Source organism: Dama dama, chromosome 5 (assembly GCF_033118175.1).
Source record: "Dama dama isolate Ldn47 chromosome 5, ASM3311817v1, whole genome shotgun sequence".
Classification (NCBI taxonomy): Eukaryota; Metazoa; Chordata; class Mammalia; order Artiodactyla; family Cervidae; genus Dama; species Dama dama.
The window spans coordinates 123530429-123788326 of NC_083685.1; the positions used below are offsets into that span (position 1 = coordinate 123530429).

At 53.9% G+C, this 257898-nt stretch overlaps 2 protein-coding genes across 15 annotated transcripts; one reads left to right on the forward strand and one right to left on the reverse strand.

Annotated features, from left to right (window-relative positions):
- Positions 1–49091: 49091 nt before the first annotated feature.
- SEPTIN9 (septin 9) lies at positions 49092–227016 on the reverse strand. Of its 10 annotated transcripts, XM_061144707.1 has the most exons (12): positions 226917–227016; positions 208674–208730; positions 128784–129425; positions 61933–62124; positions 61156–61284; positions 60717–60798; positions 60269–60406; positions 57727–57844; positions 56831–56926; positions 56447–56543; positions 52009–52060; positions 49092–50931 (listed from the first exon to the last, which is right to left on the reverse strand). In XM_061144707.1, the coding sequence occupies exons 1-12, from the start codon at positions 226933–226935 to the stop codon at positions 50796–50798; spliced, it is 1758 nt and encodes a 585-aa protein (XP_061000690.1). In that variant the 5' UTR covers positions 226936–227016; the 3' UTR covers positions 49092–50795. The 10 variants fall into 10 exon arrangements, with proteins under 10 accessions (XP_061000690.1, XP_061000693.1, XP_061000692.1 ...); XM_061144710.1 differs by lacking the exon at positions 208674–208730 and having other exon boundaries at positions 226917–227014; XM_061144709.1 differs by lacking the exons at positions 208674–208730; positions 226917–227016 and adding an exon at positions 198271–198404.
- LOC133057768 (uncharacterized) lies at positions 198607–203494 on the forward strand. Of its 5 annotated transcripts, none has more exons than XM_061144718.1 (5): positions 198607–199173; positions 200698–200768; positions 201896–201971; positions 202636–202772; positions 202847–203494. In XM_061144718.1, exons 1-5 carry the CDS (start codon positions 199026–199028, stop codon positions 203015–203017), a joined length of 603 nt encoding a protein of 200 aa, XP_061000701.1. In that variant the 5' UTR covers positions 198607–199025; the 3' UTR covers positions 203018–203494. The 5 variants fall into 5 exon arrangements, 3 of the variants coding, with proteins under 3 accessions (XP_061000701.1, XP_061000702.1, XP_061000703.1); XM_061144719.1 differs by having other exon boundaries at positions 200701–200768; XR_009693087.1 differs by having other exon boundaries at positions 201896–202154; positions 202636–203494.
- Positions 227017–257898: the final 30882 nt, after the last annotated feature.

The following is a 257898-nucleotide window of genomic DNA, read 5'->3' on the forward strand; positions in this document are numbered from 1 at the left end:
GAAGAAGCAACAAAGAGGCAGCAAGCTTGAAATCCATCAGTTCTATGAAAGTGGACATAGCACGGGGGACTGTCCACTTGGGCTCAGATCTGGAGGGGACCAACCTCGCCGCCTTCTGGGTGTGGGGCTGCCCAGGCTATGTGAGTGGCTCAGCGCCCAGAGGGTGAGTCCCTCCACCAGGAAGTCTCCATTTTGGATAGAGAGGACAGGAGCAAGGCTTGCTCTCCAGCCTTTGTTTCTCGGGGCCTCTGGGCCCTGAGATGGAGATTCTGCCCAGCCCCAGCAGTGTCTCCGTGGCAGCCAGGTTGCCTGAGACTCATTGGAATTCAGGCGGCTGGAAAACACTTGCAGATTTTGAGATTTTGCTGAGGTTCAGAGCCTGGGGATTTTGCTTGGGGAGTTTATCAGAGTTAAGTCGGTGTAGGTAAAAAGGGAGGGCGGGGTGTGTGGTGGACGAGGCGGTGGCGGGGGAGCAGTGAAGATTAGTAAATTATTCACACATCTCTTTCTACCAGGACGAAAGCTCGCCTTCCACTCAAGAATGCTCAAACATTATCAACACCCTTAGATTTTTTTTTTCATCCATTTTTAAAGGAGGTAGAAAAAAATATACGGAAAAATGTTAATTAAGAAATTAAGCCACTCTCTTCCTAAAATACTGGGTTCTGTGTTAATTGCCTCCAGAAGGGGGGAAGGGAGAGTCCAAGCATCGCAGGAAAATGGTTTTCATCATCCACAAAATCCAATGCCCAAAATAGCCCCATTGTTGCCCTGGCAACTAGCATTCGCTCCCCCTTCTCCTCCGCCCGCCACCCCCCCCAACCCATCCTTTTGCATATTGCTGCATATTTCTATCATTCTTTCCAGGCACAGTTCATAAACAGGACGGCATAATAAAGAATGTTATCACCGATGACTTACAGCCCAGCTGCGCCCAGCGAGATAGGAAGTGGCAAGCAAATACAATTTCATGCAGCGAGGGTAACAGATTGATTGTGTGCCCTTCAAATGTGATGCCACTTCTTTAAGTCAGTCCAAATTCAGAAATAAAGTTGGTCTCGCCCTTTTCCTGGACGTGATAGACAATACACGCAGGGATAACGCCCGGGGGTCTCATTAGGACTGGAACGATCTTGCCCCAAGACAAGAGATTATTCCAGCAGACTCTCAGCCCCTCTCCCTGGCTTCCCCTCCTCTCTCTGTCAAAGGGCCAAGGCCCCGGGATGTGGGCCTTTCTTGAATTAATTATCCTCTCTTGCCGCAGATTACGCGGGCTCTGATGCCAGGGACAGAGGGGGAGGGGCAGGGACCACAGCAGATGAAGATAGAGTATGATTTTCCTGCGTGTCCGAACCTGGGTCCTCCAGCTCATGGGGTAACAGCATCGTCCATTGTAGCATCTCTCTCTGCTCTGGTTAATGCAGGGAGAGTGGGCTCTCAGCACGGCCCTCAAGAGCCACTTCTCTTCTGAGAGGCTTCTTTGCGGCCTGGGTTAGGGACCTGCCTCTCTCCCTGCCCCCCTCCCCCAGGCAGGGATGTAATGAAAGAAAGAAGGAGTCCCCAGGGTATAAGGAGCCACTCAAGAAGACTATAACAAGGGACAGGCAACCAAGATGGGGTTGATGATGGGAGCAGGGCGGGAGGGTGGGAGAAGTCAGTCATCCAGGGTGGGTCAGGGCCTGTGCACACCAGCAGTACAGTGACCTCTGCCTTCCGTACTCGCCCAGCCCCCACTGAGGGTCTGTGTTTCCCCTGGGCCCTCAGGGGGCGCTGGCTCAGAACTTCAGGCCATCCTGGGCCCTGGCTAGAAGGAGAGCACTGAGGAATGGTCCTAATGGGGGGTGAGCTGGGGGAAAAACATCCACTATTCCTCCAGGAGAGCTTAGGGGCTGCCCAGGACCAAGTACCATCAAGGCACCATTTATGGAGCCAGCCTGCAGGCTGGCCATGGACCTGCTCCAGGGAGGGAGCCAGGTAAAACAGGAGGCCCTCCTGGAACCCACAGATGGGAGGGGACAGGGCCCCGCAGTCCCTGGGGGGCACTGAACAGGCATCGCATATGCCCAACTTCCCGGGGTGGTGCCCCTCGGCCAGCTGCCAGCACCTTCACCTGTACTGGCTCTTGCTGATGGGACTGGCAGAAGGCTTTGGTGGTGTGGGCAGGTGTGCGCCTGGGGGTCGAGTGGGGTCTTCGCTGCAGGCGGAATGAGTAGTGCTGGGGGGTTGCCACTCTGTGTCCCCCTGGGTACTTGGCTCTGTCCAGACTGGATCCCAGGACTCTCTCAAGGAAGAGTTTACCTATTATCTGATGCCCTCCCCAAACCATCATGACTGAGATGCAGGAAGCAAGAAATTCTGGAGGACTCTTCACCCATCACCGCAGCTCCTCTTGAGTCAGCCTGACGCACTAAGGCTGCTTCCCAGGGTCCCATTGCACTTTTTTAGACACACCTTTTAACTGAGATGAATTGGTGGTGGTGGTGGTTTAGTCGTGAAGTCGTGTCCGACTCTGTCCCTGGGCTTCCCTAGGCAAGAATACTGGAGTGGGTTGCCACTTCCTTCTCCAGGGGACCTTCCCAACCCGGGAATCGAACCCGGGTCTCCTGCACTGCAGGCAGAGTCTTTACCAACTGAGCTACGAGATGAATTATGAAACGTGAAGTTAACTGTTTCAAAGTGAATAAGTAAATCAGAGGTTTTTAGTACATTCATCATGTTGTGCAACCACTCTAAGTAGTTACAGAACATTTTATCACTTGAAAGGAAACCCCCTCCCCATCCTGCCTCCCCCTAGTCACTGAAAACCACCAAGCTGTCTCTACAGATTTCCCTGTTCTGGATATTTCGTGTAAATGTGATCACACTGATTTCTTTGACTTAGGATAGATAACGTCTTTGAGCTTTGTCATGTAGCAGAACTTCTTTCCTTTTTTATGGCTGGATACTATTCCATGGGACCATTGATGCTTTTGAATTGTGGTGCTGGAGAAGACTCTTGAGAGTCCTTTGAACTGCAAGGAGATCAAACCAGTTAATCCTAAAGGAAATTAACCCTGAACATTCATTGAAAAGACTGATGCTGAAGCTCCAATACTTTGGCCACCTAATGCAAAAACCCAATTCATTGGAAAAGATCCCGATGCAGAAAAGGTTGGAGGCAGAAGGGGACGAGGGAAGCAGAGGGTGAGATGGTGAGGTAGCATCACAGACTCAATGGACGTGAATTTGAGCAAACTCCGGGAGATAGTGGAGGACAGGGGAGCCTGGCCTGCTGCAGCCCATGGGATAGCCAAGAGTCAGACAGGATTTAGAGACTGAACAAAAACAACACTATTCCGTTGTGTGGATGGGTCACATTTTGTTTATCCATTCACCTGTTGACAGACACTTGAGTTGTTTCCACCTTTTGGCTTTTGTGAATAGTGCTGCTGTGAACATGCATCTGTGTGACCACATTTCTTCAGTTCTCTTGGGTATGCGTCTAGGAGTGGAACTGCTGGGTTCTATGGTAATTCTGCCTTTAATTTTCTGAGAAACTGCCAAACTGTTTCCCAAAGCAGCTACGCCGTTTTACAGCCCCGACAGCAGCAGGCACAGGCTTCAGTTTCTCACCATTCTGATCAACACTTGTTATCATCTGTCTTGGCTCTGGCCATCCTAACGGGTGTGAGGTGGTTTTGACGTGCATTTCCCTGATGATCAATGGTGTTCAGCATCTTTTCATGTGCTCCCCGGCCCCTCCTTAGGTGTGATATTGGTTTCTCTTTTTACCCTCATTTCCAAAGAAGAGTGGTTTGTCAATGATTTTTACTCATAGTGTCAAGAACTACAAACTGGACTCTGGGAGCAGAGTCTGCCCCAGAGCCTGTCCCAGAATAGGATCTGTCCAAGTGAAACACTTGCTCAGTCATGTCCGACTCTTTGTGACCCCACGGAGTGTAGCCCACCAGGCTCCTCTGTCCGTGAAATTCTCCAGGCAAGAACACTGGAGTGGGAGCCTGGATGAGAGGGGGGTTTGGAGGAGAATGGATACATGTGTATGTATGGCCGAGTCCCTTCGCTGCTCACCTGAAACTACCACAACATGGTTAATCATCCCTACCCCCAATACAAAATAAAAAGTTTATAGTTAAAAAAAAAGAATACTGGAGTGGGTAGCCATTCGCTTCTCCAGGGGATCTTCCTGACCCAGGAATTGAACCCATGTCTCCTGAACTGCAGGCAGATTCTTCACCGTCTGAGCGACCAGGAAAGTCACAAACCTCTGGCTGAGGGGTGTAAGAAGATGCATCCCTGCTGTCTTTCAAGCTAAAAGGAAGTTTCTAGAGAGGAAGTTCCTTTCCATCTTTTTTACATGCAGAAGGAGGTTTGTATCCTATTTATCTTTCTCACCTTGAGTACATATCTAAAAAAAGAAAAACAAAATCAACTTGGTATTCTACTGACAATGGGGGTCTTTGTAGGACAGGAAGTTCGCAGTTAATTCTTTCCTCTCCTAAAACCTTACACCCTGACACCATAAAGCATCTCTATGGGCCACTGGATGATCAGGCCCTGTAATCTATGGGAACATTAAATGGAGGAAAATCATGCTGAAAAATGACGCTGGGTCTCTGTCCCCTCCCCTCCTTGGCAGGGGGTTGGGGGAAGGCTTCACTGCTCTGTGTTTCTGTCATTCCAGGTCAGACACCTGCCTCCTCTTTGTCATTCTCCAATGTGACAAACGCCCCTGCACCCTGACTCGGGGTGTCTTGCCGTCTGCCGGCTGATACAGCCTGGAGGCTGGGCTTTGTCTGGGGCAAGACAGAGCCTGGTGGGGCCAGCCTGCCCTCTACATCCTGTGTCCTATGAAGGTGCACCAGGCTGAGATTCACTGCACCCCAGTGTCAGACGGGGGCAGGGGCTCTGATGCCCATGAGGAGAAGCCTGGGGTGTTGGGCCAGGATGGAAGAGTTAAATTGAGTGGGTGGGCCACACAACTGCCTCCTGACCTTGAACCAGGTGGGCAATCTGAGACCTAGTCACAGCCCTAATGAGCCCCTTCACCCCCAGCACTCAGGGCACATTTCTCCTGACACCTCTCTTCTCTGCTACCCTGGCCCCCCAGGACACAGAGCTCACTTACGATGCTGCTTTGATGAGGGGAAGGGTCAGGGTACCGAGGAGCAGGCACAGGAGGAAGAGAGGGTGGCCAGGCTGAGCCCTCGGCTCCATCACGGAGGATCGACTCTGTGCCCGGCACTCTGCTAGGTACCAAACTCCTGGAAGGCAGCTGTGATTTATAAGGGGCCTACTATGTGCTGGACAAGGTGAGGCACCTCCCCGAGTGTCCTGATTGAATTTCAGTGAACAGTAATAAGACACACATGTCACAATCCTAGAGGAAAATGAGGTGGAGCAGACACGGGTGGGCAAAACCGCCACCACAGAGGCTGGGCTGCCCATAAAGATGGTCGTTATAAGGACAAGACTCACGGATAACACGCACGGTGCACTTGCGGTATGCCATGCGTGGCTCCGCGTGCTTCACGTGTGTTATCTCACTTTCGGCCCCCAGAAACTGATGAGTCGGAAAACACAGTTATACCAACTATAAAGATGACGCCACTGAGAACGATTTTGAGAATTTGTCTAAGGTCTTGGAGATTGCAAGGGAGTGAACTGGGATTTGAGTTCTAGAGCCTGCGGTTTTATCTATTAAATTACTGTCCTTCTGATGGATTGAGGATGGGGAGTAGGGAGGGAAGAGGGAAAAGAGCTCACAGTCCAAGGACCGACTGTCTCCAGGGTGACCTCAGAGGACGGGCATGGACAGGCGCTGCCAGTCGTGGGGTCCTTTCCAGCAGCCGGAGTGGGAGGGATGTTCCTGATTTTTGAAGAGAGACTGGTGGCTGACAGGGGCCATGGTCACCTCTACGTGGCCACAGCTGCTCCCAAAACAACCCACCCTTAGCCTGACATCAGCAGCTGATTTTTTTCTTAATATATGTATTTTATTAAAGTATAGTTGACTTACAATGTTTCAGGGACACAGCAAGGTGATTCAGTTAAGCATATGCACATGTCTTATTTTTGAAATTATTTTCCATTAGAGGTCATTACAAGATATAGTTCCCTGTGCTATACAATAAACCTTTGTTGCTTGTTGTATATTAGTTTTTTTTAATTAGAAATCTACCATTCTGTTCATACAAAGTCAAACAAGCAAAATCAAAATGCTGTAAAATTTTTAGTTAGGTAAAAATTCATAAGTTTTGTAAAATATATATTATACATATTATGTGTATGTATGTATACAAAAGCTTTTCCAATTTATCCATCTCTTCTCTTTTTAAAATGTTCTTTCTCAAAAAAAAATAAAAATAAAAAAAATAAAATGTTCTTTCTCAAGCCTTTATCAAGTGTAGCAGCAGCTGGTTTTGAACCTGCCTTGTGGAATGTCTCAGGAAAGCAGAGCTGGGGGAGTAGGTGAACCAGAGGCCTCTGGAGAAAGGCGGACACCGGCCGGAGCCTCGCATTGCAGCCGCCATCCATCATCCCTGGGAGGCCCGAAAGCTGGTCAGCAGGATGAGCTTCCTGGAGTAGCTACATGTAGGGGGTCATGAGGATTCACATAGGGCATGCCTGGCCCAACCAGCCACCCAGAACCTTAGGCGCTGCTAGTGGCAGCAAACTGTTTTGGGTCTTAGGGAGTAAAACTAAACCTTAGCAGGGTCCCAGGCTGAGGGGTGAGTGCTGTGATGGCCACGGAGATGGGCCAGCTGCCTGGCCGGGAGGCTTCAGCCAAATAAAGAGCTGCCTTGGATGTGCCTGGAAAGACCACATGATCATGCAGGGCAGATGTCATTGACACTGTTGGAAGGGCACACAGTGTCTTGGGGGCAGAGAAGGGAGATCTCCATGGCGGAAGGGGACGGGAAGGTCTCCAGGAGCAGTAATATTTGCTGAAGGCTGTGAGGCAAGCCCAGGACCTCCAGAGACCAAGAGACAGGGGGCAAGGGGATATTATGAGTGAAAGCCACAGCCTAAGCAAGGCCCAGGAGGTACGGGGGGTCTCGCTGGGCCCTGGCTCCTCACCAGGGTGTGGGGCAGGTGTAGGGAACCCGATGGAAGCCGGGTCTTGCTGGTTCATGAAAGTAATTGTTGTTTAGTTGCTAAGTCATGCCCGACTCTTTGCGACCCCACGGACTGCAGCATGCCAGGCTCCCCTGTCCTTCACTCTCCAGGAGTTTGTTCAAAGTTAAGTCCATTGAGCTGGTGATGCTTCCAACCATCTCATCCTCTGCCACCCTGCTTCTCCCTCTGCCTTCAATCTTTCCCAGCACCTGGGTCTTTTCCAATGAGTTGCTTCTCTGCATCAGGGGACCAAACTATTGGAGCTTCGGCTTCCACGTGAGTCCTTCCAATGAATATTCAGAGCTGATTTCCTTTAGGATTGACTGGTTTGAGCTCCTTGCTGTCTCAGGGACTCTTCAAGACTCTTCTCCAACACCACAGTTTGAAAGCATCAGTTCTCTGGTGCTCAGCCTTCTTCCTGATCCAACTCTCACATCCATACATGACTACTAGAAAAACCATAGCTTTGATTAAACAGACTCACATGTAAGGCTAGGGGCTAGCAGCTAGTTCTGATCTCTGCCCCATGGCCATGAAGGTGTCAGCCTGATCAAAAAGGAAGTGTGAGAGGCCCCCCAGCTGGGACCCGGTGACAAGCAGTCCTGAGGCTGAGGTCAGTCGGCAGGGCTGTCAGCCTCCTGTGCCCTGGGGAGCACTGAACTCTGAGCCCGTGCCACGTGGGGTGTCCTTGGTTTCCCTGGGACCCTGGGATGCTGGGCTACCTCCCTGGGCATATAGCTAACCCGACCTCCCAGATCTGATCCTGTGTCTGCGTGGTCTCCTCCTTCTCTGGCCTGATCTGTTTCTGCCTGCCTCCAGTTTGTTTCCTGGGATGTGAAGATGCAGTGTATGCTAGAGGAGATTCAGACCTAGTGAGTGGAATCTGTGGATGTCTTCCCAACTCCAGCCTCAGTGAAGGCCTGCAGCTAAGCTTGAAATGGGCTGTGGTGGGGGTATTTACACCAGAAGAATTGGCAAACATCAAGGTCCCCCCCACCCCCAAGAGCCGGTTGTTAGAGACTTAACATCACACCCCCAAACACACAGATGTTAGCAAGCTTCTTACCCTGCTGGACTCAGGATGAGCAGGGCAACTGATCTGGCAGGGCAAGGGAAAGACCTCTGGGCTGGGTCAGAGGCTCTTCCCAGAGAAAGAGCCTAGATCTTCATGGAAGAACTTCACAGGTTCTGATATTTGCAGGTTATACAAGAGTCTGAGTCCCTAGAAGGCAGAAGGTCCCAACTGTGCCGCTTCACTTCCCTGGACCTTCACTCCCTTGTCCACAAAAGGGAAGGCCGGCTGCTACACGAGTCTTTCTCAAATCTGACTGTGCATTTTACTAAATAAAAATGCAGATTCCCAGACCAGCCTCAACTAATAAAATCCAACTATTGAGAGGCAAGCCTGGGAATCAGCACTGAGTCTGGTGCAAGGGCTCTCAAAACCACTTCGAGGGGCTTCCCAGGTGGCACCAGTGGTAAAGAATCCTCTGGCCGAAAGAGGAGACATAAGAGACGCAGGTTCGATCCCTGGGTAGGGAAAACGCAGGTTCCCTCCCTGGAGGAGGGAAATGACAACCCACTCAAGTATTCTTGCCTAGAGAATCCTATGGACAGAGGAGCCTGGTGGGCTACAGCCCATGGGGTCGCAAAAGAGTCAGACATGATTAAGCGACTGAGCATGTATGCACGCACTGCGCAACTAAAGAAAGCCTGCTTGCTTGCAGCAAGGAAGACCCAACAAACGAATAAGTTTGTTTTTAAAAAACAAAGCCACTTTGAGGTACACCATGCAGTCAGGCCCACAACACCCCCCAGATTCCAGGGGAGTGATGACACAACCTGCTAGTCAGATATCCATATGAGAATTTGTTTTCTCCGCCCATAGACGCTAAAAGTGCAACAGCTGCCTGAGGGACTTGAGCGTCTTTGGCATTCAGAGGAGCCACGGCTTCTAAGATCCCCACCAGCCCGCCGCTCAAAGATGCCACGGCCAATCATCACCATGCCCTTAGGATGCACTGGCCCCTCGTGGGGGCTACATGAGGACTTGCTGGCCCATGCGCCATATGTAAAACACTTGGAAGGAACAAATAATTCCCACGCAAACAGCAAAAGGAGAGGCAATTTTCATCAGCTGAGACACCGTAAATCTTTATATGTTTTATGAATCTCACTTACATTTCTTGTCCGACTTGTGCATAAAACTTCTCCAGATTTATACAGCCAACTGTATAAGTCATTCCCTTCCCCAACGGGCTCTATATCTTGATGACCTTTTAGAAACCAATGACTGCTTTTCTGTTGTTATCCATAATTGGAAAAGCACTGGAGATAAGAAAATTTATGGCAATGAATGATCTACCTGAGCAAAGCTATAAAGAACACTGGATATCTAAAAGAGGGGCGGAGGGGACAGCCCACTCTCCCTGTTTATCAAGTGTTATCTCCACCAGCCAGGGTCCTCTGCAGGCACGGCACCACAGTGGACACTGGAAACTCGATGGGGCTCATGTAAGGCTGGTCAAGTCACTGCTGCTTGACACAGGGGTCCAGGAGCAGTTCTCCTTTCTGTAAGAGGGGATCAAAAGACACAGTCCCCCTTCCCCTGCCATCCAATTTCACTCCTGTTTCCATACTGATATAGACTGTGATTCAATGGCAGTACAAGATGGGCAAAAATGGGCAAAAGACCTAATCAGACCTTTCTCCAAAGAATACCTGCAGACTGTCTACAGGTACATGAAAAGATGCTCAATATCGCTAATTATGAGAAAAATCAAAACTGCAATAGGGTATCAAGTCCCAACAGTCAGAATGGCCATCATCAAAAAGCCTGTAAATAACAAGTGCTGGAGGAGATGTGGAGAAAAGGGAAGTCTCTTACATTGTTGGTGAGAATGTAAATTGCTGCAACCACTATGGAGAACAATACGGAGGTTCCTTAAAAAACTAAAAATCAAACTACCAGCAATCCCACTCCTGGGCATATATCCAGAAAAGATGAAAACTCAAATTCAAAAAGACTCATACACCCCAGTGTTCACTGCAGCATTATTTACAATAGTCAAAACATGGAAGCAACCCGTGTCCATTAAAAGATGAATGGATAAAGAAGATGTGGTATGTATTCATACAATGGACTATTAGTCATAAAAAAGAATGAAAAGTTGCCACTCGCAACAACTTGGATAGACCTAGAGATGATAATACTAAGTGAAATAGGAAAAAGATGAATACCATATGATATCATTTTATGTGGAATCTAAGAAATGATACAAATGACCTTCTTTACAAAACAGAAATGGACTCACAGACATAGAAAACGAACTTATGGTTACCAAAGGGAAAATGTCGTGCCAAGTCGCTTCAGTCCTGTCCGACTCCTTGTGATCCTATGGACCGTAGCCCGCCAGGCTCTTCGGTCCATGAGATTCTTCAGGCAGGAATACTGGAATGGGTTGCCATGCCCTTCTCCAGGGAATCTTCCCAACCCAAGGATCAAACCTGTGTCTCTTAAGTCTCCTGCACCAGCAGGTGAGTTCTTCTGTTGGGCGAGGGATAAGTTAGAAATATGAAATTAACAGATACACACAAGGATTTACTGTATAGCACAGGGAACTATATTCAGTATTTGTAATAACCTGTAAGGGCTTCCCTGGTTGCCTAGATGGGAAAAAAAATCTGCCTGCAATGCAGGAGACCCAGGTTCAATCCCTGGGTTGGGAAGATATTCTGGAGAAGGAAATGGCTACTCACTCCAGTATTCTTGCCTGGAGAATTCCATGGACAGAGTCAGGCAGGCTGGACTACAGTCCGTGCATGCTAAGTCTCTTTAGTCATGTCCAACTCTTTGTGCCCCTGTGGACTGTAGCCCGCCAGGCTCCTCTGTCCACAGCATCTACCATACAAACCCAGCTACCCTGCAGTGTTCACCCCCATCGCGGAGAAGACAGCCTCTTCCCAAATATTTCCTGCCATGGACGCTTTCTGCCTGAGATGTGCAGTGCAGTGAGGGGCTGCAGGAGTCAGGGGAGGACGTGGGGAGGGGGCAAGATAGCTGCGGAGCCCTCTCCAGTGTAGGTCTCACTGCCTGCCCCAGCCCCAGCAGACACGGCTCTGGACCAAAGCCCCCAGAAGAGCAGAGATGCTTCCAGACTCTGCGCTGTTTCATCTGCACACCAGCGGGAGCCATCTTTCCATCCAAGAGCCCGTAAACAACCTCCTCAATCTGCTACCTCGGCAGACACCAGCCTGGCTCATCTCCCTTCCTCGGGGTGGGGGTGGGGGGCATTTCTGACCCTCCCTTTTTTGGGGGTGGGGGTCTGCGCCTGGGGGCTCACAGGGGCTGTGGGGGCAGCACTGGGGGGGGGGGGGGACAATGACAGCTCCCTGTGTTACTCGATGTTCCAGTGGGGAGTGTGCATGCGTGTGTGTGTGTGTGTGTGTGTGTGTGTGTGTGTGCATGCGTGTGCCACTGCGGAATGCTGCCAGAGCAATTTGGTTTCCAAGGCAACAGTGTGAAGGTGCACAGGCTGCTACCCGTGCTCAGCGAGTGAGAAAGACATGTCATCGTCGCCCCGGCTCCCAGCTGGAGCCCGGCCAGTTACTGCCCACTTGGTGGAGCAGAACCCAGAGGGGCTGGGCTGCTGTGGAACTGAAGAGGGGCCCGGGGGCCCAGGAGCATCGAACCACCCCCAGAGAGGACCTGGTTGGGTCAGTGGGGCCGAAGGAAGGCTGGGTCGCAGAGTAAGGATGAATCCTGAATCCTCAGCCACCAATCCCCCCCAGTGAAAGCCAGTAGTGTCCCCACCCTCAGAGAGGGTCGGGGGAGCCGGGCAGGCAGGCAGCAGACCATCCTGGGCCCCATTCCACTGCTAATTATTTTCCATGATGAACACGTTATTATGTCTTACATTCGAAATAATCAATTTGGAATCACCACTCTGATGAGTTAATGGGCACTTGGTGGGTGTCATTTGAGAATCTCTCTGCAAAGTACAGTTCTATTTTTAACAGCGGCTGCACTGGGTACACAAGAGGACAGGAAAAGAGTGCTCAGGCTTCCAGCTCCCAGGCATTCTCTCTCTCTCTCTCTCTTTCTCCTCAGTCCTGCTTGTCCTGCTCCTCTGGGCTTCGGCCCCATGGACCGGCAGTAGCCAGTGACGTGGCCCCACTTCCTCTGTTCAATACATGGGCCCCTCCAGCTCCGCTAAGCCCTTGATGTGTGCTATATAATGAAATTTGGGTCCCACCTCCAAATTCATAGGTTGAAACATAACCCTCAATGTGATGGTAACAGGAAGTGGAGCCTTCAAGAGGTGAGTAGGTCATGAAGGTGCAGTCCTCATGAATGGAATTAGTGCCCTTATAAACGAGAGCCCAGAGAGCTTCCTTGTCCCTCCCACCATCCAAGGACACCGCAAGAAGATGCCTATGAAACAGAAAGTGGGGACTCATCAGATACTGAATCTGCCTGCACCTTTGTCTTGGACTTCTCAGTCCTCTGGAAACGTGAAAAATAGATGTCCGTGGTCTATGGTATTCTGTTCATTGGAAAAGACCCTGATGTTGGGAAAGATAGAAGGCAAGGGAGAAGGGGACAGCAGAGGATGCAATGGTTGGATGGCATCACTGACTCAATGGACATGAACTTGGGCGAACTCCGGGAGATGGTGAGGGACAGGGAGGCCTGGTGTGCTACAGTCCATGGGATCGAGAAGAATCGGACACAACTTAGTGACTGAACAACAACAGTAACATGCTGTTACAGCAGCCAAAACACGCAGAGACAACATGCCCGCTGAATCCTCCAAATGTCCCCAGGAGGAAGTTTGGACCAATACTTCCATTTCACAGGGAGAACACTGAGGTCCTAAAATTTGAAGCCAGAGAATCTGACCTCCTGCCGAGCAGATGTCTGAATTATCTGCCCCACTAGCATGACCTGATGTTGATGAAATAAGAAGCAGAGGAATGTCGGTAGGTAGTGTATTTTCATTGCAAAGACAGACCATGGAAGAATGAGATGGTAGCTGTCAAGCATCTAAATGAGCCTGGGCAGAAGTGGGTGGGCAGGCAGATGAAACCTTGTCATCCGCTGCCAAGCCTCAGATGTTTGAAGCTCAGCATCCAATTTGGAATCAGGAAGGGAAACACTGAAAAAGGAAATCTTGATGAGGGTGAGGGGAGAGGGGAGAGGGCTGTGTTCTCATCACAGGTTCTCCCTGCACTGGGATTCATTCCTATGCACAAGTATTGCTTTGACTAAGAGACTCTCTCAGCAGGGAGGGACAGGGCTGCTAGAAGTCACAGTGTCAGTGGACAGAACTATGGATCTGAGTGGCCGAGGAAAAGGACATCTTATCTTCCCCCAGGGCACTTTGGATGAGCTTTCTTGAGGCAAACACGGTTTCCATCTATGTGCTCTTCTTCACCTCACCTTTACAAGATCACTGGACCAAGGTCATCTTTATGAAGGTATTGAATGGATGATGCTCCAACAGCCCATGGGCTAGGGTACCACCCCCCTCTCATACCACAAACTCACCAATATCCACTCTTCTGAAACTACCCCAACTCCTGTGATCACAGGACTAGCCACCTTTGGTCTTCCTAACCTTAGTAAGACAGACACCTGTCGGTTGCTTCCCTAGCATTCACATACACCTAACCCAACAGACTTCACCTCTCAAGTGGTCTATGCAGGTCTATCCTGGGGTCTATGCAGGTCCCAGGAACCCAACTCCATTCCTGGGTCCAGGGAGAATGCACATGATGTAAAGCTAAGCCAATGAGTGTGTTTCCCATCACTTTGCCAAGTGAATGGTCCCAAGGTGGGCTCATTAACCAATCCAGCCTAATTAACGCAAACTCAGAAGCTTTGCTTGGAATGTTGGAATAAGAGCCTCTCTTTCTTCCTCAATGGGTGTGACCAAGGAAGCATGGAGCCCTGGGGAGCAGCCATCTGGGACCTGCCGGAGGCAGAACTGAGAGATGAAAACATACTTGCATGCACACATGCATGTTTGTGACCGTGGTTTTTTTGCATTGGAAGGTTCTGGTTGCAGAACATGCAGGCCCTCCCCAGGAAAATTGGCCTGCAGATGGCTCCAACTCAGCCTGCTCCTCCAAAGCTGGGCCGCTCCTAGATCCATTCTCTCTGTTCAAGGACAACAGGAGTCATCTAGAGAGGCCGGAGCAGACAGGTCTGCCGTTGCAGCCAAGCTCTTAGGAAGCCAGGCTACCGGTGCCCTGGCAAGCAGAGGCCAAGGGCTCCAAGGCAAATCCCAGCCCTCTCCAGAGGTGGAGAGCCAAGATGTCTTCATTCCCTGCTTCATTTCTGCGTCCTCTGGTCACATCCCACCCAGGAGGGAGGAGGGGCATGGACATTTCTGCAGAGCACCCCCACCCCTCTCCAGGGTGACTGAGCCCTTAAGCCTGCAGAGCTCATAAAAGTCCACACTCAAGTGCTTGCTGGGCACTGACAAGTTCACAGGCATTTGTGGAACTCATGGGAGCCAGAGTACCGCGAAATCCCCAGGGCACCTTTCCAAGAACTGAGGTTCTGTCCAAGAGAGGGAAGGATCTGGAGAAAAGCAAGTTTGCACTTGGTGTCGTGACGTGTAGTGGCTCCCACCCAAGGGCAGTGAGAAGATGCTGCAAAAGTTCACAAAGTCGCCTCATTCATCTCCAACTATTTGTGACCCTATGGACCATAGCCTGCCAGGCTCCTCTGTCCATGGGGATTCTCCAGGCAAGAATACTGGAGTGGGTTGCCATGCCCTCTTCCAGGGGACCTTCCCCACCCAGGGATCAAACCCGTGTCTTACATTTCCTGCATTCGCAGGTTCAGCACTACCTCCACCTGGAAAGCCTGCTATAAAAGTTTGCAAGTCTCTGCTTCAGGCCGTGACCTATGAGAAACCCAGGAGGGGATGGGGACGGATCATCCTGGTGCTTGTAGGTAGTCTCACTGAGGGGCTCTGTCCCTGCAGCCTGGACACCCAGGTGCAGAGGGTGTGGCTCGCAGTGCGGCTGTCCGCAGGGGCACCACCTGGAGTCCCCAGGGCTCCCCCTGCAGGACTGGTAGCTCTCCAGTGCTTGCCAGGTGAGAGAATGGACCTCTGTTGCCTGACGCATTTCACTTGGCCATCAAAGACAGCCTCATTCATGTTTCATAGGCGACTCTGGGGTCCCGCAAGGAGAAACAAGAGCCTCAGGAACACACAATCTCTCAAGGAAGGACCAGCAGAGAACCTGGAAGTCTCTGTCAAGAGCATCAGACTCCCAGTCTCCATATTTGGAGATTCAACCTCCTGTCAGTATTTAATGGGTTAGAAAAATAAAAAGGCTATGTGTTGAATGGAAAATTCAAATGCTCCAAGTGTGGAACAAGTCACACTTATAAAGAACATAGGTATCCCTGTTATTGATCAGTGCTTGGGTGTTAGCACCTTGCCTTATCCAGGAAGCCTCAGTAGAGTCAGGCTGGCATCATTATTACTAAAGCAATTCATCATCTGTGTAAAATATTTCTCATACCTTCATATATGACCCGGAAGTAATATCCTAACACATTTTTAAAAAATGTTTCCTGTGAAGGGTTTTGTGGGTTTTGAACTCTCTTATTAAAGATATGAAATGTATAACACTTTCCAAGATTGTAAGAGCGACTGATTGGCATAAGGAAAGACAGAAATTAAGCCACCAAATTTCAATCTTAAAAAACTTTATACAATTGTCAGATGGGATTGAAAATCGAGTGTCTTTGTTTATTAGCAGCAGCCATCAACTCACTTCCTCTAGTTGGATCTATAGGTCTTTGTGAGGTGTCATTTTCACCTATGATCACCATGAAAAAAGTGTTCAAATAAACAATTTAGAAGTGGACCTTCAAGTCACATTACCCATGAAGCCAAAAATTTCAAAAAACAGAGTATGGTCTACTTATTGTCCACAAAGTTACAAAGGTATTCCAGTAGAGAAAGGAGTCTTTTCGAGAAATGGTGCTGTAAAAAGAAAGAAAGAAATGCTGCTATAAAAACTGGATATCTATATGCAAAAAAGATGAATCTCAATTCATGACTTACACCATATTTAAAAAAAACTGACAATGGAACACAAACTGAAACTTCTAAAAGAAAACATAGGAGAAAATCTTGGATTGGGGAAGATATCTTAGATACAAATGAAATGCACAATTCACTAGGGGAAAAAAATGATGAATTGGACTTCTTCAGAACTAAAAACTTTTACTCTTTGAGAGACATTGTTAAGAAAACAAGAAGACAAACTTCAGACTGGGAGCAAATATTCACAAAACACATATCATATCTGCTTAAGGACTCATATCTGGAGTACTTAAAAAACTCTCAAAACTTAATAATACAAAGACAAAGAGCCCAATTCAAAAAAAGGCAAGAGATTTGAAAAGACACTTCACTGAAAAAGATTTACACTGGCAAGTAAACACACAAAAAGAGATGTTCAACATTATTAATTATTAGGGAAATGTAAATTAAGACCACAACATGCTATCACAACACAGATATTAGAATGGCTAGAATTTTTTCTATTCTGACAATAGCAGAATGTTGGTGAGAATGTGGAACTCTCCCACATGCTGGTGGAGACGCAAAATGGTACAGCCACGCTGAAAGACAGTGTGGAACTTGAGCACATGTATTTATTATACAATCCATACTGGCTACATGTGTTCCTACAAAAACTTGTATGTGAGTGTTTACTGCAGCTTTATTCATCATTGTCCAAAACTGGAAACATCTCAAATGTCCCTTCACTGAGCACAAAGAGAAGAAATCGTGGTACGTCCACAGATGGAATACTATTCAGCAATAAAAGGGAACAGCCCATAAATGCATACAACATAGATGACTGACTTTTATATGCATTACGGTAACTCAGGGAAGCCAGACTCAAAAGACTACATACCGTCTAATTTCATTCATAGAACATTCTGAAAGGCAAAATTATAGGGAAAGGTAACAGATTATTAGTTTCCAGAGACCAAGGGGAGGGGAGCACTTGACCACAAAGGAACATAAGGGAATGTTCGCAGCTAAGGGAATTCATGGCTACACATCTTAACTGGGGTGCTGGTTGCAACCCTGTACCCAGTTACCAAAGCTCCCAGGACCCTGTAAGAACAGGGGTAAATTTTATTGCATGCAAATTCTACCCTCAATTTTTTAAAAAAAGGATATAATCAGATTTAAAAAAAGGAAAAAGTCCATCAGAGTGACTGCATTAAAATATATATTTACAACAGGAATATAACCAATGTATTATCAATAAAGGTGGCATATGATCAGATCAGGGTGCTAATGCCAAGTCAAATTTTAGCAGTACCCGAGTTATTTTCAAAACAGTTTACCCTGCAGTTGTACTGTGTGATCTCCTCAGAGATTTTCTTCCTTCTAACAGGAGCAAATGTTGAAGGCAGGTGGGTTTTGCACTTGGAGGTGTTGGGCGGGGGCGGGGGGTGGTGGTGATGGCCCGGAGCATCACCTTCAGTGTGGTTCATGCCGTGGTTTGTCTGAGATGGGGCGAGCAGGAGAGAAGGGGGCGTCTTCACCTGCCAACATCCTGAAGGTTGTCCATGGGGCCAAGAGAGACTCACTGAGGTCCCAGGATTGGTGACACCTCGGGGGGTGGGGGTGTCAGGTGTGAAGGTGGGAGCAGAGGGAGCAGGCAGAAGGGATGGGAACCCTTACAGAGGAGAGAACATGGCTGAGGCATGTCGGGGGATGGATGGAGACCACCAGAGGGATGCCATTCAGCAGCCCACCCCAGGCTGTCTACGCCCTCCTTGGTATTCTGTGAGCAGAGCTGGTAAAGAGTTGAGATCTATCTACGAGCAGCTTGTTCCCCCCGACCAGGGAGCAGCCTGGCCCAGGAGCAAATAACCTCGTGACCCTGTCACTCCAACTAAGAGGGGTCACCAGGCCCTTTGACCTCCGTGTAGCTTGATCAAAGACAAACAAACTCTCCTGTTTGTTTAGGGAAAGGTCTGCAAAGCCCAGAGCCCTCGAAGAGACATCCCTCCTCCCATCCCAGATTCCCCTAGAATCTAGAGAAACAGATTCCCCTCCCACCTCAGTGCCCAAGTCGGGTGCAGGCGCTGGCAGAGCCTGCAGGAGGAAGCCCAGATCTCTCTTGGTCAGCGCTCTGGGCCCACCATCTCCAAACACAGGCGTCTTGCTTTTATTAAGTGGAGGCTGGAGCCAGGGAAGACATGTCTCTGGAACAACAGGCTTTTGTCTTAACCAAACACTTCTGACTCCAGGGAGGGTTGTAAAGACAGGATCCTGCTAACCTCTTTATGGGCAGATTCTCATCTCGGTGGGACCCTCGGGGGCAGGGTTGGGGGGATGCTCTGGAACATTCATAAAGTCTAATCAACCTATATATGAGGTTCGGACCACCAATAAGTGTCTCTACTGCAATGATGGCCCACCCTTTTGGGCTCTTGATTGGCTGATACAGTTGTCTGTCACCAACCCAAGGAGCCAATCGGGTGGCAGTCTGTGGTCCAGGTGTGACTGCTTTGGCTGATGGCTCCTGGAACAAATGCCCAGGACTCTGTTCACAGGACCGTGTGCAATGTAGTGTCCACACACGCTGTTGTGACTCTGATTCCTGGTGGAAGGAAAGTGCACATTCCCTGACCAATGCAGCAAGTGACGTGGTTCCTGTAAGGTCTTGAGATGCACAGGTGGTCTCACTGGCCCCAACCCTCAGGGAAGGATCCACTTCCTTCAAGGATAAGGTCTCCCTCCCCGCAGAGGGACTGGACGAGACACCTCCCATTTGCAGAGTGTTTGCATTCACAGTTGGGCAAAGAGGGACTGAACCAGCTCCTCCAACACAGCCTCCTCTCTGGGGGCCAAGGCCAGGGAAGTCCAAGCGGGAGAGCCCTCAAGCCGCCCTCATGGGTGTAGAGACATCGCTTCTACTTGCACAAGCAGCCTCAGCACCAGGAAAAACACAGCATTTCTGTTGCCCCGCCCTTCACAGCAGCATCTGTCCATTCCCGTCGCATTGACATCCTCTGCAGTTTGCCTTTCAAAACCCAGGGGAGGCACTCATGGAAACCCTACTGATCTGGGCTCCGTGGGCACCCTGACTCAGCCCCAGTGAGCCCGTGGCCTTGGGCATCCTCGCATCTCCCCGAGCCTTTTCCATGAGGAGAGTGGGGCTAGGCTAGATGGTTTCCATGGTGTCTTCCAGCTCTCCGTGCATCCATGTCTTAATATCTCTCTGTACATTCTCCCCGAGTCCACATCTGGGAGAGAACAGTACGCATGCTCGTGTTTTCCAAAGGGACTCTCTCTCCATCCATGGCATCCTTTTCGCTGCTGTTTCCTACTTGTATCTCCTGACTCCCGCTGGAGGAAGAACTGTTTAACCTCATTGTATAGCATGGTGATTATTAGCTACACTTTGGCCATAGAAGAAATTCCAGCCATAAATAATAATGATGATGATGGAAATAACAGATGCAATCCCCTCCCTGTGTCAAAGCGCTGGCTGTTGCTTTTTTTTCTTTTTTTTCTCACTCCACTCTGTGCCAAAGGCCTTCAGAAAAGGAGTTAATTAATATCCCTTGCTGTGGACTAATTCTCGTTTCAACATGTGGCTGTCATTTCCCTGTCATCATAGCTGATTTACAACAGGGTTTAATTAAATTCTCAGTACATTATTCAGCATTCTCCAAAGACAACACCAGAGAGGCCGGGGGTATTTAAAATGTCACCTGCTGAGACATATCACCTCTTCTTAAATAAATATGACAGTGATCAAACTTTGGCTAATTACAGTGACTTAGTTATTTGTTTGTATGTTTTAATATTTAATTGCTTTCATGTTCATCCAATTATCGAGCAATAGCAAACAGAAATTAACTTTTTATCAACGCGTTCCCAGCCCAGAATCAGCGCCCCAGAGCCTCAGTACAAGGGCAGCCACCCAGACTGAGAGGATGACGGTCTTGGTCTCAGCTCAGTGCACGAGTCGATTAAATTAAGGGACAACCCTGCCCGCTTCTGCCCCAGCTCCCAGCCTGCCTGCCTTCAGGAGCATCCAACTCAAGACCGCAGGTTATTTCCTGAACATAATCGGGGATTTGGTTCCACACTGCCACCCCATGGCCACTCAGCGCAATTGCCCCATCTCCTTCAGATGCTTCGATTCCCCGGAAGGAGGGGAAAGATAACCACTGGGGACATACACCTAAGCCGGTGTCCTCGACCTCTCACACGGGCAACCTGCGTTCTCCTCACCATGGGAGCGCTGTCTTCATGCTCCGCCAGCTTTGAGGGCCTTCTCCTCCTCGTTAGACATTCCAGCATCTTCTGCCGAGTTCCGGGGACAAAGGCAACACCCGACAACGTGTCAACTGTGCCCTTTATCCTGCAAATTCCAGCAACCAGATATACTGGCAGCTAAGAGACAGGGCCCAGGATGTGCTTATCACTAGCAAGGTTCTAGCAAACCCTTAGCCAGACCCCAATACGGCCCAGCCCCCCTGGCATTATCTCCAAAGTTCCCACCAGCTCCCTGCAGCACAGCATTTGACACTTCAACATTTACTTTTCTCCCAAGCCTAACCTCAGCATCTCAGAACCTCTGGATGGAAAATTAAGCCCTCTCTGGAACTCTTCAGTGATTCCAAATTGGATAAGTAAGCATGGTCTACCTCAGGCCTAACCCCACAGTCTCATGGGATGCTGGCTTAAAACGTTCACCCTACCAAAAATAAAAATAATCTTTCCAAGGACTTACATCTTATCTCCCCAGCTCAGCTGTAAGCTCCTTAAGGGGCGGGCCCAGAAACTAACAGAGAGACAAAATCACAGTAAGAGTGAAAGAAAGGACGAACTGGTCTTCTGCTGAATGGCCCAAGGGTGGCCTTTGCAGAGTGTCTAGCCCATGAGGGGGCAGACGGGTGTCATGTAAAGAAATGTGTGTGTTCATTGAGCAAATAATGCCTACTATGCACTGGGTGTTGGCTGTATAACGGTGACAACTAGATGCAAGTCCCTGTCCTTGGTGCTGGAGTCTGGAGTGAGCATGAATTATTATGAGTGATTGAGGTATTGTTGAGGGGAGGCCGCAGGAGTGTAGCCAAATGAGGTACCCAGTCTGAGGAGCCAACAAAAGCTTCCTAGGGATGCCACGTGTGAGCTGACAACTGGGGAGAGAAAAAGAATCTTTTTCATTTAGCAAAGAATAGGATATCTTCTGGAAATTTTTTCCTGGGGGCCCAGAGTTTATGCAAATGAACCCAGTCCAGAAGGAAGAATTCTAATTGGTCCCAGCAGGTGCTTCCCTGGTCGGGTCAGCACAACAGTGCGGCACCTGTGTGAGCATCTCCTTCAGGGTCCCTGAGGCCAGCACTCACTGTCACACCCACTCTCTTCAGATCCGGGGGACTTTTACATGCACATCCAGTCCTTATTCCCTTTCCCCACAAACTAATTCCCCTTGACAGGCAAGTCCTTGGAGAAAGTGACAAGGCTTTAAATCCCATGGCTTGGCCAAGAACCACTGAGAGGCCAGGACTGGGAGCGGACAGAGGATGCAGAGCAGTGGATGAAGCAAGGCTGGGCATCAGGGCAGGTGTGGGCCTCAGGTCTCCGCGACTGCACTTGTTTGTAAGCACCCAGTTACCGCTCAAGGTCAAATACAGGCTCCAGGAGTCTAAAAACTCTAGCTGGCCTTGTCCAGGCTCTGTATGGCCCAGATGATAATGTCCACTGGTCTGGGGTGCGTGACTTTTTTGGAAGGCAGCACAGTGTGGCAGAAGGGACCAGTTGTTCAAGGGGTTGGGCTTCAATCCCAGTTCTACCACTTCCCAGCTATGTTACCTTGGGCATGAACTTAAAATAGACCTCAGTTTCCCCATCTGTAAAATGGGAATAATTTGAGGAGTAAACATATAGGGCTGCAGGAGGATTAAAAGAGATAAACCATGTAGAGTACCATGTAGCGCCTAGGACCGGTACTAGTTCTTTTAATCACACCAACCATCTTGTGGGATGGCTATCATTCCCATTTCAAGGTGAGCAATCTGAGCACAGCTCAGGCAGCTAAGCAGTGCAGCTATGAACTTTCTCCAAACCCAGACATGACACAACCTCAGATGTGTCCACTTGCTATAGTGTACACCACTGGCTCTTAATTGTAGTTCTTCTATGGATCGCTTTGACTTCTGGTGAAGCCTACTGTTGTTGTTCAGTTGCTAAGTCATGTCTGACTCGTCGATACCCCATGGACTGCATCACACCAAGCTTCCCCATCCTTCACTATCTCCAGGAGCCTGTTCAAACTCACGCCCATGGAGTTGGTGGTGCTCTCCAACCATCTCATCCTCTGCCGCCCCCTCCTCATTTTGCCCTTGGTCTTTTCCAGCACCAGGGACACTTTTCCAATGTGTCACCTCCTTGCACCACGTGGCCAAAGTACTGGAGCTTCAGTTTCAGCATCAGTCCTTCCAGTGAATATTCAGGGTTGTTTTCCTGTAGGACTGACTGATTTGATCTACTTGCAGTCCAGGAGTCTTTTCCATCACCACAATTCAAAAGCATCAGTTCTTCGGCACTCATGAAGCCTACGGGTGTGTGCGTGCTAAGTCGCTTCAGTCATGTCTGACTCTTTGCAACCCCATAGACTGTAGCCTGCCAGGCTCCTCTGTCCATGGGATTCTCCAGGCAAGAATACTGGAGTGGGTTGCCATGCCCTCCTCCAGGGGAGATTCTCGACCCATGGTTTGAAACTGCACCTCCTATGACTCCTGCATTGCAGGCGGATTCTATATGGCTGAGACACCACGGGGGCCTAAGAATACTGGCGTGGGTAGACTCTCCCTTCTCCAAGGGAATCTTCTTGACCCAGGAATTGAACCAGGGTCTCCTGCGTTGCAAGTGGATTCTTTACCACCTGAGCTACCAGGGAAGACTCATGAAGCCTGTGGACCCATTTAAAAGTATATAATTAAATACACAGAATTAGAGACTTCCCTGGCAGTCTGTGGTTAGGACTCCAAGCTTCCACTGCCAGGGGATCAGGTTCCGATCTCTGGTCTGGGAATTAAGATCCTACATGTCATGTGGTGTAGTCAAAAAATTAAATAAATAAAAACATAGGATTATAATGGTAACCAATGATACTGAACACCAGTGCTTAAGATACGTTTTTCAAGAGCAAGTGATAATAATATGTACTTCTTTATTCATGCACTAAATAAAGCATAGTTGCTGATTTAAACCCACCATAATTTCTAAGTCATGATAAGTGTTAAGAGTATTTTTGAAGTATCTGCAACAATTTTAATGTAGTGGAGAAATAGCTGTGAACACCACGGGGCTGTGTTGATTCCATTAATTACTGGAGGAAACGCTCAATTTCAATAGAAGTTTCCTGAAACTAAAAGCTGTGAATTTGCCTCACTCAAGCTCCTGGACTTCCTGAATTTGCTCCGCAGACCCTAACAGGTCATGACCTCGGGTCTCTCTCACTTCTCAGGAAGTGCCAGCTACTGTTCTTTGGGACATGGATTCGCCTTGAACATCTGTGAAGACTGATGACTCACTTCCTCAGGGAGCACACATCCACGTATGCAGACATATTGTTGGCCAGACAATTGCAGGTGGTCCCCAGATGCTCACAAGTCCCCCTCGGATCCCAGAATTAAGAACCTTCCTTCCTAAACAGACATCAGAGTCCTCATCCATTCAGCAGTTTCCTTCAAGAGGAAAATTATCGTGCCATCCCCAAATGTAAACAGTCCTTTGGAAAAAAAGAAAAAGACAAAGCAATGAGGAAAATTGACCACGGGCTTCCCAGGTACTGTAGTGGTAACGAATCCACCTGCCAACGCAGGAGATGCAGGTGACGTGGATTTGACCCCTGGGTCAGGAAGATCCCCTGGAGTAGGAAATGGCAACGCACTCCAGCATTCTTCCCTGGAGAATCCCATGGAAAGAGGAGCCTGGTGAGCTGCAGTCCATGGAATCGCAAGGTGTCAGACACAACTGGGTGATTAACACTTTCTTTTTTTCTTTCACTTTGCATAGTGTTTTCAAGGTCTGTCCATGTTGTAGCATGTGTTGGTATTTTATTTCTTTTTAGGGCTGAATGACATTCCATTGCGTGTGTCTGCCACAATGTGTTGATCCGCTGACGGCTCCACGTCATCTTACAGGACAATCTAAGCCGTCCCTGACTTGTCTTCTGATACCCCTTACCCCTGACTTGAAGCTCCCATGTTTTGAAACATCCTGTTTGCTGTTCCACTCCTGTCTGCCTTTACACTGTTCCCTCAGCCTGCATCTGCCCAGCCAAGCCCCCTTGCCTAACTGAGCAACTAAGCACAGGCACACATAGAATTGACCATTCAGAAAGAAAACATTTTTCTTAGCCATCCGAGTCAGCAGGCAGCTTTGACCTATCACATCCCATTTCCAGGTCTGATTACTTCACAGAATCCAGTTCGGAACAAGACATGGGGGCGAGGCCAGCGGAGAGATGGAGGTGGGGCTGGGAGGGACACAGAATGGGGGTGCTATTTGATTACACTAATTACCAATAACGGCCCAAACCAGGAACCCGACCACAAGTCAATTCATTTTTAAAGCAGTATAATAATGTTTAGGATAAGGAATTAATTTTTATAGCCACTGGAGCAGTGGAATTTCCACTGCAATACAGATTTATTACAAATTACATTTTCCCCTTAAGTGGTTAACATAAAGACAAAGCAGAAAGGACTCCTTGGCCAGAGCCCCCTCGGGCTCGACTGGAAGCCAAGGGTGGTTGTTAGAGGGGCAGCCACCCCCACCCCAGACTGCCTTCCCTGAATGGCAGATGCCTCCCACCCAGCTCAGCACCTCTCATTCCAGGGGGATGTGAGTAGCATCCTCTAAGCTTCTTGTGGAGACCAGGGCACCGTGCGGACCCCCGGCTGCCTGGTTGACACCCTGGAAGGGGAACAGCAATGCAGAGTTGGGGAAGTGAGTGGTATGGTTCCTCAGGCTCCAATTTTCAGTCCCAGGAATTCTGCTTTCAGAGCATAATTTTTGGTTCCCTCTCTACCCGCAAACTCCCTGCCTTTTCAGACTAAGTGTTGTCAGGTGGGGCAACTATGGCGACCCTAAGGTCCTCGGGTGGGCAGACTTCCCTACCCTCCATCTGAGACAACCAAGCCACAAGTTTCCTGGGAGAATCCCAGGCAAGGTTTGGGGTCTGGGCCCCCTCCCGTCTGTCCAGTTCACCCTCCAGCCTCCCTGCTAATCGCGGCTGTGCGCCGTCAGCAGAGCAGCGTTGAGAGGCAGCGCCCCGGCAGCTCCTTGGTGCTCTTGTTGGGCTGGGGGCATGGAGCCTGGGGATCTGCGTGTTAAAGCACTTCTGGTTCTGATGATGAGCCTCTGTGTGAAGCCCTTCCCTGGGAAAGGCTCTCAGAGCAGCTTCCACATGCACCCCCCAGGGCCAGTTGAAATGATCCACTTTGAGCCCTGAATAAATCAGCTTTGACCATAAGGAACCATGAACTCCGACACAAGTGGAAACAGGCAGGGGGGTGCAGAGCAGACACCAGTGTGTCAGGGACTCCTGTGCTTCCGAAACATCAAGGTCACTTCCTTCCTCAAGCCACAGGTCTTTCAGGGCGGAGCTGCAGGACTCTGCTGCAGGGGTGGCTCTCATCCAGACTGACCAGGCAACAGGGAGTTACCGCAAACCCGGTACCTAAGCACAGAGGGTCTCAGCTGTTGGGTTCAGCCTTTCCAAACATCAAGGCCCCGGAACTCACTCTTTCCCATCCTCCTCCAGTCCAGCCATCCCTCCCAGACATCTCACGAGATAACTGACCTAGGGTTTCTTTTTTTCTTTCTTAAAAAGTTATGATAAAATACACATAACATAATATTCATCATGTAGTCACTCATAAGAGTGCAATTCGGGGCTTCCCTGGTAGCTCAGCTGGTAAAGAATCTGCCTGCAATGCCGGTGACACCGGTTTGATTCCTGGGTCGGGAAGTTCCCTTGGAGAAGGGATAGGCTCCCCACTCCAGTATTCTTGGGCTTTCCTGATGGCTCGGATGGTAATGAATCCACCTGCAATGCGGGAGACCTGGGTTCCACCCCTGGGTTGGGAAGATCCCCTGAAGGAGGGCATGGCAACCCACTCCAGTATTCTTGCCTGGAGATTCCCCATGGACAGAGGAGCCTGGCAGGCTACAGTCCACGGGGTTGCAAAGAGTTGGACATGATGCGAGCAACTAAGCAGATACACAAGAGTGCGATCAGGGAATTCCCGGGGGTCCAGGGGTTAGGACTCGGCGCTCCCAACGCAGGGGGCACAGGCTCCATCCCTGGTTGGGGAACTGAGATCCCACAAGGTGCAGGCAAAAAGCATAGAAAGTGCAATTCATCGGCATTAATTACATTCACGACGTTGTGTCACCTTCACCATTACCTGAAGTTTTCTCATTGTCTCAGCTGAAACTGTCCCTGTGAAGCACTAACTCCCCCATCCCCCACGCCAGCCCCTGGGAGGCTCTATTCTTTCCGTCTCTGTGAATTTAGCAGTGCAGCTTCCTCCTGTAAGTGAAATCATATGATATTTGTCCTTCTGTGTCTGGCTTATTTCACTTAATGTAATGTTTTCAAGGTCCATCCTTATTGTAAATATGCCAAAATTTCATATCCTTTTACAGTCGAATAGTAGTCCATTGTATGTTTATCCATTCATCCATTCATCTGTCGATAGACACTTGAGTTGTTTCCACCTTTTGGCTACAATGAATAAAGCTGCTGTGAACATGGGTGTACAAATATCTGTTCCAGTTCCTGCTTTCAATTCCTTGGGGTGTATACTTAGGAGTGAATTGCTGGATCATACGGTAATTCTATATTTTTGAGAAACCAGCAAACTGTTTTCCATGGCAGCTGCTTCATTTTTACATTCCCAACCTCCAAAGCACAAGGGTTCCAATTTCTCCACATCCTTTCCCACACGTGTCATTTTTCGTTCTGTAAATAATAAGCCACCTTAGTAAGTGTGAAACGGCATCAATTTTTCATTTTGATTTGGACTTCCCTAACAACTAATGGGGCTGCAGTCCATGGGGTCCCACAGAGTCAGACATGACTGAAGCGACTCAGCAGCAGCAATGACGGAGGGTGCTGAGTGACCCGGGTTTCACTGCGAGGAGTCGGACTTTGGGAATTTTTGAGACAGCCTCCAGAGGTCCTTGGGAGCACCTGGCTGATGTGATGGTTGGGGAAGGACTTGCTCCCCAGCCTCCGAGATGCTGTCGACTGAGCCCACCCGTGGGTGCTAGGCCAGCCACGCCCAGCCCAGCCTGCTGCCTGGCCACCTTTACCGGCCTGCTTGGGGCTGGGCCAGACACTTAGACACATTCTTCTCATTAGACTTCCCAGGAAGCCTTCAGTGAGAGTCCCTCAGTCTCCAAACTGGCTTGAATTTAGATTCCAACTGGAGCATTTTTCTCCTTTACCTGAAAAAGTCTAATTAAGCAGAAAAACTGGAGGGTTTTTTTTCCTGCCTGCTTTTGCCATAAGGAAAATTTCCCCTCCATTTCCTTTGACGTTAGCATTCCTGGTTCATATCACAATCAATTTGCCTGAGAAAGCCCAGGTAATAAGAACTAACAGCTCCTCACCTGTATTCCTCTCCCCTGCCCCCCACCAACCGCCCCCGCCCGCCCCCCCACCCACACACACACACACAAGCTCAGCTAGCCGGGTAGGAGGGCATTCCCTCCAGCAGGCTGGGTGTGACCTCAGCCATCGAAGTCCCATGAAGGAATTCATTCTCTCAAGGCATCTTAGATATATGCTTTCTTAATGAAAGCAGCCATCTCTGACCTACTTGGTAAGTAGATTCAGATTGGACATTTTCTTAAAGCTAAATATGTTGACACACACAGCACTAGTGCCTCCCAGATATATAATTCCATCGTCGAAGGGCTTGGTGTCCCCAAATTTCCCTTTTTCTTTAAAAGATTTTTCTTAATGTGGACCATTTTTGAAGTCTTTATTGAATTTGTCACAATATTACTTCTGTTTTATGTCTGGGTTTTTCACTGTGCGGCATGTGGGATCTTAGCTTCCTGAAGAGGGATTGAACCCTCACCGCCTGCATTGGAAGGTGCATTCTTCACCAGTGGGCCACCGGGAAAGTCCCTCTCCCAAAATTTCCAATGTGGAATCTTTTGGGAGAGCACCAGACAGTACAAAAGTCACAAACGCCTAACTGGAGCCATGTGACTGGAACTTCTCTGCGTCTCTCTCTCCCCATCTGTAAAATGGGTATGACATGACCTCTTTTGTTTCCTATGATAAGTGTGAATGAGGGACAAGTGTGCTGAATGGCCAGGGCTGTGGAGATAAGTGGACCCCAAGCCTTTCAATGGCGCCCAACTCCAGTACTCTTGCCTGGAAAATCCCATGGATGGGGGAGCCTGGTAGGCTGCAGTCCATGGGATCGTTAAGAGTTGGACATGACTGAGCGACTTCACTTTCACTTATCACTTTCATGCATTGGAGAAGGAAATGGCAACCCACTCCAGTGTTCTTGCCTGGAGAATCCCAGGGACGGGGGAGCCTGGTGGGCTGCCGTCTATGGGGTCGCACAGAGTCGGACATGACTGAAGCGACTTAGCAGCAGCAGCAGCAGCAGCAGCAAGCCTTTCAGAAACACACGGTCTCAATTGGTCCTCCTTACCCCCAGGTCTCAGGAGCTCTGGCATCTAGGGTAAGTGGTAAGGGCACAAGATCCCAAGGGGTTTGGAAGTTTGAAGGAAGGCAAAGGGCTCAGCAGGTAAAGCATCTGCCTGCAATGCAGGAGACATACGTTCAATCCCTGGGTCGGGAAAATCCCCTGGAGGAGGAAATGGCAAGCCACTCCAGTATTCTTGCCTGGAGAATCCCATGGACAGGGGAGCCTGGCGGGCTACAGTCCACGGGGTTGCAAAGGGTTGGGCAGGACTGAGCCACCGAGGACGGCAGCACGGGCGCCTCTGGATGTGGCACCATCACAGACTCCTCCGTGAGAAGAGGAGGGAGGCTGTGAGGACCAGCTGAGACCATAAGACTGGACCATGGCTTGGAGGCAGCACTCAGGGCCGGCTGCCCCGGGCCCCTGGTGCTGTCACGCTCAGCTTTGGCTCACAGACTCTGTTCCCTCTCCAGTGACCACACAGGTGGCAGGGCTACAATCTCTGATCCCCACCAGGAGGCCCATCTGGAAGTGGGTCACAGACCCGACAAGCTGCAGCAGGAAGGGCCCCTACAACTGCTAACATTCACAGCAGCTCCCTAGGTTTGGGGGAAGTCAGACTTGGCAGGATGGGAGACGGGTGGGTGGGGAGCAGGTCATTTCTCTATCAACTCATTCCCCTGTCTTTTGCTGGAATAACTTCATTCTCATTAGCAGCTAAAACTGAGAGCGATGTGACATTATCATAAAGGTAAATACATAATCACAGCAGGGGCAGGTTTCAAAGCTGATTATTTATCCAACCAACCGGAAACATGTGAGCGAAACCATCCTTCTCTGACAGGTGGGCAGAATCAGAATTGCGTTGTCAGTGTGTACTTAAATGTTGATCTGTTGGGTTGGTGGCTCAGACAGGAAAGAAGCTACCTGCATTGCAGGAGACCTGGGTTCCATCCCTGGGTCAGGAAGATCCCCTGGAGAAGCGAATGGCAGCCCACTCCAGTATTCTTGCCTGGAGAATCCCATGGACAGAGGAGCCTGGTGGGTTATAGTCCATGAGGTCACAAAGAGTTGGGCACAATTGAACATACTTGGGTCGATACCTTTTTAAAAGAGCACCTTTTAAGGAGCCGTCGTCAGGTGGGGGCATGTTGGTTGGGGCGTGGAGCATGGAAACCATTCCTGAGAGCTTCTTGGTGCCTCTCAGCCACACATTCGTGAAGGGCTTCCCCTGCAACCAGAACAAAGGTTTTTAGGGACCTGGAATGTGTCTTTAGAAATACATCTGGGGCTTCCCTGGTGGTCCAGTGGTTAAGAATCTGCCTTGCAATGCAAGGGACACAGGTTTGAGCCCTGGTCCGGGAAGATCACACTTGCCAAGGAGCAACTGACCTGGTGCTCCACAGCTGCTGAACCCACGAGCCGCAACTACTGAAGCCCAAGTGCCTAGAGCCGGAGCTCCCCAACAATAGAAGCCACTGCCACGAGAAGCCCGCACACCACACCTGGAGAGCAGCCCCCACTCACTGCAACTAGAGAAAGACAAAGACCCACCATGGCCAAAAAAATAAATCAATCTTTAAATAAAAAAAGAGATATGTTTTGGATTCATTTTTTGCCAACAGATTCTGCATGAGCTGGCTCAGCTGCCATGACAAAGCTCCACAGGCAGGGCAGTTCAAACAACAGAAATTTATTGTCTCACAGTCTGGAGGCTGGACCTAGGTGTCCTCAGCATCAGTTCCCTCGAGACCTCTCTCCTTGGCTTGTGGTCGACCACCTCCTCCTTGTACATGGTCATCCCTCTGAGTGTCTGTGTCCTAACTTTCCCTTTTTGTCAGGACAGCAGTCCTTATAGCCTTATAGCTGTTGCCTTATAGCCCACCTTGATGACCTTATTTAGCCTAATCCCCTCTTTAAAGAGCCCCTCTCCAAGTAAGGTCACACCACCTACAGAAAACCCTGCGGATTACTACGTGAATATGGGAATTTAGGGAACATCACCCAGACTGTAACGGAGTCCTGCAGACACACATTACCCAGGCTGGGGAGGGTTTCCTGAAAACAATGTTGGACATACTTCCGAGAGCTCTCCTGGTTCTAACCACTGGCTTTATTTATTTTTAAGGAGAAGCATGCCGGATGGTGATTTTTAAAATAATAAGAAGCTAAATAAATGCCTCAAAGGCAGAAGGAACATTCCAGAAAGTCCAGACTTGAAGGACGGTCCTGATAAGAGAGGAAGCAGATCGTTTCCAGGGGCAACCCTAGACGCCCCAGGAGGTGGCCAGGAGGGCAGGGGGAGGGGGCGGCCTGGCTGCAGGGCACAGGGGTGCCACTCCGACCCTCTCTCCTGTGCCCCCGTGGGCAGTCCCTCCGCAGCCTCATTAGCAGCCGTCCCCGGTCCGGGGACGGGGGGCGAGGCTCTCCTGCTCTGGCAGCCTCGGCGGCTCTTCCCTGGGGGGACGCAAGCAGGAGGCCAGTGCTGTCTGACATGTGTCAGGTCAAATCAGCAGCTTTCCTGAAGACATCTTCCTCGTCAGTCATCATCGCCTGCAGCCACCCCAGGCCAGCGGTGGACAGAGAGACAGACAGCCCCCCTAATGATGCCAGGCAGGCAGGCAGCCCCCACAGCGCTGTCCTCCCGGCTCTCCAAAGGCCAGTGGAACAGTCACCATGAAGGGCACGCGCCCTAGGGGCCGCACCCCGGCTTTAGAACAAAGCACCGCCGAAAGCCAGGAACCCGGGGTGGCCTGGCTGGGAATGGGGAGGACCCTCACTTTCCTGCCAACCCATCCCTTCCAGGCTGCAGAAAGAAAAGGAGGGACTTGCTTCCTCTGGGGGAATACATGCTTGTAGCATCTCTGAACCCCCAGTCCACAATAGCCTCTACGTGTGTGCAACCCATGGCCCTGTTTTCTATATTGTTGTCACCGAATTTATTTCATTTGTTACTCTCATTGCTGCCACTTTGGCATTTCAAACTCTGCACCAAGAGACGTATGCTCTAGCCCATGCCCCTGCCCAATCTTGAGTGTTCTCTGCTGTTATATGAAGCCTTCCAGAAGATTCCTCAGCCTGCCACACTGTAGTATCAGTCCTTCCAATGAATATACAGGACTGATTTCCTTTAGGTTTGACTGGTTGGTTCTCCTTGCAGTCCAAGGGACTCTCAAGAGTCTTCTCCAACATCACAGTACAGAAGCATCAATTCTTCGGTGCTCAGCTTTCTTTATAGTCCAACTCTTACATTCATACATGACTACTGAAAAAACCATAGCTTTGACTCGACAGACCTTTGTTGGAAAAGTAATGTCTCGGCTTTTTAATATGCTGTCTAGGTTGGTCATAGCTTTTCTTCCAAGGAGCAAGCGTCTTTTAATTTCATGGCTGCAGTCACTGTCTGCAGTGATTTTGGAGCCCAGAAAAATAAAGTCTGTCACTGGTTCCATTGTTTCCCCATCTATTTGCCATGAAGTGATGGGACTGGATGGAAGGACACACACAAAAGATGGCACCTGCGGGCAGTGGCCGTGGCTGGCCTGAGTGCCTTGAAAGTGAAAGTCACTCAGTCGTGTCCAACTCTTTGCAACCCCGTGGACTGTCCATGGAATTCTCCAGGCCAGGATACTGGAGTGGGTAGCCATTCCCTTCTCCAAGGTATCTTCCCAACCCAGGGATCAAACACAAGTCTCCTGCACGGCAGGCGGATTCTTCACCATCTGAGCCACCAGGGAAGCCTCAACTGGAAGGCAACTCAGAGGCCAGGGCGCTACTGCAAACAGCTTAGCAGAAAGGAAGACATTATAAAGCAGAGGGGCGGGACTTTCCTGGTGGTCCAGTGGTTGAGAATCCACCATCCGATGCAGAGGATGTGGGTTCGATCCCTGCTCAGGGAACTAGGATCCCACATGGCTCAGAGCAGCTCAGTCCGTGCCCCTCAACCAGAGAGAAGCCTGCACACTGCAACTAAGACCCAACACAGTTATAAATAAATAATTTATTTTTAGAGCAGAAGGGAGGGAAAGGTTTGGGAGGGTGGGAAGCAGGAAAAGAAGAAATCCTCTATGGCAACATCTGAATCCCAGAGAGGAGCAGAGGGACAAAGGCTGGGCCCTGGTGCGACCTCCCCCACCCGCAGGGCGCTTTGCCATCACCGGGCACACCTGCTCTTGGGTGACTGTGGGACACGCTTCCTGGCCACTGCCACTCAGAGCGCCCCCCAACCCTGATTTTTGTTCTTCTCTTCCCAAAATAGCCATGTTTTGTTCTAAATTAGGGACAAGGGCCCCAGAGGCCATGCACAGGACAGAGAGGTTTCTGCTTGGAGGACGTCAGGGAGAGGCTTGGTTGAAGCAAAAGCCCTTGACTGGCCCCTTGGGTTTCCGCCCGCCTCCCCACCCAAGACCGTGCATAAACACACCGGCATGGCTCAGGCTCCCAGCCAAGCAAGGAGCAAGCACACCAACGCTCCAGTTCCCGGACGGTGCCCCTGGGCACACAGATGCAACTCACTGTCCTAACGCCCTCCACAGCCCAGCCCCCACCAAACTGGTCTTCCGAGTTCTTTTGTCTCCAATTAAAAAGCAAAATCTACACCCTGCAGGGGCGGCTTCTCCTCTTCCCGTTATCCTGCAGGATGATCCGCACAGAGGACTCCTCAGGCTGCAGTAGAAAAATACCTGGCCCGGGGGAGGGGAGGAGCAGGGCGCATAACAGCCCAGATCTGTGGAACAGCCGCGTCCCTGCCATGCCAGGCTCTGTAGCATCCCGGGGCCCTTGGCTGGCGGCGACTGCCAACTACGTCCCCAGGAAGGGCACCAGCAGTGGCCTTGGCTTCAGGAGGGAGGCTGTGGTGCTTCTGGGCATGGGCGGGGCAGGGAGGGCACTTTCCGTGGTAAACAGTCCTGCCCCCTGAGATGGGTAGGCTTTGGGACAGGAAACAATATTATCACAGGGACTCATTAACCTGGCTCCCAGACAGAAAGCCGGAGCCGGTTACTGTTCTCTTGTAGGATGTTTTTTTTAATCCTCGCATATTACAAGAACATGAATTAAGCTCTGATGAAGGCAATATTAATTAATTACATGAAGATCCACGTGGGAGAGGGGATGGGGTATGGAGGGGGAAGTCTGCTCTGAAGATCCTGGGGAGGAAAGGTTGCCGTATAAATGCACTTCTCATTGTTTCTGCCTCTCTCCAGCTGCAGATGTGGCTCCGAAGGGTTTAAGCTATGGCTCTGAGACAGAGGAGAAAAGCAGGGGCGCTGGGTGGTGGCATCCATGAAGGCAGAGGGCGTGGGCGGACCCTAGCACAGGCTACCATCTCCTCACGCCACAAGCACAGGATGAAATCCATTTCATGTGTTCTAAATTGGCTGTTCCCAGCCCAGAGCCCTGCAAGGCTCAAGCAAGAAGAGACTTCACTGCTCTTTTTAGAGTCTTTAAGAACAATCTGGCTAAAGGCAGATTGGTCTCCAAAATATTTTGCAGGGGATTCTTTAACTTCCTTCTCCAACTCTGAGTCCCAGAGGTGTGGGCCACTGCCACAGAAGCCCACTCCCTTTCCCCAAAAAAGACCCTCCTAAGGAGAAATGTAAGACTGAACTTGACAATCGGGAGAGGGGCCCTGCAGCCTGAGCTTTAGACAGCTTGCATGTCAGCAGTCACTTCCCAGGTGGCTCTTAGATACCAGCACCTCACCCCCACACCCTTGAAGTGGGACAAGCCTGGGATTTCCAGCACCCCCACCTTCACTGGAAAAGACCCCAAAGCTGGGAAAGATTGAAGGCAAAAGGAGAAGGGGGCAGCAGAGGATGAAATGGTTACATAGCATCACGGACTCATGAATTTGAGCAAACTCCAGGAGATAGTGGAGGACCGGGGAGCCTGGCATGCTGCAGTCCATGGGGTTGCAAAGAGTCAGACCCAACAAGGTCCCTGGGGAACTGAGCAGACCCTCAGGGTAAGGGGGTCCACCAGCAGAATCTCGGTCAGCTGGGGAGAGATGCGGAAGCTGCAGAGAAGGGAGCCAGTAGTCGGTCCAGAGACACCCAGAGGCAGGAGCTGTGGATTAATCTGTCTGAATTAGGTCCTCCGCCTGGAAGGTGAGGGAACCAGGAGGCAGTCAGATTTGAGTTCAGTGGAGGGGAAAGCCTGTAGCAAGTACCACTTTTCATCTGGGACCACAGAGGCTCCCAGCAGGAAGGGGCTCTCTGCCTAGTGCTGTCACAACCATCTCTTTGGGGACAGGCCAGATTCTAGTCTAACATCAAGGTCTCCCCTTCATTTATTAGATATTCTGCTATAGACACAGAAGGGCTTTCCCAGGTGGCGCAGTGGTAAAGAATCACCTGCCAAAGCAAGGAGATGCAGGAGAGGCAGTTTCGATCCCTGGATCAGGAATCCCTTGGAGGAGGACATGGCAACCCACTCCAGTATTCTTGCCTGGAGAATCCCATGGACAGAGGAGCCTGGTGGGCTATGCTCTGTAGGGTCACAAAGAGACCCAACTGAAGTGACTTACCGGAGTGGGTAGCCTATCCCTTCTCCAGCGGATCTTCCCAATCCAGGAATCGAACTGGGGTCTCCTGCATTGCAGGCGGATTCTTTACCAACTGAGCTGTCAGGGAAGATGGAGCAACTTAGCATGCACACGTAGGTGGAGTATCTGTGCTCCCCTCAAATTCATTTGTTAAATTCCAGTGCCCAAGGCGATAGTATTAGAAGATGGGGCCTTGCGGAGCACGGTGGGGGGTTGGATGGTGGTGGGCGGGAAACCAGGTCACAAGATGATGGAATTATAAAAAGGACCCCCTGCACCCTTGCCCCTCCAGCCCTGTGGGAACGCAGCGAGAAGGCACCTTCTAGGAACCGGTAAACGGACTCTCACCAGGCACCAAATCTGTCGACATCTTGACCTTGGATGCCAGAACTGTGAGAAGTGTCTGCTGTCTATAAGCCACCTAGTCTATGGTATTTTTATTAAAGCAGCCCAAACAGACTAAGAGAGATGCTTTCTGCCAGATTGAACCAGGCTTAAACATTCTGAAGCAGCATCGGTAAAATGTCAGACACAGAGTGGATATTACAAGCCATTTCCCTTATCCACCTGGGCTGGGGGCCTGGGGAAATTCAAGACAGATTTGGAGCTAAAGCAGATCCTATTATTCTCTCCACAGACCAGAGGAGAATTTTTTTCTGCATTTGTGCGGGTATTCTCATTCAGCATCTGCTCCTATCACTTTGCATCAGGGGAGCTAGAACGCTAAAAGCCACATCTCCCAGAGGCTTGCCTTTTACAAGACATCAGATGTGATTTAGGGTCTGCCAACAGATGCACCTGTGTAATATCTGGACAGGGATGTCCTGACTCTTCTCTGCTGTGGTGGAGGATCATGCGTGAGTTTCCAGGCTCCTGACCCCGCCTTCCACTGCCTTGTCTTCAGCTCCACATGCATGAAGCAGTGGTGATGCCTGGACCTCTGGATCACAGCCGCAGTGCACGACCTTGTAATTAGTGATGGCCCCTCATTTTCCATTGTGTTAGCCTTCCGTTGACCCTGTGAGCACCTGCTTTCCCATACTCAGTCTCTTTTGGCTTAAAACACCCAGAGTGGTTTCCGACTTTAAAGACACAGCTTCTAACATTTCATCAGTAAGTACAATGCTTGCTGTCAGCTTTTGGTAGACACCCATTACTCTTAGATTAAGGCTTTTAAAATTATTTTCCAAGAGTGACCATTGAATTGTATCGGGTATCCTTTTCATATCTGTTGAGATTGTCCAGCCCTATAGTGTTTATACCTTAATCTGGTGGAGATACTTCTGGGCTAGTGTGGGGTTCAGGGTTTTAAATATTAAACTGAACAAAATTGTCAAAAAATCAACAGGGACTTCCCTAGTGGTCCAGTGGCTAAGAGTCCTTGCTCCTAATGCTGGGGGCGTGGGTTCAATCCCTAGTCAGGGAACTAGATCCCCCATACTGCAACTAAGATCCGGCACAGCCAAATAAATAAACACACAAGTATTTTTAAATATAAATAAATAAATAATCAACCTTTTGAGAGGCACTGGGAATTAACCAAAGGCAGACAATAAGCTGAGAAATTCTTGCTCTTAGAAAACTGCCAGAACTTCAGGTAAGAATAGCAAGGGCTGTGGTCTTCTTCTTACCTGGGGCTGCCCCCAGCCTCCCCATGTGAGGTCAGCAGTACAGGTGGATCAGGGGGTGGGGATTGATTAGGGACAAGGGGGGGCGGGGGAGAAACACAGTTTTATAAGCTCAAGGCTGTTTGCTGAGACAGCAGCAAACCAGTCAGAAATTTACCAGAGAGAGCCTGGAAAGGAGAGAGTGCATAGAAGCCCTGAAATCAGTTTTCAAAAATACCTGGCTGCCTGGGGAGCTACATGCAGTCAGGACACCCGAGGGAAAGTGGAAGGAGGCCGGCAGAAAGGACAAGCGAAGGGAGGCTGGGCTTTGAGTCTGCGCCACAGGGAGGAAGGTTAGGGCTCCAGCCGCTCGAGCACAAATTGTCAACATCCTTGGCCGTCCTCTGAGCAATGCAGACTCGGGGGTGACCCTGAGGAAGGCAAGCTGAAGAGTCAAATGTTCGAGCCCAGATATGAGCAGCCGTATACCACAGTGGGGATAGATCCTCCAGACAAGACACCAACAAAACACAAAACTCAAGACGGTCAATGTTTAGGATTCTGCATGGACCATGCAGAATCATGTCCATGGTCCATGAACATGCCATGGACCCATGTTCAATCTCTGGTTATAGAATTAAGATACTGCAAGCCTTGTAGTGTGGGCCACCACCCACGCCCCCCAAAAAAAAATAAGTAACACACACACAAATGAATATTTCTTGGAATTCCTTGATGGTCCCGTGGTTAGGACTCCACACCTGTGCTGCCGTGGCCAGGGTTCAATTCCTGGTCAGGGAACTAAGATCTCGCAAGCCAAGAAGTATGGGGGGAAAAAAAAGGAGGTGCTTCCCTGGTGGCCCAGTGGTTAAGAATCCACTCTGCAATGCAAGAGACGCCAGTTCGATCCCTGGTCCTGGAAGATCCTACACACTTCAGAGCAACGAGCCAGTGTGCTACAACTATTGAGGCAGTACTCTAGAGCCCGAGAGGTGCAACCACTGAGTCCAGACACTGCAACCACTGAAGCGCCAGCGCCTAGAGCCTGTGCTCCTCAACAAGAGAACCCACTGCAATGAGAAACCTGCACACTGCCGCGGAGAATAAGCCCTGCTTGCTGCAACTCGGGAAAGCCCACGCAGCAACACAGACCCACCACAGCCAAAAAATAGAATAAATAGATCAATCTTTTTAAAAAGAGAGAAAGGAAAGAAGAAAAAAAGAGAATACGGAGATACTGCAATATATTATTTTAAATGTCCACTTTCGACCAAAAATTATGAGACATTCAAATAAATAGGAGAGTGTGAGCCACACTCAGGAAAATACAGCCGTTGAAAGAGACTGACTCTGCCCTGATGCTGGAGTTCGTTTCCAGGCCCCAGTTAGAAATCTGTTCAAAGAACGGAAGGATGCAGACACTGTTAAAATGATAAATTGTGTGTTACGTACATGTTGCCACTATTTTTAAACTGAATACGAGAGGGGAAAAAAAGAACTAAAGGAAAGTATGACCACAGAATTAAGGAAAACATGATGACCACCCAACAAATAGTTTCAGTAGAGAAACAGGAATGATCATTCTAGAGATTAAAAGTAAAATAACTGAAATGAAAAATTCACAAGATGGGCTCAACAGCAGACTGAAGATTACAGAGGAATCCAATAACTACTTAGAAATGGAATTGCTGATTCACAGAGTAGGTGTAAGTTTAAACCCATAAGAAATTTTCAGGAAATTTTGCAGAGTTCTGCTTGTTCCTCCTCTTTGCAAATAATTTGATTATCAGAACTTTAATTGTGTTGACTATGAATCCATATCTCACTGTGGTTTTCACTTTCATTTCCCTGATGACTAATGAGGTTGAGCAGGTGTTGATGAGTCAACTGACCATTCCTGCCTCTTTTTTTGTGTAATACTTGTTTCAGTTGTTGTATCCACTTTTGAATGCTTTTTAATTTAATTTTAGTAATTCTGTATGGGGCTTCCCTGATGGCTCAGTGGTAAAGACTCCTCCTGCCAATGTAGGAGTTGCAAGCTCGATCCCTGGGTTGGGAAGATCCCCCCGGAGAAGGAAATTGCAACCCACTCCAGTATTCTTGCCTGGGAAATCCCATGGACAGAGGAGCCTGGCAGGCTGCAGTCCATGGGGTCACAGAGTCGGACACGACTGAGCGACTAAACAACAACATTTCTCTGTGGATTCTGGGTTCAAGCCTTTTGTCAGATGTGTGTTTTGCAGATATTCTCTCAGCCAGCAATTTGCTGTTTCGTTGTCTTAGTGATACAGCACGGACTGTGTAAAGCTAATATAATTAGACATTTTCAAAATTGACAAAGTCGTCATCACAGTGGGAAACTTCAACATGTATCTCAGGGATTGGCAGATCAAACAAACCAAGAATAAATAACTCCATAGAGAATTTCAGTAGCAGCTGTAACCAATGTGATGGTCCCAGGGCAGCCACTCTGATAGGCTTCGGGAATTCTCACTCTATGCAGAGGCTGCCCAGTCATCCAGGACCTAAAGGCTATTTACACTCGGCTACAGAGTAAATCTCAACATCAAAATACCATTTTATGCCCAGTTTGGCAAATTATTCTTTAAATGAAAACATCCAGGGCAAGAAGAATACCGAAAGATGGACTTTCCTGTCCATTTTTGGCATAAAAATTGGTCCAAGCCTTTGGAGAATAACTTGGCAATATATATCAAAATCACAAATGCATGCCCTTTGGCCCAGTTGCTCCACCGTCTCGAACCTATGCTCCTGAAACATTTGCATACCTGTGCAAATATATGTGGTTCAAGCATGCTTTTGCAGGTGACATTAGGTGTGGCGATGCAATGCAACTCGGTTCTGAGCAATTCATCTCTCATCCGTCTTTGGATCTCCCCTGGTGAGATCCCTGACATTTCCTTATGCCTGCCTTCCAGGGTTAGGGCAGCTCTGCTCTCTGAGACTGGATTGACTATTTTTAAACATGTTTTCTGAGTTGTTCGCAGTAGAATCACACGTACACTGCCCATAGCAAAGGTTCCTTCGCATCTGTCAGAAGCCCTCCAGGCACTTCACAATGTGATCCCTTCCTGTCTTCTACCCTTGTAAGTGTGTGGTAAGTGACTTCAGTCGTGTCCAACTCTTTGCGACCCCATGGACTGTAGCCCACCAGGCTCCTCTGTCCTTGGGATTCTCCAGGCAAGAATACTGGAGTGGGTTGCCCTGCCCTCCTCCAGGGGATCTTCCCGACCCAGGGATTGAACCCACATCTCTTATGTCTCCTGCATTGGCAGGCGAGTTCTCTACCACTAGTGTTAAATGGCAAGCCCCATGTGCTACCCCCTCACCTGCCAATTTCCAGCTGTGCCCTCCAGCTCCATGGACTTCTTCAACTGACCAACTTGTGCTGCTTCCCGCCTTCGGGTCCTAAGGGGAAGGGTCCCGTCCCCTTCCGCCGAGTGCTGCCCCTTCCTCTGCTTCATCTCCCTACCCCCCTCGTCCATCCCTCACATCCCTGCATCGCTGCCTGGCACAGCACAGCTCCATCTGATCTGGGCGCCATGCCCTCGGCTCTCCAGCCCTCTGTGCGTGCCGACTCCATCCGGAACTTTAGTTAGGAAACTGTCGTCTGTCTCCCTCGCCTTTTCTGACTTAGGTTCCCTGTAGGGAGCATGGTGTCTGGCACGTGGAGTTTCACTTCCCCCCGAAAAAAATGTCCTTTTTTTGACTTGCATTTTTAAAATTTTTTAATAATTATTTTTAAAAAATTTTTATCAGAGTGTAATTTCTTTAGAATGTTGCATTAGTTTCTGCTGTATGATAACATCAGTCAGCTATATGTACACATATATTCTCTTCCTCCTGGACCTCCCTCCCTCCCACCCCCATCCCACCCCTCGAGGTCATCACGGGGCACTGAACTGAGCCCCCACCGTGCTATACAGTTGCTTCCCACTATTTTACATATATTAGCATACATTAGCATACATACCCAATCTCCCAATCCATCCTGCCCTCCTTGTGTCCACAAGCCCATTCTCTACGCCTGCATCTCTATTCCTGGCCTGCAAATAGGTTCACCTGTACCATCTTTCTAGATTCCATATTGTGCATTAATATACAATATTTATTTTTCCCTTTCTGACTTCACTCTGTATGACAGACTCTAGTTTTATCCACCTCACTACAAATGTCAAAATATTTCTTAAATATAGAGCTAATCACACGAACGAAGAGAGGAGCAGGACTTCCCTGGCGGGCCAGTGGTTAGGACTCCTCCCTTTCGCTGCCAAGGACTCAGACTGGACCCTGACTGGGGGGAATTAAGAACTAAAATCCTGCCAGCATGGCCCCCCAAAAATGAGAGAGAGAGGACAGAGGAGCAAAAGTGGGGCACTCGTGCGTCAGGGAGCAGTAAAGAGACCGACGGAATAATAGCACCTGGGGAGGTGGGTAGATCACGCCTTTCAGCAGGCTTCTGTCCACACCGATGATCAAATTAGCTGAATTCAGAGCTTCAGAGGCGGGCACGGTTGCAAAGAGCAAGTTCGGTTTCCTTTGGGAGCTGCCGAACTTTCAATTAACCTTTTTAATCCCCGAAAAGCAGCACAGACCCCCATCCACACACTTTTGTGTGCTCTGCAGGCGACTGAGGGGTGAGGGCGGAAAAATACCAGCCTCCATTTGGAGCGTTAAAGAGAAAACTATTAAAGCAGCATTTTTTTTTTCTTCTTTTTTTAAGAGAGAGTACAAAGAAGAATTATGAGAAACCCCCGAAATTACAAGTGTGGGTTACAGTAATTGCTAAATTACAGAGCTCCAACTTCATTAGACACACACCCCCTCAGCTTGCACAGTTCTCCAGGGCTGTCTCGAGCTGACAAGCGCCAAAAAGCTCGGTGGGAAGTCTGGCAGGGAGTTGAGTGGGGCTCACAGGGGCCCCGGTCCTGGGCGAGGCTGGAATGCAGAGATGGGCCAGAACTAGTCAGTTTCTGTTCTCTAATCCTGAACTCCCGTGGGGGGACAATACAGCCTGCACAGGGGGCTGAAGGCAGAACTGGGATGTTAGCAGGGTTTTTTTTTAAATTCTGCGGAAGCAGCAATGGTCTGTGGCCAATTGATTTGGAAGCCCTGAGAATCTGCCTTCAAAGACCCTGGATTCAGGATGGTCTCCAGCATCATTTTCACCATTCCCAGCTGTGACATCTAAAGTTTCAAGGATAAATTCTCTCCTCCTCTGAGGATTACCACCCGTCTCTGCACAAACGTGGTCTCCTTTGAGCAGCATCCCCTTCCATGTTCATATCCCTGGCACCCCAGACACACCAGCTACATACATGCATGTTCCACTTACACCTTTCTCTTTTTTAATGAATGAATGAATTGGGGACTGGGCTGGGTCTTCGTTGTGAGGCACAGGCTTTCCCTAGTAGTGGTGCCCGGGCTTCTCACTGTGGTGGCTCCTTCTGTTGCAGAGCCCGGGCTCCAGAGCACAGGCTCAGCGGCTGTGGGCAGGCTGAGCTGCAGCACGGCATATGGGATATTCCCTGACTGGGGATCGAACCCGTGTCCCCTGCACTGGCAGACCACTTCTTAACCACTGAACCACCAGGGAAGCCCGCCTACATCTTTCACATAGACACATCTTATGCTTTTCACGTTGCCTCCAAGCACTTAAGGCCAAGACCTGAGTCCCACCTTCAGAATTTCTGAAATGAGCCAGGAGATGAATCTACGGCTTCATCAGAGCCCAGAGACGGCTCAGATGCGTATTAAACTGATAGCCCCCCTCCAACTAATAAAAAAAAAAAAAGATTTAAAAAAAATAAAAATAAAAATAAAAAATAAAAAGACTAGGAAAAAAAAAAAAAAAAAACTGATAGCCCCTCACAGTCGTGGCCTGAGGGAGAAAGGGGCAAATTCTTTTCCAGGGGAAATGTATCTGTTTTACATATGACTGGTTTTTTGTTTTTTTTTTTTACACACAAAATTTGGAGAAAATAAAAAATGACATGCAAGGAAGCAGGTCACATGCAGAAGGGTGGAGGAGAGGTTCAGGTCACAGCTTCCTCTGAGTGGCTGCCCTGTGGAACCTGGCCCCACCCACTGGGTCGCGGCCTGCTTCTCAAGACCTGTACCTGCAGGTCAGCTTCCTCTAAGCCATCCTAGCAGGGACTCCCCTGGCGGTCCACTGGGTAAGAATCCACCTTCCATGCAGGGGATGCAGGTTCGATCCCTGGTTGGGGAACTACGATCCCAAGTGCTGTGGGGAACAAAGCCCGTGCGCCCAAACTGAGACGTGAGGCAGTCAAAAGGACAAACCACCCTAGGCCCTACGGACATGGCCTTATTGACCAATTCAGTTAATTTCTGGACTTCCCTTCTGGTCCAATGGCTAAGACTCCACGCTCCCAACGCAGAGGGCTCGGGGTCGATCCCTGGTCAGGGAACTAGATTCCACGTGCTGCAACTAAGACCCAGTGCAGCCAAATAAATAACATACTTGAAAAAAATGAATCAATGAACTCATATGATATTTTTATGGGTCCAACAGGTTTCTGCCCTCATGAGGCTTCTGTTCTAGTGTAAGCGTCTTAGGGCCTCTGGTGAGTATGGTCAGCCAATGTCCCCAAAATTCACATCTGCTGGAATCTCAGAATGTGACCTTATTTGGAAATAGAGTTATTGCAGATATAATTCGTTAAGTCAAGAGCAGGTCCCACTGGATTAGGGGGCCCTAAATCTAGTGACAGGTGTTCTTATGAAACGAGGAGAGACACACAGGAGAGACTGCAGCAGCCACAAGCCACATGACGCCGGGAGCCACTGGAAACCGGAAGAAGGGAGGAAGGATCCTCCCCCTGAGGCTTCAGGGTGGGTGGGCCAGCAGACCCCAGATCTCCTCACCTCTCTTACCAGAGCTCTCAGCTGCCCCAGAAATTACACCCAAAACTTTCCAGACAAGACACAGGCCACCCGGTTAAAGTTGAACTTCACATACATAAGGGCTTCCCTGGTGGTTCAGATGGTAAAGATTCTGCCTGCAACACAGGAGAACTGGGTTCGATCCCTGGGTCAGGAAGATCCCCTGGAGAAGGGAACGGCAACCCACTCCAGTGTTCCTACCTGGAGAATTCCATGGACAGAGGAGCCTGGCTGGCTACCATCCATGGGGTCGAAAAGAGTTGGACTTGATTGACTAACAATTTCACTTCTCACATACATAATGAACAATACTGTAGTGAAAAAAAGTTCCATGCAATATTTGGGACATACTTACATTAAACAAAAAAATCATTTGTAACTTATCTGAAATTCAGATTTAACTGACCAACCTATGATTCTGTTTCCAGACTCTGGCAGCCCAAGGAATGCAGTTGGGAAGGACTCATTCCCCCACCCCACCCTGGTCACCCCTCTGCTCCCTCAATCTCTCTGTGCCTTGCAGGGACCCCGTGGCTTTGCCAGCTCTGTTCTCAGCAGCCTCTTCCATGGCCCCCACAGGCTTGGGCTTCTTCTTACTCTGGGATAGGCCCCGTTCCGCTCTCACCACATCCTGCCGAGGTGCAGGGGCCCCCTGCCTGCCCCCCATCACTCCAAGGCACACAGCTGGAGCCACATCCGCTGCTGTGAGACAGGCCAGGCCCAGAAGGGCTGAAACACAGACATTGCTTTAACACTTACTTTTAAGATTGCTTTAAAATGTACACGGGCTTTCCTGGTGGCTCAGGGGTAAAGAATCCACCTGCAATGCAGGACACGCATGCAGGAGACACGTGTTCAATGCCCAGGTCCAAAAGATCCCCCGGGAAAGGAAATGGCAACCCACTCCAGTATTCTTGCCTGGACAGAGGAACCTGGTGGGCTACATGGGGTGGCAAAAGAGTCGGATGTGACTGAGCAACTGAACAACAACAAATACATAATGAAGTTTACCATTTTAGCTATTTTTAAATGTACAGGACTTTCCTGGTGGTCCAGTAGTTAAAATTCCGCACTTCCAATGTAGGGGGAGTGGGTTCGAACCCTAGTCGGGGAACTAAATAAGATCCCACAAGCTACGTGGCATGGCTAAAAAAATATATACATCTCAGGGGCATTAAGTACATCATACACGTTGTTGTGCAACCATTACCACCATCTTCCTCCCGAACTATTTCTCTCCCCAGACTGAAGTTCTGTTCGCATGAAACATCCTTCCCCTTGCCCGCTCCCCCAGCCCCAGGCACCCACCACTCTAGCCAAGGATGTTCTAAGGGTGGTTCTCTTTTAGTTGCTCAGTGCTATCTGACTCTTTGCAACCCCATGGACTGCAGCAGGCCAGCCTTCCCTGTCCTTCACCATCTCCCAGAGCTTGTTCAAACTCATGTCTATTGAGTCAGTGATGCCATCCAACCATCTCATCCTCTGTCGTTCCCTCCTCTTCCCTTCAGTCTTTCCCAGCATCAGGGTCTTTTCCAATGAGTCGGCTCTTCGCATCAGGTGGCCAAAGTATTGGAGCTCCAGCTTCACCATCAGTCCCTCCAACAAATAATCAGGATTGATTTCCTTTAGGATGAACTGGTTGGATCTCGTTGCAGTCCAAGGGACTCTCAAGAGTCTTCTCCAGCATCACAATTTGAAAGCATCAATTCTTTGGCTAAGGGTAAGAAGTTCTATAGATGGTGGCCAGCACCAGGCTGAGAAAGATGTCATGTGGTATGTATCCCCAACCCCCTCACCGTGGGGCCCCTGAGGGGATGCAGGAGATGGGCAGAATCCTGATTCTAGTGGTACCCACCCTGGCTGGGCCAGTGAAGATGCCCCTGGGGCTTGCTTCCTGAGAGTCAAGGCCCCAGACTCAGCTCCACCTGGGCCGTGTCCTCAGTCCCCTTCCCACGGGGTCACTCCACCTGGCTGTTTCCTTCAAGGGACTTAATATTGCTTCACGGAACGGGCTCTGATGCCGTCACGAATCAGGGAGATGGAGAGGCCATGGCTGTTCTCCACATGTTGGGACTGCCTGATGCTGGTGCACCTGGTACCCAAGGGCGGGAGGGGGAGCAGAGAAGAGGGGAAAGAAGGAATGGGGGAAGGGGAGGAGCAGAACGCAGTGCTGTGGGCGGCGGGCAGCATCTCCCTGGCAGGGCCGACTCTCCCAGTAATTAAGTTTTTCAATCTGCTGGACGGTTCAAACCCCACTCTCTGGGCAGCTATAATCATTTCCACTCCCTTTTCATTCTCATTATTCACAGCCGTCCTCTCTGAACTGAAAGGAAGATGCTTTCTCTGCCGGGGGGTCTCGGCGTTCCCGCAGCTGTAGCTTCCCCAAGGTTCAGCGGAACCCCGTTTACCTGGGAAGTGGCGGCCTCACAGCTGGGCAGGGATGCCCGCGGGACCCTGGAGGGCTGGCCGGGGCCCTGGGCACGGAGGGCGGCCTGCAGCAGGCGTGTCCCTTGGGGCCAGTCCTGGGAACCCCGAGGCAGAGGCCCTAGAGGCGGCCGGGGCTCACACAGACCCGTGAGGGGACGGAACCCACCTCCAGGGGCGCGGGGAGGAGAGCTGGTGCACGGGGTGCTTACCGGTCCGCATCGCAGCCTGGCCTGCCCCCTGCCCCATCTCTGCCTGCCTTCTAGCCTCTCTGGCCTCCTGGTTCCTCCAGCTCCGAGCTCCCTCCTGGCTCAGAGCTTCGCACAAAGGAGGCACTTCCCGACACCGCCCCGGAATGTGTTGGGTCCCCATTATGTGACCCTGCAGCAGGCAAGTTCTCCGTCCAGCACTTACCCCCGTGGACAGCACATCACCGCTCGGCTCTCAGGGCCTCCCCCACTGGCATTTTCCACCTGGTTGTATGTTGTATGTGCTACTTTTACAGTCGGAAGGTGGTGTTTACAAACAGGAGAGGCACACCCATAAGCCGACCCAAAAGGAGAGCTCGGAGTCGGTTGATTTCCAGCTGGCTTCCTCCCAGGTGGAGCCCACCTGCCTTGGGTCCTCAACGGATGCACAAGGCAGGACAGGTCTGGGCAAGCCCACAGGCTGCCAGTTGATTCTATTTTCTGGCTTGTCCACACCCTGCAGCCCAGAGCAGGGGAGGGGCTGACCCAGGACACCTGGTCCTCCCAGTCCTATTGGGACACCTCCCCACCCCCAGCAGGAGGCTGTGGCCCATCCTTGGGGCCTCCTGCTCACCCTCTGGGATGACTTGGCAACAGCCCAGCCTGAGTCTTAAAGGTCTTCGAGAAGCTCTTGGGGCTGGCGAGTCTGAAGCCAGGGTTCTGAGAGGCAGGAGAAGGTGATGTGGGGGTCTATGTGGGGATCAACTCGTCCAGGCTTCCCAGGATTCCCTGGGTTTAGCATTGACATCCCAAGTCCCTGGAAACCCGTCATGCCCAGGCAAGCTGGGACATTCAGTCACATGGATCTACAGCAGGGGATTTGCTCGGTTGGGCAGGCCCCATCACCAGGCCGTTCCTCCTTGGATGGGAAGGGCAGATGAGCTAGGTGGAGAGGATGGCCTGGGCCCCTCTTGGTCCCAGAGTGAGGATGGCTGTCGTTGGAAGGGACAGCAGCCCAAGGATCAGGGAGCAGGCTGGACATGGTCAGTGGGCCCCTGGGGGGACGAGCAGGATTTCTGAGCTGAGAGCAGGGCTTGGAGAGGGTGTCGGCCCCAGAGGGTCAGGGCCAGAGAGAGACACTGCTAGACAGGCGTGGCCGGCAGGGGTGGCAGCGGGGACAGTTTTAGTCTGGAGGAGGGAGGGGCGTTTCAGGTTCAGGGTTTCAGGTTCAGGTTACAGGGATTGAGGGGCTGGGCGGAGCCGGGACGGCCTTGAGATGCCAGTCACCAGGGCTGCAGCCCTGCTGGTGGGCAACCCCCACACCCCCACCTGGACCCACAGCACACACGGGTGTCGATGACACACCTTGGATCCTGAAATAGATGGACTATGTCCACACGGAGCCATCTACTTCATCCGTGTGGTCACGGTTCATCCGTTCATTTGGAGACGAAAGTCCTCTTGCCTTCTCCCGAACGAGCCAACCTGCCCAACCAAAGGGGAAGGGAGGCCCCAAGGGGCAGAGATGGTCCTGAGGCCACCCCACCCGGCCTGTTGGTGGCAGAGGCTCAAGCCCAAGTCACCCAAGTCCCAGCTCAGGGCTTTTCTGCTCCCCCTGAGGCTGGATGGGGGCAGGAATGGGGTTGTCATGGGTTGAACAGTGATCCCCCCCCGACCCCCCAAGTCAACGTCCGCTCGGAACGTGGCCTCAGGTGGACACGTGGTCTTTGCAGTGTTAAGGTAAGAACCGAGATGAGGTCACCCTGGATGAGGGTGGGCCTGAGAGCCAATGAGAAACACCAGGAGAGGACCAAAGCAGAGACTGGAACTACCAGCCACCCAAGCTGGAAGAGGCAGGAAGGCTCCTCCCCAGGCCTTCAGAGGGAGCCTCGCCCTGCCGACACATGATCTTGGATGTCTGACCCCCAGACTGCAAGAAAATCCATTTCTGTTGCTTTAAGCTGTCCACTTTGGCATGGCTTGTGATGGCTGCCTCAGGCCACCCCACCAGGAGGGAGAAAGGGGCTGGTAAGGCCTGCACACAGCTAAGAAATACCCAGATCCCCCGTCTAGGTGCCCCACTCGGGATGCAGAAAACCCTCTCAGGGCAGCCTCTTTTATTCCAGTCTTTTGGTGACTGAGTTCTATTGGAATAAATTGGTATGAAATGATTGTCAAACACTGACCAGCTCATAGGATTCACTGCAACAGACTTCGATTTTAAGAAGAAAAACATTATTTCCAGGATACAGTCATAGAAGCAGCGCACAGCACCGCCCGGTGGAATGCCTTCAAAGCCTCCTTTTAATGAATAAATTAAGACTCTCTGTTCACTTTTCAATCATCCCCTTAAATCAGTGCTTCTAAGTCCCTGAAACCTTTCTTCCTCCCGAAAGGAGATGAAACAATTCCCCAGTGATCACTTCCACGCTATCTTCACACTCATCAAAGGAGCGCGGCGCTTTCGGGGTCAGAAAAGAGAAAAAAAAAAAAAAATCCCCACTCTAGAGTCTTCCGGGTTTGCATTTGGAACATTTATTTCAGGAAATACATTTTCAACACTTTGTTATTTATACAAAAAGAGACGAATTTCTCAGGAGGCACATAGCGAAAGGCCACTGTGGAACAGATCCCAGTGAAACTAACAAGTTTTCAAAATCTGGCTACAGAGAAGGAAGCGAAGGCATCCCAAGACGGGGCGGCTGGACCCGGACCGCAGAGGCTGCCCCACGGCCGGGACCCCGACACTGGCGACGGACGCATCCTTCAACATCTTGGTTTTGGCAAAAATGGCAAGTCGGCAAGTAAACTGTTTCCGCCAAGGGGTCCTTCCTCTCTTAGATGGGGAGGGAGTAAACACGTGAAGCAATGACCCACACACACACATGTGCACGCGCGCACACACACACACACCAGTCGGTCTGCACCCACCCCTCCCACCTCGTCATGGGCTGCAAGAAGCCAGCCTGGGGCCTGCAGACGGTCATGGATCATCGTCCCGTGTCTGAGCTCCCCAGCCCGGGGCCGTGAGGACGTGGAGCCCAACTGTGGGCTGTGGACACCTGACCCCTAATCAATCCCTCTCTGGGGGCCTTCACGATGGGCTCTGGGGGTGGGGGAGGTGCAGGGCCCCAGGCACATCAGGGCGACACACAGTCAGGCTTGCCTGGCCTCCCACCTCCCTGGTCGTGGTGTCAGTCAGGCCTCAGTCAGGAGGGCTGTGTGTCTGGGGCGGCCGACTGGGCATTCACTTAACCCAGAGCGTCTCGGGCCGAATGGATGTCTAAACAGACAGACAGACACGCTTCCCTGGTCACACGGGGTGGGGGCAGGGCCGGCACCACTCAGAGCACCCCCAGCCGTGGTTCACATCGCCCCCCACCCCCCCACTTCCTTCTGGTACCTGCCAGCACTTCACTTCCTCCTCATCTCCTCTACCAGATTCACTCACTTGGACCTTCCCAAAAATCAGGGTGGAATAGGCTGCATCTTTTGCTTCCTTTGAATCCTCAATCAAATTCCAGTTGGGGTGGGGGGGGAGGTGGCGAGGGGTGGGGTGGGGAAGGGGGCGGGACACAATGGGAGATGAAGATACATCTCTGTCTCTCCACCTTGTCCCAGTTCCCCGCCCAAGGGGACAGCTGGGGAGAGCTGGTGGCTCACGTGGACGGCTGAGATAAAGGCACTTTCTGCTCCAGGACAGGCTCGCGGGCAGGTTGGAGGGCGGGCAGCAGCCAATGGGCAACTTGGGTCTTGTGGAATGAACTGCTCTCCCCTAGGGGCGGGCTCGGGGGCTCCCCCCGCGGCGTGCAGGGAGGCGGGGGCAGGAAGGGGCCCCAAGTCCACCGGCAGGGTCCAATCCTCCCGCGGGCACCACCCTGCCATGCTCCAGGGGGGCTCTAAGAGCTGGGGGCCACTCCTGGCCCCGGGGAGCTGGGCCTGGAGTGGAGGCAGGGTCGGGATCTGAGTCAGTGGTCCTCCCACCCCTTCTGGACCTCAGGGACAGCCAGAGAGCCGCCCCCCGCCCTCCCCAGCCCTGGTCCCCGTAGTCAGTGGGCTAATGACAAACATTCTCAGAGGGCACTCGTCATCTTGTTACTTGGCAGGTGTAAAGGGGCGGAGATCGAGGACACACGGAGAAAATTATATAAAATAAAAATGGGGCGGGTGGCGGGGGCGGGAGATGGTAAAGACTCGGGGTAGGGTCCCGGGGCGGGCGGCGTCTACATCTCCTGGGCTTCGGGCGCCTTCTCCTCGACGCCGTTGGCCACGGCGCTGCTTCCCTCGTGCAGACGCTTCACGCGGTAGGCCTCGAAGTGGATGGTGCTGGTGATGTCTTTGATGTTCTGCATGTGTGTCCTGGGGGGCGGCATGGGGGAGGGGTCACAAGGGGGGGCAGGGGGTGGGGCAGGGGTCCTGCTCACTCAGCCTGCCCTCCCCACTCCCAATCCCCACTACACTGTTCCCAGGGGGCAGGGGTTCCCCAGTGCGGCACTTTAGCCCCACCAAGACAGACCAAGCCTGGACAGGAGTATGTGGGGGTGAGGAGGCGGATCTCCATGGTAACCCCAGCCACTTTCAGGACCACGTGTTCCAACACACCCCCCTTTCTCTGTGTCAACTCAATCGCCAGTTCGGGGACAGGCTGAGTGCAGAGGCCCCCGGTAGGGGGCAGGGCTGGAATGTCCTTGCTCTGGTTCAGAAGAGCAGGTGTGCGGGCAGCTAAGGGGCAGCGGCCTGCAGCAGACGGGTAAGGAGCCTGGAGGTGGCAGGTACTGGCACCCCTGCTGGTCACGTGTTCAAGCGTCCCTTCTCCAAGGACCATCAGGGCAGGTTTGGAAAGGGGGTGTCAGAAGGGCGTCCTTCCGCAGCCAGGCTCTCCAGCACAGGGTGGCTAGCTCCCGGAAGCCGTATCCTCCCCCAACTTGGAGGCCAAGATGGTCCCGTCCCTCCTACTGACTTCATCCCTAGCATCCATCCTGCTGGCTGAGGAGCTGGGAGCCCCGGCACCCCGGAGGGAGCCCCCATCTTCTCTGTTCACCTGCCCAGGCCCAGGCCTTACCACCTGGGCTGAGGACAGGCTCCTCCTTGCCTGGGCTCAAGGAAACTGAGGTGGGGCCTCCACCAGGTCAGAGGACAAGAGGTGGGGTCCCCGACACATGCCCAGCACCCAAGACCTCCTGGGGCTCAGGCTGTAGCGATGCAAACTCAATCCTCCCCCAAGTAAAAGTAAAAAAGATTTTCACTGCTTGCTTCATTTCCAAGAAGGCGTTTTAAGACAATGGGACCCCAAGTTGGAAGGCAGATGGGTGGGGCACGCTAGCGAGACCTCAGCCGGCTGGCCCATTGCCCTCACCCACTGCCCAAAGCCCTGGTGGAGGCCCCTCTGGGCTGTCAGCCCCTCCCCAGCCAAGCCCCGGACCGCCCGGCTCTCACCTGATAAGGAGGTCCCGCAGGTAAGCAAACTCACAGTGAGTGGTGTTCTCGACTGCAGAGGAGAGAGAAGGAGCTTTAAGATGAGGAAAGCACCCCCCCGGGCAATGCTGGGCAGGGAGATGGGCGGGGCAGGGGGCCACAGGGGAGCACTGGGCACCTCAGCTCCTGCACTCCGGGGAGATGTCACCCGCAAGGCAGCTGCGGGGGAGAGAGCGCTATGCTAAGCAGGAGGGGGCCCACTGCTCCTCCATGGGGTCCTGGGGGTGTCCCAGGGGAGACCTGAAGATGAGAGGGGCGCTGGGAACAGAACGAGGCAGGAACTGGGGCTGGGGTTTCTCCCCCACGTGCAAGGACACACGTGTACAGAGGTCGCGCACTGGGGATGACCACTTGCATTGAGCTCAAGAGCCAGCAAAACTGAGTCATAGGCTGCCTGGGAAGGCGCACACGAGGACACACTAAGGCCCCTCGGAGTGCTGAGCGCGAGCTGAAGACAGCAGCTGGTGCTGGGCATGCGGGAAGACAGGCAGGGAGGGGTCCCCACAGGCACCCCGGAGCAGGCTGGTGATGCCCAGGGCTGCATGGAAACTGTCTGCCTGCTTCCTGGTTATCAGCTGCCAGTCACCTTTTAAAGGGTGGTGAGTGGCATCACCTGGACTCAGGGAGGCTGTCCTCTGCGGTTCTGTAGGGATGTCCGGCCCACGGGAAGGAATCCCCAATCTCAACACACCCTACAGGAGAGTGACTAAGACTTCTCATTTGTGGTCGCAGGGAGGTGGGGCTCAGAGAGTGGAGGGAAAAAAAGCGGGTCTGCCCAGCTTCCACGGCCCGTGAAGCCTGGCTCCTAGATCCAGGTTTCCCCATCCCAGGGCAGCGGGGCCGTTCTCAAAGTTAGAGGGTCAATACAGCCATCAGAAAGATGGGGAAACAATGGAAACTGTGACACTTTATTTTCTTGGGCTCCAAAATCTCTGCAGATGATGACTGCAGCCATCAAATTAAAAGACGCTTGCTCCTTGGAAGAAAATTTATGACCAACCTAGACAGCGTATTAAAAAGCAGAGACATCACTTTGCTGACAAAGGTCTGTGGAGTCAAAGCTATGGTTTTTCCAGTAGTCATGTATAGATGTGAGAGTTGGACTGTAAAGCTGAGTGCCAAAGAATTGATTCTTTTGAACTCTGGTATTGGAGAAGACTCTTGAGAATCCCTTGGACTGCAAGGAGATCCAACCAGTCCATCCTAAAGGAAATCAGTCCTGAATATTCCTTGGAAGGACTGATGCTGAAGCTGAAACTCCAATACTTTAGCCACCCAATGCGATGAACTGACTCATTGGAAAAGACCCTGATGCTGGGAAAGATTGAAGGCAGGAGGAGAAGGGGATGACAGAGGATGAGATGGTTGGATGGCAACACCCACGTGATGGACGTGAGTCTAAGTAAGCTCCGGGAGTTGGTGATGGACAGGGAGGTCTGGCGTGCTGCAGTCCACAGGATCGCAAAGAGTCAGACACGAATGAGCGACTGAACTGACTGACTGACTGACAGCCGGCAGGGGGTCCAGGGTGGTAAAAGGCCGAGTGCCCCACCCCCCAACTCAGGCTTCCCAGGTGGCACTAGTGGTAAAGAACCCGCCTGCCAATGCAGGTAGACAGAAGAGATGCGGGTTCGACCCTTGGAATCAGGAAGATCCCCTTGAGGAGAGCATGGCAACCCATTCCAGTATTCTAGCCTGGAGAATCCCATGGACAGAGGAGCCTGGCAGGCTGCAGCCCATGGGGTCACACAGGGTCGGACACGACTCCAGGCAGGGACTGAGCACGCAAGCACACCCCCCACCCCTCCAGGGCTCTGATTGGACTTTACTTGCTTTGTGCAGGGCTCTGCCCTCCGCAGCCCTGCCCTCCTTCCTCTCCCATCCCCTACCCTGCAGAGCTGTACCCACAGGAGAATCGTCTGCTGGCTGACTCTTACGCAGCCTTTCCATCTAACTTGGAGAAGCACTGAGGGTAGATGGAAAAATGGGGCTCTGAACCTGAAGTGACTGTCTGACCACTGCATCCCATGTTGGGCCAAGTCATTCTGGCCTCTCTGAGCCTCCACTTCCTCATCTGTAAAATGGGCATAATAATGCCTCCCACCTCTCAGGATAAAATGAGTTGACTGTGTACTTAATCATACCCGCCCTCCTCTGAAAACATTCGGGCAACTTCCAAGGATGAGTAAAGTACCTCAGGATGGTGATGTGCAACCCAGGAGGAGGCAGAAGAGAGAACTGGGGCTGGAGAGGGTGGGGATGGGGAGAGGCACAGAGTGGCCTGCTGTTCGGTCAGCTCCCAATTCACAGGGTCCCAGAGATTAAAAAAAAAAAAAAAAAGCCAGTGTGTTGGGGAAGTTCAATTACTCTAATGGCAGAAACTCCTTCTGGGCCCTCATGAAAGCTGCTGGGATGTCAGAACCATCTTAACAGGTTCCATGGGGGCTATGTCTCATCACCACCCTGGAAGCACCACAGCAACGCACAGTTCATTCAAAGCGCAGGATCCAGGCCAGGCCAGGAGAGCAGGGACACAGAAAACCAGCCTTCCTAATTTCCCAACAATTTCCTGACAACGTTCTTTACTGGTTGCCAGCAGGGCCCAAGTTGGCCGCCAGAGGGCAGCAGAAGCCATCAGAGGCGGGGCTGCCCTTCCCCGCCCTTCCCCAGTGGCCCTTTCTTTTTCTTTTTCTCTTTTTCAAACGTACTCGGGCTGCGCCACGTGGCGTGTGGTGTCTCGGTTCTTCAGCCAGAGATCAAATCCGTGCCCCCTACAGTGGAAGTGTGGAGTCTTAACTACTGGACTGCCAGGGAAGAACCCCCACTGGCCCCTTCTTAACCCAAATCCTCCAACACACTTTACAAAAAGGTTGCTAAACAGCAAGATTTCAGAAGAGGAGAAATGGAAGAGGCGGGGCCAAGACGGGATGAGCCCAGGATGAAGCCTAATTGAGACATCTAGGCGGGACAGGGGGGTGAGGGAACTTAACAATAATCCAGGTAAAATGAGCCTGGGAGAGATCCACTAAATCAGTTTTCATTATATCACTCACTGCTGATAGTATGAAAGTATATGAAAAATGAAAGTATCTGCTGTCCTGAAAGCTCTGATGTTCTCTGATACATTCTCTGATTTCACTAAACTCACTAAAGTGGCACATGGCGCTCACTTTATGCATGGCAAAAACAGGACCCAAGGGATGATGGGACATGCCCAAGGTCATAGGGACATGCCCAGGGTCATGAGCTGGGTGTGGTATGGGGTGGTAGCAGTTGGAATTGAACGCAACTGCTGGATTTTCTGCTTCCTTCTCTATGCTGGGCCTTGCAGCCAAGTGAACAAGGAACAAAGTGGTCCATTTTAATCTGTTCTAAAGAGGGAAGGACAGAACAGAGACAGGGGTAAGGAAATGCCCAGGTCCACCCCACCTAGGGTCATGGCCACCTGTAGTGGGTTGGATGGTGTCCCCCAGATGTCCAGCTCCCAACCCTGGGCACCAGTGAATGGGATCCTATTTGGAAAAAGAGTCTGTGAAGGTGTCATTAAAGTAAGGATTTCAGGGACTTCCCCAGTAGTCCAGTGGTTAAGAATCCACCTTCCAATGCAGGGGATGCAGGTTTGATCCCTGGATGGGGACCTAAGATCCCACATGCCAGGGGGCTCCTGAGCGCCACAACTAAGACCCAATGCAGCAATAAATAAATAAATCTACCCCAAGAGGGGATCATCCTGGATTTGGGGGGGCCCTAGGTCAGTGACAAGTGTCCTCAGAAGAAAGACAGGAGCACAGAGGAAGACAGAGCAGAGACCGCAGGGATGAACCTACAAGCCAAGGCCAGCCAGCAGCCACTAGGAGGGCAGCAGGGAACAGAGTCTCCCTCGAGGCCTCCAGAACACTGAGGATGAACTTCTGTTTTAAGCCACCCAGTCTGTGCTGGTCTGTTGCAGAAGCTGCAGGACATGAAGACGTGGGGGTCTTGGAACTCCAAAGGGGCAGGGAGTGGGGAGGGCATCTGGCTCTCAGCTGGACAGAACTCCAGCCCAGCCCTTTCCCCAGGCCCAGAGAGGTGGGGTGACTTGTCCAGGGTCACACAGCATGCCTGGAAAACCCCAGCACCAGGACCCTGGCAGAGCCCGTCACACCTCCTTCCTGCCTGGATGTGGGGGATTGGGACGGAGGCATGACTCCGTCAGCTAATGGCTATGGGCCCCGGACAAGACACCTAGCCCCTCATTTCCTCCACCAAGCAGGAACCACAGGAGCCCTTCCTGTGGCCGAACGGGCAACAGACGAGGTCCCAAGAGCACCAGGTCAGGCCCAGGTGCACAGCTCTTGGGTAGCAGAAGCAGCTTTCCTCCTGACCTGTCTGGAAGCCCTGGCGTCCGCTCAGCCATTACCTTCGATGGTGCCCCACTTGGTTTTCCTTCCAAGGATCCTCTTCCCATTCACTTGGTACTCGTGGTCACTGCCCACCACAGCAAACGGGATCATCTCCTGGGTGAGGGGCAGGAGGCATCGGTCACTTGTGCGTGCAAAGGCCGGTCCACTCCCTGGGCCCCTGGCAGGAGCTGCCCTGAGTCGGGCCCCCAGCCCTGAGACCCTTTGGCCTGAGAGGGCTGCATGTGGACCCTCTGGCTCTGACCCCTCCAAGCCCAGATAACACTTCCTTATGGCTCAAGACCATCCCACCCATTTTCCTGGACCCCAGAAAGACCCCCACCCGTGTCCTCTAGCAGGAAGTGAGGGGCCTCTGGGAACAGCAGTCTGGTTGGTGCCCTCACCCGGAACTTCTCGTTCACCAGCCGGTCCTCAGAGTCCTCATCAAACTCCTTCTGGGGGTACACGTCAATGCCATTGGACAGCAGGTCCGCAGTGATCTGAGGTCCAGAGGGGAGAGATGTGGGCACCGTGCATGAAGCAAACTGGACAACCCACCAGGATCTGCCCATGCTGCGACCTCCACAAAGCAAGTGGCCCCAGGCTCAGAGTCAGGGGTGGGCTCTGGGGGGCTGGTAACCCTGATATTCTCCAGCTCTTGTGCCTCTGGAGTGGAGGAGGGGCAGTTGCAGACCTGCCTGCCAGGAGACTGCAGCCGCCCAAGGGACCCCGGGTTACCATCCCAGGCACGGGGCATCTCCCTGTCCTTGCCTTCCAGCTCATCACACCCCCAAGAAAATCACTCAGGATTGCCGAGTCCTCCCCGTCCTGAGCTCCAGCTGGAAACCCTCTCACTGCAGCGGCCCACACTGCAACAGCTGTCCATACGGATGGTGATCAGTGAAAACGCCCAAGAACAGCTGTCATCTCTGCCCTGAGCGCAGACAAATGCCCAGGTGCAGCTTTGGGGGGTTCCTTGTTCTTTTTCCCTCCAGACACATCCATTGCCAGGCCATTGTCCTCCCCTAAGCATGCTGGGAAAATCCCTGACACCTAAGGGATTGTGGGTGGAGCTTTGAGAATTAGAGTGAGGAGTCTCTCTGCTCAGAGGAGGAGGCTCTGCAGGGGCCCAGGGTTCGCCCTCTTGTTTGGACAGCAGTCCAAGTGGGACAGCGATTGGGAAGGAAGCGACCATCTGTCCCCTGATGAAAACCGTCTCTTCCATCTAACAAAAACTGGGGATTTTGTCTGATGGCCTTGCTCCCACCAAGGTGGGTGGCAGGCGGAGGCAGAGCCCTACCCGCTGTTTGAAGTAGACCCTCTCCTCCAGGGTCAGTGTGTCGGCCTTGGCGATGACTGGGACGATGTTGACCACTTTGCTCAGGCGCTTCATGAACTCGATGTCCAGGGGCCTGAGGCTGGAGCAGAGGGACACGGATGAGGGTGTGGGGGGAGGGACATGGAAGGGGAAAGAAACGCGGAAAGGGGGCCCACTCCTGCCTGGAGGGAGCTGAGGGGAGGCCCCCAGGATACCTGTGGGGCCTCCCAGGTGGGTGCACGCTGACAAGGTCAAGGCTGTGGGCTGAGCGCCAGCCAAGGCACCAGCGAGGGACAGAAAAAGGAAAAGAATTCTGGGCCACACTGAACCGGGGGAGGAGGGGGAGGGGGGCCAGACCAGCTCCGAGCAGCCTGGGCATGAGCTCCCAAAGCCCCCAGTGTGTCCACTCGGAGAAAGACTGCCACCGGCTCAGAGGGCCATCAGATTGTGGGGCGTCACTCAGCCCCATTTCCCGAGATGAGCTGGGGGGCTGCTGTCGGGGGTGTCCCCAGCCCCTTGCCCATTGGCTCCAGGTGCCCAAGGTCTGATGCGGGGAAAGGCTATCCCTCAGCCTCTCCTCACACCCCCTACCCCGACCCGAGACCTGTTCTCAGCAGCAACGGGGGCAGGGCTGCAGGACTGCTGAATGGCAGGCACCGCCTTCCCACCAGGAGCAGAGCTGTCCCGGCTGTCCCCAGACAAAGTCGGTCACAGACTCGGTGCGAGGGTGAAGCGGGCCCCAGGAGGATGTCCAAACGGGGATGGGGAGGAGCCGCCTGGATCCCAGGGCCCGGGGTCTGGGGGAGGGGACAGCGTGGCACCCCGCTGGGTCACAGCTCCCTGGTTTCAGCGTCGCCTTGGTGGAGCAAAGCCTGGACCAGCTGCGGTGGGACTCGTGGCTGAGTGCCCCGCCCCCGCGCAGACCCCGGCTAAGGGTGGCTCCAGACTTGCTTGGTTTCCCACAAAGGCCCCCCGGTGAGGCCCGCGGTTCCTGCTGGTTCCTTCCTGTAACCGTTGCCTGCGAGGCTGGTCCCCCAACCCCGGGCTTCCTGCTTCTAGTAGAACCGAGTGTAGAAGAGTCAGAGCCAGAGCCTCAGGCCACGGTGACCAGCCGGACCCCAGGCCCCAGCAGTCCCCCTCTGTCCAGCCTCGCTGCCTCCCCTCACTCACTCCCAGGGTCCACTGGGTGCTGGGCTCACCTCCTTCCCACGTCCTGATTCAGGATCAGCTGGAGGGTGCCCACCAGGGGGTGCAAAGACACCTAGGGGTATCAGGTGCAGACGGAGCCACAGGGAACCAAGGACAAGGGGTCTGTGAGGCCATCCAAGGCCCATCTGGGGCTTCCCCGGTGGTGCAGTGGATGAGAATCCGCCCACCAATGCAGGGGACACAGGTTCAATCCCTGGTCCTTGAAGATTCCACATGCTGCAGGGCAACTAAGCCCATGTGCCACAACTACTGAGCCCGCATGCTGCAAGTACTGAAGCCCTCGTGCCTTAGAGCCTGTGTTCCACCATGAGAAGCCGCAACGGGAAGCTGTGCACCACAACAGAGTAGCCCCCGCTTGCCGCAACTAGAGAAAGCCGAGCGGCAACAGACCCAGCACAGCCAAAAATAAATATATAAAATTTTAAAATGGGTGTGTTTTAAAAGGGGGCTTCCCAGGTGGTTCAGTGGGTAAAGAATCCACCTGCAATGCAGGAGACGCAGCTTCAACCCCTGGGTTGGGAAGATCCCCTGGAGGAGGGCATGGCAACCCACTCCAGTATTCTTGCCTGGAGAATCCCCATGGACAGAGAAGCCTGGAAGGCTACAGTCCACGGGGTCACAAAGAGTTGGACATGACTGAGGCGACTGAGCACGCATACACACACACACACGTTTAAAGAAAAAAATATAAAAAATAACACTGGCCTTACTCACAGGCACAATTAACATTCTAAACAATCAAAGAGCCCATCTGCCCTCATGAGGGAGACCACCCCAGCTCAAAGGAGGGGAGGAGACCCCCGACCTCTGCTCCAGGGCACCCACCCCACGCCAGCCTCACTGACTTGTACGTAATCTGTAGCTGCAGATGGAACTGGCAGGAGAAAGCAGCTCTCTCCAAGGTGGCCTCGACTAACAGCCCTTATCCAGCCCTGCCCGGGGCCAAGCCCGCTGCCCTCTGTGCTCTAAACCTTCCTGGGTGTGTGTGGCGGGGTCCCTGCCGGGGTCTGTTATCGCATCGTCAGCACTCCCCTTATGGATTAGCAACCCACACCGAGGGGCAGGTAAGTGCTAAAGACACACAGCTGGAGAGTCTCTGCCAGCCTGCCAGGCCCGCCAGAACGCCTGCCCTGAGAAGGCACAGCCCAGGCTCCGGACCACCCTGGGCCCAGCCAGCCAGTGGTCCTCTGCCCTCCCGGGCAAGCTGGATGGTGGACAGGTGGGTGGGACGCAGTGTGGGGGCCAGAGGGAGATCGGGGGCACTCAGGCTGCGGCCCGCGACCCACCCAGCCCCAGAGCGCGCCGGGGCACGTACGAGTGGCCGGTGGCGGGGATGAAGTACAGGCAGCAGTGGACGCGGGTGTCCGGGATGCGCTTCTTCCGGTTGATGTTGACCTCCTCTTGCAGGTACTTCTCGTACTGGTCATTGATGAACTTCATGATGGGCTGCCAGCTGCATGGAGGGGACCCAGTCAGCGAGCAGGGAACCCCCACAGCCCCAGCTGGGGGAGCAGCCTCCTGCCCCACCCCCATCCTCACCTGCAGGACCCCAATCCCCCAAGTCCCCGCCCAACACCGGGAAGCGGGGGGTGGGGGTGTGGTGGGTACCACCTGAGATCCTGAGCACAACAGAGGCCTGAAACAGCCTCCCAGGCTGACCTGTGATCCTTGGGGGCGGGGGGGGGGGGGGCGCGCGGTGCGGTTTGGCAAGATTCCTAGCAGCCCTGTGAGGGCTCTTCTGCCCGGGGCAGAGGTCACCTCACCAGTTCTCATTGTTGATGTGGTCCCCGAAGCCCGGCGTGTCGATGACCGTCAGCTTCATGCGGACGCCCTTCTCCTCAATATCTGTAGACATCACAGCCCCTACCAAGCTCAGGGGGGAGACTCGGGACCTGTGCACATAACCACCCCGCCCCCTCCAGCCGGGCTGCCCGACCCACCCTGCCCCAAAGCGGCCCCCCTGCAGCGCCCCCAGGATGATGCCAGGGAGATGTCAGTGTGCAGCAGTAAGGCCCCCTGCCCGTGCTTTTTGGTGGAAAACTCAGCTGTCTCCAGGGGGCTCGGGCCAGGGCCTGCAGGGATCCTGGAGCATCCCTGGCCCCTCGCCCTCCCTCACCCCACTCCAAGTCTCAACATGCCCAGAGGTGCTGCCCCGAGGGACCTGACTCGGTGCCCCTCCCCCAGCCCCCGCCCGGCTCTCACCATGTGTGATGGACTTGATCTCAATGGTCTTAGGGATGCGCTCCTCCGAGGTGGGCTGCACTGACTTCCGGCTGATCTTGGATTTGAAGAGGGTGTTGATCAAGGTGGACTTTCCCAAGCCGCTCTGCCCTGGGGAGAGAACACGGCTGGTCGGCAGGGTGCTCCAGAGATGGCAGTTCAAGGGCCTGGGGGGTGGCGAGGCCTGGGCGTCACCCCCCAGCTCTCCTTGGCGGGGCTCCGGGTCAGGGGCGGTCAGGAGGCAGGAAGGGCTGGGTGCCTGGGCAGTGGCCAAGCTCTCACTGTACTCTATGGCAGAGCAGGACATGGACCCCTTGCCTTCTGACCACAGGGTGGTCAAACTGCCCCACGCAAGGTCCCGGGGCTCCCGGCAGGAGCTGAGAGGCAGACAGCATTGGGGAGAGAAAGTGGGGGCTGGCCCCACCAGCGCAGTCCACCCTCAGCTGTGGCACATACCAGGATCCAGGTGAGGTTTGGTGGAAAAGCCCTACAGAGCCCCCCACCTTGGGACCCCGGCAGGGAGGGTCTGTATCCCTCACCGCGAGACCACCCACACCGCAGGGTTCCAGTCCAAAGCCCTGGGGGCCGGGCTCCCCGCTGCTGAGGATCACCTCGGTAGAAGAGTCCGCACGCTCGTCTGTCCTGCAGGCCAGGCCTATCACCCCATTTTACAAGAGCCTGTGTGGCCGGCCGGGGTGGGGCAGGGGGGCTTCCTTGCGTGGCTCTGGGCGGCTCATGGGATGGGAGCAGGGGACTCACCCACCACCATGATGTTGAACTCGAAGCCCTGCTTCATGGCCTTCCTGCGCATCTGCTCCAGGATGGAGTCGATCCCCACGTAGCCGAAGTCCACGGGGGCCTTCTCGTTCCGCGGCACGGGCGGCTGCTTGAGTGAGGCATCTCTGGGGGTGTCGGCCATTTCGCCAGCGCTGCTGGGAGCTGCTTCGGTGGCTGCAGGAAGAGGAGCGGGCGCGTTAGGGGGCGGCAGGGGACACACGGCAGGTGGGGGAAATTGAGGCTCAGCTGCCCAAGGGACCCCCGGAGGAACGCCCCAGAGCCAGACCCCTTGGCCTGGGCTGTCCTGCCACTGTCCGCCTGACCCACAGAGCCTCACCCCACAACTCAAGTCCTGAGCCAGGACAACGGAGAGGGCGGCCTTCTGAAGGGAGGACGGAGGGAACGAGCTATGGCCAGTCCCAAGCATCTGCCGGTGGCCCCGGGCTGGCGGGAGTGCTGAAGGAGGGGCGCTCTTTGGCAGCCAGGGGGCCGGGATGCAGAGCTAGCTCCTCCAGGCACAGTGGTTCCTGGGCGATGGCAGAAAGGGGAGGGCCCATGGGCGGCACCTGTGGGTACTGCCCCCTGCCTCCCACCCCGGACTGGATCCACGTGTCTTGTCTCTGGCTGCCCAGCACCTGCAGGGCCCCACACCCACAGCCTGGGAGGCAGTTTTGCTTTCAGGTCTGCAGACGGGCAGATGGGACCGAGCTGCTCAAAATAACTCAGGCTGCTTCGGTCTACAGGTCAGAGCCTTCCTCCTCTCCTCCTGGGCTGCCCTGAGAGTCCACGTGACCCAGCTGGAGGCCTGGGGGGTGGGGGAGATGCCCAGAAAGCTCCCAGTGGGGACCCAAGGGGCACCCGGCCTGTGGAGCTGGTCAGGGCCCTCAGGACCATGCGGGTTCCCCACCAGGGTCGGCCACATCCCAGTGAGCCCCCCCACCACGACATGCACACCCAGACCACACCCTTCCCCGACGGCCCTCCCCACCCCTCCCCTGCCCCCGCGGGTCCAAGCTCTTCCCACCCCCTCTGCCCGCTAAGAAGGATTTTCAGCTTCATCCTGCCTCCTAGGAAGGATCACAGTCTCTTCTCCCAGCACCCTGAGCTCATGGGAAACGACCACCCAGCGAGTCCAAACACTCCCCCTCTGCCCGTGAGCCCCTCCCACAGCCCTCAGGGAGGGAGTGCTGTTGGTTTCCAACACATCAGGTTCCCCCCCTCCAGGTGCCCACCTCTCCAGGGGGCATACCCCACTGCCAAGGTGGGCAAGCAGCCTTCCCAAACACACCCTCCCACCCATCCCCTCCTGACCCTGCCCCTGGAGGCAGCAGGACACAGGTCGCCAGGGCAGGAGGGTCACTGCCGAGCTTTCAGATAAACTGCATTTTGGTTTCCTGGGGAAATAACCGGACTCCACCCCACTCACCAGGCCACACCTCTGCAGCTACCTCAGGAGCCTCCGAGGGAGCTGAGATGGGGGCCAGCACCCTCTCCTTCCCGCATGCCCAGGCCAGTAAGAGTGGAAAGACGACTGGCCCTGTTAGCTTACAAATCGCAGAGATTGGCGTGTCGCTGGTTTATCCCCAAGTCAGTCCCTATCCTTTGCCAGAACAGGCAGAGACATTCCTAATTCAGAGAACAGGGGCGCTGAGCACGTAACATAATACATATAACAAGGCCTGCGGCTGCCCGGGGGTCCACACATCTCTCCTAACAACAGGCTGATGCTGGAGGCTTCAGTTCCACATCCCACCTCACCCCATCCCCGGGCTGGGGAAAGGCAAAGGGCCCGGGAGGCAGGGATCCCCCACATTCGACTGCCCCTGGGGGGGCCTCCTCCCTGCACGGCCCGGAAGGAATTGCCTCTGCTCAGAAACACTCTGCCCCGGGTTCCGGCATCGTTAAATAAACAAAGACCAGAGCTGCATCTGGCCCGAACGTGTGGCTCTGGGGCTGCTTCCTGGAGACAGACATGGGGCCCTGTCTTTTGGGACAGCAGTTCAGCCCTGCCCCACGTGACCGAAAATTGCTTCCATCTGTCTGCGGGTCTGGGAGCCATTCTGCCCTGGACTGGGCCAGCCCCCCGCCCCGCCCCCACATCTCCCTCCGTCCCTCACTGCCTCCCGAGCCGCACAGGGTGGGGGGGTTTGGGGGGTGGGGAGCGCCCCCTGAACCGCCCCCTACTTCTCTCCCCGGGCTCCAGGAGCAGCAGAGAGAGAGAGGCTCCAGCCGGCCCCTCCACAGGCACCAACACCCCCTGCAGAAACCAAAGCAAAACCCCCTGCCCACCAGGGCCCTGCTAGAGAAATAATCATAGAAACGTGACAAGCGCCATCCTTCCCACTGAGAGAAGGGCCTGGCCTTCCGCACAGGTGAGGGTCCATCCCCCACCCCCAGGCCCCTCCTCTGAGAGGCTCCCTGGTGGGCAAGCCCCACTCCGCCTGGCAGACGAGGAACCCTCCCGCTACGCCCGCCCACCCCAATAGGAGGCTTCGGGGTCTGCCTTCAGGACCCCATGGAGGCGTGTAGAGGCCCCCAGCCGGCCAACCAGCCCAGAGATGCTTTCTGTGAAACTCAGGATTTCTGTGACGCTAGCAGCCTCGAGGACTCTAGCCAGCTAGACGGGACGGTGGAGACGGCCGACTCCAGCACCGCCCAGCGAGGCAGCCATGAGTGCCACTTCTTAGAAACTGTGGTGAAATTTACAGAACACAAAATGATCCATCTAACCAATTTTAAGCATGCAGCTCGGCGGTGTTAAGTCCATTCACGTTGTTCTGCACCCAAGCTGAAACCGTTCCCGTTAAGCATGAACTCCCACTCCCTCATTCTGTTTTCTGTCTCCATGAATTTAGCTACTGTGCACCCCAGGTCAACAGAGTCACACAGTATTCATCCTTTCGTGACAGGCTTGTTTCACCAAGGAGAATGCCTTCAAGGTCAATCCACGCTCTAGCAGGTGTCAGGATGTCCTTCCTTTTGAAGGCTGAGTGATATTCCACTGTATGGATGGACCACATTTTTAATTCATTCATCAGTGGACACTTGGTTGCTTCTATATTTTAGCTAGTGAACAGAGCGCCTGGGAACATGGGTATACAACTATCTCAAGCCCCTGCTTTCAAAGCTTTCTGAAACATTTTTGACCCAGTGGGAATGCTGCGTCAAATGGTAGTCATATTTTTGATTTTTTTCAGAACCACCAACTGTTTTCACGAACATGACATTTGAGCACTTAAAATGCAGCTAGTCTAATGGAGGAACTGTTTTTTATTTTAATTTTAATTCATTTCAATTTAAAGAATGATACATGGCATGGGGACTTCCCTGGCAGCCCAGTAGTTAAGATTCTGCCCTTCAAATGCAAGGAGCAAGGGTCTGATCCCTGGTCAGAGAACTAAGATCCCATATGCCACAAAGCATGGACAAGAAATTTTTAAAAATTGTTTTAATTAAAAAAAAAAAGAATGACACATGGCAAGTGGCAACCATACTGACCAGCACAGGATTCTTGTCTAACCTACTCATTTTACAAATGGGGTGTGATTATTTTTTTTTTTTCTGAAATGCACTGGAAGCGGTCTGGCCAACCAGAGCCCATCAATGAACTTAGTCCTATAACTTCACATTCCCTCTCACGATATATGATTAACATACATGTCCACCCAACAGGCCATGAGCTCCAGTGAGGATGGCAGTGATGTGTGTGGATCCTCAATGAGCCTCCAGAGTCGTATAGGGAGGGGACACCCAACCAATACTGAGTGAATGGGGTCTTGGGGGAAGACCCTCAAGGCGGGGCACAGGGAGGGAGGGGTTCTGCTGTCCCAAGCTGCCCACAGCCCCTCCACGAAAACAGTCAGACCCACCTCCAGACCTGCCTTCTCCTGACCCATCCCCACCCCCAAGACCTCTGTCCAAGCCACCTCCTCCAATGGCTTCTGCCCAAGGCTCACTCTCTTCCCTGTTACCTCGGTTTTTCTTTCATACCCAAACTTTATCAAATGCTATTAATAGGAAAAAGGAAGTTCTTAACAGAAAAGAAGTTTCACATTTACATCCAAGATGACTTTCACTACAGCCTCTGCACGCAAACAGAGAAAGAGGAGCTGCCCTCTTCAAAAGCGGGAAACGCATGTTCAGAGAAGTTAAGTAACCTATCCAAGGTCACACAGCACTACCAGCTGCTGCTCTCCACTGCTCCTACTTGGGAATCCTTGGGAAAGGGGATGGAGGGGGCAGCATAGACTGCCACTGCCTCTCCTTCCCGGAGCCACACTCTGAGGGATGCCAGGTTTGCTGGGGTATGTGTGTGTGTGTGGGGGGGGGGGGGGGGGGGGCGGTGACCCCTGGGACAGCATCACTTCTGCTCCACTGGGTCAGCCACTCTCTCTCAGACCCAGGGCAACATCCCCGCCCACCACAGTGCCACCCTCCTCTGGGAAAAGACAGCCCAAGTGACCAACTGGGCGGGGCGACCTGACACGCTGGTTTACACCCTCCCTCCAGCCTGATCACTTTCTTTACTGCGGTAAAACAGACGCAAGTTACAACTGCAACCCCTTTGACCATGTTAAGTGTTCATGTTAGCATCATTACTTACATTAATGATGGCATGTAACCGTCACCACTATCTACCTCCAAACGCTTTTATCATCCTGGTCAGAAGCTCTGAGCCCATTTAACACTAACTCCCCTTCCCCCGATCCCGTAGGCTCTGTCCTATCTCTGTGAATCTGGCTCCACTAGGAACCTCATATAAGTGGAATCACTTCTAAGTATTTGTCCTTTTATGTCAGGCTTCCTTCACAAGCATCATGTCCTCGAGGCTCCCCCCTGCTCCAGTATGGGTCACAATTTCATTCCTTTTCACGTCTGAATAATATTCCATTGTTTATCCATTCATTCATCAGTGGACACTTAAGAGGTTTCCACCTTTTGATTATGATGAATAATGCTGCTATGAACATGGGTGGACATGTGTCTGTTACAGTCCTTGCTTTCAAGTTTTCCAGTATCCAGCCTAATTACCAATATTAATAGAACCCAGCTGGTGCTCAGAGAGGCCACAGTTTGGACAAGTAGGTGACACAGTCACCCTACCGTCAAAGCAAGGGGCAGTACCCCCTGCAGACTTTGCGGCTGGGAACCAGGGCCTTGGATTCTCATTCTGGCTCCACGTGGAGAGTCCTTCCACCCTGCTCTTCACTCCCTGATCTGACTTTGCAAGATCTTCAAACCCAAGGTCATATGTAGCTGAATCAGTGGTACCCCCAACTCCTAGGCCAGGGGGTGGCACAAGGCAGCTCTGAAAGGTCATCTACTCGAGGATGAAAGGGCAAAGACAATGCGGTAAATCTACACAGCGGACTATGGGCCATTCAAAGCACTTACGTCCTAGATGAATGGATACAAAGATGTTGTATATGTGTAGGATGGAATATTACCCAGTCATAAAAAACGAATGAAATAATACCACGTGCACCTACATGGGTGGACCTGGAGATTATCAAAGTCAGTAAAGTAAGGCAGCAGAGAACGACAAATATCATAGGATATCACTAACATGTGGAATCTAAAAAATAATACCTTGACCTTATTTACAAAACAGAAACAGACCCACAGACAAAGAAAACAAACTTATACCAAAGGCAGAAGAGGGGGAGGTAAATTAGGGATTTGGGATTGGCAGATAAAAATTACTTTAAATAAAACAGGTAACAAGGTCTTACTGTATAGCACAGGGAAATATGTCCAATATATTGTAATAAACTAAAATGGAAAATAATCTGAAAAATAATGTATAAATGTAAAGAATATGTATGCATGTATATATATATATATGTATGTGTGTGTGTGTGGAATTGAATCACTTTGTTGTACACCAGAAACTAACCCAACACTGTAAATCAACCGTGTGTGTATGCATGCTAAGTCTCTTTCAGTCATGTCTAACTCTTTGCAAACCTACAGACTGTAGCCCACCAGGTCCCTCTGTCCAGGGGATTCTCCAGGCAAGAATACTGGAGTGGGTTGCCATGCCCTCCTCCAGGGGAATCTTCCTGACCTGGGAATTGAACCTGGATGTCCTGCATTGCCAGTGGATTCTTTATCACTGACCTGTAAATCAACAGTACTCAAAAAAAAAAAAAAAATTAGCATCAACATATACATACTATCGTGAGGAAAAGAGCTAGTGGGAAGCTGCTATAAAGCTCGGGGAGCTCAGCTCAGAGCTCTGTGATGACCTAGAGGGGTGGGATGGGGGGAGGGGAGGGATGTTCAAGACGGGGGTCGGGGGGGGGGAATGTATGTATACATATGGCCGATTCACCGTGTTGTATAGCAGAAACTATCACAACACTGTTAATCAACCATACTCCAATTAAAAAAATTTTTAAAAAGCGCTGATGTCCCGACACGCTATAACAGATGAACCTTGAAAATACTATGCTCAGTGAAGAAGCCAGACGTGAAAGGCCACATATGGTATGAGTCCATTTAAATGAAATGTCCAGAAGAGGCAAATCCATTAAGACAGAGAGCAGATGGGGGCAGCCAGGGGCTGGACCCTCACGCCTATGGGACTTCCTTTTGGGGGATAAACAAGACTCTGATGCTGGGAAAGATTGACGGCAAAAGGAGAAGGGGGTGGCAGAGGATGAAATGGTTAGACAGCATCACCGACTTAATGGGCGTGACTTTGAGCAAATGCTGGGAGACAGTGGAGGACAGAGGAGCCTGGCATGCTGCAGTCCGTGGGGTCAGAGTCGAACACGACTTAGCGACTGAACAACAACATTTTCTGAAACTAGATACAACATTGAGAATAAGCCCCACTGATGCACACGCTAAATGGGTGAATTGTACAGGGTGGGGATTCTATCTCAATGAGCTGTTATATGAAGACAGAAAAGTCGCTGCTGGTGCAGATGGACTGAAAAGAACCCACTGTACCCAGGAGTGCCCACCAGCCAGCTACACAGCTTGTGGACAGCTGAGGCCAAGACGCCCCCACTCAGGCCTAAGGTTCCTGTGCCCCCCACCCCACCCCCCAGGCTGTCCAGCTGCACAAGCAGCCCCGTCATCTCCCAGCAAGGACGTTCAGACGAACCGGAGGAAACCTTGGCAGTGTCTCTCCGCAGGCCTCTGATTTGAGCCCAGGCCTGCAACCCTGGTGGGCGAGCCCCTGCCCCCTCCTTCGCCACAAGGGCCTGTAAGTCCGCCTTTTCTCAGGAACTGATGGGGAGGGGTGTGCTCTTAAATCGGGGAGGAAGGGGTTCCATCCTCTTCCATCCACATGCCTTCACAGGGGGCTCTAGGTTGCAGCCCCGAGCCAGTGCCGGCTTCAGGCTTCTGCTCCAAGGGACAAACTCTTTCCCCCTACCCTGGGGTCTGTGTATCGCTGTCTGTGGCTGGCTGGGATGCAGCCACCAGAGAGGAGCCCGCAGAGGGTTTACACTTCATTGCAGCTCCTGGGCGATCATGGGCGGGGGCCCAGCAGGCTTGCAACACCCAAGGGTCACTCTTCTCTGCCACCCCTCCCTGTCTGTCCTGCTGTCCTTCCTGCAGCCCAGAAACATCCCTGAAGATTCCACCCTCTCCGAGCATCAGCCTCCGCTGCTCGACATTGCTCCCAGCCGGAGGGGCACCCGTGTCATAGCCAGGGACACAGCCCAGGACCAGGCTCTCAGGCTAAAGCCGACTCGATGCTCCTTATCTTCCCCAGTCCTCCCCAGGTACACCGGCACCGTCACCCCCACAGGCCCTGCTCAGTCACTGCCCACAGTGGCTGAGCAGAAAGCAAGGCTGACCTGTCTACGGACACCCACGAGACCACCCAACAGGAGCCAGCGTCACCAGGCAGATCCATGCAGGAGCTTGATGTTGGGGGTCATAGGGACCTGTCCACCACATACTCTTCCCGCAGGAAAGGCCCCGCCCCCCGCCCTTGATGAAGCCTTCCTTCCCCTGTCCCACCCTCGTCCAGGTTCTTCTCCAAGTAACGGTCTCCTGCCTTCACCCTGCAACTATGCACACACGTGCACTGGCGGGTGGACCTTGGAGACGTAACTGTCCTAGAAAAGATGTCAAAGAAATGGCTATAAGAACAGTCCTGAGAAAGAAGAGCAGAGCTGGAACAATCACATTTTCTAACTTTAGATAATATTATTGATGCAAAGCTACGGTCATCAAAACAGTATAGTACTGGCTATAAAAACAGACATGCAGATGAATGGAACATATTATAAAGTCCAGATATAAATTTACACACTTATGATCAATTAATCTATGACAAAGAAGGCAAGAATATACAACAGGGTAAAGACAGTCTGTTCAATCAGTGGTGCTGGGAACACTGGACAGCTACATATAAAAGAATGAAATCAGAACAGTCTCTTATACCGTATACAAAAATAACTCAAAACAGATTAAAGGCTTAAAAGACCAGAAACCATAAAACTCCTAGAGGAAAACATGGGCAGAACACTCTTTGATATAAATCAAAGCAATATTTTTTTGGATTTGGCTCCTAAAGTAAAGGAAATAAAGCAAAGGTAAACAAATGAGACCTAATTAAACTTAAAAACCTTTTCACAGTAAAGGAAATCATCAATAAAATGAAATGATAATGCCCTGAGTATGAGAAAATATTTGCAAATGACATGACATACAAGGACAGGGAAGCCTAGCATGCTGCAGTCCATGGGGTTGCAAAGAGTCAGACATGACTGAGCAACTGAAGAACAAATGATGTATAAGGGATTCATATCCAACATACATAAACAGCTCATACCATTCAACAACCTGATTACAAAATGGGCACAAGAACTGAACAGAAACTTTTCCAAAGAGGAGATGCAGATGGCCAACAGGCAGAGGAAAAGATGCTCAACGTCACTAATTATCAGGGAAATGCAAATCAAAATCACGAGGACATATCACCTCACACGTGTCAGAATGGCTGTCATCAAAAAGAGTACCACAAATGCTGGTGAGGATGTGCAGAAAAGGGAATCCTCATACACTGTTCGTGGGAATGTAAACCGCGGTAGCCAGTGTAGAAAACAGTATGGAGGTTTCTTGAAAATTTTAAAATAGAACTATCCTACGACCCAGCAACTCCACTTCGGGATATATATCTGAAAAAGCCAAAAACACTAAGTTGAAAAGATACATATACCCTCATGTTCACAGCAGCATTCTTTACAATTGTCGAGATGTGAAAGCAACCTAAGTATCCATCAACAGATGAATGAATACAGAAGATGTGGTACACAGACACACACAAAAGATTACAGTATCATAAAAAATAATAATAATAATTCTGCCACTTGCAGCAACATATGTGGACTTGGAGGGCATTATGCTAAGTGAAATAAGTCAGACAGAGAAAGACAAACACTATACGAGATCACCAGTATGTGGAATCTAAAAAATACAGCAAACTAGCGAATATAACAAGAAAGAAGCAGACTCACAGATATAGAGAAGAAACCAGTAGTTACCAGTGGGGAGAGGGAAGTGGGCAGGGGCAATAAAGGGGTGGGGGATTAAGAGGTACAAACTATTATGTATAAAATAAGCCAGAAGAATATATTGCACAATATAGGTAATATGGTCAATAGTTTATAGTAACTATAAATGGAGTATAATCTTTAAAAAGTGTGAATCACTATATTGCACACCTACAACGCATAATATTGTCCATCACCTATATTTCAATTATAAAACATGGTTAATGAACAGTAGAAAAAGATCCTGGGGTCCCAGTGGACCAAGACCATCACAATGATACATTCAAGGAACATTTACTGAGCACCTATTACACAGTAACAAAAAGAAGATACTATATAGGCTTGAGGTCAGTCTGAATGAAAACAATGGTGGCACATAGGAACAAGTTCATTTATTCAAATGTTCATCAGCCAAAACTTCCAGGCAGATTCATAGTAATCCCTTACAAGCAAGGAATCCAATCTGGCACAGCATTTTCCTGTGACGTATCACAAACCTCTTTTAGAAGCTGTTAAAAGATAAGGAGTCTCTCCCTAAAATAAGTACACATGAAGACAGGCAATAAATTGCGAATAAATCTGGACAATTTGTGGGGTTCATCAAAGAACCCCGTAGCTTTCTTGATGAAACTAACTTGGTCTAACGAGAACTTAGAATTTAATCACTTTATTTCTGAATTGGAACTTCTCAACATACAAAGATATTGTGGGTTCCATGGTCAGAAAAGGGTGAGGAAGAGTTTTAAGAAAATGATTAGGGAATCCCATGGTGGTCCAGTGGTTAGGACTCAAGAGTTTCCACTGCAGGGACATCCCTGGTTGGGGAACTAGATCCCAAAAGCTACGAGGCACAGCCAAAAAATGAAAAAAAAAAAAAAAAAAAAGATGAAAAATAACAACAAAAAAAATCAGGGTGGGGGGACTTACCTGGTGGTACAGTGGATAAGAATTCGCCTGCCAATGCAGGGGACGCGGGTTCGATCCCTGGTGCGGGAAGATACCACATGCCGCAGAGCAACAAAGCCTGCACGTCTGCAGCTACTGAGCCTGTGCCCCGCCGCAAGAGAAGCCGCTGCACTGAGAAGCCCGTGCACCCACCGCAACTAGAAAACAGCCCCTGCTCGCCACAACTAAAGAGAGCCCGAGTGCGCAACCAAGATCCAGAGCAACCTCATGGGCTGCGACCTCATGGGCTGCAGCCCGCCAGGTTCCTGTCTGTGGGGATTCTCCAGGCAAGAACACTGGAGTGGGTAGCCTATCCCTTCTCCAGGGGATCTTCCCCAACCCAGGGGTCGAACCGGGGTCTTCTGCACTGCAGGCGGATTCTTTACCAGCTGAGCTACCAGGGAAGCCCAAAAGAAATAAATAAATTTAAAAAATTGTTTGATGATCAAAGGCAGGAAAAGAGGGAAAGGGCAGAGGTTATGAACAGCTGGTCTCCATCCCTGAGCCCAAGGAGAAAGCTGTGAGGGATGGGCAGGGAGATAAGGGCTGTCATTCCCTGCGGGGCTTTGAAACAGAATCTTTTCCCATTTACCAGATTCCGCTTTTCCTTGTGTCCCCATGAACCTACCCCAGCCACTACAAACTCCCCATAAATGTCACAGGGGAACTTCCTGTTCCCCTCTAAAGATGGAAACACTGAATACAAATGACTGAATTTTGCAAATCTGTGCAGGCCGGGAATCAAGGCATGCATTTTTAAAGCGTACACGGCTCATCTAATTCAATAAGTAGTTCCAAATCGAATTACACTTCACACTTTGTACAGGGCAGGAAGCGTCTCCCCGAAGCCCGAAGAGGAACCGGGAGGCCAGAAATCTGAGAGCCTGCCCTCTGGCCTGAAAGCCGCCTTAGAGATCCAGCACAAAGGCAAAGGCCTCTCCGAAGAAAGACGGGAGTTTGCAAACGCCAGGAGTTGCATCTCTTTCCCCATTGGAGCCCGTGATCTTTCCCAAGAGGAGACTCAAAACAAAATCGCAGCTTCAGGGTTTCTGTGCAGGGACAGATTGGGTGGAAAGACTTCCCATGACCCCGCGCCCTTTGCAAGACCCGAGAGGGGACAGGGTAGGAACAGCCCCTGCTCCCACCCAACTCCATTCATTCAGGAGCCCAGGGCGCCCCAAAGTCCAGCGGGGGGGTGATTCCCCACTTTTACTGCCCGCCCTTGTCTCTCGCCAAACCCTTTAAAGCAAACGTCTTCCCTTTTGTCTGGGAAAGAATCTCAAGAACCTCTTCACTTCTGCCAACACGGTTTCAATTGGCGTCGGTCGGTGGAGCCAGATTTGGACGGCATCCAACGCTCAGCCCGCACCCCCCACCCCCTTCTGGAAGAGGCCCCCTTCTGTTCTTTCATTTCCAGCCCGCCTCCCGCCCCCCTCCTCCAGCAGAGTTCCTCACCCGGGTTTAGCAGCCTATTGAGACATCAATCTTTGGTCAGAGCAGGCTCCAACCTGCACCGCGTCCTAGGCACCTTCCTAAAACTTGGTGTGCAGAACCAAGTGCCGCCGAATCCGAGAGGCGGAGGAGGCCAGGGATGAGGCCTCCGACTTCCTGTGTCAAGGGATTTATCTTTCATTCCGTGTTCCGCCGCCCACACTCGCCTCGAAGGCTCAGGGAATGTGCCCCCGAGCCGCCTCCCGCCCCAGGGAACCTTCCAGCAGGATAGACCCTGCCCCAAGGCAAACCCAGAATCCAGCCCGCCCACCACGTCCAAGCGGTCAGCCACAGAGATTCCGTTAGTTCTTGGCAAGTGCTCACAAAGTTAAAGAGAGAAAGAGAAGACCTTCCCCCACAGATGGGTGGAAAGTGGCCATTTGTCACGGGGTGGAGTCCCCCAGCCCCCTCTCCTATCAGCAGGACTGTCAGCAGACACACACCAGAGGTCCGTGCTGGGGAGGCTGGGGGCGCCCCCTCCCGCAACTGATGAGATCATGTAAAATAACAAAAACTAGACAGGGTCCTCTGGGGTGCAAGAGAGCGGCCCCCTGCCAGGATCTAAGTAGGAAAAGAGCTCCCCTCCCCAAAGATACCAAGCAATTCTCTTGTCAGATCATCTGCTCAGGCTCCGAGATGCTGCCTAATAAGTTCTCCTCCCCCACCCCCCCAAAGGGCCCCCTACCCACCCTAGTCCCTTCAGAGAGGCGGGGGTCTGAAGGCACGGCCAGGGAGGGGGCTGAGCAGGGAGGGGAGAGTTCTAGGCCAGGAGCGGAAGCCTGACCAATGACCCCGTAAGGAGGGAGGACACCTCATACCACTAGTTGCAGGGGCCGGGAAGGTTGTGGGGAAGGCGGGAAGGGTCAGCAGCTCTGGGCCCTTTTGAACCATGTCACCGTCCACCGGCAGCTCCAGCTCTGGGCTGATGTGAGTCGAGGCCGCTGAAGGCATGTCCCCCCTCTCCACCTCCAGCTTCTTCCTACTCAGGTCAGGGGGTCAGGAAGCAGAGCACTCAGAGCCTGGGAACCCGCGCGGCCCCTCAGACGGCTCGCTCCGTGTCCACTCTGCAGAAAGCCTGCCTAGATTGTGCCCACCTGCCCGCGGGGCTGCCCGGAGCCCTGCCTGCCGGAAAGGCCCCCCTGCTCCCCAACCCACGCAGTGCCTAGCCCCTGCTCTCCCAGGGGAGCACCTGGGCAGAGCAGATGTGCCAGGGCAGGTCTGTGACATCTTAGGACACACACTGAGCCACAAAGTCAAATGCTCCCTGAAGCGAGATGGGGATGGTGAGCTCAGGGATACACATGCACCCATCAACCGCAGGCTCACCCCACAAAAAAGCAGTGTGTGTGGACAGCATGCCTCACCCCCTCGGGACACATGTGCAACACCCCTGAAACACTGCCCATGGGAGATGCTGGCCACGGGCAGGGTGCACACACACTCCCGAGCCCCATGTGGGTTGGACACCAGGCAGAGTCCCGCTTCCTGCACCTCCTGCACGCTCACAATGTGCATGACACGAACCTTGGGTGCACCGCTGGACTTGGGGCTCTGACCAGACAGAGCTGCCGGCCCTTTGAAGGGGTCACCCCTCACCCCAACTTCTCCTCTGCTGCTCCTCCTCTGTCTCCGGGTTCTCCATTGCCTCGCTGGCTCCTCCTCTACCTATAGAACCAGTCTGGTCCCAGCTGGACACTCCCCCCGGTGATCCTGCCCATGCTCTAAGCGTCAAATGCCAACCTCTGACCAGATTCATATAACCAGAGCCAATCATGACTCAGCAGAGATGGCCCACTGTGCCAGGCCCCCTGCCCAGAGCTGGGTATCCTTGGCCCCTGCCCTAGTGAAGCCTGGATGCCTCCCACTGAACATGCCGCCAACTGAGCTCTGGGCCCATCCGTGCCACTCGCCCCCATGAGTAATGGCATCTCCACTGATCCAGTTACTACAGCTGGAAACCCAGGGGCCAGCCCTGGTTCCTCCTTCCATTGGCCCACATCCAGTCATCCACCCAAATCCTATCAATCTGAATCCAACACATCTGAAGGCAGTCACCTGGCCTCCCAACCTCCATGGCTCCCACAAGTCAAGCCATCCCCATTAAGCCCCCCACGCCCCACCCCACCGTAGGGTCTATCCATCTCAAGGCACCAGGAAGGCCTGTTTAAAACAAATTCATCACGTTGCTCCCCTGGCTTGAAAGCCTGACTGGGTCCCCCTGCACCTGGGATAACACAAGATCCCCAAGGCCCCAGAATCCTGCAGCTGGGACCCTGTTCCATCCCAGACTCCCCATGTGACCCTGAACAAGTAACTTAACCTCTCAATGCCTCAGGTTTCTGTTGGGTAATACGAGATAATATCTGCCTTGTAAGAGTTCTGTGAGGACCAAACGAGATACTTACAAAGCACAGAGACTAGAGCCTGGCACGGCCAATGCACAGAGCACGTGTTAATAAAATAGAAGCCCATGCCCAGCTCTCCAGTTTCGACGTGTGCACCATCTCCCTGGCTCCTCTCCTCAAACAAGGCTCCCCAGAGAGGGCCTCCCTTGGCGCTGCTCTGGGGGACTCCCGGTGTCCCTTGGTTCTCCACCCGAGTGCCCCTACGCACAGCCTGCAACTGCAAGGTCTGTCTCCTCTGCTGCTCACAAAACCTCACACATCCCACAGCCCAGTACGTAAGATGTCGAATGAGTGAATGAAAGGTCAGCTCGCTGCCTCCCGCCCTCCTCTCTTCCCAGAGCATTATGGGACCGCTGCTCCCAGGTCGGTGCAGGCGGCCTCTCTGCAGCCCTGGCCCCTCCGCGAGGCTCCCGCGGTGCTGGCCTGCATCCTTTCCCACGGGCTTCCCGGGCTTCCCTCCGCTCAGCCTTCCGCGTGTGCCAGCATGTGAATGAGATGTGAACGATTTCCGGTTTCCATCTCCCTTCTGGAACCACAAAGCATCTTGGCGGAAGGATGGATGCACTTCCTGGGACAGCTCTTGCCCATTCAGGAAATTCTGCTCAGGAAACCGTCAGTGGGGGCACGGGGGTGCCCACAGAGGGAGAGGAGACTGGGCGGCCCCTAATCCCTACCCCCTTCCTTGTGCTTGTGCCCTAAGCTGCTTCAGTTGTGTTCATGTTCGACTCTTTGCCACCCTATGGACTGGGGCCCGCCAGGCTCCTCTGTCCATGGGCTTCTCCGGGCAAGAATACTGGAGTGTGTTGCCATGCCTTCCTCCAGGGAATCTTCCTGACCCAGGGATCAAACCCATGTCTCTATGTCTCTTGCCTTAGCAGGAGGGCTCTTTACCACTAGCGTCACCTGGGAAGCCCACCAGCTTCCTCACCTGCCCCTAACTGGGGCCTCAGGGCATGTGAGGTCCCTCCCTGAAGCTTGGGCAGGGCAGGCAAGAGTGCTGGAGGGGCGGGCGTGGGCAGGGGGACCTCAGGTTCGAACACCTGGGCCCACCCGGGGCTCTGTCTCAACCCTGAAACCTCAGCCATGCCGCTCTGCACTGCAGCTGACCTGGCCAGTGCTACAGCGAGGACTGGGTCCCTGCGTGCAGTGGCCGGGCCACCAGGCGCTAGGCATCCATTAATTTGCTGTCCTGCAGTCAAAGGTGACATAGCAGCAGCCTAAACTTAACAGTGATTGGGTCAGCTGGCAAAGTATTAATCACGACCCAAGCAGGGCTCTGCAGAAGGCCCCTAGAGCACTCGGTCCTGGCCCCCAGGAGCTCGGCCAGGAACATAAGAGGAGGGCTGACTGCCATCCGGGCTGGCCTGCGCACAGCACTTTACAGTTTACAGAGCGCTCAGACTTGCTTTATCGTATCCGATCCTCGCCTTCACATCCTTCCTTAGACTCTACATTTCCTGCCATAATTAGCTGACACTTTTGAAATCAGACCAAAATAACAAGAGCTATAGTAACAACACGTTCTCCTACAAGTTGAGACAAAAGTTAAAGAAAGGGGCTCGCCGGTCCCCAGGGCCTCCCACGCTTCCTAGGACCCAGCAGGCCCACAGGCAGGCTCCCAACCGACCCCCTACACCCTCCACACCCGGTGGGGACCTACTGTGGACCGAGAATGTCCGGCGTCCTCCAACCGATCGATCTGTGCCTCTGAAGGAGCTTCGCCTCAGTCAGCACAGGACCTGGAGGCCCCCCCAGCCCCCGAGGGTGGGAGCCTGTCCCCTCCCAGGTCTCCCCAACCGGCGGCTCCGGGAAGGAGCCACATTCATATGGTAATTTCTGCCTGTGAACTGGCGAGGAGCACAGGCCTCCTCCAGCTGCCGGGAGGGCGGGGAGGGCCAGGAGGAGGCGGGAGGAAGCCGGACCGCCCCGCCGCCTTCCCGGGACTGCGCCAGTGGGCCCTCCCCTGGCGTAATGATGAGAGTGGACACAGCAGGCGCCCAGACGTGCACACGGGTGAGTCTTTGCTGGATGCACTTGTGCGGTGGCTTAAAAAGACAAGCAACACGCATTCGTTCTGCAGCTTAACTTTTCTGCCTGCGATGCACACAACAGTCCAGAAAGGGTGTAGCTTGTTGCTCCTGCAGATTCTGGGGGGAAGAGCAGTCACCCTCACACCCTCCCTGGACCCCAGAGGCCGACCTCCCCTGAGCCCTGCATTTCCACCCGCCCAGGAAGGATGCACCTCCCGCTCCCGCCAGGAATGGGGAGGGGGTTGCATCCTCGTCCCCACCTTCCCACTGGGGGAGGGGTCTGACCCCGCCCACTCCTCCCACCCACTTCCTCTTTCACTGCCAGTACCTCACTGTCACGAGCCCTGTCTCCCCTGGAGAGGACACACAAGCCTTCCTTCTCCCCTTCCTGCCTTGTCCTGGGCCCTGTGCAGGCCAAGGAAACCAGAAGTCAGTGGCAGGACCCAACAGGCTCCTCCGCTCCTTGATCTCATCCCCAACTCCTCCCTGCATTAATTCCTCATTGATTCATCCTGTTCCACGAAGCTTGGCCCTGGACTCACAGTGAAACCAAAGAACCCCCAGCCAATTGCACAGAGACACAGACTCCAGACTTGACATACAGTGCTCACAGCCACTGGGAGTGGGGCCCAAGGGACCAACAGTGCACCCCCACTGGGAGCTGGTGAGCCAAGTGTTCCCAACTGACTGTGCGGGTCCCCGAGAGAAATGAAAACACATGCTGCCAACCCAAACTTGGACCCCAGTGCTCACTGCAGCACAAGTCACGTGAGCTACCAAGTGGACACAGCCCACACAGATGCCCATCAACCCGTGAATGGACAAACACAACGTGGTGCAACTGTCAAAATGGAATACTATGCAGCCATAAACAGGAATAGAGCATGGACACATTACTGATGGATGAACCCTGAAAACATTACACTAAGTGAAAGACGCCAGATACAAACGGCCACCCGTTTAAAAAAAAGAAAAAGAAAGCCATTTACTACATGATTCTACTAATAGAAGATACCTATGATAGGCAAATTCACAGACAGAAGGCAGATTCGTGGTTGCCAGGCGCTAGAAGCAGGGAGTAGAATAGAAAATGACCACTAATGGACTTAAGACCTCTGAGGGGTGGTGACAAAAGTATTCTGGAATTGGTGATGATGGTAACTTTGTAAGTATACGGGAAACCACTGAATTGTACACAATAAAAGGGAGCATTTTCTGGAATGTGGATTATATCTCCATAAAGCTATTATCAACAACAAGAAAGCCGATGACTGTGCTCCCCAGGGAACCAGAACGACAACGCTGTCCTCTGGTCCACAGCTGCCCCCCACCACACCCCGCACCAATCCAGCCTGCACGCCCCTCCCTGCCTTTCCATTCAGCAGCCTGTGTGTGTGTGTGTGTGTGTGTGTGTGTTGGGGGGTGATTCTGGTGACTTCTCCACCTGTGCAGCCCACTCCTCACACCACCAGTGCTCGTAAGGACTCAACATGAATTTTTAACAAGGGGCCTGCCTCAGCGTCACGGGCTAGAACCTGTCAAGTCACAGAACGACCCGGAAGCAAGCCCTGTTTACAGAAGGAAGCCTCACCCTGAAAGGAGGGGGATGCCGCAGCAAAAGCAGCCAGTCAGCAATCTGGCTGAACGTGGCCCATCCCGGATCTCTGGGCAGGAGGGACAAGAAGTGAAAACCTTTGCTACCCAGGACACACACTCAGACCCCTTCATTGTGCCTGAACCAGCGGGGTGCAGCCGCCATGGGCCAGCACCCACCTGCACCCCACTACCGCCTGCCTGACCAGCCAGGTGCTGAGGCTGGTCAGAGTCCTGAGCGCTAGCTGCTGCTGCTGCTAAGCCGCTTCAGTCGCGTCCGACGCCGTGCGACCCCACAGACGGCAGCCCACCAGGCTCCGCCGTCCCTGGGATTCTCCAGGCGAGAGTACTGGAGTGGGGTGCCACTGCCTTCTCCGGAGCGCTAGCTAGTGCAGAGGAAATGATTGCAGAACTCCTAGGGGGCCACCGCCAGATTTCCTGGGCCCACCCCAAATCCGTTAGAGGCCCAAGCCCTCTCTACACCCCCTGTCCCAAACCCTCAGGATGCCAAACAAGCCACAACGAGAGAGAATCAAGTGAAGCCCCACTTTTACGAGGTGGTGCAGGCCTCGGGGGGAGGGGCCCCCAGGTTTCTCAAGGTTTAATTATAACTTTAGCACTCGGGTTTCGGGGTGCCCTGTGGTGTGAATCAGCTCTTTACTTCCAGCCGTCCTCAGGGAGCCACACGGTGAGCTGGAGGGGGGGAGCCCACACAGAGGCCTCTCACCTCAACTGTACCCACAAAACCCGAGGACCAACTCCCCGACCCAACTCACACATCTCCCCACAAGCCGGTGAACTGGCAGCAGGCTGAACGCAGAAACTGAGGTGCACAGAGGGGTCACCCGCCCAGCTCTCCATGGCCCATGAGGGGCCTGGCCCCCAGGCACAGTGGCACCTCTTCAGCAGATGTAGAGCAGATGGCTCCCCCCTCCCAAAGCGTTGCTAGATGAACACACGAAGGAGTGAAAGAGTGAAGGGGACAGAGGCGGCTGCTGGCAGACAGACGGGGTCCCCGGAGCCTCGGGGAGACAGGACCGGGCCGCCCGGTTCCACACTGGGCCCCGGAGGAAGCTGGGGAGGCAGCCAAGAGTTTCGAAAGATGGAAGAGGACAGCTGAGCAGCTCTGCTCCAGGCAGGCAGGAAGCAGGAAGTAGGCATCTGCGGAGGGGGTGCTGTGTGGGGGTGGCCCTCGCAGAGGTGAGCTGTGTGAGAAGCAGCTGCCACATGGACATGGGGCGCCCCCCCCAACCTCCTGAGCCCCGTCCTGTGTCTGACTGTGCTCCTCACCATTGCACTCCAGTCCCGGAGCGTGGCCGTGGAGCCCAAGAGGCACCAACAAGGCGCCTTCCTACCTGCCCTCAGCACCTCCCGGGGAAGCGCGTGACACATGGAGGACCTTCTGTTTCCCCACTTTTTCAACAACTGCACTTAAACCAATGGAAAACAGATGCCTCTTAAAAGGTGTTCTCCTTCCCATGAAGAACAGTCTGGGAGCATAGCATTTCGTCACGGACCCGTCCCAACCCACTGTTCCCCTCGCTTCGGTGCCCACCTCGGTCATGTGGGGAGGGAGGCAGGCGGCCCCCCCAGCTGGTGACGAAGGTCCCGTAAGTGACACTCCTGGACGTGGAGGCTGGGGGCCCCAGGCACCTGGCCCCGAGTAACCCGTGGTTGGGAGCCGGCGCCGGCTGTGGGGCTCCTGGGCTGGTGGGCTGACTGTAAAGCCACTGGGGTGACTCAAGAGACGTCAGCAGAGCATGCGGTTTGCAAAGTGGCCCCGGGCCCTCTGCTCTGAGCCCTCTGTCACTGTGGGGCCGAGGGAGGGCTCCTCTGCAGGGGGGTGTGCGGTGACACCCTCCACCACTCTCTGCACTCCCTGGCCCCCCCGCACCAGCCCCCACCAGCCCTCAAATGACAATCAACAAGGATTCTCACTCCAACTCAACGGGGCCGCTGTCCACCTGTCGTTCGTCTCCGGGGCCCACAACTGACCCCAGCAACTGGCAGCTCTTCCTTGGTCCCAGGCAGCCGAGGAACAAAAGACTGGGATCCTGTTCTCACTTCCCAATGGCTCCCACGGCACCAGAGCGTGGAGGCAGGCCCGGGGTCATCTGATCCAGTCCCCTGCCCCAGGAAAATGTATTCAAATCACCAAAGAAACGCTGCTCTTCAGTCCTTTCTCTTTAAAAAAAAAAAAAAGGCTCCAAGGACCGCCCGTGAAAAGAGAGCAAAACAAATGTCTGTTCTTACAAGGCTCTCTGAAGCTTGCCTGTCTCACAGGAACCACAGAGCATTTGAATAAAAGATGAAACACCGCGATCACACGGTATTGCTCGCGCCTCCACTGAGAGACAACAGGAGCGTCCAGGCCTCCATGAAGACCGCGAGGGCTCAGCCCAACACAGGGGCATGGTCCGGGGCAAGACACACACGCAGGACATAGACGTCCTCACCTGGAGTGGGGTGGCCTCCTGCAGGAGGCAGACTCACTTTCTTGCCCCGGGAAAGGGAAAACCTTATCTGTTGTCAGAGGCCTTGGCGACAGGCCTGGGAGATAAGATAAGAGATAAGGGTGTGGGAGGTGGGAGGAGGTGCGGGTGTGTGCATCCCACTGGGGACACCAGCAAGGACGCTCTCGTCAGAGTGACCGCCTCACTGGGTACTCGGTGCCTGGCACTCACAGGGCAGGATGGGGCCAGGGGTCCCCCTCCAAGGCACATGGCTCCAGAAGGCCCTGCGGCACCCGTGCCGGAAGCAAAGAAACAGAGGGTGGACCCCTCCTCCACGAAGGCTCCGTGGGGGTCAGTGTGGGTGACTGAACCCCAACCTGGAGCCTCTGAGAGCAGCCAGAATGCTCAGGAGTTGACATCTCACGGGCTGGGTGCTGTCCCACCGCCCCCGCGCCAGCTTCAGCAGAGCAATAAGAAATGGGGTGTTTCTGCTATGATCTGGCTACTAAACCCAGGTTAAAGGGTTTATTTACGCTGGAATGGCCGGGAAGGGAGAGGAAGCAAACTGGTTCATCTTCCCTCTTTCAGGCCCTTTGCTTTGCGCTGCCCTTCTCCTGCCATCAAGGGCCAGCCCCACAGCCCAGATGGGTGGGTGGGATGATGCAGCTCAGCTCCTGTGGGGGACAGGTGAGCCCAGGTGAGGCCAAGTGGCCACTCAGGCCCCTGCAGAGGTGGAATCAGAGCTCCCCAGGCCTCTCAGCAGTAAGCCCTTCGCCCGCTCTCGGTAGTGATAAAAGAGAGTGGCAAGTTAGATCTCCACCCACCCACCCACACCCCAGGGCCAGATGTTCCACCTACCGCTCTGCAAGCCCCAGAACAGGGCCCGCGGGGAGCCCGCTGGGAGGTGGGCAGACTGGAGGGCCCACCAGTTGGGGCAGGGCACCCTCCCGGCTGTGGATCAGACCGGCATCTTTGCTGGCCGCCTCCCCAGGCTGCACAGCCAACAGGTTCGGCTGCAGAGCTGGCTGCCTGGCCACCACCTCGGGGGCGCTCCTGGGAAGGCATCAGGAGGCTCCACCGAGCCGCTGAGAACAGGTCCCTACCTGTCCCGGGAACCAGGCTGGTACTCAACAAACAAATCTAAGCCTGGTGCTGGCAGGCAGAAGTCTGGGAGGGGAGTCCCGGCCAAGGGCTATGACTCCTGCTGGAAGCATCTTCCTCAAGACCCCGGCTGAGGGGAGCTGGGACCCCAGCTCCAATCCCTGAAGCATCTATGGCTAAGCCAAGGTTGGGGGCAGGCAAGAAGAGGGATGGGGCTGGCACAGCAGGTGTGGAAGGCTGACTGCCTTCCACTGCAGAGGACCCTAGCCAGGGACTCAGGGGTGGCAGTAAGCGTCTGTCCTCACCCTCACAGGCTGAAATAAAGTCCTGCTTCCTACACGCCAGGCCAGTGGGAGAGGCAGGGAGCCCAGAGCCATCAGCAGTCTGGGAAAGGCAGCCCAGGAGTGAGCCGTGCGGGGGGGGGGGGGGGTGACTGTGCAGGGGTGACCGGCGTCCTAAGAGACCTCTGACACCACAGGAAACCAGCGCCGTTCCACGCCGCTGGGGTGGGGGTGGGGGGGGGTCTCCTTCTGCCGAATGCAGCTCAGCCCCTAGGACGCCTCCTTCCTGCAAAGCTGCCCTATCTGACGAGAGCGGTTCAGGCTGGTGGTGACACGGCAGGAAGTGGGGAGAGCACAAGGCGGCCGCGGAAGCAGGCAGGGGGTGAGGCAGTAAGTCAGCCCCAGGATCCTGGTTGTCTTAAGGGGTTCAGGGCTTCTGGGGTGAAAACCCTGGTGAACCCTGTCCTGGAGGCCTGGGGCGATGGACCTGGCACTCAGGGAACAGCCCCATGGGCTCCCCCCAAGGCTTGGTGTTGGTGGGGACCAATGACACGATGAGCTCTTGTTCTGCCTCGTGGCAGCCCTCTTCCCAGAATGGGGCTCTGTCTCCTCCAGGACAGAATGCCCGGTGCCCCCCCACACACACACACAGTAGTTCCTCCCCAAATGCCAGTCATCCCTGTCACAGTGCCGGCCTCGAGGAGCAGAGCCTGGCGGAAATACAGACACAAACCAGTAGACCCAATAGTATTGCAGGTGTCACAACCCGGAAATGATGGGGGGCGGGCAGTAGGAATGCCCAGGAGGGGTGGGCGAGGGTCAGTGACCACACAGGTCCCCCAAGACGGGCATAAAAAGAGGTCAGCCACAGAAGAGGCCACGTCCTTTCCCAGCCACGTCCTAACCCAGTGAAGACCGGAGAGGAGTCAGGTGGGCATGCCCTCTCTCCAAAGAGACCTCACTTGGATACAAGCTTCCCACTCCCCAAATGGTCAGACAAACTTGTTCTTCTTTCTAGTTCCTGAAAAGGAGCCTCTGGGTTGCCAAAGAGAAATGACATGTATGTAAACACCCATGGAAGCCCTAAGTTTGAAGGCAAAACGACAATGAACAAAGGGCGGGAAGCACACCATTATGAAAAAAGGGGCCTTTCTCTCACTTCTCCCCAGCAGGACTTTCCAAGGCAGGATCCAAACAGAATTCCAACCAGGGCGCTGTCCCCACAGGTAGAAACCCTCTGCATGGACCAGAAACCCTCTGCATGGACCAGAACCCCACTGCATGGACCAGAAACCGCCGTATAGACTGCTGCCGGGCGGCACATTTTTCTCCAGGAAAGGAATCTCAAACTTCTCTTTGGTGAGCAGAGATGCTTCCCGAAACCTCATACAAAAATGCCAGCAGATTTCACGGTGGAGGAAAGAGAGGGAGATGAGAATGAAGATCAGCAATCTGGGAGCCGAGTCGACCCCCAGGGGACATTGGGGATGTAGTTTCAGAGCGGATGGCCCTGCCTGTCCAGCACCTGCCCTCCCTGCCCCCCGTTCTGGGGTGCCTGAGAAGACGTGCTGGCCTGGCTATGGGACTGGAGTCCGGGGGGCTACGGGACCAGAGTCCCAACTTTTCTCGGCTAGAAAAACCCTTTGCAAGACACGTCCTGGAGATGCTGCTCCCTCACCCCCGCTCCCTGGCAGGGCATGGCGAGGCAGACACCTTCCCATCCTCCAGCAAACACAAGCATGCCAGCAACCCATCCCACCACTCCCCACTGCCCCCTTCTCCAGTCCGCTCCCAGGAACATCGAGAACGTCCCAAACACCTCCCAGGAATCCAGATAAGCTGCAGCACAAACTCCCCCGGAACACAATTTTGTCCTCCAGGTCTCCAATTCCGGAATTTCTAAGCGTCTGTTGAAACTCATCTCCAGCCGGTCCTCCGCTAACCCGCCTACCCCTAACGGCTGACAATCTGGATGGGACAGTTTGAAGAGGCAGCGGTGGCCCACCAGCATCTCCTCCCGGCCCTCCAGGAATATCAGGGAAGACCCCTTGCGAAAGGGAAACGGGTTCCAAGAAACTGCTGGCCGAGGCGGACTTAACCACTCGGGTAGCCGGCCAAATATTTACAAAGCCTCGGCTGTGACACAAAGCCGTACTCTTCTGCTCCGCGGCGGAAAATCTGGGCCCGCGTGGAGGACCGAGCTCCCGCCGCCCCGCTCCTGGGGCCAGGGGGGCTGTCCCGCCGGCTGTGGCGGGCGGGGGGTGGCCGGGCCTGGCGGGGGCTCCAGGGAGGCGCCGTTCCCGCTCAGCCCTGGGGCGCGGGGGAGGGGGGCTGCCCGGCGGCTAGACCACCTGAGAGACCCCTGCGAGCGGAGCGAGGCTGGAGGGAACAAAGGGAGCGCGGACTCACCCAGCAGCTGAGTCGGGCTGCGCCGGCCGCCTGCGCGCGCGGCCCGCCCACCGGGTCACATGGCTCGGAGCCGAGCAGAGGATCAAAGGGGCTTTGTGGCCGAGGAACAAGGAGCCTCCCAGAGCGCGGGCAGAGGTAGGGAGGGACCGCGACGGCCTCCCCGCAGAGGGAGGCTCGGCGGGGCAGCAGCTCCGGAGGGGCAGGGCGAGGGCTGCGGCGGGAGTGGGTGGGGGGGGCGGCAGGCGGAGAGAAGGGGACCTCCCGGCAGCCACCCCCACCCCGGGTGCCTTAGCTGTGCCCGCGGAACGCCAAGAAGCCCACTGCCCAAGCCAGCCTGAGTCACCCCCCAAAAGGAAAAGTGACATGGTTCCCCAGAGCGGGAGAGAGGAGGCAAGAGGCTCACCTGGACAGACGGCCAGGCTGCCCTTCGGCCCAGCCCGTCCTGCTGGGGTGGAGGGACGGGTGATGCCAAGAACCTGCTGCTGCCCACGGGCACCCTCTCCCTGCCGCCCGGCCCTGGCTTCCTCTCTGCCAGGTGTACCCCCCACCTGGTCCTGAAGCCCCCTCCCCCACTCCAGCAGCTCAGATGACAGGCCACCCTCCCCAGGAGGTCCAGGCTTCCCGGCTGCTGGGGGTCGGAGCAGAGCCAGCCCGGCCGTGTGTGCACTGGTGGAAATGACCCGGGAGGGGAGCGGAGAGGAACCGGCGGCGGCCAGCTCACCCTGAGCTCCGTCTTCTTCCTGGAGCCTCCGAAGATTACTATCGGATCCCGCTCCTGATTCTCCAGCCCCTCAGGGCCTGGGGATGACTCACGGAGTCTCCTCCTCTCTCTCTCCCCTCCCTGCGGGCCCCTGGGAAGAGCTGAGACCCCCCCCCCCCTCAGGGGATGGGCTAGGTGGTCCCCTGAGGAGGGAACTTGGGAGCGTCCCTGTCGGGGCTGGGCCTGCCTGCTGGACACTGGGATCGGCCAGATCCATCCTGTGCCTCGAACTCTGACCCCTGAGGGAGTGAGTCACTCCCAGGCATGGGCGGGGCCAACTTGGCTCAGGCCCACTCCCACAGGAGGAGGCAGCTCCTGGGGGCTGGTTGCGGGGGTGGGGGGGGGGGGGGTGTCTTCCTAGGGCAGAGAGTGGTTAGTTCAAGTGCAAAATGCCAGTCCATCCTCCTGCCTCCAGGAGGAAGACCCCCAGCTCAGCCTTCAGGGGCCAGGCCACACCCAAGGTTTCCCAGATCCCCCACATGGTTAGTGGGCAAGGACCCAGCGGCCCCCACCCCACCGGCCAGGCTAGGGGTAGGCTGACCACATCCACCACCAGGTCCCTGAGCAGCCAGCCCTTCCCAGCAGCAGCCACTCCTACTCCTGACGGCCAGCTTGCCCCCCAGTGGCCTCTGAGGTTTGGGGGTTTTGCCACAAAGGCTTCAGGGGCCTGTGTTGCAAACCCCTCCCAACTCCGACATGGAGTGGCCATGCAGAGCTGCTGCCCCTGGTCTCTAGGCACTTGGTCAGAGCTGGGGGCGCGCCCAGGGGGAGGAAATGCATGTCTGGAGCCCTTCTTCGCATCTCACTGGGAGGGAGGCCGTGGTGGATCCCAGGATGGGCCTCAGAGTCAATATCAGATGGAGGCCCCTTCCCTCCAACCATCTTTGACCTATTTCTCAACATCTGCTGGCCTGGACCTTCCCCATCTGTAAAATGGGCATGATCAACTCCAGCTGCAAGAATTAAAGCGAGACACGTGTATGTCCAGAAACAGGAAAGGCAGCCGCTCCCCAAATACAAATCCTTGTCCTCCAAGAAGGTGATTTCCAGACAGTTGCAAGGGCCCAGCCCCTCCTGACAACCTGCCCACCTGTTCAGTTGCTCAGTGTCCAACTCTCTGCGACTCCACGGACTGCAGCACACCAGGCTTTCCTGTCCCTCACTATCTCCTGGAGTTTGCTCAAACTCATGTCCATTGAGTCAGTGATGCCATCCAACTGCCGCCCCCTTCTCCTCCTGCCCTCAATCTTTCCCAGCATCAGGGTCTTTTCCAATGAGTCGACTCTTCTGCCTACTTGGCTGGGCCCCAAAAAGCAGGTCCAGGAACCAGCCACAAGGGAGGCCAGGCCAGCGTCAGAGTTAATTAACATGGAGCCTGCACTCCACGCCTGCCCTGGCAGCCTCCTGGCCCCGCAGTGCTCCCCTCGGAGCCTCCTTCCAGCCTCTGACCTCACTGTGCCCCCCAGTTTTCTGGCCCCAGAGTCCACTCCCAGGGCCAGCTACCCTTCCTGGGCGCCCACCACTGCTCTCCAAGCTCATCCCTCACCCTGCCCGCCATCTACCCCCAACCCCCAGATCACGGGTCCAGGAGGCAGCCTGGGTACTTTGTACACATGCTAGGCTCCTCTTACAACTTCTCCTCACGTGTCACTGACCAGGGCCCCCAGAGCACAGAAGAGAGTATTCTTGTGCCCTCCAAGCCCCCCAGTCCAGGGGCTTTTCCAACACAGAACGTCTGCCCCCTGGCACTGTTCACAGTCCACTTCTGCTCAGGACACACTTGGCATCCAGGGGGAGTGGCCTGACGCCTGGGCAGCTGCCCGTCCCATCCTCCAGTGGAAACCGAAGGCCGGCCACAGACAGCCCAGCCACAGACGTGATTTTAAAGTTTCTAGTAGCCACAGTAAAAAATATAAGAAGAAACAGGTAACATTAATGTTTATGCATTTTATGAAAACTAACAGAGCCAAAATATTATCAACCCAACATGTGATCAGTATAAATACTTTTGAAATAGATACATGCTTTATTTTGGGTTTTTTTTTTTTGGCCACAAGGCATGTGGGATCTAGTTCCCAGACCAGGGATCGAACCCATGCCCCCTGCATTGGAAGCGTGGCGTCTCAACCACTGGACCACCAGGGAGGTCTCCAGTGTGTGTTTTATAACTACCTAACCTCTCAATTTGGACTGTTCACATTTCAAGTGGTCAATAGCCACAGGTGACCAAAGGCTACTGTCCTGGACAGCACAGCTCTCTATATTCTATTTCATCCTGAGATGACAGCAGACCCTTGGCGAGAGGTTTATCTGGATCATTTTTCACACCACATATGCAGCCACACTGGCAGTGCTACAGGACACACAACGGCATCTACTGTGAGATGCTGAGGCCTCTGTTGAGGCCACTGATCCCTATGTGACAGTGTCCCCTTTCTGAGGACATAAAGGGACGTGAGGGCTTCCCTGTAAAGAATCCACCTGCAACGCAGGGCACCTGGGTTCAGTCCCTGGGTAGGGAAGATCCCCTGGAGGAGGGCACGGCAACCCACTCCAGTGTTCTTGCCTGGAGAATCCCATGGACAGAGGAACCTGGCGGGCTGTGGTCCTGGGGGTCGCAGAGAGTCGGACACGACTGAGCACAGCACAAGGGGACATGATTCTCAGCCTCCACCATCAGATACAGCAGAGCTTCTCCTAAGAAACCGCCCTGCCAAATATGCGCTAACTACCCGTCAGACAGTCTTCTGTGACTGCCCACACATCCCTTTCTGGGCTTCCCTTGCCTACCTGGCTCACGGTTGCTCAGGCCGGGATGAACCCCTGACTCAAAGGCAGTGGCTTAAGAGTGAGCTGGGGACTTCCCTGATGGCCGGGTGGTAAAGAGCCCGCCTGCCAATGCATGAGACATGGGTTCGATCCCTGGTCCGGGAAGATCCCACATGCCGCGGAGCAACTAAGTCCATGTGCCACAGCTACTGAGCCTGTGCTCTAGAGCCCGTGTGCCCTGCAACAAAGAGAAGTCACTGCAATGAGAAGCCCAAGCAACGAAGAGTAGTCCCTGCTTGCCGCAGCTAAAGAAAGCCCGCTCGCAGCGATGAAGACCCATCACAGCCAAAAATAAATAAATAGACAATTTCTTTAAAAAAAAAAAAAGAATGAGTTCAGCTGTTGAAGCTTCCTCAGCAGCCTAGAGCCAGGAACCCTTCTGGACACCCAAACTACCTCCACTCCTGCTCCTCCCACTCAGACATCCAGGCACTGGCTTCCCTTGTATCCGATAAGTACCTCAACATGCTTCTGGTTACTAACTTCAAAGTCACACAGAACTGCACTGATTAAAAAATGATCTATAAAGACAGAAAGCGGTGGTCACCGAGGCGGGGGCAGCCATGGCTGGGGAGTGCCACTTCATGAATATGGAGTTTCCACTGAGGTGAGGAAATATGCTGGAAATAGATAACGGTGACGGTTACCCAACAAGCTGTATGTGTTCACAGTAAATTAAAGAGAAAAAGAATTTAATGTGTTCTTTCACTGGAGCCAGTTTGCTTTCCTGTTTTATACCTTAAAACCAGAGGGGCCCCAAGACAAATTGGGAGCCCTGGGAGAGACTATATCATGCCCCCTCTTCCCGGAACCTCTGAATGTGATCTTACCCGGCAGGACCGACTGTGCAGAGATGATGAAGGACTGTGAGATGCAGAGGCTCTCCCGATTATGTGGCTGGGCCCCTAAAGTAATCACGAGGGTCCTTAAGAGAGGGATGCAGAAGGGAACTTGAAGAATATAGGGAAGATGACCATGTGATGACGGAGGCAGACAGTGGAGTGACATGGCCACAAGCCAAGGGCGCAGGCAGCCACCGGAAGGTGGAGGAAAGATGGTGTCTCCCCCTGGAGCCTCCAGACAAAGCCAGCCCTGCCCAGCGCCCCAGATTTCAGACTTCTGACCACCAGAACTGGAAGAAGAATAAATTTCTGAAGCTTGAAGCCACTGAGCGTGCGGTAAGTTGGGACAGCAGCCACAAGAAACTTGAACGGCCCCGCAGTCTGCAACTCGACCCGTGTAAGTTAGGAGCTTCCTGGAGCGATGAAGACACAAACTCTCAGAGTGGGACGGGAACTTGTTCCAGGCCACGCACCTGTGAGCCGGACCCTTCCCAGACCAATTATTAATCGGGGTTTGGGGGAGGGAGTTGGACTCATCCACAGAAAGCTAAAGAAACCCCCTTCGCCGGGTTCCAGCTGATGTGCAGTGGTGGGTGGGGGGGTGCGGGCTGTCCCATGGTGTCCTTGACAAGTTGAAAGGGATGCTGTGGGCCATTTCCACCTGCCCATGAGCAGACTCCACCATCTTCCCTCAGGAATGCCGGCGGGGGTGGGGGGAGAAGGTCGCCAGGGGCAGTCGCACTGATCCGCTGTCCGGCGGGAAGGTCCCACTCTGGAAGTCACAGAGGGATACGTCAAGGCTTCCACCTCCAGCCCGGCCAACTGGGTGAAGAGCTCAGCATCCTGTGGGGGAGGCACCCGCCCTGCAGAGCGGGGCCACGCATGTGATGCCCAAGACGCTGGCTCCAGCGTGTAGCAGCAGCGGGGGAGAAGGAAGTGGTTACACAGTGCCCTCCCTCCCTGTCTCACGCACACTCACTCACACAGGCACCATCCCCACCCCAGTTCCCAGGTCCCGAACATTCCTCCTGCCAAGCCCAAAAGCCTGGTGGCGAGCACACAGCTCAGTGCTCCCGCCAACTCCCTTCTAACCCTCCCCAGGCAAACCCCCACGGGATACAGCAGATGCTTTCCATCAAACGCCAAGAAAAATACCCCTCCCCCTCCTCTGCGGGCAGGTCGCTGGGCTCCCCCCTCTGGCCCCTGCAGGACAGGGGAAGGGCTGGGTGGGTTTGAAGTGTGGGGCTGGGGGCTGAAGTGAACCAGGAGCATAAGTAGCCATGTGCCCCCAGGGGTGGGGGGCCCAGGTGCCCAGAGGCAGGCCGACCTCGGGAGGTGCTGCCCCACATGCAAGCCCCCCCCACCGTCATTCCTGCGGGGGGGGGGGGGCACAGCCCCAGGGCAAAGGCCAAGGCGTGCACAGAGGAGGGAGGGGACACTGACGCAGTTTCTCTCTGCAGTAGAGGAATGCTTGCAGGGGCTGGTTATCACCTTGGGTTGACATCTTTCTTTTGCCCAATTCCTTTTCAACTTGACCTAGGGAGAACATTCAGGCTGCCCCTCATCTCAAAAACAAGGCCACCCCCACTTCCTTTGGCCCCGCTCCCTCCTCTAACCGTAGGCTTGTTTTCTTCCTCTCCCAAAAACCCAACCTCGTACCAGTTGGTCTACACTTGTGGCTTCCACCTTCTCACCGCCCACTCACTCCTTAACCTTTGCTATCTGGCTTCTGCCCATTTCACCATTAAAACCGACCTTTTGAAACAATCCTCGTGGCCGACCTCCAGTTCCTCCACCCCACCTGACCTCGGGGGGGCAGCACGTGGCATGCATTAACCACCCCTCCTAGCAGGGAGCTTCTCCCGGCTACCTTCCTCGCCTCGTCCCCCAAGATACGGGAGTCTCCTCTCCCTGCATCTCAGGAGAGGCTGGCCTTACCTTTGTCACCAGCTTCAGCCACAACCCCCAGGCTGCCACCTCTGGTCCTGACTGGCTGTCTGGCTCAGCCACACCTCTAGGCATGCTTGTGTTCCAAGGCCCCTACGCTGTTCACCCAGGCCCCATAGTCTCCCCAACTGTACCTAAAATCCCCTGGTAGAAGTCACTACTTCCAGGAAGCCCTCCAGGTGTTCCATCAGCTATGACCACCCCTGCCCGCTTTCGTGTTTCCCACCTCACATCCTGACCTGGAGCACTTGCCTGGCTGACTCACTCACCTTTTTCCCTGGCTCCTGGGTAGCGGCCCCTGTCAATGTTTGTGGAACTCCACAGCCGGAAGGCCCCATTTCCTCCTTTCTAAGAAGCACTGCTCCCAGCCTCACGGTCAGGTTGCCTCTTCCCCAGGCAGGCACCTTTAATACACATTCCTTTTTCCTCTTGAAAAGCTATCATTACATCAACAATGTGTCAGAAATTATTTGATGATATCTTAACTCTCTCTGCAGCCAACTCTATTATTCTGGTTGGGGTGGATACTTTGTAGCTGAGCGGTAGCCCCAGGCACACTTCCAACCCCACTACTCCATCCTCCTTCCAAAATCCTGAACTCCCGGCAACAAAACAATCCTATCCTGCACAGATTTCGAACAGAAACCCAGCGTGTCAGGAGGGAGGACCTCCAGGTGGGGGCGCTCCAGGCCGACGTTATGAGTGACACTCTAGACCTCCTTACCCTCCACTGAAATTAGGACCAAAACAAAAGCTTAAGCAGCTAAGATGGTAAATTTTTTCAGTCCAGCAATACACGATTTGGTATTTAGAGGCGGGACTGAGGGTCTGGAACCGGGGAGTAAGAGGACAAGCAAGTAGAAAGAGCAGGATGTTTGTTTGGCTTCTGCTCAGAGGTTTTCAAACCCAAGGGGAGCATCTAGGAAATACAAATTCACAGGCCCCCTCCCCAGCGATTCTGATTTAATGTATCTAGGCGTTGGTTAATTTAAAAATTTCTCAGGGGATCCCAATGGACAGCCTGGGTTGAGAGTAGACGGTTAGGACTGACAGACACATATGATACCCTTGAGATTTGGCAAGATGCCGATAACATTTAAACTGAAGCTGGGTGTGTGCAAGAGACACACAGGGGGTGAGTGGGTGGGGGTAAAGTGTTAGTTGCTCAGTCGATTCTTTGTGGCCCCAGGGACCAAGCCCGCCAGGCTCCTCAGTTCACAGAATTCTCCAGGCAAGAACACTGGAGTGGGTAGCCATTCCCTTCTCCAGGGGATCTTTCCAACCCAGGGATCGAACCCAGTTCTCCTGCATTGCAGGAGGATTCTTTACCGTCTGGGTCGCCAGGAGAGCCAGGGGTGGAGTGGGAGTGTCAGTAGTTCCCACAGCGGGTGCAGGGCCAGAGGTGCTAAAGTGCTCAGTCGTGGCTGACTCTTTGTGACCCCATGGACTGTAGCCCTCCAAGTTCCTCTGTCTGTGGAATTTTCCAGGCATTGGGTTGGAGTGGGTTGCCATTTCTTTCTCCAGGAGGGCCAGAGGGACCCTTGGCAATTCCATGGGCAACACGGGGCCTTTTCATAAAGGGCCTCCACACTGCCCACTGTCTGGCTGGGAGTTGGAAGAGAACCAGAGAAGGATACTTGGAAAGGTGTCCAGGATACACTACTGTGGCACAGGGCTTGGGACAGACGGCATTTGAGTCCCTTAAGTCTCATCTGCCCAAGAACAGAACCTTCCGGGAGAACTCAGTTGTCAGCAGTCTCCTCCTCTGAGCAAGCCAGGAAGACTGACTATCACAGACAAGAAGTCTGCCCACCACACCTACTGATACCGCCACAAAACTATCCTAGCTCTCATCTCCCCTCCTAAGGGTCCATTTATCTTTCCGGAGTCCTTTGTTTTCCAGTAAGTGTCCTTCTCCGCCTTCCCTTCCCCTACTAAGAAGGTGTGTACATAAGCCCTAAATCCTAAAGACCCTTTGAGTAACATTTTTCTGTGAAATCCCTTACTTATGTGCTTACATCTATCTTTTCTCTTACTAGTGTGGCTCTTGGTTTAGTTTGCAGACGCCCAAAAGACTGAAGGAGAGACATTATTTTGCCAACAAAGGTCCATATAGTCAAAGCTATGGTTGTTCCAGTAGTCATGTATGGATGTGAGAGCTGGACCATAAAGGAGGCTGAGTGCTGAAGAATTGATGCTTTTGAACTGTGGTGTTGAAGAAGACTCTTGAGAGTCCCTTGGACTGTAAGGAGATCCAACCAGTCCATCATAAAGGAAATCAGTCCTGAATATTCATTGGAAAGACTGATAATGAAGCTGAAGCCCCAATACTTTGGCCACCTGATGCAAAGAGCTGATTCATTAAAGACCCTGATGCTAGAAAAGGTTGAAGGCAGGAGGCGAAGGGGACAAGAGGACGAGATGGTTGGATGGCATCACTGACTCAATGTACATGAGTTTGAGCAAGCTCCAGGAGATGGTGAAGGACAGGGAAGCCTGGTGTGCTGCGGTTCAAGGGGTTGTAAACAGTTCTCACAGCTGAGCAACTGAACAACAAAAAGACCGAAGCCAAGAGGGTAGAGGAAAAGATTTCCCTCCCCAATACCTGTGTGTGTGTTAAGTCACTTCAGTTGTGTCCGACTCTTTGCGACCCCATGGACCGTACCCTGCCAGGCTCCTCTGTCCATGGGGATTCTCCAGGCAAGAATACTGGAGCAGGTTGCCATGCCCTCCTCCAGGGGATCTTCCCGACCCAGGGATAGAGTCCACATCTCCTGCATCTGCACACCACACCTACAGATACTGCCACAAAACCATCCTAGCTCTCATCTCTCCTCTTAAGGGCCCATTTGTCTTTCCAGAGTCCTTTGTTTTCCAGTAAGTGCCTTTCTCCTCCTCCCCTACTAAGAAGGTGTGTATATAAGCCCTAAATCCTAAAGCCCCTTTGAGTCACATTTTTCTGTGAAATCCCTTACTTATGTACTTACATCTGTCTTTTCTTTTACTAATGTGGCTCCTGGTTTCATCTGCAGACCCTCAAAAGACAGAAGCTAAGAAGGTAGAGGAAAAGTGTTCCCTCCCCAATACCTGTGTGTCTGTTAGGTCACTTCAGTCATGTCTGATTCTTTGCGACCCTATGGACTGTAGCCTCCCAGGCTTTTCTTTCCTTCTCCAGGCAAGAATAGTGGAGTGGGCCACCATGCCCTCCTCCAGGGGATCTTCCCAACCCAGGGACCAAACCTGCAGATTCTTTACCACTGAGCCAGGAGGGAAGCCCCAGGCATTGGTGCAGGTCACCCCAACTCTCAAACAGAGGCTGCTTACACAGAACAAGCGGGTCATGCTGCTCTGCAACATGTAAAACAATAGCATGCAATACTGAGAGATACAGAGCTGCAAGGCAAAAGTTCTAAGTAAATGCGGGAACAATAATACATGAACACAGGTTGAGTCTGGTGAGAGGAGGCAAAGAGGGCTGGCAAACCTTTGCTTCTCAGGCTGCACGGAGGCCCTCAGGTGTGTTCACGGAGATGGTGCATGTTTTTTCTTTCCTTTTTAATAATTTTTAATTGTTTACAATTTATTCCCTTTTTCTTTTTTTAAACTTTTGGTTTCACCACTCAGTGTGTGGGATCCTAGCGGCCAGCCAGGGATCTCACCTGTTTCCCCCTGCATTGGAAGCTCAGAGTCTTAACCACTGGACTGCTAGGAAAGTCCCAGGGTGAGTGTTTTTTGTGGCTGTTGTTAAACGCAAGCAGTCTTCGCTGGCCCTGGAGAAGCAAAGGCCCCAGTCTTTGTGCGGCTAACTGGCCAAGTGGCCCCCGAGACGAGGCATCACCTCCAGAGCCTCCGTTCACCCACCTGAGTCCAAGGGTGGTGAACCCACCTGCTGTTTGGCTGCTCGAGAGGCGGTGCCTCAAACTTCCTGCCCTCCTTGCGGGGTTTTGGGGAGGGTGCTTTGAACTAACCATGTCAAAGTGCTCTGAAAACCACATAAAGCTTCTAACCAAGAGGAGCCGGCGACTCCGGGCCTGTTTTCATGACCTGGCAGAAAAGGCCCCAGCCCAAGAAGCCTTGTTTTCCCCTCTGGGGCGGAGGCCTTAGTCTCAGGTGTGAGGGTTGAAGGCTTTGGCAGCTGCTTAAGATGTCTGATGTGAGGTTTGTCAGCCCAGGCCCGCTTTAAATGGGGATGCCTGAAACCCCTCTTCCCTTTAGCAAAGACCAGGGGCAGGTAAAACTGCCACTCATGGGAAACTAAGTGGCTTGTTTAACTGGGAATTGGGCCCAAACCAGCCCAGCCCAGCTCTTTCCTCCTTTCTCTCCTCCCAGACCTGGAAGCTCAGGAAATTCAAGGCTGTGAAGTAGTGGGCACATGACCTCCGGCTATTTACTCAGATTGGGGTTGGGGAGGGGGGACACTGATCCTTCCCAGCTCACCCCACAAACCTGGGGAACCTCTGTGCCTGACCCTCCTGACCCAGGGACCAGTGGTCCAAGCCACCCAAGTTTTCATTTCATCCAGGAAACTCAGGCTTTGAGGTCAGAAGGATGGGCGTCCAAATCTGACACCACCACCTATCAGCTGAGCGACGGAGGTAAATTTCTTTATCTCTTGAGAGTGATTTTTCTCATCTGTCAAAAGTGGGGGAGGGGTTCACTGGAATTCAAGGAGAATGAAAAGGAAAGAGGCGGCATGTGTACAGGCTGGCAGTGAGCCTGGCACCCAGGCAGACGCTCCGTAGCGCTGCCCCCCGCCTCTCCTCGGGCGTGGGAGCGGGGAAGACAGCCCACAGGCGGGCAGCGTCTGCCAGCTCCCCAGCGGAAGGGCAGAGAAGAATCAGCAGAAACTGTTGATGGATGTGAAGAGTCTGGATTACCAATGACTTTCATGTATCTGTGCTTTTAAAACCTTAATGGTGGATTCAAAAGATCTTCTGGGAAATTTTGCTTTTAAAAGCATATAAAAAAAAAAAAGGAATAAATCCTGCAAACATCATATTCAGTGAAAGAAGCCAAAAATGAAAGTATACTACATGGTAACATGGTAATGACTCAATGGACATGAATTTGAGCAAACTCCAGGGACTGTGGACAGAAGAGCCTGGCAGGTTGCAGTCCTTGGGGTTGCAGAGTCGGATGCAACTTAGCAACTGAACAACAATTCAGATACAGTTCAAACCCAGGCGAAACCCTCACTGCTGATGCAACATTTCTGCTTCCTGATGATGGTGGTGACTGCATGAACCTATGTACGTGATAAGTCTCATTTCAAAGAACCATATGCCCCCAAAAGGGACATTTCACCTGTAAAACTGGCGAGAGCTGAGTCAAGTCTGTAGATGAGTTAACATCCTTGTACCCCCGTCAACTTCCTGGTTTTGATACGTACTGCGACAGGTTATTAGGGGAGAAGCTGGCAAAGGGTACACTGGCACTCTCTACTATGACTTTTGTGATCTCTGGTGAGTCAAAGATTATTTCAAAATAAAATAAAAATTTTAAGTACATTCAAGGGAGCTCCCTTCTAGTTGCTAAAGGAGATGTTGCCTATTCGTGAACTGTGTATCAAAGCCAATTTAATCTTTCACACACCAAAAAAGGCATATTCAAAATGTGAAATGCCACACATGATGTACCAGTTAGAAACGGGAACTGAATGATATCACGACGTGTCTGTTCATTCCTTCATCACCGGTAGACACATGGAGCATTGCAGGCACCTTGTCAGGTGCGGGGATGGGGCTGAGCCTCACCGACAGAGCCCTGCCCACCCAGGTCCTGGCCTCGGGACAAAGCTAAGGGATCCGGCACCATGTAGCAAGGGCCAGCGGACACGCCACTGAGGCCGTTCTTAGAGAAACCTAGAAGGGGTCCCAACCCCGTGGAGAAGCAGACCTTCCAGGCCCAGGGACTGGCAGGCAATGGGGCTGGCAGCAAGCCTGGGGTGAGCCTCAGTGAAGCCATTCAGTATGCCACGAGCGGTGTGAGCTGCGGAGGGGCAAGTTGATGAGGCAGGAAGACTATCACTTCGTGTCACCCAGGCTGTTTCTCCAGACCCCAGGATAGAATGATCACAGCGGTCAGCAGGCAGAGATTCACTCGCTTGGTCCTCACACAGCTCAGAAGATGACATTTCACAGTCAGAGGCAGGAGCTTAACTCTTGCGAGCTGCTGGCTCTGGGTGCTGATGGGGGAAAGCGTAGTTTGCGATCTGACCCACCAGGGTCTCTGAGAGCCCCGGGCAGGCTGGCAGCATCTGCAAAGGAGGTCTCCACCTAAGGCAGTGCACCTGGCACTTCCCTACCTCGTCTCAGGCCACAGTCCCCAGCCGGGGTGTCCTGTGGTCCCCAGGGCTTCTAGGGCTGTGAGGCAGCTGCTCCTCCAGCTCCCCAGAGCCCACCTCCCCGCCCAAATACACACAGCCAATCTGCTTTGCTCCCTGGCAGTCCACACCCACTAGCCTTCCACCCACCACCACCATCAGGCATGCCCTGGCCATGCAGGCTCACTTCTCTGGGCCTCAGCTTCCTTCTTCATTGCAAACCAAGCTGATGAACCTAGAGTCTCTTTCAGCTACAGAATTCTAAGTCTGGGGGCGGAAAGGTCACAAAAAGGAGACAGGAACATTAGCCCACAGCCTTGCCTTCACTTGTGAAAGTGGGAAAGAGTTTCGCAACTGGTTTCTTTCCTGCCCTGCCCAGGGCGGGAGTGTCCCATGGACTCCAGGACTGGGAGCGTCTAGGGGAGCCCAGAACCCCCAGGGTTCAGGATACAGATGGAATTCCTCCTGAATTCTTCCAGAAGAGGACCACCACTTCCTGCCTTCGCTTCCCGTTGCTGCCGTAAGAAATCACACAGCATGGGAACTGAGAACAGTGCAGGTCGTCCTCTTACAGTTCTGGAGTCAGAAGTCCAACACAAAGTTGCTGAGCTAAAACCAAAGGCTGCTGCCCTCCAGAGGCTCAGGGGAGAATCCCTTTGACCGCCTGTCCCAGCTTCCAGAGGCCACTGCATTCCTGGGCTCCTGGCCTCCCCACCCCCCAGCATCTTTACAGCCGGCGTGGCCGGAGGAATCTCCCCACATCCCATCACTGATGCTGACTCGCCTGCCTCCTTCTCCCACTTCTAAGGACCCTCGTGATTATACTGGCTCTGTGTGGATTATCCAGGATCATCCCTCTAGATTATCCAGGATAATCTCGCTACTTTAGGGCCAGCTGATCAGCAACCTCGATTCCCCTTTGCCTTGTGGGCTGACGTAGTCATACGTTCTGGGGATTAGGACACGGCTGTCTTTGGGAGTCATCTTTCTCCTGACCCGACTAACCCAGGTCCTGGAGGGAGACAAAGGGTGGAATCACAAGCCCAGGAGACTGCCTGCTTTGGTTCAAATCCTGGTCCCACCACTTAGTAGCTGAGGGAATCAGTTATCCACATCTGTAAAATGGGATAATGTGTCCCCAACCCCTGGGTGCCGGTCCATGGCCTGTTAGGAACCAGGCAGCACAGCAGGAGGTGAGTGGTGGCTGAAACCCAAAACATCCCCCAACCCCTGAGACCATGGGAAGATTGTCTTCCATGAAACTGGTTCGTGGCGCCAAAAAGGTTGGGGATGGCTGTCTAAGAAGGACCGGGGGTTAGGGGTGGGGCAGGCAACAGAAGGCCCTCCCCAGAAATTCCATCCTCAGCTCTTGAACAGTGATTCTTCCAGGACAACATTCGGGCTCATCTGGACTCTCCCAGCACGGCACTAGGCCCGCCCAGAAGGGGACAGACCAGGGCCACAGTGAGGGGTGCAGCCGGCTCATCCATGGCCTCCTCCCTCACCAGAGCAGAGCAGGCCAGTGCAGTCGGCCGCCCCTCCCCACCCCTGGCCAGCTCCCAGGGGGCCAAGCTCCTCCCACCTCACTGTGGGGCCCTCACGAGCACAGAGCACAGAGAGCCCCCTTTCCTCACCCGGGAGAACTGGTCACACGAAGGCAGTCTTGTGTGCAGAGAGACGAATGAATTTAGGATCCCCGAGCCCAGGTCAGTCCAGCTTTGTGGCAGAGAGGTCCCAGGGGTTTGGGGTGAAGGATGTGGGTGAGGCGTCAGTGTTCTGCCCCCCGGGAACCAGGCCACTAGTTCCTGACACCCCAAACCACAGGCCTCACTTCTCTCCCAGGCGTCTTGCTTCCCAACCACTTCAGCATCAGGCGTCTAAATCACAGTATGAAAGCAGCTGCCACATGGGGCGAGAGGCACAGAGAGGGCGTACTGGGCTGTGTGGCCTCGGGGAAGTCACTCTGCCTCTCGTTTCCTCCTCCAGAAACTGCGGGATCAGGGTCATGCAAATCCTAAGTGGACATCCTGCCTTCTGCATCCAGAGCAAGCAGCTCACCAACCCCAGACAAAGCTTCCAGAAGCCAGTGGCACCCCCAGCCTGAGAAACACTCGGGGACATTCTTTATGCCGTGTCCCACACAGTGGCCCCTGGCCTTTCCCCCGGCGTCCTCCCAATGCCAGGACAGGGGTGCCGGCGGCCTTCAGGGGCTCCCCAGGACCCAGCCTGCCTGCCAGGAAGTGGCTTTTGCCCACGCCCGGCCCAGCCTCCATGGAGAGAGGCCAGTGCAGCCAAACAGGAGGCCGTAGGTGGCAGGGGCCAAAGGGGCCAAACCATCCTCTCCGGGCAGGGCAGGGGCGGTGGGAGGGAAGTGGAGGGAAGCAGGCACGTGACTCCAGCCTGTGGTTCTCAGGGGAAGGGCGAGCCCCAGGCAAAGGGAAGCAGGGGCCCCCCTGGGGCTCAGCTGTGGGGGAAGGGAAGGGACTCTGGCCTCACACCCCCACCCTCTGGCTCCCGCCCAGGGCCTCCTCCTCCTCCTCCTCCTCCTCCTCGACTCCTGGAGGACCCTGCCCCCCTCCTATCTCAGGGGAGAAAGTGAGGCTCTGTGTGTTGCCAGATTCCTGTAATGAATCCCACATTCATTCCGTCCTCTGCACTTATTGGAAAGCCTCCCTCTGCCTTCTGGGTTCGCTCTGAACAGCTGGTCTGCAGAAGTCAGTGGAACTGAATGTGCAGGAGGTGACTCTGCAGAGGAACAAGCTCCCTTCGCGTCCCGCCCACCCCTTCCTCTGAAGAGGAGGCCGCTAGTTCCTGCCCTTTCCCTGGGAAAGCTGGGGAGGGAGCCAGGGACGTGGAATCCACCGTTAACTCTTTCACTTCCTGCTGGCATCCATCCTCCCAGCAAGGATGGACTCCACGGCTTCCTGAGGGTGGACAGCACAGGCCCCTGCCCTTCCCCGAGGCATGAAAGGACACAAGATCAAGGCCCAGAGAACACACACGCTCTGCTAGGAAAAGGCTTTTCTGCACCAGTTCCCAGCTCTAGCCTTGAAGGAGGTCCGCGGGGCACAGATTTTGCAGGTGGAAGCAGGGAAGCCCCAAGAGGTCGGCATCTCGTGATTACACAAAGGCAGGGCTCAGACACCCACAGCACTGCTTGCAAATTTGTGCTGCTCAAACAAATGCAAGAGTGAGGAGCTGGGAGATGCAAAGGCAGCCGCCTAACAGTGACGGTTCATTAGCCCAGAGGCGTCCTGTCTCCCCCAGCCGCCCCACCCTGGGCCGTGCAGACCAGCTGCCCCTGACACTTTCGGCCCCACCCCAAGGATGGGTGGGCCATTCCACCTCCAAACAGGCACCCGCTCAAGGAAAGACGTCAACACCAAGGCCTGGGAGAAGTGACTCCACCTCTGCCACTAACCCGCTGTGTGACCCTGGCCGAGTCACCAGCCCTCTCTAAGCCTCAGAGACAAGAGGGAGCAAAACGAGAAATTGGAGGAGGTTTGGGGGCTCTGGAGTCAGGCTTCCTAAATCCAAACTTTCTAGCTGCGTGGCCTTGGGCAGGTTGTTTAACCTGTCTGCACCCTGAGTCCCTCACCTGTGAAACGGGGACAGTGACAGAATTGAATGCACAGGTCTGTCGGGAGGACTAAATGAGGTCAAGAGCCCTGGGACAGTGCAGGTCCCCCAGGAAGCCCTGGTGGCTGGGGATGCCGCTACCATTGCTGGCACGGTCGCCAGGGATACTGTCTGGCCCCGGCAGCCTGAGGCTTGGGAGAATGGAGGGGGAGCATCCTTGGTCCTCTGCCGCCCTCCCATCCTCCGGTCCCTCTGCTGACGGCGGCCACAGCTGGAGTCTAGCCGTGGTTCCCAGTGACCCACCACCCTTCTGCATCAGCAGACACAGAGGTTTCGAGTCCAGATGGGAGAGGATCAAACCATCCCTCCTCGTCTTCATCAAACCCATGCCTTATATATACCCTTCTCCCATGAGTCTTTATGTGCAGCTGACGTGTGAGGTGAGGGGAGGCAGGGAGAGACCCAGAGAGGCCTCGGACTTGAGGCCGCAGGAGTAACCCAGGACACAAGGAGCCGCCTGCAGCCAGGGAGGGTCTCCAGGCAGGCGGAGGGGGCCCTGCCGCCCAGGCCTGCCACAACGCTCCCTTCAGTGGTGTGTCCTCTGCCCTCTTCTGCCCCACGCTCAGGGATGCTCCCTACAGCCCTGCCAGGAGGACAGGGAGAATGTGGCCCCGGGGGTGAAGGACACCAGGGCCCAGCCACATGGCCAATGGGTAACAGGGCCGGGGCCCATTGCCCGAGCTGGCCCTGCCCCCACCCTGTTCTAGGGAAGCTTCTATAGAAAGCAGGGGGCCGAAGAGGAACAGCCCGGATCCAGGGGGATGGGCCCCCTGCCTCTCCCATGAGCACAGAGAGCTCGGCCTGCAAACACCAAGCCAAGAGCCCTTCCCCAAGCGGGAGAAGTGAGAGGAACAGACAGGAGGGCTGCAGCTTGGCATTTCTCCTGTAACACACACATGCACGCACACACATGCGCAATCTGCTTTTTAAACCCAGGAGATGAGGACTCTGTGCTGGGGAACCCCCACCCCGCTGGTCGGGGAGGCCCCACACCAGCTTGCTCTGGCTCTGGCTGTCCTCGGAGCAGGGGGCGGAAGGCACTAATTGGTACCATACGCTGTGCTGGGGTCGGGGCGGGTGGGGGAAGGAAGCCCACAGGCGCACGAAGGGGCCCATGAAGGCAGGGCAGGGGCCGGGAAAGAGCGGGGTGCCTGCAGGCCACCCTGCAGGAAAGGGGGTGCAGAGGGACAGCCCACCCATTTCCTCCTCCAGTGTTTCAATAGCTACGGGTTGTCCCTGGGACAGCTGGATTCCGCTCAGAGGTCAGGCTGCAGCCCGCATCAACCCTCACCATCCCCCTAGCAGGCCAGCCGGTCCATGCCATGGGCACAACACTATCGCCGGTGTGGACAGCCGCCCCCATTTCAGCTGGGGGTGGGGACAGATGGCGCCCGGCTCATTGGTGCGAGGTGGCTGTCGCATGCCTGGTCAGAAAGGACTGGCCGTGTGGCCGCCGTCTCCCCTTGGACCCCAGTGGAGTCAAGGGGCCCCCTTGTTCCTCCCTGCTCCCTCTGCCAAGGGAGGGTGGCCAAAGTGGACCCCCAGGCTGCCCCACCCCGCCCAGCCGAGCCTAGCTTGGTTCAGGGCTTCACTCTCCTCCCTGTGCTGCTGGGAAACGCCATGTGCTTCAGGACAGGACCCCCCAGGTTGACAGCAGGGGGTGGAGTGAGGGCCAGCATGCCCCAGGGGCTTGGGGGAAAGGTTTCCTGGCTCATGGATGAGGCCCACGGGAAGGCGGCTCGCCGCCCCCCCCCCCCCCCGCCCCAATCCGAATGCTGCTGTGTCAGCGGATGCTACAGCATCTGTGACCCTGGGGACAGCTGGAAACACAGCCACACCGAGGATGGCGGAACCCAGGGTCTTCCATGGCACCCGTGAGCTGCGCAGGCTCCAGACCTCTCACTGTATGCAGCAGCAAATCCTCCGTGGAGCTCAGGCCATTCTGAGCCGAGGTTTCTACTGCTCGCCTGCGTGCTAAGTCGTTTTCGCCATATCCGACTCTTCACAACCCTATGGATGTAGCCCGCCAGGCTCCTCTGTCCATGAGGATTCTCCAGGCATGAATACTGGAGTGGGTTGCCATGCCCTCCCCCGGGGAATCGTCCCAACCCAGGGATATCGAATCTGCATCTCCAGCGGCTCCCGCACTGCAGGCAGATTCTTTACCGCAGTGCCACCGGGGAAGCCCCGGGTTTTCTATTACTCGAAGCCAAAGCCTCCTGTCAGAGCATCCGAGAGCACAGCGGGCCAGAGCAGGCAGGGAGGGAAGGCCCCGGAGAGCCAGAGCAGGAGCTGACCAGACCCCTGCAGAGGGCCGTCCAGACACACCCCCTCCGGCCCCTACTGCTCCCCGCTCAGCTGAGGACAGAGGTCCTGGGACATGGGACTTCAAGGGAGCCGGCCTCCCTCCTGAGAACAGTTGACTGCTCTGGGCCGTGCCTCCCAAGTCAGTAACTGTTCCTGCAGCTGCTGAGTCCCCCTCTTGATGGCTGTCAGAAACAGCATGCCACTCACAGTCCTCGGTGTCCTGGGATCCAAGGATACTCTCAGAACGGCCACCGCAAGCAAAGCACAACAGCCCTGTCCGGGCCTCCCTCTGGCGCCCCTCCTTGGGCAGATTTGGGAAGTCGCACAGAGGAGTTAGGCAAGTTGCCCCAGGTCACACGGCAAGAAGCGATAGAGCTGGCTGCCTCCCTGCTAGCCTTCCAGTGGCCCCCGTGAGGAGGGGGTGATGGGGCAGCCTGGTGGCCCAGTCTCCAAGGTCCTCACACTCCTCTCAGAAACCCTGGGGGTCCGGGAGCAGGGCGTCCTTCTCAGCTCCAGTCCTGGCACACAGGAGGTCTCAATAGGTGAACGAATGAATGAACAAGTGAGCGAGAGCCTGGCCACAGCGGACAGGAGAGAGAACACAGTGAAAGAACCACGTCCCATGATGGCAGTGGTGGCGCCAGGCTGGCCCTGGTCCCTTACTGTGGATGAGAAAGCTTGTTTCTCGCGTGGGCCTCTCTATGACCCCACTCTACAGAGGGGAACAAGTACCCCAGCCAAGGTCATGCTGCCAGGAAGGACCGTGGCCCAGGGTCGGGGGCCAGGCACTGTGGCCGTGCTCTCACTCACACCATCTCAGAGGTAACCCCACGGAATAATACAAGAAAGCATCCAAGGGTGCCCTCCCTGCCCACCACCCCTGGCCGGGATCTACCCTCTGCTGAAGCTCTCCAGCCACTTTCCAAGTTCCACCAGCCATGAGATGGTTCTCTAACTGCCCGTTCCCTCCTAGAGAAAATTATCCCGATCACTTTCCGAGGCAAGGCTCGGGTCACGAGTAGGGAAAATCTCCTGGGGTTGGGGGGCACCCTTGTCAGTGGCAGGGAGGTGTCAGATCCCATTTTTGGTTTTTTAATTCTTTGTGTTAAGTACATGTATAGAGAAAAGACTGGGAGAAAACACCAAAATGTGAACAGCGCTGATTTCTACAGAACACAATTACCATTGATCATCTCCTTTATAGCTTTCTAAGTAAATTATTTTTGTCATAAGTAGGCATCATTTTTAAAATTGCAGTAAGATTTTTTTTCAGTCAGGAAGATAGATGCTTCAGGTTTTAACCTGTCAGCTCTCCTAACACCTGCCCACTGCCTCACCTGGCCAGGTGGATGAAGCATTCCAAGGAGCTGTCAGCCAGGCACTGGGCGGGGGCGTCTTCCCCGGGCGCCTCTGGGGGCCAGGACCCTTCTCTTCCATGTGCGGAGCTGGGTCCTGGCTCCACCGGCTCTGCCACGAAGCCACTTCCCGCTGGGCTGCAGGGAGGACGTGGGTTCAACCGGAGTTTGTGTCAACAGAGCTCTGCTTCGTCCACATCCTGGAAGGCCCCCCGCTCCACCCGGCGTGACGATCCCAGGGAAAATGCTAGCAGGGTGTGACGGGAGAGACTTCCCCGGACCAGATCTGTAAAAACTCCGCTGTGCCCAGGTGGGGGACTTGAGGCCTCCACTGCCCCCTACTGACCAGCCGAGGCTCAGAGAGGAAGCCGGGGGTGGAGTGCGCCATGAGGCCACAGCTGAGGGGTCAGTGGGCACCATGGGGGCCCGCGGCACTGGGAGGGCAGCCTCCTTCCTAGGCCAGCTCTTGTCTCCAAAAAAAGTCACGTCCCTCTTTCTCTGGCCACAGAAAGGGGCAGTGCCAAAAGCTGTGCACCCCACGGTCAATCCCCCAAGAACAGGCTCCCGGGGTCCGCTGTTGCCACAAGGAAGAGGATGTGGGGCACCGACAGAACCTGGAAGCGCCCACATTCAAGCCTGCTCCTGGGAAAGGGTTTTGACAACTGAGAGAGGTGGGCAGGGGGTGGTGGTCACAGTTCTGCAGCAGGAGAGAAAGCAGGCAAAGAGCACTCTCGTCCACGGTCCCCTAGTGACCCTCACAGCTCCAGGCTGGTCTGGGACCACCCCTGATGGGCCAGCCCCATGAGAGGCATGTACAAGCCGCGAGCCTCCGTGGGAAAGAGGGCAGACTGCTCGGCCCTCCTTCAGACCTTCTATTCGCACAAGCAGACCCTCTATTCACCCTACACAGGGCGGTCAGGTGCAGAGAGAGCCTTGGGCAGGCGGCGTGATGTCTCAGCCTCACTGTCTCCCGCAGAATGAGAGGACGAACGGTATTCACGTCACAGATGAACCCGGCTCACAGGTGAGCGGTCCTGGCACCACCAGCCACCCACACACCGAGAGCACCCACAACTGCAGACGTGAATGCTGAAACGGCAGCATAGAGTGGGTATTAGAAGCCTGCCCCCCAGTCTGCCCTTGCCTGCTCTGTGGTAATTGCACCCCCTCCCCCTCTCTGGACTTGAGTCTCCATCAGCTCTCAGGGTCTCTGCCTTACTTTTGGCCTTACTGATTAGAATGTCAGCTTGAAAGCAAACCTTGACGATGCCTCCCTCGCCAGCTCCATCCCCAGCCTTTTATTCCTCCAACCCTTCCTCCTCCAGGAAGGAGACTGTCCCCAGACATCTCCCTAGAAGGGCCACCCCTTTCCGATCACAGAAAATTGGAATGCAGCTTCTAGCCTTCCAGGCCCCTTCAAGAGGACAGAAATCACCTGGGCGCCCGATGTCTAGAGCTGCCCGTCCACACCAAGAAGCCATGGCCTTCTCTGAGGTCTCCTCTGGTTCTCTGACCACCCCCACCACTCAGTCCTCCTGCAGCCCCTCCAGCAATGGGGCAACTGCAGCCCAGGCTTCCGGTAACTTCCCATCGCACAGTCTGCACTGATGCCAGCCCAGCACTCTGCCAGGCGGCTGCGGGAGCCAGCGGGCAGCCTGGGCAGGAGGTCTGTGGGTGCCGGCAGCAGCGGCAAAGACAGCGAGGCTTCTTCCCCACACATGGGCCCACTGGCCTGGCCGGGCCCCGGGTGGACACAGCTAACAGCCACCAACCCACACGCTCAGCCTTGGGAAGCAGGTGCTGGGAGCGGAAGCCTGCCTGATGCCCCCATGATACATGGCTGATGCTGTCAGTAGTAGCAGCCTCAGCATTTATTATACACTGACTGAATGCCCAGGCCTGCGCCATGTCCATCCCTTACATTATCCCATTAAATCCTCACGTTTGTTCCCCATCTACAATGAGATGAATTTGGAGTAGTTAAACAGCCAGTCTGGAAGAGTAAGTGGTGGAACCAGAATCTGAACTTGGGCCCGGCTCCAGCCTCCCTCCCTCTGCTTTCCTTGAGACTACCAGGGGCCGCAGGCTAAAGTCAGTGCTTCTTAAATATTCGATGCTTCTTAAATATTCGTGAACTGCCGAACACTCCCCAGCTGGGAAGCACTCCCTCCTCCACTGACACCGCGCCCTCACCCCCAGGCTTCCAGCATTTTCCCTTCCAGCACTGCCATCTGCAGCCCAGGCTCTTGCCCTATGACCGGGGTCAGTGCCCTAACCGAGATCTCTGGGCTGCCTCTTGAAAATGAGGACGCAGCCACACCAGACTACTTCAAAAGGTTGCTGGGGGAGCCCAGCTTTCTCCTAACCCAGTGTGTTCCCCTCGAGCCCCACGCTGGGGGATAGAGACCCTTAGTTCCTCTTTTCCTAGATAAGAAAGCTGAAAGCTTCTGGAAGGCACTCGGAGTCACCCAGTTTGCAAGTGGGTGCACAGAACTCAGAGCCCACGCTCTTGTTTGTCGGTGGGCCAGCCTGCTGCAGTCAGGGCATCTGCGGAACCTGCTGGGCCACCTTGCCTGCGCTCAGCAGGGGGGCCAGTCCTCACACCTCGCTTCCTCACCAGGGTCCCCCTGGGGCCCCGAAAAGGTCCTGAGGTCAGCGGTCCCGCTTGAATCCCGGTGCCGGCTGTGTGACTGCGGGCCTGTGACTCAGCCTCTCTGGGCTTCCTAAGTGGCTGTGAGAGCTACGGGAAACAGGGAGAGCGCTGAGCCCCACGGCCGCACCCTGGAAAGTCTGGACACGTGGCAGCCGCGGGGTAGGGATGGCAGTGATCAGATGGGTCAAACCAAAAAGGCAGCTGAGCCCGGGGAGAGAGGCCGATGAAGCAAAGCGGAGCTGACAGGGACCCTCCGACACGTCAAGCAGAGTGGCGGCAAACAGCAACCGGGACAGGGCCCAGGGTGGCAAGGCCCTGGCTACTGTCCAGGGGCCCCTCTCCCTACCGCCACCCACCTGGTCTCCTCATATCCTACAAATGGGACTCCCTCCGGGCACCCACAGTCCCCCCTTCACCCAAGGTGGACAGTGCCAAACAGCAAGTTTTCCTCCTGGTCTCAGAATCCTTAGCACAGTGCCGCAGGCAGCCACAGCCAGGGACGGCAGCCAGCCCTGCACTTGAAATGCATCCACCCAGCTGGGCTGAGACCCAGAGCTGGGCCGGCTGGGGGAGTAGGAAGCCCAATCCTCCTCTTCCCTCCAGGGGCTTCCGGAACGCACCCTGCCCTTTCGGTTCCTGGGGTTTGACCCTCACTCAGCCTCCCAGAGCCTTGGGCGAGACCGGCTTTGGGACCACTCCTGTCCCTGTCCTTCGGTTCTACCCTCCACCCACGCTGGGTTAGTTCCTCTGAAACACCGCCACTCATCACCCTTGAGGAGCCTCAGCTGGTTGGTTTGAGGGCTGCCCCTCATCTGATCAGGCTCCAGGCCCGCCCCACACTGGGCTGCAGTCCTTCCCACCTCCAGCCTTTGCTCAGCCAGGAGCTCAGCCTCTCTGGGGACACTGGCTCACAGTACTTCTCTCTCTGTCTCCTACTTGTGTCAGCCACCAGCAAGCCATGTACCAGCGGCCATCGCTGCTCAAGGCTGTCCACCGAGTCATGACAATGGCCCTCTACCCCCTGTCTTAATTTGGCACCAGAAAACCTTGTCACTTTCCAAGGCTCACCAGATGCCACTGCTTCCAGGAAGCCTTCCCTGATTGTTCCAGCTGGACAGAACCCAACCTTAGAGTCCTCTCACGCTAAATGCTCAACAGGCATGACCTGGGCACCGCCAACATGCCAGGGCCTGGGGACACAGCCAGCTTCCCCTGACCTCGTGGAGCTCCCACTCCATGTGAACAAATCAGTGCTAAGAGTCTAGGGATCGCACATAAGCAGGCATACAAGCATTTAAGCAGGGACCCAGGAAAAGATCTGGGGAATGACATCCCAGGAAGGAGCAGGCTCACGGGGGAAAAACCTCTGTGTCCCCAGGAGCAGCCAGGCCAGAGGGCTGCATACCCACAAGCAAGGAGCAGGCACCCACTGGGAGGTTTAAGCTGAGGAGCGGTTTGAACCAATTCTCCATTCAGAAAATCGCGGGGACTGCCAGACCCACTGTGTCCAGCCACTCACTGCACACCTCTAGGAGGTGCCCTTCACAAACATCACAGGTGTGGGTGCTTCTGGGGAAGCTGGGAGGGCCTTTGTGGGCCACTGTGGGGAGCAAACTGCAGGGGAAAGTTCGGGGGCGGGGGAACCATCTGTCCAGGCAAGGCCTGGGGCTGGAGCAGGGGCGGACAAGGAGCACGCAAATTCGGGTCTGTTTTGGAGGGGGCTGTGCCTGGCAGATGAGTCCCAAATTTCTGAGGCCCAGGCAATGTAGTGGGCGGATAGGGTGCTGTTTCCCCAATCAGGAGGCCTCGGGGGCGGACTCAGGAGAAAACGGCTGGGCTGGGAGGGATGGGAGGCACCCAGGGCAGCTCAGGGAGGGCTGGTGGGGCTGAGGAGGTAACTGGGGGCCTCCCCTCCCTCCCCACTCCCAGCAGAACCCTGGCTCATCCGGATACGTGGCTCTCTGCCACGCCCACATGGGCGATCACAGACCTTAACTTCCCAGAGGGAACACCTCTCCTCCCATCACACCTCATACCTCAGGACACACAGACCTGAGCCCGGCAGAGATGGGCGAATCCTACAATTACCAGCTCCAAGCTAGACAGAGGGCTGTGCCCCACACACAGACCCTCAGCACGATGCGTGTGTGCTGGCCGGGAGGACGGGGGGATGGCCAGGTAATTGGCAGACCATGTGCAGAGCTGGGGAGGGAGGTGGCTTGCTGGCCTATGGACGTCCAGTGTGCAGAGTGGACGCTCTGCCTGGAGTGACTTCTCCCTCCATTCCCGGGAAGTGTGACCCCAACCCCGCCCCCGCCCGGGCTGTTCCTGGCGCCCTGCCCTCCCCCTCCCAGAGCAGCGCTGACCCCGCACCACGTGAGCCGGGCCTGGGAAGATGGACCCGGCTGTGGGAGGTCGTGCCGCCTGAGGACTGAGTGTGCAGGAGGACCCAGCTGCACAGGAAGCCGGGCCACAGGCCTCCGGAAGCCTCTGGGTTTTACAGGCCAGGCTCCCAGGGTCTGTTGCTGTGGGGCCCTCTCCTCCGGCCGGGGAGCCCTTGACCCACACCTGCGGGTTCCATAGATCCAGGAGACGGAATGCAGCTGTGTCCCTGGGGTGACCACCCACCCGGAGAGTGACTCTGCCCATAGTCACCACCTCTCCTGGTCCCGTTTCAGCCGTGGGGACACCGTCCTGGAATTGCCTGCACACAGAAGGGGCCTCAGTCGAAGTGGCTGACCAGAGGCTACCAGAGTGGCACAGAAACCACACACCTAGTTTCAAACCAGCCCCGGCTCTGAAGTCAAACAGTCCCTGCCGCGTTCAAATCCAAAGCTGGATCAGCCGCTTCCAGCTGTGTGGCCGGGGGCAAGTTATTTAGCCTCTCTGGGCCTTGGTACCTTCCTTACAAATCATAACTGTGTTTCTAAGGCTGCTGGGCAGATACATCCCTTGAAGCATATAAAGCTGCCTCCAGGCCAGCACTGGAGCGTGTAAGTACGCAGTGAGCGGTCACTGTGATTAATGAAATATTAATAAAGGCTAGGAAGGGAATGACAGCCTCCCCACAGTGTCCCTAAAATGGAAACAAATCTGCGCAGCTCTCAAGAGCCGCAGAGCTCGAGCCAAGGGCAGGCTCCCAGGCCTCGCTTCCAGCCCCGTCGGGCAATTCCCCTGCAGAACGCTGGCTCCTGGTTGCAAGCTGGGCCCGGGGCAGGACGCCACCTTCGGATGATCTCATAGTTGGCACCTGCCTCCCAAGCACATGGCTGGACTTTCCAGATCTTTCCTCCCCTCTCTCTGACCTTCCCCGACTCTCTCACCCCCACACACTTTCTTAGTCACTCTCTCCTTTCATTCCTATTCAAAAACAAAAAACAGAAGCCAAATGTGACAGCTGGCTCCCTGGAAAAGCGTCCCTGTAGCATGACCGGGTAGCAGTTACGCGGTGGGGGACGTGGTGCTGGGAGGGGTCCTCACGGCAGAGCCTTAATCTGGTGGTGGAAGGGCACAGTGGGGGGTCACCAGGACCCCTGGCTCCCCCCCACATTAAGACCTGGCCTGGGGCCATGTGACTAAAGCCTCCTGGGCAGACTTCGCGCACGCACACACACACGCGCGCACACACACACACACACACACACACACACGGTCATATGGTCACAAACACTGCATCAAGTCCACCATCTTCGGCGGTGGGATGAGGGTTGACCTGGTGGGTTCCCAAGCAACCCGTACACAAAACTTTCAGGGGGACTGAAGTTTCTCATCTTCTACCCACGGCATGGCCATGAGGCAGATGTGACCTCGGAGCCTACGGGTCTCCCCGGTGCCTGCCGTGGAGCTCAGCCCTGACCACAGTCCCAGTGGGAGGAGGGGAAAGCCTTAGAAGGCATAGGGGAGGGGTCGGAGCCGGGTTAGTAACTTTCTTTGCAGAGTTGCTACCCCCATGCTTCCCGCACAGACCCTGGTCCTTAAAGGCTGGGTTTGGGCCCAGGAAGCTGCATTCAGATTCAGAGGTAACCACCTTGCTTTGGAAACACAGACCTGGAGAGTGAAACTCTGACCCAACAGGTAATAAAAGTGTCCTCTGCCACGGGGTCTTGGTCCATGGGTATCAGGGTCCCCAGGTCCATGAAGCCAGGAGGCTCGCTTCCTGGGACAGCCCCAAACAATCGTGGGGAAGGGAGGGCTGCAGGGGTATGCAGGGGTTGGGGAGATGGCTTTCCAGGGTCCCGTGGTTCCCCTAGGCCCCTGCTTTCTCTCTGGTTGCTCCCACCCTGAGCTCCCAGGCAGAAATCTGGGGGCCTGTTCCCGAGGCTCAGACAAGAAACGAGGGGAAGTGGAGACAGAAGCACCCCTCCTGGTCCCCTGGGCCGTGTTGATGGGCTGACCTCCCAGAAAGCCACGCTGTGGCCGCTACTGTCCTGGCCGCCCTGCCCAGCCCCGAGGCAGTGTTGACAAGAGTGAAGATGCTGTCTTTCCCACTGTTTCTCCACTTGACTCTCTGATGTCCTAAGGGCCCCACCCACAGTGTCCAGCAAGAAGGGACATTACCCTGGGCTGTCCAAGGTAATGGCCATCAAGACCCGAGCCAACCCCTGGGAATAAGACTCGTCCACTTCCTTCCTGGGCCCTAGTGCAGTTAGAAGCCCCCAGGGAGAGACGCCTGCTTTCACGCATCCCTCCTCCACCCATCTCAGTGCCTTGTTCAGCCCAAGCAGGCGGAACCACTCCAAGCTCCACAAAGATCAATGGCCCTGAAGGGCCTGTAGAGGCACTGCTGTATACAAAGACAGCTGCTCTGGGACCCCCGGGGATCCCCAGAGCCAAGGAGCAAACCCGGCAGGCAGGGACTAGAGTCTTCCCCCTCTTCCAGGGCCCACCAGGAGACTACAACTGGGGGTCTCACGTCAGCCCCTCTCCAACCAAGGAGGCACACCACTCCTGCTTCCCTCCTCCTCCTTCCCCAGCCCAGCCCAAACATCTCCCATTGGCTCTTTAGCAGCACTCAAGCTGGTCTTACAGGGAGGAGGAAGAGGAGGGAAGATGAGGAAGCCAGGGCTGGGCGGAGCTGGGCTGGGCTGGGCGGAGCTGGGCTGGGCTGGGCTGGGCTGGGCTGGGCTGGGCTGGGACGACGCCACGAGCCACAGCAAGCTCCCTGCAGCTGTGATCAGCGGGGAGAAACGGGACTTCCAATCTGTTCCCACTTTCCCAAACAAATTATTCCAAACTCCAGGACAGGTAGGGGGCTGCCAGAGGAGGGTCCCAGTCGGGGTTCCTCCACATCCCAGCCCAAGCTCCGGGGCAGGGACCTGGCTTCATGGGTCAGTCCTGATCCCCAGCCCCGGGGTGACCAGGGCTGGCAGAGAGCCTCTCCCAAGGTTCACATCCAGATTACTAACAACTGTAGGGCCTTAGGCAAGTGGCCGGCGCTACCTGTGCCTTGGTTTCCTAATCTGGAAAATGGGAGCGACGGGGGTACCCAGATGCCAGCCTTATCTTGCCAGAGTGGTTAGGCCGGTCGCTATTATCGACTGCTCAGTCTGCACCCCTGGCTAAGGTCAGGATTTCCCTAACTGTCACCACTGGGATCTGGACCTGGAAAGTCTTTGTGTCAAGCCCTGTCTGGAAGGTGCCTGTGCCAGCTGGCCTGCCGCAAGGGGAGAAGGAGAAAGCCAAGGGAGGAGCCGAGCATGCAATGAGGAAGGAACAGGCGACAGGGAGGACCCACCCAGGGCCCCACCACCCACACAACAGGAAGGTGGCTCAGAACAGTCCCCCAGCCCCACCAAGCCTCATCGGCACACTGGACCTTCTGGGTCCTAACAGAAGCACCCACCCCTGGAGCCAGAAGTCTCGCTGGCTTGAAGGCCCAGGTGGGGCCGATACAGGTGGGGCTGCCCAGGTGTCATGGGGACAAGCACCGAGGTCTGGGGACCCACGCCAGCCACAGAGCACAAATACCTGCCCGAAACAAGCATGCATGATAAGCAAGGAGGTGGGCAGGGTAAACTTGCTGCTAAATTCAATATCACGAAATGCCGCTTCCAATTCATTGACCTAGGCTTTCTCGGCGGAACAGAAAGTCCATTGATAGAGCCATTAAATAAATCACCTGCTTCCCTAAAAGCTGGGATGGGGGTTCAAGGTCTGCCCCATTCCTGCACCAGCTCTTCCACACGGCGGCCCTGCAGCCTGCCCACTGCCTGTCACCCTCCTTGGAGACACAGGAATGGCCAGGCGCACCCCCTCCCCCCGCCCCCAGCAGCCACAGAAAGAAGTGGGGACATGCCTACCCACTCACCCTCCTCCATCGCGGACTCCCAGCCCTGCCCCACGCTGGAAAACCAGGGCCCCCACGTCCTGGGGCGCCAGTCTGAACTTACCTGGTGGGAGGTGGGAGGTGGGGGTGCCTGAAACCCAGGCGGGCAGTGGAAGGCCACGGCTGCAGGGCCGTGTTTCGGGAGGTGCCCCAACCCTCTGTAACTCGAGCCCTGGGTGCCTCGCCCATCAGGCACTAGATAGGCATTACTCAGCAGGTAAATAAATGGGCAGGGAGCCACAGACCTCAGGAAAGCCGGCCTCAGGCCAGAAATAAGGAGCGAGGCTCAGCCTGGGGGTGAAAACAGAGCCCCCTTCTAGGCTGGGCTACTAGACTGTGCAGAGAAGCAGACTCCAAGGGAGCACACAGCGGTTACGGCATGACTCGGGCATGCCCTCGGGTCACCAGTGACAGCGATGACCATGGGTGTTACCCCTGCCCCAGCTGGGCTCCTCATCCCCACGCAGAGGAGAGAGAGCACAGGCCGAGTTGTGCCCGAGGCTGCGTTTGCAAGGGTGACCTGCCCGGGGAGGGGGCCAGGGCCCCACTGTTCACACAGCAGCCTCCTTGCCCACCTCGGGGGTCTCCCAGGGTCTCTGGATTCTGCTCTGCCAAGAGTAAGGCAAGGCGTGAAGTCTGGGCAGGGCCGGATGAGAGGAAGTGGGCCAGGAGACCCTGAGGAGAGCGGACTTTCTCGGGCTGGACTGTGCAGCCCAGGGACCAGGAGATTGGGGGTGGGGGGGTGGGGAGCTCAGAGATAGGCAGGCGGCTCCGGGGACGTGACAGCCAGCCCTCCCCACCTCTGAGCTGTGGACACCACAGTTAACAATTTCCAGCTCCTCCTGAGTCACAAGGGCCTCATCCCAGACCAGACACGCCCCTTGTGGCCGGTCCCACGGCCCCGGGAGTCAGTCCCACGGTCCCGCATGGAAGGCAGGACCCACAGGGCTCAGATGAAGGACAGGGCTCCTGCCAGTGCCTGGCCATGCAGAGGTCATCTGGAACAGAACCTGCTGTTCTGCTGGCTCAGGGAAACCCCAGGAGGAGGGAGCTTTGGGGGGAGCATCTGGAAACCTCACTGGGACAGACAGGAAAAGAGGAGGTCCTGTTGCATCCTCAGGGTCTCAGAGGGCAGAACAAGCAGAGCAGGAGGCCAGGGAGGCAGCCAAAGCCTGCCAGGACTGCCTTCCCGCCATCAGTAGCCTGGGACCCATGAGAGGCTGCCCTGCACAGGACTCCCAGTGGGGCAGGCTGCTCCGTCACCGCCCGTGGCCACACTGGGGCAAGGCCACCCGCTGCGGACAAGAGGCCACAAAGGGTGCCGCAGGGGCGCCCGACCTGAGAGTTGGAGACTCCAACATGGGTGATCTCAGGTGCCACCTCCCCCAGCAGGAAACAGAGGACCAAAAAGCAGCCCCTACCCACCGGGTCCCACAGGTGGGAGGTCACCTGAGTGCCCACCTCGTTTGACACAGGACAAACCCAGCTGGCTAAACCGCAACGGTCACAGCAGACTAACTTCTTCGACCTTCTTGGCCAACACCCGAAGCTCCCTGCAGGAGGCGTTCTGCTGGTGAGGGGAAATCACCCCAAACCCACCAGGAAGGCTGGTTCCTGGAACCCCAAGATTTGGGGCTGAGGAACATTCATATACTTGGAGTTAGGGAATAAAGCATGGGGGTATATCTAAGAAAACCCCCAAACGAACAAGATCATACACATGTATGTATATGTTACTTTTAAGATAGCAACCATTTATGAATAACACTAATGGCTTCGGTATAATTAATTTCCATTTGACATCCCCTGTCTGGTCCAAAGTCATCAGGAGTCCCCTAACAGTTTCAGTTAGAAATCCCCACCTTCTTCGGGCTCCATGAGACATTCTACATACACTAGGATACACTGTTTCCATAGCTGACTCCACACCAAGGTTCAGCCCCTTTCTGATTTCATGGCTTGGACTCTATTCCTGCCGCCTCTGTCCCAGAGCACAGGGAACTTGGGGGGAACTGATCCGTCTGTAGGAATAACTGCCCCACCCCAGGGCCCAGTTCTGAGAGCCCACCTGGGCCCTCCCATCTCCTCTATGTCCTGCAGCCACGTCCTCAGCCCCACACCCGCCTCCTCCCCGCTCCTCAAGGCTCAGGCAGCCTCTATTTACCTTCTGCAAATCATCAAAGGCCTTCCCCCCATCACCCCCTGACCCGGAGCAGGGCTGCTAGGACTGCACCAGGGACACAGAAGGCAATAATAACCACAACTAGCATTTATCAATAAGCACTTCCTGTGTGCCCAGCTCAAAAATAATAATAATTAAAAAAAAATAAAAACAGCAGCCCCCAGGGCGTAGTCATGATGCTCCAGGCCCACATCCATCCTCCCTACGGCTCCATGGGATTGTTCCGTAGGTGGGGAAACTGAGGCACAGAGGGGCGACCAGCCCGAGGCCACAACTACTGAAGCCTGCACACCCTAGGCTCACACCAATGAGCCCCGGTACCACAATTACTAATGCCCACGGGCACTGAGCCTGTGCTCTGCAACAAGAGGAGCCCCCGAGATGAGAAGCTTGCATACGGCAACTACAGAGTAGCCCCCACTCGCCCGTGAAGCAACAAAGACCCAGCGCAACCATAAATAAACAAGAAAATATTGACATCTATTCATCTAGGATTTTCTTGCATGACTGTGATTCTGAAAAACATTCCACGAAAATACTATTTTCCTTGATTCGTAAGTTTTCTGGGTGCCCCCTCCCCGACAAACTCTGTGGCCCCAGGTGAGTGCCTCTCTTGCCCCAATCTCCACCCTGCTCTTTTTGCTTCCCCCCACCGACCTCCAGGTCTCCACACCCATGACCACCAACCCAGGACCACCCTGGTTATAGTCACAGCCTCCTGGTGCCATGAGTAATTCCACAGCACCCTCGCCTGCGTCACTGGCCTCTTAAGCCCTCACCACGGCTAAAGTGCATTATGTCACTGTTTGCTTTGTTTATCCTCTGCTTCGTCCCCTGAGCACATCAACCCAGGAGGACAGGATTTTTATCTGTATGTACAGCATCCTTACATTCCTCAGTGCTGCAAACAGTGCCTGGCACATGTCATCTCTCAGCCTTTCTCAAATAAACAAACACTCCTGGCATGATAATCTCTAGGAAATCTAACCAGGCCCTGGCGAAACACTTTTGACGAATGGGCCCCACAAACACAGCATCCGGCCCCATCTCGGAGCTGGCCCTCCTTCAGCCAACCATCTAAGCCAGCATGTCCCAAACTTTGGGTCCTGAAAACTATTAGGTGGGTCATAACCAGCCATTTATTTTTTAATGTTTAAAAATAGCACATTCATAATAGGCAAAAGGTAGAAACAACTCAAACATCCTTCAACTGACAAACAGATAAACACAATGTACTCGGTCCATAAATGGAATATTACTCAGCTAGGAAAAGGGATGTGGTTGCACGCAGCAATTTTTGCAACACTTCGTGAAGGGAAGGAAGCCAGTCACGGGAGACCACAGATCATACGATCCCATCTCTAAGAAATGTTCAAATCTGCAGACAGAAAGGCGGTCACTGATTAGGCCTGGGAAAAACGAAGTGGGGAAGAGGAGGTGCCAGCTTGAAGGTACAGAGATTCTTTTTGCAGTGATGAAGACGGCCTAAAGTTGGATGTGGCAATGGTTGCACAATCCCGTAAATAACTAAAAACCATCGGATTGTACACTTTAAATGGAAGAACCGAATGGTATATGAACTGGATCTCAATAGCGCTGTTTTTAGAAAGTAAGTAAAGCTCCCCCATCCAACCCAAGAAGCACAGCAAGTATTGGGGTGCAGCAGGTGCACCCCTGAAAAATTACTCCATGGAAGTACTGTTTCATTTGTATACATACCCCCCACACACATCTACACACACATATGTCCTGGTCTGTGGTGTAAAACATACTTCTTACTGGGGACTATAAGTCCAAAATAAGCTTGAAAGCCACTCTCCGGGCAACATCAAACTCGGGATTCCAGCATGCCAATGGCCCTTCACCTGCCTGGACCACTCTGCCCTCTTCAAGACCAAGGTTCCCTAACCCCCACCCCCCTACCCACTGCCTTCAAGAGTCTCTGCTGGTGGGATTGGGGGGCTTCCTGCTCAAGGGTGCCACAAGCCTCTGGACTCGTTCGTCCTTCTCAGAACACAGGTCACGCTGCACTGTCCGTGTGTTTCAGGGGGAATGTCCCCAGGCCATGGGCCATGTCCTGGGCACCTATGCACGCTTTCCTCTGCAGACAATGCCAGGCCTGGGGCAGCAGCTCAGGGGCACAGACTGATAGTGGCAATTATGGGGGCCTGACCCCAGTCCCCCCTCCATGTCACTGCCCCTGAATGGATTTTTTTTTTTTTAATTTCTTGTTTATTTATTTATTCACGGCTGCACTGTCTTTGTCACTGCTTGAGCTTTTCTCGAGTTGCAGCGAGGCGGGGCTACTCTCTAGTTGCGGTGCACAGGCTTCTCACTGCAGGGGCTTCTCACTGCAGAGGCTTCTCTGGTTGCAGAGCACGGGCTCTAGGGTGCATGGGCCTCAGTAGTTGTGGCTCCCAGGCTTAGTTGCTCCTCAGCATGTGCGATCTTCCCAGATCAGGGATCGAACCTGTGACTCTTGCACTGGCAGGTGGATTCTTTACCACTGAGCCACCAGGGAAGCCCCTGAGGGATTTTACACAGCTTAAAGAATGACTTTCTAGAAAGAAAAAAGATACAAAACAGGAGAAGAAACCACCCCCCCCCAAACTCAAAGGAACCTTTGGAAAAAAAGACTTTTAAAAGGACAAGTCTCCCACAAAAGTATCTGGCTCAGATGGTTTCACTGTGAATTCTTTAAAAGTTTTAACACCGAGATGATTTTGTAGCTGCTTAAAATGTTCCAGAACACAGAGGGAGGGGGAAAGAAACGCATCCAAATTATTTTTGCTAAGCCAGCATGACACTGACACCAAAACTGATAAAAATAGCAGGCGCACAAATGCCTGCCCGCTGCAGCCCAAGCGCACACGTGTATCATCTGCGTAAGAACCGTGTACCTACCTCGCAGCTCAAACCCAAATAAGTTCCAATGGATTAAAGGTTTCAGTACACAAAAATGAAACCATAAAAGTACCAGAAGAAAACCTGAGTGAATTTTTTCCCCATGATTTGGAAATGCAGGCGGCCTCTAAGAAGGACATAAACCCTTGCAAGAGAAAAGAAAAAGAAAAAACCTCACAACCTAAGGGTTCAAAAATCTCTGTTTAGAAAAGCACACTAGAATTAGAAGTCAACAACTGGGAAAAACACGGGTAACAGCTACAACAAAGGTGGGCAGGAATGCCTTAAAAGAAAAGTCAACAAGAAAAGGACTGACCACCCAACTGGGGAAAAAATAAACCAAGGACAGGAACAAGCAGTTCACAGGGAACCGTGGGCCCCTCACCTATAAAGAGAGGAAAAGCTACCCCGCCGCTCACTTAATAAGAGATGCAGAGAATGAATAAAACACCCATCAGATAGCCTTCTGCCTCTCCACCCACAGTAAGGGGTATATAGTACCTCTCTACTGTCACCATGAAAAACTGATGTAGCCACTTTAGATGCCAATGCAGCAACAAGGATCAACATTTTCAATACACACATTCTTTGGTGCAGAAATTCTACTCCTAGAGGTCTATCCAAAAGTCACATGTGCACACATATAAGCATGAGAATGTTCACAAAGTCTCATTGATCGCAGATGAAGCCGGACAAGAAGGGCAGGACTGCGTGAAGGGCCGAGGATACAGCTATTAAGAGGAATGCACCAAACCCACAGCATCATTAAATGGGAAAAATACACAGGTGCCAAATCCAGAAGGACACAGAGCATGCCCCGCTGACCACACGGGCTCTCCTGGGGAAAGGGTGCATCTCCACACTTAATGTGACCCTGACTTCTTCTCTTCTCCCGACAGTCATGCACTGCTTTTAAGAATCGGAAGAGGAAAAGGCAACAGGGCAGATAGGGCAGAGGGGACCAGGAATACAGAGGGGACCAGGAATACACAAGCTCGGGGATAAAGGGGCAGCGGGCAAGGCCAAACCGTGCCTGTTCATTAAAGCTGCATTTGGTTTTCATTTATGAGCTTGTTTAACAAAACCTCCCGGGGGCTGGGCCCGCACTGGCCGTCCTCACATGTTAGCACTCTTGTTCTAACGACACTGCACAGGAGGAATGAGGCCCATTGCAACGAGGAAAAGGATTCAGGGAGCACAGGTCATCATCAGACCAGGGCAGGACAGGGGGCCCGAGGACCATTTCTCTCACAGACAAGTGGACAAGGCCTCCAAGATGGTTTCCTGCTCGAACATTCTGTGTTTTAGGAAGATGGAATAGGTGATGTCCGAGGACACTTCTGCTTCCCAACTCCTTGCTGGGGCCAGCACGGGTTTCTCTGAACGGCACTGGACAGACCAGGGGTTCTCAAATCAGGCTCCCTAGAACCCTGGGGTTCCAGAGTGGGGTGTGCCCAGTGGCAGCCCGGGAACAGGGAGGGGAGGTCCCCCTGCTCAGAGAACTGGATGCTCAGCCCTGGGCACGAGCTGCCTCTACTCATTAACTACAACCAGTAGTAGTCTGGGGGCCCCTGGAATCCCAGGGGGGCTCCTGTGACACCCACAGAAAGGCCCGGGGCAGGGAAAGCCAAATCGGATAAAACATGGAAAGGAAGTCACACCTAGACCAGAGAAGGGTCCCCTACCCCACTCCCCATCAGCTCTCGGACCCGCAGCCCTGGGTCCACACTTGACCACGTCGGGCCACTGGGAACTACGTGACACCATCCTTCAGGCTGCCTGTCAGAACCTGGGGTCGGGGCAGGGCCGCTCACACTGCGGGGCGCCGGGCAGGGGTCCCAGCTGCCCCCACCCGCGGGGCGCTGAATGCGTTCTCTGTCCACAGAGCGTGGCTGTCTGGAGCGAGCGCGTCCCCCGGACAGCAGCCCCATTGTGCAGACACTGGCTCCCAGCAGCTGTTGGGCCTGAGAGGCCGCGGCTACGGACTCAGCCCCTCTCCTGGCAGCTGCTCGGCTTCCCAGGACGGGCACCCGGGAGGCCTCGCCCAGCTCCATCCCGAGGCCGGGCTGGGTGGTCAGGGCCACAGCCTGCAAGCTGCACACTGCACAGGCCCGCCTGCAGTGTCTGCCTCCCTGCCCAGCCCGCGCCCGCAGCTGTGCCCAGCTCTATTTAAGGCATTCCGCAGCTGCTCGGCTGCATTCCCTGGATGCACCCTTGCTCCTACCCCTCACCACCGGGCTGGGCTTGGCAGACAGCTGGGAAGGCCAGCAAGGGAGGCGGGTTGCTTTCTCCTGGGCCCTGTGCTTGTAGCCCCCGTGGTTCTCTGCATGGGGGGAAACAGGTTCTTCCCTGCTCTGCAGCGAAGAGTCCCCAGCACAGGCACCCAGGTACCCCTGGAAGGCGGCAGGCTCACCTGGTCTGCCAAAAAGCCATATCCACCACCAGAGGCGTGGTGAGGTCTGATGTCCACCTTCCTCAAGGCTCTACACATGACCAGGGATATTCCAGAGGTTTTAAGTCGGAGGGAGACCCTACCAAGACTCTAGCTGCATCTGCCCCACCCCAAGGTCATGCCCACATCACAAGGGACCCCTGTCACCACACCTGGCTTGGCCGTTAGGGGCTGAGCAGGTGCGGCTGCACCTGGAGCGCTCAGACCATGACCACCCCCCATCTCCGCTACTCGGGCCAGCAGGGCCCACTCCTCTCTCATTTGACAGATCAAGAAATTGAGGCTGGGAAGTGGGGGGTAGGGGTGACGTGAAGGAGTGGCTCGGAACCAGTAGGCCCGTGGACTGGAGCCAGGACACGCCCAAGTACTCAGCAGGGCGCCAGTCTGGGGACACTCCACTCGTCACTCTGTCCGGTCACCCCGGCCTCTCTCACAGCCCCCAGTGAGCATCCAGAGACGGCAAAGAACCAGACCCACGAGTGAGCGGCCAGTGCCCGCCTTATAAGGCAGCCTCAGGGAAACTTGGCTCGTGGAGCCAGGGGGGTGGCTCCCGGGGGAGGCAGAGCCAGGAGCCCGCCAAGCAGACGTGGGGCCCAGCCCCACCCAGAGCCACCCAAGCAGGAGCAAGGGGGCAGAGCAGGGACCTGGGAGAGGAGGCAAGGCCACTCCCACCCAGAGCCCAAGAGAGGAGCAAGAATGGAGATGCCAGTCCACGGACAGGGGTCATCAATCTCAGAAACCAAGAACCCAGCACGCCAGAGTGAGTGGATCAGACGTGTAGGTTCTCAGTTGACCCATAAAGTATCTGCTTGGTCCTTGGGGAGGTCTCATGGGGTCCCTGAAAGTCCCTGCATGGGAGACCATGAAAGGACCAGAGCAGGAAGAGCTGGGAAGCAGAGAGGTGTGAGCTACACAAGAATCCACTTGAGGCCACCCCAGGCAAATGAAGACTCAGAGTGGACATAGATTTTATTAGCGCTGTACTTTAGGGAGGTCAATTTCCCTAAAGCAACTCAGCTGAAGTCCCAGGAGACCCTGCCCTGCAACCACGTCACAGTCTGGAAGGCTTCCTGGAGGGAGAGGCAGAGGGCTGAGTCTGATCAGAGGGCACAGAGCTCCCAATCTCCCTGATCCTCTGCCCGTGCAGCACCAGCTGCTCCCCCGCCCCGGAGGGCGGAGGGCGGGCAGTGATCACAGAGGGCAGTCAGAGCAGGGCCTGCAGGCTGGGGGGTTTCCAGGGGCTCCCAACCCAATCCCCCACCTCCCATGGCAGGGTGGTAGGGGATGGGAGTGCCAGATCTGCAGGACAGACGGACAGGAAGTGAAGCCAAGGTTCCTGGAGAGGCTGGACAGACCAAACCCAGAGGAGGGGAAGGATGGGAAAAACCGATGAAGCCTAAGAACAAGGACTAGGAGTAGGGGATTTCAGACCCAGGGTCCCCCAGAAGCCACGACAATAAATGCCGGGAACACCCCTCCATCAGGCCCTGACCTTCACCCGCACTTGCCCAGGACCTCAGGACTGGACGTCCAAGGCTGAGCAGGTGAAGGTCGAATCCCCCAGCCCCCAGCAGGCCTTGCTTCCTCCTCCCAGTCCACGTCTCACCCTGTGTTACTTCCAGGCTCACCCCACAGTGTCTTCTAAAGCTGTTTTAAATGGAAAGCATTCTCCCAGACTCATCTAAGCCCTCACCTCCTCCAAACCCAAGCATCCTTCCTCCATAGCATCTGTCCAACCCCCACCTGCTTCAAGTGCACCTAAGAGTTCTCAGCCTGTGAGCACAGGTCTCAGAGAGCTGCCTCCCCACCCAGCCTTAAGACACAGAGGAGCGGGTTCAGCACACACGTGAATTCACACTCAGGTACACACTCAACTGGCACATACGCCGACCCCCCAGGGCGGAGGACAGCCGCCCTGGCCCAGGAACTTCTCCACGCAGATCCTGACGCCCACCTGCACAGAGGAGCTGCGGGTCCGGGGCTCTGGGACCCCACTCAGACACTGAAATTCTTTCCCCTGAAAAGCCACACAGCCCCGGCCCCGACACTAGGCTCCCAGCACCTCTGGACTGTAGCCTCAGCCAGGAAGGCTCCTCCCCACCCCCCTTTTCCTGGTTAAATCCCAGCAGTGTCTGCCGCTAGAGGAAGACCTTCTTGGACATGCCTGAGGCCCCACCCTGCCTGCCCTGATGACCCAGGTCAATGCCACCCTGAGCGGACCCGCCCTGCCTGTCTCCCCCGCCCCCCGGAGCGGGACCACCTCCTCGGGTATCCAGGGCCAAGTCTCATCAACAGCTGGATGGTTGACGACCGTCTCCCCAGTCACATCCTGTTTGACTCAGCTGAGTGTGAATACCTCACCCCCAGGAGCGAGCTGCATCCGGCAGCAAAGGCCCTGGACCAACAGAAGAGCGGGAGGAAACGGCCTCCCGGCCACTCCCCAAACACAGGCCATGTGTCCTGACACGGCGCCTGGGGGGTGGGGTGGCTCTGCAGGGTCACGTCTGGGGAGACGCAGACTCACACAGTAGGGCTGGAAGGGACCTCTGGTCCCTGCTGCCAGACTGTCGCCCGGCGACCCGGGAGATTCAGAGTCAGGCCCTCGCCCCCGCCGACCCGCTTGGTCAAATGTGCACCTTGAGAAGAAGGCGGCTGCTCCACCAACACCCCTACCCTCACCCTATCACAAGCCCCCAGGTCCACCGACCACGGGAAAATTCTCATTTAAAAAGGAAAGTCAGGGACTTTCCTGGTGGTCCAGTAATACTCCCTGCTCCCAGTGCAGGGGCCTGGGTTCGATCCCTGGTCAAAGAACTAGATCCCACATGCTGCAACTAAGACCTGGAGCAGCCAAATAAATACACTGTGGGTTTTGTTGTTGTGGTTGTTTTTTAAAGTAAGAACTTAGAGCAGGAACTAGAGATATCTGTACACCCAAGTTCACAGCAGCTTTACTCTCAACAGCCAAGCAGCAGGACACAAGGTGTCCGTCAACAGTGGACGGATAATCAAACGACCAACGGCATTTCCCCCAGAACGAGAACAAACAATTTCACAACGCATATGGAAACACAAGACCCCGAATAGCCAAAGCAGTCCTGAGAAAGAAGAATGGAACTGGAGGAATCAATCTTCCTGACTTCAGATTATACTACAAAGCTACAGTCATCAAGACAGTCTAGTACTGGCACAAAAACAGAAATATAGATCAATGGAACAAGCCCAGAAATAAACCCCTGCACCCACGGGTACCTTATTTTTGACAAAGGAGGCAAGAATATACAATGGGGCACAGACAGCTTCTTCAATAAATGGTGCTGGGAAAACTGGACAGTTACTTGTAAAAGAATGAAATTAGAACACTTCCGAACATCCTACACAAAGATAAACTCAAAATGGATTAAAGACCTAAAGGTAAGACCAGAAACTATAAAACTCTTAGAGGAAAATACAGGCAGAACACTCGATGACATAAATCAAAGAGATCCTCTATGACTCACCTCCTAGAGTAACGGAAATAAAAACAAAAGTAAACAAGTAGGACCTGATTAAACTTAAAAGCTTTTTCACAGCAAAGGAAAATAAGCAAGGTGGAAAGACAACCCTCAGAAAGTGAGAAAATAACAGCAAATGAAACAACTGACAAAGGATTAATTTCCAAAATATACATACAAGCAGCTCATACAACTCAATCCTAGAAAAACAAACAACCCAATCAAAAAGTGGGAAAAAGACCTAAGCAGACATTTCTCCAAAGAAGACATACAGATGGCTAACAAACACATGAAAAGATGCTCAACATCGCTCATTATTAGAGAAATGCAAATCAAAACCACGAGATATCACCTCAGAATGGCCATCATCAAAAAGTCTACAAACAATAAATGCTGGAGAGGGTGTGGAGAAAAGGGAACACTCTTGCACTGTTTGTGGGAATGTAAATTGATACAACCACTATGGAAGACGGTATGGAGATTCCTTAAAAATCTAGGAATACAACCACCATATGACCCAGCAAACTCACTCCTAGACATATACCTGAGGAAATCAAAATTGAAAAAGACACTGTATCCCATTGTTCATTGCAACACTATTTAAAATAGCTAGAACATGGAAGCAACCTAGATGTCCATCAACAGGTGAATGGATAAAGAAGTTGTGGTACATATGCACAATGGAATATTACTTAGCAATAAAAAGGAACGCATTTGAGTCAGTTCTGACGAGGTAGATGAACCTAGAACCTATTATACAGAGTGAAGTGAGTCAGAAGGAGAAAGATAAATATCATATTCTAATGCACATATATGGAATCTAGAAAAATGGTATTGAAGAATTTATTTACAGGGCAGCAATGGAGAAACAGACATAGAGAATGGGCATGGGGAGAGGGGAGGAGAGGGTGAGATGTATGGAAACAGTAACATGGAAACTTACATTACCATGTGTAAAATAGACAGCCAACGGGAATTTGCTCTATGGCTCAGGAAACTCAAACAGGGGCTCTGTATCAACCAAGAGGGGTGGGATGGGAGGGAGATGGGGGGGAGGTTCAAAAGGGAGGGGATATATGTATACCTATGGCTGACTCATGTTGAGGTTCGATAGAAAACAACAAAATTCTGCAAAGCAATTATCCTTCAATAAAAAAATTTTTAAAGGAAAAATAAGAAATAGGCTTTCAAAGGAATTTTCAAAACAATAAATATGTATAGAGTACCTACAAAAAAAAAAAAAACAATGGATGGATAAGCAGTGTGGTCTATGCATACAACTGAATATTATTCAGCCTTAAAAAGGGAAGGAGATTCTGATACCTGCTGCAACATGGATGAACTCTGAAGATGTGCAAAGTGAAATAAACCAGACACAAGAGGACAAACATTTAGGATTCTACCTACATGAAGGACCCAGAGTAGTTAAAACTCATAGAGACAGAAAGTAGGAAGGTGGGCGCTAGGTGCTGGGGATTGGGGGAAGTTAATGTGTAAAGGGGCCAGAGTTTCAGCTGGGAAGATGAAAAAGTTGTGGAGATGGATGGTGGTGACAGGTGCACAATAGCGCAATGTATTTAATATGCATATAGAGCTGTACACTTAAAAACGGCTACAATGGTCAACATTATCTGTGTTTTACCACCATTAAAAGTAATTTTTAAAAGGTTAATCAAAAACCCAGAATGTTCTGCCTGTCCAACCCAAGGGACACTTACTGAATGAACATTTACTGAGCTCCGAGTCCCAGGATTACAACTGGACCCAGCTTTCACCAGGCTCACAGCTCAGCCGGCACCTTAACACAGCCTGTGGGGCCAAGACCCTCATTGTGGGGCAGGGGGCAGCAATGGTGTTTCATGGGACAGCATCACGCCCCCCGTGAGCTCCCCATGAGCACAAGTCTGGGTCTAGACCCTCCAAGGATGAGAGCCACAGCCTCAATCACCCCCCAGACAGCAGAAGAGCCCTGAACAGAGACTTGGGCAGGAATCACAGGGCTCCCTGGCCTGGGATCCCCCCTGGCAGCCCTGAAAATCCTAGCCTGCAGAGATGAGGGGCTGTCATGTTCCCTTTATGTCTGGGCACAACCCTCCCTCATTTGGGAGGAAGACCCTCCAGAGCAGGAACCACCCCCTCCCACCTCCCACAGCTTCTGCCCTGGAGGCACCTGCAGGGCACCTGTCACCCTTCTAGAACCCGAGCCTGCCTCTCCAAGGCCCAGGGACCACCAACCACCAGGACCGTGGAGCCTGTCCCAGTGTCCCCTGTCCCAGCCATCCCGCCCCAACACGAGCCTGTCCCGGTTCCTGCCCCCACATCCTGGGGTCGCAGCCACGGTTACACCATGACCCTGTTGACCAATTAAAGGGGGACCCTCACAACCCAGAGATTCTTTGCAGAGTATAACTGAAATCCAACTTGCTGCACTGTGGTCCACTGTGGGACAGAAAGAGCCCCCCAGTCCCCGCCCGAGATTTCAGTATAGACTACCCCCCAACTCAATATTCAGCTCTTTCTCCAAGATTCCAGGGCAAAGACAGCTCCCCACTCCCCAAGTCATCACAGCACAGGTGAATGGCGCCTTGCTACTCACCCTCGTGGCTCTTGGGTGGGATCTCGGCCGCGGGGGGCTGGGGCTTGGGCTCCAGCCTGCTCTGCAGCTGAGACATCGGGGCGAGTTCTGAATTCTCCAGGGTCTGGGGTGGGATGGGGGAGGCGGGCCCCTCGGCTGGCTTGGGCACCTGGATCTCGACCCTCTTGGGGGCTGCGTCAGCGGCGGGGGCAGCGGGCACCTCGGGCATCTTAGAGGCGGGGGTCTCCATCCTCCGGTGGGCTGACTCCTGGGGCTTGACTATGGTGATCTCCGTCCTCCGGGGGGCAGGCTCCGGCGTCTTGTGGCCCAGTGCCTCGGCCCGCTTGAGCCCGAACCTGGATGGCCCGGCGGTGCCGGCGTTCTCTACCTGCTTGGACGAGATGTCGATGGAGATCTCGGTGCGCCGAGACACAGGCTCAGCCTTGGGCCCGGAGAGCTCGACCCTCCGCAGGGCAGCCTTGGGGGATCGCTGGCTCAAGGAGTCGACATGGCGGGCTGCAGGCTCTGAGTTCTTCACACCCAGGTCCTGGAACTTCTGTGTGGAGCTGGCCACAGAGGACCGGAGCAGGGGCGTCTGGACCCTCCGGGGTGGGGTGGAGTTGGGCGTCTCGACCTCCTCGACCTCAAAAGATCTTTTCAAGGCTGGAAGACAAAGCGAGGAGAAGGTGATAAGCAGACGGCTGGGGAACGCCTGGAAGCATCCTGCTAGTGGTGAACGTCGGAAGGCAGCCGGTGGGGAGGCTGCAGTGAGGGCTTCGTTTCACGGCACAAGATGGGACAAGGGTGCAAGATGGAAGACTCTTGCGCCCTCTCAGGAACAAAAGGGGACAGTTCCATTCTACTAGGCGCTGAGGCACGAGCAGCCACATGTTCTGGGAGAGACAGAAAACACTGAAGCTTGGGGGACTCCTCTGTCCTGACGTGGCAGGGGGCCCGCCAGCTACATTCTCTATAAGGATGCTCCAGCTCAAGACAGCATTTTTCTTTCTTTCCTGTCATGACCGTCATTACCCTTCATCACCTCCACCCAACACAGACAGCATCAGCAAACACCACCACCACCAACAGAGGGGAGAGTGAAAGTGTTGCTCGCCTAGTCATGTCTAACTCTTTGTGACCCCATGTACCACAGCCCACCAGATTTCTTTGTCTGTGGAATTCTCCAGGCAAGGATACTAGAGTGGGTTGCCATTTCCTACTCCAGAGGATCTTCCCAACCCCCGGATTGAACACAGGTCTCCTGCATTGCACGCAAATTCTTTACCGTCTGAGCCACCAAGGAAGCCCATCAGATGAGAGATGCCCCTAATAACAAGAGCCCATAAGAATCTCAATGGGAATGACACCCTCATACCAATGTCAGCAGAACAGCCAACGCTGGGACTTTTAACAACAGGCAAGACACTGGGTTTACCATGCACAACCACATTTGCTCCCTACCCTAACCCCATGGTGTAAGTAATGCTACAATCCCCTGATATGGATGGGAAAACTGAGGCCTGGGTGCTTAAGTAATGCGCCTGGCAGCATGGAGTGAGCGGCAGAGCCAGAAGACGCATCTACCTCCCAGGCCCAGGGTCCTAACCACTTGGTTATCCACTTGGTGGAGTAATAGAGATCCCGGCGAAGCCCACTGCGAATTTCTCAGTCCTCGGCCCCGGCGGCATCTGCCTTCATCCTGTACTACTTGCCCCGGCCAGACCCAGGCCCATGCAGGATGCTGACCACCTAACTCCCACCCCCAACACACAGCCCGGCACTTCCACCTGGCCCCCCGCCATCTCCACAGGGTTCATCCGCTCCCTCCAAGGTGCTGGGGACGGTGCCCGAGAAGCTGCCAGCCCCACGGTCCCCACAGGCTCGCTGCAAATGAGAACCAGCTGCTCCTGGTTATAAAGACTGGAGCAGGAATGGGCCCACATGGCAGGAACACTCACCAGCTCCTTCTGGCCTGGGCCCTCAGCGACCCACAGGGTCTCTCCCACCACCTCCCCACCTCGCAGCCCCAGGAGCCCAGGATTACAGGGACTACCCACCCCCCCATGTCCCCCCCTAACTCTCAGGGCCATTCTGAGCAGCCCCTCCTGCCAGTCCTCCTTCCTCCAAATTCCCAAAGAACCCTCATCTCCTCTCTAGAGACAGAACCGCTTTCAGAAGACCAGGGCGTGACGGGTGGCTGAGCGGGTGGGTGGCCAGAGAAGTGTGTGCTCTGAAGTGCTGGGTGTAAGAGTAAGCCAAGGGGACCCCAGACTCTGACACCTGACCATGGCCACTACCAGTTCCCCAAACGTGGCACCCCTCCGGGGACCCTCTCTAAGCCCTGGGCACACCTCCTTCTCGGTGGACAGAGGACACAAAATCCCGGCTTGCGAAGCTCAACCCTCCCTGAGGCCCTGTAGGACGACCGGAGAGGGAACTGTGCAGATTCAGGGAGAAATCTGGATCCTTTTTTTTTTTTTAATATGTAATCTCTTGATTTTTAAATGCTGGCACAAACGAAGCCAAACAACCTCCTTAAAAACACTGTGCGGCTAAACAAAATCGCATCCATGGGCTGCAGTCAGTCAATGGGCCCAACCGTGACTTGACTTAACTTCCGGATTGATCAGTTTCACGGCCAAGGACAGCAGGGAAAGCCGGTGCAGGGACCCCAACCTGGCACAGCTCCGCCTCTCACCGGAGGCTGGCCAGCAAGATACCGCTGGGTGCAAAGCGCGCATCCAAAGAAGCCTGAAGTGCCGGAGAGAGAGGTCAAGTAGCTGCTAAACTGGCCAGAAAGTCCAGGGCCAAGTGCCCAGAACTGTGATCTCTAGTGGTTCCCAGGGCCTCCCGAGATATCTGGTCTACCTCCGCCCCAAGAACACTGTCCAAATTCTCCTCGATAGTGGCTCCTGTCTGTCTGTGAGCTCCCTGGAGGAGGGATCCACGCCCCACCCACCTCAGCACATGCATGTCCAGGAGTCCTTGGTGTTAACTCCTTGGGGCTGAGTTGGGAAGAACAGGAACTAGGCGGGGTGAGGGCTCTTTGCCAGGTTTGCCCACAGGAATGAGATGATCTGGGAGTCCCGGCGAGGTCTGTGCTCCTGTTTGAAAGAGCCCCCTCCCTGCCGAACCCATCTGAAACCCCCTCCAACTGTGACTCACAAAAATTAAGACCTTGCACCAAAGCAAAAACCTCTCAGACTCAACCATCCACAGTCCCGCTTTGGCAATGAGTTGGAACCAGACCAGTGTGTGCACAGATCACTGCTCCCCAGAACACAAAATCTCCACTAAAAGCACACGCCTAGCCCCTCCACCATCCTCTCCTTTCTCGGCTGCTCTTCCTGGCTTTGGTGTTTCTTCCTCACTCATGCCACTCCCTGGCCCCATGCTATCTGCATGCTTAGCATTTGGCTATATTACCCATCCAGACATTCACTACCCGGCACCGCCAGCCACCCTGGTTAGTCTAGTTCTCTCTGAGAAGACAGGGGCTGTTTCCACCATCAGGACAGTCACTGCTCAGCAAACCTCCAGGGCTGATGGCGTGTCCTTGATGGCTTACACCATCCCCACAAATGAGCACTCCTCCTCCCCCTCCTCCGAGGATTCCAAGTCACCCCAAAGCCAGGCTCACTCTTGCCTCCTCCCAGAGCCTGCCCAGGCCCCATGCAGTTCACAGCACTCTCTTCCGTGTCATCCTGGTCACCCCAGTCCGCTAGGACTGGGAAGAGAGTTGGGGTCCTCTCCTCCGTTACACGAGCCAGCTCTCTGTCCCTTCCTGGGCCTTGAGTGCATTCTCTTCACAACTCAGAAGCCAGACTGGATCACAGGTTTGTAACTGTGGGCCCAGGGAAGGCAGGCACCAGGACTTCAAGCCCCATCTCACCCTGAGAAGTTGCACTTTGAACAGTGCCCCCCCCCCCAAAGATTATGTCCCAGTCCCAACCCCTAGAACTGAGAATATGACCTCCTTTGAAAAGAAAAAGTCTTTGCAGATGTCACTAAGGTAAGGACTCAAGATGAGATTGTCCTGGATTTAGGATTGGCAGGTTGCATAATTCCTGGATGGATCAGTGGTAAAGAATTCGCCTGCAATGCAGGAGCTTCAGGAGATGAGAGTTCAATCCCTGGGTCAGGAAGATTCCCCTGGAGAGGGAAATGGCAACCCACTCCAGCATTTTTGCCTGGGAAATTCCATGGACAGAGGAGCCTGGTAGGCTACAGTCCATGGGGTCACAGAGAGTCGGACACAACTGAGCGACTTCAGCATGCACACACGCTAAGTCCTTCAAGTGTCTTTATCAGAGGAAGAAGAGGGAGGGCTGAGACATACAGAGGAGACGGTAATGTGATCACAGAGGCAGAGACTAAAGTGGCACAGTCAAAAGCCAACAATGCGTGAGCCACCAGAAGCTGGAAGAGGCCAGGAAGGATTCTTCCCCAAAGCTAGCCCTGCTGACACCTTGATTTCGATCTTCCGGTCTCCAGAACCATGAGAGTCAATTTCTGTGTAAGCCACACGGTTTGCTGTCATTTGTTACAGCAGTCACAGGAAGTTAACACAGGGACCATGAGATGGGTGAAACCTCTGGGCTACAAGGTTGTCAGGGGCCCTTCCTGCGGGTGCTGTCACCCCTACTCTGCACGCAGCCCCAATCCAGCCCCAACCACACTCAACAAACGTCCAACAGATGGACCGATGGAAGTGTGGCCGACCTCCAGAAAACTGCTGCATCAGGGGCCCAGGGGAGGAAGAGCAGCCTCCTTTTTCCTTTCCCAGAATCACACAAAACCCTGGCCGGTGGGAGAAGTCATCACAGAATAACATCGCTCGAGATCTGCCCCGAAATATTCGGTGATGAAACCAAAGATCATTTTTTTTTTTTTAAGGCAGGCTCTGCAAGGGACACCCCGGGAGCAGCTGTCTCTACACAGAAGATGTCGTGACGTGATGAGCACCCAGCTGGGAAAAATTAGGAGGCAGCTTGTCATGAAGCTGGCAGGACAGGGTCCTCTGGTATTCCGTCCCCCACGGGCATCCTAGAAACACTCTCCAGTCGTGCCCACCGATGCAACGCCACCTCTCCCTTCCCAGGGTCCAACTCTCCCTGCTAACACCCTCCATTTCCTCCTTGGAGAATGGGTATAACCCACCATGGCAGCAGGTATTTTTTTGACTTTACTCTTCTCCCTGCTCCCGGCGGAGAGGCAGGCAGCCCAGGGTGTCCACGTGTGGCCATGGAAGCCAACAAGAGTGTTTGGAGCTGGTCATTTTGCAGAATGGACGCCCCTAGGTGACCACATCTGATGACTGGCTCTCTGAGGGACTGATGGGCAGAAAGTGACCTTTCAATGAACCAGGCCAGTGGGGAGGGGCATGAGGCTGCTTCCTCTCTTGCCTGCCGGATGTTAATGCCCCCATTAGGCAGGTTAGTGGTGCCCAGCTGGACAGGATGAATGCACCATTGCAGGGCAACTGGCAAATATGGGGCCGGGCTGTCCTGGGAGGGTCCCCACACTGCCACTGGAAGGGGAAAGGACTGCCATCGCCCACAGGGCACGGGGGCCCACCCCTGCTCACACCATTCCCAAGTGAGCACGCCCCCTTCCTTCCTCTCGTGAATGCAAGACCTCCGCCCCCAAAACCAGGTTTGAACCTTCCTTGCTCCCAAAAGCTGTCCTTGGCCCCTACCCGCCCTCCCCCACATGCACAAGAGCCTGAAGACCTTCGACCCACTGCTGGGAATTCACCCCCCAGGAAATGATCAGATCTACGGAAAGATTTATGTATGAGACGTTTGCATCAGCATTAAAACAGCAAACGCTGGAAACACTTCGAGTTTATGGAGATTTTCTGAACCCATATGCCAGAGTCCTGCAAAGTCATCAAAATCATGGTTCTGAAGATGAGAAATGCTGAGAAGACTAAGTAAAAATAGCAGAACAACCCAAGATGCGTGCACGGGCCTGACGTCGTCTCTCTCACACATGCGCGCACGCACACACACACATGCGCCTGCATACTGGAGAAAAACAGCCATCTCTGGATGGAATTAAGGTGGCTGTTTAATTCATTACACTTTCCTGCCTTTTCCCAAGGTGCCTACGCTAATGCGGGTCACCTCATATTTTCAGGGGATAAAACCATCAACACTGTTCTTAAAAAACAAACCCTGCTAAGAAGAGGGGGAGGGTGTGGATCACCGCGCCTCAGGCTCAGCCTCTCCTGGTTCATCAAACACCTACAGTCTCGGCTGCCTGCCGCACAGGCCCAGCCGCCTGGCCAAATGCAAACCTCCCGGCATCGGCATCGTGCCGTGGGGGTCGGGGCGACAGCAGCTTGGATCTGGGCCTGTTTAAGGAGGAATGTGCTGCAGACAAGAGGCCATTGTGAGGGCGCAGCTGTGAGCAAACCTCTCCTCGCTCCGGAGAACTTCCCAGAGCACACCTCAGTCTGGGGAGGGCACGTGGGGCGAGCCCTACAGCCCTGCTCCAGGCTGGGACAAACATCATGCAAAGAACAGGTCTAAACCAATCAGCTCCCGTGGGAGGAGTATTGTGGCCACTGCCACAGCTCAGGGGGGTTCTAATCCCAGGCTCAGGCTCCAGAAGCAGCGGCCCTGGTCAGTGTGAGTCCTCCCTCTGGGCTGGAGGACCCAGCCGAGCCACTTCCACTGAGCCCTGAGGGGCCCTGCGGGGTGAGTCCAGTGCCCCTGAGAACTGTGGGTCCCCCATGCACTCTAGAAACCCAGGCAAAAAGCGTGAGGTCTACTTCTCAGCGTGTGCATGCTAAGTTATGTCCGACTCTTTGTGACCCCATGAACTGCAGCCCGCCAGGTTCCTCTGTCCACGGGATTCTCTAGGCAGCAAAGCAAGTTCTGTCCTGAGGAACAGTGGCCACGTGGGAGCCAGGGTCAGACACCCAGGGAACCCAGGGTGCCAGGTGGAGGGCACCTCCCCGCTCCCTGGCCTGAGGATGCAGAGGAAGAGCACAGAAAAACCCATCAGAGCAAGTCTGGGGCATGTGTGACCCCTGGGGTGGACTCAGTCGCCCTGGGTCCAGTCTCCCATGGAGACCAGGAGCTGGCGCTGCAGCTGGGTGGACAAGCTCCCTCCAGGGCGGCAGAGAAGATGGAAGAAGAATCAACAGGCCAACAGACCAGTCCCTGAAATAACACGCCTGCAAAGGAAAAGAACCCAAGACCACAAAAGCAAGACATGGTCCCAGCAAACGAACGAATTCACGGGGGGCAGGGGGGCTGGGTGGGGCCAGGGGGACGGTTCCAGGCAGAGGACAGGGCAGGACAATGGCCCTCCGTGCCTCGAATGAGTTGAGAGCTGGCCGGGTGTGGGGGCCTTGCAGCCCGGACGCACAGTGGACTCCTGCCTCGGGACCAAATGCAGAGGCCCGAACAGGGTGGCATGACCACCGTCACCTCTGGGCCTCCGCTTCTCCACGTGCCGTGTCAGCTGTGTCAGCGGCAGGTGGACACGGCGATGCCCAGGCAGCAATCACAGCTGTTGTTGGTATAATTACCATCTGTCTGTGCACCTCGGGGGTGGACGAGGCTGCACGAGCCTTCCTTCCCCTGAGTCCATCACACCCACGGCCGGTATCTGCCCCTGGTGCCCACCTAGCGCCCAACACCGGGAAGGCAGGAAGGGGTTAGCACTCTTCCCCAGGAAACAGCCTCGGGGCAGTAACTGACGGGTAAGCACTCCGGGGTCCCCCAGCACCCCCACTAGAGTCTCAATGGGAGGGGGTGTCCTCTGGAAGCGAAACAGTCCAAAAGGAAGTGCTTATAATAGACGCTGTGGCCCAGCAGAGCCCAGGACAGGGACATCGGTAAACAGCAACGGGTGGCCCTGGATTTCCCACCAAGAAACACATTTGTTTAACAACGACCCAGCCAAAGACAAAGTCCAAATAAAGGAAGAGACAGGCCCAGCACTGGCACCCACAGCTCTGGATCCTCCCCTGAGGCCTCTCCCCCGCCCTCCCCGAGCAGGCCTGGCCAGGCTGTGAGTTCCAACGCGGCCTAAGAACCTCGTCTGGCGCCAGCCCCCTGCCTCCCACTCCTGCTCAGGGTCCCGGGGCCCGGCATGGTGGCTGAGGACACTGTCTCCCTGGGCTTAGCCGCACAGGCGGCTGAGGGCAGCACACAGCCGCTGCTCCCTGACCAGACGCAGGCCTGCACCTCCGCACCCTGCACCGCTCCACATGGTGGCCTGCGCCCTCTGGGCTGGAGGACCCAGCCGAGCCACTTCAACTGAGCCATGAGGGGCCCTTCGGGGTGAGTCCAGTGCCCCTGAGAACTGTGGGTCCCCCATGCGCTCTAGAAACCCAGGCAAAAAGCGTGAGGTCTACTTCTCAGCGTGTGTATGCTAAGTCATGTCCGACTCTTTGTGACCCCATGAACTGCAGCCCGCCAGGTTCCTCTGTCCATGGGATTCTCTAGGCAAGAATACTGCAGGGGGTTGCCATGCCCTCCTCTAGGGGATCTTCCTGACCCAGGGATCAAACTTGTGTCTCCTATGTCTCTTGCACTGGGAGGAGGCTTTTTATCACTAGAGCCACCTGGAAAGCCCCCAGCCTCTCCACTCCTCTTAATTAAGATTTTTTTTAACGTGGACCCTTTTTAAAGTCTGTATTGAATCTGTTACAATATTGTTTCTGTCTTATGTTTTGGTATTTTGGCCTAGAGGTATGTGGGTTCTTAGCTCCCCAACCAGGGACTGAACCCACACACCCTGCACTGGAAGGCGAAGTCTTAACCACTGGACTGCCTGGAAGATCCTCCCCCAACAATTTGAGGACTGTCTTTTCCTTCGGCTGTTAGGACATGGGCACTTCGGGGTGCGTTCTTGCTCCTCACAGTCTCCCCCCGGGGAGGCCTGGCCCACCGCCCGCCCTGGAACAGCGACGTGCGAAGGAGGCCGGCTGTGCCCGCCAGCTGGGTTGCCTAGTTGGGCCAAGAGAAACGAGCAGGCCCCTCCTCCCCCCCTCCCCAGGCTGCCACTCACCACAGGGGCACCCTCCACAAAGCCCTTCCTGCCCACGACGCCTCCAGGTACCACAAAGAGTGCAAAGGTGACCCTGGCCCCCTCAACTCAGGACATGAACAAGAACCCACCCATGATGGGCAGGAAGCCCAGTGGCAGCTGTGGTCAGTAGCCAGCCCTCAGATTCCAGACCCTCTCTTAATCCCCAATTCATCACATTAATTTCTCCCTGGAAAAAGCTCTCTCCAGCATGTTGGCAAACGAGGACACAGGCAGAACCTGCCCTCCCCAGCTCAGCTACACGGTCTAATCCACCTAGAACGGGATGCCTGTACAAGGGCATCCAAATCTTAAGCTGTCTGCAGAAGACATTGGTCCCACAGTGGCCCCCAAGATGGTATGTCTGAGTCCTAACTCTGGGCACCTGTGAAAGTGATGTGGAAAAAGGGTCCCTGGGTTTCCCAGGCGGCACCAGTGGTAAAGAACCCACCTGCCAACACAGGAGATATAGGACACGAGGGTTTGATCCCTGGGAAGATCCCCTGGAGGAGGGCATGGCAGCCCACCCTAGTAATCTTGCCTGGAGAATCCCATGGACAGAGGAGCCTGGTGGGCTACAGTCCACAGGGTTGCAAAGAGTCGGACAGGACTGAAGTGACAGCATGCACGCTTAGCACGCAGATGGACTCAGGGTAGGCTCTCAAGGTGAGACCATCCTCGATGAGGGCGGGCCCAGAACCCAGACAGGTGTCCTCATAAGACACAGAAAAGGAGAAGATGACAGAGAAGCCGTGTGAAGATGGAAGGGTGCACCCACGAGCCAAGGACATTGAGGATTCTCATAGCTGGAGCCGGGAGAGGGGCCTGGATGAGACCTTCCCTCAGAGTCTCCAGAAGGAACCAGTACCGCCCACACCTGACTTCCGGCCTCTAGACCCGGGAGAGAGCACACTTCTATCACCTGAAGTGCTCCCTGATCCGGGGCGCTTGGCAGCCGCAGAAGGAAGACCCCGAACAGGTCTTTCGGCTGCCGCGGCCTCTCCACTCAGCCTCCTCAGTCTCTGATGATGCTGAAGCCACATCCCGCGGGGCCTCACCAGCTCTGGCGGGGCACATGGGTGCCCTGGAATTGGACAGACTGGTGTGAAGACCCTCTCCCCTCTCGGCCTGCATTAGCCGTCAGCTCACCCCGGCCCGTCGCAGCTGCCTATGCCTTGGCCCAGTGACCCATTCCTGGGCTGCCACCCCCACCCAGCCTCTGAGCCTCCCCATCCCCATCTTCCTGGGGCAGGGCCACCTGGGACGTCCAGCCCCCCGGGACATCCCCACCCGCACCTGTTGCTTCACTGTCCTCAGTCAGGGCACCCTGTTCATTCCCAACAGTGTTCCCATCGGGGCAACGAGTTCAACCAGCTAAGGTGGGTTCATAAACCCGTGTTCCCCTCCCGCCCCCGTTGCCAACAGAGAAGGGTCCTGGGTGACGGCACTCAGGGTCAAGGAGCCGCCTGACAGAAGAGACCCTGGTAGTTATTGTGGGACAGCCACGTAGCAACTTCTACTCAAGAAATTCCTCCCTACAGAGCAAAACCACAACAAATGTTACAAGGAAGCCACTTCTTAACTTGGGGCCTCTTCCCGCTCCGGCCATCTCCCGGTTCCCCCTGGCTCTGGCGACACCAGGGTCATTCCAGGCCGGCTCTAACAATCACCCTAAGACACTGCACTTCCTTCTTTCCGTGGTAAAATTAAAAGTTACGGGAACACGAGTGCATTGGGACCCATCTGTCCTCCCCTTAGGCCAGCTGTGAGCTCTATTCTGCAGAGCGAGGACAGACGGAATTGGGCCGAAGCTACACACGCAGAGATGCGAGCAGACAGGCAAAGAATATCCTGACCCGGATGGGGACGTGGGAGGAGGGCAGTGAACCCAGGCTTCCTGAAAGGCGAAGAAGAGGGCCTAGGTGCGGCCCTACCTGCAGGGGACCAGAGGGGACAGAGGACCTTTCTGGCCTCCGTGGGTCAAAGGTTCCCTGATAAATGGCAGCTGAGAAGGACAGGAGGCAGCCCCTGAGAGGAGACTAACTTCAAAACCTGAAGCCATGGGCTGCAGCTCCAAGGGCTCAAAGGATACAGGGCCCTTTAATGCACACACCCCTCCCCCTTAATCCACACACCGCTCTCCCGCTGCCCCAGACACCCCAGGGGGTCCTGTCCTGCAAGGAGAACTGAGGAGCTGCTTCCAGGTTGGAGCACAGCCCCTCCGCCGACCAGAGCATCCCATGGAGGGCTGTTCCCTGCATGCTCCCCCCGCCCCACCCCCGACCACAGAGCAAGAGTCATCCCGTCCACAAAAAGAGTCTACAGACAAGCCGGCCAGCTCACAGCTGTCTGTGACCATGCAGATTCTTCCCCATGACTGGGCAGGGGGCAGAGCAGGACCTGGAGACCCCCGGTCAGTCTCGGCTCCATGGCACCGGGCTGTCAGGCCGGTGGTCGGGGGGGACAGCCCCTCCTGGAGAAGCTCTGGTTCCCTTCTCTGTTCTCAGCCCAGAGGGGGTTGGTCGTTCCCCAACCAGCGGGCAGAGGAATCACCCCGCTGACTATAGCAGGAACTGGTAGAAACACTTAAAAAATGCAAAAGAAAAAAAAAAAGCCTAATACCAGGGGCTGCTGGGCCCAGGTGGAGCCTTCATTAATCACACCAGAGGGACAGATAGAGCTCTGTGAGTCTCTGGGCTGTGGCCCGGGGGCGGCAGGCGGCTGCTGCCCAGGCCCACATGAGCTCCAGTCTAATTACAGGGGACAGTGACCCGAGGAGCAGAGTTCAGGCCCCGCTCAGGGCAGCACCCAGGAGTCCAGCTGCTCCCCCAGGCCTCCTGAGGAATGGAGTGGGTCACAGCGCATGACCCCAAACTGGCCAAGCTGGGCTGGGGAAGCTTGGTGTCTCAGTGACCGCAAAACCCTATAGGCTCCAAGGCTGACTCGCGGGTTCAGGGGGACCTGGTCTCTACACTCAAGGATGGCGTGAGCTTGTTGGGGGGGGCGAGGGGGGGGTGGTTGGCAGAGAAGGAGGAGTCCAGAAAACCAGGAGGAAGTGGGTTTGTAGAGTGAGACAGGCCACAGCTGGACCCCGAGAAGATTCTGGAAGGGGCTCCCAGGAGCCACCCAGCTGTTCCAAAGATCCCCAGTGGGGCCGAGCGAGGCCACCTCCAGGACACCTCTCTGAAGGCCTTACTGGGCACTCGCCAGAGATGGCAAGCTCCTGGCTAAGGCCACACAACAGCCTGGAACCTGGAGAGGACCCGTGTGGCTCAGTGGTAACAAGTATGCGTGCGGTTCTGGGAGACCCAGATTCGATCTCTGGGTTGGGAAGATCCCCTGCAGGAGGAAATGGCAACCTACCCCAGTATTCTTGCCTGGAAAATCCATGGACAGAGGAGCCTGGTGGGCTACAGTCCATGGGGTCACACAGAGTCAGACACGACAGCAACTAACACTTCTCACTTTCACTGAAGACCTAAAGCTAGCAGGGCACAGCCTCCAGGCCGGGCTGTATCACCGGGCAAACGATCAGGAACGGGGTGACATCACCCTCTGGGGACACAGATGGGGAGGCTGAGACCCAGGGAGGCCTTCGATCAAAGTCATGCCATTAAGCCCATCTAAGCCTGGTCTCTGGATCCACATCCAGACACTCTGCTGCCCCTAAGGGCACTGCGGAAGGGCAAGATCGGTGGGTGTTCTAATTCCCAGAAGCTGTGTACATGCCCTTGTTTGGAAGGAGGGTCTTTGAAGATGTAATTAAGAGCCTCAAGATGAGATCACCCTGGATTTAGGGTGGAATCTGCCTGCCAATACAGGAGACACAAGAGATGTGGGTTCGAGCCCTGAGTCAGGAAGATCCCCTGGAGGAGGAAATGGCAACCTACTCCAGTATTCTTGCCTGGAGAATCCCATGGACAGAGGAGCCTGGCGGGCTACAGTCCATAAGGTCTCTAAGAATCGGATACGATTGAGCACGCAAAATCTGAGAGTGAGGGTCCCTCCTAAGAGCAGAGACAGACAGGAAGCAGACTGGAGGGATACTTTACCAGCCAGGGCACCAAGGTCGGCGGGACCCAACAGAATCTGGAGGAAAGGCTGAGCGGAAGGAACCAGCCCCGCCCACACCGTGAATTTGGACTTTCTGGGCTCAGAACCCTGCGTTAAGCCCCCAGCCCGCGGTCTCTACTGTGGCCATGGGATACCTACACGCTCCCTCTGACTCCCAGCCCCTTCCTGGGCTTTGCACCCCACCTCCCTGAGCTGACCACACAGCTCCTGTTCTGTTCTTCTGTGGCTCCTTCCAGGGGCCGCCCAGCCCAGGTTATCAGGCAAGCACCTGCTTATTCTTTTCTCTTTACATTTGTTCTTTGAGCCTCTGAGTGTTTTCTGGACGATACACATTTAGAGAAAACCTCCCTAAGGACCAAATGGACCTGTCTTCTGAGCAGCGCGGGCACTGTACCCTGGGCATCCTTGGAGGTGACCAGCCTTAAATGTGACCCTGTAAGGAGTCCTCCTGTCCCCGGCACTTTCTTCCCAAAACAGCCAGTGTGGAAGCCTTCAGCCATGGTTGCAGGTGGACAGATAAACTACCCCCCCACCCCTCCCTGTACAGAGCCGCACCCTCAAAACAGACAACTTCTCAAGTCTGCTTCTGGCCCGCGGGAGAGGGAAAAAATGAGAACTGTGTACAGTGAGCTCCAAGCCCTCCGCGCCACAGAGGGCTCTGGGAGACCCACCCCCGCCCCACCGCCTAGCACCACCACACCACCAGCTCCACCAGCTCAGCCCGATAACCTCTGACCTGCCTGCCGGCCATGCGAGGCCCAGGCTGCCAATCAGTACCTCCCTGATTCCCACCCTAAGAAGCCCCCAGAAAGCCAGGCCCTTCCAGCCACCAGCGGCGGGGACCATGCAGCAGGGAGAAGGAGAGGGCCCTCTCATACACACGCCAAGAAACTTCCCAGGTCCCTTACATCACCAGAGACACAACCTACCCAGCCTGAAAGGCCCTGAGTTGGGGGAGGTCTGGAGCGGCAGAGAGAAAGCACCTCCAGGAAACAGAGCTGCAGGCAGGAGTAATTCCTTTCTTAACTAAAAATGGAGAATTTCAGCCAAGTTGTCCTCAGCAGAACTGCTAGGTGTAGGAGGGTCTGGGGCGGAGGCGGGGGGGGGGGGGTGTCTGTGCAAATGACCCAGAGCTGGGGGCTGCCGGACGATGCATGGAGTTGTCACAAGTCACCTCTACACACTGCCTGAGCTAGGCAGCTGACCCCTCTGGCCTCAGCACGCTGGTCTCTTCCAGCTGGGACACCCAATGACCCCATGAGGGCCATCTTGGGGGCTGCCACCAGCTCCAAGTTTCTCTCATCACTCCTGCAACCACAGGCTCAGTGATTCCAAACACTCAGGAGAGCTGGAGGGGCCGGGTGAGGCCACCTCCCCTCCTGGGCCGAGGTTGAGGACCAAGGTTCCGGCCACAGTCCTCTGCAGCCGAACATGTAGCTGCTGGTGCTGCCTGCAGAACTGGCCCCATAGCCTGCACGTTTGGGCTTCACTCCACTCAGCACCCCAATCCACAGCTGGAAAGAGTCAGCAGGACCCAGGGGTCCTGGCTTGGCCACCATCAGCCAAAGGAATGGGCACTTTGAGTCTCTCAAACTGGGGTGGGAAGGTGCATTGGGTGAGTTTTCTTTTTGACAATGAACCTTAAAAAATAATATCTATTGCTCTTTTCCTGACTCTAAAAGCAATACAGAAAGTGTATGTGCAATGCAGAAAATCTGCAAAACACAGAGAAACAAAGGGAAAAATACCTATCAACCCACGACCAAGATAAGCACTATCAATAGTCTGGCAAACATCCTTCCAATCTTTTCACTGCGTGCATATCTGTAAAGCAGGCTCACGGAGAGACACAGCTTTGGGCCTTTCTTCCGCAGCATCAGGTAGCCTGCATCGCCATATATTCTTGCATTCGTTCTCCACATTCCTTTGCGGTTCTAAAGTTCTGGTTCCAGATCATTTTCAGCTCTAGCTGACAATCAGAATCATTTCCAGAGCTTGTTAGAAGATTACTGGTCCCCGCTTCCTAGAGGTCCTGTCAGGAGGGCTGAGTGGGCCTGGCACCCCGAGAGTGCCTGGGGAGAAAGTAAGCAAGGATCTCTGCCCTCCCATGGGCTCACAAGCCTCCTCTCCATCCCCCTCCTGGGAATCCCACAAGAAGGAAATCTAGGCATCCAACCCTCCTGGAGTCAGCTCCAGCCAGCGGCTCCACCCGCCCCACCGTCCCCCAAAGGCACCCAAGATCTCTGTCCAGCTTCAGTGGCCACCACTCAGCCCCTGAGCCGGTCACAAACCAAAGGACACACTGGGCACTGCTAAGGCAGAGGCCCATGGGATGAGGGGGCATCAGTCACAAGGCCCCCAGATCCGCCCAGGGCCCAGAGCAGCATCCCCTTAGAGAAGGTTGAGACGGACCTCCCTGGCGGTCCAGTGGTTAAGACTTTGCCTTCCAGTACAGGAGGTGTGGGTTCAATCCCTGGTCGGGGGGGCTAAGATCCCACATACCTCCCGGCCAAAAAATAACAAAACCATAAAACAGAAGCAATATTGTAACAAATTCGATAAAGACTTTAAAAATGGTCCAGATCAAAAAAAAGAGAGAGAGAGAAGTTCGAAGCCAGCCAGGGCCTGCATACCAACTCATCTGCTCCAGGAAACAGGCAGAGGAAGGCCCAGTGCTGGCGACCAGGGTCCCAGTCAGCCTCCCTTCTCCTCAACTCCCAGAATAGTCATCATGTTCCTCCCAAAAGACCGTCACCATGCTGGGGGTAGGAGCCAGGCTCATCTGTCCACGTTGGGCCCTGCTGCAGAGTGAATGTGTTCCCCCAAATTCACAGGTTGAATGCCATCCCTCAAGGTGATGGGGTCTTAGAGGGAGAGCCTTTGGGGGTGATGAGGTCTTGAGGGTGGAGCCCTTGTGATGGGATCAGCACTCTTATAAGAGACCCCAGAGCGCTCTCTCTCCCCTTTAGCCCCGTATCGGCACGGTGAGAATATGCCGTCTGTGAACCAGGAAGCCACCGCCAGACAATGAATCTGCCAGTCTTGACCTCGGACATCCAGCCTCCAGAACTGAGAGAAGTAAGCGTATGCTATGTAAGCCCCCCGGTCTGTGGTCTTCTTGTTACTAAATCGAGGGCCCAGGGCCAAGCCTCACGTGACTTGTGAGCCTCTAAGGAGTGCTTGTTGCCTTGAATCTTTAACTTAGCGTTTACCGGTGCTCATCACACACCAGGCGCAACTCTAAGGACTCATTCACCTCCCAAGACCTCCAGGAGATGAGCTATTTCCCTCTCGTCCCCATTTTACAGATGAGAAACTGAGGCACAGAGAGGCTAACGACCAGCCCAACATCCCAGCACGGGTGAGGGTGAAGTCAGGCTGAGCCAGCATGCTAAACCATCACCATCACACTGCGCTACCTCCACACCCCACCCCGCCCCCTAAAAGCCAGACTCTCGGTAACAGTACGGCACCCGCTACATGTCACCAGCATGGCACCTGTATCGTGCTGAGCCTTGGACGCACACCTGCACGGTGGGCCCTGTGATTCCAGCGTCACTAACGTGGTCACCGAGCCGGAAAGCAATGAGGCCAGGAAACGGGAACAGGCAGCCTCTGCCAGACCCCAAGCTCTGGCCGCCCACTGCTAGGCAGACTGCGACTTCCATTCAGGCCAGGCAGGGTCAGCCTGTGAGGTGGCCCAGGCGAGAACCGGGGCGCAGAGCACCGGGGTCTCCCTTCCAGTGTGGCCTCGGGCTACCCGTGACCTTCATGACTTGTCCATCTTGCTGGGTTCCGGGAGGACCAAGAGCCCTTGAATACAGTGTCCAGCCTCGGGCCTGGCATGTCATGGGTACTCAAGACAGGGATGGTTACGAAGAACAAGAACCAGCACCATCAGAGGAAGTGCCTGTGAGTGAAAGGGGAACAGCTGGAAGGGCAGGGACTTGGATCAGAGAACAAATAATTTGGGAGGGAGGCCGAAGCCCAACAGCTGGCTCCAGGGCAGCTGCTCGCAGGAGCCCAGCTCCATCACTTAAATATTAGGAGAGATGCAAATATCTGAGCGCCCCTCCCAGTCCAGCTTCAGGGGGAGACTGCAGCCAGGGCAGGGGCGAGGTTTCCTCCCTCACTCGTGTCCCCACCCCTTCCCCAGCTGCCCCCAAACTCCTCTACCAAGGCAGGAGCTGGGGTTGGGGCAGCCACCAAGAGGGAGGGGACACAGCCCCATCTGTCCTATCTCCTCTGCTCCGGGCCTGCAAAGGGGTGAATGAATGAGCGCCTTCCCTATCTCGCCCCCTCCCTATTGCTTCTTTTGTAGTTTGGCAGGAAAGAAGAGCAGCCCCTCCAGAGGTCTTTCTGATGGAATCCTGGAGGGAAAAGCTTGCCACTCCAGACCCACCACCCTCACTCCAGAAACACATCACGTGCCCCTCTTCCACCTGGACTATATGCACCACCCAAGTCTTTCCCGGCAATCTGACCAGGAGGAAAGCTGGAGCCTAGAGCCCCTCCACACCCCGACCTATGCCTGCAGGCACAGCCTGCACCACCCTCCGCCTCAGTGCCAAGGGTACTGTGCCAGATGTGGGCATAACACAGTCTTCCCAACCAACTACAAGCGGGCAGAAATCGCAACGGGAGCCAGCCAGCACCATCTGCCTGCAGACCCTGCCTGGTAAACACCTACCCAGCTTACCAAGGGACTCTGCTTGGTGTCCCTTCCTCCAGGAAGCCTTCCTGAACCTACCCCTCTCCTGGGCTCATGCCTGGAGCCCCAGAGCGGAAAACAGAGCTTGTACTTAGCTGGCGCCCATGGTTAACTGTTGAGTAAACAAACGAATGAGCTGGCTGCCTCCCCCACCCCGGCCATCCTCCCAGCCCACCAGACACAGAAAGATTCTAGCACTTACTTCATTTTTGAACTGAAGGCAAAAAAAAAAAACCCCAAACCCAGTTTCTTTACAGAGCACTCCTCCCCTGACTTGTGATGGGGGACAGGAGGCAGGGGACAGCAGAAAAGGCCGCCCCTCCAGGCCTGGGATGGAGCCAGGAAAACTTGTATGCTTTTACTATAGATGATATCGGTCTCCGGGGACTCAGGGCAGGGGCCTGGCCTGCCCCTCAGAGGGAAACTGCCCACCCACGTGGAACAGAGGGCCAGAGAGCCCTGCTGGGGGCTGGTTTTCTGCACCCAGGGAGGGGCCAGCCGGGCTCCAGGCTGAGGTCCTGCCTAGGAGAGTCTGGAGAACTGGCAGGCTGCTGGCCACCGACAGTCAGAACCAGAAATTCTTCCATCTCACCAAAGATGGGGGAAGGGAGAAGGTGAGGTGGCCGGAATCTGGGCCACTCTGCCTGGGACACCACTCCTTCTTCCCGCCACAAAAAAAAAAAAAAAAAAAGAGAGAGACCATTCCATCGGTGAACCTCCCGCAGGCAGAGAGGGGGTTGTCGGTGTTTCAGTGTCTCCCTTCCCGTTCCCACAGGGACCCTCAGCCACAGCCTCCCACATGGAGGTGCCTGGGACCCCCAGGCCTTGCCCCAGGGGAAAGCCAAAAGCCCACGGCCAGAGGAGCCATCAGCCTGCACTCCTTGAAAGGCAGAAGAGGGCTGTGGGTTTGACAACTAGAAAGCTGGACTAGAAACTCTGAGGAAGTGCCTGTGACTAGTCATAAAAGACCAGACATCGGCTGCAAAGAGCTCAGAGTTCCAACCCCTCCTTGTACAAGCGAGGGAAAAACCAGCCCCAGGAACTCCCAGCTCAGACTTGCTAAGGTCCAGGCAGCAAGACAAACTCAACTCCCTACCCCTGCCCCATCCCCCGAAAGATCCACATAAGGCCCAGGAAGACAATCATCAAACCCCTAGCCAGACAGTCCCTCAGAGGCTGCAGTAACCAGAGGACGTGTGGGGGGCTGGGGGGGTGTCGGGGTTGGGGATCAGTCACCTCTCCTACCTCCCCTCTCCCATCCCACCTGAAACCCACTGGAGGGGTTTGAAGGCAGGGCTCCTGGTCTTGGGCACAGAGACACAGCAAGCTCTAAGCCATGTGTGGGGAGGGCACACTAATGTGTTCAAGGCCAGGTCCCTCGATTTTCTGAATTTTGCAATTCTTGGGCTTCTCAGATGGCCCGGAGACTCTGGGAGCAGAAAAGGCTGGAGACTGCGGGGCTCAGCATTCCAGGAGGGACTGTCAGACTCAGGAATCTGAGAGAGAGAAACTACCCCCCCCACACCCCACACCCCCACCCCCGCCCCTGCAACACAAAAAAGAAAGAGGCAGGTGGCCCAGAATGGGAGAAAATAATTGCAAATGAAGCAACTGACAAAGAATTGATCTCCAAAACATACAAGCAACTCAGCAGCTCAATATCAGAAAAATAAACAACCCAATCAATAAAATGGGCAGAAGACCTAAACAGACATTTCTCCAAAGAAGACATACAGATGTCTAATAAACATGTGAAAAAAAAATGCTCAATGTCATTTATTGTTAGAGAAATGCACATCAAAATTATTAACACAATGATTTATTACCTTATACTAGTCAGAATGGACATTATAAAAAAAAAAACCTACAAACAATAAATTCTGGAGAGGATGTGGAGAAAAGGGAACCCTGTTGCACTGTAGATGGGAACATAAATGGATATGGCCACTATGGAGAACAGTAAGGAGATTTCTTTAAAAACTAGGACTAGAACTACCATATGACCCAGCAATCCCACTACTGGGTATATACCCTTAGAAAACCATAATGCTGTCAGGCGAGTGTATGCTCCTCGGTTCTCTGTCTCGTCACAACAAAAATTTGGAGTGACGGACATTAAAGCCACCTCGGCGGGTCACAGCTCTCGGGTCTTGGACAGACTGTGTTATAGCTCTCAGGTCTTGAACGGACCATGTTATAGCTCTTAAATAAATCAGTGTTACAGCTCTATTTTATTTAGATAATAACAGGAAAATCCATCTTCGAGGCATGAGGGCACGTCGATCCAAAGACGTGAAGAGAAGATCACCCCATCGCGCGGGAGAGAGAGAGAAGAGAGCTTTGGCTCTTCTTTTTATATGTTTCTCTGTCCCTGGGCCTGTCTTATGTAAATCGGGCCAGCCAGGAGTGTTGTTTGTTTTACCTGAGGTTCTCACTCCGGTCCCTGGACCTTCCTTTGTTCTATTTTCGCAGGCTTTTCCCTTCCTGGTCTTTTGGCCACCGCCATTCTGGACTCCTTTCCCTATTCTAACTACCTAACAATACTAAACGACACATGCATCCCGATGTTTATTGTAGCACTATTTACAATAGCCAGGACATAGAAGCAACCTAGATGTCCATCGACAGATGAATGGATAAAGAAGTTGTATATGTATTTCAGATATACAATGGAATATTACACAGCCATAAAAAGGAATGAATTTGAGTCAGTTCTAGTGAGGTAGATGAAACTAGAGCCTGTTACACAGAGTGAAATAAGTCGGGAAGAGAAAAACAAACATTGTCTATTAACATATAGATAATGGGATATAGAAAAACAGTACTGATGAACCTACTAGGATGGCAATAAGAGAGATGCAAACATAGAGAACAGATTTGTGGACACACAGAGGGAAGGCGAGGGTGGGACGAATTGAGAGAACAGCACTGGAACATGTACATCACCACATGCAAAGTGGATAGCTGATGGGAACCTGCTGTACCACACAGGGAGCTCAGCCTGGTGCTGTGACAACCTGGGGGGTGGGATGGGGAGGTTCAAGAGGGAGGGGACCTGTGCATACCTATGGCTGATTCACGCTGATGCATGGCAGAAGCCAGCACAACACTGCAGAGCAATTACCCTCCAATTAATAACTTTTTTAAAAAAGAGAGAGGCAAAATAAATAAATAAATAAATAAATAAATAAAAAGAGAGAGGCAGGTTAGAGCCTCATTCCCGGGCTCCTCACCTCCCTTGCAACCCCACTCTATGCTACGGGCCGGGGCGGGGGTGGGGGGGCAGGGAAGGGGAGCTCGCTGTGTATACTCTCCACTTGCACGGAGGACATCCTCTTGTCCCTCTGCCTAAATTTCGGGGTATTGGCAGCACTTTAAAAACTGACAACAAACTTGAAGTTTCCAGACCGTCTCCTGGTCTAGGCTGAACAGAGCCTTGGGGCTCTGTCCAGACCAAATTAAACAGCCGGAGCCCAGAAATGCCCCCAGCGCCGGGGGGTGACTAGGGGCCAACCGCTGGGTCTGTTTGGCCAGAGAAATTACAAATCCTCAGTCTTCTGGGACCGGGTTCCACAGACTTCCAGCCCATTTCATCTCATAAGCAACTCAGCCTCCAAATTTGGGAAAAACAGAGAGGAGGTTGGAAAGATAGCCACTGTTTGACCATGTTTCCTCAGTGGTGCCGTCAAGGGAGAGCAAACAAACTTGCTTCCTGGCTGGGTTTCTGGGATGAACCCAAGAAATGACGTCCCCCGGGGCCTTGACTTCTGATAACTCTCTCCTTAGAGCCCCCTGGCTTGCCCAGCACCCCTTACCCCCTACCCTAGCCCACCATTCTAAACACACCACCAGGCCTTTCAGAGTCTACACCATGACCCACTGTTACCTGCCCATGGGGGCTGCAAGCCCATCAGAAGCACCCGGTCTGGCCTGGCAGGTAGGTGGGACGCCTGGGTTTGGGGGCCACCACGGATCCCTTGAGCCTGGCTCCCAGGTCCTTGTTGTTGGCCTGCGGTCCTGTCTGTATCCGAAGGAGACTTCTATTATCAGCCAGCCCACCCCCAGCACAATGAGTAAGGGGCATTCAGCTGGTAAACACGCAGTGGTGGGGGGAGGATAATGGTGATGCCTGAACTATGATATTTCCCTGGCTGCCGGACAGTCAAGGAGAAAGAGAAGGCAAGGCCCCATTCTGCTCGGCCAGCACCAGGATGAGGGCTGTAGCACTCCCTCAGGGGCCTGCCAAGGCCGGGCCAAGGCCATGGTCACCAGGCCAAGTAGTCTCCAGCCCCTGCAGGGTGAGAGTGCCATCTGCCCTTGGCAACATCACGTCATGAACAGGCCGCAAGGCCAACTGCTTCCACCGGCAGGACAGTCTCACTCACAACCATGGCCTGAGCAAGTACACCCACTGTGAGTCCACCCACCATGTGTCGGGCCCAGGGATTTCCGTGGCTGCCGCTGAGCGTTGGGGCTCGAGCTCCAGGGATCTCCTTTCTCTAGGCATGGAGACCCCAGCCCAGGCCCACCCACTTCCCACATTGACACATGGGTGCAGGGCTAACCAGTCCCTGGGGGTGAGCTCAACAAACCCAGCTCTGGCCTCCAAGCCCTGGCTTCTCCACACTGGCCCCAGAGGGGCTGATGCGCCAAGTTCCGGATTTGCAACACAGTCAGGAGTGGCAAAGGGCTGCTGGTCAAGGAGGATGTCGCGGTCAGCACGCCCCGTCCCTGACACCAGCTCCCAGTTCCGACTCCCTTTTAGGAAGGCTGGCAGCCAGCAGAGGCATGGGCAGGCAGCCCGACCCCACTGTCTTCCAAGCCAGGCCGTCCAGCGTATGTCTGTGTCGTCGTCTGCAGGGCGGGTCCATAGTCCACCCATCTGGGGTGCTCCGGGGTTGGGGGAGACTGGGATGACCTCCTCAGTGAAGGAACCCTGCAGGCAGCCCACCTGACCCAAGTCTCCAAGTTCTGCCTGTGAGACAGCATGACACCTCCAAATGGAATGTCGACCAGGCCCGGGGAAGGGCTCCCACGCTGGCCAGTAGCACAAGTATCTGCTCTGAAGCTACCAACGGTATACAGTCTCACTCAACACCACTCCCCGCAATCACTTAGGGACCCAACAGACCCTTGCACTCCATCCCTTCCATCACCCAGATTCCTGCATTTAGGCACCCACACCCACCCGATCCTTGCAAATACCTGACCCCCACCTCGAGCCCCAACAGCAGCAGCACCCACCATACTCCCGCGAACAGGAACCAGGCTCAGGCTGTCGGCTATCTCCCCAAGACAATCCTCAGACAGAGGTGTTAACAACTCCACTCAACAGAAGGGGAAGCCGAGGCTCATGGGCCAAGACTCTTTCACCAGCCAGCTGCCCTACCCATCGCTTCTCTCCAAAGGTCCTCTCCTTCAGGATGCAAACTCTACCCACTTGTCCCTTTCAAACCTTCCTACATGGACTTTCCTGGTGGTACGGTGGGTAGGATTCCATGCTTCCACTGCCAAAGGCCCGGGTTCAATCCCTGGTCGGGAACTAAGAGCTCACAGGCTGTGCAGCACAGCACCCCCTCTCCCCCTCGTGCAGGAAAAAGACTTCCTGGAAAGATCTATGTCCTCCAGGAAGCCTTTCCAGATGGACACCCCACAGCACGGGATGTCCCTGCTCAACCCACCTCCCTGGCCCACGTCTAAACCTCAGGCCCACTGATGATGGGGACCCTTCTGCCACCTGACACTTCCTCACAAGCAAGACAGAGGGTGAGTCTAGCCGCAGGCCCTGGATCCAACAGCACCAGGCCAACGCAGCTGGTGGTGGTCAGACCCATCAGAGAGCCAGCCCCTCGTAGCCACAAGCAGGTATCAAGGGAGTCCCAGGAAGGCTGACTCCTTCCATCCAGAGAGTGATCTCACGCCACCACAGATCCTGTCTCCTACCACCAGGTGAGGACTGTGGGGATGCTGTATTCTCAAGAGGCCTCGAGTCTCACTGAAAAGCAGAACTCATAGCTCAAGAAGCTCAGTGGTGTTAATTAGGGGCAGATTCACACCCACCACCAAGCTAGGCCTTGTCCTCCTGGGAGGAGAGGGGCACCTGGACCCAGCCATCGAGGGAGCCCTGGTTCAGGAGGCGTCTGGGCTCCCAGTCGAGCAGGTGCAACTGCAGAGTCTCGTCTCCCCAGGAGACCCTCTCCCTGCCCACTGCCCGCTCCATGCTCTGGGCCCAGGGCTTGCTTGGGCTCCGGGACCCGGCCGGCAGGGTCCCATAAGGAGACGTCAGAGGACAGACGTCAGAGGTTCAGTAGGGCAGACACCTCCTCCAGGCAGGAGACGGCTCTGGGACTGGAACTCCTGGGTCCTGGGCCAGACTGCGTCTCAACCAACATCAAGGACTTTCAGGATTTTTTCAGCCCATGCAAATCCGGTTACAAACAACCCTGCTGGGAAAGTAGGCCAACAGCTGGCACTTGGAAGGGCTTTGTTACACAAAGACCCGAGTTGTAATAGCGTTTGCGATAACAGATTTGGCCTGCCTTCATTAGAGAACACGTCGTCCGATGGCCCTGTACTCCACCAGCCAGGAGCCAGATAGCAGATGGGGTCACCCTTCCAGCCACCCCATCACACGGGGAGTGACGGGTGCTGAGCCCACCTGCAGCCCATCTTCCAACAGGGGAAACGAAACTTTAAAAAAATCAGTTCAGCAAAACACAAAATGTTCTTCCTGCCCCTGCATGGGAGTCTCCACCGAGCCCTGAGATCCTCCTCGGAGGGAGGGCAGAGGCCATCATGTAGGAGGCCCACAGAGGACACTTCCCCCCCTCCACCCCAGCAATCCCCAAGAGAGACCTGAATCCACAGATGCTTCCAAAATAGGAGACAGGCTGAATCCCTGCACCACCTCAGTGATGGCGGTGAAACTTAACAACCTCACCCTCAATCCTCCAGGGTAGATAAGAGGATGAGCAGAAACAACAGGATGAAAAGAGAAGAGTGTTCCCCAGGGAAGGGAGAGGCATGTGCCTGGGATGTGGGGCGTCGGCAGAATTTAACTGGGGGTATTCATTCCACAACCCCCCCATACACACAGCTCCGCTGGGACAGCTTTCTGACTGCCCTGCAGGGCCTGCTACTTTGGCCTGGATACTGCCATCGCCCCAAACCTCCAGGGAACACCCCAACAGAGCCAGTGGGACCTAGCCGTGGGACTCCAGTCTGCTCCGGTTGAAAGTCACCCCCAGCAACCGCCATGGCTCAAAACTCTCCAGCCTCTGGTGGTGGCCCCTGGGGCCTCCATCTTTAGCCACCAACATATGCAGCTGTTGAGGAGCCAGCATTTCCTCCCACCCCTCTGACCCTACCTTGCAGAAACTGAGATACCAAGCGGGCAGCCCAGGCAGAGGCCCCCCACCGGCCCCACAGAAACAGACCAGCGCTCCTCTGGCTCCGATCTCAGCCACTCCGGCCACCGCCCCAGGACGGTCTGTGCTCCCGGCGGGCAGGCACACCTGGTCCTCCGTAACCTTGCTCGTCTGACTGTCACGAGCTGGCCCCTCTCATGCCCCAGCCCTAATGGACCAGCTCATTCCGGCCTCCCCTACCCAGCTCACTGTCCCTGGCCCGAGCGGGCTCCTCCTCCCGCCCGCCACCAGATTTCCGCCTCCTCCACCACCACGACCTTTCTCTGTCCTGGCTCTGCCAGCCAGTATCACCCGCAGTTGCTCTGGGTCAGACACCCTCCTCCTGCCCTGATCTCTCCTTCCCATGTCTGTCTGTCCAAGGCTGTCACTCTCAACACCCAACTCCACTCCGAGTTCTGGGGGTTACTGGGGAGGCTGCCTTTCTGGTCTCCAAGCTGGCCATGTGTACAGAGCGCACACACGTACACACACACACACACACAACCAATGTGTTAGAGGGGCTCTAACTCGCCTGCCTTCAGTGCATGAGTCTGCACGGTACACAGGGGGGAGGCTGCCGCCTCCAGGAACCAGAGGGTCCAGGCTCCGCTCCCTAAGTGAGAAATCCCCCCCTGAAAGCACAAGCGCGGGGCTGCCAACTGCCATACCAGGATGGTCTCAATGAGGCCATTGTCTCCACCAGATGAGAGGGTTGAGAAGCTGCCTGAGAAGCAGCCGCTGAGGCTGCTGGCATCTCCAGATGGGGTACTTCGGGTGAGGATGGAGTTGCACGCGGGCCCCGAGTCAGAGGCGCCAACAACCTCCAGGGCATGTACTGTGACAGAGCGCACGACCCCCAAACCGCCTCCTCCTCCGGCTGCCTCAGGGCTCCTGACCTCCTGCTTTCATGTCAGGGACCGCAAGCCGACCTAACTTGCATAGACCTCAGGAGAAAAGAACACAGTGCAGGACCTGAAGCAGGCAGCCATCTCTAGGTCGACCAGTTCTCCCACTCAGACTCTTAGGCATGAAAGGCCCTAGATGAGCTTCCTTTTTCCAACAGTGGCTGGGGGCAAGCTGAAGGCAAAACAGACTTGGGGAGACCTTGAGTATGAGCACGCACCCCCAAGAGGTCAGGACCGCGGGGTTCAAGCCATCACAGCTCTCTAGACCAGAGCTCCTCTTAGAGCTCAATGTCACAGTCAGAAAAGTGCTCCGACCAGAGAGCCAGCCCCCAGCAGGCACGTCCCTTGCACAAGGCAAGCCGGCGCTGGACCCCACCCCCTCCTGTCTCTCCACCCCCTGCTAAGCTAGTCCTGGCCCAGCCCAAAATTACAGCTGTTGAGGCTCTGCCTGGGGTCCAGCCAGGCTCTGGTCCCCAGAAGTGCCCCTGCAAACGGAGCTGACCCCAAGTGGGCCAAGTGCCCAGCTGGGCTCTGGGCCCCCAGACCCCAGCCTTGATTCTGCCCTGAGAACCAGACTGGCACCTGGACTTCGGTTCACTCCTTTCAACCCAGCCTCCCCCAGGTCGGGGCCCACTAGAAGGGTCTGCCCAAAGGCTGCCTGGGAGCCCCTCCGAGGGGCGGGGGCTCCAGATAGCAGAGACAGACCCGCCCCTCCGAAATCCGGCCCCGAAGTGCTGGAGACTATTGTGTGAGCTTCCCTTCCGACCGCTTTATTCACTCCCCGGGAGGCAGGACGCAGAGCCACCGGCAGGCAGGAGGGCGCACGAAAGCTACACACACACACACACACACACACACACACACACACACACACACACACACACACACACACACACACACACACACACACAAGCCCGGGAGCTGGACGTCCTACCGCATCCGGCAGGACGCAGAGCCACCGGCAGGCAGGAGGGCGCACGAAAGCTACACACACACACACACACACACACACACACACACACACACACACACACACACACACACACACACACACACACACAAGCCCGGGAGCTGGACGTCCTACCGCATCCGGCGGGAGAAACTCCCCACGTCCCTTCACACTTTTCTAAACCCCGGAGGGAGGAGGGGACCAACACGCGCTCCCTACCGGCAGGCAGGGCCCCCTCCCCGCTACGGCCGGAATCCGGGAGGCAGCTGACGACGTCCCCAGGCCCGGATGGGGGCAACGGGACTCGCCCCCCCTCCCTTCTAGACTCGCCGCGGCCTGGGCCGTGTCCACTTGGGTCCCTCCCCAGCCGGGATTCTCTGCTCAGCCCCGGCCCCGAAATTGATGTGGGCGGGGGGGTGGGAGGGGACCGTCCTGCGGGCGGGACGCCGGGGACGGGTAACTAACTCCCCCAACCCGCCCCAAGGACCAGGGCCCGCAGGCCGACGGGAGGAACGCAACGGAGAGGACTGAAGGACAAGCCGAGAGGGAAACTGCGCGCCCGGGTCCTTCGAGGACGAGCCCTCGAGGAGACTGTCGTCGCTCGACAAACACAAACAACAATAAAAGGAAGGAAACCCGGCGGCAGCGCGCAGGGCGACCGTGGGGGCCAGCAAGGGCGCGTGGTCCCCGCGTCCCCCTAACGGGGTCCACCTCGGAGGCGACGCGGGCGGGGGTGTGGGGAATCGCGTGGCGGGAGGGCGCCCCATCGGGGTCCCGCCTCCCAGTCTCGGGCGAGGGTCCTCCCCGAGGGGCCCCCTGCCGTTCGGTGGGCGGTCGGCACCCACCTTCGAAGTCCGAAATGATCCCGTCCAGCTGCGCGTTGACCGCGGGGTCGGACATGGTGGCTCTTGCGCGGCGCGGCGCGCGGAGGGCGGCGGCGAGGAGGTGCCCCGGGCCGGCCCCGGCCCTGCGCGCTGGCTGGGGGGGCCCCGCCCGCGCTCCCGCCGTGCAGAGCTGGCCGCCGGAGCCCCTCGGCCCCCGGGCTCCACTGAATGAATGGGGGAGGCAGGCGAGCGCCGTCGCTCCCCGCTCCCCGCGCCGCGCCCCGCCCCGCCCCCGCCTCCCGGGCGGATCAGGTTCCCCGCACCCGGGGCCCGGCCTCCCCGTCTCGCACTGGCTGCTCCGCCCGCCTGTCAAGGCCGGACCTGGGAGGGCGGGGGTGGCGGGGAGATGGGGCCCGAGCAGCGGCCGCGGGGATCGGCCGAGTCCTGGGCGCCCAACCCGAGGCCCCCCTCTTCTCCCCGCCTGGCCCTCGCCCAGGGGACGGCGACGGACGCGGCCCCGGCGCCCTCTCCACCCCCCCTGAGGCCCCGCTGTGGCCAGATGTGGGCGATGTGGAGGCCGGGCGGCGGCGCGGGGGCGGCGCCGGGGTTGGGGGGAAGAGATTCCTCCCCTTCCCTGGGGTGCAGGGAGCCTTCTGCGGGAGGTTTTATTTACGCAGCCAAACAAAGTTCGCCGCCGCCTTTCCGCGCTCAGCGCCCGCAAGGGTTAAGCGCTCGGGCCGGCTGCCGGCTGAATCCCGGCCTGTTGGCCTAGAGCCGAGGAGTGGGGGGGCGGGGGGGGGGGGCGATCACGAGTCACGTGACTCTGGGGGGAAAGGGGGCGCCGAATCCCACCCGCTCGGGGCACCCCTCCAGCTGCTCCCTGCCCTCCCCCAGCCCTCCATCCCCGAGGTCCCTGCTGTACCCTCGGGGGTTGGTGTCAAAAAAGGCGCTGGAGCAGCGGGGACGGAACACCCTGGTCAGAACCGCCAGGGACACGTGCCACCTCCACGCTCCACAACAAGGGGCTTCCGGAAGGCTGCGCGTAGACCCCGGTTCTCCGCGAGTAAGAAGCGAATTATTTCAAAGTATCTGAAGGCAGGAGTTGGTGGAGGGGACGGGGAGCCAGGGGCCTGAGGGTGAGGCTCCGCCTCATCTGGCCTTGCCCTCCAGGGTGAGTTAATTTCTACCCTTCTCCATCCATTCGACAAACACTGATTAAACCCTATCACCTACCAGGCAGGCAGGTCCCAGGGACTGGGGACAAAAGGATGGGCTGGGACTTGAGAAGCAACCGGGGAGGGCCCGAGGTCTGGAACCAACAGTGGGGGAGGGGGGGGGGTCTCTTCCAATCCCCCCAGCCAGTTAGGCACTCCTGCCTTTTCTCCTGCCCCACCCCATTTCCTTAAGCCCTGGGCCTCTGCCGCGAGTCAGGGGCCAGCGTGAGAATTTATAGCAGGGAAAGATGCTTCCTGAGCTGGTGGGCAACTGGGGCAATATGGTCCCCTCAGTGTGGCCTGTGAGTGCCCGAGAGCTGGTCCTGGTCTCAGGCTGGTCAGTGCTACCTGCCTCCCAGCCCCCCACCCCCTAGTTCTAAAATATCTCAAATGCAGTAGGGATGCTGAGCCCTGAGTGCCATCCTGGTTATTCGGGCCCTCTCACCGAGAATGTGCTAGGTTTGAGGAGCTTTTTTTAAGTTGATGAAATCGAGTCCTTCCTTTTTAAGAAAAGCAGTCTCTCCCTCCCTCATGCCTTGGATATTTTGAACTATTTTCAACCAAGTGAGTTTGTGGACAGGGAACTGCAAAACCACAGACATTTCAGATGCGCGCACACCCTCTGCCTGGGAGCGGGGATTTCAGAAATGGAGTCACCACTGTCATTAATAGCACCCTGATGGCTTCCACACCAGCCCACAGCACTACTTGTCTGAAAACCAGCACCTGGGCCTGCCTGGTTGTCCAATGCTCTAGCCACCTGCCGGCCCTGTATTTGGGAGTGTGGTGGTCCACTCCCTCTAAGAAACAGCTTTATGCCATAACCCCCTGGGAAGATGCTGGGTCCCAGACATAGGGCAGCGTCCAGCCTGGGCCAGAACATTATTCTCCAGTGTTTTTATAAAAAGCACCGGTGAGTGTAGACACACCCATGTGATTGTTCTCCCAGGGAGCTGGCTTGGAGTTCTACCAGATTCGCATAGGGTCAGCTTATAGTGTATTATTCGCTTCCATTCACAGTGGAGCTAAACATACTTATGCTTATCTCCTCGGGGAGGCCTGCCAGGGTCCACACCTCACCAAAATGCTCGCCTATGGGAACCCAAAGGACAATGGCAGGAGGGAGCAGACCTCCGAGGCCAGAATGTTGGCACGATTATGCTCCAGAGCCCAATGAGTGCATCCCTCTGCCTCTGGCCTTCCTCCACTTAACCACCGAGGCCACCGATACCAGGCCTCCAGGTAAGGAGATACCCCCACATTCCCTCAGGAAATCCAATGCGGCACTTGGCCACAATCCCAGCCAGGAAGTTCACCCTTGTATCTAACCAACTGCTCTAATTGTACATCATTTATTTCCTCTTTTTTTCCTGTCCTCAGAGGAGATGGGAAACAGCTGGGCACCACCCTTCAAGTAATAATTACCTTCTCCAAACTCGAAGACAATCCAGTTGCTCCTTGGCCTTCTCTTTCTCGGCTTAAATCATCCATCCCAGCCCTTTAATCATCCCCCATCCTTTGATCACTTCTGATGACTGTGTCCAGATTGGGGCCCCGGGACTTTAACAAGGCCTGATCCCAATCGGACAGGGGAGGGCTCCCCCCCACCCCCCCAATCCCCTTTCCTAGGGCATGAGCAGTCAGGGCTGGGGTCTGGATAGACGATCCTGGTTGGGGCTCTGAGCAGATAAAATGAGCAGCAGCAGCACAGAGAAGAAAATGAGCTTAAATTTGGTGAGAGCAAAAGAACCGCGAGGCCTCCGAATTCTGTGATGGTAATGCTCTCCCAAGGCCATGGGCGAGGGCAAGACTGTTTGTAGGCCTAGCCAAGGGGAAGGTATAATTTGGGGAACATCAGAGGGGCCACCTACCTCACAGGTCCACCATGAGACATGTAATGGTGAGCTCTCAAAAGATAAGTCCATTCCAAACCTCAGAACAAGAAGTGGCTTGGTGTAAGGATCTCTGCAGATGTAATGAAGCTGAAGGTCTTGAGCTAGTGGTAAAGAACCCTCATGCCAATACAGGAGACGTAAGAGGCGCAGGTTTGATCCCTGGGTGGGGAAGATACCCTGGAGGAGGACATGGCAACCCACTCCAGCATTCTTGCCTGGGAGATCTCTTGGACAGAAGAGCCTGGAGGGCTACATACAACCCATGGGTCACAAAGAGTCAGATACACCTGAAGCAACTTAGCATGCGTGCACACAAGGGCTTTGAGATAAAATCACCCTGGATTAAAGTGGGCCCAGAACCCAATGGCCGGTGTCTTAATAGAAATTAAAAAGGAGAAGACACAGAGGCCCAGAGAAAAGGCCCACATGAAGTCAGAGGCAGAGATAGGAGAGATGCAGCCACAAAGCAAGTAACAGTTGGGACCCTGGAAGCTGGAAGCCACAAGGTAAGACTCTTCCCCAGAGCCTTCAGAGAGAGCCTGCTCTGGGGCTTCCCTGCTGGTCCAGCAGTTAAGAATCTGCCTGCCAATGCAGGGGACACCAGTTCAATTCCCGGTCCGGGCAGATCCCACCTAACATGGGCTAGCTAAGCCCCTGCACCACAACTATCAAGCCCTCACCCTAGAGCTGAGAGCTGCAACTACCGAAGCCCACACGCCCTAGAGCCTGTGCTCCACAACAAGAGAAGCCACTGCAATGAGAAGCCTGTGCACGGCAACTAGAGAATAGCCCCCACTCACTGCAACTAGAGAAAGCCAGCGTGCAGCAACAAACACCCAGTGCGGCTAATACATAAATAAATATATATATTTTAAAAAGAAAAAAAAAAAAAAGAATGCTTGCTGTGCTGATACCTTGATTTCAGACTTATCTCCACTTGTGAGAGAATAATTTTTTGTTGTTTTAAGCTCCCTGATGTGTGGTTCTTTGTTATGGCAGCCCCAGGACACTCCCGTGGATCTTAAATCCCCATCGGAATCATCCCTTTAGGCCAAAACTGCCTCTCCCCAAGGACATCTCAGGAGCCACAAAATCCGCAGCTGGTAGTGCACGCTGGCCGGCAGGTGGCAGCCGGAGGGAACTGGGGGCAAGTTTTCGTAAGAAAAGCTGGAGGCCAGGGCTGGTGAGAAAGGTGTAGTGTGAAGCCCTTCTGGAGATGGAAGGAGCAAGCCTGAAGGGAAGGCCCGCAGGTCCAGCCCAGGTGGAATGGCCCTTGCGAAGCATGGGAAGAGCGGGAGGAGGAAATGGATGGGTGGAAACAGCACTCTGGCTCAGCCGGCAGTGTCCCTGACCCGCGCTCTGGAGGGGGCATGGGGACCGGAGGGAGGGCGGTGGCTGTGTGCCCAGCAAACCAGGCCTTTGGACCCCATGAATGGACCATCTGTCTCCTCTGGGGCGGGGGCCATATGGTCTCAGCTCTGCATGCACCTGGAGCCCCATATGGCCTCCCTGAGCCCTGGAGCCTCCGGTCCATCAGCTGCTGGGCCTTCCACAGTCCCCAAGCCCCTTCAGGCCATCATCTCAGTAAACAGCGCCACCGTTCACCCAACCGCTCAAGCCAGGCATCAAGGCATCACCCTCAAAGTCTTCCTTTCCCTCCCCTCCAAGCCATCAGAAAGTGTCTACCTCAAAAATACAAGTTTGTATCTCTTCTACTCTGGTGTCCCTACTCCAGCCCTCCCCCTCCACCAGAGACAGGCTGTTTAACGTTTAACAACCAGCAAATACAACTGTACCCAATATATAGCATTTGCCTGTTTCTGTGTTATAAATAGTCCCATCTTGGCCAATTTGGAGGCTACCAAATGCTTCCCTGGTGGCTCAGAAGGTAAAGAATCCACCTGCAATGCAGGAGACCTGGGTTTGATCCCTGGGTCAGGAAGATCCCCTGGAGAAGGGAATGGCTACCCACTCCAATATTCTTGCCTGGAGAAATCCAGTACTCAAGGACAAAGATGATGGTTAAATGTACTAAGATCCTTAGAATGTGGAGAACTTTGTATATTTATTATCTTCATTCTTAATATAATTATCTGTAGGTAATTTAATTTATACCATATACACCTCTGATTTAATTTTAACAGACTGATGCATTTTTATTGTGGTAAAATGTATATAATATAAAATTTACCGTTTCCACCATCTGGAAGTGCACAGTTCTTGGCACTAAGGACATTCACACTGCCGTACAACCATCTATTTCCAAAATTGCCTGCCATCCCAAACTGACCCTCTATTCCCATTACACAATAACTCCCCACTTTTCCCCCTTCCTCATCCAAAGCTCTGGCAACCACCACACTTCTTGCTGTCTCTACAAATTTGACTTCTTGAGGTACTTCAGGTAAAATGCAGTTGTAATACTTGCCCTTCTGTGTCTGGCTTATTTCATTTAGTATAATGTCTTCAAGATTCGTTATTCGAGGTGCACATGTTTCAGCATGTGTCAGTTTCCTGATTTTTACAGGCTGAATCATATTCCACTGTACGTATATACCAAATTTTGTTTATCCTTTCATCAACTGAAGGACTCTTGGATACTTCCACCTTTTGGCTATTGTGAATAACACTGCTACAAACATGGGTGTACAAACATTTCTTTGAGTTTCTGCATTTAATTCTTTTGGGTATAAACTCAGGAGTGGAATGACTGGATTGTGTGATGTGTGTGTGTGTGTGTGTGTGTGTGTGTGTGCACGTGCTTAGTTATGTCCAGCTCTTTGCAACCCCATGGACTGTAGCCCCACCTGGCTTCTCTGTCCCTGGAATTTTTCCAGGCAAGAATACTGGGGAGTTACCATTTTCTCCTCCAGGGGATCTTTCCAATGCAGGGATCAAACCTCTCTTGCATCTCCTGCATTGGCAAACGGACTCGATCCCTGGGTCAGGAAGAATTCCTGGAGAAGGGAAGGGCTTCTGCACCATCTGGGAAGCAGATTGTGTGATAATTCCACAGAATTTAATTTTAAATAATAATTTGTATATAGGGGATGAGCTGGTAAATAGCATCATTGACTTGAGTCAATGGACATGAGCTTGAGATAACTCCAGGAGATAGTGAAGGACAGGGAAGCCTGGCGTGTTGGAGTCCACGGGGTCACAAAGAGTCGGACATAACTTAGCCACTGAACAACATTTCCCAAAACGTTCATTGTATGCAATGGAAATCTCATATTTTATAACAAATAATTAAAATCTTAATGGCGACTGTGTTTAACAACCGACTCACACAATGTCTCAAAATTCAACAGCTGGCTCTTGTCCCACAGCTGTCCCCTCTCCCCGGCTTCCGGCAAAGCTCCCCGATGGGGCTGCTTGGCCTGCCTCTCGTTCCCCTTTGCCCCAGAACTCCCGGTGAGGCTTTCACAGTGAGGTTGGACGATGTGACCCCCACAGCCTCATCCACACTTAGAGTGGATGGACTGCAGACTCCTCGCCGAGGCTGCCGAGGTGCCTTGGCCTCTACCCACCGCTGCGGCCTCACCTATTCACTTGACCCCCGCCTCCATCTCCCCTCTGCCTCCTGCTGCTGGACACCCACCTCAGCTGTCCTCTCCACCTGGACGGCCTCCCCCAGGTCTTCCCCTGCTGGCTCCCTGTCTGTCATTTCCTTTCAAACATCAGAGCGACCACCCCAGGGTCCCCCAGGAGACACCTTAAGCCAGTTGCTCCTTCGCCTCCAGGCCTGCAACGGAGGCCTCCTGAGACTCCCCCTGAGACCCTGTTAGACCCTGTGGAATGACAGCTTTCATTCAGTTCCCTTTGTGGGGGGGGCAGGGTCACAGGGATCCCTAGCAGGGAACTGGCCTAGCGGGGCAGAAGGGCCCTTGGGCACACCGCCCAGACTTTGCGTTACTGCCAGCGCCACACAGACCAGCCCCTGCATTCAGGGTGACAGAAAGGACGCCGTCTGCCCTGGGCCAGGCCCCCAGGCCCCCATGGCCCTTTATCACCCCGAGACATCAGCAGCAGCCGTGCTTCTGACCACAAAGTCTCTCAGGCAGCTAGATTGTGAATCTTCCCGTGAAGCCCGTCTGTGGGTGCAGCTGACATTTGACTGGTGTGTAGGCTCCAAAACCCCCTTACGCCATCTGCCTGGCGGCTTAAATGCAACCAGAGGTTTCACTTCAAAGGGGAATGCCATTCCCTTAGCACATGATCAATCTGTTCCCCAAACTTCCCAGTTCTCACTCCGGCCTCCTTTGCTCGGAACACTTAGAGCAAACCCTGACCACAGCAGCCTGGCCCTTATCTCGGAGGCAGGGGGGCTTTTTAAACAAAAATCTTACTCTTCTAAATCATGCTGTCGAGCCACCGAAGGAAGCTCCTGGCCTTTGGGCTCCAAGCACACAGGGCTCCTCGTCCCTCTGTGAGCCCCGAGCCCTCCAATTCCAGGTGACAGCCCCCCCAATTCAAGGCCGAATCGACTGAAGTTCCCCCTGCCTCCCAGCTCTGACAATGTGACCGAGACGGCAGCATGGCCCGCCCCTCGCATCTTTCAGATTCACGGCACATTTCCCTGAAGTGATGTTAAACCCCGTGGGACACTGGGAGCCAGGGCAGACGGAGGCGGCTGCTAACATGGGGGCAGAAGAACCTGGGGGAAATTATGACCCTGCAAGATGACTCCCCACCAGCTGAACTCAGACTGTGGCTCTGGAGAGTCATTTGTTTATCCACGCGTCCAATGGGCTTTGGATGGGCACATTCAGCTGTCTGGGATGCTGGCGTGGTGAGCTATCACCCAGATACGATGGGGGAGGAAAAGTCTCTTCTTTTGAGGACTCACATTTTATTCTTGATTCTTCCCTCTCTGCACCGCCCCACGAACCTCTGCTCCTACCCCAAGCCCCCTGGATAGGGCTTTGGAATGGATTTGAGTCCCCAACTTCCTAGCCACCAGTTGAGGCTGGAGGTACAGAGAAGAAGTGGGGGACACAGCATCCCACATCCCCCAGCCGATGGGAAACTCCCTCGGGCCCTTCTGATAGCTCAGCAAAGTCACACAAGGGGCCTCAGAGGAGTGGCTGGCCAGGGACCAGCCCAGCCTTGAAGCAGCCAGTCACTGTGTCAGCCTGCAGACTCCCCACCCCCACTAGGGCAGCCAGGAGACCTGGCCAGGCCACATCCCCAGAGGGGACAGGCTGTCCCCAGGGGCCATCGTTGTCCTGGCCTCCTTGCCACTTTTCTCCAACAGGCGTCCTGTGCTGAGGGCTCAGAGGCTTGGAAGCAGCTCGCCACTGCTGCAGTGTGGGGACAAGGCTGAGTCACCCTAGTTCCACGTCAGCAGGAACAGCAAGAACAACGGCATCCAAACAGAAAAGAAGGGGCAACAGGGCCTCTGCGGCCACACTTATTTTAAAGTCACCGCAGTGACCTAGGCGACATTGTCCCTGGGGAGCTGCCAGCAAGCCTGGCCCTTTGGACGGTGGCCACCTGCCCTGACGATACCCCAGCCCACTGCCAGGAGTGGTGGTCGGTCAGCACAGGAAGGGCAGGGAAGCAAGCTCCCTGCCCCTGTCTTCTGCACCTTCTCGGAAGGTTCTTCAAGGCTTACCCTGCATCCACAAACCCTGCTGGAATCTCCTTCAATGCCTGCTCCCTAATAATCTCATCCACTCTACCTTTGCACACCTCCAGTGATGGGGAGAGCAGTACTTACCACGCTGTTCACTCTATCTTTAGCCAGTTGGGCTATTTTAAAGAGATGGGGGGTGTACTAGTTTGCATTCCCACCAACAGTGTAAGAGGGTTCCCTTTTCTCCACACCCTCTCCAGCATTTATTGCTTGTAGACTTTTGGATAGCAGCCATCCTGACTGGCGTGTAATGGTACCTCATTGTGGTTTTGACTTGCATTTCTCTGATAATGAGTGATGTGGAGCATCTTTTCATGTGTTTGTTAGCCATCTGTATGTCTTCTTTGGAGAAATGTCTGTTTAGTTCTTTAATGCAAACTAGTACAGCCGCTATGGAGAACAGTGTGGAGATTTCTTAAAAAACTGGAAATAGAACTGCCATATGACCCAGCAATCCCACTTCTGGGCATACACACCATGGAAACCAGATCTGAAAGAGACACATGCACCCCAATGTTCATCGCAGCACTGTTTATAATAGCCAGGACATGGAAGCAACCTAGATGCCCATCAGCAGACGAATGGATAAGGAAGCTGTGGTACATATACACCATGGAGTATTACTCAGCCATTAAAAAGAATTCATTTGAATCAGTTCTAATGAGATGGATGAAACTGGAGCCCATTATACAGAGTGAAGTAAGCCAGAAAGATAAAGACCAATACAGTATACTAACGCATATATATGGAATTTAGAAAGATGGTAACGATAACTCTATATGCAAAACAGAAAAAGAGACACAGATGTACAGAACAGACTTTTGGACTCTGTGGGAGAAGGCAAGGGTGGGATGTTTTGAGAGAACAGCATTGAAACATGTATATTATCAAGAGTGAAACAGATCACCAGCCCAGGTTGGATGCATGAGACAAGTGCTTGGGGCTGGTGCACTGGGAAGACCCAGAGGGATAGGGTGGGGAGGGAGGTGGGAGGGGGGATCGGGATGGGGAATACATGTAAATCCTTGGCTGATTCATGTCAATGTATGGCAAAAACCACTACAATATTGTAAAGTAATTAGCCTCCAACCAATAAAAATAAATGGAAAAAAAATAAAATAAAAAATAAAAATAAAGAGATGGGGGAACTTCTCAGGTGGTACAGTGGTTAAGACTCCATGTTCCCAATGCAGGGGGCCCCAGGGTTCAATCCCTGGTCAGGGAACAAGATCTCACATGCCACAACTAAAGAGCCCACATGCTAAAACCAAGAACTGGCGCAGCAAAATAAATAAAATATTTTAGAAATAAATAAATAAAAGTTTAAAAATAAAAAAGATGGTCAAGGGGGTGGGGGTAGGAAAAGGGAATGAATTAAAGCCTGCCTAACCGTAGCTTTTGCCCATGGAAGAGATAGCCACTGTACTTTCGTCCAGAATACAAAAGTGATAGGATGATGCAGAGACGTGGACTATAGTTTTACTACCAGATCTTTCTGGGGGCCTGCAATTAGGGGTATCCGCCCTCTCCATAGCCAAAATGTGTGTGGGGGGCTTCCTGTTGGGCTGGATCTTTTTTTTTCCTACCCCGTTCCCAGTCCACCATGAATGTGAGAGGATCTTTTGTGCCCCTGGACGTGCCCCTTCACCTGCCATGACCCCCACGGGAGAAGAGGGTACCTGAGATGCAGGCTCCCAATGCTGGGCCACAGCCCTGGGAACAGAAAGCCCCACGTGGGAGGGAGAGAGACAGGAAAAGCGGGCATGCCGGTGGGGCGAGGATGGGGGCGGCAGGGGGTGCCCCTCGCAGCAATCTGGTGTTGCTTTCCTGGATAATGAAATCTCCCCACCCCGGGTGCTGCTGGAGCCAGCCGGCAGCCAAATCAACCTCAATGGACCATTTGTCCCTCGTGTGAAGGGACTTCGGGATGTAATGGGTTTGCTATTAACTCACCCGTCCCCCGCTCTTCCCCTCCCCCCAGCATGAGTCATTCGCCCAGATGACTGCCTGGCAGGGCCCTTGCCAGGAGGTTGCCAACTCCGATTGGGCCTGTGTGAAGGGAGAGACCAACAGAGAGGACAGAGGGAGTCCAACTGGAGACCAGCGGCCTGGCGTCCACACCCCTTCCCTGGGACTGTCTATACCCCAGACCCTGAGGCAGGGGTAGGTCCCTCTGTGTCTCCCTGGCTCCTGGGGCTCTGGGCAGCCATGCCCTTACCCATCTGTGGACCAACAGTCTTCCAGCAGACCCTCACAGGTAGGGAGCCGAGAGGGTGAACTCGTGGAAACTGGCCCCAAGGTCCTTAGTAAAGGACCAATTACCAGTCTTCCCATCTCGGAGTAGGAGGTTTGGGGGTTTGTTGGCTTGCTTTTCATTAATACTAAATGCTCAGGTTTTCTCACCCACTCAGGCTTAGGCTCTGGGGAGGGGAGCTCCAAGCTGGCTTCCCTGCCCGGGGTCTTGGCTGCCCTCAAGCTGAAACCTTTCTAAAGACAAATGTGGACTTTCCTGGTGGTCCCATGGTTAAGAATCCACAGGGACGTGGGTTCGATCCCTGGTCTGGGAATGAAGATCCCACGTGCCATGCGGCAACTAAGTGCGTGTGCCGCAGCCACTGGGTCCACGCTCCACAACCAGAGAGTCTACATACCGCAACTAAGACCCAAGGCAGCCAGATAAATAGATATTAAAAAATAAATAAAGGCAAATGTGACTGGTCACCCCCCGGATACAGTGGCAGCCCAGCAGGGCCGACAACCAGGCCTTGGTCTGCTGCCAGCCACTCCTTCCCACTCCCTGTGCTTCTCCTCGCCCTCTGCTCAGACCCGGCTGCTCTCGGTTCCTGGACAAGCCAGGCGTCAGCTCTGTGCCTGTCTGACTCTATCCCCTCCACCCGGCAAGCCTTTCCCACCCTCGTTGGCCTAGCTCATTCTCAATCCTTCTGCAGGTGCCTCCCTGAGCCCCTGGGTGGGGCAGCTCTCTTCTGGGCCTCCCCATGGGTTTTCCCAGGGGCCAGGGCAGCCTCTAACCCAGACCATTCTGCAGCAGGGAATCGTAGGTGGGTTTCTCGAAGCAGAGCATCAGCACAGGGGAGTGACTGTGTTCTCCTGCTGTTGGTTAGAAAGTGAGACGGGGCACCCCAAGTCTGAGAAGGAAGGAAGTCATGAGCATCACCCCTCCCCCCACCATGCCCCAGTAATCCTGCCAACCAGATGGGCCACCTTCTCAGCACAGCTGTGCTTCAGCAGAGAGAAATTTCTCACCTTCGGGGACAGGGTGGGGACATTCCAGATGGGGCCTCGTCTACCCTGGTCACAGGGCCTGTGGAGTCTGGATCTCCACGTCTGTTTCATCCACATGGCAACAGACGTGAGCCTGCCATCTCTGCCCAAGCACACGTCTGGAGCTTCGTGGTGCGAAGGGCAGAGAGCCTGCCTTTAGCTGAAGCCGCCACACAAATGGAGGACAGACCTGCACACAGATGCACGCCGAGGCTTCGGGGGGCGTCACTTCCAAGGAGGTGAACGAGGACATTCTAGGTCAGTGAATCACCAAGTGCCCGAACATCTGGACAGGCCACAGGCCCATCCCCCCCACCACTGCAGAGAAGGAGTTTCACACAGCTTACATATGGTGCACGGGGCCTTCTGGGCCAGCAGGGTGTGCAACCCAGAGGCTGAGAGGTTTGACCACTTGCTAATGAATAATCTAGAACGTTTATCCAGGAAAAGGTCCAGCATTGTCCAAATCTCAACACACGTCCCCGTTCTGCAGAACTGTGTCACTTTCCTAGCTGCGCCCTCTCACCCCGTCTGCAAACCTCGGGTGTCCAGAACACAACACAACAACAACCACCGCTAATCCTACGGGTCTCCTGAATCTCCCTCAGTCAAGACTGCACCTCTAGTTCTCAGCAGGAGCTGACATTCAGTTCAAGACAGAGCAAGATCTTCCAAGGAGGGTGAGCTCTATTCTGTTTGAACCCCCTATAAAAACAGAAATCGGTACTTAAACTTTCAGCAAGATTCTTGTTGAGAAAGGATGAACGGGACTTCCTTGGCAGTCCAATGGCTAAGACTTTGCACTCCCAATGCAGGGGGCCTGGGTTCAATCCCTGGTCGGGTAACTAGACGCCACATGCCACATCTAAGACCAGGTGCAGCTAAGTAAATAAATAAAAATAAATACATATTTTAAAAAAAGAAAGGATGAAAGGCCAGGCTAAAACAGTGGCATGCTGGTAAATGTTTAACAAAGTGCTCCAGTGGACAAGGGAAAGAGTGATTTATAATGTTTGTCAATTGCTGTGATATCAGTACTCCCACCACCGCCGAGTTCAAGCTACCAACGTGACCGAACTGTACAAAGAATTGGCAGAAGACGTGCATACCACTGGCTGAAACTCTCAGATCACTACAGCTGATTCTTTCATCTTGGGAGAGTGGCAAGTCTATGAAGTTCTTTGCTGGGCAAAACAGCAAACCTAAATAGGGTTCAACCGGCAGGCTAATCCAATCAATGGCCCACCATCATGATGTGGGGCAGATTTCTGAGGCTGCCTCATAGATCAAGGAGAAAGACGGTGGTGGTAATCGACTAGAGATGTCTGCCCTAACCTCGGGATGGGAGATTATTGCACGGATTTGCCATTTGCCTTTCTCAACCTGAGACATTTCTCTTGCCCCTGAGGTTCAGAGCAAAGGTCACCTCCTTGGTGAACTCTTTCCCAATCTCACCTTTCCCCTGAGTAATCCCTGCCACAGAATTTACTACCATTCTGTACACACCAAGGGAGTTATCAGTGTGGGTGGCACAGACCCTAACTGCTCCCCCAAATTCTGCCCTCTCTTTCTTCTCTGGTAACAAAAGTTTCAGTTGGGCACATGGCTGCTCAGATAAAGATACATTTCCCAGCCACCTCTGCTGCTAGGAGTGGTCATATAATTAGGTTCTGGCTATCAGGAGGGAAGTTGAAATGTTTAACTTTTAGGACACTCCTGCCCCTTCCTCCCCGCCATGGCTGGAATGTGGACATGATGGATGGCAGGAGCTGAAGCAGTCATCTCATTTCATGAGGTGGAGGCTGCATATGAAGACGGCAGAGTCACAAAGGAGGAACAAATTGAGTCCCGGCGGCTCGGGGGGCCACCATGACTGCTTACACTTGGACTAGGAAGTGGAAGAAAAAGGAACTTCTCTCCTGCTTAAGCCTCTATTGTGTTAGTCTTTGTTATGCAGCCAGATGGCACTCCGACTGATACCATATGTGCCCATCACCCTGCTAGTCTGGGCAGGAGAGGGCAGGGCAGGGCTCCCAGCTTTATGCACTGAGCCCCTGGCAGAGTCTGTCTGACACCGTAAGTGTAGTTAAAGCAAAATGAACAGACTCGTTTGCCCAAGGTTTGTTTTGTGTGTTTTGATGTTTGAAACTGGAACAGAAAGACCTGCGCTTGATAGAGGATCAGTTCAGTTCAGTCGCTCAGTTGTGTCAGACTCTTTGCAACCCCACTGATAGAGGATATACACTAACAAACATAAAACAGAGAAGACAGCACCCAGCATAGGCTGGGACTGCTCCGGGGAGTGACGTGTTGGGATAGATTGTGAAAGTCACAAACACAGTCAGATGTGTGCTGGACGGAACAGAGCTGCCAAGGAACAATGGAACTGGCAGGAACACCAGGAACAAAGCGCATGCCCAGAATATCAGGAGGTGCTGAGCCTCTGGTCAGGCAGTGGGTACAGACCCAGGGCAGCCATTCACAGGCTATGAGACTGAGGGCAAGTTACTGCACCTCTCCAAGCTCCCGGCGACGATGTTAAGAACAATACCTAGATTGAAAGGATCAGTAAGTGGAAAGTATCTGGCATAAAACAAGAGCTTGCTCAATGGTAGCTCTTATCTACAATATACAGTTTAATCCCTTTGTTTTTCAGGTATGAAAACTGGACCTAGGGACTTCCCTGGTGGTCCAGTGGGTAAGACTCTGTGTTCTCAATGCAGGGACCCCAGATTCAACCCCTGGTCCAAGAACTAGATCCTTTATGCCACAACTAAGAGCTTGCTGCAATGAAGGTCGAAGATCCTGTGTGCTGCAGCTAAGACCCAGCGCAGCCAAACAAATAAATAATTTTCAAAAAAAACTAGACCTAGAGAGGTAGGATGGTTTGCCAAGGGTCACACAGCTGTTACTGACAGAACCAGGATGAGAACACTGGGTCCCTACTCCTCCTGCAGTTCCCTGGTGCGTAAGAAGTTGTCCTGGATGATTAAGGACTAGGTAATCGGGGAGAAATCTTGAAAGTAAGACTGGATTATTTGGCAATGATTGTGTATGTAATCAGGACAATCACAACTTTTTAAACTAAAAAATAAGATTGCAAGAAGGGTGCTTATTGAGCATGTGTGACTTAAAGGTCAAAGGCTCCCCTGCTTCTTCCTCCAGCCCATCCTCTGTGCCAGGACCTGGAGGATCCTGCAGCTAGTGTGGGCCAGCCCAGGTGCCCACTCTCCCTGCTGCCCTTTCTGGGCAAATGACAGATTCTGAGGGACTGTCAGCTCCTCCCCTGATGCCCATCTGCCTGCCTGAAGAGATGCCCCCAGCAGCCTGGTCTGGGCACCCAACTGATCCTTGTGGACATCTGGCCAGCAGCTTCTTCAGCTATGCTCTGGCCCTGCAAACATCCTAAATGCGTAAAGCCATGCGCGAAGGTGTCCTAGCCTCCTCTCCCGGCATTCAGTCCTGACCGAGGATGGTCCTCAAGCCCCGCCCCAGGGGTGTGGCCCCTGAGGCTGCCCCCCGCCCCCAGCAAGCACTGCCTTCAGACCCACTCAGGCTCTGGCTGCCACAGCCCCAACCTGTGCTGGAGTCCCCACTTAGAGAACCCGAGAGAGGAGAGGAGTGGAGGGCATCAACTCTGGTGGTCGTGCAAGGAGGGGGAGGAGGGGGAGAAAAAGATGGAGGAGGAATAAGAACCAGAGGAAAAACAAGAGGAGGCGCTTTCCAGAAAGCCACTCTCTTCTACATTCATCCTCTCCTTTCATTATATCATCACCTCCTTTATTCCGCACAAACCCCCAGGACGCAAGCTCTCCAGTACCTCCATTTCTGTATAGGAGATGAAGTGTGGGGAGGACAGGGGGCCTGCCCAGGTGGCCAGGTAACAGAGGTGCTGCTGGGATGCAGGCTCCACCTGTCTGACCCCCACATCCACTGGCCCGGACCTTAAAAGGCTCCAGCGCAGCAGGGGACTCGGCTTTGAGCCCCAACAAGAGGATTTAAAGGACAGGAGACTGGACTAGAGGCCAGGCCAGGTGCAGTCCCTGTGATGATGCTTGGGAGACACTGCGGAGGGGGCAGGTCATGGAGGGTGCTCACAGTATCCATGCAGCAGAGGGATAACCGAGACAGAGGCAGCATCAGTTCAGTTCACTTCAGTTCAGTCGCTCAGTCGTGTCCGACTCTTTGCGACCCCATGGACTGCAGGATGCCAGGCTTCCCTGTCCTTCACCAACACCCAGAGCTTGCTCAAGCTCATGTCCTTTGAGTCGGTGATGCCGTCCAACCATCTCATCCTCTGTCGTCCCCTTCTCCTCCTGCCTTCAGCATCAGGGTCTTTTCCAATGAGTCAGTTCTTCGCATCAGTTGGCCAAAGTATTGGAGTTTCAACGTCAGCATCAGTTCTACCAATGAATATTCAGGACTGATTTCCTTGAGGATTGACTGGTTGGATCTCCTTGCAGTCCAAGGGACTCTCAAGAGTCTTCTCCAATATCATAGTTCAAAAGCATCAATTCTTCAGCACTTAGCTTTCTTTATAGTCCAACTCTCACATCCATACATGACTCCTGGAAAAACCATAGCTTTGACTAGACAGACCTTTGTCAGCAAAGTAATGTCTCTGCTTTTTAATACGCTCTCTAGGTTGGTCATAACTTTTCTTCCCAGGAGCAAGCATCTTTTCATTTCATGGCTGCAGTCACCATCTGCAGTGATTTTGGAGCCCAAAAAAGTAAAGTCTCTCAATGTTTCCATTGCTTCCCCATCTATTAGCCATGAAGTGATGGGACCAGATGCCATGATCTTAGTTTTCTGAATGTTGAGTTTTAAGCCAACGTTTTCACTCTCCTCTTTCACTTTCATCAAGAGGCTCTTTAGTTCCTCTTCACTTTCTGCCATAAGGGTGGTATCACCTGCATATCTGAAGTTATTGATACTTCTCTAGGCAATCTTGACTCCAGCTTGTGCTTCAACCCAGCCCAGCATCTCGCATGGTGTGCTCTGCATAGAAGTTAAATAAGCAGGGTGACAAAAGGCAGCATAGCTTCCCCCAAATGAAGCTGGGCGGGCAGCCTGCACCCGGTCCTGGGGGATAGGAGTCCTTGTTGGTGGCAATACCTCTAGGTCTGGGAAGACCCTCCCAGCAAGCAGCGAGGACCGTACCGTGCGTTGTTCAAAGATTCAGATGCTGGTTTTCTCCTGAGGATGGAAACCCCAAACCTCAACACGTGCTTCTAAAGCCTCCATGGATTTTGCACGGATCCCATCGTGTCCCTCATTGTCAAGTCTTTTCAACCACTGCGGCCACCGTGGATGGGACGCGGGTCTCCACGCACCAGGCGGGAGCATGGGATGGGCACGTGACCTCGGAGCCACCGTCAGGCTCTCTGCACACAGCTGTGTGACACACATGAACGGGGCAGCCGGGACACAGACAAGACCCCTCAGTGGCCAGCGTTGCAGAGCAGAATCCTGGCAGCCACCCACAGGGCTGGGGGAGGGCGGGGGGGGTGCATTTGCACAAGCTTTTCGCACACGTGTGGCTGACAATCACCCCCACACCCGGGCCCGGGAATCTGGCCCAGAGCCTGCCAGCAACAGGGTGCTGGTAATCCCCAGCTGCTTCCCTGACGCCACTCGGAGACGCTGTCCAAGGCAGAAAGGCGAGAGTCACTGTTTTCAAGGTCACACACCCAAAAAGGGACATGGAACCAGAGGACAGAGGCATTTGGGCCAAAGCCATCAGCTCTCGGTTACATGGGTCAACGGGCGAGCACAGACCCATTCGTTCAGCACTTTTATTGAGCAACTACCAAGGGCCCAGCAGCTCAGAGCATCTGGGTAACCCAGCTTCTAGGAAATATCTCAATCCTTTCCTGGGCCTGATGTCCTAGGAAGAACTGGGCTTTGGGTACCACACGGACCTAAAAGAACTCTTGGCTTGGCTAAACTGTTGGCTGGAGGAGTCCAGGCAAGTTACTCAACATCTCTGAGCCTGTTTCCTCGTAACACAGTACCCGTGCCTGCTGCACGCAGTCTCAGCGAGATGATGCCGGCAGGCACCCAGCACTGGCCTGAGTCCCAGGACTAGATGGATCCATCGTTGAGGAAAGTGTGGCAAGCAGGCGGCAGGCCTTGCACGGCGCTCTGCTCCCAGTGGGAAATACTCAAGTGATGATCCATCCGGGCTCATCCGAAGGCACTGGGAGGTCGCAGCAGGAGGCAGGCTGGGCCCCTCCAGCTGCTTCTCCTGAAGTTTGCCCGAGAGGGGAAATTAGCACCTCGAGCGCCTTTTCCTCCCGGGACAGCTGCCTGGATCCCTGAGCAAGCCCGCTGGCCAGGCAGCCAGCTCCACAATGGCAGGAGGGGCTTGCGGGGGTGAGTTTGAACCTGACCAGTGGCCTCCAGGGAGGAGGGGGTCATTCAGCCCTCCCCTCCAGCTAAGAAGGGTCTAGGCTGGGCCGGGTCACTGGGGAAATCCACTTCCTGGGAGCGGGGCCAGACTGGAGGGACCAGGCTACAAGGAGGTCCCTCAGTGCCTGAAGCAGGACAGGGCCAAGGGAAGACCGAATCCTGACCAGGGCCCTGACTGGTGGGACACTGCTTCATATCAGAGGAGAAAAGAGCAACCAGGAGCGACCATCGAGCGTGTGAGTGTGTATGAACGGGGCAAGGGTATGGGTAAGGGAGAGACAGGAGTAAGTCCCTGACTCCTCTGTGCCTGTTTCCCCATCTATAAAATGGGGCAACACTACCTACTTCCAAGAGCTGTCATGACACAAAAATTATTAATATTTATTACACACTTAAAATGGGGCCTGGCACAAAACCACTACTCTAGGTTTCCTAAATAAGTAAAAATAAGACACATGTGGGACTTCCCTGCTGGTGCACTGGTTAAGACTCCACGCTTCCACTGCAGGGGGACACAGGTTCAAGAGGGACACCGGTTCAATCCCTGGTCGGGGGACTAAGATGCTGCATGCCTCAAGGCATGGCCAAAAAAGAACAAAGGCATGTTATCACGTGCTTAACAACACAGCTTGCATATCGTGGGCATCGGTAGCTAGTGGTCTTGAATCCTCCCATTAGAACCAAGATAGCCTCGAGTGCTGAGCCTTGTTCCAGGGACCCTGGAGCAGGAGGGTCTCTGACTAGAGGGACCTGTCTCTGAATAGAGCTGCTTCAAGCCCCTGGGTGCATGTGCATGCGTGTGTGCATGCGTGTGTGCATGCGTATGCATGAACATGTGCAAGGCACAGGCATGTGTTCATAAACAGACAGGACCCTCTGCACATGCTTACCCAGAACCCATCTGACACAGTTCTGAATTATGGAGCCCAGCGAGTGGGCCATGGGGCTGAGGCTCCGATTCCCTAGGAACCAGGCGAAGCGACCTTCTTCCACAGGAACCAGGAGAAGCGAGCTTTTGGTCGTCACAGGCAGCCATAGAGAAAGAGCAGGTGGTAAGATCAAGCCCAGCCTGACGCCCTGCCCTAGAGACAAAACAGAGTGTGCGGATATTTCCAACAATATTATACTTTGAAATTCAAGTTCTCACAAAATAATAGATGCCCAGTATTGGCAAGAACCTGAGGTCCCTTCTACAGCAATCCTCAACAATCTTTGCACAGTCCCTGATTGAATACTTCTCGGCACGGGGGAACTCACTACCTTGCAAAAGAGATCACTCCACTGTTAGAAAGTGAAACCTGTGAGAAAAATGCCACTTTCTGTTACCTTCCAAGTATCTGATTCTGGTTTTCTGTTTTAGAGGAACTCAAAATAAGCCCTCTGCGGGACTTCCCTGGGGGTCTAGTGGCTAAGACTCCAGGCTCTCCATGCAGGGGGCCTTGGATTCAATCCCTGGTCAGGGAAATAGACCCTGTGTGCCACCAGTAAGAACTCACATGATGCAACCAAGGCCTGGCAGAGCCAAATAAATAAATATTAAGAAAAACAAACTCTCTGCTTCTTCCACATGACAGCTCTTCCAATAGTTGGAGACAGTGACCATAGCTCTCCTCCTCTCTGCATCTCCTGTCCCGATAATCACCTTGACCTTCTCTGACCCATCTCAAATGGTCTCCTAGGATCCTCACTGTCCATCCACAGCCTCCTTCAGCACTGAGTCCTGGAGAGGCCCCTCTGTAGCCAGAGCCCACTGCAGATCGAACCATGCCCCCCCAAAACATGCTGAAACCCTCCTGCCCAGAATCTGTCCACAAGACCTCATTTGGAAATGAGGTTTTTGCAGATATGATCAAGATGAGTGCATCCTGACTTAGGGTGGGGCCCTACACCCCATCTCTGCTCTTGTTCTAAGAAAGGAGCAGGTGACTGGACTCAAACAGACCCTGGCGACACGGCCCTGTGGGGACAGAGGTAGAGCCTGCAGTGACCCGGCCCGGGGTCCAGGAGTACTGACAGCCACCAGGAGCTGGGAAGAGGCATGGAAGGGATCCCTGAGCCTCCAGGAGGAATCAACGCTGATTTCTGCTTTCAGAGCCCCTGGATTGTGGTCACTGTTATGGCAGCCATAGTATCAACCCAGGGCTTGAGCGAGGGTGGCCCAGCTGGCCCGGTGTCTCCCTGCCCCACTCCCCCAACACTGCAGCCAGTCTGCATCTGTTATCTTGTCTCATTGGCAAGATGAAGGGGCGGGTCACCCTGAGTCCTTGTCAGCAAGCATCCATGGATCTTCCCACGTCCCCAGTAAGGGCAGCCCTGCCACTCGAGCACCTGCTGTCGGGGGTCTCCTGCCGTCCTGGTTCCCTCAAATCTGGTTCACTCTGGGAACCCCAATGCCCTTCCTGCATCCCATCTGATCCTGGGGTCTCAGAACCAGCCCAGAACCTGCATCTTAGCAGGTCTCACAGGTGACTTCATCAGTCAGCCTGAGGGGCTCTGGGTCAGATAATCTTAGCCCAGGACTCCAGGACAAGGGCCAACCTGAAGTGTGACCCCTCCTGACCTCAAGAGACTCCCTGGGGCACAGGCGGGTCTCCTGAGCCCTCCAGAGCTGGGACATGCAACGCCAGGACAGGCCCTCAACTGCGCTGGACGCTTCTGGCAAAATCTACTCTTCTGAAAGTGAACTGTTCCCACCCACCTCCACTTTCTGTTCCTTTGAATGAACAGCAACAAAAAAACATGACTTTGTGCCAAAGGTGGGGCCGGAAGTTTCCCAGAGTCCAGTTTCCTGTCAGACCTAGGTACAACCCACAAGAGAGGTCTGTGTGTGTGTCTGAGTGCACATGCGTGCATGTGTGTGTATGTGCGTAAGCGTGTCCCGCCACGTGCAGCCTGGGGAAGGGTGGAGAAGCTCATGGAAATTCTTACTGGTGTCAGGAAGATAGAAAAATGGGAAATGAGACTGTGTGCACGCACACACACACACACACACACACACACACACACACACAGCCCAGAGGGAAGGTCTTAACTTTCTTTCACCTGGAAAGATCTCTGGGCTTGGGAAACAAGACTGGATGAAATAGAAAATAACACGAGTTGCAGAGGATGTGGAGAAATTGGAACTCTTGGGCGCTGCTGGTGGGAATGTCAAATGGTGCCACCTCAACCAAAAACAGTTCAGGGGTGCCTCAGAAAATCGAATGTAGAACGACCATTGTTGTTTGTGCTTATTCGCTCAGTGCAACAGGACGTGCCCGTGGAAGATGTGCCTTGAGTGTCTCCACCGTCCGTCCATCAGTCCCCACCAGGTGTGGAAGGCATTTCGACCAGTTTCCGCTGTGCTCCTAGTCTCACCCCCATCTCATTTCCTCCTCCAGGCTCCTGTAATCCCTCAGCTGCATGCTCCAACCCCCACCTTTGCACTTGGGTGTGAACCATTTCCTCTGCAGGCACGTGCACACATACACGGTGCGGGGGGTGCAGGGAGGGGCATCTTTCTGCAGAGCAGAAGGGGCTGCTCTTCCTGGTCGCCGGGGCCTCGTTCCTCCTGACACAGCTGCACCAAGCTAGCAGCCAGCAGGCCCCTTCCCGTGGACCAGCTCTAGCCCCCCAGCCCCCCAGCCCACACTGGGACACTGGAAGGCACATCCTCTGCACCAGCTCCATCCAACCTGCCCACACCCTCCAGAAGTTTCTCAGCCACCCAATAAGCTGCTGGGCAGACCAACTCCAGCTTTCCCAGATGGCGCACTGGTAAAGAATCTGTCTGCCAGGGCGGGAGATGCAAGAGACATGGGTTCAATCCCTGGGTCAGGAAGATCCCCTGGAGAAGCAAATGGCAACCCAGTCGAGTATTCTTGTCTGGAGAATCCCATGGGCAGAGGAGCCTGGTGGGCTACAGGGCTACCCACGGGGTCACAAGGAGTCAGGCATCACTGAAGCAGCTTCACACACATGCACGGTTGTTCTATAGTTCAGCGGGGAAACAACGTGCCTGCAATGCAAGAGACACAGGAGGCTGTGGGTTCAATCCCTGTGTTGGGAAGATCTCCGGGGGAGGAAAATGGCAACCCACTCAAGTATTTTTGCCTCAAAAATCCCATGGACAGAGGAGCTTGTAGGACTGCAGTCCAAAGGGTAGCAAAGAGTCGGACATGACTGAGTGGATAAGCACGAAAAACAGTGGTCATTCTATATTTAGTTTTCCGAGGAACTCCCAAACTGTTTTCCATCGAAGCTGCACCATTTGACATTCCCATCAGCAGCGCCCAAGGGTTGCTATTTCTTCTCATCCTCCCCAACACGTGTTATTTTCTGTTTTTTTGTTTTGTTTTATTAAAATGGCCTTTCTAATGAATGTGAGGTGGTATCTCATTGCAGAATTGATTTGTGTTACCCTCATGATAAGACTTCCCTTGTGGCTCAGACAGTAAAGCATCTGCTATATCTCCTATATTCAGGAGGCCCGGGTTCCAGCCCTGGGTGGGGGAAGATCTCCTGAAGAAAGAAATGGCAACCCACTCCAGTATTCTTGCCTGGAAAATCCCATGGATGGAGGAGCCGAGTAGGCTACAGTCCGTGGTGTTGCAAAGAGTCAGACACAACTGAGCGACTTCACTTTCTTTCTTTCACTTTCATGATTAGTGATGTTGAGCATCTTTCCATGCGCCTGTTGGCATCTGCATGTCTCCACTGGATAAACGTCTATTGAGGCCCTTGGCCAATGTTTTAATTGGATTGTTTTTTTGTGTGTGATTGAGTTGTAGAATTTTTAATATAGTCTGGATATGAAATCCTTATCAGCTATATGATTTGAAAAAAAAAAAAACCATTCTATGGATTACCTTTGTGTTCGGTTGATAACCATATTTGATTCACAGAAGTTTTTAATTTGATGAAGCTCAGTTTACCTATTCTTTCTTTTGTTGCCTATGCCTTTCAGTATCAAATACAAGAAATCATGGCCAAATGCAATGTGCCAAAGTTTTCCCCTACATTTTCTTCTACAGTAGTTATTTCTTGTCTTTGCTGTTTCTACGTTCTTCAGAGTCCTCTTTCAACCTTGCAATAGTTAACCACCTTTTACCAGTTAATAACTCTTTACTTTTCACTTTGCTGTTCAAATTACTGGTGTGGTTTCTGTTTCCTGCCTGGGCCCCAACCGATACACCAAGTAAGTAGAAGGAAGGAAGTAATGAAGATAAGAGCAGAAATCAAGGAAATGGAAAATCGAAACAAAATACAGCCAAAAGTTGGTTCTTTAAAAGATCTACAGATCAATAAACTCAGAGCTAGACTGATAAGAGAGAGAAAAAGAAATGAAGACCACAAACTTTCAATATTAGGAATGAAGGGTTATCCCTAAGATCCTATAGATATAAAAAGTATAATAAGGGAATATTATGAACAACTTTATATGAATAAATTCAATAACTTTCATGAAACAAATTCCTTCAAAATAAAATTGACCAAAACTGATATAAGAGGAAGCAAAAAATTTGAACAGTTCTCTTTATATGTTAATCATATATTTAAATAATATTTAATACCTAATTAAATATTTATTTAATATATTTAATACTTTTTTTTAGGTGCACTGTGTGGCTTACAGGATCTTAGTTCCCTGACCAGAGATGGAACACAGGCCCTCAGCAGTGGAGTCCTAACCACTGGACCACGAGGGAAATCCCTAATATACATTTTAAAATTAATTTTGTAATAAAAAAAAAAAAAACTTTCCAAAAAGAACACTATAGGGAAAGATGGTTTCCTTGGTGACCTCTATCAAACATTTAAGGAAGGAAATAACATCAATCTTATACAAACTTTTATAGAAAATAGAGAAGAGAGAACACTCTGAACTCATTTTATGAGGCCAAAATAATCCTGATCAAAACATCACCAAAACAAACTAACAGAAAATTCCACATCAGTATCCTTCATGAATCTACAAACACACACACACACACATCCCTAAAAATAAAAAGAAAAACTAGGCAAATCAAATCCACCAATACATAAATAAACAATTTATCAGTTGAGCGTCCTAGACTTACTCTAGGAAGGCAAACTTGGTTTAATATTCAAAACTCAATCACTGTGGGACTTCCTTGGCTGTTTGGTAGTTAAGACCTGATGCTTCCACTTCAGGGGGGATGGGTTCCATCTCTGGTGGGGGAATGAGGATCCCTTATGGGGCAGGATGCAGTCAAAAAAACCAATTCAATCACTGTAATGTATCTTCAATATGAATAAAGGAGAAAAGTGATCATTTCAACAGATACAGGAAAAGTATTTACTAAAGTCAACACCCATTCTTGTTCAAAACTCTGAAAAATTAGGGATAGAAAGAAATCTCCCCAGTCTGACAAAAAGCATATATGCAAAATCTATATTTAATATGATATGTTCCGACACAAAGCCAGGATGTCCATGTACCAGTTCTATTCAACACTGTACTTGTAGTTTCGGCTACTGCAATAAGGCATGAAAAATACAGTCATCGAGATCAGAAAGAAAGAAGTAAAACTGACTATTTTCAAATAACATCATTGTTTACTTAGAAAATCATGAAACATCTATAAAACAAGTACTAGAATAATAAATGATAAGATCACAGGATATAAGATTTATACATAAAAGTCCACTGCATTTTATATAATCTTTATATACTAGCGGCAAACAACTGCTGCTAGAAAATGGAATTTAAAATGTATATTCAATTTATAATAGCACCAAAAAGAAGTTAGAATAAATTAAACTTTTGACATGAAGAACTTTTCATTGAAAATGACAGAACAACATAATTCTGTAGAGATTAGAGATATATAAAAAGATCCTTAAAATGGAGATATTAATTAATTAAAATTTTTTTTAAATTAGAGGACTCAATGTTATTAAAACATCAGTTCTCCTTAAGTTGAACTACAGATTCAACGCAATCTCAATCAAAATTTTCAGTGTTTTGTAGAAGCTGACACTTTATGTCTAAAATTCATAAGGAAACTCAAAGCACCAAATATTCTTGGCCCAATGCAATGTTTTGGATATATTGTGAGATCCTATTTCAAGGCTTATTTTTCAGTCACATTAATCAAGATAGTGTAGTACTGGCAAGGAAAAAAAAGGACAAAATACCAACAAAACAGGAAAACTGAAATACAGCCACATATATAAAATTAATTGATTTTCAACAAGAGTGCCAAATAATTTAATGGGGTAAGAATGTCTTTTCAACAAATGGTTCTAGAACAAATGAACGTCCACAAAGAAAAGACAACAAAATGGACCTTAACCCCCTATGTCTTACCTTACAGAAAAATTAACTCAAGATGGCTGCTGAACACAACATAAAAGTTCTAACTATAAAGCTTCTAGAAGGGAACACTGAAAATACCTGCGCCACTTGGGGGTCAGCAAAGCTTTCTTAGAAAGAACACAGAAAGCAGTAACCACAAAGAAGTAACTTTGTTAAATTAAACTCAGCAGTGGCCACATGACCGGAAAAGGTCCGTTTTCATTCCAATCCCAAAGAAGGGCAATGCCAAAGAATGTTCGAACTACCACACAGCTGCACTCATCTCACATGCTAGCAAAGCAATGCTCAAACTCTCCAAGCCAGGCTTCAACAGTACATGAACCATGAACTTGCAGATTTAGAAAAGGCAGAGAAACCAGGAATCAAATTGCCAACATCCGTGGAATTACAGAAAAAGCAAGAGAGTTCCAGAAAAACACCTACTTCTGCTTTACTGACTATGCCAAAGTTTTTGACTGTGTGGATCACAAAATAATGTGGGAAATTCTTAAAGAGATGGCAACACCAGACCACCTTACCTGCCTCCTGAGAAATCTGTATGCACGTCAGGAAGCAACAGTTAGATCTGGATGTGGAACAGCAGACTGGTTCCAAATTGGGAAAGGAGTACATCAAGGCTGTATATTGTCACCCTGCTTATTTAACTTATATGCAGAGTACATCATGAGAAATGTCAGATTGGACGAAGCACAAGCTGGAATCAAGATTGCCAGAAGAAATATCAATAACCTCAGATATGCAGATGACACCACCCTTATGGCAGAAAGTGAAGAGGAACTAAGAGCCTCCTGATGAAAGTGAAAGAGGAGAGTGAAAATGTTGGCTTAAAACTCAACATTCAGAAAACTAAGATCATGGCATCCAGTCCCATCACTTCATGGCAAATAGATGGGGAAGCAATGGAAACAGTGAGAGACTTTATTTTGGGGGGCTCCAAAATCACTGCAGATGGTGACTGCAGCCATGAAATGAAAAGATGCTTGCTCCTTGGAAGAAAAGCTATGACCAACCCAGACAGCATATTAAAAAGCAGAGACATTACTTTGCCGACAAACATCTGTCTAGTCAAAGCTATGGTTTTTTCAATTAGTCATATATGGATGTGAGAGTTGGGCTGTAAAGAAAGCTAAGTGCTGAAGAATTGATGCTTTTGAACTGTGGTGTTGGGGGAGACTCTTGAGAGTCCCTTGGACTGCAAGGAGATCCAACCAGTCAATCCTCAAGGAAATCAGTCCTGAATCAGTCATTGCAAGGACTGATGCTGAAGTTGAAACTCCAATACTTTGGCTACGTGATGTGAAGAACTGACTCACTGGAAAAGACCCTGATGCTGGGAAAGATTGAAGGCAGGAAGAAAAGGGGATGACAGAGGATGAGATGGTTGGATGACATCACTGACTCGATGGACATGAGTTTGAGCAATCTCTGGGAGCTGGTGCTGGACAGGTAAGTCTGGTGTGTGGCAGTTCATGGGGTCACAAAGAGTCGGACATGACTGAGTGACTGAACTGAACTGAACTGAAATTAAACTTCAGCAAAATTAAAATTACAAACTTCTGCTTACCAAAAGCTGTATCATAAAGAAAGGAGTAGGGACTTTCCTGGTGGTCAAGTGGCTAAAGACTCTGTGCTCCCAATACAGGGGACCAGGGTCCAAATCCCTGGACAGGGACTAGATCCCACATGCTGCGACTAAAGCTCCTGCAAGCTGCAAGTAAGACTCCTGTGCAGCCAGTTAAACAAATATATTTTAAGAACAAAGGAGTAGGCAAGCCACGGAGTGAGAAAAAAATATTTGCAACTCATGTATCTAACAAAAGACCAGTATCCAGAAAGAATTTAAGAATAACCCAATTTTAAAATGGGCAACAGATTTGAAAAGACATTTCACAGAGGAAAGTATACGGAAGGCCAATAAGCACATGGAAATGTGCTCCACAGCCTGAGTCATCAGACAAATGGAAATTGAAGCCAGAATGAGATACCACCACACACCCACCAGAAAGACTACACCGTGAGCCAGACAGCACCAAACGTTGGCGAGGATGTGGAGCCTCCGGAATGCTCAGACGTGGCTGGTGGGCGTGCAAAAACACAACAGCTGCTTGGGGCAGAGAATGTGGCAGCTTCTTACAGATCGAACCACATTCCTATCCTCTGGCCCAGCACAATTCTACTCCCTGGTATTTACAGAAGAGACATGGAAGCATATGGCCACAAGAAACCTACCCAAGAATCTTTATTCATGAGCCCTCCAAAATGGAAATGGCAAGGGGCCCGTGAACAGAACGGCTAAATGTTCACGCAATGAACACTACGCAGCAGTCCTAGAGCAACTACTGTTACCTACAGCAACATGGGTGCATCTGAAAAATATATACATATTCAAACTGGCAAAATTAATCTACCGTGGCAAAAAAAAATCAGAAGTTAGGGAGGTGGAGGCAGAAATTAGCCAGGAGAGGGATTCATGCAGGGGTGATGGTGATGCTCTATATGCTGATAGGAACTGGGACACAGAGAATAGTGCTGTTACGACCTGAGCATTTCACGATACATCAGTTTTACCTCAAAGAAAGAAAAGGAACCACAAACAAACACTGGACTCTGGCTGCCGTTGTTGTTATTGTTGTTCAGTCGCCCAGTCCTGTCTGACTCTTTGTGACCCCGTGGAATGCAGCACACCAGGCCTCCCTGTCTCTCACCATCTCCCGAAGTTTGCCCAAGTTCATGTCCGTTGCATCGGTGATGCCATCCAGCCATCTCATCCTCTGAAGCCCTCTTTTCTTTCTGCCCTCAATCTTTCCGATGGCAGACAAGGACTCTGATGAGTGAGAGGCAAACTGAAGTGTTTGCAGGGTCACGTGAGCTGCTATCAACAACTGATTTTGAAACGCATCCAAAAAAAACCACACGGGCTGTTGGTGGAGGGAGGGATGGGTGTGTGACGAAGCCAGGAGCAGAATGAGCCCTGAGGAATCTAGGTGGTGGGTGTGGGGGTGTGTGCACTGTAATTCTTTGATCTTTCCTGCGTGTCTGAAATTTTTCATAGTAAAAAGTTGGAAAATTTTAAGAGACTGAAATATATCAACCAAAAATAGAAAAGCAAGAAGAGGTAGCAGGAGACCCCTCCCTGAAGCCCTGAGCTCTCAAACCTCCCTTGTCTGGTGAGGGTTGAGGACCACCTTCTGGGAGATCTGCAGTGTTCCAGCCCCAGTGCCAGGGTAGGGGCCAGCCTCACAGTACTTCTCACTTCCCCACCTGTCACTTCCCTCGTTGCAGCAGCCAAGTGAGTGGAAATAACACCAGGACAGTGTGCACGTGCCAAGTCACTTCAGTTGTCTCCGACTCTGCGACCCGTTGGGCTACAGGCTCCTCTGTCCATGGGATTCTCCAGGCAAGAACACTGGAGTGGGTTGCCATGCCCTCCTCCAAGGGTTCTTCCCAACCCAGGGATGGAACCTGTGTCTCTTAGGTCTCTTGCCTTGGTTCTTTACCACTAATGCCACCTCGGAAGCCCCACTAGGGCTGCCTCTTCCCACAAATTTCATGAAAATGAAAACCCAGCAGGAACTGGGCTCTTGAGAGCCTGCACCGCCACCTCCTGGAGGAAAGGCTACTTGCACCTGAATGCCTGCCCCTTTTTGGGTCTGGCTTCACAGCTGTCCCCTCGCTCACTCCCAGGGCTCAGCCAGGCCCTCGCTGTGGTAAATCTGGGGGTGAGATGCACGGAAGATGCATTCCTCCAGAACCTGGGCCCCGCGGTTCACAGCTTCTGAGGAGGTGTGCGCTCCCCTTCCCCTCCTAGCTGCTCTCTACAGGCTTGGGGGAGGCGGGTGCTACAGGGAGGTCCTGGAGGTATGCTCCCCCCACTTTCGAACACACGTCACAAAGGCACAGCCCAAGACCACTCTCTCAAGGTGATGAACAAGTCCCCAGCCTGCTATCAACCCCAGCCCCTTCCCTCTGTCTTGGACACGGGCCACATCAGGATTGATGGTGGTTTAGTCACTGCACTGTGTCCAACTCTCGTGACCCCATGGACTGTAGCCCACAAGGCTCGTCTGTCCATAGGATTTCCCAGGGAAGAATACTGGAGTAGGTTGCCATTTCCTTCTCCAAGTGTTCTTCCCGACCCAGGGGTCAAACCTGGGTCTCCTACATTGCAGGTGGTCTCCCGCATTGCAGGCAGTTTCCAAAAAAGAACCTGAAGCACAGAGAGCTGAAGTCATTTTCAAAGGATCGTACAAGTAAGGTGTAATGGGAGAGGGCTCTTCATCTCAGCCAGACCTTATGCTTTTTGTACGATAACACACTGCACCCCCATGAAGTCAAAGATGCGTGCGTGCGTGCGTACTCGGTCCTGCCCGACTCTTTGGGACCCCGTGGACTGTAGCCCACCAAGCTCAGGACTAGAACACTCTAAAGACCCTTGAAGTTGGAAAAACACTGAGAAGTCATTCTAAAGATGTAGTTCTTGGGACTTGCCTGGTGGCCCAGTGGCTAAGACTCTGCACTCCCAGTGCAGGGAGGCCAGATTTAATCCTTGGTCAGGGAACTAGATCCCACACGCCTCAACTAAGAGTTTGCATGTCTCAACTAAAGAGCTCACATGCAGCAATTAAAGGATTTTGCAAGCCACACCTAAGACCCAGAGCAGCCAAATATATATATCCCAGGTGGCGCTAGTTATAAAGAATCAACCTGCCAATGCAGGAGATGCAAGAGATGCGTGTTCGATCCCTGGATCAGGAAGATCCCTGGAGAAAGGCATGGCAACCCACTCCAGTTTTCTTGCCTGGAGAATCTCATGGACAGAGAAGCCTGGCGAGCTACAGTTCATGGGGTCGCAAGGAGCAGGACACGACTGAGCGACTAACACCTTCACTTTTCATATATTTTTAAAGATGTAGTTCTTTAGTTATTATCAGATAACAAGACGTTGACATCTCCCAGGGTGGGCATGCCTGAGTGCCCTGCATCCTTGGATGGAATAAGCCACCTGGAGAAGGCAGCTGAGCCCAGTGGAGGGACAAGCCAGCCAGGGCTGGGCTGGGCTGGGCTGGGCAGATGGTGAGGGGCAAAGTCCAGACTGAGGTGCACCAGGGGAAGAGGAGCAGAGAGAGACACGGGCCTGAGCAAAGCCACGGGAAGGGAGGCCTCGGGTTGTGCACTGAGCCCCGTGTGCCCGACGGTCACACTGTGCCACCCCCATCGGTGCCCTGGGGTGGTCAGGAGTCTTGCTGTCCTAGTAGCAAGCGAGGCTCTTGAGGGAAGCGGGGTATCCTATCAGAGGGACTCCTCTGTCCCCATGTGGCTCTCTCCAGGTGAGCAGCAATGGTGTCAGGAAAGGACAGAGGGAGAAGCCAGGACAGGCTGCCGCAGGGTCAACTCTGAGATGCCCCAGAAACAGAAGCCGGGGGAGCAGCAGCTCAGGCCACACCAGCAGGAGGGGGGGTCGGTGCCCTGACCCGTGAGCCGCATCACGGTCACACCTCCCCGGAACCACCTCCTCCCTGACCCACAAGCCCTGGGGGCCGCGGCCAGCAGTGCCGGCTGGGTGCCTGGGCTCCCCGGGTGCCTCCATTCTGCCGCACTAGCTCTGGATGCAGGATGCGGCGAGTTCTGTGAGGAGGAGCTCTGTGCGGGCTCGAGGGGGCGCCGGGAGCAGGAGAGGAGGGTGCTCGGCACACGCACAGTGCCAGCGCCCCGGGGTTCCCAGCACCGGCCTCTCTGGGTGACACGGGACACGGAGGGGACACCGTGGACCCTGGGGGAGCAGTGGAGGGTCTGAAGGAAAAGAAGCAGGAGGCTGGGAGAGTAGCCGGAGGCCCACTCTGGACCAGAGGAGAGGGTTGGCCTCGGAGGGGAGAGAAGGGATGCAGAGGTGGGTGAAGGGAGGTGGCACAAGGGGGTCCCGGTGGGACCAGCGGCTGCGACAGAGCAGGAGGGGAATGGGCCGCAGCCCAAGGTCACACTGGCTCCTCAGTCCCCCCCAACTCCGCCTAACTGGCCACCTCTCCTCTCCTGCCCGCCTCCCCCAGGGACCAAGCCAGATCCCCGGGGCCTCGGCTACCGTTCCATCACGGAAGGAGGCTCTGACTCACCCCAGCTCTGAAGGCCGGTGGAGAACATTCTGTATTCCTGAGCCTCCCCCAGAGTCAGGAGCCCAGAGCTGGGAGAAAGCTCAGAGGCTTCAAGGGGGCCGGTGGGATGGGACGGCATCCTCAGACACACTGGGCACACAGGGCCACGACCCCACTTTGGGGGCATGGGCAGGCATGGAGGCTCAGAACCCAGGCCTCAGGCCACCCCTGCCCCCTCAGCCAAGCATACAGCAAACCACAGACTCTGCGCTCAGAGACCGCAAGCACTCCATCCTAAAGGCAAGCAGTGGTGGGGCGGGGCTGGCCACCACGTCAGTGCGTCCAGCGGCCTCTCCAACCACCAGGGTCCACCCAGCAATCAGAGGCTCCCCCCCACCCCGCAGCTGCTAGAGAGATGATCACGGCCACCCCTCTGGGCTCCCTGGCTTCTCCTCCCTGCCTGGCAGCCACTGGGCACTCGGGTCCTGTCGCTTCCTCCACGTGGCACCCATCACACCACAGGAAAAAAAAACAAACCATCACCAGGGCCTCCGAGGCCTGGCCTGACCTGAGTCCATCTTGCTGGTCTCAGACTTGCCTGTCTCTTCCAAAAACACAGTCCAGCCACTGGCCCCTCCACAATGTTCTAACCTCAGGGCCTTTGCATCTGCTATTTCCTTTGCCTCAATGTCCTTCCTCAGGATCCTGGCCTGGTCAGGTCCTTCTGGACATGTACGTTTCAGCTCAGCGCCACCCTCTCAAGGAAGGTGTTCATCAATACACATAAATACACGCATACACACCCGTGCACCTAGTAACAATCACATCACCTGTTCTTTGCTTTTCCATCTCAAGTCAAAAATTGGTGTGTGTTTTGGTGAGCTGCCTGACAGCGATTTCAGATGACCAGTCCCAAAGAAGCAAGGGACTGGCTGTCCCCTGCCCCTTACTTTAGGCCAAGTGCCTAGGAGACGCCTGAACCTAGCAGGACCTCCGTAAATGTTTGCCGGCTAATTGGGACGACAGCTGTCAGTAGTCACCCTGCAAACAGGAATTTGGAGATGTCATGACCTGAGATGAACTCAAAGGTCATGACCTGAGATGGACAGAGGTCACTGATTGGTCACTCGCGCTGGCAGCAGGGAGACCGGGAACGTGGGTAGCAACAGGTGCTAGAGTACGGGCTGCTGCCATCCAGAGCCGGGCGGCTCTTCACACCGGCAGACAGGCCCAGCCCCAGAGCGTTTTCTTTACTGTCTGAGCCACGAGGGAAGCCCTCCAAAAGCATTTTCAAGTTTTCATAGTAAACTTTCAGAGCCGGTGCTTCTTTGCTAATTCCAAGGGGTGTGTTGCTTTGTTTATTCAGCTTGCTCAAGTCAGAGTTTCCTCGTTTGTTAAAAAAAAAGAAAGAAAGAAAAAAAGGAGAGAGTATCAGAAGGTCTAAGGCGGGTCCCAAGCCCAAAGGCAGTGGAGGGGTTCTCCAGGAGCTGAGACCTGCATTGCTAACTGTCCTGAGTTCCAGTGAGGCCACTGGTTAAAGGAAAACTCCCTAGTTTCTCCACTGCGTCCCACCCCCACCCCACGCCCAGCCCAAGGGAAGTGGAATCCACCACTGCAGAATCCATGTGAGACCGGTGGAGGCAGGACTGTGGTCTGCGGGACTTTGGGCAAAGAGCTTTTGGTGGTGGCTTCCATTAGGAGATTCGGGCCCAGATGGGAAGGGAGACCACGGGGATGACCAGCTCTGAGCAGACGGTCATCGCAGACGTGAGGCCAGGATCGCAGAAGCAGAGAGGAACAGGGCTGGAGGAGGCTTCTGAGACTAAGCATGGGGACAGAACATCACAGACACAGCCAGTCCCACATGCAAGCTGGGCGGTGAGGCTACCGAGAACAGAAGGCCCGCCTGACAGTGGGCAGAGCCCATGTCCAGCCAGGTTCTGGACCAGAGCGGAGGCTCCCTGGCTGGCCTGAGAGGGGATGGTCAAGGCCAGGTCCAACCCAGAATCTCCCCCACTTCCTGCCACCCAATGCAGTCAACTTGGGTGTGAGAGGGGGAAAAAAAAGTAGTGAGTCAAGAACCCAGGACGTGAACTTGGAGCCTTACCTCACACCATGTACAAAAAAAAACTCAAAATGGAGCATAGGCCTAAATACAAAAGCCAAAACTACAAAACTGTCAGAGAGAAACACAGGGAGAAAGCTTTGTGACATTGGGTATGACACCAAAAGCATGGACATTAAAAGAAAAAAATTAATAAATTGAGTTTCATCAAAATTAAAAATTTGGGGGAACTTCCCTGGTGGGCCAGTGATTAAGAATCCACCTGCCAATGCAGGGGACTCAGGTTCCATCCCTGGTCTGGGAACTAAGATCTCCCATGCCTCGGGACAACTAAGCCCGTGTGGAGAGGCCACCGCAATGAGAAGCCCGCACACCGCAATGGAGAGTAGCCCCCGCCGGCCACAACTAGAGAGAGCCTGTTGGCAGCAGTGAAGACCCAGTGCAGCCAAGAACAAACACATAAAATTTAAAACGTTTAAGCACCAGAGGAGACGATCAACAGAATGAAAAGACAACACACAGAATGGAAAAAAATATTTACAAATCTTAAGTCTGATGAGGAATTAATATCCAGAATATGTTTTTAAAAAAACACTAGGACTTTCTTATCAGTCCAGTGGTTAAGACTCTGGGCTTACAATGCAGGGGGCTCAGGTTTGATCCCTGGTGGGGAGGAGCGGGGATCCCACATGATACACAGCGAGGCCAGAGGGTGGGGGGCGGGGGTGGAATTCTACAACTCAATCACACACAAAAACAAACAACCCAATTAAAAAGTTGACAAAGGGCCTCAACAGACATTTCTCTGAAGACATACAGATGCCAACAGGTACATGGGAAGGTGCTCAACATCACTAATCATTAGGGAAACGCAAATCAAAACTGCAATGCAGTACCCCCTTACTGCTGTTAAAACAAATAACAGAAAATAACATGCGCTGGGGAGGATGTGGAGACACTGGAACCCATGTATGCTGTTGGTGGGAATATAGAATGGTACAGCTGTGGTAAAAAGCAGTATGGAAGTTCCTCCCAAAATTACACATGGAATTACCATGTGGTGGTTCGTATGGTAAAGAATCCACATGTAATGCAGGAGACCTGGGTTCAATCCCTGGGTTGGGAAGATCCCCTGGAGGAAGGCATGGCAACCCACTCCAGTATCTGCACCTAGAGAATCCCATGGACAGAGGAGCCTTGTGGGCTGCAGTCCACGGGAATGCAAAGACACGACTGAGCGACTAACACTTTCACTTACTTTCTCCACGCGATCCAGTTATTCTCCTTCTGGGTGTGTATCCAGAAAAATCTGAAAGCAAGGACCTGAGCAAATACCTATAAACCCAGATTTATGGCAGCACCTTTCATAAGAGCCAAAAGGTGATTCTTGATAGACCATGGTTAAACAAAATACAGTCTATCCATATAAAGGAATATTATTCTGCCTTAAACAGGAGGGGACTCTGACACCTGCTACAACATACAGGAACTTTGAAATCATAAAATGAAATAAGCCAGTCACAAAAAGACAACTATTGCATGGTTCCATTTATATGAGGAACCTGAAATAGTCAAATTCATGTAGACAGAAAGCAGAAGGCTGCTGGGCAGGGCCAGGGAGGACAGGGGAATGAGGAAGCAGTGTTTAATAGAGCTTCACTTGGAGAAGATAGGGGCTTCCCTGATAGCTCAGTTGGTAAAGAATACACCTGCAATGCAGGAAACCCCAGTTTGATTCGTGGATTGGGAAGATCCTCTGGAAAAGGGATACACTACCCACTCCAGTATTCTTGGGCTTCCCTTTGTGGCTCAGCTGGTAAAGAATCCACCTGCAATGCGAGACCTGGGTTCCATCCCTGGGTCAGGAAGATCTCCTGGAGAAGGGAATGGTTACCCACTCCAGTATTCTGGCCTGGAGAATTCCATGGACCGTATAGTCCATGGGGTTGCAAAGAGTCGGACACGACTGAGCAACTTTCACTTTCACTTCACTTTGAGATGATGGAAAAAGTTCTGGAGATGGATGGATGGCTGCACAACTACGTGAGAGCACTTAATGCCACTGGATTATACACCTAAAGATCATTTAAAAGGTACACTTTATATCACGTGATATCTCTTACATGTGGAGTCTTTAAAATGGGTTGTTGTTGTTTAGTCGCTAAGTCCTGTCTGACTCTTTGTGACCCCATGGACTGGAGCCCACCTGGCATTTCCCAGGCAAGAACACTGGAGTGGGTTGCCATTTCCTCTTCCAGGGAATCTTCCCGACCCAAGGATCAAACTCACATCTCCTGCATTGGTAGGCAAGATTCTTTGCCACTGAGCCACCAGGGAAGTCCTAAAAAAAAGGGTGCAAATGCCCTTAGGTACAAAACAGAAATAGAGTCACAGATATAGAAAACAAACTATGATTATCAGGGAATAAAGGTGGGGGTGGATAAACTGGGAGAATGGGGTTGACATACACACACACACACATATATAATAGATAATTAATAAGGACCAGGAACTTAGCACCCAGAACTCTACTCAATACTCTGTAATGGGATTTCAGGGGCTAAGGTTCCATACTTCCAATACAGGGGGCCCAGGTTCAACCCCTGGTCAGGGAGACCAGGTTAGACTGCCCATGTTTTAAGATCCCGAATGTCGCAATGAAGATGAAAGATCCCACATGCTGCAACTAAGACTTAGAGAAGTCAAATTAATTAATTAACTAAAATAAATATTATTTTAAAAACCACTCTGTCATGACCTATATGTATAACTGATTCACTTTGCCGTACACCGGAAATGAATACAACATTGTAAACCAACTATAATAAATCTTTTTTAAAAAGGTACATTTTATATTATGTACATTTTACCACAATTTGTTTTAAATGAGTCCAGAGCCCTGGGCACCCGAGATCCTTATTCTACAGAAAGACTACAGTGACCACAGAAGTGGTCAGTCCCAATCTCACGCTATATTGTTATTGAAGGCGGTTCTTTATTGTTTAACAATGTGATGGTCAAGCCATTCCTTACTAGGACTTGCATTGAAATAAATGCTCTAATCAAGAAAGGTTTTGGACAGACCTATTTGGGGCGCAAAGAAAAAGCATTACAAAGCACCATGTGAAGGTGACCTCACCCGGCAGGCTAACCCCGGTATCACACTGTCCCAGGTCCACTCTGTCCCCAGAGCCTGCCCCAGGCCTCACCCCACCAGCAGGGGACACGAGGCAGCTCCCAGCAGGAAGGTGCCTGGAAGTGAGGCAGGCAGGCTTCTGGAATTCTCATGGGGCTGGGCTTCCCACACCACACCAGGGGTAGGGGACCCAATGGCAAAGGCTTGCAGCCAGACTCAGGGACTTCAAGGGATCTTAGGATATGGAATTATCCTGTGCATCCAGGACGTATGATAACTGGAGTGGGTTGAATGGTGGCCTCCTCAAAACTCATGTTCACCTGGAATCTGTGGACATGGTCCTATTTGGAGAAAAGGGTCTTGCTGATGTCATTAGGATAAGGATCTGGAGTTTTGGTCATGCTGGATTATATGTGTGCTCAGTCCCTCAGTCCTGTCCGACTCTTTGCGACCCCACGGAGTATAGTTCGCCAGGCTCCTCTGCCCACAGGAGTTCCCAGCAAGAATACTGGAATGGGTTGCCATTTCCTCCTCCAGGAAGGAAATGACCTTTTCCCAGAGATCAAACCCACATCTCCTGCATCTCCAGCGCTGGCAGGCAGATTCTTTACCACTAAGCCATCTGGGAAGTCCCAATGGATTACTGTAATGGGCCCTAAATCCAGGAACGAGTGTCCTTCTAAGAGAGAAGCAGAGGGAGATCTGAGACACAGAAAGCTGTGTGACAACAGAGACAAAGACTGGAGTGAGCACCCAGCAGCCAAGGATGCCAAGGAGCACCAGTCACCACCAGAAGCCAGGAGACTCACGGAGAGGATGCTGTCTCAGGGCATCCTGAAGGAACCAACCCTCCAACACATCGACTTCGGACTTCTGGCCTCCAGGGCTGGGAGAGGATCCACTGCCATCACTGCAAGTTTCCCAGGTGGTGGTACTTGGTTACATCAGCCCTAGGAAACCAAGTGGTACTGGATACCCCTACTGGATACTGGAGTGGGTAGCCTTTCCTTTCTCCAAGGCATCTTCCCAACCCAGGGATTGAACCCAGGTCTCCCGCAAATTGCAGGCAGATTCTTTACCAGCTGAGTCACCAGGGAAGCCCAAGAATACTGGAGTGGGTAGCCTATCCCTTCTCTAGCGGATCTTTTCAATCTAGGAATTGAACTAGGGTAATCAAGCTCTGGCAACGTGGGTCCAGGACACTGATGACCGCAGCGAGTCAAGGGTATGAAGTGCCCAGGGACCCAGAGACAAGAGGGGCCATCAGAGCAAGGCCCAAAGCATGCTTCCCATGATGGGAGGCTGTCCAGACCCCTGCCCGCCCCACGGCCATGACATAGGACCGCCTGAGCCAGTCAGAGAACCAGCTCACTCCTCCTGGGTGAGCCAGGGACAGTCATCCAGTGACAATGCGACCCGGCCCTCCCCGCCCCCCAGACCAGCCTTCATGACCAAGCAGAGAAACGTCTACATTCTCTGCCGACAGCTCACCACGCAGCCATTCCCAGCCTCCCCGAGGCCCAGCTGAGCTAAGTCACTGCCCCCACCACCACCACCTCCCCGCCCCAGTGGAAAGTTCCCTTCCTGGAGATTCTCCCTGCTGAAACACAAGCGCTTGGAACAAGATAAAACTGCTTGATTTGTAAAAGCCACAAAGCCAGTCCAGAACAAGGAAAAAAACGCCGACCCTTGGCTGGAAGGAGCGGCCAGTGTCTCAGCGGCCAGTCACTGCTCGGTGACTCATCCCGGCCTGCTGACAAGCCCTCCGGCATCTTCCCAGGGCACGGCCGCAGTCTCAAGGGGGCTGGAGGCGGCGTGGCTGCCCCGGAGGACCCGGGGCCCCCGGGGCCCAAACCCGGCAGGAGTTGGTGCTCCCAGGAGACGGAGCATGGAGACCTGAGGTCTCCTGAGGCAGCCCCTACCTGCCCCAAGCCCCCTCCCCACCAACCCCTCCTGGACAGCTGCTGGGCAGTGGCCAAGAGTCAGCCAGACCCTCCTTAAATGCCAGCCCAGCGGGCCATGAGCAGGAACAGCCGCTTCAGGAAATTGGCGGGTGAGGCGTCCGGCCAAACAGGCCTCTGTCCACAAACGCTGGGCATCATGACTTGGTGTGCCCGTTGGGGAGGGAGGCAGCTACCTCAACTGCTTAATGGGGTCCCAGAGGGGCTGGGACCGTGAGCGGCAGCCCCGCAGGAGACGGAGACCCCTAGAATCAGCTCAGAGCCCACTGCTGGGGGAGCAAGGCCTCGGGGCCCTGCTGCTCCGTCTCCCCCACTTTATAGGTTACGAAATGGAGCCTAGGGCTGCAGAGCAACTTGCTCGAGGTCCCAGCAGGAACAGGGTAGAGCTAGCTTCCCCGGGGACGGCTGAAGCTCTGAGTTACAATTAAAGACCAAGGTCAAGGTCCGACCAGGCTTGAGGAGCTTAAGGGGACAGGTTGGGGACCTGCCTTTTCTGGAACAAGGTTTCTAACCCAAGGTTTGAAAGAAACAAGTGTCTTTGGATGAAAATGCATCTAAATGAGGATTTCATAGGAATTCCCAACTTTTCCTCAGGCGTAGCCCAGGGGAAGGCCCCTGTTCCACTTCTCATCATGAGGGCGTGGTGCTCAGCGAGGCTATAAAGGCACAGAGCTGACTGTTTATTCAGTTCCTGAAAAAGCTCCTGGAGTCTGCTCAGCCTGGGAGGTTCCAAGACGTTGCCACCACTTCAGACTCCCCAGAGACCCCTTTCTAGCCCTTGTGCTCTGGCTCACTGGTCGCCTGTCTGTCACCCAGCTGGGCCTTGGCTTGGTGATCCGTGAAAGTGAAGGCTGGGCGGCAGGCCCCGGCCAACCAGGCCAGCAGAGTGCCCATCGTCCCAAGTCCTGCACCCAGCGGCCCCTGCTGAGGCTGAGAGCAGGGAACCCTAGCCCGCGCCCCGTCCACCCCGGCCGGCCCACGCCACCGAGCTCAAACACACGTGAGGTGCGGTTCCACCAGCCATGCCTTCTGGCGGTCTGTGGGGCCGCCCCGGCCCCCGCGGTCGGTCACGGTGCCCGTCAGTGCCTGCCCGGCGGCACGGGTGCGCACGCACACCCACCGCCCGTCAGCAGCTCCCCTGCCCATGGGCGCCCCATCCGCCCTGACACCAACTGGGATCTGACCGGCCCCTGGAGCAGCAGGCAAGGGGCTGCCTTCAGAGGAGCCATGGAGACGTCTTCCTCCCCTGGGGCTTCTTGGGGAGTCCCCACCTCCCCCCCACACCGCACGCAATGACAAACAGCAGACCAGTCCAGTGACACCTGTGGAGACACCCAGGGGTCGGCTCGGAGCACCTGAAGCCAGGACGCTGATGCCCAGGATGTCTCAGCCTGCACCGTGTACCCCAGCACCTGGCTCGAGGGGTGCGCCGCAAGCAGCATGCTGGGGAATGAATGGGAATTACTCCTGATGACGTCAGATGCTGGCCCAGGACACATGCCTGGGAGAAGGATCTCAGGAGGGCCACCTGGGAAACAGGGGCTTCTAACCGGGGTGACTGAGGAGGGGCGGCCTCTTTTCTCTCCACTTGTCAGTTCTTGCCCAGTCCTGACGGGGCTGAGCCCACTCGGTGCAGGGCTACCAACGTGACCCCTTAACTCAAAAACACATGCTGTGTGGGGTACGGGGACCACTCCAGGGACCTGGAAGCCCCCTCCAACCCAAGAGCCAGCCGTCTGCCCTCACGCCTTGCCCCACCCCCGTGACATTCAGATGTTCTAATCAGTGATTCTACCCCAGAATCTGACCAAAGCCCACAGAGCCAGTCTTTCTGTTCTGAAACGTCCCATCCAAACAGGGATGCTCACTGCTACCCTCCCTGTTCATTGTGCCCAGGTGAGGACAGGACCCAGATGATGCCAACCTCCACAAGTGGGGGTCACCTCGGTCAACTCCCCCAAGCTTCCAGCAGAATAGGAGGAGTTCTGTCCGCTGTGTGCATACACACACACACACGCACACGCACATACACACACACGCATCTGCACATTTTGTCTGGGCACTGGGAGCTCCCAGCCCTGTAATCAACTCCCAGGAAGGCACCAAAATGCTATTTCAGGGAGGAGACCAAGGCGGCCTTGAAGACGGACTTTGGCGAGCAGTGGACAAACAAACCACATGGTGGACAAACCAACCACAAGCGGCGCCCCGGTGCCGCCGGACCGGACCCCAGCGCCAGAATTGGGTCCCCCCCACCCGACTCTTTCCCGGACTTCGGCGCCCACAGTCTCAGCATTCACAGCCATCTTCAGATGCAAAAGTGGCACGTTGGGAAATGAAAGAGAAATAGTGAGGGAAGGGAGAGCGGAGTTTAAATAAAAGCCAGACTTAGCGAAGCTTCGCTTTTGGAACATTATGGAACATTATGTCCCAGGATCTCAGAACAGAAGAGAGGAAAAGAAATATGCCCGGAAAAATGAGCCGAAGTGACCCCTGGTGCTTATGTCCCGAAGCATAAAGAAAGTTTCGAGTTAAGGGGAAGGGGCAACGCGGGGCGGGGAGGAGGGCCCCTTGCCTACCTGTGATCCGGTCTCTCTCCATCATTACGGATATATTTAGCAGCAGGCGGGAGTCCCAGCGTCCCCCTTTCCAGAGACGTCCTCCCCTTTCTCACCCCGTCGCCCTCCCTCTTTCTGCCTCCTCCTCCTCCTCCTCCAAAAACACTCTTTGTCTGGTCTAATTTCTTCAATCTGTTGCAATCACGAATGCATCCAAATTACCACATTTCCATGTGCTGATCATATGTTTGTGCTCCAAACTGAAGTAGCATTGTCTCTTGGAACCGGGAGGGGAAAGGGAGCGAAGGAGAGAAATAAAAAGAAGAGGCGGGAGTGCGGGCCGGACGTGGGCCTTGAAAGGCTCCCGCGGTCCCCGGGGTCCTCCGGGCCGAGGACCGGCCGGCGGGGGCTTTGTGCGGTGGCTCCCGAGGTGCGGCGGCGAGTGGCTTCCGGCGCCTTCTCTCCACCCCCTCCAGCCCCTCCGCCCGGGGCTTCTCGTCTGGCTGCTCCTTTTTAATATCCACTTGGAGAAGCTTAACTTAGCCTCTTGGAAACCAGCTCACAGAGTCAAATTCCTGGCGACTCGCAGAGTCTTTCATTCCGCCCCCCGGCCCGCGATGCTGCGATTTCCTCTGGTTTGAGCCTTTGCAAAGCCTGGTTCCTGCCTGCCTGCCCGCCTGGGCTCCCCTCCACCTCCGCCCCGGCCTGGCCGGAAGGAGGGGTGGTCGCGCCCCAGGCCCGCTGCCACAGGGAAGGTTCAGGAACACCTGCCGGGGATGAGCCGGAGAAGTGCCCCCCTGCAGACACCCGGGTGTCCCGTCAGCCTGCTGGGACAGAGGAGGGGACAGAGGAGCTGGCCGTCCCGCCCCGGCCGAGAGGGGAGCGCGGGAAGGAGACTTCCTGGAAGATTCCTACCCCTCGCTTGTGAGTCAGTGAGTCTCCAGCCGTCCCCTGGGAGGGCGCGCAGTTCCTCACCACATATTCCCCAGACTCAGCGCCTCTCTGGGAGGAGGGGACAGGGGCCTGGCCTGGCTGGGGGCTCAGCTGTTGCTCGGGTCTCGGGGGCGGGGGGGGGGCGGGCTGCTCACCTGGCAACTCAGGGGCGGTGGGGAAGGGCAGCACGTGGTCAGAGTGAGGGCTGGGGGTCGGGGGTTGGGGGGCGCTGGGGCTGGGGGCATCTCCTCTGCTCTTGAAGTTTCATTCACTTCAAGGGTTCAAACTGGCAGCCCTCCACCCAAGGAACACAGAAACAGGCTGTGTTTGCCTGCCTGACCCTGCCTAAAGAAATTGTTGTATCCGTGCCAATGTTGAACACTTGGGCAATTTCACTGAGAACTGCAGATTTTCCTCTTCTCTTGGAAAAGGGAGGGCATACAGTCACACCGAATGAGCCCTCCTATCTGGTCTCATGGGGCGGATTGAAGAGTGCTTCCCTCTTTAGATGAAACTGCCTGTTTTTGGTTTGCTGTGGTCCCCACAGCAAAATGATGTACTCAGTCTGATTATTTGCCGGCCCCTCCCCTAATGTGGCCTCTCAGCTTGAGGTCTCTGCCCCACGGCCACACGAGCGATGTGTCACCAGAAGAGGGCCACACACCATTCTCTGTCGGATAGCTCCCTCTGCCCAGGGCAGGATTCCAAATGCAGTTTCCAAGGTATCAAGGGAAGGAGAAGAGGACGACAGAGGATGAGACGGTTTGATGGCATCACCAACTCAATGGACATGAATTTGCGCAAACTCCGGGAGACAGTGAAGGACAGAGGAGCCTGGCGTGCTGCAGTCCATGGCTTTGCAAAGAGTCTAACAGCAAGAACAACAAAGTTGCAAGGGCATTTTCTTGGGCGTGGGAGTGGAGGCCAGCACCTTCTGGGAGACACCAAATCGCAACTCCCAGCAGAGTCTGGAGGACAGCTCCAAAGGCAGCCACCTGCACAGTGAGGAGAGGTGTTTCGGGCATCTCGGGGGCACCGTGTAGGCTGAATAATGCCCCCCAGCAAGATCTCATAACCTAATCCCCTGAACCTGTACATGGGAACTTGTTAACAGAAAGAGTCATTGCAGGTGCAATTAAGTGAAGGACCTTGAGATGGGAGACTATTCTGAATCACTGGTGGGAAGGGGGGTCCTAAATGCCATCATGTGTATTCAAGAAGGGGGCAGAGGGAGATCTCTCACACACCCACACACACAGAAGGGGATGCTCAGACAGAGCAGACAGAGATGCGAAGATGCTGGCCTTGAAAACCAGAGGGATGCAACCACAAGCCAAGAAAGGCCAGCAGCCCCAGCAGCTGAAAGAGACAAAAATAGCTTCTCCCTTGGAGTCTTTGGAGGGGACCCGGGCCTTGCTAAGACCTGGGTTTCAGGCTTCCGGCCTCCAGAACTGTGAGAGAAGACATTTCTGCTGGTTTCAGCCCCCCAAGTTACTGGTAATTTGTTATTTCCAGCAGCCACAGGAGACTCAAACAGGTACCATAGACGGACAATAGAGCCAGAGCTCCCTGCGCAATGCTTTCTGGTGAGTATATTTCATTCTAACGCATTAGAATAAACCAACCACCAACTCAGTTAGAACAATGGGAATCATGGAGAGTTTTTTGATGTGCTTACTTCACCTCTTTACCGATTTTGAAAAAAACTATTTTTGATTTTTTCTGATTATACATGTACTATATGCTCACTACACTTAGGAACTACAGAAAACAGATTTAAAAAGAAACCTCCCCAAAAAAAGAAACCCCTTTAATGCCACAGGGGGCTGTGTGACTCCAATCCCCACTGCAGCGAGCAGGGTCAGGAAGCCCCCACGAGGCGGCAGACCAGTCCTTGGAGTCTCCTCTGTCCTTCACTATCTCCCCGAGTTTGCCAGCTGGCAGGGGTGGCGGGCGGATGGCTGGGCCAGGACGAGGAGCGCAGTCACGGCCTCGGGTAACCTGGCCACTTCCTGCAGGCACCAGTTGCACACGCCGTGGATTTTGCTGCTGCGGTCGGTGCAGCTGCTGAACACAGCTTTTGACCCTCAGTTCCACCCCTCCCCCGGCATAGTCTGGCTCAACGTCCAGTCCCGAGTCATGCCTAAAACGCCAAGCATGCTGGCCCAAGCGGGGGGATAATTTGAAACTGAAAACCTGGCAACACCGATTGGCTCCGACAGGGCTGTGTTAGTTACGAGCCGAGCCGTGCAGAGGCCCGGCGCAGAGGCAGGGTGAGGCCAGGCAGGGGAGAAGGGGCAGCCGACCCCCACCGTTTACTGAGTCCTGGCCTCGTCCCCAGCATTGGCCACTCAGGGGGCGACTGGCCAGGTCAGGGCTCCCCAAGTGACTCCTCCCTCCAGCAGAACACGGAGGGAGCTCTGTGGTTATGAAAACCTTTGTCCTGAGATTCACCAAGCACATGAGCGCAGTAAACCAGCGAGCAGTCCCAGTGAGGGGGTCAGCGTTTGAAACCAGCACTTCTCCAAGTCTACCGACACCTGCTGTCCCAGGGAGGGCCTCCCCCCACCAGGCCACAGCTTTGGGGACCTCCCCTTATGCCAGTCAAAGAGTCCCAGCTCCCAGCCGCCTGAGCCCGCCCACATCCTGGGGTTGCCCAGCAGCCCCTTCCAGACAGTTCTTAAGGCAGTATCTCTACCCTTGACCTCTGCAGACCTGCCCATGTGACCTGCATACTCCCTGCCACCTTCTTTTTGACGTCACCATCACCAGAGAGGGGCCCAGGGCAGGTAAGGAGGAAGAGTGAGGCCTGCTTTATCTGTGAGGACAGTGCTAAGTCCCCTTCCAAGAAGCCCCTGCACCCAGCTGGAGGGGACAGAGGAGTAAGAGGCGATGCCAGCAGGCCCTGAACTTCCAACACAGTCCAGGAGGCCTGGGCTGACCCAGCCGTGGAAAGGGGGCAGGCGCTTCAGGTAACTCTGACACGTGAGCAGCAGAGGCTTTGGGAAGGGGGTCCACAAGAGGGACACAGCCTTGTTCCTGGGGCCCCTTCTGGGGAGTGGCCTGTGAAGAGGTGGGAGGAGAGGAATCTAGCTGAAAGGACACTCTCTGAGGCTCTGGGCTCAGATTTCCTGCCACCTCTCACCTCCCCACCCCTCAAGCAGGTACCTTCTTTGAGAATCCTCCATAATTACCTCCAACCTATGAGAGACAGGGCTTCCCTGCTGGCTCAGTGGCAAAGAATCGGCCTGCCAGGGCAAGAGACACGGGTTCTATCCCTGGGTCGGGAAATGCCCTAGGGAAGGAAATGGCAATCCACTCCAGTATTCTTGCCTGGGAGATCCACGGACAGAGGAGCCTGGTGGGCTGAGCAACTAAACAACAACAACGTGGGGGATACCAACCCCTCACTTTAAAAACAGACTTCTCCCTTCATTTCCTGCTCATCCTCAGACTCAACCACTGGAGTGCGCTTTCCTGAGTTAAAAATAAAGAAGCTCCATCCCTCCGACCCCCTCCCACTGACCGTCCTGCAGTCATGGCTACTGTACCTGCCAGCAGAGCGGGCAGCCGGCCGAGACCCTCCAGGGCCGGCCCCAGTCTGGCCGCCTGCAGCCTCCCAGAGCAAGACGAATTCCGGGCCTGGGGCCGGCCGCATTCCTCTCCGGAATCTTCTCTCCACTTTTTATGGTGCCTCAAGTTTCGGCAGTTCCTAAATAAATACGATCCAGCTACTCTCTGCCCTGGGGACTGCTGCAGGGTTTACTGGTGCAAACAGCCTGGGCCGGCCTGTTGCTTTGGGAGTTCTTCCAGGTCAGCGTGGAAGGAGATCTAGACAAGGGAGAGAGACGGCCCGGACGGGGCCAAATTCCACCAACGGCCCTCGCGCTCAGTCATCCGTCCCCGTCCTGCTGGAGCCGGGAGCTGGCTAAAGGCCCCCAGCTCCCTGTGCAGAGCAAGGGGGGATCCAAGAGTGTGGGGACTAGAGTCCTTGGGAGAGTCTGTCCCAAGGCCCCTGCATTTAAACTCTCCAGAACACACCAAAATCCCCCAAAGGCCTGGGGCCTCTCACTTCCTGCTGGAAATCCCAACATTCTGCCTGCTCAGTGGCACCCAATAAAGGCTCACAGGAGGAACAAGGGATCTGAGGATCTGCTGTGGAGATTAATCCAGACCAGCCCTTCCCCAGAGAACTTCTGTGCTGATGGAGATGCCACAGTCTCTGTCGTGTTCAGTATGGCAGCCACGTGTGGCTGACAAGGGCCTACAGCGTGGCCCATGCTACTGAGGAACTGAGCTTTTAATTTGTGCTAAATAAATGCTTTAAACGTAAATAGCTACTGTGCCTACTGGCCACCCTGTTGGGCTGGGTCTGCCCCTCCTCCGCCGCCCCTCTGGAGACCTGGCATTTTCCATAAGCCTCTCCCCCATAAAGCAAACAAAGAGAAAAGCTACTTCTCAGCCAAGGTAAAAGAAGACTGATGTTTCTATTTTAAATCTGTTTTTTTGGCCAATCACACTCCCCCGCGCCCCCACCCAGCTTCTCCTATCAAGTTCAGTTCAGCAATATTGACTGACTGACTGCCAAGCACCATAAGAGCACCCAGCCCTGCAGGATGGGAGGACAGAGCAATGCCCGCTGCCCACCTGCTAACGGGATTGACAGGCTGGGTCAAATTACCAAATTCCCCTGGAAAGAGAATAGCTTCCAGAGCTGTGACCCCTTGGAGCAGCGAGGAGAGAGGCTGGACAGAGGGGAGGCCGGCAGGGCTGGGAGGCATTAGGCTGGGTTTACCAGGTGGTGCTAGTGGTAAAGAACCTCCCTGCCAATGCTGGAGATGTGAGAGACTCGGGTTCGATCCCTGGGTCGGAAAGATCCCCTGGAGGAGGGCATGGCAACGCACTCCAGTATTCTTGCCTGAAGAATCATGTGGACAGAGGAACCTGGCGGGCCACAGTCCATGGGGTCACAAAGAGTCAGATAGGACTGAAGCAGCCCAGCACACACGCACCTTTGTTCTGTGGGGAGGAGGGAAGCAAGGGTTCTGTCAGTCAGAGGACCAGGCCCAGATCTGCTTTAACGAATCCCGTGCATGGAGCCCACTGCCCAAGCACAGGCACACAGGTGGGACTTAGTAAAGCCCCCCCCAGGATGCTGACTAGACAGGGAGGAGCCTCTGGTGGGGAGAAAGGGTGGGGATGGGGGAGACACGGAGGCCTGACCGAGACACGGAGAGAATCACGGGAGGCCCATCCAAGGGCCACAGTGGGTGAGCTGACAAGGTCTTGGCAGCCTGTTGATCTAGGGGTGCTGGGGGCATGGAGGTCAAGGACGACACCGAGTTGTTCGCTCGAGTGCCTAGGTGGATGGCGAGGCTGAGACATGAGAAATGAAGGAGAGGGTGTCAGCGGATAGGTCAGGGGATAGCAGCTGGGGATCTCTGTGGGGGCCCAGGCGTCAGGTGAAAAGTGGCCAAGACTCGGGTCAGGTCTCTTCGTGGACCAGCCCCACCCCCCACAAAGGACACTCCCCCCTCCCTTGGTGACAGGGAGCGGGGGGTCTTCTGTGCTGCCCTGGAGAAAGGGTGGGCAACAAGCCGTACAGCCCCACCCCGCTGCGGCGCTTACTGTCCACGGGTGGCGGGGGGATGACAGGCAGGCAGCGCAGCTGAGTGACAGGACACTGGGGCGGGCCCTTCCCCACGGGAACGGGTGTGTGAGCCGGGAGGGGAGGGGGCCGCAGGGACACCAGCCGGGGGTTCACGTTGGGCACCCCCTGTACGGACAGAGACACAGCCCAGACAGTGGCATTTTAGAGACTGCCTTGCGTGGATGGGTGTAGACGACTCTCGATCTTGGAGGGAAGGGGCGCTAGCTTCCTGCAGCTGCTTTAATGTATCACCACAAACCGGGTTGCTTAAAAATAACAGAAATTAATTCTCTCACAGTTCTAGAGACAGAAGGCCAAACTTAAGGTGTCAGCAGGGCCGTGGTCCCTCCAGAGGCTCTGGGAAAAAATTCTTCCCTCTTCCGTCTTCCTGTGGCCCCAGGCATCCCGTAGCGTGTGACTGCAAAGCTCCCATCTCTGCCTCCATCTTCACGTGGCCTCCTTCCTGTGTGTGCCTCTCTTCTTATAAGGAGCCCAGTCGTTGGATTTAGGGCCACCCTACTCCTCTATGACCCCATCTCTAAGCCCTGGACCTCTAAAAGCCCTATGTCCAAGTAAAGTCGCTTTCTGAGGTTCTGAGTGACTATGAATCGGGGGTGGTCGGCACTGTTGAACGCATGACAGAAGGGACGAGGGTGGGTTTTGGGACCAGGCCACCACCCCGGGCAGCATTTGAAGGAGGAAAAGCAGGACCCGGCCACACACCGGATGTCAGGGCGGAAGGAGAAGGCCCCAGGGATCCCAGCCCGGGGATAGACCAGCGTGAGCCGGGCAGCGGAGGTGAGGAAGCAGACAGAGGGGAAATGCCGTGGGTGCCGTGGGAACCGGGGCAAAGTTCGGCAGGTCTGGGAGGCGGTCGCTCAGAGTGGCTACTCAGGGCACAGAAAGGGAGAGCACAGTGGAAGCCACTTGGAAGGGCCCAGGGCAAGCGTCCCCAGAGCCCAGGCGATTTGCCCGGGGGAACACACACATGCGTGGGACCCAGGAGAATGTGCCCAGCAGTGTCTGCAACAGAAGAAACCTTCCATGGACCCCTAGTATCTGGCCAAGAGGTAGAAAACTCTGCCTCCCCACACGGGGGCACCCTACCCACCCGCAGTCAAATGAATAAACTTAAGAGCTACACTGGTAGCTCAGCTGGTAAAGAACCCACCTGTAATGCAGGAGACCCTGGTTTGATTCCTGGGTCGGGAAGATCCCCTGGAGAAGGGATAGGCTACCCACTCCGGTATTCTTGGGCTTCCATGGTGGCTCAAACGGTAAAGAATCTGCCCACAATGCAGCAGACCCGGGTTCGATCTCTGGATTGGGATGATTCCCTGAATCATGGCAACCCACTCCAGTGTTCTTGCCTGGAGAATCGCCATGGACAGAAGAGACTGGTGGGCTCCAGTCCATGGGGTCGCAAAGAGTCGGACACGACTGAGCGACTAAGCATAGCACAGCACAAGAGTTACACAGAGCTATGTGGTAAGTGGGCAAATCTCAAGGTCGTCCCATCTCATGAAAAAGCAAAAGGCAGCAGCCCCCTTGTGCACGTGATTCGACACTGCCGGTGTCAGGAGCAGACGGTGTGTTGGCTACAGACACACAGCAGACAGTGCAGACACACCCGGCAGCGAGCCGTCCTGAATTCAGATGGGCGCTCACCTCAGCGGGGACGAGGGCCAGGTCAGATGGGCGCTCACCTCAGCGGAGACGAAGGCTAGGTCAGATGGGTGCTCACCTAAGCAGGGACGAGGGCCAGTTCAGATGGGTGCTCACCTCAGCGGGGACGAGGGTCACCCAAGCGCTGGGGCTGCACCTGGAACACGTTATTTTCTATGCGGGATGCTGGGCATACAGGTGTCATTATATTCTTCATATTTTAAAAAATGTATTTATCACATATTTATTTATTTGGCTGTGCCAGGTCTGTGTCTCTGGCACATACTATGGCATGTGGGATCCAGTTCCCTGACCAGGGATCGAACCCAGGCCCCCCGAGTTGGGCGTATGGAGTCTTAAACGCTGGACCACGAGGGAAGTCCCCTTCACATTTTTTAATATGTCCAACAATTCTATATATTTTTTTTTACAAAAAGGACATAAAGTGAGTAAGCTGATGGGCTGTGGGGCTCGTGCCAGAAACAGCCATCCCTACCTGTCTCGTGAACCTGAAATAAAGGAAGGGGCATCACAAAGAGGACCCTTGGCCTTCTGGGGAGGAGACGGCGTGTGGGGTCCAGACACAGGGGATCAGGCAGGGGAGGGACAGAGGAGAGGAGGGGGTGGCAAGCTCCAAACGGGGGTCCTTGTGAGGTCAGAGGGTCCGGGAGAGAACCCCGCCCGGACCCAGGTCTTAGCCGCAGGGAGGCCGGGACTGGAGCCGAGAGCCGGGAAGATGAGGGAAGGGTGTCTGGGCTGGAGCCCGCAGAGGCCCCCAGAGACAGGATTCCGTGTGTCAGCAGGCGGCTCCATGTGAAACCCAGATCACGGCTTGCAGCTTCGGGCTTGGGCAAATTATGCCTTAGGCTTCCAAGCGGAGCTGTGGTCACGGCTGCCAAGTGCTGATGGCACAGAACTGTCCGCCTTGGGCACAGGGAAGTAAGGGCCAGAAGCAGACTGCGCCCACGCAGCCCAGGGAGCCGGCCTCCCAAGACCTCACTCCCGGAGTGCAGGGGCCTCCCCCAGCACCGAGACGGAGGGAGATGGAGAGGCAGACAGCAGCAGAGGCGAAGAGCTCCGAGAAAGGCTCCCAGGAACAGAGTGGCAGTTGGGCAGCCCAGTGGTTAGCGGCCCATGTCTGCAGTGGGGCGGAGCTTCCCCTTAACCGCGGACGTGATTCATTCCCCGACCAGAGGCCTCCGGCCTGCGTCACCCTTCCTGTCCCTCCCACACCCTCGTGTGGACGTCCAGCCTGCACGTCCCTCGGCACCTCAAGCCCCATCCCTGACCCCACTCCCTGCAAAGATCCACCCTCGACCACGGCTCAAGCCTAGGGGTGCCCAGCCCACTGGCAGGCATCACCTCCAGAGGACAGACCTGGGGAGAGGTTGGGCTAGCCCCTGAAGTGGGCCCAGGAACATCTGAGTTCAGAATTCTGGGGTCCCAGAGAGCCAGCCTGGTCTGGAACTGTCTAATTTCACAGCCACCAGCCACATGAAGATACGAAGTGGGAATTAATACAAAATAAAATTAGTTAAATTCTATGCAGATGAAAGAATAAAACAGACAACGTACAGTTCAGGTGCTCCACAGTCACATGTGGCCAGTGGCCACGGTCCTGGACGATGCAGATATAGAATATTTCCACCGACACAGAAAGTTCTGTGATCAAGAAGGTGTGGCATGGGCTCCAGGGGGCGTGGGCTTTGGTGGGACAACCCCTCCTTCTAAAACAACTGCTATGTCACCATGATGTCCTTCTGCCCATCCAACCTGGGGTCTGGCACCCAGCAGGTCCCCAGCACACCCCTGTCATCTCCGAGGGGGGTAAGTCCCTTCACCCCTGGGCCCCAATGTCCTCTGACAAGAGGCCATGGATGGAGCCCAGCCCCTGGGCCTGGCCACTGGATGTGACAACAAAGATGCAAGATCAGCTCCTATAATGATCACGCAGGGCTCAGGTCTGGGAGGCCAGAGACGACCAGAGGGGAAAAGTCACACAGACCCAGCGGGGGTACCAAGGTTGAGAGGTGGAGCCCCATGTCCCCTACACCCCCTCCATCCCCACCCCTTGGCCCAGGCCGGGTCATGGTTGGCAGAGTATCTTCAGAACCCATGAGCAGTAACTCCTGCCCCCAGACGAACCAAGCGGGCCAAGGCTGAACTAGCCACTTACCCGGGCCAGTTGGGTCACCAAGCTTCCGGAGACGGCCGCTGGAGGTCCGTGTGACTCCTAAAGACAGGGGCAGAGGGCAAAGGTCACCCAAGGCCACCAGAGGAAGGTTAACAGTGGGCGTATCCTCACCTCAGCTCCTGTCAGGGGTTTCAGAACTAGAAACTGGGGCCCTTGTGGGGCCAGAGGCCCTAATCCTCCCAGGTAACACCTGGCCCCAGCAGCCACCTGCAGGAATATCCACCACCATCTGGATGCGAACCAGGCACTGGGTCAAACCCTTTATACACATTTTCCCACCCGACCCTTATTACTCCATTTTGCAGATGAGCTAACGAAGTCTCAGTGGGGTTGCATCACTTGTTGGAAGCCACACAGCTATGAAGAGTTGAGCCCAGAACAAAGTGAAGTCCATCAAACTCCAAAACCTGGGCTGGGCTCCAGGGTGCCGGCCGCCAGGACTGTCTGCAGGATGGACAGGTGCTGGCACGGGTCAGCCGGCTCCCTGTCTACCTGCAACTAACCCTGTCTCCCTGGCAACCCGCGTCTACCCTGTGGGGAACTGGGGTTTCCCTGTCCTGGGTCTGTAACAGGGGTTAAGCTGGGCTGGACTGCGGACAGTGGGGGACAAACTGTTCTCCTCCCTCCCCGCCCCCCAGGAGGGAGCCAGAACAGAGCTCCGGATGAACTCGGCCTCCTGCCTCCCTGCACACGCCCCTCGGCCCAGCGCTTGATCCCTCGGGAGGCTCAGGGCAGGCAAGTCCCAACTCGAGCAGATTTGCTGAGGTGCTAAGCCGACCAAACTCGAGAGGTTTCTAAGAGGGAGAGGCAGGTGGCTGTCCTATTGCTGCCAAGGTCATGGTGCTCTGGGGTCTGCTGTCTGGGCGACCAGGGCAAGCTGCAGAAGGCAGTGGGGACACTCATGCGGGCCCAGCAGAAGCCTTCCCCGCGGATAACAACACACGCTGGAGAAGAACCTGCAGCCCAGGATGGGCCCCGGCTGGACCCGGACACCTGTCTGCAGCCTCCGCCGTCTGACACGCACCCAGATTGCTAGAGCCAGACATGCCAGCTCCTCCCCTGCAGTCTGCCAGAGAGACTCATTCATTCATTCATCACTTATTCCACAAGCCCACTCCTAAACTATGACCGACCAGGAGTGAATGCAGTCTGCTTTGTTTTGAAAGCTTCCAGAGTCCTGACCAGGGCAGCCTGCAGGCCTGGTCTTCCTATCCAGCCCCCGGGACGCAGACAGTCCTCACGTCTGCAGGATGACTCAACAGCTGACAAGATGGGAAGAGGGCTGTCCTTCAGGGCCTGGTGTTGGCAAATACCTGCCACTAAGCCCTGGCCTCCTTCCAGGCTGGGGAAGACCCCAAGACGGCCCCAGGTTGAGCTGAACTCACCTACCATATAAATGGGCGTCCCTGGTGGCTCAGATGGTAAAGAATCTGCCTGTAATGCGGGAGACTTGGGTTCAATCCCTGGGTTGGGAAGATCCCCTGGAGAAGGGAATGGCAACCCACTCCAGTATTCTTGTTTGAAGAACCCCATGGACGGTGGAGCCTGGCAGGCTACAGTCCATGAGGTCGCAAAGAGTCAGACACGACTGAGCGACTCACACACACACACACACCATGTAAACAACACTGCAAGAGATGGACGTGACATGCGGTTCCCAAGGGCGGTGAGCACTGGGAGCTGGGGTGACTGGTAAGGCTTTGAGGAGATGAGGACTGGAGGGTCCTTGAAGGAGGACCAGGTGGACACTGGGCTCCCACAGCCACTTCCCGCGCCAAGGCTCCATGACAATCATGGGCTTTAGGTCCATTCTCCTACTCACTCAATATGACAGGCCCACGAGGCAGGTGCCACCACCCCCATTTCACAGATGAGGGAAGTGAGGGTCAGAAGCCCTGAAGCTGTCAAAACTCCCACAAAGCCCCTGGCCCCACCCCAGCCATAACAGAGACCGCGATGGTTGATTGTATGTGTCATTTTTAACCGGATCACAGGGTGCCCAGATATTTGGCTAAACACTATTTCTGGCCTTGTCTGTGAGGGTGTTTCTGGATGAGATGAACATGTGACTGGTGGTCTAGGAGAAGCAGATCATCTCCCCAGTGCGGGTGGGCATCCTCCAGTCCCACGAGGGCCTGAACAGAACAAAAGGCAGAGGAAAGGAGAATTCTCTCTCTGCCCGACCGCCTGAGCTGCAGCCCCAGGAAGCCTGAGCTGCAGCCCCCGGTCTCCTCCTGCCCCAGGACTAAGCATCGCCTCCCCTGGGTTCTCAGTCCTCAGACTTGGACTGAATCCACCAGCGGCTTCCCTGGTGTCCAACTTGCAGATGGCAGGTGGTAACTGCATGAGCCAATTCCTCATCACTCCCTCCCTCTCTCCTACTAGACCCGTTGTTCTGAGGAACTCTGACTATCGCTGGCCTCACACAGCAGAGATGGGAGCATCCTTCCCTGGGCGCCCACATGACACTGATGAAACGTGATAAAGGCGAATCATCCTGCTGAGTGATAAAGGCGAATGGTGATTTCAGGCTGGCCCCACCAGCCAGGCTGGATGGACCACAGCCTCCTGTGGGGGCATGAGGGGCCGGCATCCGGCTCCCAGAACGCATGGTCCCTTAAAACCAGCAGAGGGCAAACCTGGAGTGGCTCTGATTCAAGGGCTGGGGGGAGAGGGAGGTAGAGGCAGGCACTGCCCCCAAGGCTGCTGAGAGGACAGAAGAGTGAGTGTGGGTACCCCTGGTGCCAACACCAGCCTCATCTCCGTGATGGCTGTGACCTCCTTCCACACCCTAACAGGGAGCTGCACTACATTCAATGACACATGAGAATTCTCAACATCTGTCCCACCCCCACCCCCTTCAACACACACACACACAATGAGCTGCTTAGAGGTCAGTTGTCGGGGCTGAAAGTGGCACAAGTGAGAGACAGCTGAGCCCACGAACCCAGTGAATCCTCGATATGGAAACGGCATGGTGAGGAATGGAGAAAGACCAGACCCCACATTCCTGTGGATTGAGTCACTTCCGGTTGCACCTCCCCCCAGGCCAGCTGGACACCCACCCTCCTGGACAAAGATTAAAAAGAGAGAGAGAGAGAAAAGTGTCCATTCAGGTTAAACCCCAACCCCAGGCATCTGACCCCTAAGAATCAAACCCACGGTGGGGATGGAGCCTTGTTAATAAGGAAGACAGCCCGTGTCTCAGATTTCTTGGGTGGAGTTATGGTTTTATTTACACTGTTTATTTTTCAGATTTCCCGAAATGTACAGCTGGTGCCAGGCAGCCCCTGGCACAGAGAAGATGCCAGGCCTGCTCCCTTAAAAAAGAAGGGGAGGCAGCCACCCGAGGTTCCCGAGCCCAGGGCCGCCTCCACCAGAGCCCTGGAAGAAACCCCAAAGTTACAGCAGCTGAAATTCAGTTCCTCGGACCTAACTCCTCAGGTCTGTGTCCGAGACCGGCAAACAGGTAGCCAGAAAAGCCTCCAAGACATAGAGTGGCTCTCTCCAGGGGAGAACAGAGTTGTTTTATGCAATTTTAAAATAAAACATACTCAGAAAGAGCAGAGATGATTTGAAGTTCAGCTCTCTGGCGTCATCCCAAACCAAATTATTTGAGTTCTCAGAGGCCAGGGCAGCAGGAAAGCCTGCAGTCAGATGAACAGGGCTTGAATCCAGACCTCACCAGGCACTTACTGCGGGCCCCAGAAATGACCTCCCCTTTCCAAGCCTCAGCTTTCCCATCTGCAGAATGGGGACAGAGATGGGGATTACTCACAGGCGACTAAGATTAAATGAGGTCACACATTGCAGGCACTTAGCACAGTGCCTGGCACAAATAAATACTCAATAGATATCATTTTTAGGATATCAATGATATACTAATATAAATTATTATTATAATAATTATTGGGACCCCTCTGGTGGTCCAGTGGTTAAGAATCCACCTCCCAATACAAGGGACACAAGTTTGATCCCTGGTCAAGGAGCTAGATCCCATATGCCTCAACATAGACCGAAAATCTCACGTGCTGCAACTAAGACACAAAGCAGCCAAATAAATATATTTTAAAAAAGAAAAGAGGCTTGGCTGTAGCCCTGTTTAAAATATATATATATAGAATATGACTAGAGAAGGAAATGGCAACCCACTCCAGTATTCTTGCCTGGAGAATCCCATGCACAGAGCAGCCTGAAGGGCTACAGTCCATGGGGTCGCAAAGAGTCGGACACAACTTAGAGACTACACCACCATATTATATGACAGCCACATACATACACCAGCCTGGACCCAGGGATTTACAGTTGTACATTAACAACCGTTGGCTGCCCTGTGCTTATGCATCTAAACAAAATGTAAGTTATAACCATGGAGAAGGGAACGGCTACCCACTCCAGCATTCTGGCCTGGAGAATTCCATGGACTGTATAGTCCATGGGGTCGCAAAGAGTTGAATGTGACTGAGTGACTTTCACTTTCAAGTAATTACCAAGGCACCTTGCATGTTGCAGCCGGGATGCTGCTACCCCAAGAAAGGCTACCAGGAGTCCTATTTGACTCCCTGCCAGCTAAGGGAAGTTGACAGCCCTCCCGGCCTCCAGGATGGACTGCTCATTAGGGGAAGCCAGGACAGGGTATGTGATCTAGAGAAAACAGGATTTGGGGGCTATGAATCCCAGTGCACTCCCATACTTGCCCCTCCACCCCCAGAAACTCCCCATCTGGCATCTGTGCTCACCTAGGCAGGGCCAAGGCTATTTCCCAAGTGTTCACGAACTACAGGCCAGTGACAAACACTAGTCAGGTTTCACATATGGAGGCCATAAGATTAAAATACACTTCTGGGACTTCCCTGGTGGTCTACTGGTTAAGAATCCGCACTTCCATTGCAGGGAGCATGGGTCCAATCGCTGGCAGGGGAACTAAGATCCCACATGCCACACAGCACGGCCAAAAAAATAAATCAATTAAAAAGAAAGAAACACTTCTGATCAGATGAGGCAAAAGACAGGAGGAAGCAGTGAGTGGGGATGGGACTCACTGCTGCTCTGTGTCCCAGAGAGAATGACAATGCAGCGTTTCAATCAGGGAAGACGGTGGCCAGACACGGAGATGGGGCTCCTTGGTCCTCGAGAGAAAGGGGGTGGTCCAGCCCTGCGCCCTCCCTGACTCTTCACCATAGATTGGCCAGGTGTCCCTCAACCAGGCAGACCAGTGCTGGCCCCCAAATCTAGGGACCTGCATGCCTATCTCACGGGTGTTCCCTGTGCATATAATTCGGGGAGTCTAGATAAGAGAGCGAAGGACACGGTTACTGTGAAGACCTCTTATTTTTTTCCTTTCAGCCAAATTTTATAATACAATCTGGAAAAACACAAGATTAAATGGGCACTGAGAATCTAAGTAGACTCTGAAGCTAGTGTATTATTGTTTAGTTGCTGAGTCGTGTCTGACTCTTTCGTGACCCCACCAGGCTCTTCTGTCCATGGAATTTTCCAGGCAAGAATACTGGAGTGGAGGTTGCCATTTCCTTCTCCAGGGGATCTTGCTGACCCAGGGATTGAACCCGTGTTTTCTGCATTGGCAGACAGGTTCTTTACCACTGAGCCATCAGGGAAGCCCTGTATATTATTATTATGTCGGTGACAGGGGACTTCATGCACCATCATCTTCTCCTATTGGGGTCGCAGAGCCACTGTCCCACCTATGATGAGGGTGGCCGTCCTCAATCCCTCTGGGGTCTCACACACCCCAGACATCTTAACCCAAGGAGGGGGCAGAGCAGGAATCAGGCTGTCCCCAGGGGCGGGTGACGTGGCCACACACACACGCACACACACATCGTTTGCTCTAGTGACAACAATGCATGGGACTGGGCAGCCCTTCCCAGCTGGAACATCACCACTTTCTCAAAAGGGAGTTTGCAGGAAGGGGCACGGTGCAAACTCAAGCACAAACACCCGAGATTATCTGCAGAAAGGAATCAATACTCAGTTTTTCCTTAAGAATCACGCGAGTCCCTCCGGAAAGGACAAAGTCATTCGGACCTTGGCCAGGAGCCTCCTGCCGCTCCGGCTGCCCCCAGCACCACAGTCTTCCCCTTCTCCCGAGGTTCGTGTGCTCACAGAGGCTGTGAAGAGCTGTTTGGATCAAAGCCAAGGGCCTCAGCTGGCAGTGAAGAGTCCCATTCCAGGCTTATCTTCAGAGGAACCTGAGATAAGGAGATAAGCCTCCTTCCTCTTGTCCCTCCTCTGCCCTTGGCCTTTGCTGCCCACTGAGATGTGCACCCAACAGGTGAGCAGGGCAGCCTTCCTCCTCTCTCCAGGCTGGCAGCCGGGGCTGTGGATTAAAGCGAACCTCAAGGATTCATCCACAAGGTGAGGAATCCTTCTGCCTTGGTGACCTGCTCCAGCATAAGACTAAATACTGCAGAAAGTTCCGTTGTCAGCGAAGCTTGGGATCTCAAAGCCACAGGTTCTGGTCCCTTCTCTGACTTCCGCCCTGACCTGCCATTCCCCTTGTCAAGTGGAGGGGGTGCTCCTGGCCCACAGCCCACCCAGCTGCAAAGCCCCAGCCCAAAGGGGGCCTAGCCCCTGATGCTAATGACTAGGGTGGGGCCAGGCAGAGCCACACCCAGGCGAGAGTAAGAGACGCCAGGGTGCAAATCCACCTCCAGCTCTCACTGCATCTTCCGGCAAGTTTTTAGTCTTTCTAAGCCTCAGCTTCTGCACCTACAAAATGTAGACTCATGAAAATATTAGTGAGCATCTCCTCTGCACCAGGCGCTGTGTAAGGAGATGGGGACACAGTGGTGACCAACAGTGAGCTGGCCACTCTCTTGGTGGAGCTCCCAGCCCAGCGGGGAGGCAACATCGATACCACAGGCCGAGAAAGTGCCCGCAGCTCCGGCACGTGGAGGACCCTGCCTCATCACCGCTAGAGGCCAAGCGCATCGCGTGACATCACTGCTAACCAAGAACGCACGGGGCCCTTCCCCTGAGGGTTCGCCAGCCCTGGGCGTCTGCACTCTGGGTCCCATTCACATAAAAGACCCTGCCATCCAAAATACACGATACTTGGGAATTCCTTGGTGGTCCAGTAGTTAGGACTCCATGCTTTCGCTGCCAAGGATGCGGGTTCAACCCCTGGTCGGGAACTAAAATCACGCAAGCTGAGCGGCATGGCCAAAACAAAACAAATAACAAAAAGCACAACAGCTAAGTCTGAATTTCAGCTTCACAACAGATAATTTAAAGCAGAAATGTACCCCCCATCCCTCTCCCTTCCCCGGCTCTCTTTGGTGGCAGAGGAGTTGACCTCTGCAGGCTGAGGTCTCCGGGTCCCCAGGTCCACAGCCTTTAGGCTAGATTCCACCTATAGGAGGAGACTGGAGGGAGCGAGCAGGCAGAGCCAGGGTGGATCTTTCCCTGGCTCTCAGCCTCGGAAGGTTTCTCCAATGGCAGATTTTGACTACTCTGCAGCTGAAGCGCCAACTGGGCAGGTTCCCCTTCGTCCAGCCTTCCTTCAGGTTACCCTGATCCCTGGGCTCTGATAACACGCGTTCCTCCCTCTGATCCTCCGATAGGGGTGGACCGGAGTAATGGCTTCTCCCCCACTGATCTCTGATTGTCTCCAAGAAGCTAAGAAACATCAAACACCAAGGTCCTTAGTTCAGGTACATCCCATTTCAAGGTAGTTGACAAGGGCCATAGAAATATGTTCACATAGTCAAGGGTTTCTGCAAAATTTGCAAGATGGAATAAATTTTAACCCCAATCGGTCACGATTACTTTCTCCTCCTCTGAGTTCCTGCCCACCATCCTTTCTCCTGTGCACGGCACCAGTGGAGGGGAGTCTGGCCTTTGGGGGCTCCTGCTAATGAAAAGCTGAACTGGGAGAATAGTTTGGATTTCAGAGGGCTTTATTTACAAGGTTTACAGTTATTTCCATGCATACTTAAGTGACTGCTCGTCACCCCCATGTTAAGGCCAGGAATACTCCTTCTACTTACTTTCCCAAATCTGTCTGGTGTGCAAAATCTGAAGGAATAAGATAGGAATGTGTCTGCTGCATTTAAAATGGATAATCAACAGGGACCTACTGTATAACACACAGAACTCTCCTCAATGTTATGTGGCAGTCTGGATGGGAGGGGAGTTTGGGAAGAATGGATACAGGTACATGGCTGAGTCCCTTCACTGTTCATCTAAAACTGTTACAACATTGTTAATCGGCTATAGCCCAATACGAAATTAAAAGTTAAAAAGTAATAATAAAATAAATGGAAAAAAGATAGGAATGTGTCCTGCAGTGCCTGTTGCCAGAAAAATGTGAGCAAGACTTGAAGCATATGGAGCCAGAGGCTGCTGGTGACTCTTGTGACCTCATGGACTATCATTCGCCAGGCTCCCCTGTCCTTAGGATTTCCCAGACAAGAATACTGGAGTGGGCTGCCATTTCCTTCTCTAGGGGATCTTTCCGATCCAGGGATTGAACCCTGGTCTCCTGCATTGCAGGCGGATTCCTACCGACAGAGCCACCAGAGAAGACCTAGCTAGGGGCTGGTCTGTGGGAAATTATTCCAGTCACCAGATAAAACATTGTAGGCAGAGAATCCAATTCTCTTCATCTCAAAACAGAAAGTATCTCTGGTTAAAAAAAAAAAAATTCAATAATGTATCACATAAAGTCGGGGCTTCCCAAGTGGGAAGAACCCGCCTGCCAATGCGGGAGACATGAGACTCAGGTTTGATCCCTGGGTCGGGAAGATCCCCTGGAGGAGGGCATGGCAACCCACTCTAGTATTCTTGTCTGGGAAACCCCATGGACAGAGAAGCCTGGCGGGCTACAGTCCACGGGGTCGTAAACAGTCGGAGACGACTGAGCAACTGAGCACGCATGCACACCACAGACAGTTACAAATGCCCCGTACTTGTCTCTTTCTTTCTGGATGGGAATCACATCAAAATGGAATTTATCAGAATTCTTGTGTTTATAGGATGAAAAATTGCAGCAGGTGCCACAAGCTCTGAATTAAGGTACCGTTTTTCACACATCCCAACTACCAAAAGTAAAAACTAAATAAAAAAAAATAATTTGGCCACGCTGCACAGTATGCAGGATCTTAGTTCCCCAACCAGAGATGAAACCTGTGTCCCCTGTATTGGCAGGGCAGAGTCTTAATTCCTGGGTTGCGCCCCCGCCTCCACAACAGGGAAGTTCCTAAATTTTGATTAACTAAGAGATGAATTAACTTTCTATTCTCTCAATAAAAAACCATATTGCACAGTCATCATATAAAGAAGTGATCACGTAGTATTCAGCTAAAAAATGTAGGGAAATAAATTACTTTGGAGACAGGACAAGTAGTTGATTGATTAAAAAAAATAATAATGTTAGCTTTTTGAATTGGGGGGATGCTTATGAAATTTGTCCACTGTTTAAAATTTATAATCTCAAATTTCTTTTCTCATTCTAAATAAATAATTCCATGCGCATTGTTAAAGAGCTGTATAAACCCCACACACAAACCTGGCTGCCTCTTGTGCCCTATATGGCTTCTCCATCTTCTGTACATTTACATCCTTCTGTTCTAAATCCTGGAGTGATTTTTGTTTCCTGGTTAGACCCTGGCTCACAGGCCATGAGCAAACTGTTCATGTGAGAAAGATGAGCAGACTGACAAAGTAGGGCCAATGGACCAAAGGGGAAATCGTGGATAAGGTGGAGGATGGTTAGCGATCAGAAACAAATGACAACAACAAAAGGAGCAGCAAGGGGACACCCCAGAATACGAGGAAGGCTGACTCATTCTTTGAGTCCTACTTAATGGGCATCAGGTCACCAAAGAGGCGGGTGTGTCTCACTCAACCTGTCAATGCTCGTGAGATTAAATCCAAGGATACACATAGGGAGGTGCGATCGGGGACTGAGGGGCAGAGGCCCTGGCGGGGGAGATGGGAGGTGAGAGAATAAAAGAACAGCCAAGGAGGGTCGGCCGGACAGGCAGCACTGTGGCCTGGCCTGGGGAGCCTGAAGGTTCCAGAAGAAACCGCGGCCCAAGTAACCTGGCAGCAGAGTGAATGATCTCCAGGAGAAGTGGCTGCTTACCTGGGGGCAGGCGGCCCATCTCTAAGACTAGGGCATTCAGGCTGGCCCAAGGAAGCAAGGAAACCCCCTCCTGAATCCTCTAGGGGCCAAAGAAGAGAGGGAGAGGAGAGGCAGGGGGCGGGGAGCAGTTGGCATCATATGCCAGCCAGAGAGAGGAATCGCAGATGGTAGGCAACAGGGCAGATCTTTTAAAGGACAAGAACCCTGGGACTTCTCAGCGGCTATAAGCAGGCTGATAATTGGGGCAAATGGCATTTTCTATTCATTAAACTTCTTAATAAACTGCTGGGTTAAGAACACTTGTTTGGGACTTCTCTGGCAGCTCAGTGGTAGAGAATTCACCTGCCACTGCAGGCTCGATCCCTGAACTGGGAAGATCCCACATGCCTCAAAGCAACTAAGCCTATCCACAACTACTGAGCCTGTGCTCTCAGAGCCAGGGAGTTGCAACTACTGAGCCCACGTGCCCCAACCACTGAAGCCCCAGCGCCCTAGAGCCCGTGCTTCGCAGCAAGAGAAGCCGCCGCAATGAGAAGCCTGCACACCGCGAGAGAGCAGCCCCCGCTCCCCACATCCAGAGAAAAGCCCGTGCAGCAACGAAAATCCAGCACAGCCAAAAACAAATAAAGACAATTGTATAAAGAAAAGAACACTTGTTTGGTTTCTGGAGCCATCCCAGGAATGCTGGAAAAGGGAATCATCTTGAGCAGTATTTTATTAAATTAATTGCCTCCAAAAATTTCCAGTATCCAGCCAGTCCACATCTCACAGCTATAAGCACGGCTACTGTTCACATCTCCAGCTCAGCACCGCATTCTCGGTTCAGGGTCACGGACGCCCGTCACCAAGGAAGAGCGCCAGCATCCGCAGACCGTTTAAGCGCTCTGGTGAGAGGATGGCTGAGTAAATTCAGCAACATCCACTCTGAAGAGCCATTCAAACTGTAATTAGGGAATCCATGCATGGGATCTGATTTTAATATGAAAAGAACATCTGTACAGAGAATATGCAACTCTCCGAAAAAAATATTATATCCCTTTGCTAATCAAACAATACGACCGTGCATGTGGAAACAAGTCCAAAGGGAACACAGAAAACAATGTTGTAAGCTATGGGATTGGAGAATCTGTCCTTTTTAATTTCCTGTTCACATTGTTTGGTAACAAGTAACAAGCAAGATTACCTGGGGCTTTCCAGGTGGCTCAGTGGTAAAGAATCCGCCTGCCAATGCAAGAGATGCCAGAGATGTGGGTTCCATCCCTGGGTCGGGAAGATTCCCCCAGAGTAGGAAATAGCAACCCACTCCAGTGTTCTTGCCTGGAAAATCCTGTGGACAGGGGAGCCTGGCAGGCTACAGACAATGGGGTCGCAAAGAGTTGGACACGACTGAGTGACTAAGCATCACCACTATGAACAAAACGAACAACCAAATAAAGAGAAAAAGGCAAGAGAGAGAGAAGAAAAGTAAAGTAAGGCACAGGCTTGGCAGATAGAGCGTCAGTCCCCAGGGACCAGGAAAACACTGCCACCAGGAAGATCGGCTCCCCACGGCTCAGAGTTCGTTCACCACCCCTCGGGGCCCCTGCATGGACCGGAAGTCTACCTCCCCCGCTTTGGCCCCCATGATGTCATTCCACCACCTGGCGTTGTCCCCACGACGGCGGCCCTGAGTAACCTCTGCACAAAAACCCAACACCTGCGCCTGAGCCCTGCATCTAGAGTCCAAGTCACCTGTTCATTAGTGAGGTTTGCAAACCACCACTCCCCCTTATCCCTCTGGGTTGATTAGCGCAGTCCTTTGGAAGATGACAGGGGTTGCTTTTAACCCACTTCCAAGTGGCTTTGGGTTACAGGAGCCTTATTCTCTGGCTGAGTCCCGATCCTGGTGGAAATAAGAGGCACAGTCCAGGGGAGGACTGTGAAAGCCCCAGGACGTGGATCAGATTGATCGGCAGGACAAGCCCGAGGCGGCCTGCCAGCTCGCTTCTGCCCAGGTCTACCCAGCCCCTCCTGGTAACCACGCTTGTGGCAGTGATCCCCAGCCAGTCTGCCCCAACACGCCTGGCCCAGCCGGGACAAGGGACCCAGGCACACTCTCAGGGAGGTCTAGGGTGGACGCAGCCAGCCCCTGGTTCCCAGGTACAGCCTTGAGAGGCCCAGCAGGGCCCAGTCACAGCCCAGGCTTCACGGTACACCTACCCTTTAAGAGTTCTGGGGGGAACAAGGCCTCCCCAGAAAGAAGGCAAGGTCACCCCCATCTCTCATGGGGATCCCTCCTGTCTCGGTCCGGCCTCTGAAACCCTGGGCCGGGGAGGGCACTACTTCCTGGGGAGGGGGGTGATCTGGCCCTTCTCGCCCCACTTCCAGGGGCCCTTGGGAAGCTGGGGCCACACACACAGGCCAGAGCAGCCATCCAGGGTCCCTCTCCCCCTTCACAAAGCCAGCATTTCTCAGAGGATGACCAGGACTCGAGTTCCGTCCAGAGAGGGCGGGCAGCCGGCTGCCCCGTGCACTGGGATCATCTTCCTCTCCCCCTTCCTATCCCAGAGGCTTGCAGGCTGCCAGCAGTCACGCTTCGCAGAACCAGGTCAGATTAGGCCCGGAACAAAGCTCGGTTGTTGCAAGGCTTCAAAAGGCCACTGACAGCAGGACGCCTGGAGCCGCCTCCCCCTCCCCCAGGCAGCGCCTCAATGCCCGCCCCCCCCCCCCCCCCCCCCCCGTTCACGTGGGCTGCAAATGGACCCGGCCCCCAGGTTGGGGACAGGGAGATAAGGCAGGGAGAAACTGGGCTGGGAGCAGAAGGCCACACTCAACTCAGGAGACCTGAGGCCAGGACGCCCTTCCAGAGCGGTGCCGAAAGCCACCAGCCTGCAGGAAGGAGCCAGCCCTCAGCGATGCCCGGCACACTCTTCTAGAAAGAATAACTGAACCTACAGGGAGGCTTGAAACAGGCCAGGAACTTGCAAAATGGACACCCCCAGCTCAGCCCAGATGTTCCAGCAAAACCATGGGTACTTCGCCACTCAACAGAGTTTCAGGGCCCAGTTACAGCTGCCCAACAGGGAACGGTAGGCTGACCAGCTACCGGCCTCAGGGATCCTTCAGTTCTCCTGTCAAACTCAGGGCCCAGTGGTCCCAGGCCTGACCTCAGGACCCCCGGCCCCAGAGCCCTGTGACCAGCAGGACAGGCTCCCTTCCACCAGTGCTTCTGGATAGGCAGTCTCTTGTAGCTGCCCTGGGGACTCACTGGCCAAGGTCTCCGCTGGAGCACTGTGGGGGCTGTAACCTTGCATGCACCTCGTTGGGTCCCCAGGGGGCATCCCCGGCCACTCATACCCACAGATCCCCCATAAATCCCCTGGCGGTGCCTATGGCTGGGGTGTTCCAAAGTTACAGTTCCAGGGACTTCCCCGGTGATCTAGTGGTTAAGAATTCACCTTGCAATGCAGGGTATGCGGGTCTGAACCGTGGTGGGGGAGCTAAGATCCCGCATGCCGCAGAGCAACTAAGCCTGCAAGCCACAACTAGAGAAAGCCCGCATGCCATACGGAAGACCCAGCATAGTCCAAAAAAAAACATTATAAAAAAACAAAGCAATAGCTCCTGTAGGGAACCCAGCATGTCACCTCCCTCCCCACCCACCACTTACCCCCCAACCTGCCCCCTCCTTCTGCTCCCCCAAGGCCTGGGACTCTTACTCCACCCCCCCTCCCCCAGCAAGGCCAGCAGTGGGATCCGCCCAGGAACTGGCGCTCAAGGCCCCGGGGCCGGGCCCTGTGCACTGTGTGCTGAACCCATCTTATCTAGTACATCTTAAGCAAACTGCAGAGCCCACGCAACGCTGCTCATGGACAAACAGCGGTGCACGCAGAAACAAGGTCCCACCCCCAGGTCCCATCCCTGTGGGGCCTGGGATGGGCAGGGAGTCTCAGAGGACGCTGGCCCAAGAAGCTGGGTGGAGGATGGTGGGGGGTGCCTTTTCCAGCTGTTGGGGTCCCTGGTGAGATGCCCTCTGCTGACACTCACACACGGGAGCTTCAGGCACGTGGTCGGCCCGTCCTTCCACCTGGATGTACATTCCAGACCGCTGCCCATGAGGGGGCATCTCGTGTCCCTTCTGCACCCGGGCTCACCCAGGGGCTTTCCAGGAGGAGGGTGGGTTGTCTCAAACTCAGGTGCATTGCCAGGTGCATGGCACTCCGCGTTTGGAACCCCTCAGGACAGGCAAGTGACTGTGGGTCATGGGGAGAGGTGAGCCAGAGGGGTGGGCAGATAACTGCCAACAGGCTGGGGAGGGGACGGGCTGCAGGATCAGGCTCCACCAGCTCCCCAAGGACTGGGAGGGCCTCTGGGTCCATAAGGGTCTGGGACCCTCGGCACCAGTCCAAGGGAAACATGAACAGACCGCCGGAGGTGGCTCTTTCTCTCTGCCCAGGTTCCTGCAGCAGAGCAGGCTGGGACCTGAGGAGGCAGAGGTGTGGCAGCCGGAGGCAGGCGGAGGGGCAGGGCGAGACGGGGAAGGAACTGGCTTTCCCCCCTCCCTGCCCCGCCCTCCTCGCCCTCACCCCCGGCTCCCGCTCCAGGACTTGCTCCTCTCCTCTCCGCTTCCCAGAACACAGCTCCCGGAGCGCTGGGCGTGGGGAAGGCTGCTCGCCGGGCTAATCTCTCTAACTGCAGCCTCCCGCCCTGCCCAGGGCTCTGAGTAGCAAGTGTTCGACCTTTGGTAGGCCAGGTACCGCTTCGGAGATCTCAAAGTCACCAAGTATCTCCGAATGATTCCCCAAGTGCACACCGGCTGGATTTTATTTCCCATTTCTGTGGCTTGTGGACCTCAGCTAAGCACCCTCAGCACTGAGAACTCCCAGGGGATCCCGGGCCACTGAAAGGTACAGTGGCCCAGTATGCAACCAGAAGTCCCCAATTCAGGACACTGGAGAGGTTCAGACAGCAGCCCGCTCTGACGCCCAGGGGCTGAGGGAGACGCCTGGGCCACAGTCCTGGCCTCCAAACCAACAGAGGCCCAGGAGGGTGCCAGCAGCCCCCTCGGGCATCCTGGCAAAGCTGGTGACACCCAGCCTCCTTGTGTGTGCTTCCTGCAGGTGATGAGGACAGTGATGCAAGCTACGGATGGCGCAGGCATTCAAGCCTTTCACGCATGAGCTCATTTCAGCGTTACAACAAATCAGCACTGCCCCTGTCTAGCAGATGAGGCAAACGAGACACACAACGAGATGGAGGAGGTGCCAGCCTAGGATTTAATTCCGGGAGCCCGTGCTGCGAGCCACTGGGCCACACTGCCCGCAGCTCTGCCTGGATGGACCGTCGAGTGAGGTGCATCCAGGAAGCGCCTGGAGCAGAACTGGAACTGCCAGACACAGCTGTTCCCACGCAACCCCCTGGCATCCTGCAGCCTCAGTGGGCACTCACTCTGTTCCCCACCTAGAAGGACCCTCTTTATTCTCCGCCTTCTCAAAGCTGCTCATTCCTCAAGGCCCATTTCAATCTCGGCTTCCCCAGAAACCTCCCCTACCCAGGGCAAACCAGTAGTGTTTGGAGACTGTACTGCTCAGGGCGGGGGCGGGGGGGGGGGGGGCAGGCACGTGGTGTTAACTAGCCAGGTTAACACTCTGCATCCCGCCTCCCGTGAGAACGCAGCTCGCTTGCAAACAAAGACCACATCTTTCCATCATCTTTGCACCCTCGAGGCCCTGGCTCTACAGGCTCAGCGCATAATGTGTCCAGTGAGTGTTTATCTAAGGCACTCAGGATCCCCTCAAACATATTTTTAAAATTCCTCCCTTTTCAGAGACTCGTGAGTGCTCAAGCCAGCTCTACTGACAACATATTTGATTTCTTTCTTTCTTTCTATTTTAGCGTCTAAACAACATTTATTATTCACTTGGCTCCGATGGGTCTTAGTTGCAGCATGCAGGATCTAGTTCCCCGATCAGGGATCAAACCCAGGCACGCCCCCTGCTCTGGGAGCACAGAGTCTTAGCCACCGGACCACCAGGGAAGTCTCTTTATTTATTTCTGAGCCCACAAATAGGTCCCAAAGGAATAATCCCACTCAATCCAGGTGAAAAATAAAAGCGCTCGTGGTTGGCTGTCCTTGAATTTTTTGACCCTGGGGATCCTTCAGTTTGATGCTTTCCCTAATTTCAGGGCACTGATGCTACATGGGAGTCAGAACTGGACCCCCATCAGAAGGTGACCAAGCGGCCACCCCGCCCCTGGGCCAGCCCCCTCCAGCCCAACCCCACACAACGGCAACAGAGTGACCCAGCTCGCCTTGGACCATCGCCAGGAGGAGAAGCTGGAAGAGGTCCAAGCTCTCCCAGGCCCGTCCTCCGGGGCCCTGCCCCTTCAGGCAAACACTGGAGACAGGGAGGCCGCCTCTACAAGAGCTGGTTCCTACCCACCTGTGAACACTACTCTGAAACCTTCCTCTTTTTTTTTTTAATTTGCCAAGGCAGGAGGGAGCAAGCGTGGAGAAGACACATCCAGCCTGCCTCAGAGGCCCTCTGGCATCTGTGTAGGAGGGTCTCAAAGTTCCCCCAGGAAAAGGCCAGCTCACTGGGGGAACTCTGGTGGCCAGACTGATCAGCAGAAGGCTAAGTGTGAGGAGCCAAGGGCAAGAGCCAACTGGTGTCCCTGGGCCACACCGGGCTGCCGAACTCAGGGAAAGGGCGATGCCCACACCATCTTAAGTATTTGGAACATGTTGGGGAGAGAGGCCGAGCGCCAAACCCTCGCCTATGCCACCTGGAAGCCCCCTCCTCCCCCACCATTACATCAACGCCCCCACACTCCTGAGAGGGAGCTGTGTTCAGGATGGGTGAGGGCCATGATGTTTGCAACAGGGGGTGAAAGTTGAAATTCGAAGCCACTGACCCAGAAGGCCATTTTAGGGGAAGTTCTGAGTAATTCTCTTTGAGACGAGTTATTCTTTATTACTTGTTTTGTTTCTGAAAAAATGGAAAGCAGGAGAAGACTGGGAAAATGTCCCAAAGGCAGAGGGATGGCCCAAAAGACCTCTTCAGCTCCAACTAAATACCACGACTCTGTCCTCTTATCAAGAAAAATTAATTCATGAGTCCTTGGCAGAAAACTTCATGTCCAAGTAGATTAAGGGGAAGAACATGAGGAGAAATTTTGCAGGGTTAGCAGAAGAGATGCCCTTTATAACTTGACCACTGAGGAAGACAAAGGATCTGGCCTGGATCCTTTGGTGAAAATCACAAATTTAAAAAAGGAGGGGAAAAAAGAACAGATCTAGATTACCCTTAACCAGACTTTCAAGGCTTGTGACCTCAGTTTACCCATCCTCAAAATGGAACTTTAGAGGACCCAAGGGGGAAATGCTTATAAAGGATCCTGAGTGCATGGTGGGAACTGACCAGGCCCCTTCACCTGTCAAGCCTGCTAGTGAAGCTGGGATGCCAGCAAACCAAAAGGCATCCTGACACCCTAAAAGTGAACCCCAATGGGCTTCAGGTGTAGCTGGATGGTCCCATTTGGGAATTTCTGGTGCTCCACTGGGCAGAGGAATAACAGGAATTCACCTGAAGAAAGGATGCTAAGACCTGGACCACCAGTCCCAGAAGCTGACCCCAAGGAAATCCTCTACACAGCCCCCTCCCACGCACACATACGCACGGAGGGGGACCCAGAACGCCCGGACTCTCGGCCCCTGTCAAGTCAGCGATTCCGGAGAAGGTACAAGGGGGAAGGAGGGCGAACAGGAGGGACGGCCAGCCCAGGGCAGCGGCTCCCGCAGTGACCCCTCCGGACACCTGAGCGGGTAGTGGCCGACAGACGGGGGCAGGAGACTCTCCGCCAAGGTCAGCATCGGGGCCCAACAGTCTTGGGGGTCAGAGAGTTCGAGCACCCGGACTCCCCAGGGCACCAGCGGTCTCTTGCTAGAGCGCGGGCCGAGACCCTGGAGCGGCGACGTAGAAGCAGAGGAGAAAAGTGTGGCGGGGGTGCGCCCAGCGTCTGGTCAGCGACCCCGATTCGGGGTGCAGCTGCGTCAGCTGGCCGGTGGGACGCCCCACACCTCAAAGCTTGCCCCGGGACCCCGACCTCCCCCCGGCTCCGGGCGCGGGGCCCACCTGTGTAAGACTTCTTCATGGTGCCGTCGCGGCCGCCGCTCCCAGCAGAGTGTGGCGGGGAGGCCGCGGGGCTCGGGCTCCCAGGTCGCTAATCCCGGGCCGGGAGTGGGAGGGGTGAGGGCCGGGAGGAGGGGTCGGGCCCGGCCCCGCCCCGGCCCGGCCCGGCCCGGCCCGCCCCGCGGAGGTGTGCGCCGAGCCCCGCCCCGCGCACTCACACCTGGCGGAGCCCCGCGCGCCGCGCATCCCGACCCCCGGCCTGGAACGCCAGCCCCGCGCCGGCTCCTGAGCTCGCCCCGGTTCGGCCCGGGGGCGGCCCCTGCACTGCGGCCCCAGTGCAAGCTGTCCGAGGGTGGGGGTCGCCAAGGTGGCGACCGTCCCCAGCAGCCACACCTCCCCGGGCACGAACGGCTCCTTCCGGGGCGTCGCCGGCACTTTTCCAGTCCAGAGTCTGGGCGAGGCGGGGCCTCGCCAGGTGGCAGCGGGAGGAGGGGCGCAGGGAGCGGCCTGGGGCCGGGTGGTGGTCCTTCCGCACAGCCCGGGGTGGGGGGCGGGGCGGGGGGCGGGGATCGGAGTCCGCCGGCCGGCTAAGTGGACCGGGCAGGACCGGGCAGGCGAGGTCCCTACCATATGTGCCCCGCCACTTTCCTGATAATCCAGAGGGCAGACTGCCTTGACTGCTTGATGAACTGGGGCCTCAGTTACCTCATCTGTACAATGGGTACGTTGGACCAGATGATAACTTCTGTTCCATCTGAGAAATATCGAACACCTTCCCGGCACCAGGTACTGTGAGCGGTCAGGGCCTCGGTGTCGGAGCGCAAATAAGAGGGCACGCGTCCTTATATGCAGTGAGGAGAAATGTGAGTTCCCGAGCAAAAATTGTACAGAATTCTCTCTGCTTTTGTATCCCTAAAGAAGTTTTCCATAAGAAAATGATTTGTTGTTTAATACAGAGGGGAAAGTGATGAATTTTGCCTAGCGGGCGTTGTCAGAGTTTTACTGAGGTAACTCCAAAACAAGGTTTTAAAGAATGAGCAGGAATGTGCCAGGCGGCCGAGGTGTTCCTGGAAGAGGGAAGGGCGCGGCCTCCCAGAACCTGCGGAGACAGATACGCAAGGGCCCGCACGCTCCAGGGATGAAAAAGGGAGCGGAGGAAGCGATTCCGGAAGTGCCCCCAAGCTCTCAATCCAAAGCCTGTACAGAAAACGGAGGTAGAATTAACATCACCAAAACACCCTCTTTCCTTTTCCCTCTCCTCAAAGGTCCAAAAGCATTTCCATTGCCTGCTAGAAAGTAGAAAACCTGCCTAAGTAAGAATTGAGGCACACTTGATTCCACCAGATTGTTCCACTTGCTCCCCTTCTTAAGAAATCTGTCCAGCCAGAGGCCTGCAGGTCAGGCCACGAGACCCGTCCCACACCCTCTGGCTAGACTGTTTGGGCCAGAGTGGACACTGGACTCCACCTGGGTCAACCTCTGGCTCCTTATCTGGGGACCTGGGGAAGAGGCAAGGGAGGAGAGAAGCCACAGGCCTGGAAACTGGAGATGAATTGTTAACATCTGTCCTTGGGTTCTGGGATAGCCACACACACTCCCCCAAGGGCCACTTGCACAGGCTCCTGCAAATTTCACTCCAGCCAAGGCAGAAGGCTGAGTTCTGTCCTGATTCTGGCCGGTAGACATGATGATTGCACCCCCGTACTGATGCCTGACCTTCCCACGGCCCAACTGCCTATCAAGAATCTGTCTAATGGGCACATTAGGGGTTGGTCGCTTCACTTAGCTCAAGTCAGAGGTGCTCTGGTGCACATGCATCCTCTGAGCAGATAGATCCTGGAGTCATGGAGGACCCTTGGGTGTTCTCTGTGTGCGGTTGGCCCCTTCATGCTAGCATTTCAGCCTGTGGGTTATAATTCACAAGTACTTGGGCACCTAGGGACGAAGACCCATGTGCTGTACTGATACCGTGTGTGTGTGTGTGTGTGTGTGTGTGTGAGCACTCAGTCATGTCCGATTCTGTGTGACCCTATGGACTGTAGCCCATCACACTCCTCTGTCCATTGGATTCTCCAGGCAAGAATACTGGTGTGGGTTGCCATTTCCTACTTCAGCAGATCTTCCCAACTCAGGAATCAAACCCATGTCTCTGCCATCTCCTGCATTGGCAGGCGTATTCTTTAGCACTGAGCCACGGATGGGGAACTAGTGATACTGCACATACAAAAAAATGCCAAAAATCTGAAGGAAAGACAAGAGAAAGAAGGAGGAGGAGTGAAAGCCTTTTCAGGATGCATGAAGGTTGATAGTTTAAGCATGAAATTTTAATTTTATGGACAACTCTCTTTAAAATGTATGATGTAATCACTTGCCTTCATGACTTGTTTTTCAATCGCTAAGCCATGTCTGACTCTGCGACCCTATGGACTGCAGCATGCCAGGCTCCTCTGTCCTCCACTATCTCCCGGAGTTTGTTCAAATTCATGAGTAGAGTATATCAAATGTTAATCATTTTCTCATGGCTCAAGGTCATCATAAATGACACATTTAACTCACATGTTGCTCCTTCAACATAAACGCTTTCAGATAGATTTTTTGAGGATCTTCAGAGGATGCCTTGCAGTAGGTATTGCACCTCTCAAGGGGAATCCACCCACTGCATCCTCATGTGAGGGTAAAGAGGGCTTAACTCAGGAAGCTTTGTGGTGCTGAATGAAAGAAGCCAACCTGCAAAGGCTGCAGAATGTATGATTCCAGCTATACGACATTCTGGAAGAGGCAAAACTACAGAGACAGTAATTGGTAGTTGCCAAGAGATGGGGGGGATGAAGAGGTGGAACACGGGGATTTATAGGGGTGTACGACACTAGCGGTGGGTACATGACAGGAGACATTGATCCAGACCCATAGGATGTACGACACCTGTGTAACCCTGATGTAAACTATGGACTTAACAATAACTAATTAATTAATAATAATAATTGGGTTTCCCTGATAGCTCAGTTGGTAAAGAATCTGCTTGCAATGCAGGAGACCCCAGTTCGCTTCCTGGATTGGGAAGATCCCCTAGAGAAGGGAAAGGCTGCCCACTCCAGTATTCTGGCCTGGAGAATTTCATGGACTGTATAGTCCATGGGGTCACAAAGAGTCAGGCGCAACTGAATAATTGATAATCAAATATCAATACTGGCTCATCAGTTGTAACACATGTACCACTCTAATGCAACGTGTATCATAAGAAGGGAGACACCAAGGGGGTGGTGCATATGGGAACTCTCTGACTCATTACATTTTTCTGTAAACCTAAAACTGTTCTTTTTTTTTTTTTTTTTTTTGGCTGCACCGTGATGCACACAGAATTTTAGTTCTCCAAGCAGGGGAACCTGCGCCCTGCAGTGAGAGTGATGAATCCTAACCTTTCGACCACCAGGGAGTTCCCTAAAACTGCTCTTTGAAAAAAAAGTCTATTTAAAAAAAAAAAATGTTTGTGGGTAAGGTTTTTATCTCATGGAGTGGATTTTAAATTAACATGTAAGCTTTTAAGGAATTAGGTTCTTGGACTCAGAGGGATGAAGGCAGGACAAAATGAAAAAGAGGCTTTTGGACTCAGTCTTTTAGAGGAAGGACCTGGCTGAGAAAGTTATTTAGTTGCAAACTCAGTTTTCCAAAGAAAAAGGAAGTATGACTCAGAGGACTGAGCCAAGGCTGGGAGAACAACCCCCCAGGGCTGAGTCCTTGAAGAACCCTTGTGAGGACCCATCTGCACTGATTTACAGGTTTAGAGCCTGCGCCCGGAGTCTGAGCCTACACCACCATAGCTGAGACTTTCAGGATCTTAGGGTCGGGTGAGCATATTTTCCATGTGGGAAGGATGTGAGTTGTGGCCATGGGCAGGCTGTGTCAGACTGTGTTTTCCCAAAACCGTCACAACTGCATCTCCCAACCCTTCCTGCTCCCTCACCTGTGAGCTTGGCATTGTGTCCCCCTGTGTCCCCTTCCTTTGCAGTTGGGAAGGCTTGTTGTTTGATTGTAACCCTTGACCTTGGAGCCCTGAGCCACTCAGTAAAGATCTGTTCACCCAGAGACCTCTGTATGCAAGGAAGCCCAGAGCACTGGGGGTGTATGGGTTACCTATTGCCACATAACAAGCACAAACTGAGTAGCGTAAAATGACACATGTTCATCATGGCACAGTTTCTGTGGTCAGGAACCCGGCCACCACTTAGCTGGGTTATCAGCTTTACTGAATCTCCCAGACTGCAGCTGAGGTTATTGGCAGAGGCTGAGTCTCATTTGAAAGCTGGGGATGTGTCCACGTCCAAGCTCACATGGTTATGGGCAGACTCGGCTCCTCAAAGCCTCTTAGATGGAAAACCTCAGATTTTAGCTGACTAGATCCGAGTTTCTTGCCACAGGGGACTCCCAACTTAGCAACCTGTCCATCAAAGCCTGTAAGAAAGATGGGTCGCTCAGTTGTGTCCGACTCTTTGCAACCCCATGGACTACAGCACACCAGGGTTCCCTGTCCTTTACCATCTCCCGGGGTTTGTTCAAACTCATGTCCATGGAATCGGTGATGCCATCCAACCGTCTTATCCTCTGCCGCCCCCTTCTCCTTCTGCCCTCCTCATGCCCTCAATCTTTCCCGGCATCGGGGTCTCTTCCAAGGAGTCGCCTCTTCGCAAGAAAGATAGTCGGCTGGCAAAAATGGGCATTACAATCTCGTGATCTGTGAAGCAGCCGCCTGTGAATACCAGGAGGTAGAGCTCACTGGAACCATCTCAGAAGCCATCTGCCACGGGGCGGTCACAGCAGCCGCTCAGGTGGGCAGTCCTGGACTTTAAGTCTTCCCAGCCCAGGTGCAGAAACGTGAGCACAGAGCCTTCCTGGGGTCCCCTTACTGTACCTTTTCCCATCTTCCTGCCCCAACCACGACCTCTGCTGTCTGCCTCCATTTCTGAGCTCTGCGGCTTCTGCTCACTTTTTCTTCTCTCTCCTGTCAACTTCTTTCTGGCCCTTTCCCTGACCGATCCCCCCAGGATTCCAGGCCTGAATGGTCAGACTTGGCTTTGGCAGGCCACCTGGGGGTCACTGCTTTTGTCTCCTGTCCCCAGAGGGGCTGGCTCACGCTGGGCGGTATGGCCACCTTTGCCTGGCCTCAGCTCAGCCCAGCCGCCCTCTCTGCTTGGCTCAGCGTCTCTGCTGAGTCAGACTCTTCTCTGACTTGTGGCTGTCCCCGAGCTTGAACTTGTCAGATGACTGGGGCCTTGCTGTGTGTGTACGATTTACGGTAAAGGTGTGGTTCTACTAACATTCTCCTGTGCAATGTGGGAGTGTATCTGCCCCCAGCTTTCCAGAAAGCACTTGGCAATGAAATTTAAATGACTTTAAAAAGTGCCCAGGTGCTTTGTCCCAGTGATTATACTCTTTTCTCGTTGGTTGATTCAATATATATTTCTTGATGACTCATGATGGTCCCTGCCCTCTAAAGCTTATACTTTAGTAGGGGAAACAAGCATTAACCAAGTAACCAAATAAGAAGGTACAGTGAGGACCTCCCTGATGATCCAGTGGATAAGACCCCATACCTCCGAGGCAGGGGATATGGGTTCGAACCCTGGTCAGCGAACTAAGATACCACATGCCACAGCTCAGCCAAAAAATAAAAATATAAATAAAATATGTTGTATGCAGCTTAAGTTTTATGAAAAAGAAGATGGTACAGTGAGGGTGTACACTAAAAGGTTCACATCTGGGGTCTAGGGTCTGGGGGAGCGTCTTTGTAGAAGGGGAGATTGGGCTGAGATCAGAAAGGTGAACAAAAGTTAACCAGGAAAAGCAAAGGGGAAAGAGTCTGCAGGCAGAGAACAGCCTCGCAAGGCCTTGTGGTAGGAAGAAATATGGTCCATATAAGGAACTCAGATACAAAGATGATAAACACTCTAATAGCAGAAAAAGAAGAGGAACTAAAGAGCCTCTTGATGAGGGTGAAAGAGCAGAGTGAAAAAGCTGGCTTAAAACTGAATATTCAAAAAACTAAGATCATGGCATCCAGTCCCATGACTTAATGGTAAATAGAAGGGGAAAAAGCAGAAGCAGTGACATATTTTATTTTCTTGGGCTCCAGAATCACTGTGAATGGTGACTGCAGCCATGAAATTAAAAGACACTTGCTCCTTGGAAGGAGAGCTATGACAAACCTAGACAGCTTATTAAAAAGCAGAGACCTTTGCCAGCAAAGGTCCATATAATCAAAGCTATGGTTTTTCCAGTAGTCATGTACAGATGTGAGAGTTGAACCATAAAGAAAGCTGAGCATTGAAGAATTGGTGCTTTGGATTTATGGTGCCAGAGAAGACGCTTGAGAGTCCCTTGGACTGCAAGATCAAACCAGTCAATCCTCAAGGAAATCAGTCCTGAATATTCATTGGAAGGAGTGATGCTGAAGCTGAAACTCCCAATACTTTGGCCACCTCATGCAAAGAACTGACTCATTGGAAAAGACCCTGATGCTGGGAAAGATTGAAGGCAGAAGAAGGGGGCGACAGAGGATGAGACGGTTGGATGGCATCACCAACTCAATGGACATAAATTTGGGCAAACTCTGGGAGATAGTAGCTGACTAGAGCCTGGCATGCTGCAGTCCATGGGACTGCAAGGAGTTCCAGAGGACTTAGCGATTGAACAACAACACGGCAGTCATCAGATGGGGGCAGGGAGGGCATACATCAGCCAGGGCTGGACCTTCGAAGGCCACACCTTAGAAGGCGCCTCTGAGCCTCTGAACGTTGGCCCTTGTCCCCTCGGGCTCGCCTTGCCTCCTCCTCCTCCTCTATCCCTCTGCTGCCCTGCGGGAGGAGGAGCCAGGGTGAGCTTTCTGATGGGAAAACTGCTGCCCAGGAATGAGGGAGGGGAGGGGCTGGCATCCTTGCTGATATTTCACCAGTGACTTCAGCTCAGGGGGAAGCTGGGAATCTCTGGGAAGCATCAGTAGGAAATGGCAGGCCACCCCGTGTCTTGGGTCTTGTCTTCATCACGGCCTTTCTTGTTCACTCCACTCCACAGCAAGCCCATTTACAACGGCCCCCGACCCCTCTCCACCCCACCCCTCCCCACCCCCATCCCCGCCACCTCCCCAGCCCACCCCGGTGTCTTTGCTCCTGATGTCTGCTCCCCTTGGAACACCCTTTCCAGGCACTCAAATTGGGTCTTTGGAACCGGAAGGAGTTTGTCCTCCCCCTCCTCCCCCCACCCCTCCCCCTCCTCCCCCCACCCCTCCCCCTCCCCCCCTCCCCTCCCCCCCCCTCCCTCCTCCTCGGTGGGGCTTCTCCTCCCACTGAGCTGTTTCCTCTGCCCTTATCTCCGTAGCCCGGTGAAGCTGGAGTTATCTGGGTCCATTGGAATCTCACTGGGAGCGAACGGCCACCCCCACTCAGGCCCCGCCCCCGGCCCATTCACTCGGAGTCTCTGGGGCGGAGCTTTCTGCAGGCTGCCTGGGCTGAGCCCGCCCGTCTGCTGGCGGGAAGCCAGAGGTCCGGGCTGAGGTCCCTGTGCCGCAGGCTCTCAGCACGATGCCTTCCTGCAGGAGCCCAAACTTTTGTGCCTCAGCTTCCTTGTCGGCTTCGAGGGGATAAAGATGCCTGTCCTGGGCGGTCCTGGGGTTGTGTGGTGCCCCAAGTGGCGTCCCCAAGTGAACGGTGAGCGTGAGGGCAGGAGCCACAGCTTTCTCGGTGCTGCGTGCGGAAGGGAAAGAAGGGCCGCCGGTGGGAACCACGACCCAGGCGGAGAGGAAGGCCAGGTGTCTCCACTTATCCTAAGAGTCTCCAGAGTAAGTGAATGTTCACTGGCTTTCATTTAAAACATAAATAAATAAAGGGCCTGCCAGACCGGGCCAGTGGGAGTGTTGAGAAAGCGCTGGAAGCCCTCAGGGGCTGCGGGCGGGCGAGGTCACAAGGGGAGTCCCCACCCCATGCTCTGGCTCGCCTTGGCCGGTCCTCATGTTCTAAAAGTGCCCCTCAAGCGGACGTCACTGGCGGTCCACTGGTTCAGACTCTGCGCTTCCTCTGCAGAGGGTGTGGGTTCGAGCCCTAGTCAGGGAACTAAAATCCTGCGTGCCACATGGTGCAGCCAAAAAATTAAAAGTGTCCCTCGAGACGTTGCCAGATAAAATACAGGATGCCCAGTTAGATTTGAGCTTCAGGTAAGCAAAATATAATTTTTGTAGTGTAAGTATGTCTCATGTAGTATTTGGGATACACTGGTGCTAAGAAATGATTATTTATCTGAAATTAGAATTTAACTGTGCATCCTGTAATTTTACTTGCTATATCTGGAAACCCCGTATTCTCAGTCCCCAGACCTAGACATGTAGTCCTGGAAGGAAGTTTTGACCATCCCCCACTCAGGGTTCCCAAACACCAGGCTGGGGACAGGGCCAGCCTGTGACAAGCCCTCACCCGTCAGAGGCAAAAGGAGACCAGTGAGCACAATGCAGAGAGGTGAGGTTCTGGGGCTTTGTTTGGGGCCTTTTGTTTTCTTTTTTTTTTAAACAAAGCTGAAGATGTTCAACTTCAGTTCAGTTCAGTCACTTAGTCGGGTCCAACTCTTTGGGACCCCATGGACCGCAGCATGCCAGGCTTCCCTGTCCATCACCAACTCCCAGAGTTTACTCAAACTTGTGTCCATTGAGTCGGTGATGCCATCCAACCATCTCATCTTCTGTTGTCCCCTTCTCCCGCCTTCAATCTTTCCCAGCATCAGAGTCTTTTCAAATGAGTCAGTTCTTCACATGAGGTGGCCAAAGTATTGGAGTTTCAGCTTCAGCATCAGTCCTTCCAATGAATATTCAGGACTGATTTCCTTTAGGATTGACTGGTTGGATCTCCTTGAAGTCCAAGGGACTCTCAAGAGTCTCCTCCAACACCACAGTTCAAAAGCATCAATTCTTAGGTGCTCAGCTTTCTTTATAGTCCAACTCTCACATCCATACATGACTACTGGAAAAACCATAGCTTTGACTAGATAGACCTTTATTGGCAAAGTAACGTCTCTGCTTTTTAATATGCCAGCTAGGTTGGTCATAACTTTTCTTCCAAGGAGCAAGTGTCTTTTAATTTCAGGGCGGCAGTCACCATCTGCAGTGATTTTGGAGCCCAAAACAATAAAGTCTCTCACTGTTTCCACTGTCTTCCCATCTATTTGCCATGAAGTGATGGGACCAGATGCCATGATCTTAGGTTTCTGAATGTTGGGTTTTAAGCCAACTTTTTCACTCTTCTCTTTCATTTTCATCAAGAGGCTCTTTAGTTCTTCACTTTCTACCATAAGGGTGGTGTCATCTGCATATCTGAGGTTATTGATATTTCTCCTGGCAGTCTTGATTCCAGCTTGTGCTTCATCCAGCCCAGCGTTTCTCATGATGTACTCTGCATATAAGTTAAATAAGCACGGTGACAATATACAGCCTTGATGTACTCCTTTCCCTATTTGGAACCAGTCTGTTGTTCCATGTCCAGTTCTAACTGTTGCTTCTTGATCTGCATACAGATTTCTCATGAGGCAGGTCAGATGATCTAGTATTCTTATCTCTTTAAGAATTTTCCACAGATGTTCAAAGGACTGGTCTTTTCTTTTTTTTTTTAAGATTTATTTTTTATTTATTTGTTTATTTATCTTATTTTTGGCTGCGCTGGGTCTTCATTCTTGTGCACTGGCTTTCTCTGGCTGTGGCTCTCAGGAGTTATTCTTCGTTGCAGTGCACAGGCTCTAGGCACTTGGGCTCTGTTATGACACATGGGCTCAGTCGTCCCACGGCGTGTGGGACTTGGTTCCGGACCTGGGATCGAAACCGTGTCCCCTCCATTGTAGGTGGACTCCCCACCACTGGAGCACCAGAGAAGTCCCAGAGAGCTGGTCTTTATCCTGAAAATTTCCCTTCCTCTGTGTACAGATGTCCTACATGAGAAAAAGTCCTTTAAAAAAATAAACAATGGTAATAGGAAGCAGCATGTGTCTTTTTTTAGATATATCTTTTTGTCAAAATTAAAACATAGTCACTCCATCTTAAAATCTCCAATAACAGGACTTCCCTGGTGGTCCATTGGCTAAGACCTCGTGCTCACAAATACAGGGGCCCGGGTTCGATCTCTGGTCAGGGAAGTAGATTCCACAGGCTGCAACTAAGAGTTCTCACCCTGCAACTAAAGATCCCACATGCCTGAACTAAAAAACATCCCACGTGATGCAACTAAGACCCACCATGGCCATGTAAATAAATAAGTAAACATTTTTTTTTTAATGTCCAATTTAAAAAGCAAATGAAACTGGATTGTGAAATCTCAAAGCCAGGGGAGGTAAAATAATTGTCCCCATTCCAGAGTCAGGTGGGTGTGTGCCAGGGCCCCAGGCTCCAGCCTTACAACCTCCCACCCTGAGCCCCTCCATGAGTCCCTATTCAGCCCCTCCTTTCCCTATTCCCAGCCAGCCCTCCAGACAACACCTGTTGCTCACCCCACACCTGCCTCTCAGAGCTATTCTCCAACCACGGGACCGTGTGGCCTGGCTGTTACCTCCAGGCTGTGTTTCTTCCTAGCTGGGATCCTCGGGAAAAGCCCTAACCTCTCTGATCTTGCGTTTTCTTGCCCTTGGGATGGAGACAATGACCCCAGTGCTCAGGACCAGGGAGGGGCTGTACGGGTGTGTCCACGTGCTATGTTCTTCACAATGCACACTTATAATCTGTGCAGTTTTCTAGTGTCAGTGCTACAATTCAATAAAACCGTTTATTAAAAATTAACAGCTAAGTTAAGCCTCCATTAGCAAAGAAGCTTCCCAATTGAGAAAAGCTGACATGCTTTATCTTGCTTGGAAATGTTGTTATTTGTTGTCATTACCTCCAACTTTTAAAAGGGAACAGTAATTTATTGTTTGTTGCCTGCATGCAGCTGGCAGAACCCACCACTAAGGAATAAAAAGATCTTCAGCTAAGCTCATACTTAGGGCAGTTCAATAAGGTCTTATTTTTCAAAATTAACCTTCAAACCCATTACATTCCAGGAAACTAAAAATTTACACTAGTTTTCCATTTTTAATGGGCTTACAATAAAAGGAAATATTTACAGCTCAAAATAAAATCGATGGCACTTTAAGTTCATTTTTCAAGTCATCCCAAATAGACATAAAAGACAGAGAAAGACACATAAACCATGTAAAGAGAAATTTGAAAGACATAACCATAATAAAAAAACAAGATGCCCATCTCCATGTAACAGTAAAGGAGGCAAGGTCTGGAGCCACACCCAGCCCTCTCAGCTATGCATGTGGACAAGTAGAAGGAAGCAACCATCGCTTCCAAGCCGTAACACCCAGGGACTGAGCAACTGGGTCCCCAACATCCCTCCAGGAGATGGATTCTCTGAGCCAACAGGAAACGCCTTCATTGTTCTTAGTGGGACCACCAGGAGGCCAAGTAGAAACAGCTGGAAAATGGGAAGGCGGTGGAATGGGGGAGGATTGAAGAGAAAGAAACATCTACTCAAGATGAGTCTAGGGACTTACCCAGGGGTCCGGTGGTTAAGAATCCACCTTGCAATGCAGGAGATGCAGGTTCAATCCCTGGTCAGGGAACTAAGGTTCCACATGTTGCAGAGTAACTCAGCCCATGAGCCACGACTACTGAGCCTGCACACTCTAGAGCCTCTGCTTCACGACAAAAGATCCCACGTGACGCAAGTAAGACCCAGTGCAGCCGAATAAATAAATACATATTATAAGTAAGACGTCTGAAAACCCGAGCCCCAAAACGTGGGCAAAGCTAATGCTAATAGAGACTCAAGGAAAATCAGCCATGGAGATATGAAATCACACCATGATTTCCATAAGAAATGCAAATAATGGAAGAATCTGAAAATGATATGTAGGACTGTCAAAGAAAGTTTTAAAATTATGAAATCTAAACTGGCTTAAATGAAACAAATATAGGTGGTCATGAAAGAGAATCAACTGGAAATCCCAGAGTTTTTGGGGTCTTAATTCCCTGACCAGGGATGGAACCTGGGCCCCTGCAATGAGAGTACTGAGTCCTAACCACGGGACTGCCAGGAATTCCCACCAAAATCTTTCAAACCCAAGACTCAGCACAGGATAAATAAACATCAGTTCATACTCACATACTTAAGAGTGATACTATAGCACATCCAAGGATAAAAAGAAAATCTGAAAAGCTGTCAGAGATGAAAAGACAGATTATCCACAAAGAAATGAATAGATTTTAGCAGATTTCTTATAGTCCGAAGCAGTATTTTCAAGGCCTAATGGAACACAACTGTCATTCTAGAATTCTATCACAGTCAAACTATCATTCAAGAGTGAGAACAGAGAACAGACATTTCAGACATGCAAAGTCTAGAGTTCCCCTACCACAGACCTCCCCCGAGAGGACCATGGCAGGGTCAGGGAACAGAGCTGGGAATGGCTTCATGAAATGACAAAACAAGACAGAAATAGTACAGGATGTGGGGGCGGAAACGGAGGGGTGATATGGATGACGGAGGTCGTGGAGATGGAGGAGGTCATGGGGATGGGCAAGTGGAGGAGATGATGAGAACGGTGGAGGTGATGAAGATGGGGATGATGGTGGCGGAGGAAGGGATGGGGCTAGAGAAGACTTAGGAGGTCACGGGGATGAAGGAGGTGCTGGAATGGAAGAGGTGATGGAAGCGGAGATGATAAGAGTGGAGGAATCCATGGGGCGAAGGAGGTGATGAGGAGGGGATGGCGGGAAAGCAGGTGACGGAGCCACAGCTGTAGGCTGGAGTGGACTTCACGGGGAAGGTGTCCGGCTTTCTGAATGGACGCAAACAGCTTTATTTTCTCCTTTGTCACCCTCATTGCCTCTTAGGCAGCTGGAAAAGCTTTTCCTTCATTTTCAGCACCCAGAACCACCTCATCTTTGTGCATCTGGACTCACTGTGGCATATTCAAACAACCAGGCTGATCCAACCTAAAATGTCAATGTCACACTCCATTCAAAGGCGCAGGACCCGAGATGGGACTGCTCTTCACCTCCCGGCTCCCCTTCACCCCTCCACATCCCCTCTTCCATCACTCTGGATTCTGACTCCTCCGCGGGGCTGGAGGGAGAAGGAAAAGGGGCAAGGCCACTCATAGGGTGCTGGCACGGTGTCTCCTGCCCGTTGAGTCCTGAGTCGGAGTGGGTGGGTATTCAAGCACGGGCTCTGCGGTGGAGATGCCGTGGGGACCCCTCCAGGCCCCACCGCAGCCCCGGCCGGTTGTTCAGTGCATGCAGGCAGCCAGCCCTCCAAACACCCTCAACCTGGCCCACCCCGAGGTGCCACGGGGGGAACTGTAGAAATACAGAGTGTGGCCACCCAGGTGACCTTCAGAGCCATTGCTGATCGTTTGCACACAAGGCCAAGCCTCCCAAGGACACCCCACTTCTCACGTCCCCAGGCACAGTTCTGAAGCCCAGTAAATGCCAACTGAGGGTCTGACCTCAAGGACTGCCTCTGTTGGCTGCGGTGATGGTGGGGGGGGTATGTCCTCCCCTCCCCCACCCCCCACCTCTATTCCTAAAACCTTGCCTCCAGCCAAGCCCCTGTCAGCTTCTAGCATCCTCTGTGCTCCTGTGGCCTTGACTTGGGCACTCTGCGCTTTGAAAAGTGAGAGTTAAAGTCACTCCGTTGTGTGGGACTCTTTGTTACCCCGTGGACTGTACAGTCCATGAAATTCTCCAGGCCAGAATACCGGAGTGGGTAATCATTCCCTTTTTCAGGGGATCTTCCCAACCCAGGGATCGAACCCGGGTCTCCTGCATTGCAGGTGAATACTTTACCAGCTGAGCCACCAGAGAAGGCCAAGAATACTGGAGTGGGATAGCCCATCCCTCCTTGAGCGGATCTTGCCAACCCAGGAGTTGATTCAGGGTCTCCCGCATTGCAGGCAGATTCTTTGCCAGCTGAGCTGTGTGCTTTACAGGCACTAATTCACTGAAGCCGCATCACAGGCCCATTTCACAGATGAGGAAACGGAGAGGTTAAGTCACCTGCTCAAGGCCACACAGCTGCTCACCAGCGCAGCCTGAACCCAGTCCCGGGCAGCACTCCTCTGGGCACTGTGCTCGTAACCACTCTGCAGTCCTGTTTGGCCCCCGCTGGACCGCGCTGCAATCTCCGGGCAAGTCTGGGATGGAGTGTCCAGACCCCCATCTGACACGTGCAAGCTCTGTCTTCTCTGCTTCCGGACTTCGCCCAGGCATGGGGGGAAACCAGTTGGATGCGGGAGCCCAGGCGTTCCTGGGGTGAAGGAATAAAGGAGTGGTTATTCTTAGCCTGGACTCTTAGCATCCTATTCACAGGCAAGGCCTCCTGGGGACGGGCCTCTGGGCTGTAACCCTCTAACCGCAGGCACTGGACTCAGCGGATCATCATCCCAGCGCCTGTGCAAGGCATCTGCTGACCCAGCCCTGGGCAGCCGGCGGTGACTCAGCCCTGGGAAATTACAGGCTTCTTGGGATCAGCGGGCCGAGAGGGGCCTAAATACAGGTTGGGGGAAGGAGGCAGAGCCAGGGTGGGGGCAGGGCCTCTGCTGCGCATGACCTGGGTCACACCTTCCGGGGGCCACAGACGGGCCCCAGAAGGGGGGGTAAGGGGGACACAGACAGCCCTGGGAGGTGGAGGACAAGGAGACAGGCCCCAGCAGCAAAGATGAGGAGAGAGATCAGGACAGGCCTGGGGACCGTTCCCTGCCTCAGCTCCTCCTCAGGGATGCAGGACGATCCCCATCTGGAAGGCCACGTGCGGGCTGTTCGTATGCTGGTGTCTGGAACCTTCCAGTGCTCCAAATCATGACCACCCAGGAAATCACACCCGTCCATCCCAAAGGAAATCAACCCTGAATATTCAGTGGAAGGACTGATGCTAATGCTGAAGCTCCAATACTTTGGCCACCTGAGGCCAAGAGCCAATTCATTGGAAAAGACCCTGATGCTGGGAAAGATTGAGGGCAGGAGGAGAAGGGGACGACAGAGGATGAGATGGTTGGATGGCATCACCGGCTCAATGGGCATGAGTTTGAGCAAACTCCAGAAGACAGTGGAGGACAGGGGAGACTCAGTGAATGAACACACGCAGGGCAGGCCTGGGAAGCATTCTCACGTTCTCACCGTATTGCATTCCTGAGCCCAGGGCTGGGCTGTGGTTAGGATCTGTGAATTGGCAGGAAGGCGGGGCTGGGTCTGATTCTCCCTCGTGCCCCTCGCTCCCCACGCCCCGCCTTCCTCCCCCCAGGGAGTTGGGCACAGAAAGGGACTTTCTGCGCGTTTCTGGCAGGAAATGGAAAAGGAGGAAGAAAGACTGGCCTCCAGGCTTCCTTACTTCCTGTCCTAATCCCCTCACAGTGGCCCGCCTCCTCCTCGGCCTCCCCTGGGCCCGGCGGATGGAGGTGTTTACACACTGACCGGGTGACCCAGATCCCAGGCGTAAGGAGCTGGGAGGGAGGCGGGCAGGTCCTGAAAGGCCACAGCCATTCCTCTGGAAAGGCCGGTGATGGAGCGCTGAGTGTTGGGCCCACGGAACTTTCTAGAGGTGTGTGCAGCCTCCACCCGTGTTTGCTGCGGGGTCACCGGGCTCAGGCACTGGGGTGGCAGGAGAGGAGCAGAGCAAGGAGATTTGGGCTCCAGTGGTCCTGGGGCTCAGTGGGGACCGTGGGGCTTGCCCCCTAGCTTTTCCTTCTCCCAATCCAAAGGGAACAGCAATCCTCACTCACCACCCCTGCTGCCAGAGTGACCATCATGCGGGGCAGAGGCCGCCTTCCGGGTGGACCTCTCCCTTCGCTCCGCCCCTCAGCTCGGGAGCAGTCGGCTCTGCCTCCCCGGCCGGTGCCTCTCAGTGGAGGGCAGACGAGCAGCGGGTGCTCGGGACCACCCCGCAGGCTGGGCTCCTTGCCCATCGCGGTCACTCCAGCATGGCACCCCTCCAGCTGGGGGAAGCTGGCCAGACTGCGAGTCTGGCCCTTGGCACATGGGTCCAGCAGGAGGCAGTTCCTCCAGCTTCTCACAGAGGATCTTCCTGGGCCCAGGTCCTGTGTTCCTCACCGTCCTTCAAACAGAGGCTCCATCATTCAGTCAAATAATTAGGGACATTCAGGCCAGGTGCCACAGTGGTAAAGAACCAGCCTGCAGGAGATGCCAGAGACGAGGGTTCGATCCCTGGGTCGGGAAGATCCCCTGGAGAAGGAAATGGCAACCCACTCCAGTATTCTTGCCTGAAAGATCCCACAGACAGGGGAACCTGGTGGGCTACAGTCCATGGGGTCACCAAAGAATCAGACATGACTGAGCAATGAGCATCCTCACCCTGGATAAGATGGTGTAGGCAGGTCCCTTCCTGCTGTTGTCTGCAAATCACAGCTACAAACCCTGGGGTGATGCAGGAGGCAACCAAAGGGGCTTCTGACAAGTGGAAAGAGAAGGTGAGCTGATCAGGGACTGCAAGGCTGAGTCTGAATGGGAAACAGCTCGGCATCTATGACCCCCACACACTGACCCCCACCCCCGCCCCAACTCAATAGAAGCAGGTGACCCAGGTGTGCATCCCCCAAGCAGGCTCACTGCTCTCCTGGACTGACCCAAAGCCTCACCAAACACAAGCTCTGCCAGGCAGAACCAGCAAGGGGATGACCCGGAGCCCCTGACGTTAAGTGGCCAGGTGTCAGGCGGTGGTATGGTTTTTGTTTCAATCATCACATTTGATTTAGAATCCTCGTCGAGGAGGAAAGTGTATTGTACCTACATTTTCTGCTCTTTCCGTTGTTCTTTATGCCTTCCTGATACTTTAAGATTCCTCCTTTTATTAGTTCCCTTCTGTCTTAAGAGTTTCCTTTCGCCATTCTTTAGATCTGTCGGCTGACAGAGGAGGCCCTAAGGGCCTGTCCTGGAATTTAAAATTCACAGTCGAGGGACTTCCCTGGCAGTCCAGTGGCTGGGACTCTGCGCTTTCAATGCAGGGGACACGCCTTCCATCCCTGGTCGGGGAACTAAGACCCTGCACGTCACACAGAATAGCCAAAAATATTCACATTCAACAGTTCTTTCATTTCAGGCTGCCCTCAGACCCTGCTGGGGACAAGTGTCCTGGCACCCATGCTTGGCTAACGTGGATTCTGCCATGCCGCCCAGAGCCCAGCTCCACGCCCTCCTTGGAGGCACACCCCCAGGTGCCCCCTGGCCCCACCCAGCAGGAGCTGGGCTTCTGGTGCATCCTCTGACCTCCCTCCTCCTTCTTGGCTCCCTTGTAATTGACTTAAAATTGTGCAATTAAACGTTCGGTTCATTACAGCGGACAGGTGGACAAAACAGACAAGGGGACACCTTCAGAAGCTCACAGACTGGGGAAAGGTGAACCCGGGACAGGTGAACAGTGATGGTACAACCTGGCGGGAGCGCGGGTGGGGACCAGCCTGCTGAGGGAGCACAGAGCAGCACACATCCTAATGTGGGGGAGTCAGGGAAGGCTTCCTGGAGGAGGTGGCCTCCTAGAGGTAAAGTTCCTCAGGTTAGGCAGAGGGCAGGAACATTCCCAGCAGAGGTGACTGTGGTACCAACCAGCCTGGGTGGGAATCCCAGGCCCTGAGCCCACCCACGGGCTGTGACTTCTTCGGGCCTTAGTTTCCACGTCTTTAAGTCTGAGAAGGAACTCGGGGCGGGGGAGGGGGGAGGGCCGGGGAGTGCAGCGTCACCTGCCTTGCAAGAGGCTCAGTGAGGGCCAGGCCTGAGAATGAGGGAGGCCCAGTCCCCACAGGCCGCTGGAGTGTCCACTGAAGGCCTCAAGGCCCAGTGCTGGGTATCAGACCCTTCCTCTCGTTGTGCAGTCTGCTGACCTCCGTGCTTCCTTCCAGGATCTTCTGCCGGTGGGAAGGGCCAGGTAAGCCCCCAGCCTGCCCTTGTTCAAGGCTGGGGGATGGCCGGCTGCCCTCCACCTGCGGTCCACCAGGCGGCGCTGTGGACTTAGGCTGAGGCGGCCTCCCCCTGCCCTCCACCTGCGCTCCACCAGGCGGCGCTGTGGACTCAGGCTGGGGGATGGCCGGCTGCCCTCCACCTGCGGTCCACCAGGCGGCGCTGTGGACTTAGGCTGGGGGATGGCCGGCTGCCCTCCACCTGCGCTCCACCAGGCGGCGCTGTGGACTCAGGCTGGGGGATGGCCGGCTGCCCTCCACCTGCGCTCCACCAGGCGGCGCTGTGGACTTAGGCTGAGGCTGCCTCCCTGGCACTCCACCAGGCGGCGCTGTCGACTTAGGCTGGGGGATGGCCGGCTGCCCTCCACCTGCGCTCCACCAGGCGGCGCTGTAGACTTAGGCTGGGGGATGGCCGGCTGCCCTCCACCTGCGCTCCACCAGGCGGCGCTGTGGACTCAGGCTGGGGGATGGCCGGCTGCCCTCCACCTGCGCTCCACCAGGCGGCGCTGTAGACTTAGGCTGGGGCCGCCTCCCCGCGGGGACTCATGGAGAGCCCAACAGCTGCAGGGCAGGCGGTGTTTCCACTCGCAGTGGGAAGAGCATCTTTCGTGGTCCCCGTCCACCCCCCAACCCCCCGCACTCCAGAGAAGAGGAGGGAGCTGAAAATCCAAGCCCATTTTCAAGTGCTTCATTTCTAAATTATCCTGGAACCGTGGCGTTTGGAGTTGAGAAGAACCTTCGAGATCTCCTCCCAGACAGAACAAACCGCGCGCAATCCCTGATCTCTGAGTATAACCCCCACCCGGCGCTGAGGTGCTGGGGCTCTGGTTTCACCTTCAGAGGGATCCTCCCTCTACTGTTAGGTCTACATCAGGCAGGTGAGAAGGTCGGGTCTCAGAGAGGCTGAGAGACTCATACCAGGGCCCGCAGCCCTGACTGGGAGGCAGGGCCGGAAGTCTGACCCCACACCCCCAAGCCGGATGCTCTTGATGATGCGGTCTGCAGCCCCGAGACCCCTGGAGGGCTGGACGCCCCAGCTCCCTGCCCTGCAGCCTTCTCCTGTAGTTAAGGGCCTTGAGGATCCATCTCCATCCTCGTTCAACCGCGCCCACCTGTCAGACTCCAGAGCTGCAGCCCTGAACACGGCACGCGGGGCCCCTGCTCTCCTGGGGCCTGAGTCTGTGGGTCCCATCAGAGGAGAGCACTGCGGTGTCCGGGCAGCTGGTGCTATTTAGATCAGGAGGTCAGAGAAGGTGGCCAAGACCTGGTGGGGAGATGGCAGGTGCAAAGGCCCTGGGGCAGAGACCAGCCTGACTTGCTGTGATCACATCTGAGAAAGAAAGGGAACCATGGTTGTGACTGAAAGGTCCCCAGGTCACCGTGATCATCATCATTGGCCTCCTTGCAGTAGCTAATGTTTACAGAACGCTTGCTCAACACAGGCTCAGTGTTAACAAAGTACACCATACACTTTATTTTTTAATTAATTTATTTATTTATCTGGCTGTGCTGGACCCTAGTTGTGGCATGCAAACTCTTAAGAGCAGGGCATGTGAGATCTTGTTCCCTAATCAGGGATTGAACCCAGGCCCCCTGACTTTGGAGCTCAGAGTCTTAGCCACTGGACACCAGGGAAGTTCCATCATGCCCTTAAAACCTTGAGATTTAAAGAGGTCCCACAGCTTCCCCAGCGCCAGGCAGGCAGCCTTTGGCAGAGCTGGCCCCCTGACTCCGGGGTGCCTGCAGCTCAGTCTGCAGTTGTCCAGCCCGCAGGCGGGAGACAGAACAGGAGCAGACCCCAAGGCTGCATGACTCGCCTGGAGGAAGATGAGAAACCCCCATCAGGCTCTGATGAGGCCGTTCCAAGGGAGTCGGAGGATAGGCTGAAAACAGAAGCAACATTCTTCTCATTTGCAGGCAACTTCCCTCCAACGTGCATGTCATGTGCGGGACCGCTGACCCCAGGGTGACAAAGTCAAATGCGTGACCAGATTCACACGCCCTGTTCTGAGCAAACTCGGGCCTCACACTTCACGCACACACTTCTATCACTGTCCCCTGAATAAATGTGTTTGTGATTTAGGAAATTCCACACCATGTCTAATTTTATTTATTAAAACAAAATCAGGAAGTAATCACAAGGGAATCTGACATTCCTAGAGGATTCTGGCCGGGGGCTCCTGTCAGCAGCCTTTTCCCAGAGCATGTCTTCAAATCTGATCTGGCCGACTGGGAAGGTGTTTATTGAGGAGCCTGCGGTCATGTCTGGATCTTGCTGATGACAATGACAATGAAGACAGTCCGTGAGGCTCAGCGAAACAGCTGGAACTTATCCGGGCATCATCCGGAGGTGAGCCCATCACTGTCTGGTCCAGATGTCCAAGCCCGGATCTGCAAGGCTGTGTTCTCTGTGTGGGACCAGGCGGGGGAGAGTCTGTGTTGGGGCCTGGAATTCAAATGCACTTGGCTCCTTGGTCCAGCCAAGGAGGCTCATTTCTGCCCAGCCTGGGCGTCTGGAGTCTCAGTGACTGCCGTGGGAGAACTGGACTTTGGAGGAATTCACGTTGCACCCTTCATCAAAACCGTGCTCCTCACAGCTGCTGCTGCATTTGCAATGGACAGAGCACCAATCTAGGGGTGCAGGGCCAGACGTCAAGCTCCAGCTCCACTTTTATGGACTCGCTGTGTTACTTTGGGCAAATGTCTTCACCTCTCTGGACCTCACTCTCTTCCTCCCAGTCATGAGAGCGTTGGCTTAGAACAGTGAGTCTCAGCTGGGGATGGTTTTGCCCCCGTAGGGGACAGTGGGCAAAGTCTGAGACATCCCTGGTGATCACAGCTGAGGGTTGCTATTGGCACCTGGAAGGTAGGGGGCAAGGATGCTGCCAAACACCATACAGTGCATTAGACAGCCCCCACCACTGTGGGGCTCAGAATGAACTTGCCCTAAATTCCACCTGGCGGCTCAGATGGTAAAAAATCTGCCTGCAATGCAGGAGACCCGGGTTTGATACCTGGGTCGGGAAGATCCTCTAGAGAAGGGAATGGCTACTTGATCCAATATTCTTTCCTGGAGAATCCCAAGGACAGAGGAGGCTGGCGGGCTACGTCCACAGGGTCACAAAGAGTCAGACATGACTGAATGACTAACACGTTCGCTTTCATGATGTCAGTGGGGCCAAAGTTGATGCTGGTTGTCCAGATGACAGGAGAGGACCAAGGCCAGCCCTGGCCGAGCAGGACTCAAGTGGAGAAGGCCCACTGCCCAGTTCTTCCCCCGTCCTTGAAACTGTCCAGGGAACACAATGACATTCCAATGGGTTCCCTTTGGCCCTGGGAACAGCGGAGGTGTGAGGAGCTGGCAGCCAAGCCTGGAACTTGTGACTGTGAATCCTGGGAACTCGGGGTCAAAAACGTCATCTCAGGGCTCCTCAGAGGGTGGGGTGATGAGACCCGGACTCGCCCTCTCTGCTCCATCCGCCTTCGTTTGTTCGTCTCCTGACGGAGCTTCAGAGACAGGCCGGGTCCCTTTAACCTGATAGATATTCTCTGCCTATTTCCAGAGGCAGTGGTGCCAACATTCATCTTCATTTATAAAAATCTGTGTTCCCCTTTCAGATCTGTCCTGGAAGTCAGACCCTGCCCAGGAGATGGCCACCCACTCCAGAAACCCAAAACTGACCCGCTAGCAACTGACCCCAGCAGAGCCGAGCTGGATTCCAGGGAAGAGCTGGGCAAAGCTTTCCCCACTTGTCTCTAGTTTGCGTTTTCTCTTCAGCTTCCTCCTGTGATTTTCTAAACCAGACAGCTTCCTAGGACACATACCAAAGTGTTTTAAAATGAGGCAATAAGGGAAATCACTTGTTCTCCAACGACAGCTGGTTGGTTATTTTAACGCGGGTTAAAGTGCTGCGTTTCTTGGACTCAGCGCTGACTTGGGAATGCTGCCGGCTTTGTGTCCACACGAGGGCGCTCTTGACCGTGGCTGCTGGGTATGGACTGTGTCCAGGGTCAACCCCAGAGCCCCCTGGAATCAGGGCATCCATTTCCCTTTTTTCTCTTTCTTTATAAAAAAATGTATTTATTTATTTGGCTGCACCAGGTCTTGGTCGCAGCACGTGGGCGTCTCGATCTTTCCTGCGGCTTGCCAGATCTTTTTTTTTTTTTTCTTTCATGCCAGATCTTTAATTGTAGTGCACAGGATCTCGTTCCCTGACCAGGGATCTATCCCTGGGCCCCCTGCATTGGGGACATAGACTTTTAGCCCCTGGACCACCAGCAAAGTCCCAGGGCTGTGATTTTTTTCAACATTTACTGTTGTCTGATTGTCTGGAGATGGCTGCTTAACTGACCCTGGCCCTCTGTGAGGACCTGCTACTGTCCATGTCTCTCTCCACAGCCTTCCTACCCATCACTCGGCACCAGTCCCTAAAGGATTTCTCATAAGGGTTTCAAAAAGCTGGAAGTGAGCTTGGTTCTGCAGCTGCTGAATCTCGAGAGTCACTGAAGAGGAATCAGAAGTCACTACACAAAAACCAACATTGGGTCTTCCCTGGTGGCTCAGTGGATAAGAATCCGCATGCCAATGCAGTGGACATGGGTTCGATCCCTGGTCCGGGAAGATTCCACATGCCGCAGGGCAGCTGAGCCCATGCCAACTACTGAGCCTGTGCTCTAGAGCCCTCGAGCAGCAACTACTGAATCCACATGCCCCAGGGCTAGCAGGTCGCAACTACCGAGCTTGCATGCTCGTGAGCCCGTGAGCCTAGAGCCTGTGCCCTGCAACAAGAGGCGCCACCACAGTGAGAAGCCTGTTCACTGCAACTTGAGAGTAGGCCCCGCTCTCCGCAGCTAGAGAAAGCCTGGGTGCAGCAACGAAGGCCCGGCGCAAACAAAAATTGTTGTTCAGTCGCTCAGTCGTGTCCAGCAGTTTGTGAACCCATGGACGCCAGGCTTTCTGGTCCTTCACCATCTCCTGGAGTTTGCTCAAGCTCATGTCCATTGAGTCAGTGATGCCATCCAACCATCTCATCCCCTTCTCCTCCTGCCCTCAACCTTTCCCAGCATCAGGGTCTCTTCCAATGAGGTGGCTGTTCGCATCAAGTGGCCAATTTATTGGAGCTTCAGCTTCAGCATCAGGATAAACAAAAATAATTTAATTAAAAAAAACCAACATCTGACGCATCAGAGATTTAAATATTAAAAAAAAAAAAGCCATGAAAACAACTTAAGAATGTAGGAAAATTTTTGTTGTTCTTGTCGTGTTGTGTGTGGCTTGCAGGATCTCAGTTCCCCAACCAGGGAGTGAACTCGGGCCACTCCAGTGAAAACCTGGAATCCTGACCACTAGGCCACCAGGGAATGCCCCAACAATATAGGAAAACTTAGCATGGGGAAATCCTTTCTAAGCAAGATGTAAAACCCAGAAACTGTTAAGGAAAAGAAAATAGAGTTGACCTCATAAAGATTAACAGTTGCCCCATCTTATTCAGAGCTTGAACCAAAAAGCTGGTGGCCTCACAGGACCCATAAGGCCTTTGGGGACCCAGCTGCCCCTCCCTCCACCTCTGACCTCCTCCCTGTATTTGTCAGGACAAGCCCCTTTCTGCAGTGGTGACAGATAAACCCTGACATCACGTGCAGTGGGGACTTACTCCCACTCACGCCAAGTCCAGTGAGAGGCAGGCAGAGGCCACTCCCCATGGTGGCTCAGGGATGCAGTCCATCCTGGACATGGGCCATCACCCTTGAGTTTGTCCAGGGGCAGCTCGTCTCCTTGGTACCAGGTCCCTGTCCCCAACAGCCAAGACCTGCGGCGGCAGAATCAAGGCACAGGTGAGGGAGGTGCCCTGCCACCAACACACCTGATGCCCGTCCTCACTCAGTTTCCCGAGTGGAACTCAGACTTTCTCTATTTCGCTTCCGAACACAAAGGATCTCCCACTTGCTTATCTGTCCGTGGGTCAGCAGAGAGAGGTTCTGAAACCAGGTGACCAGGTCTCAGGGAGCTGAGCGCCACCCCTACCCCTGCCCACTGACCACCAGGGACCCTGCCCCTCCTCCAGGCTTCTCCCACACCGTCTATACAGCATGGATCCCCCAGACACCTCTGCAGTATCAACGCAGACCTAGCACTCACACACGCTTGCACACATATGCATGCCTACACACGCCAATGCCCGAGGGGGTGCAAGGGTGGCGACATCCTCTCTGAGAAGCATTGGCAGGGACAGGGCTGCTGGGCAGGGCTCAAGGTTTACCTGTCAGTGGGCGGCTCCTGACCCAGGACTTCAGGAAACTGGGCAGGTGCCTCACCTTGCCCTCGGGGCCGCCCCACCCACGGCTGGGCCACGGCCACCTTCCCCACCAGGCCCTGGAGGCCGGCCCAGGATTCTTCTTGGAGCCCATGAACATATTTTAATTTTTCTTAAAATCAGAAGGAAACATGAGCACAGTGTCCCTTGATTTCCGGGGTGGGGAAGCGGCTCCAGGCGCCCCTGTGGCACCCTGATCCAGCGCATCCAGGGGACACCTGGGTTCCACAGCCACGGGTTTCAAGTCCTCAGATTCTCCCACGGGTGGCTCGAACCATCCATGGTCAGTTGAATCTGTGGATGTGAAACCTGCGGCCACCAGAGGCTGACTGTCCCAGTGCTGAGTGTATAGTGAATCCAGACTGCATCACGTGCACTTTTATGCCTCCAGCCGTGAAACGTCCTCGCTCACGTTGTCTGATGGAGAAGACAGCCTCCACCTGGGGCTTCCCAGCTGGCACTAGTGGTAAAGAACCTGCCTGGCAATGCAGAAAACATAAGAGACGCAGGTTCAATCCCTGGGTGGGGAAGATCCCCTGGAGGAGGGCATGGCCACCCACTCCAGTAATTCTTGCCTGGAGAATCCCCATGGACAGAGGAGCCTGGCGGCGACAGTCCACGGGGTCGCAGAGTCTGACACGACTGTGATGACTTAGCACACACATGAGGCTGGGAGCAGGGAGAACCCCCCTTTCACTGCATAGATATTGTGGGGTGTCTGCCCTGCGGCAGGTGCTGTCCTTGGCCCCGGCGGGGACGGAGCCGCGGGCCAAGCACACAGCCCCCTCCCCCGTGAGTGCGGGGGCTGTGCCCCCCACCCCAGGCCTCGTGCTGAACCCCGCACAGGGTGATGGGTGGGGGGTGGAAAGACAGAAGGTGCTGGAAGGCCCGGGAGCAGCTGTCCCTGGCGGCCACCTCCCTGCAGAGCAGGCTGGCTGTCCTCCGGTTCCCACGGGCAGCCGAGCAGGGGCACAGTCACTGACATCTAATCACCCCTGTGGCTATCTGGTTTCCCCCCTGAAAGGGGAAGAGACGGTGCCGCAAAGCTTTCTTGTTTTGTGTCCCCTGCCTTCTGACCCCGCCTTTGGTGGCCTGTCTTCCGTCGATGCCCAGCTCCTCCCTCTCCCAGCGGACCCTCCCCCGCAGGCACTGGTGTCTCCTCAGACCTGGGCCCTGGCTGGGTCCCCACGTCCTTGGTGCGTCCCAGCTGCCCTGCACCCGCACATTGGCAGCCCCACTCTGATAACCACTTGCTGGCTGTATCTTGACAGCGACCTGAGGAGATAACCTGCTTCCTCCCATTTCATCATCGGCGACAGCAAGCGGGTGAGAACCGGGGCTGTGGGAGCCCCCGGCTGGACGCTCGGCCGCTGCTCAGGGAGCACCCCCTCCCTCCTCTGAGCTGCACCTTCTGGAGCTGTAAGGGCTTGTGGCTCAGCCGGGAAAGAGTCTGCCTGCAGTGTGGGAGACCTGGGTTTGATCCCTGGGTTGGGAAGATCCCCTGGAGAAGGAAAGGCTACCCATTCCAGTATTCTGGCCAGGAGAATTCCATGGGCTGTATAGGCCATGGGGTCGCAAAGAGTCGGACATGACTGAGCGACTTTTACTTTCAGATCAGTCTAAGCTCTTTCCCCAGCTCTGACAGCCTGGATTTTCATTCTACGTAAAATAAAGGATAAGCCTATTGATGGGGAAAACCCAAATCAACACACACACACACACACACACACACCCCAAGGAGAGAAGATTCCAGATTAATCAGGTTTTTTGTTGTTGTCAGTGGTAAATGTCAAAGGCTTTGCAATACCGGGACTGGAGCAAGCTTTCTGCAATCTGTCAAGTTTCCACAGGACGTATTTGTACAGAAAGAGACTTAGCGTAAGGAACTGGCTCATGTGATAATGGAGGCTGACACGTCCTGGGACCTGCAGTGGCTGAGCTGGAGACCCAGCTGAGCTGACGACCTGACTCCTATCTGAAGGCAGGCAGCTGGGAGACTCAGGAAAAGCCGGTGTCTAGTCCAAAAGAGAGAAAGCCAGTGTCCCAGATCAAGGCCACTGGGGAGGAGGAATCCTCTCCTACTTGGGGGAGGGTCAACCTTTTTGTTCTTTTCAGGCCTTGAGCTGATTGGATGGGGCCCATCTGCTTTACTCAGCCTACCCATTCAGATGTTGCTGCTGCTGCTACTGCCAAGTCGTGTCCGACTCTCTGCGACCCCATAGACGGCAGCCCACCAGGCTCCCCCATCCCTGGGATTCTCCAGGCAAGAACACTGGAGTGGGTTGCCATTTCCTTCTCCATTCAAATGTTAATCTCATCTTGGAAAAAAAAAAAAAAAAACCACCCTCACAGACACACTCAAAACTGTATGGTGACCAAATACGTGGGCCCCACGGCTCAGCCAAATCGACCCATAGAATTAACCATTACATCTCTTCCGAGGCAAGATTTCAGCAGACGTGGGAACTGAAGAGTCTCCTCCCACGGCTGGGACTCCAGGGGCAGAGCTGAAAGGAGCACAGACAGGTTCGAGGCCCAGCTCGGTGACGGGCACGCACATCTCCCGCATGGCCACAAGGTGGCGCCCACGGACGCAATTCCCTGGATGGAGCCGTGACTCACCTCCATTAGCCGGAAGGGGGCTCCCGCTGGGGGCTGAGGTTGGGTTTTGCTCTCTGACTGGAACGCAGGGACTCTGAGCAGGGCTGCGGACCAGCCTTGCAAAAGGGAAGGAGCAGGACTCGGCAGCCCGACAATTCCATGGGAATCTGGAGCCTTCTAAGGGAGCAGCTGGAGGCTTCTATTTGTGCAGCCAGGCACTCGCCTCTCTGAGGCTCCCAGAAAGAGCCCAGAGACGACTCTGCCCTTGTGTCTCACTCTGGCACAGGGCGTTTGGGGCTGGGGCACAGAGGCTCAGTAATTTGGATACCCCAGGGCTCATAACTGGCTCCCTGTTGCTGTCAAAACAGGTCCTGGTGACTGACTGCACTCTTAAACCCAAAGGCAAGGTCGCAGTGGGAAAGTCTGGTTGCTTCTATTTGAAGGAAGAGAAAGGACAGGTCATGGGCAGCACTCGGCAAGGGGCAGAGCTTTAAAGGGACCGGCCTCCGGTTTTCTCCTGGAGGACCCCAGGAGCCCGGCTGTCACTTACTGCCAGCTGGCTGCCACTGCTTTGCTGTCCTGGGCATGGACACCACAAACGCAGGGTACATCCCTGGGCTCGGAACTTGGGCCCCAAGCAGCCCCCAGCTAGTGATCTGGGTAAAAGGAAAGCAGAAGTGTTAAGTTGCTCAGTTGTGTCCGACTCTTTGCAACCCCATGGACTGCAGCCCACTAGGCTCCTCTGTCCATGGGATTTTCCAGGCAAGAATACTGGAGTGGGTTGCCATTTCCTTCTCTGGGGGAACTTCCCAGTCCAGGGACCCAGCCCAGGTCTCCTGCATTTCAAGCAGATTCTTTACCATCTGAGCCACCAGGGAAGTCCAGGTAAAAGGAGGAAATTCCCAATGAAAGAACCAGTATTTCTTTCCTTGTAGTAAAGCAACCCACCTAAAGCCCTAACTAAAAAAAACAATGATAAACCTTTCTACCATAAGATAAACCAGACACGGAAGAGCATAGTCAAATCCACGACTTGGTGGAAAGATCACCCCATGCCCCCCCGTAACCTGGCCTGCATCCCCAGAAAGAACCATCACGTGGCTATGTGCATCTCCAGTTAATACTGTTTGGTCTTGCTTGTTAAGTGAAAATCTCTTTAATTTATGGGACTCCCCCACCTCCATTCCTTTCTTCCCCTCACAATTTATCTGTTGAAGAACCTGAGCCTCTTGACCTGTTTCTCACAGTGCAGTTCAACTGTTGCCCATCTTCTATACATCCTACAAATCAGCAGCCAGACCCAGAGCCTGGCTCAGGCTGAAGAACTCACAGGGCTGCAGGTCTCCAGAGGGGCAGAGTATGTAGTTGTCTCTTTCTGTGACCTTAGCAGCTGAGCGCCGAAGAACTGATGCTTTTGAACTGAGAAGACTATTGGAGACTGTTGGAGAAGACTCTTGAGAGTCCCTTGGACAGCAAGGAGATCCAACCAGTCCATTCTAAAGGAAATCAGTCCTGAATATTCATTGGAAGGACTGATACTGAAGCTGAATCTCCAATACTTCAGTCACCTGATGCAAAGAACTGACTCACTGGAAAAGACCCTTTTGCTGGGAAAGATTGAAGGCAGGAGAAGAGGACCACAGAGGATGAGACGGTTGGATGACATCACTGACTCAATGGACATGGGTTTGAGTAAACTCTGGGAGTTGGTGATGGACAGGGAGGCCTGGTGTGCTGCAGTCCATGGGGACGCAAAGTCAGACATGACTGAGCAACTGAACTGAACTGAGCAGCTGAAGATGCTGAACGCTTGTATCTGTTCACTTATGCAAAATGGCATTATTCTGTTATTCCTTTAGCATTAATTAGTTTGCTTACATTCATGGGTACTGCTCTCTAGCTTCTGTCCATTTAAGAAAGGCAGGATAGCTTCAGCTTCTGTTTTACTTACAAGCTTTCGAAACTGTTCATTATCCTCCTCCACAGGGGATCAATTCTATATGAAAATTACTTAGAATTATGAATTCATGGATTTTAACACAGTCAGTGGGTTGGAAGTTGATTATAATCTAAAGTGTTCCCTTCTATTTATTTGGCTGCACCAGGTCTTAGCTGTGACATGCAGGGCCTTTTTTAGGTGTGGCACAGGAATGCTTAGTTGCAGCACGTGGGATCTAATTCTCTGACCAAGGATGGAACCTGGGCCCCTTGTGTTGGGAGCACAGAGTCTCAGCCAGTGAACCACCAGGGAAGTCCCCCAAAGTGTTGCCTTCTTGACCAGTGAAAGCCTCGTCAGCTCCTGAGCCCTTGTGCCATGACCCTAGCATCTTTGATCACTTCTTTCCTCTTCGATGAGACAAGATATCCCTGGCTCATCTTGTCGATTTCCTGTACCAGACCTAGAACCAGCCATGTCTCCAAGAATGGCTTGTTTCTTTAGTGAGGAAAGGTACTGAAAGACCATAATCCAGGTGCTAGGGATTCTCAGTGTTTATGGCTTGCTCATGGTTTCATGCTTATGTATATTTTCCCCACTGTCTGAAAATACAATGGTCCTATGAAACCCTTCGTTAAGTCAAAATGGCATTAAGGGAAGAAGCAATTACCTTAGGGATGTTTTGGAAACAGATGCACAAAATAAACTGAGATAAAGCACAGACACTCAGAGACACAGTTCACAGCTACGGCGGCTGCATGGTGAGACGCTAAGGGTGGTTTCTGGGAAGGAGCTTGGCGGGGGGACCTCTCTCACTCCTCAGGTGTGCTGCCGCAAAACCAGCACTGATTGCTATTTTCACACTGCCTTTTTTCACACAAGCAAAAATCCTCTTCGGATTTCTGTTACTGAAAATGGGTGTTAATGTAGGTCTTTCACAAAAGCAAAACGGTGTAAGGTGAATTTTGGAAAACCTGTGCGTGCTCAAGTCACTTCAGTTGTGTCCAACTCTGTGACCCCACGGACTGTAGCCCACCAGCCTCTTCTGTTCATGGAGGTTCTCCAGGAAAGAATCCTGGAGTGGGTTGCCATGCCCTCCTCCAGGGGATCTTCCTGACCCAGGGACCGAACCCAGGTCTCCTGCACTGCAGGCAGATTCTTTACCACTGAGACAATGGGGAAGCCCCTGAAGTGTGCGTACACATAATATATACACATTATATACTTATTCACACATATATAACATCAACACGGATCAATACATGTTACGACTTGGTGGCCTGATAGAAAAGCCCGCCGCCCACTGTTAGGATGCCCATTTCTCAGAGGATCTGAGAATAGGGACGGGCGGCAGGGGACAGGTGCTGCCAGCCTCACCTTTTCATGTTGCTCTGGCCGCCACTGTGAGAAGCTGCCGCTACATTAATGGCTTGTAAAGTGGGCCCAGGAGACAGCAGAGCAGGACGGAATCCATGGCAAAAGTCTTCCCTCCCTTCGGGGACAGCCTGGCTGAGTCAGCAGTACTCACTGCAGGTGCTGGTAACCGGAGCCTGTCTTGAATGCCAGGGTGAGGGAAAGGGCAGGCTCACAACCCAGGCCGGGCCGCGGGCGTGTGGGCACCTGCAGGCCTTACCTGCCCCACCCTGAGGCCTGGTCACTCCCTGTGGGCACTCCCACCAAGAGCAGAGCCCCCAGCTCCTGACCGGGGAGGCACTGCTCCTGTACCTGGGCCCCCCCCCCCCCCCCGCCCCCATCCCGCAGCCCAGGTTTCTGAAGGTCCATACTGGCCACCTGATCAAAGGACCCATTTTGTTACTAAAGAAATCTCCCAGTTTCTTCCAAGGCCTTTTTAAACTTCATCACAGATGATTAGTGAAAATGCCAAGTATCATACGTGTCTTCTTGCCTATCAACTACATAAACATTTTTGTACGATGAGAAATACTGTTTTGACATTCCATGTTAAACTATCATCATGTTCAGTTGCATTATGTGTAATGTAGACCTAATCCATCTGATCATGTGTTCTAGGGAGTGTTCTTTAGTCAACAGTTTTAATTTAGTATATATGTAAAAGAGAAACATGGTTATCAAGTGTCCAGCCTGAGTCCTGTTTGACTTCCTGGAGTTTGAGGAAAACTACAGCCTGTTCTCTGTTGGGGCG

What these genes read in the sequence shown, in the direction of transcription:
- LOC133057768 (XM_061144718.1), top strand. Translation starts at nt 199,026, where the DNA reads ATGAGCCGGAGAAGTGCCCCCCTGCAGACACCCGGGTGTCCCGTCAGC. An exon ending in CAGAGAGGGGCCCAGGGCAG is followed by an intron (nt 201,972 to 202,635) that starts GTAAGGAGGAAG and finishes GCTCATCCTCAG; the next exon opens with ACTCAACCACTGGAGTGCGC. An exon ending in CCGGCCGAGACCCTCCAGGG is followed by an intron (nt 202,773 to 202,846) that starts CCGGCCCCAGTC and finishes CCGCATTCCTCT; the next exon opens with CCGGAATCTTCTCTCCACTT.
- SEPTIN9 (XM_061144707.1), bottom strand. An exon ending in TGGTGACCCAACTGGCCCGG is followed by an intron (nt 129,426 to 208,673) that starts GTAAGTGGCTAG and finishes TTTGTCTTCCAG; the next exon opens with CCTTGAAAAGATCTTTTGAG. An exon ending in CCCACCCAAGAGCCACGAGG is followed by an intron (nt 62,125 to 128,783) that starts GTGAGTAGCAAG and finishes CTCTTCCTGCAG; the next exon opens with CCACCGAAGCAGCTCCCAGC.